This window comes from Pyrus communis, chromosome 10, assembly GCF_041283825.1.
Source record: "Pyrus communis isolate YQ-2024b chromosome 10, ASM4128382v1, whole genome shotgun sequence".
NCBI lineage: Eukaryota > Viridiplantae > Streptophyta > Magnoliopsida > Rosales > Rosaceae > Pyrus > Pyrus communis.
In genome coordinates, this window is record NC_142574.1 from 1,366,922 (window position 1) to 1,654,099 (window position 287,178).

Consider the following 287,178-nt stretch of genomic DNA (forward strand, 5'->3'; position numbering starts at 1 on the left):
AAAGCTCTAAGATGATTTTTTTTTTTTCCCCTTGTGGGAACGTTGCTCAAAGTTACCGAGTTCATGGGGCATGTCGGTTGGTGAAATGAGTATAGGGTATGAGATAAGTTGGGAAGGGGCGATCACTTTGACTGGCTCATGGTATATGTAGACAGCCAGACTTTATACTATCTGTCGTACACAATAATTTCTCCGAAAGTGACCAAGCTTTGGATTACACATCAAATTTTGAATTTCCCTGAAAACTCACATGAATATAAACGTGGAAATCCAATGAAACACCCTCAGCTAGAGGGTGTTGAACAGCACTGGGGCTAAGTTTTTAGGGCTTTGAAGAAAGGGACAATATATTGAATACAAACATGCAGAATAAATTCATTGAGGTAAGGAAAGCAACACAAACCTGCCATTCATGGCCCTCATCTAAATTTAAAGGTGTATTCTCCTACGACAGCCAGGAGAAAAACTTGCTTAGTCAAGTAGGTTTATTCATGTCACATGGCTGTATTTGAGTTGCAAAATAGTAACACTAAAATATTTGGACGTGTCGAAAAAGCTAATGAAAATCATATATTTTACATTTTCTATACAAGTTATTTTTTATCTCTATCGTTTTGCTACTCAACATTACTCTGTGACATGAACATGAACATGTAAAACAAATAAGAATTGCATGTTTATTCAATGCGATCAGAGAGATCATTAAAAGGTTATTAAGAGATCGTTAAGCAATAACCGCATTCAATTCCAAGTTAGAAAACTCTTACACAGCCCTGCACAAGTTTCCACATTGGCAAATCTAGTGTCGATCGGAGCTCATTATGTGTGGTCTTGTCTTTGTTTTCTTGCATGTTGTTTGCGGTTTGTGTGTTCGAGTTGGGTTTTGTGTCATTCCAAATTCTTGGGTTGTGTTTTGAAGGCCCATAATTCAGGAGCTAAACTTCTAGTTTGCCAATTTCTCAACTCCCATGGTCTTCTGCTGTTGCCTTTGCCACAGTCGCGGTCAAGTCACCCTCAGTCCACACCCACTGCGTTTGACCAAGCCTTGAGCTTTTCCTTACATCAGTTATGGCAAAGAATTTGGCAGACTACTTTTCCCATTTGGTTCGAGGATTTTCTAGATTCTCTTCAATCACAGGGGACTCAAATTTATTAACGCGATGTTGGACTTTGTTTACTAGTTCAATTCATGAGTCCATCATCACCTCTTCATGCAGCATCGAAATAACATGGAGGAGTCGATGTCCACGATAAACATGCATGATGCATGTTCTTTTGATTAGCTATTTTTTATTTCTATATTTTTTGGTGAAGCTATTATTTTTTTATAAATATATATGTTTGTCACAAAAGCTTAGGTCATTTGATTACGTTTAATAGTATAATGAGCCTAGCGAGTCTAGATTATATCATCCTGCAAGAGAGCATGCACCCAGAAATTGTAACAAATACCTCTAGGTTGAGAATAAATTACATAAAACATGTTTACCGTTATTGTAGCGTCAGTTTTAATATTCTTATATCATATATAAGATTTTCTTCATATAATATAATATTATTAAATTAAAATGCTATGCGTCACTAAATCTATTATGTATAAATTGTTTTTTTTATTGGTTACGGAAGATAATACAATCCTTTTAATTGGGGACTCACAGAAAGCATTGTATACCATACCACATGGTACTTTTTTCGGAAAGAAGCCTCCAAATCCGACCAGACCTAGAAAACTTTTGATACAACGTATATGTTGACATTGACCAGGTGTGGTTGGAGCTAGTAGTAGGACCCTAACAACGTTCAAGACAACATGATGCTTTACAATTTATGTTGACCTTGACCAGGTGTGGTTAGAGCTAATTAATTAATCTACATTCAAAGATGGGGAAAAAAAAATACATCTATGGTATAAACCCGGTGTGAATTACGATGTGCAACACAATTGTCAATTGTTTTTTCCTAGGACAAATTTAGGATCAAATCATTAATTTGGTTTTTGGAGTTATATATAAGTTAAATTGCATTAGCAAGTCTTTTTTATATTGGTCAATCACACAATAATAATTTAGAAAAAATTAAAATATCTTTTTATATTTTCTAAATCTTTAAAATAGTAAAACTGTCGTGAAATTATTTAAAAAAAAAAAAAAAATATTGCAGACTTGAGTCACACTCCCATGGATCTGCCAAACATATCCAACTCATGATCCCTAGCTACTTGATTGGACGCGTCCAATCATGTCCAATTCGGGGCAGGCAGTCTTATCAGATACACGGCAACACACGATTCCCTTTATTTAGTTGTTAATTGCACAAAAACATATTTTGTAAATCATGTGGATATTTGCACGTCGCCTTTACGTATATTACTGTAGCTATTTCGTGTATATGTTAAATCTGAAATCATACTTATAGTGATTACGACCCATTATCTGTACATACATTATTGATATGTTATAGGGTATGTTTGGAAATATTTTTAAAATAATTAAAAGTGTTTTCGTATTCTCTAAATAAAGTGCTTCTGACTATATTCTGCAGAAACAAAAAATACTTTGAAGTGATTTCTAGAAGAAGCACTTGACCATATGTTTGGCAGAAACTTCAAGTACTATTCCAAGAAGCAGTTGCATTTTTATTAAAAAGTAAAGTAAAGTGCTCCTAATAAAAGCGTACACTCTCCAATCAATTGTTTTTGATCATTTTTCGCATTTTTTGTACACAATGGTCTATTTTTTAGACCGCATTCGAAATATGATTTTCTACTCCTCTCACATATATCGCAAAAGAAATGTTGCAAACAATTTTGCTAACATGGGCTTATTTTCTCCAACTTTGGTACGGCATGGTTTTCCTTTGATTATGGTTCGTGCTGCTTTGTTTTCATATAATGTTTGCTTGCCTGGCTTCTGTTTCTAAAATTAATGCATCAGGTCATATAGGTTTGTCTCAAATTTTTTTTTTCCCTAACCTTGTGGTGTTGTTCAACTTATTTTACAGGTTTAGGCCTTCAAGTTTGGCTTTAGTGGGGTTAGGTTTCATGTTCACCCCTCTTTTCCTCGTATTTTTTTGCTTTCGTTTCTAAAGGAAGGTTTAGGTCCCCCTTCTTTTTCATGTGCCTTTCTCCTTTTCTTGTATTATAAGAGCAAGCCCAGCGTGGGCTATAGCTCGGGGGACAGGGGACAGAACAAGGGCCCGAGGCCCGGTGGATCAGCTCTAGCGTGGGCTAGCCCGAGGGAAGGTGGAGGCCCGAGCTCCGGGCCTGTGGGAAATTGCTAGCCCGAGAGCCTGAGGCCATGTGACGTCAGCGCTGACGTCAGCCTGCCGTCAGCGCAATATTTAATTTTTTTTGTGTCAGGCATGTGCACCCCACTCGCGCGTGGGGGCGCGTCGCTGACACAAAATCAGAAGAAAAAAAAAATGTTTGTCAGTTACCGTTGGGAAGCCACGTGGCTTCCCACGGTCCATTAGATCTCAACGGTTACTTAATTTGGACCGTTCGATCTCAACGGTAAAAAAAAATAAAAAAGTCAGATTTAATATCCACCGTTCGATCTGAGATCAACGGTGGATATTAATATTCTTTATAAATAAAAAAATAAAAGGAAAAATAGTTTTAAAATTAAGAAAAGTTACTGTTGTGACACGTGGCACAATCTGGAGTGTTGGAATTCAAATTTTTTTTATATCCAACGACAGAGATTAATTAATTGAATAAAAATTTAAAAAAAATTCAAAAAAATTCAAAAAAAAAAAATCTGAAAACTCTGAAAAAAAATTGTTTTTACTTTTCTATAAATACCTTCTCATTATCATCTACCTTACACAACAATTTCATATTTTCTCAACTACTTTCAATCACATTCATTTCTTTGTCTCAAAGTTTGAATCCACAAAATGACCACTGGTGCATGTACGAATTGGTCGCTTATTGAAGATGTTGCGTTGTGTACTAGTTGGGTTGAAGTTACTCATAGTTCGCTTACGGGTAATGAGATGCAGTTGCAAGAAATGTGGAGTCTTATTCATACCAATTATCTTGAGAAAATTGGTGGGCAAAGAACCAAAGAATCAATGTCCAATCGTTGGAAATTACTTAGCCAATCGTTTAGTACGTGGAGAGACGCCTTGGCACAAGCTAGTAGTAATATTCGAAGTGGGGAAAATTACTCGGATCAGGTAACAATATATTATTTATTTGATACCCAAATTTACATTATAATTATTTGTTTGTATTATTTATTTGTTACCTACATAATTTATTATTTATTGTTTGTATTATTTATTTGTTACCTACATAATTTATTATTTATTGTTTGTATTATTTATCTGTTACCTACTTACATTATAATTATGTTGTTTGTATTATTTATTTGTTACTTATTTTCATTATAATTATTTATTTGTTACTTATTTTCATTATAATTATTTATTTGTATTATTTATTTGTTACTTATTTTCATTATAATTATTTATTTGTTACTTATTTTCATTGTGTAGGAACTTCAAGCACAAGCTTGGTACGCTGCCAAAACCAAAAGCAAAAATAAATCATTCAACCGGTGGGAATGTTGGAATATTGTCAAAGATTGTCCTAAATTTAGAGTTGTGCCAGTCGGTCCAGAAGTGCACATGAACAGCACCCCTCTACACTCTACACCCGATCATGTTCATGAAGATGATGCAGAAGAAGTGCCCGAAACGCCCTTCCCTAAACAAGCGTCGGGTTCGACCCGTATCCAATTAGGCCTCAAGGTAAGAAGACTTCAAAGAGAAAATGGAGTGCTTCCAAGAATGATTATGCAAAGTTCATGAAAGAACTTACTCGCCAAGGTGAATTGACTTTGGCGAGGGAACTGGCGAAATATGAGGCTGATAAGGCTAGAGAGGACGCAAAAGCAGCAGCTATTGAGAGATAATTTCATGCTAATGAGAGAGAAAGAGAGCTACTTAGGCAAGAAAGGGAACATGTTAGAGAAAAAAGATGGGTTCAACAAGATCGTGAGATTATGAACATGCCTTTAGAAGGGAAGTCTCCAAATTCTAAATTTTTTTGGAAGTCAGAGAAAGCGGACGTGGTGCGAATGAGGCGTGCAAGAGAAGTGATAGCAAGCCAAGGTGGTTCTAGCACCACAAGAGAAGATCATCCTAGCACCACAAATTGGTTAAGTGATGATGAATAGAATACTTTTTGTAATCGGAGCCCATAATTTTCCAATTACTTTGGGTTGTAATTTATTATTTATTGTTTGTATTATTTATGTTGTTTCCAATTTATTGAATATTTGTTCAAATTAATTTGGTAAGTTATTTATACTAAGAGAATATTTATTGAAATGACAAAAACACACCAAATAAAATTACATAAGCATACGGAATAATTAAAAACTCACTAAAAAAATTACATAAACATACCAAATAATAAAACACACCAAATAAAATAACATAAACATACCAAATTAAAAAAAACACACTAAATGAACTTAATTATCTTCAGCTTGTTTCAATGCCCACTGGTGCTCTATCAAGTCAATTTGTCGGGCATTGTGCATGTCTGGCATTTGAAATGCAGTATATCGTTGAATGAGCCTTTCATTGCAACGTCCATCCCTTTGTAATGGCTCATGTTGCACAGGCTCATCGGTGGCGTCATGAGCACAACATATACGTGTTCTTGAATTGTTCATCGTGTCTGGCTCATATTCATCAACGGCTTCATAATCGTACTCATCTTCCACAATCATGTTGTGAAGAATGATGCACGTCATCATGATGGATCGAAGCGACTCTACATCAAACAATCTGGCAGCACCCATGACGATCACCCAGCGAGCTTGGAGGATACTGAAACAACGCTCCACATCCTTCCTGCACCCCTCTTGACAGCTTGCAAAGTGTTTTTCCTTTGCACTCCGCGGACGTGGCACTATTTTGACAAATGTTGACCATCGCGGGTAAATGCCGTCAGCTAGGTAGTATAGCCCGTCGTACATACGTCCGTTGACCTCATACGTAACTTTTGGTGCCTTTCCTTGCAGGACATCGTTGAACACTAGGGATTGGGCAAGGACGTTGATGTCATTTTGAGCTCCCGAGACCCCGAAAAAGGCGTGCCAAATCCATGTATCAAAAGATGTCACCGCCTCCAGAATGATAGTTTTTGCTCATTTTCTGTCTCCGTAAGCGTCTTGCCATGCACTTGGACAGTTTTTCCACGTCCAGTGCATACAATCAATGCTTCCAATCATCCCAGGAAAACCACGCATCTCCGCCTTCTTCAACAGCCGTTCCAAGTCCATGTTTGTAGGTTTGCGGAGGTACTCAGTGGTGTAGATAGATTCGATTGCTCCGCAAAACCTCATCAGGGACTCAAGAATGGTTGATTTCCCCATCCTCATTATCTCATCCACTTGGTCTGCAAATGCTTCATATGCAAGCATCCGCAAGGCAACAATAATTTTTTGCTCAGGCAGTAGACCCATAGCACCAAAAGCATCTTTCTTTTGCACAAAGTAAGAATCATCGTTGCAAACAGCAATCATGATTTTGTTGAACAAATGTCGTTCCATTCTAAAACGACGTCTAAAGTACGTATTAGGGAATGCACTATTAGGAACAAAATAATCATCCAAGAGTTCCATACCTCGTCGTTGCCTGCTTCTATCAAGGTTTCCGGAACGGCTGGGCCTGCAGATCTGAGCCGCAGCTTGGATGACTCGACGGGAATGTGAGGTTCTGCCCATTCTTACTTCGTCATCTCTCCTTCTACGCTCCTCATCCTCTTCCCTCTCATTTTTTGCCCCCTGTTGATTGAACATTGCTTCTGATTGGTTAAACAATTCTTCCTCTTCCTGATCAAATTCCCACATCATCCTTGAGGAAGAAGAAGACATTGTAAGAAAGAAGCAGAAACTATGAATAATGATACAAATTTTTGTGAAGAAGGAAGCAGAAACTATGAATAATGATAGAGATCTTGAGAAAATTGGTGTGAGATTTGTGAGGATGGATGGTGGATTATATAGAAGATTCAGAAAGGATTAGGTTGTACATAATGCCATATGGCATGCTGTCATTCGTTAAAAATCTGATGGAAATCTATCCTCAAAGATTGTGAACAGATTATGACACGTGGCATGCCGTCATTCGTTAAAAATCTGATGGAAATCTATTCTCAAAGATTGTGAACAGATTATGACACGTGGTGCGACGTAATTGGTTAATAATCTTATCAGAAATCCATCACCAATAATTATATTTTCGGATAATGACACGTGGCATAACGAGTACGATTAAAAAATTTATCGGAAATCCATCCCCAATAATTGTCTTTTCAGATTTTATGACAAGTGGCGTAACGACAACGATTAAAAATCTTATCCGAAATTACAAATAAAATTATTTTGTATTATTTAATAATACTTCGAATAATGACATGTGGCGCAACGAAAACGATTAAAAATCTTATCCAATATTACAATTAAAATTATTTTGTATTATTTTATAAATAAAAAAATACTAATATTTTATTGCTTATTGCCAGGGCTATTGAAGTGTAACAGTGGAGATGCAAATGCTATTGCCAGGGCTATTACTGTTTATTAAGGGCAGTTGCTGTTCATTAGGTGGATTGAATAGTGCATTGCCTGGGGGGAGGGCTCCAACGCTGGAGTTGCTCTAAGGGGTAAGGTTTATATCTCATCTGGCTAGATGTAAATTCATTTTTCGTTATTAATAAAATTTCTCTCATACCACCAAAGTTTTCTAAAAAAAAAAAAATAGAGAAATAATTTTGTTTATTCTACTAACTTTTCATATGGTATTATTTCTTGTTCTATAGTTGGAAGCTGGAATTCCTGCTTCCGAATTAACTAAAAATATTATATAAAAAAAAAAGGTTTCTTAAAAGAAAAAAAAAAGAACAAGAACAAAGAAAATTGGTTTTTTATTAATCAAAACTATAGAATAGATGAGTTAATTACATGGGCACATATACAACGTCACGATCTCTGAGTCTGACGAAGCACACAAAGACACCTTCCAAGTCCCACATTAGAGCAAGTTAAATTCAAACACCACCCCACTACGAAACCGGCCTTTGCAGATCCCCTCGCGTCTCCTCTCTCTTACTAAAATATCACTTTCACATGCTAAGCTTATTGCTAGTAGCCAATTTTTACTAATTTCATGATTGTTGGAATATTTAATTAAATCCCCTTCGAATCATTGACTTGCTCTCTCCTTCTGTTAAATATTTCATCTCACCACATTTCTTCCTCTTTATATCTGTCCCTTGCCCTTTTAGTTCTGACTATTAATATATAACTTGATAGATAACTACTACTTAAAATTCCCAAACATCATCATAAACCCAGAAGATCTCCCGTATTCTTTCAACTCCCGTGTTCTTTCTATCGATCTTCACCTTCATCGGCATGGATTATTCACCAGGAAAATCTCCAAGAAGAGAGCTTCAACTCCAAGGTCCACGTCCAACGCCTCTCAAGATACACAAAGACTCTCACAAGATCAAGAAACCTCCAGTTGCACCACAACCGTCACAACAACCAAACCAGCAGCAGCAGCCCCATCACTACCAGCAGCCACGTCAACCGGTCATAATCTACACGGTGTCCCCGAAGGTCATCCACACAAACCCTAGCGAGTTCATGGATCTTGTCCAACGCCTCACCGGCTTACCACCATCGAATTCATCTACTACATCTTCTTCCCCGCCTAGTAATAACAATATTAATCCTCCGAATTACGATAACTATAATAATCCTCCAGCTCATGATGATCAAGGGATGAAGAAAGCTAGTACTGCTCAAGATGTTGTGGAAGAAATGGAAATTATGGATGGTGGTGGTGGCGGTGATGGTGATGGTGAAGGTGATGGTGGTGTGAGGCAAAGGGGTATGTTTCCAGGGATCTTGTCGCCTGGGCCCGCTTCGCTTACTCCGATTCCTTCAAACTTCTTCTCTCCGCCGGCGGATAGCTTCTTTCATGATTTGAGCCCCGTGCTCTATGGCAACAGGAACTTCATAGAAGGTAGTTTCATGCCTAGTCCGTCAAACTTCTTTTCCCCGTCTACATCCATGGACTTATTCAACAATTTTCCATATCAATAGTTTTTCTCATTTATTTTCTTGTTATCAAATTCTTTTACTTCAAAGAAAGAATGGGAACATATTGTAGGAGAATTATTCGGAGATGTGGATTCTCTTAGTTTAATTTCTTGGAGATTTCTGGGTTTCTTGAGGTTCTTTTTTTAGCAGAGTTAGAGGGTTGAATTTCATTGGTGAAGACAATAGAATATTAAGGGATTGAGCTGGAATTTTGATTTTCTTTTTGGTGGGAAGGCAGGTGGGAAAGTTATTGCTTAGTAGTTAGTTTAATATTGTGGACCATAAGATGGAGAGTGCCTAGCTCTCATAATCTTATGATACCCATCCTTGTGTTTTTTATACCATTTCTTGTCATGTTCCTTTGGCATGTAATTTGCAATACATATATAGTTGACCTTTCTCATTGCTCTTTTCAGTTTGTTTTCTCTGTGCTGTTGAGCTAACTTATACTAATGCACTTTCACATCCTTCTGCTTGCAACACACATATAGCTATCGCAAGTATAATGTATAATTGTACATGTATGCATGTTTCTTTTGTATACATAAAAGCAATATTTAGGGAGAGAAAATCGAACATATACAAATGCACACACATATTAGTTATTGATAAAACTTGACATGAAAATGACAAGGAAATTTTGTTTTTCTTGAAAAGTATAGCATATCATATATGCATTGTTAGCTGTCAACAATTGAGTTGTAATTGATAACTCATTATATTTACACTATGTTTGGCCAAAAGAATTTCAAAATTTTAAAAGATTGAGGTCAAGTTAGTAAGTAATGAATTATAGAATGTTAGATAGATGGATTAAAAAATGAACTCCATGAGCATTAATTGCAAAGGCATTGTATGAAGGATTCGTAAATGCCTTACTCAAACAAGTGATTTGCAAATCCCCTCGCATGTCTTTGTAATCCTCACGAAGTTGATTTCTAATCCTTCTAACATTTTGTAGTTCATTCCCTACTAACTTGACATCAATCCTTAACACAGCCTTAAGTATATTGAATGTGGAGGTGAATGAGTTTTTCCCTTTGACAGCATTAGTCAAATTACACATAAAGAAAATTTATCTCTTCCGATCCTTCAATTTTGAGGGATTATAAAGTTTCTTAGTGAGTAATCATCTTCTACTTTAAATTGTAGTATCAAGTTGAACACAATTTTTTCATTTCAGCCTTGAACATTTCTTTTCTCCCCTCTTCTCTTGTAAACACCAATACCTGACAAATTATACTTGAAAAAGAAGAAGAAAAAAAATACAAGGGAGACTTGTCCCAATTTCTGTGCGCGACAAAAAAACACAAGAAATGTCGAAACAACTTTGTGATGTTTCAGCATATGCTTTGAATATAGTGAGATATTTTTCAATCCAATCCTAGAAACAAAGCCTATAATAAAGAATTGGTATCATCCAACTATTAAGGAAGGTCGCAACAAGTAAAAAGTTGTGTGAAGTACACGAAGGGTCTTTCAACATATTTAGAATACTGTGAGTTATATTCCAATCCAACCCTTATCAACATAGAGGGATGTATCGAATCTTGGACTTGTACCAATTAAGAAGAAAAATATCATTAAGCTTAATTTCTCTTTTTTTCTTGCTCCCAAAATTTATGTACAAAAAAATAAAAGAACTACGCAGCTGGCGGTACCTCTATATGATTTAGGGAATTTTACACAAATGACACTAACTGAATCTTATCATTTTTGTGTTTTTACCAACTGCGACTACAAAATAACAGTTAATTACCTAGCTAGGCTTGAAACACAATACGCTACATTCAATTACCTACCATGCACACTTTTGTTTTGTTAGTCGCGTGACTTGCATAGTCTTAACTTTTTTAGGTCAATTTCGTTAATTTACAAGCAGTAGCAGAATAAAAGTGAAAAGAAAATTCTTATTCTTATTATATAGAGAATTGTTATTGACACTCCAACAGAATAATGATGACTTTTTATTACGAAACAGAAGCTAATATTATAGAGTTTTGGAACATTCTAAAAATTGCAATTTTGCATGCATGCATGGACTATGCCCAGGTTATTCAAATGGAAAAATAAAATAGAAAATGTTGTATGGCCAATTCATCCCTCCATAAATCTACCGGCCGGACCCGAGCAAAAATTGTTAATGGCCAGCCAAGCTAACCCTACGAAGTACCAAGAACAAAATGCCTTGTGGCTTGTGCTTTGATTACTTCAACCTTGAATTTTACAGACTCCTCAAAACTCCAGCACTAATTTGTATTCTCCACGAGTAGTCCAGGACTCTCCAACTACACCATATAAATATAAATATATGAGAAAATGTTAAGGGGACTATCTCAAAAGTATGACTCTCTATAAACTTTCTGCCGCCTCACAGTTTAACATCAATTCTCATGCCAACATTATAAAATATGGTGCAAAAAAAAAATGAGGTGACAGAGGATCCATGGTGAGTCTCCTTAACATTTATCTAAAGGGTAATGCTAAGGAGATTAAATTTTTTAACTAAATTTTGTAAACCAAATGCTAAGGTTGTTGATGATTGGATTATTACTTAACTATTGATTAACATGTTTATTTCTTATTAGTGACACATCATTTGGTTTGCAAATTTGGTTGTACTTAACATTATCCTTCTCTAAAGATATATATATATATATGTGTGTGTGTGTGTGTGTGTGTGTGTATGATTAATCTGACTTTTACAGATTAATTTTACTTTAACCAACAATAACAATGTGATTAATCAAAGAAGTTTCCTAGATTTGGTATTTTTGACTACGTAAAAGTAAACTCCTTCACTTGCTCACTTTATTATCGCTTCCCTGTAGAAGATTAGAAAAAAGTATTGCCGTTAATTATCTGGTGCCTAACGAGACATCCATTTTAGGAGGCCTCAAAGTCAACATATTCATTTGCGTGCTTGGTATACTTTTATTTTTAATAATTTTATTCTAAGTATCGGATAACAATGCTTGGAGTGGTCAAGTGCACATAATTAAGGATAGATTATTCCACAAAAGATCAATTTGTAACATTAATTGTTTAAAAAAAGAAGTTGCATTTAGGTTGGCGGCCTCAACAGGCTGGATTAGTACAGAAGTCCAGGTTAGACATCAGCCTTTCTTAACCGAATACACGGATATACAGACACGTGCAAGTTATATAACTTTAACTACAAAGAAAGGATACTATCTACTTCATTATTTATTTATCGGCTTGAAATAATGAAAATAATAAAATCTCCAACATTAAGTTAAAATGATGTAGATTTTAGTTATCAATATTGGACCGACTAATCTCCTACATTAAGATAAAAAAGAAGTTCGAGTCTCTCATCTCTCACCGACTCTCCATGGATCTTAAGATATCGTCATTCAATATCGCAAATAGGAATGGGGGCAGGGGATGGCTAAGTAAGACTAGTGGTGGCAGTAGTTATAGTAACGGTCGCGGTGATGGCAATTGTAGTATAGGTACCTTGATGCTCATCGGTAATTGTAAATTGAGTTCCATCTCCTTAAACGCAACATCTAAAGAAAATAACAGCTCTTCACGGTGAAACTTGTATGTTCCCAATGTGAAAACTATATATTGTGAGACTCTGCACTTTGATAGTTTGATGTCATGGTAAGCCTAATCAACCAATAATTCACATATTAATTGAAGAAAGAATACTTCGGTTTAAGTTTGACATATCTATAAAGTGTTCTTAATTTAAGTTGATAGTCGATCACATGAGCATGATGACGGGTATGACTATACTGCCAGTAACAATTCCACTTATATATTTACCTATACTTAAACAAAAAAAGTGTTAAAAAGTTATTAACAAGCAGGGTTAGGGCAAGTAACCAATATTCAAAATTATGCAAGATTTGAGTACCCTAGACACAATTGTTTCATCAATTACCTTTTTTAAACAAAGTGTGGTATGACAAAAGAGACACATGCCTTGACCATTAAGGCCTATTTCCTTCTAGTTGCGTAGACTATGAGAAGTGAAAATAATAACATTAGTATTTTGGATCGTTTATAACATGCTGAAAAGGACTGGCAACAACTATAGCACTATGGCTTTGACAATTTTTCATTTATCACTTGAATCTCGCACTCGGCATTCCTTCTTTCTTTTCAATGTTTTCATACTGTGACGAGAGAGAGAGAGAGAGAGAGAGAGAGAGAGAGAGAGAGAAATGACATGTAAATTTCTCTCCTTCCTGGCAGCTTCGGCGGATCATCCTTTACTTAAAGCTTCTGGAGTTTTTCTTTTGTGGCCACTCTTGGGCCTCTTTATTTTGACCTCATTGGGTGTGGGGTGAAGCCCATTTATGTCCTTGTGCGTAAATATTGCAGGAGACAAAAACTGTAGTAAATCTCTCCGCACATTCTTTTTTAAGGTATTGAGATCCTCTCCAGATGTTAGAGTCTACGAATCCAACAATCCGAACACTTTAAGACAGATATATAAACGTTGGTGAAAGATTGTGCGTGAAGTAAGCCAATAGAATGGGCTCATGGGCTGCATGACTTAAATTCAAGAATCTGGATTACTGAGTCTGTCGACTCCAAAGTGTGAGATTCAGAGAGGATCTCAATCCGGTTTTAAGAAGTGCTGATGTGCATTATTTGGACCCCAACCATACTTTGTTAGGTGGTAAACTGTAAAAACTTTTAGTTCATGGTAGTATTTGCGCACTTACCTAAAAGTCCGAGTGCCATATGTACAGATTTCACAATTAGTTTTCATTCAATGGGAACAAAGCTGCCCTAAACATGACAGGCAGGACAGGAAGTCTAGCACTAAAAACTACATCCATGCATCACTAAAATTAGTAGCATCTTGAAGTTAAACTAAACATAATATACAGGGACTCTGCCCGTAACAGATTAAGGGCTTCGCAACGTCTTTCTCCCCGACACCAACACTACTATTTGTTTACTGTCGAAATTGCTTTGCCCTAAATACTCCCCACAAATAAAACTTTGTCTGAAATCCTACAACCCGATAAATTCAATCATGTTATTAACTTGTCCAGAAGAGCTATAAGATTTTTGTTTTCTTTACTTGTGAAAGGAAAGGAAGTAGAAAAGCTACAAACAAGCAGAGATTTCGGGACTCACTTCGATACTGCTCTGGCAGTATAACTGACGTGAAAACTAAGAGCTCAGCATCCTCCAGCACAGCTCCCATAGCTAAATCATCCTGGATCATGCTAACCACCAGGGTATCAAAATCCTTCTCATCTCTGTACCAAAAAATAAAAAGAAAAGGGATGTTGCTTAAATCCAATCCATACAGGAAAAGTAGATGGAAACAAGAAACACGGTCAAATTTATCACCTTTCGTTATCAGGAAAGAAATAAAGAGCAATACTCTGATCGTTAGGTCCACACTTCTTGAAAGCTTTGGGCCACACATCTGTTCTATTAACCAGTTCTGGAAAAAGCAGCAACGGTAGCAATTCTGCCTCCTCACGTACTTTAGGACATGCTAAGCTAGAAAGATGGGCTACAAGTCCACTAACAATGTTGAAGTCTTTGTTGAATATGCTGAGACTTCCCCTGTCATTTAGACAAAGCATCTCACTGTTATACCCTGCATTAGATGTGCTTGAACACGTTCACAATAACTCAAAAGAGTCGGAAAGCAAAAAAAGTTTTACCTCCAGATTGGATCAATAATAGGCTGTGCAGCAACATAACAAATGATTGCTGAGATTTTTAAAGGGTCGCAAGTAGTAACTAGAGAGGTTTCCACAGATTTGGCAACGTCATCGGAGGAATTGAATTCATCCTTATGAACCTCACTGCACCGACTACCAAGCTTCTGACCATTATCACAATCATTACTACCCTCGGCCTCATGTTCAGGGGTACTACCTTCACATATCTGCACCTTTGTGTTAGCCCCTTCATATACCTTCATGTTAGCCCCTTCACATTTCCGCACCTTCTTTTTAGCCCCGTATATAGGTAAAGTCTTTCTGTTACTCTTCTTTTTCCTCCTCTTCTTAAACTTCTTGTTAAGACAAATTTCCGTGGATCTTACTGATTTATCAATTCTAGAAGGTTTTACAATCTTTGGATCACAATCCTCACAAAGCCAAGTCAGATCTTCATCAAAAATATTTTCTGCTGGTACATTAAGGCAATAACTGGAAAACAGAAATAAAAGAGAAGATTCGTCAATCAACCAGCAGCACATGCAGAACCAATTACAAAAATATTGAGGGTTCGAAGTAGGTCACTTTGTGTGCTCTTATATTTGTACATATGATTTCAAGGACTGAACCCAAACTTCAATAACCAGGAAATGAGCATATTTTAGAATATTGTGGCACATATATAACAGTATTGGGGACTGAAAAAAGAAAAACAAAAGCACAATTGAAACAAGTTATACCGATGAAGAGCATAATTCTGGCACTTGTCAAAGTAAAGCAAAGCATCTTCGATACCTTGTCCCACACGTTTGACAAACAGTCACCTGCATCTAGTACACCATAATCAACGTTAGCGTTTTTCTTCCCTATTTATTAATCAATCGGCAAAAAATAACAACAATCGGAAGTCCCACAGCCCAAACCAAATATATACTTGCAAAATACTAACTGCATATAAGCAACCAAACAGAAGAAGCTTAAAGTATAAAGTGATGTGGATGTAAAGAAGCTTAAAGTATAAAGTGATGTGGATGTAAAATATAAATTTCACCCATTCAACCCTTAATCATATGAACAATCCAAAGTTCCAAAATTAAAAAAACAAATGTTTCCGTTCACCCTTAATCTTTGAATCAGCCAAAAAGGTGTGATTTCACAAACCTTGACATTTAGACAAAGATTACCATTAAAAACATGTATTTAATACCCCCGAATCAAATAACAACTGCTACACCAATGAACCAATAAACCCATTTTTATTGTATACGAATTGGTACAGTGGAAGGTTACGAATTGCACACACATATAAATGCTAATATATCAGCCCCAACAATTAGCAACACAAAATCTGATGAAAACAGTCAATCAAATCAGAAGTCTTCTTTATTCCCCCTTCCCCTATTGACTGATAAAAGAGGACATAACCACATCAAGCACCGCAAAATTTGGACAATAATGGTAAAAAACGGTGATTCTCAAACATCTGTAAATATAGGGGTTTGATATCCACAAATCTTTTTTTACTTTTCACACACCATTTGTTAATTTCTGTCATTTGATCTTCTTTAATTCAGTCGATCCAATACCCACAAATTAAAAGGGTGTGTATAAAGTAAAAAGGGTATGTGTGGATAGCACACCCCTAAATATAATGCATGTTATGCAGTTTAACTGGAGAATGTACAACTACTAAAAGTGAAAAATTAGAACCACTAAAGTACAGGCAGGTATATTGTAATTTGATTAATCATCATTCTCCCAAATCTTAATATTTTCTCCGTCATCAAGTCAGTTGGGGTTTTTTTTTTTTTTTTTTTTTTAATTTAACTATTGAGTTTGAAGTGTTTTATTCTACCGATCAAGTGCCATCATCTTTTAGGATAATATACTCACTGAATTCGTTTCTCACTTATAAGTTTCGGAAAAGAACCAAATAGTTTCAAAATGAAAGCGAAAATATTATACAGTACATGCACACTGCAGATACGACAGTCAAAATATGGTACAGCATATACACCAGTCTCTACTTTAGACAGTCAAAATAAAAAAATATTAATATAATGAACCATCGTTGAATGTCGTCCTCACTAAAACGCAGCATAACATACGTCAAATCTACTGCTTTCCCGGTAAAACCGACATCTTTTTGGCCACAAAATTTAAAGGAGGAGACCAATCGACAAAGTTCAAAAGCTAAAAGGTTTTCGCTTTGCCAATGGCACAAAACCAGATCACCCACCACTTCACTCTCGAAAACTCTACTTCAAAAAACTGCATTTTGCCCTAAAATTCCATAATTCTACTCCCTCAAACACCCCACCAGAGAGTTCCTACTAACTTAACCTAGGCCCATTCAAGTCTAATAATAATTGGCAGACCCAAACTTTCAAAAAGCAAAATTCAAAAAATCAAACAAAAATTACAAAAATCAATTGAAAAATGCAAGAAAAATGAACTGGGAATTGGGCAAAGAAACATACCATAGTTCGCCAGTAGCTCAGGAGTCCGACATGCAAGTGAAGCGCCTCAATTTTCAGGGAAATTGACTGCAATGCGAGGGTTTTTAGGGAAATTTAGAGCGAGAATGTGAGGGAATTAGGGTTCGGAAGGGGCCATCTTTCTCTCCAGTCAAACAATGAATCCAAATTAGTCAGGAATTCCTTCTTCTTTTTTTTTTGTCAACAAATTATCAGTCAGAACAACTCAGAAGATATACAGTTGAACTCAAGACACACGTCGAAACGAGTGGTCTTCTCAAAACTGCTTCCGCAAGAAGCAATGGGGAGCTCTCGATGGAACTTTTGAAAGGCCTAAATTAACCCCTATATAATATACAAATTACAATACTTACCCTAACTTGACTCTCTTTGGCGTCTTGGGAGCAGACTAGATTTTGCTCTGTGTTTCTCTCCCGGCAGCAAGTTGTTGCCGCCAAACCTCTCCGCTTCCAATGGCCGCCAACCATCTATCGCAGCTACTCCCATTAGGTTTTCCCACCCTTTTCCTATCAGAGGTTTTTTTCCTGGAAAATACGCAGCGTTGATGGACCGGTGCATAGGGTCGAAGATATGGGTGACAATGAAGGGAGACAAGGAGCTCGTAGGACTCTTGAGGCGTTTCGATGTTTACGTCAACATGGTCCTCGAAGACGTCACTGAATAGTATGATTCACTCTCTCATTTGGAGGTTTTTTTACTCGGTTTCTCAACCAGTGAAAATCTTTATTTTTGTGAATGCTTCAACTTTTAGATCTATTAATGGGAAACTTATTCAAAGAACAAGACAGTTGCACGTTAATCAAACAGAATTGTCTTCATTAGTATTTCAGTTAGAAAATTGATCAGGGAAAACAGTTTATTGGAGAAGTCTGAATCGAGCTCTTACAAGTAATAGGCAGTACAATTCATCCAACGGAGTATATCAGCCTTCCGGAACCACCCTCGGTGTCGAGAGACTCGTTCATCGCTGTGAAATTCGATACCAGGTTTGATCCTATGGTCGCTGACCTCAGTGGTTACCACATTGGTACTGATGTGAACACGGTTGTGTATGTTGCCTGTGTCGATGTTGTTTTAAGAGGAATTGATTTGACGAGTGGGAGGGAGATTACTGTTGGGGTTTAAAAATGCTTCACTACTCTAGAGATGTTTATCTCACAAAGAAGAATGTAACGCAGCGGAATTGATAGGCAAGAGAAAGAAAGAATTCTCAAAGTATTACACAAGGTTTTTATTCACTCACAAACTTAGTACAAGAAGAAACATTCAAACTCTCTTAGAAGCTTTGTTGCTTCTTCTTACTTCTTACTTGACACTCTCACTTCTTACTACTTGCTCTCTTGGTTGTTAAAAATGGTGTGGATGCCTTATCCTTTTATAGGCATGGATGAAACCTTGAAGAAGCATGAAAACATCATGCTAGAGATATCTAGATAATTCCACTACCTTCCTAAGCTAGAATTATCTACACTAATCTTGTATGTTGGTGGAATCCTCACCATTCTTCTAGACTCTCCACCAACTTGAACTTTGCTAGAATTCTCTAGCATGTGCATGGATCTTTCTTTGTGTATGGGCCGGATCAATTATCTTTGGGCCAAGACAAGATTACAATTCAACATCCCCCCTTAATCTTGTCTTGTGACGCCAATTAAGTTTCTTAGTCTGACAAAGTCTTCTTGTTTGAGTGGCTTGGTGAATATGTCGGCGACTTGGTCTTGAGACTTCACGTATTCCACTTGCACATCCTTTCTTGCAATGCACTATCTTAAGAAATGATAACGGGTATCTATATGTTTGCTCCTGTCATGGAATACTGGATTCTTTGCTAGAGCCATTGCAGACTTGTTGTCGACATAGATCTTTGTTGGCTCTTTTTGTCACATTCTTAATTCTTTCAGCAAGTTTCTCAGCCAGATTGCATGGCAGACACATGAAGTAGCAGCTACGTATTCAGCTTCACAGGTAGAGAGAGTGACAATCGGTTGCTTCTTCGACATCCATGTGAATGCAATGTCTTCCATGAAGAACACAAATCCAGTAGTGCTTTTTCTATCGTCGGAATCTCCTGCCCAATCACTGTCGCTATATCCAGCAAGTTTGTAATTATCAGAACCTTAATAAAGCAAGCCAAAGTTAACAATACCTTTAAGGTATTGAAGAATTCTTTTGGTGGTCTTCAAATGTGTAGTTGTGGGATTTTCCATGTAGCGACTGACTAATCCGACGGCATAGAGAATATCTGGTCTTGTGCAAGTCAAGTAGCGCAAGCTTCCAACTAGACTTTTGAAAAATATTGGATCTACGTTTTCTCCTTTGTCATACTTGGTTAGTTTGACTCCGCACTCCATTGGCATGCTCACGGGCTTTCAGTCGTCCATTTTGAACTTTTTTAGTATCTCCTTTGTGTAGCTTTCTTGGGAGATGAAAATTCCTTCTTCGTTCTGCTTGACTTCAATGCTTAGGTAATATGCCATCAACCCGATGTCGGTCATCTCAAATTCTTTGGTCATCACTCTCTTGAACTCTTCAAACATGCTTGGATTACTCCCGGTGAAGATTAGATCATCCACATATAAGCACACAATCAAAATATCTCTATCTTTGACTTTGACGTAGAGAGCATGTTCATGAAGGCACTTGATGAAGTTGTTCTCCTGAAAGTACTTGTCGATGCCACTATTCCATGCTCGTGGTGCTTGTTTTAAGCCATAGAGGGCTTTTTTCAGCTTCAGAACTTTGTCTTCATGCCCTTTGATTTCATAGCCTGACAGTTGTTGAATGTAGACTTCTTCTTCAAGGACTCTATTTAGGAAGGCGGACTTCACATCCATTTGTTGAATCTTCCAGCAGTTTTGAGCTGCCAAAGAAATTAGTAATCGTATAGTTTCCAACCGAGCAACGGGTGCAAATACCTCATCATAGTCAATTCCGACTCTTTGACTATAGCCCTTCACCACTAGTCTTGCCTTGTATCTTTCGACCTCTCCGTTGGCATTCTTCTTTGTCTTGTACACCCACTTGACTCCGATGGCTTTGTGTCCTTCTGGAAGAATAGCGAGTTCCCATGTATCATTCTTCTGGATTGCTTCAATTTCTTCATCCATTGCTTTCCTCCACTTAGTATCTTGCATTGCTTCTTGGAAGTCGACTGGTTCACAATCAGCAAAGAGACAGAAAAATGTAGGATTATCAAGTCTTTCAGCTACCTTATAAAGATCTCGTATACTTCTTGTGCGTGGTACTTCTCTTTCATTTAGACTCCCACTTGACAATGCTGATACTGATGAATTATCATGATTGGTTGATGTTGGTTAAGCAAGTGGAGTAGTGGATTCTTGTTGAACCTCTCTTGCTTGCTCCATCATCCCTTGTTCATTCTCTTCTTCAAATTGAGGAAAGAAGTGAAGATCACCTGCATGCGGGCCAAAATCCCATTCTCCTTCTTCATCAAACATCACGTCTCGACTGATCACCGTCTTCCCATTGTTTGGATTATACAGCTTATAGCCTTTTGAATTTGTGTCATAGCCGATGAAGATGAACTTCTCACTTTTGTCGTCGAGTTTGGTTCTCCTCTCGTTTGGTACATGTACATGGGCTATGCTTCCAAAAAATTTTAGATGAGAAATACCTGGTTTTCTTCCACTCTATGCTTCTTGCGGAGTTTTTCCCCACACACTTCTTGTTGGAGACCGATTAGATAGGTAGATAGCACATGCTACAGCTTCTGCCCACAATTCCTTAGGCAATTTCTTGCTTTTGAGCATGCTTTGAGCCATGTCGAGGATGGTTCGATTTTTTCTTTCCGCCACTCCATTTTGTTGAGGGGATCTTGGAACTGTCAAAGGTCGACGAATTCCATTTGCTTCACAAAACTCTTGAAATTCCTTTGAAGTGAATTCTCCTCCTTGATCAGATCTCATGGCTTTGATCTTGCAACCACTTTCTTTTTCTACGGCGGCTTTGAACTTCTTAAATGCTCCAAATACCTCTGATTTCTGCTTCAAGAAATAAACCCAAGTTTTCCTTGAAAAATCATCAATGAAGAGAAGGAAATAATTATTTTTACCCAAAGAGCTTGGTTTTATTGGACCACACACATCGGTGTGAATGAGCTCGAGTGGCTTCTGGGCTCTTGTGGTCGATTCCTTTGGAAAGCTTTTCTTGAACTGTTTCCCAAGTAAACATCCTTCACAAACTTGATCAGGATGGCTGATGCACGGTAAGCCTCGCACCATCTCCTTCTTAGATAATAAATCCAATTCCCCAAAGTTAAGATGCCCAAAACAAAGATGCCAAAGCCAAGATATGTCTTTGTAACATATCTTAAGACACTTTGCAATATCGTTTTGAATGTTCTTAGGAAACATCCTATTCTTTGACATTTTCGCCTTGGCAATTAATCTTCCTTTGTCATTTCTAAGAAAAAGGAGATAATTTTTCGTATGAAAATCATAACCTTTTTCTAAGAGTTGACCCAAACTCAAAATGTTGCTTTTCATATTGGGCACGTAGTAGACATTCGAAATTAATTGGTGACCGCCATTTTCCAGGGGAATAAGGATGTTACCTTTTCCTTTTACGGGTATTTTGGATTCATCTCCAAAAGAAACGTTGCCACTCACTGATTCATTGAGCTCTACGAAGATGCTTCTTCTTCTGCATATGTGGTTGTTGGCGCCGGTGTCAAGGTACCATGTATAGTCTTGGTCTCCATCATTGTTCTTGCATGCTAGTAGCACAACGCCATTCTCTTCTTTCTCTTCTTTCACATAATTAACCTTCTCATCAAGTCTGCTGTTTGGAGCTCTACATTCCCAAGCATAATGCCCAAACTTTTGACAATTATAGCATTGAACTTGAGATTTTTCATACCTTGAGTTTAAGCGTCCTCTTCCGCGACCTTTTGTTGAGCTTTCTCCTCTTTCGTAGTTGCTATGGTTGTTTAAGTTCCAACCACATCCACACCCATGTCCACGTCCGCGACCTCGGCCACGACTTCTTCCGTATCGGCTTCTCTTGTTGTTGAAGCTTTCTTCTTTCTTCTTTGGCTAAACATGCGTCTTAAGGAGCTGCTCATCATTCCCTTGCCTTTTCTTATGTTTCTTTTCATATGCTTGTAGCGAACCCATTAATTGCTCTATACTAATTTCTTCCAAGTTTTTAGTTTCTTCAATCGTCACGACAATGTGCTCGAACTTGGGGTCCAACGAGCGTAGTATCTTCTCCATAATTCTAACATCTTCTAACTTTTCTCCGTTTCTTTTTAATTGATTGGAAACGGCTAAGACTCTTGAGAAATAATCAGAGATTGATTCAGACCCTTTCATTTGTAGAGATTCGAACTCACCTCTTAATACTTGAAGACGAACCTTTTTCACTTGTTCGGCTCCTTTGTAAGAGGTTTGAAGCTTCTTCCATGCTTGCTTGGCAGAGGTTGCACTCGAGACCTTTTCAAAGCCATTGTCATCTAATGCTTGGTAGATGAGGTAGAGAGCCTTCTTGTCTCTCTTTCTTGAATCTTTCAAACTCTCCTTCTGGGGTTGAGACAAACTAGCTTCATCTTCTGGCTCAGTGTAGCCTTTCTCCACGACTTCCCAGACATCGTGTGCACCCAAAAGGGCCTTCATTTTGATACTCCAATTATTGAAGTTGTTGCTGTCGAGCATTGGAACTTGGAAGGCTGCCATAGCATTGCTAGCCATAGCTCTGGTACCACTTTGTTGGGGTTTAAAAATGCTTCACTACTCTGGAGATGTTTATCTCACAAAGAAGAATGTAACATAGCGGAATTGATAGGCAAGAGAAAGAAAGAATTCTCAAAGTATTACACAAGGTTTTTATTCACTCACAGACTTAGTACAAGAGGAAACACTCAAACACTCTTAGAAGCTTTGTTGCTTCTTCTTACTTCTTACTTGACACTCTCACTTCTTACTACTTGCTCTCTTGGTTGTTACAAATGGTGTGGATGCCTTCTCCTTTTATAGGCATGGATGGAACCTTGGAGAAGCATGAAAACATCATGCTAGAGATATCTAGATAATTCCACTACCTTCCTAAGCTAGAATTATCTACACTAAGCTTGTATGTGGGTGGAATCCTCACCATTCTTCTAGACTCTTCCACTAACTTGAACTTTGCTAGAATTCTCTAGCATGTGCATGGATCTTTCTTTGTGTACAGGCCGGATCAATTATCTTTGGGCCAAGACAAGATTACAATTCAACAATTACCGCTTGATTGAGTACAGAGATGCTGTCAAGATTTTCGGGTTTGGGTCAGATACTCGGCAACTAGGCCTCCAACGCCTCTTCTTGTTGCTCAGATTGACCTCTCCAACCAGTTCAAGGAGTTCATGCGTGTCAGTTTCTCTGCCTCGAATGGGCAGGGCTCTTCAATTCACCTTGCTGACAGGCAAGACTTTCAGATCTCTTCCAACCGGGATTACTAGTTACTGCTGGTGAGTTTGAAGAAGGGGACTACTTCACGTGCACTTCACCAGAAGATTCAAGTACCAAAAGCAGCCCAGAAAATCGTACTCATGGAAGAAAAATAAAGGTACTGGAGATGGCTTTTGGTTTGGGAGGTTGAGCCGCATTTGTCCTCTCCATATTCGCATTCCGTTTCATTATTTGTTTTGTATGTGTGAAGGACAGAAAAGTCACTGCCAGAAGGAGCAGAGAGGGTAAAACTTGTTGAGTTGAGGCGAATAAAGTTCTGAAAGGTTTGTCACTAAGATCAGCTACAATGGGGTTTAACCAAAACAGGGTTGTTGGGGAAGGGGCATCGGCTAAGGTTTATAAAGGGTCTCTGCCCTCTGGTGGAAAAGTGGCAGTGAAAATGTTTGAGAGGGCTGATGGAATTGGTAGTCTGCATCATCCTTAAACCATAGAGTTTGCAACTATGGTGGGTTGTTTGCGGCACAAGAATCTGGTTCAGCTTCATGGGTGGTGATGTGAGGGTAATGGGTTAGTCCTGGTGTACGAGTATACCCAATGGAAGCCTCAGCTAAGTTCTTCACAAAAGCTTCAATTCAGCAATTGTTCTATCCTAGAAGCAAAGACTTAATATAGTTCTCGGAGTCTCATCTACTCTTGCATATCTTCACGAGGAGGGTGAGAGGCAAATAATTCATAGAGATGTTAAAACTTGCAACATAATGCTCGATGCAGATGATGCTGATGACTGGACTTGCTAGTGTGCACCCAAACCTTGTGAAGAGGCCAACGGTGAAGGAAGCTGCAAGAATTCTTAAGGGCAAAAAGACGCCTCCTCTGCGGCCTTCAAGAAACCAAAGGTGAGCCTTTGGCCTGTTTTGCCTGATGAGTTTGAAGAAATCTCGTTCGGCTGTGGTGTTCGGCCATGTCTTGAACTCAATGATGTACAATATTTGACTCCGAATAACCACTTTGGCAAGGATTAGTTGCTCGTAATAGATCAAGTAACCTCGCAATTAGTAGGATTTCAGTGCAGTTTGTAGAAGAGAAACTAGGAGCTTGTTGTTGACTGGGGAACTTGAGGAACCCCTCAAGCATTTTGTAGTCTGAAATTGTCTGTTTTGTCATGATTGACATGGTCTCAAGCATTTTGTTATAAGCTGATGGACTTAATAATTCAAATGATGTTGGAAAGATAGAATTAAGTTTCGTGTTTCATCCAAATATTCCTTTCGAATTTTGTTATTTGTACAACAATAGATGACTGCAGATCAAGACAACAGTGTTTTTCCATTAGTTACAAAAACAGACTGAAACACGTCAATTCTTTCTGTAAGAATTTGAATTCAACTCCCGGTGTTTTCAGAAAATGAACCTCGTGGTTCATTCTTGTACCAGCAAGAAACATTGAGGCCAACTCCACGGCGATTGGATAGTATTTGTCCTGCTTCAACTCCAGCCAGCTTTGCCAATTCTTCCCAAGTTTATGATGCAACTGACTTTACAGGGCACTGAAATGAAATGAAGAAATGAAAAACTATTGCAATGAGAAATTAAGCAGATTGAATTCATTGACTAAGATGGCGAAGAAAAAAATTATCTTTAATGACAATAAAGCTGATGGGATAAATCGATAGGGACTTGCTTACATTTATTATATGATGGTGACTAGTAACAATGTCTTTTGTGGATTTGTTCGGTGTCGTTGAAGCTAGCATTTACAGGTCCACTTGGAAGTTTCCTCATCGCTATATTCATGTGTTCGTTTCAGGATTTTCAATGCTTGGTTTAGCTCTTCCAAATCTTGCTTGTACACCAAACGAGCCCCACACTTCTTCACACTATTGAAGTCCACGCATTGTTTTGGCACTCCCATATTTTCAATGTAAGTTTGGAATAAAAATTGTTCATGATGACAATTTTCACGAGTCCAATAAAATACGCAAAGATGGTCAGACAGAAGTGACCCTATTTTAAAATCCAAAAGGTTATCCGCTAAAAACTTAATAATAATATAGTCAAGGTCACGTGCATTGGGCAAGTTTTGGTTAGGATCTTGAAAAACAAGACAAAAGGCAATCCCCAACCAGTCGGTACATGATCGTGGTGGAAGCTTCACATTTACTGAATTTCCCACACTCTGATTACTGAACCACTCTGGAATTTCACTTCCAGGCCATACAACATTTGGGGCCTCTTTTCTGGAACATGGACGAAGTACCTATAACAAAAGAACTATTTTAGAGAGAGAGAGAGAGAGAGAGAGAGAGAGAGAGAGAGAACCTCATAATGAGCGACAGATCTTGGAATCCTTGAGAGTATTGTATTAATCCAGGCTTCATCTTGAACCAATGCAATGCAATTCATGCAAGTGAAGTCAAAGTCATACAAATTGGTGAATCTGCTGCTCAACTTGGATGCATCTGTCAACCTTTGTAAGGAAGCACAATCATCTAGAGATACATATAATTCGCTATTTGATGGAAGAGGTGGCAATTCTTGAAGGCTTTTGCACCTGTCCAGGTCAAGACGCTTGAGCTTAGAAAGGCGTCTAATGCTTTCAGGTAGACTGACGAAATTATTTCCACTAAGTTGCAAATGTGACAATAAGGACAAGCAGCCAATATCATCGGGGATATCTCCTTCACAGATTTCACAATCTTTTAGAATTAACCATCTCAAAGAGCACAAACGATTTAGAGAAGACAACACCAAACCCCAACAAGGAGGATCCGGACGACTCTTTCCAAGTCCTAATAAGCGGAGAAGGCCCCACCCCTCCCTTGCTCTAGCATCCGATCCCTTAAATTCTAGAAGCCAGAGATTTTTCATACCCACAAGCGGCTCTTTCATGGTGGCTCCCAAATGAAGTTGGCTTAAGTGATCCATGTCTCCGGGAAGTTTGTGCATCTTTGAGCATCCACACACATCGAGATACATGAGAGACTTCAAATTACAAATAGCCCTTGGAAGGTTCAAGAGATTTTTGCAATTATATAGAGACAAATACCCAAGGCCAACCAGATATCCTTTTGATGAAGGTATTTTCTCAAGAGAATCCATTTCAACCTCACTTGGGAGGCTCTTAATGCTTTCACACCAACAAAGCTTTAAAACTCTAAGTCTTTCAAGAATTACAATAGTTGGGTGGATCTTAACTAAATTCCTACAATACGAAAGATCCAACGTCTCAAGATTTGGAAGACCACTGAAATCTGGGGTACTCTTCAACTTATTGGAGCTACGAAGACGGATATATTTCAAGTTGGGTAAGTCCTGTACAGCACCGATAAGGTTCAGATCATATATTTAGCTTCTACAACCTTAAAGTTTATTCAAAATAATACATAAATGATTACTTTGCAAATTAAAAAGCATTTATTCAACACTTCCTCTTACCACTTTTCTCTTCCATAGCCGAACAAGATTGCTATTATACATCTTGAGTTCAGTAAGCAAGTGCGGATGAAAGTTGGTTGGAAGAAACTTGGACGGATAGAAACTCCAATTTATAATTCTCAAGGAACATGGAAGAAATTCGGGACCTGAAGAAAAGATCAAATTATTGAATTCCAAAAACCTCAGTCCTGACATCTTAGACAAGGCTTCGCAATTCCACTGGCGTACCTCCTCTACTTTGGGCAAGCATAAGGATATTACTTCAATTGCTCCTGTTCCCTAACAATTAAGAAAAAATGACAAATTAATTCACATTCAAGTCTAATATAGTGTCAAAATAAATCATATCTTCTTTCAAATTTGGTATTTAACTTCTTACCGTATTAGTCGTGAATACACGAGTAATGTCCTCGTATAACCACAACCTACTGCGTCGACCAGGCTCTTTAGACTCGTCACCAATAATTTTCCATGCCATTTCTTGTATCAAATCATGCATCCATATGCAATTGGGATGATCTTGATAGAGGAGAGATCTCTCAATTAATCCATCTATCACAATACGGCTGGACATTCCAAAAGGATTAGAATTATGTAGCATTTCAATTACTTGCTCCGTGTGCTTCCCTTTGTGGAGACATGCAACATCGAGGAAAATGCTCTTCTCCCGCTCTTCTAGTCCATCATAACTTATTTTAAGTTTATCAAAAATTGTTGGATTAAGAATCTTTGACAGAAAATCCCGTTCACTATTCCAAGCAGCTAGCCCTCTCTTAAACAATGTCGCCCCGAAAATTTTAAGAGCTAATGGAAGGCCTCTAGCATGATTAATGAAATACTTGGACAATTCCAAAAAATCTTCCTCAGGTTGGTCTTTTTTAAAGGCATGCAGGCTAAAGAGCTCAAGTGCTTCGGCATCATTCAACCCCTGCACCTTATATGATGTTTCTATACCATGTTCGACTAGCAAGCGCTGATTCCTAGTTGTCACGATAATTCTACTCCCCATACCAAACCAACCTTGATTTCCAGCCAACACTTCGAGTTGCTTTAATTCATCCACGTCATCAAGTACGAGAAGAACCTTTTTATTATGTAAGAACTTCTCAATGAGAATGCTTACGCGTTCTTCATCCCAAATTTCTGCGATCCTTTCCCTCAAGAATGGGAAAAGAAGCTTTTTTGCAAGATCAACTACACCATTTTTTGCAAAACCCTCTCTAACATTGGCAAGAAGACAATGAACTTCAAAATCATAGCGGATTTTATCATAAACTAGGTTAGCAAGGGTTGTCTTGCCCATGCCGCCCATCCCTGTTATCCCAATAAAGCGAACATCATCGACATCATGAGCTAGCAGCAAACTTAGTTGCTCAAGTGCATAATCAATTCCAACTAACTTCCGTGAGGAAACTGATAGCGTGAATGTAGGTTGCACTTTCCTCCACACCCATTTGACGATGTCTTCAATCAGCTCTCTATCACACCTGGAAAGAAGAAAAGTATAATAAGTCAACCAAACAGGGGCACCAAAGCAACAACAAGAATGAAACATTCAAATATGCACGCTTACTTAAAATCCTTCCAATGCTTCCCAGTAATTTTGAATACTCTTTTTAGATCAGCTTTCCATTGGACCACCTTCTTTTTATCTTCGGTACTGATCAAGTTTTTTTCATGCTCCTCAAAGGCTTCGGCAAAAGACCCCCTCTGACTTCCTACGTCGGAGGGATCTGTCTCATAAAAAACCGGCAGAACCGACTCCCTGGCTTCCATGCATTGAAGAATGGTTGTAAGTTCTTCCAAGCACCATTTGGAAGAAGCATACTTCGGGGAGAGAACAACAATTGCAGTATGTGATTTTTTGATTGCACTCGGGAGCTCAAGACGAATACTTGTTCCTCCTTCAAGCTCTTGGTCGTCAAAGAAAGTCCTAATTCCTTGCCACTTGCACAATTCACCGTATAAATGAGATACAAAACCCTTGCGGGTGTCAACACCCCTAAAGCTCAAAAACACATCATACTCCCATGGAGGAGTTGATTCATTCGAAAGAAAAGAGGCAGAGGCTCTTTGGGTGCTCAATGCCATGGGGAGAAACAGTTGCTGTAAATCGTGTACTGCAAACAGTAAATTAATGAACAAGTAAAAAGATAGAAAATCAATGTTTCAAAATGTAAAAAAAAAAAAAAAAAAAAAAAATGAAACTTTAAAATGTATATATATTAACCAAAGGAGATTAAGGACCCAGAGAAAATACTAGAAAAAGCAAAATACAGAATCAGCACAAACTTACACGAGCAGAGAAAGGTGACAAATGGCAAGGCAAGAAGCAGAAAAATCAAATGCCAGTTATTAGAATGGGAAGTTGAAGTACCTGGGCAAGTTTATCTTTTTATCCGAAGATCATCTCCACTTGCTCTAAATAAAAAGGACAACAACAATTGTCATCTCCACTTTCCCTGCATTCAAAATATCACCATGAGTGCACTTATATAAGGGAAAAAAAGCAAGTGCATCCAATCACCAAAGTTTACATAAATTTGTCACAAATCCATGCCACTGAGTGACACAATAGGATGTTCAAAATCAAAGCAGTTAAGAGTCGTGTACCCATGAACAATTGAATGTTACAGATGGAATGCAAAATCACGTGCAATGAAATCATCAAATCCCAAAAGAAAACGTTTCAAAGCATTCTTGCGAAATCAAAATCCAACAACCATTTGATTATTAGTTCAATGCAAATCATTATGAAAACAATACATAATACACACACATACCCATCCAACTTTTTCTTAATTTATTGAATTTCTTGACTATGTTTCCTTCTTGATTATATTTCTCTATCAATAGAACAATGAAAAACAAATAAACAGTTACGGGTGCAGAAATTTAACATATATTATTACTATAACTCAACTCTAAATAATTTAATTTACTTTTAAGAAGGAAATCACAAAGCAAAATGAAAAATAAAAAAGGCTCATACAGTAAATAGTTAATACCTCTCAGTAAGCTCCATAAATTCTCCTTAGACAAATTATGCAAGATTAGGTAAAAGATAAAAAAGTAAAGAAAATTAACCTTGAAAGGCTCATTGCTTGTTCCGAAGCTGATGCCTGGAACATATTTCAACCATCAGAAAAATCCCTACAAACCACGCAACGAGAAAAATGAAATACTTTTTTTTCTTTCTAAGATTAGGAGAGAAAAAAAAGGCTGATAGTGGAAAATCCTAAAAATCCAGAAAAATAAAAAGTAAAAATTATAAATTCACAAACATAAATCTGGAAAGAGTACCCAAACATAATATTTTCTTCGAATGTGCACCAGATTCGCGGTTTTTCAGTGAGAGGACGTTGTTTCTTAGAGATACAAGGAAAAATAGAGATGAAAAAAAAAATACCCAGGAGAAGGAGCGGAGGAGATGCTGTAGAACGGAGGAGGAGGAGGAGGAGGAGGAGGAGGAGGAGGAAGGAGGAGGAGGAGGAAGGAGGGAGGAGCCTGGATGGGCAGATGCTGTCGAACGGAGGAGGAGGAAGGAAGGAGGAGCCTGGATGGGCAGATGCTGTCGAAAGGATGAGGAATTGAGAGAAGTGACAAATAGCAAGGCAAGAAGCAGATAAATAATGCTGAAAATTCTCACAGCGAAGTTGTAGGAGTATAGGAAATTCAGTGAAGTAGGATAGGAAATAAATGGGGACCACACAGTTCCGTGTCGATGATAATGTCAGTTGAATTATTTGTTGAAGAAGCAAAGTAGTACGGTTCCCTACCTAAATAGGAATAAAAAACTAAAGTTATACGGGGAAATTATATAATGATTAAATATTTGAAATATCTCATAATTTCCAGTACCGTTAAAATTCCAAACAATTAATTGTCATGGTTGATGTTTACTCTTGAGTTTAGCAGCTCATTCCGATTGGGCCTTTTACTTTGACTGAAGCCGATTGATTGGCTGTTTCAATAGCTCCATGTGAATGATGACTATGTTAAGAGTAATTTCAGCATTGTAAAGGCTTGGCAAGTTAATATTGAATAGCCTCTACTGAACAGTAACTACTTTTTGCATCTTCATCCTTATACTGAATAGCCATAACAATAGGCAATAAAACATTAGTATTTTTTATTACATGTGTCAAATCTACTGCTTTCCTGGTAAAACCGACATCTTTATGGCCACAAAACTTAAAGGAGGAGACTAATCAACAAAGTTCAAAAGATAAAAGAGGACATCACCAAATTAAGCAGGCCGAAATATGGACACTAATGGTTTCAATCACCTGTAAATATAATGCATGTTATGTTGTTTAACTGGGGAATGTACAACTATTAAGAATAGCCAAAAGTGATACATTAGGACCACTAAAGTATAGGCGGGTACTATAGTGCAATCCGATTAACCATCATTCTCCGAAATCTTTACTCTTCATGCATATCAGTGCTTATAGAGACATTATTTTATATACAAGTCTAAAACCCATGATTTTCTTCTATATATTACTGAAACTATAAAAAAATTTAGTAGTGCAACAACATGATTAAAAAAATTTGTAAGTAATCACTAATTAAACACGAGAAGCCCTGATGATAAATCTTTCATTATATTAGATAAATCTGATAAACCATCAATCTCTGAAATCTTCACTCTTCATGCATACCAATGCTCATGGAGATATTATATGATTTCTTCTATATATTGTTGGGATATAAAAAATTTCAGTAGCTTATATTGGTAGTGGTGGTGGGAGATGGACAGCCATGTACTTATATTGGTAGTGATGGTGGGGACGACATGGTTTAGTGTCGGTGATAGTGTCAGATGGTGAATTATTTCTCCATGTGAACGTGATGACTATGTTAAAGGCATTGGATGCGTTTCTGTTCTTTTGGTTCCCATCAACAAAGACAAAAAGAAAGGCAGCCTATGCCTTTCGGTTCCTAAAAAACAGAGAAATGAAAAATTATATTTATTCTTTTGTTTGAGGGAGAGCTATTTGGTGTATCCGAAATTTGGGTTTAAAAGTTAAAATTCTATTTGTAATCTCTGTTGATTAGTATTGGAATTTTCTTACCGTATTTACACTGGATGGAGTCTTATGTCGAACAAATATAAATCTTTGTGTCACTTTGAATTGTTTATTTTGTCCAATTTTTCTATATTAATTTGTTAGTTTTATATTTGACACTTCCCCACAACACTTACCACTGAAAAATGAGCTAAACCATTTAATCAAATTAAACTACAAGTCCTCTGCATGAAACTGCTCATATTGGTTTTCATTTGACTGATTTGAATGTTTCATCACATAAGTATAAAGATAAAAAAAAAATTTATCAAACGGTAGATTTTATTAAATTAGTCATCGATAAACTTCAAATTCACGTTATCATGCAAAGGCTCAACACCTTTCCACTACTATGGTAAATGATCACTTGCAAGTATAAAGATAAACTTGGATTAAAAGGAAGAACAAATACTAATTTAGTGAGAACATCAGCAATCAAACATTGACATCTAGTATTGAGCCAAAGATAAAGTTGGAAGGACCTAGCAAGCAGCTCCATCAGCCAAAATTTCTAATCAACACCGTCACACAAGCGATCAAGTAACAAAACAAATTACTCTCAAGTCTCAACAGAAAACGTTATATGTGGGAAAGAATGATTGAATTACATTAAACTAAAACGTCAAGACAACAATGTAATCAACCTATTACGTATTGTCACGCTACAAAGTTAAAATCTCCCTCAAATAAGCAACAAAGAAATCCCCACGCAAGAGCTGTCCACTTTCCAATACACGTTAGCGCATGGACTCCTAAAGTGAAATGACAAGTATTTTCCACGAAGTGGACGACTGGCTCTGATTTCCAATACTCATTCCAAAGTGAGGACAACTATTTTCCACACAAAAAAAAAAAAAAAAAAAAAAAAAAAAAAAAGAGAGGCGGAGGACTGACTCTGAGAAATTTCCAGGAAGCTTCCCCATTGGGACGTGTTATCTTTCTTCACCTTTTCTCTTCTCACCAAGGTGATTGGATGCAAGATATGTGACTTCTCTGTAAGTTCCCAGTTTTCCAATCATTTCACGAGGAAACTATTAATGTCACCCACTATGAAACTTTTTTTTTAAATTAAAAAAATTAAAAACAATTTATCTATACTAAGGAGATGAAATGCTGGGTTAAACCTTACTATGGACTATCAATAAAAGTAATTGGATGCAAGACTTTATGAGTAAGTTTCCAACTTCTTATCAGAAAATATATTCATGTCTTTGTTTTTTTTTTTTTTTTTTCTAAAAAGGAAAATATTTATGTCACCCACTAATCTAGGTTGTTTCACACGAGCATTCCAATGTCAGGTTCTCCTTTTTGATATATGGGTGGACCAATCTGCCCAATGCCTCCCAGTCCCACTATTAGATATGAATGACATGTTCTTGGCACGATTCACTAACATAATGACAATGTTCATGAGGCTTACAATCTTCACGAAGCAAGTAAATTACTCAAAGGTGTTCTGACACAAGACTATTTTCGATTTTTAATTTTCAAAGAAAACTTGTTTGACACCTTCTAATTTTTAGTTTTTAAAGAAATGCAAACTAAAAACTAGTTTCTTGTGATTTCAAAATTTATATTTTCAGTTTTTAATTTTAGTTTCTAATCAACACCATGACACAAGCCATCAAGTAACAAAACCAATAAAAAGTCAACTGAAAACATTATATGTCAAAAAGAACAATGAATTACATGAAACGAGAACGTCAAAGTAACCATGTAGTCAACCTATTGCGTGTTGTCACGCCACAAAATTAAAATATACAATGTGAGGTGGCAACAAATTTGAGCCACACCGCTGTAATGTTTCCGTGCAATGTAAATCCCCATGCAAGAGCTCTCTACTTTCCAATACTCGTTCATGAGGAAAAGCTGAAAGGACAAGTATTTTCCACAAAACAAGTGGAAGACCGACTGTTGGAAATTTCCAAGAAACAAAGATTTGATTTCTGAGTAAGTTCCCAACTTTCTTCTAATGAAAGATATTCATGTCTCTTTGTTTGTTCAGTGATGTCAAAGTCACCTACTTATCTTATTTCTTCACTTACTTTACAAAAAGTGGAAGACTGACAATGAGAAAGTGACCTTGCTGGGAGTCGTTATCTTTCTTTACCTTTTCTTTAAGAGGAAACTATTTATGGCACCAACCATGAAACTTCTATATATGTTTTTTCACACCTTTTTGTTAGGTCCGCACTTCTCCAAAGCTTTGGGCCACAAATCTGTTCTATTGATCAGATCTGGAAAAAGAAGCAACGGTGGCAATTCTGCCTCCTCACGTACTTTTAGTAGAGGCTAAGCTAGACAGATGGGCTACAAGTCCACTTACAATGTTGAGTCTTTGTTGAATATGTTGCGACTTCCCCTGTCATTTAGACAACCCATCTCACAGTTACACCCTGCAATAAATATATCACCCCCAGCAATTAGCAATATCAAATCTGATAAAACCAGTCAACCAACTGAGAAGTCTTCAATGCAAGCTGCAACGTAAGAGTTGAGTTGAAATGGTCCATACATCAAAGAAAATGAGCATTCATAAGAATCATGAAACCTAGGCTAAGTTCCAAGGACTCTTAAGGTCTCTCATCCAAACATAGTATAAACACTGGATTTGGATGATGGTATTTAGAGTTCCATGAAGCCTAGGCTACACCTTTCAGAAACGCACTAAAAAAAATAGATAAAGGGGCTTCAAAATGACTAGATGCAAAACATTTGAGAGAACTTTCAAATAATACCTTAAAAGTCCTTTGTTGCGCGTCTTTCTATTGCATTGTAGTGTTTTAGTAGTAACTTTGTAGTGCTTTAGTAGTTCATCAGTAGTGTTCTTGTAGTGCATTTTTAACAATTAAGTCTAAAGTTTGTCCCTCATTCAAACATAGAACAAAACACCCTTGACAACTTTATGTTTTATACAAAAAAACTTCAAGAGCTCAACTAAAAAAAAAAAAAAAAAAAAAGTCATCGTCTATCCACTTGTCATGCTCTAATTGATTCTTAGTCGTGAAAAACTTCTCTCCATCATCAAGTCAGTTGGGTAATTTTTTTTCTTTTTTAACTATTGGATTTGAAGTGTTTTTCCATAAAGATCAAGTAGCATCATCTTCCAGGAGAATAAGTTTCGGAAAAGAACGAATTACTTTCAAATGAAAGCGAAAATATGGTACATCACATACACACTGCAGATATGACATAGGCGTATACCAGTATCTACTTCTTTACACACTCAACATCAACAAAATTTACATAATGAACCATTTATGAATGCCCTCATCACTCAAACGTAGCATTACATGTGTCAAATCTACTGCTTTCCTGGTAAAACCGACATCTTTATGGCCACAAAACTTAAAGGAGGAGACTAATCAACAAAGTTCAAAAGATAAAAGAGGACATCACCAAATTAAGCAGGCCGAAATATGGACACTAATGGTAAAAAACGGTGATTCTCAAACACCTGTAAATATAATGCATGTTATGTTGTTTAACTGGGGAATGTACAACTATTAAGAATAGCCAAAAGTGATACATTAGGACCACTAAAGTATAGGCGGGTACTATAGTGCAATCCGATTAACCATCATTCTCCGGAATCTTTACTCTTTATGCATATCAGTGCTTATAGAGACATTATTTTATATACAAGTCTAAAACCCATGATTTTCTTCTATATATTACTGAAACTATAAAAAAAATTTAGTAGTGCAACAACATGATTAAAAAATTTTGTAAGTAATCACTAATTAAACACGAGAAGCCCTGATGATAAATCTTTCATTATATTAGATAAATCTGATAAACCATCAATCTCTGAAATCTTCACTCTTCATGCATACCAATGCTCATGGAGATATTATATGATTTCTTCTATATATTGTTGGGATATAAAAAATTTCAGTAGCGCAAGAACATGATTAGAAAAATGTATGAATCACTAAACTGGAGAAACCACTGATGTTACATCTTTCATCATATTATATAAATCCTCTCACCAAAGGATGAAAACAGGAAAAGTGATAAAAGGAGTAGCTATCTTAATTTATTATTTATACTTAAAAGGACTGAGGTTAGCAGATTTTGATACTGGATGGCTTAGGCAGCAAAAAGAGCTACAATATCTATATTTAAAATACAAGCATTATTTCCAATTGATTAACCCTCTCAGGCGAGATCCGCATGGACAGAGAAAACAAAAATCCAATTTATACTGTGCTCTAAAGCTGCTTAATAAATGCACGAACAGAGACATTCCAATAGTGTCATAATTTCTTTTGTTTTTTGATGACTTATAGCATCACCATATATTTAGGGAACAAAAAGACAAATAAAAGTTTACATGTTTACTAAGTTAGAAAAACACAAAATATTGGTTCACAGTTGCCTACTGAGTACCATGGTTCTTTGCTTTTTACACCATGGTTCTTTGTTTCTAATTAAAAAAAAAAAAAAAAAAACTGAGAGAGAATGAGAGAGAGACTAAAAGTACTCTGATTCTGGTCAATAAACACTGTAGGAGCAGGCATATGAAATATAAAGCATGGATTAACAAACAGTAATGGAAATAATAGCTTAGATGGAAAGCAAGGCTCACAGAAAAGTAATCTCTAAACACTCGAAACTCTGGAGTTATTACATGGGAGTTTTGAGTATGGTGATTTGCATAGAAACACACTAACCCTGTGTTTGGTTGCAGACTTTCAAAGTACCAGGAAATTTGGACTCAGTTTTTAAAAATGTACTACATAACACCATCATTGAGCTACTCAACGCTGCAAATCTACTTCTAAAGCACTAGAAATGCATTACAAGACACTAAACAAGGGATTTTAAAAAAGACATTTTGAACATTTGAAAATTCTATTAAACGTATTGCATCTAGTCATTTTCAAGTCCCTATCTTGTTGTTGTAAAGAACTCCTAACAAATTTAGCTTAAGTTCCATGGACTTTTAAGGTCCCTCATCCAAAATAGGGTAAACACTGCATTTGGACAATGAAACACACTACAAAAAAATAGATAGAGAGTCTTCAAATTGACTAGATGCAAAACATTTGAACTTGCAAATGAAACCTTGAAAGTCCCGTGTTGCATGCCTTTCCACTGCATTTGTAGTGTTTTAGTAGTAACTTTGTAGTGCTTTAGTAGTTCATCAATTGTGTTCTTGAAGTGCATGTTTAACAATTAAGTCTAAAGTTTTTCCCTCATTCAAACATAGAACAAAACACCCTGATAACTCAAAGTTTTATGCAAAAACACTTAAAGAGCTCAACTGAAGATAAAAAAAACCCTCGTCTATTCACTTGTCATGCTCTAATCGATTCTTAGTTAGTGAAATCCTTTCTCCATCATCAAGTTAGTTGGGTTTTCTTTTTCTTTTTTAACTATTGGGTTTAAAGTGGTTTTCTCTAAAGATCAAGTAGCATCATCTTCCAGGAGAATATACTCACTAAATTCGTTATCTCTTATAAGTTTCAGAAAAGAATGAATTAGTTTCAAAATGAAAGTGAAATATGGTACAACACAGTTTACACAGTTTCTACTTCTTTACACAAACTTATACACCAGTTTCTACATTGCCGAGGTGTAAGGATCCTGTAAGCCTTATATGTATATTCTCATCTTTACCTAGCACGAGGCCTTTTGGGAGCTCACGGGCTTCGGGTTCCATCGGAACTCTGAAGTTGAGCGAGTTCAGGCGAGAGCATTCCTAGGATGGGTAACCCACTTGGAAGTTCTCGTGTGAGTTCCCAAAAACAAAACCGTGAGGGTGTGGTAGGGTCCCAAAGCGGACAATATCGTGCTACAGTGGAGTCGAGCCCGGGATGTGGTAGGGGCCCAGGCCGAGATGTGACATAAGCACAATCCACAATGGCTTCCTCAGCAAGCAATTGTTCACAAAAGCCCTTGAGTGAAATGATACTCTCACGCCCTCTGATTACACATTTAAATGTGTTGTATTTTGGAGGGAGTCCATTCAACGCAATGATCACAAAGTCTTCATCAGCAAATGTGACACAAAGAATAAAAAGTTCATCCCTTACTTCTTTAATTCTTTGAAGATACTGGAAAAATTGAATTTGATCCTTTCTTAATGTTGTAAAGATCAGTCTATAATTTGATTATACTGGTTTTTGTACTTGAAAAGAAAAACTAGTTTTGAAGATGAACCCACATCTCTTGAGAACTCTTGCTACCAATCACACATGAAATAGAGCGTGAAGAAAGTGTTGCAGTAAGTAACAACATCAAGGCATGGTCATGAATTTTCCAAACTTTATACTCATCAGTTTCAATTCTTGAAGATGAAATACCAAATGTTACCCCTGAATCTCCTGAAGAAGTAGAAGAAAACTGAGCAGGACACAAATTTGATCCGTCAATGAACCCCATAATTCTATGGACTTCAAGCATTAATTGCATCTGAAAATGTCATTATACATAGTTGGTCTCATCCAGTTTCATAGTAACAGACGTGGAAACAGATGTAATCAATCCAGTGATCGATGATTGCAAGATTTGAAGTTGATTCGCATTTACCATTTCGGAAAATTGTAGAGAAATCTGTTTAAGGAAAAGACTCAAACACCTGGTGTGCACAAACTTTCAACGCGAAGAATAAAGAACTGGGTAATCTTGATATACCCACAAGACAGAAGAAGAAAGAATTTCGTGTAGCAGAAGCAAAAGAAAGGATCGAAGAAGCTAATCAAGCTTTAATGGCGATTGATAATATTAAAGAATATAAACCAGAGTTAGAAGAAAGTGATAGTAGCAGAGAATAGAGAGAGAAGTAAGAAGGTAAAACAGATCTCTATATTGTTCTCTTAATGATGGAGTAATTACAAGTGTATGTATTTATAGTGAACTAGTCACTCTAACATACTTCTTAACAAACTATCTAATCTAACAAACCACCCAATCTAATTACAAATGGCAAGATCTCAACCATACAACATTATATTCTAACAAAAAGATGCCTATGTGGAGCCTTTGTCAGGCTCTCAGGCTTTCTAACAAGTTAAGGAAAATGTTGAGTGTCAAATCCTGTCTCCAGAAATTCATATATTTTGTATCTATTTGATCTTATGTGACTATATTTTGTTAGTATTAGAATTTAATTATTTGGTTAAAAAAAACAGAGACTGGAAGTTGCAAGATGACAGCCAGAGAGATGAGCAAATAGAGTTGCGAAAGAGAATGGAAGGGAAGGGAGAAGCCACGTGGGTGGCTGTGACTGGGGAAGGAGAAAGGGACCAATGACATGATGAGAAAAGGAGGGAAAGGACGAAGAGGGGAAAATAACAAACCGGGGAGAAGATTTCCCCCTAAAACTCGACACCCCACCACGATCCGACTCTAACCTGTTTTCTGGCGACTTTCCATCGTAGTTTTTGTCGGATTTCCGGCGATTTGAAGCTATCCAACACCACCGCCAAACTCACCAATGTCCCCTCTTCAATTTCCACCCAAACTCGACTGGGTAAAGCCCCAAATTTGTGAGGGACTGAGTTGGTATGATCGAAGGCTTCACGATGGCAATCCGCCGTTCTTACAAGAATTCCTTTCGACCACCACACTAAAACACTTTCCTTGAGGACAGGAACAAAGCCCAAATAGGTTTGGGGGCAGTGGAGTTGCGAATTTGTCGAATTGGATAACATCAATTTCTAAGGTTTCAAAAGGATTGAGGCGTTTCCAAGCCACTTCCCAACCGAATTGGGCTTCGGCCCATGTATGAAAATTACTCCTCTCATTGAGATCTACATGCCTATAAAATTTGGTAATTTTTGGAGTTAGGTAAATTTTCCAGCGAGCTGGGGTGGCCGGTCTCTATGTGTAGCGGCGTGTGGCGGCGAGGTGTGGCCCGAGGAACCACTTGATCCTTCTAAACTATATTTGATACCCTGGTTCTATATTTGACACCCGATTAGTGAAATTCTATCATTTGAACCTAGTTTCATTAAGGAGGATCACTTGACCATTGTAGCGAACGATGATCCAACCGTTAAATCATTACCAAACTGTAATATGTTATTTTACATAATATTTGAGGATATTAGGAACTAACAGATCAAGATTCTGACGTATGGATCTTCCCAAATTAAATTTCTAAGTTTGTAAAACTAAACGTCAGCTGCCACCTAATTTTAGCAATTGGTGAAGATCCGACCATTGGATCATTCCGAAATTTTAGGATATTATTCTAGATGAATAATGAGACTCTCGGGAAGTTAAGGATTGGAAATCCGATGGGCGGCTCTTCCTAACTGAATTACTTGGGTTGTCTTTGATCAAAATGTTCCTAAAGACTAAGTAGAGTCTATTAGGCCTATCTTGGTTAGTGAGCTATTCCAATTAATGCTTGCCTCAGTTTACATGATTGGAACGCCTTATTGTGACATGCATATGTGTATTTAAATTCTTGATGATATGAATGATGTGTATGATTATCTTTATGACGATGTGAACCTAGAATCTTATTAGAAGAGTAGAACTTTTATGCTTGTATGACAAGATAGTTATTAGTCAAGATAATAGTGCAGGTACCCACCTTGTAAATCATAGGGATTGAGGTAAGGATGGATTGTGTGTTGAACTGATTACATTAGATAACAGTGGTACTTGGACGGTCCTGTTTGGTATATCGGCGATAGGGGACCATACGTATTTCAGGGGTGATCATGTTTGGTATATCCACGATGGGTGATCACGACCTGCACAATTAGACTATGCTTATGGTCCTGCTTGGTTTATCCGCAATGGGGGACCATACGTATTCTAGGGGTGATCATGATTGGTATATCCGCGATAGGTGATCACTACCTAGAGTTAGGATGTGGTCTTGCTTGGTATATTCAAGATAAGGGACCACACGTTAGACTATGCCTATGGATTTGGTTGGTTTATCCGTAATGGGGGACCATATGCATTCTAGAGGTGATCATGCTTGGTATATCCGCAATAGGTTATCACTATCTAAAGCTATATGATACAGTCCTGCTTGGTATATCCGCGATGGGGGATTGTTAGGAATGATCATGCTTGGTATATCCGCGATGGGTGATCACTGCCTACGCATTTAAATTATGCCTATGGTTCTGCTTGGTATATCCGTAATCGGGGACCATATGCATACTAGGGGTGATGATGATTAGTTGTACTTGGTATATTTCGATAGGCGCCCTTATTTTAGCTGGATTCCGTTGAGAGGTCTAAAATCCTTACTCTTGCTCATTTCCATAAGGTTAGTCAGGCCTTAGATTCGAGTGAATAGTAATTGCTCACAGTAGGCATCATGTTTATAAATTAGATTTACCATGTTATTATTTATAATCTAAGTGGGGAATTGTATAGACTTCTTTTATTAAATTTTGTGAGGTGATACATGATTTTGTTGATTGATTAACGTAATTAAATGTTAATATCGTGCCTCCTTGATTCATGGAATTGATTAATTGGAGTGATTGTGTAATGACGTTGGATATGATTGTTATTAATATGATTAGATTAGTTGATCAATGTGACTAGAGGATAATGTGCTTTTTTTATTCTTTGATATGTTACATGCTATGAATTGCGATTTTATATGGAAAACATAATGATTTATATGATGGATGGAATGGAAATCTTGAATATCATGTGGGTGTGATGTAGTCTTGACTTTAGAAATTCATGCTTGTCGAGTTCCAATGCTTGATGGAGGAATGCTATGTTTTTCAATTAGAAGCTACGAAGTTAAGTATCGAGTGTAGTGAATGGTGAACTGCGAATGGCTTGATTTTTGTTTAGGGTACGTAGACAGTCTAACGAGGAGGTTAGATGCAACCATAAAGTATACAAAAAAATTATTATGCAATTCGAATCCTGAGTTATGCTTTGCTCATATCCTGGAGACGGGGTATGTTAGATGTACGAGTTTTTGGTATCGTCACGTGTCGATCCTAGACGTATGTCGGGATTGGGGCGTGACATTGAGTGTGCCATTGCTATCTAAAACCAGCAGACTAAAAGTTATTCGGGCAAGAATAAACTGGTTACTTGCGCCCCAAGTTACCGAAATTCTTTGATCAAGGGATTGTTTATAGAGGGGTTAAGTCCACAAAAAGTTCTTTTATTTGCCTTGGGATCACAGACTTTTGTGGCTAGTGTAATATGCCCTTTTAACATGAATTAAGAACAAAGGAAAAGCTTGATTTGTTGAAGTTATTAAGCCGAAGCAAAGTAAAGCAAATGTAAAGAACGTTAAATGATAACTTTGGAAACTGAAATACTGGTAAGTAAATGCTGAAAATAACTTATAATGAAAATGCAAGGTATTTAAAGGCAGAAATTAACAAAACAATGCATAAATATTAAAGGTTCAGGCATGTTTCAACATCTTCTGGCATTGTTAGTTCCTTGATGGGCACACCTTCTCCAATTTACAAGGTAAAACCTTCAAAACACTAACAATTGAAATCGATACCACAAAAATAATGCAGCAGAGCTAAAACTAAAATGGAAAGATGAATTGGTCTACAAAAGGAATGTAAAGAAAGTGATAGAGCTTTTAGGAGCCTTTTTTGGGAGTTGATTTGAATGTCCTTCTCATATGGTCCTACTGCCACTTTTATAGAGTTTAATTCTCGATGAATTAAGCTTATAACTCCTTGATGCATCCCTTTTCTTGCCAAGTGGTTGATGCGACTTCTAGCGGAGGGTGAATTCCCACTTGATCCCCTTGAAATGACGAGTGTTTGCCCCTAAAAGTGATTTCCCTTCTGAAACATCTTCTCAGTAACATCCCCTAGTCTGATTATTCTTATAGGTTTGTCACCCATAGCTGCCACATCATATTAATATTTAAATCTTGGGCCGAGCTACTATCCACATCTCTTGAAATTAAAGACCCAATAAGTTCTCTAAGGTTTTACGTGGGTTTGGGCCGCAACGCAAGCCCAATGTCCATTTTGGGTTCAAACAGAACAACTTAGAAGATATAAGGAAAACAATGAGAGGAAAAATCTAAATTAAAAAGGTGAAAACGGAGTAAAATCCAGATCTCAAAGAGCTTTTGTACTGTTTTTTTAATTTAAAAGATGAAATTAGAAGCCACTTAGTACTATGGTCTAGTGGTATCAGTTATATGTAACTCAGAAGATATAGTGAAAGCAATGAAAGGGAAAATCTAAATGAAAAAGGTGAAAATGAAGTAAATTGCAGAACTCAAAGAGCTTTGTATTTTTTAAATTCAAAAGAGGAAATTAAAAGTCATTTAGTACTACGACCTAATGGTATCAGTTATAAGTAAGAGGTCTTAGATTCAATTCTCGTCAAAAACGAATTTGAGTAACATTATTATAGTTAACGCAGTGTGAGGCTTGGCCCACCTCTCCCTAATGTGAATAATATCGTTTGTTTGTTATTAAAAAAAAGAAAAAAAAAGAAAAGAAAAGAGGAAATTAAAAAATTTATTTTGTGGGAAAAATAAAATTAAAAAAAAAAAAGAAAAAAGGGGAAAAAGAAATTGATCTAAAAACATCTCCAAATGAGATTTTAAATTTTAAACATAAAATATAAATTTGAAAGCATATATTACATTTCAATTTTTTTTAAATTTTATTCTCAATCTCATATGTCAAATCAAACCATTATTTATTATGTTAATTTAATATTTTTAAAATAATAATAATAAAAAATAAAAAGTATTTGTTAATCAATTAAAAATAAATTTGGGTTAGGGTCAATTAAAAAATATTCACGCACTCTGTGTGTATGGCATATGGTAGTACCAATTATAATTACTGTTAAAAGAGAGCCCGTTGAGTTCCTAATTGCCGTTAGTGAGAGGGTAGCTTGGGTCAGTTGGTGCTTCTCAAAACTGCTTCCGCAAAGAAGCAATGGGGAGATTTGAATGAAACTTTCAAAAGGCCGAAATTACCCCCCATAATTTACAAATTATAACACTTACCCTAACTCGGCTTTCATTGGCGTCTTGGAGCAAACGGTCCTAGAATTTCCTGAGAATTTATCATATATGGCCGAAACTTAGTCTTTAATTTCACAAATGTCATTTTTTCTTTTTATATAAGAAAACTTTTTTTTTTCCTAAAAAAACTATTAATTATAGCAAAAAACACACTTGAATAAACTTAAATGCCGTAAAAATTAACTCCGAGTTACAATATGCCTGAAGTTCTTAGATATTAGAGTCAATTTTTAACCTAACTCACAAGGAAAGTCTCTACACCATGGGAATGTCAAAAACACTAACCAACATCAATCAGCGCCAAATTTTACTTCGTTCATGGAGGATGAAAAAAAATTAGGATAGCAATCCCCCAACATGGTATGGGTACGTACTTTGACCAAATTAGGGTTGTAATTCCTTACCCCCCCCCCCCCCCCCCCCCCCCCCAATCAACATAAGTCGGTCATAGGAGTTTAATGGAACTCTTTGGCTTGCTTTCACTAATGATTTCCTTCATTGCAGAAATTGTTAATGGATTTTCTTAATTTCCTTTTCCACCCACTTGAATCAACTTCATGAAATCTAATTTTTGACGATCACTAGAATTCAATTGTTATGTATGTGATATCGGCAGGGTTGGATCAAACAGAGCTTTACTTTTTCGCTAAGATCAAATAGAACTGATTTTTTCTGATTTGATGTGCCCTTTTATTAACGACAGAACTGATTCTATTGTTGAAACCCCTTTGCAGGGCCGGCCCATGCCCAATTCAGGCAAAACGACTGTCCGAGGCCCAAAAAAATTAAGGGCATCAAAATTATTAAGGCGGTATATTTATATATATTTTCATAAGAGTATAAATTTATAAAATTTGGTTCAATGACACAAAAATTTGGCACCAAAATTACAAAGGGGCCCTTTGGCTAAAGTGTTGTAATGAGCAACCATAGATACGACACTATCTTCAAGTGATGATGATCCTTACCACATTATTTAGTCATTTTGGAGAAAAAGTATTTGAAAATAAAAAAACAAATAAAGGATGAGGTGAAATGGCCAACTTAATAATTTTCTTAACTTTTTTTTTTACGCGTATCCAGGAAACCTACTGAAAATTTGGGTAAATTTACAAACAAGAAACACTAATGCAACTTGGCACAAATAGCAGTATTTCAAAACTAAAAGCAGATTTTCTCACTACAATTGAATGTCTTCAGAGTTTCAGCAATTAATTAGGTCATTGAGTTTCTACGAATTATAAATTAACCGGATCACTATAAAATTATAAAATGAGCCACCGTGCCCCTCAGATAGTATTATTTGAGATAGCCAATCTATTATACTTTGATTCATGAAGACAACAAAATGACAAAATGACGGAATGTGTGAATTAAAAATGAATTGAACACATGGCTCATTATCTCTTAGTTCAAGGAGAGACATGAAAACCTTAGTGACCTGTGTACCACCTTACAACCGTAGAGAAGAAAAATAATCGTACGGGACAAGGACAATACACAATTCTAGATATTTCAGGGATCAAAACATAAGTCTCATTCTACTTACAGCAAGAAGTAACCTTTTATAGTCCTTTTGAATCATGTGCCCTGCTTCAGTTCCCTTACCAAACAGGATAAAAGTCTTATCCAAGGCAATCCCTCCTAATCCTGTGTAACAAACGGGTCCAAAATACTCCATCCAAGTTCTACCCACCACACAAACAAGCAGGCCCAGTTCTTGTGCAACATAGCGAACTCTTAACTCGGGACCTAAAATTGGGTTTTCGTCGATCAATCAAATGGAGCAATTTTCCCTCTCAAATCGCTCCGTCTCCCAGTCCCTCTCTCTCATTCATTCGACTGGTTGAAGCTTTCAAGTATCAAGATTGGCAGAAGCATCCGCAGAAATCCAGAGGGGAAGACAATCCTGGTACTACTTGACCACTGTTTCTTTGTAATTTTCCCGAGAAAGTTTACGCCTTTCATTTTCCCGAGAAAGTTTCTGCATTTGGGTTTACAGCAATGCATTCATCTCGTCCATTTCTCTTCTGGGTCCTTTTCTTTTTCGTCTCCAACCTCAGTTTCCCTTCGCTTTCTGTCCTGTTCTTGCCTGCGACGAACAATAACCTCACCCTCTTCGGCGACGCTTCCATCACCAACACCGCGATTAGTCTCACTCAAGAACTCACCACCTGCCCCTCCTCCTCCCCTTCTGCTTCTTCTGGGGTTGGAAGAGCATTTTACGCCTACCCAATTCGGTTTCTTGACTCGAAAACCAACGCCACTGCCTCTTTCTTGTGCCGATTCTCTTTCTCAATCACCCCAAGTTCCCGATTGTGTTCTTCTGGAGATGGCATTGCGTTTGTGATCACCCCCGATGTTGATTCTCTGGGATCATCCAGAGGGGGGTATATGGGACTTCCGGAGCCATCCTCAGCGTCGAAAGAATCGTTCTTCGCTGTGGAATTCGATACTAGGTTTGATCCTATGGTCGGTGACATCAATGGGAACCACATTGGTATTGATTTGAACACAGTTGTGTCTGTTGCCTGTGTTGATGTTGTTTCAAGAGGTATTGATTTGACAAGTGGGAGGGAGATTACTGCTTGGATTGAGTACAGAGATGCTGTCAAGATGATTCGGGTTTGGGTCGGATACTCGTCAACTAGGCCTCCAACGCCTCTTCTTGTTGCTCAGATTGACCTCTCCAACCAGTTCAAGGAGTTCATGCGTGTAGGTTTCTCAGCCTCGAATGGGCATGGCTCTTCAGTTCATGTTGTTTACAGGTGGAGGTTCAAGACTTTCGGGTCTCTTCCACCTGGGAATCCTACAGATGCCTTTGAAGAAGGGGACTGCTTCATGTGCTCTTCACCAGAAGATTCAAGTACCAAAAGCAGCCCGGAAAATCGTTCCCATGAAAGAAAAACAAAGATAGTGGAGATGGCTCTTGGGTTGGGAGGTTTAGCCGCGTTTGTTGTCTCCATAATCGCATTTGTTTTTGTCATTTGTTTTGTGTGTGTGAAAAAGAGAAGGGTCACTGCCAGAAGGAGCAGAGAGGGCAAAACTTGTAGAGTTGAGGCGAATAAAGTTCCGACGAGTTTGTCTCTTGCAGAGATAAGATCGGCAACAATGGGGTTTAACCGACACAGGGTTGTCGGGGAAGGGGCATCAGCTAAGGTTTATAAAGGGTCTCTGTCCTCTGGTGGAGAAGTGGCTGTGAAAAGGTTTGAGAGGGGTGATGTGATCGGTAGTCTGCGTAATCCTTTTACCACGGAGTTTGCAACTATGGTGGGTTGTTTGCGGCACAAGAATCTGATCCAGCTTCATGGGTGGTGCTGTGAGGGTAATGAGTTGGTCCTGGTGTACGAGTACATGCCCAACGGAAGCCTCAACAAAGTTCTTCACAAAAGCTTCAATTCAGCAGTGGTTCTGTCCTGGAAGCAAAGACTTAATATAGTTCTTGGAGTCGCTTCTGCTCTTGCATATCTTCACGAGGAGTGTGAGAGGCAAATAATTCACAGAGATGTTAAAACTTGCAACATAATGCTCGATGCAGATTTTAACGCCAAACTAGGGGATTTTGGTCTAGCAGAAGTGTATGAGCATAGTTCAATCATTGCAAGAGAAGCAACTATACCAGCCGGTACAATGGGATATCTTGCTCCAGAATATGTTTATTCAGGTGTTCCAACTGTTAAAACTGATGTTTACAGCTTTGGTGTGGTGGTGTTAGAGGTGGCAACGGGAAGAAAGCCGGTGGAGGATGATGGAGCAGTGGTTGTTGATTGGGTTTGGAGCATGTGGGAAAAGGGGAAACTGATTGAAGCTGCTGATCTGAGGTTGATGGGGAAGCTTGATATGGTAGAGATGGAGAGGATGCTGATGACTGGACTTGCTTGTGTGCACCCAAACCATGTGAAGAGGCCAACGGTGAAGGAAGCTGCAAGGATTCTTAAAGGTGAAACGCCTCTTCCTCTGCTGCCACCAAGAAAACCAAGGGTAAGCCTTCGCCCTGTTTATCCTGATGAATGTGAAGAAATCCCGCTTTGTTGTGGTGTTCGGCCAAGTCTTGAACATGATGATGTACAATATTTGACTCCGAAGAGCCACTTTGGCAAGGATTAGTAGCTCATAATAGATCAAGTAACTTCAATTTAAGAGTAGGATTTCAGTGCAGTTCGTAACAGAGAAATTAGGAGTTTTTTGTTGACTGGGGATCTTGGGGAGTCCTATTCAATTGCTTCAGTTAATTTGTAGATTTTGTAGTCCGAAATTGTGTTTGATGTCGTATAGAAATTAAACGCTCAGAGTGTTTAGCAGAACTTTTCCTTGTCTGTTTAATCATGATTGGCATTGTCTCAAGCATTTTGTTATTATAGCTAATGGACTTATTAATTCAAATGATGTTCAAAAGATTGAGTTAAACTTCATGCTGTAGGCTGCAGCAGATTGATTTGGGTTTTTGATTGTCGTATCAAATGTGAAGCCTAAACAGTATTTGAATCCTATATGACGATGGCGATACATTGAATGATCAAGAGCAGGATTCACGTCTCCTTACCTGGTAGAGCCGCTAAGATAGGATTGACATGTTCTAACTCACAAACAAAATGCATAATGATTTAAGTTTCCATTCGTTACAAAAGCATTTTTACATTAGCTGATGGACTTGATACTTTAAATGATGTTCGAAAGATTGAATGAAGTTCCTTTTGAATTTGTTATTTGTTAACTTGATGTTGTAGCTAAAAAAAATAAAATGAAATATCATCACGTACAACAGCAGATGACTGCAGATCGAGGCAACAGTGTTTTTCCAGAAATTGAGCTTTATTCAAACTACTCATTCTCCAACAAGCACTTCCCATGTCCATCAACATCGAAGAAAGTGTTTCGGAGTTAAAGTCATAAGTGTGCAATTAATATGGGTTTCGTATGTAATGTGAAGCCTAAGTAGTATTTGAAACAATCGTATCCTTACCTGGTACAGCAGCTAGATAGGATTGGCATGTCCTCAAATTCACTAACAAGATGTATACTGATTTACGGGTTTGTCTGGTTTTTGCGGAAGGGGCCTTTGGAAACTGAACAAAAAAAATTATTGCCGTTTCTGGACCGCACACCAGTTTCCATTAGTTACAAAGACAGACTGAAACACGTCAATTCTTCCTTTCTACAAAAATTTGAATTAAGCTCCCTAGTGTTAACGTTAAATGGTGTTTTCAGGAAATGAACCTTGTGGTTCATCCTTGTACCAGGAAGAAACATGGAGGCCAACTCCACGGCGCTGGGATAGTATTCATACTACTTCAAGTCCGGCTTTGCCAATTCTTCCCAAGCTTATGATGCAACTGACTTTACAGTGAACGGAAATGAAAAACTATTGTGAGCTATGACACTTAGGGTTCACATGGATTATGATACAATGGTCCATATTACAAGCTCAATATTAAATACTAAATCAATCTAGTTAATGCCCAAATAAATTGCAAAATTGTCTATGCATAAACATTCATTCCCCTCGCCCTTCAATAAATATAGCCATCTTATAGTTCAAAGCAAAATATATTTTTCAATACAATTAAGCTGATGCGACAAATCCATGTGATTTACTTGCATTTATTATAAGATAGTGACTAATAACAATGCCTTTTGCGGATTTGTTCTATGACGTTGCATCTAGCACTTTCAGATCCATTTGAAGCTGTCTCGTCACGATATTCATGTGTTCGCTTCAGGATTTTCAATGTTTGGTTGAGCTCTTTCAAATCTTGTTTGTATACCAAACGAGCCCCACACTTCTTCACACTATTGAAGTCTGCTTTTTGTTTTCCCCCGTCAATATCATAAAAGCAAGTTTCGAATACGAACTGTTCCTGGTGACAATTTTCACGAGAAAAATAAAATATCCAAATGTGTTCTGACTCAAGAGACCCTATTTTACAATCCCATCGCAGAAGGCAATCCCCTAAAAACTGAATATTGAAATAATCATAATGACAAAGGGTAGCTAGATTAGCCAATTTTTGCTTAGGATCTTGAAAAACAACACAAAAGGCAATCCCCAGCCAGTTGGTACATGATGGTGGTGGAAGCTCCACATTTATTGAATGTCCCACACTCTGATTACTGAACCACTCTGGAATTTCACTTCCAGGCCATACAACATCTGGGTCCAGTTTATCGAAATATAGATTCAGTCCCTGTAACAAAAGAACTATTTTAGAGAGAGGGAGGGAGGGAGGGAGAGAAAGAGGGAGAGAGAGGGGGGAGGGGGGGAGATAAAGAGAGAGCACCTTGGTCTGAGTAGCAATTCTTCGAATCCTAGAGAGTATTGTATTATTCCAGCCTTCATCTTGAACCAATGCAATGCAATTCTTGCAAGTGAAGTCAAAGTCATACAAATTGGTGTCTCTACTACTCAACTTGGATGGATCTGACAACCTTTTTAAGGAAGTACAATTTTTCACATTTACACATAATTCGTTGCTAGATGGAAGAGGTGGCAATTCTTGAAGGCTTTCGCACCCCTCCAAATCAAGATACTTGAGCTTAGAAAGGTGTCTAATGCTTTCAGGTAGACTGATGAAATTATTTCCACTGAGAATCAATTCTACCAAAAAGGACAAGCAGCCAATATCATTGGGGATGTCTCCTTCAGAGAGTTTACAATTTCTTAGATATAACTCTCTCAAAGAGCATAAACGATTTAGAGAAGACAATACCAAACCCCAACAAAGAGGATCAGGACGACTTTTTTCGAGTCCTAATAAGCGGAGAAGGCCCCATCCGTACGTTACTTTAGCATCCGATTTGTCAAACACAAGACGTTTGAGATTTTTCATACCTACAAGCGGCTCGGTCATAGTGGCTCCCAATTCAAGCACCTCTAAGTGATCCATGTCTCCTGGGAGTTTGTCAAGTTTTGAGCATCCCATCACATCGAGATATGTAAGAGACTTCAAAGTAGAAATAGCCATTGGAAGGTTCAAGAGATTTTTGCAATTACGTAGATACAAACCCTTAAGGCCAACCAGATGTCCTATTGATGAAGGTATTTTCTCGATCGCAGTTCCTTTTAAGGAAATCAGGGACAAATTCTTCATCTGCTCCCCAAATTCTGGAATCTTTTTCACATTTGAGCAGCCATCAAGATTGAAAGTCTCAAGAGAATCCATTTCAACCTTACTTGGGAGGCTATTTATGCTTTCACAGCCATGAAGGTACAAAACTTCAAGTCTTTTGAGGACTCCAATAGACGGGTGAATCTTAACTAAATTCTTACAATCACAAAGAATCAACTTCTCAAGATTTGGAATACCACTGAAATCCGGAGTACTCATTAATTTATTGGAGTAGTTAAGATCGATATATTTCAAGTTGGGCAAGTCCTGTACAACACCAATAAGGTTCAAATCATATATTTAGCTTCTACAACCTTAAAGTTTATTCAAAACAATAAATAAATAAATAATATATAGTTATTTTGTAAATGAAATAGCATTTATTCAATACTAACCTTTTTCCCCTCCCATAGTCGAACAAGTTTGCTCTTACGCATCTTAAGTTGAGTAAGCAAATGTGGTTGAAAGTTGGTTGGAAGAGACTTAGAAGGATAGAAACTCCAATTTATAATTCTCAAGGAACATGAAAGAAATTTGGGGCCTGAAGAAAAAATCAAATTATCGAATTCCAAAAACCTCAGTCCATCCATCTTAGAGAAGGCTTCGCAATTCCATTGGCGTACCTCTTCTACTTTGAGTTGGCGTAAGGATATGGCTTCAATCGCCCCCGTTCCCTAACAACAAAGAAAAAAAGACAAATTAATTTCGCATTCAAGTCTAACATAGTGTCAAATAAAATTATATCTTCATCCAAACTTGGTATTTAACTTCTTACCGTATTCCCACCTTCTCCCTGTTAGTGTAAATGATATAGTATGTTCAAAAAAAAAAAAAAAAAAAAATCTTACCGTATTCGTCATGAATATATGGTAAATGTCATTGTAAAGCCACAACCTACTGCGCAGACGAGGCTCTTTAGACTCGTGACCAATAATTGTCCATGCCATTTCTTGTATCAAATCATGCATCCACATACGTTTTAGGTGATCTTGATAGAGGAGAGATTTCTCAATTAGCGAATCTATTACAATACTACTAGAAATTCCAAAAGAATTATCTAGTGTTTCAATTACTCGCTTCATGTACTTCCCTTTGTGGAAACATGCAACATCGAGAAAAATTCTCTTCTCCATCTCTTCTAGTCCATCAAAACTTATTTTAAGTTTATCAAAAATTGCTGGATTAGGAATTTTTGATAGATTATCCCGTACACTATTCCAAGCATCTAGCCCTCTCTTAAACAAAGCTGACCCCAAAGTTTCAAGAGCTAATGGGAGGCCTCCAGCATAATTAATGAAATACTTAGACAGTTCCAAAAACCCATCCTCAGGCAGATTCTTAAAGGCATTTTGACTAAACAGTGCAAGAGCTTCATCATCATTTAACACCTTGACATTATGACATAATGTTATGTCATGCTGGACTAGCAGACGTTCATTTCTAGTTGTAATGATAATTCTACTTCCCATGCCAAACCAATCTTTCTTTCTAGCTAGTACTTGTAGCTGGCTTATGTGATCCACATCATCAAGTACAAGAAGAACCTTTTTGTTGCATAAGCACTTCTCGGTGTACTTGATTCCACATTGTTGGTCCCGAATCTTTTCTTTCAACATCGGTAAAAGAAGTGTTTTTTGAAGACCAATTAGGGTAGGGTCTGCTTTAGAAACCTCTCTAACGTTGCGAAGAAAGCAATGAACATCAAAATGGTGGAAGGTTTTATCATAAATTAGCTCGGCAAGAGTAGTCTTGCCTATGCCACCCATCCCAGCTATCCCAATAAATCGAACATCATCTGCATCATGAGCTAACAACAAACTTAGTTGCTTGAGTGCAGAATCAGTTCCGACTAACTTCCTTGAGGAATCTAATAGCGTGAATGTAGCTTGCACTTTCCTCCACACGCTCTTGACGATTTTTTCTATGAGCTCACTTTCACCCCTACATGGTATAAAATAACCAATCAAAAAAGCATAAACGAAGAATTCAAGTTTGACTCTACTAAGACATAGGAAATTAAAGTTGTCCATGCATGCTTACTTAGATTCCTTCGAATGCCAACCACGAATTTTGGACACTCTTTTTAGATCAGCTTTCCATTGGACCACCTTTTTTTTATCTTCGATACTGATCAACTTTTCTTCATGCTCCAAGAAGGCTTTGGCAAAACATCCCCGTTGATTTCCAACGTCAGATGGATCCGTCTCGTAAAAGACCGGCAGAACTGAGTTCCTGGCTTCCATGAATTGAAGAATGGTTCTAAGTTCGTTCAAGCACCATTTAGAAGAGGCATAGTTTGGTGAGAGGACAACAATTGCAATATGCGATTCTTTGATCGCACTCAGGAGCTCAAGGGAAATACTTGTTCCTCCTTCAAGCTCTCGATCGTCAAAGAAAGTAGTAATCCCTTGGCACTTGCACAATTCATGGTATAAATGGGATACAAAACCCTTGCGGGTGTCTACACCCCTAAAACTCAAAAACACATCATACTTCCATCGAGGAGCTGATTCATTCGAAAGAAGAGATGCAGTAGCTCTTTGGGCGCTCAATGCCATCAGAAAAAAAAAACAGTTGCTGTAAATCGGGTACTGCAAACGGTAACTGAATGAACAAGTAAAAAGATAGAAGATCAATGTTTTAAAATTTAAAAAAAAATCTAAAACTTTAAATTTTCTTTTAGATGCATCTTTTATTCATAAATGTTACATGGACTCACTGTGGTCTGATATTTGACTCAATGCCAACACGTATTTGACAATTTGATTTGATCTTACAGTCCTTGATAACTCAGTTTAAGCTGTTGAATCATTTTCAGTTACCGGAAAATGAGTTCTGCAAAAAAAAAAAGAAAAAAAAGAAAAAGAACTAGTAGTCAATGAACAAGTAAAACAAAAATGAGCAGGGAAAAGAAAATAGAAACTTTAAAGGCTTTTTTAGCACCTCATATATTGTTGAATACATCCGGCATTAAAGTTTTTATTGAATGACTTATACACCCTAATATGCAATGATTATTTAGGCCTCGTAAGTTTTTTTTTTTTTTTTCAATATAACTTTTAAATTAATTATGCAAATATTATTTTTCTCTTCAAGCTGTCCAAGTCACTCCCACCCTTCATCGTAGAACAAAACTCTAATTTATAAAAAAATATATATATAGAAACACATTGATTGAATTTTTTTTTTTTTTTTTTTTGAGGAATGGAATATGAAATCAATGTTTTAGAAGCTTTACATGAGATATGATTTTATAATTTTTTTATTGTTTTAATGATTTCATGCAAATTAAGGCCTTTTATATGCAACCAAAGGCTGGTGAGTGGAGATTTTTCCTTATCAACGAAAATAGTTTTTTAACTGGTTATGGAACCTAAATGGTTTAGTCAGTGCTTCTTTGACTAGTTATGGAAAACTAAGGGTTGTTTTATTCGCACTCCATATAATGTTGAATACATCTCATGCTGAATGCACCACATCCAGTTTTTTATTTAAAGTTTGTCTTGATACACCTCATGTATTGCCGATTAGTACTACGGTCTAGTGATATTCATCTTCACTTGTAAGTGAGAGGTTTTAAGTTCGATTCTGGTCAAATACGAATTTGAACCACATTATTGTTAGCTCATTGTGAAGCTAACCCATCCCCCTTCCCTTTATTATAGATAATACCATTTCTTCAAAAGAAAAAAATACACATCATCTACTTTTCCATACTACCCTTACACCACATACTTTAAAATACACCCCCATATCGGAACTTTTCTGCATTTTGCGCCTCAATTCTGCTATATATTGATCAACTAAAGCAGCATCATCTACTTCACTTTCACAACATATATTTCGACTTAAGTTGTCCATTTTTTCAATAATTGGAAGGAATAATACATTTTTCACAAGCATGCTGCGTTTAGTGATTCAAATACAGGGTAAGGGTATAGAGTCTAAAAAAATATATCGCAGACAATAAACATTCAATCTGAATACACATCGAAAATGATTTCGCGTGTATTAAAAAGTAATTTTCTTTTTTAACATCTTTGGAGGCTTAAATAGTCGTTTCATATCATGGTATATAATTTGTTTAATAATAAATTTTAGGGGAAACTTGATATAAGTCTAATTTTTTGAGCTAATAGTAGGAATAGTCCAACTTATTAAAATAAGTCTAATTTGGTATATTTAATTATTTAATTATCAATAGTTATCTATTCAATTATAAGATTTATTATATAAATCAAATTTCTTCCCAATTATCTCTTTGCTTATTTCTTTTTATTTATATTTTTGTTATTTCTCGTTCTTCCTCTTGCTTTAAACCCCATTTATAGATTTTATTTTAATTTTTATAATCAACCTATATCAAAGGTTGATCATATTTATCTACCTATATAACAAATTTTTTTTTTTTTTTTTATAATTAACTTGTCACAGATTAATGTGTCTTGCTTGTAGCTATGTTATGTTTTTTTTCTACCTTTTAATTAGGTTTCATATCTCACGTATATGCATAATATACACATTCATATATTTGTTACTTGAGTTAGGGTAGAATGTTTTGTAGATAAATTTATGTTAGTCTATTAGTCTTTTTTTTTTTTTTTTTTTTGGTTATAAGATATTAAATATATTTTTTTGGAGTTGGAAAATGCATAATATTAGAAGATTTTAATTGATTTTTAATATTTTTAGAAAATATAAAATGAGTATAAAAGAAATAAAAACATATAATTAAATAACTGGACTCACTCCAAAAAACACTTTATGTTTTTGGACTTGGATCTAAAAACCCCAAAATTTTATGTGGGGTGTATCCAACAATATGTGGGTGCAAATAAAAAGTGTATATTCAACAGAGGAAAATTTTCATATCAGTAAATATTTTTGTGTGGGTAATTTCTTTTAAAATTTTATAGTGCCTAAATAGTCATTTCACATTAAGATACATGAGTCATTTAATAATAAATTTTTATGTGGGATGTATTCAAGAATATACGATGTGCTAATAAAAAAACCCAAAAATAATTCCTTCTTTCCATTATCATTGCTAAGACAGTAAAACCCACCCATTGAAATAAAATCCTCATTCACAAAATGAATTGTTTCATGCAATTACAAATTACAAAATCGATTGCAGCAAGTTTTTGTTATTCGACGGTAATAAAATTCATGTTATTCAAAGATAATAAAATTCTTTGTTTCGTTTAACACCTAAATCTGTGAGGATTCCAGTCGACGGTTACCAATTTTTGGTTAGTTATCCAAATTTATCAATTTTTGTGTACTTAAATAGGATCGTTCACAAGGCGACGCCTCTACATTTAACATTGAGGCTGCACCTTGGATGTGGATAGTGTGGGTGTAGGATTTGGATTGTGTGGTGTGTATGTAGAAAATGTGGGGTATATATAAAGAGTATAGTGTTTGACAGTATAATGGGAAAGTACGTGGAGGTCCGTCAAGATCAATTTTAATTGGAAAAGTAAATGTGAGATGCTTTAAGTATGTAAGATATATTCAATAATGGGATGTGAATAAAACTACCCAACTTTAAATCTTCTTTTGGTAATTGAAAATGTATATTAAGCAAAAGATATTAAGGACTGAGAGAAAATACTAGAAAAATAAAATACAGGATCAATACAAATTTACACATGCAGAGAAAAGTGACAATAGGCAAGGCAAGAAGCAGAAAAATCACACTAAAAATTCTCACAACAAAGTTGTAGGAAGAGAGGAAATTGAGATATAGGTAGGAATGGAAATAAATGGAAGAGAGATGCACATCAGAGTAATTCTACTGGTAGTGGTGGTTTAGTGTCGGAAATAGTGTCAAATGGTGAATTATTTCATTGACAAAGAAAAGTTAATACGACTATTTAGGATGCTCCATAATATATGATATTTAGGGGTTATAACTATTATATTTTGATATTTGCATATTTAAATAAAGATTTAATAGTTAAAACATTTAGAGTATTTCATACTCCTGAGTACCGTAAAATTTCCATATAAAAAGCAAATGGTAATGGTCCCAAAAAAAAAAACCAGAGAAGCTATAGATGAGAAATGGTTAAACAATTAGGAATACTTACTCACACTTTTTTCATCTGAAACAGGGTGTAATCGACATATTAGGTATTGTCACACCATAAAGTTAAAATACGATGCTGAGGCGGGGATCAATTTGAGCCACACCAGTGTAATGTTTCCGTGCAAGTAAATCTCCTTCAAAGAAGCAACAAGGAAATCCCTGTATATATGTATTAGTACTACCATTACAAAGTGAAAGGACAAGGATTTTCCACAATAAAAGTGGAAGACTGACCATGACAAGTTTCCAGGAAGTTTCCTTGTTGGGGCGCGTTATCTTTCTTTACCTCCTCTTATTCGCAAAGTCATTGGATGCAAGACTTTCTGTCCAGCTTTCTTATCAGAAAAGATATTCATGCCTCTCTGTTTTTTCTAAAAAGGAAAGGGTAATGCTTATGTCTCCCACTAATCTAGGCTTTTTCACACGAGCATCCCAATGAAAAGAAGCAAAAAAATCACAATGAAAATCTCACAGCAAAGTTGTAGGAAGAGAGGAAATTAAGAGAGAGGTAGGAATGGAAGTAAATGGGAGGAAGATGGTCAACAAAGTAATTCTTCTACTAGTAGTGGTAGTGGTAGTGGTGGTTGTTGGGACTACATGATATAGTCGAGATAGTGTGAGATGGTGAATTATTTTATTGGTGAATTATTTCATTAACAAATAAAAGTTAGTATGACTATTTATCTAAGTAGGAGCAAAATAACCAAAATCCTTGGGTGGTCTTTAGTATGGGATACTCCATTGTTTTAATTGTTATATTTTGATATTTGTATTTTTAACAAAAATTTAACAATTAAAACATTCACTACTTAATACCAAGGTTTTAAAAAACACTAGGCACTAATTGGATGGTGAGCTAAGGTCTAACGCTTAGGGGGCTAGGCGACCGAGGTGAATTTAAATAAATTTACTATCTATCATTTAAATTAATTGAATTTACAATATTGTGTGTGTGTGTGTGTGTGTAAATGAATTGAATTAAGGGAGCGCTATATATACTGACAAAAACTTTTAATATATTTTAAAGAACTCCACTAGTTTTTAAACATGTTAAGGAGAGACAAAAGCATAAAAACAACTAAAACCCAGCCCAAAAACATGGAAACAATGTTTTCAATTATCAGCCACACCCCTAAGGCTTTAGGGCTGTTAATAGAACTCAGCGCTCACAACTTCAACAAAATTAATGTGCCATAAGCTCAACCCATCCTGGACTATTTCTGCAGAATCAGTTTGTATCATTTATTACTAGAATCAATTCAATCCATCATCGACCATTTTTGCAGAATCAGTTCAATCATTCATCGACCATTTTTGCAAAATCAATTCAATCTGTCATCGACCATTTTTCCAGAATCAGTTCAATCCGTCGTCGACCATTTTTACAAAATCAGTTTAACCTCTTTTCGACCGTTTTTGCAAAATCAGTTAAACCGATCATTGACCATTTTTGCATAATCGATTCAACCTGTCATCCTTCAGTTCAACCCATCATTGACCATTTTTGCATAATCAATTCAACATGTCCTTGACCGTTTTTGCATAATCAGTTCAACTCGTCCGCATTTCAACTCATCCTCTACCATTTTTGCTGAATTAGTTCAACCCGTCCTCAACCGTTTTTGCAGAATCACTTCAATGCAGTTCAACCCATCCTCAACCATTTTTGTTGAATTAGTTTAACCTGTCCTCGACCATTTTTTGTAGAATCAGTTCAACGTTTTTGCAAAATCAGTTCATCCCATCATTGATAGTTTTTTTAGAATCAGTTCAACTCGTCCTCGATCGTTTTTGTAGAATCAATATCCATCTTCGACCATTTTTGCAGAATTAGTTCAACCCGTATTCGATAAATGACAATGTTTACAAAATTTCACTAATTCATCTTTTGGTTTATTAAGTCGTGGGTGTGTTCGATAAATTTTACATTTGCAAAATCTAATTCTTGTATTAATTTTTTCCCTTTACAAATTCGAATTTTTGATAGAATTTTTTTCGTTAACAGAGGTTGAAATAAAACAATAGAATTTTGGTGGAGAGAAGCAAGGCAAAGGCTAGGTCTTCTAATTCAGAATTTGTTTGATTTGAAACTCATCTTAAATTGGTCAATGGAAGGTTATTTGTGATAAATTGTGTTTGATTTGAATATCATATATTATAAAGTAGTAAGAACATCCTTCAATCCAATTTCAAGGCACATTGAACTTGAAAAGGGAAAAAAGAAGGGAATTATACCTATCTAACAAATAATTAAAACTAGATGGGAACTTTAATTGTCCAACTAGGAATGGGAATGAGATGATAAACTGGGTAGAGGTCGTAGATCCACAAGTTCATTCATTCATTTGAATAATTAAATTGAATAATTAAACGGAACCACCAATGTGGTCTATACGACAGGTTAGGTGTAAATAAATACGCTCAAGTGCTACGATCACGTGAAGGCTGTGCAAAGTATCGCAAGTCACCTACGAGTCGTAACGACCTAATGTGGTTTGTACGACAGACTGTCACCTGCCTTGGATCCAAGGTGAGTATGTGGTGCGGGAGGTGAACGATCACATAAAGGCTAGACCCTGTCCTCGGGAGAAGCACTAACATTGGGGTGCAGGATATAATTCACTAAAAACAACTCATCAAAATCATACACACTACTATCACAACCATCACAATCATCACTATATACTTACCTGAAGCTTACCTGAGTGTCCACAGCGTCGAGCGGTAATATGCACAGCTATATTAAAGCATACTCTAATATGTAATGCATATGACATGGCATTTAAAACGTAAAAACCATTTAAACAATTCTTGGGAAACATAAGGTATATATATGTATATATGTATATATATATATATATATATATATATATATATATAAAACCAAAAGCCCACTCACTGGTATGTAGTCAGGTCGTAAACCCCAAGTCTTGCCTGGCTGCGCTTGTCCTCTGGAAACGTCTCACCTATATGTGAAACACTTATTTTAACGTTTTAAGCACATAGCCATTACTTTGTAATAACTTCTCATATGTTGCTCAATTGGGGTGTTTGAATATACCATCATGGCCTACTCAACACCATGAACATCTCCATATTTTTTGAATAATTTTCCGACTTCCCACGCACCCTCACGCGTCGACCAAGGCACATTCCTAGCACGCTGACGGTAACCCTAACACCGTTAGGGAATATTCCGTTAAATATACCTAACGCCGTTAAGAATATTCCATCAAAGTTTACGGAATATGCTCTGTCTTCTCCGGTGGTTCGTCGGGATCAATCGCCGGCCGCCGCTGCACTAGCCGGTTTCTGGAAAAACTTTGAATCTCAATATCTCCGTTGTTTCAACACCAAATTTCATGAATTGTATATCAAATTGAAGCCCTGAACTAGAAAAACATGATCTCACCCATTTGGGGTCCTAAATTCGATGGAAAATGACCGAAAAAATCCTTGAAAAAAACCGGCTACTCTTGCCAACCCACTACCGAGCTTATTTCAACGTCCAAACTTAACCAAAAGTAGTCTAAACCACTAGAGGAGTTGTAATAATACATTTCTAAGCCTCAATAGCAAGTAAAACCTCGACAATCACGTCGGGGAAACAAGGTACCCCACCGGAGCTTCTAAGTTCTCAGGTTCTCGTGAACTATTCTTCGTCCCAGAGGTGTCACTCGACTCGTGGAGCCACAAAGAAGATGATAGTGACCTCCAATCACTCGATATGTGAGTGATTGATGGTGTTTGAAGGTTGGAGAACTCAGTTGTACGGACAAAAAGGAAATTTCGAGAGAAAGAGGAGAGAGAGGAAGGTTGCATGTGTGAGTATGTGTGGCTCACGGGATTGGGCAATTTTAAATTGCCTCAAATCTTATTGGGCTGCAAGCTTAGGCTAACCATTTGGTCTAAAAACAACCCTACAATTTTAATTGGACCCAAGAAAGTAGGAAGTGAAATAATTGGTCCATTTTCTTAGCCCACTTATACATTCACATCACAACGTTTCGAGGACAAACTCGTCATTTCCACGCTATCAAGAATAAAATATATTATAATTCGGGATGGGTCGTCATAGTGGGGTCCGTCTCAAGTTACTTAAGTATTTAACGGAAAAATTAACAGAAAACATGAGGTATGAGATTGTGGTTCGATCCATAATCAAAGTAATTTTGTGTAATTTATTTTTATAAATATTATATGAGGTGGGAGTTTTAGGTTAATAGTTTGGTGGGAAATATGTGGGGCCTTAAAAGAGAAAAGAATAGGATAATATATTCAAAAGTTAAGTGAAAAAAAAAAAGGGATTGTTATTAGCACTTCAAAAATCTCATTCTACACTCAAAACTTTCTATATTTAGAAAGAAAAATATACTTGTGAGGAGTGTAGAATGAGATTTTTGGAATGCTAATAACACTTCCCAAAAAAAAATTGAATAATGAAAACATAAAGTCATCTAAAGAAGCAAGAGTAAAACAGCCAAATTATTATCTTCTTCACGAGTTCGTGCCGTCGGCTCTGCATCTAAAAAGTTTTCAGATTCTAGCGAAGTCCTTCACATGGCCTTGTCCAGTCCCACCCAACCCGCCTTTCCCCCCTAGTCCCGCCTAGTCGTGCCTAACCCCACCCAAGCGCCTGCTGAATAAGCTATTCCGATTTCACAACCGATTCGGGATTAATCGCAGCGGCTGCCCACTGTCTAACGCTTAGGCGGCCGCCTAGCCATCTTTTAGAACACTACTTAATATTACGATTTAAGTGGTATTATTTATCTTTACTTGTAAGTAAAGAGATTTTAGATTCTTATTAAAAGAGAATTTGAACCACATTATTATAGCTAATCCATTATGATTTTTCGTCTACCCATCACTTTAATGTAGATAATATAATTTTCTAAAAAAAACAATTAAAATATCTAAAATATCGCATACTTCCAAGTACCATAAAATTTTCAAACAATCGGTAATGGTAAAAAAAAATAAAAATAAAAAAAACAGAGAAGCTATAAATTAGAAATTGTTAAACAATTAGTAAGCGATATTGAGAGGGGGGCTGAAAGTGAAAGGACAAATATTTTCCGAAAAAAAGTGGAAGACTGACTCTGATTTCCAATACTAGTTCCAAAGTGTAAGGAAAAACTATTTTCTAAAAAAAAAAATTGGAAGACTGACTCTGGTTTCCAATACTAGTTCAAAAGTGCAGGGACAACTTTTTTCTACAAAACAAAAAAAAAAATGGAAGAATAACTGAGAAATTTCCAAAAAGCTTCTCTGTTGGGACGTTGTTATCTTTCTTTACCTTTTCTCTCCTCACCAAAGTGATTGGATGCAAGACTTCTGACTTCTCTGCAAGTTCCCAGCTTTCTAATCAGAAAACATATTCATGTCTCTGTTTTATTTTATTTTATTTATTTATTTTGAAGAGGAAAATAATTATGTCACCCACTATGAAACTTCAATCTAGGTTTTCTCACACGAGCAGAAAAGGGGTAATCCAACACATAAGGCCATCTGGGCATTTGCACAATATTAGCCCAAAAATTCAACAAATTAGCTTCCAACTAAAAATCGTTTTGCAAATGGGCATATTTTGGGGGCTCAAAGCAGCACCAGATGGGCTAAAAAGTGTCAGAGCCCAGGTACTGTATCACACCCCGACCCAAGATGATAATGTTTTTTACTCTCAAGCTAATCACATCACAATTATAGAAGTAGAAACTTCTATAATCAAGATGTGATAAAATTAAATAAATAAAATAAAAATGAAATCAGAGCATTCATTGAAAATTAAAATTCTGAAGCGAAAGCTTAGTGATACTAATAATTTACATAAGGATTTACAACTCAAAAGGTATACAACAAAGGTTCCTCATTCTTTTGGCTAGAACCTAACTATTACAGATGAACAGTCTAACAATAACTTTTAGTTTCCAACTGTTGCATCAAGACCTTAGGTTTGCGGCTCAATACCTATAAGAACTATAAAGGGGTGAGGGAGACCACATCACAAAAGGGACATAACCTCATCATGAATAATTGATCAAACTAAACTAAGTGACACATAATCATAGATTTCAAGCATAAGAAATTAGCAACAATGGTTCCATGATGAATGCATGAATGTTCCCTAATTCCCACCTCTATTGTCATTAATCCATACTCCAAAAACAGAGGTCTCACACGTCCTATATCGGGCTTTGGACTCGAGTATCTTGTTACATGAATTATCACCCATGATACACATTCGTTCACTTTCCATTGTTCTTTCAAATCAAAATGTTCTTCTCTCAGTCACCAAAGTCCCTCACATAATGATCGTCTTTACCGTCGATCATTTGTGCTTACCGAAAACCCTGGTCCTTATGAGAGTTGAATGAAGTTTTCCAATACATTGTACCACTCCAAATTCATCACGACACAAGCCCATGTAACTCCCACAACCCATGCCTCTCATCATTGCAATGCATGAAATAAATTCCGTTTCATATATGCATGCCATAATTATTTGATCTATAAGAATAATGTCAACATATAACTCCATATAATCTCAAGCATATTATCCAAGAAGAGTAATTGGCCGCACCAATCATTCTAATTAGCAATTCTTACATACTAACAAGAACAAGTTACAGTTCACATAGCTTAATAAGACCAAACATTCAATCATTATAGAGGCTCCAGAGAACCCCCTACCTTGATTTCAGCTATAGCGTAGTTCCAGTTTACTTTCGTACATCCCTATTACTAAGTATAAACCGTTGCGAGCATTCAAGAGTCAGGATTCAGGTATGTAGGACAATAATTTTCCAAACATCAGGATATATTCAAAATCCAATCAGTTTTATGCTCATAGTGCACGGTCTGACTAGCTAAACTATATGAGTTGATGTAAACATGCTAAAACGAAATCAGAAAAACAGAAGAGAGGTGACGAAAACTCTCTGTTCCTACCTGATTTTCTAAAGATGTGGTGATCGGATTGACTTTAAATTTGTATATGTTATCGTACTCGAACAGACGAACAAGATTCGTGAAGAACACTTTTCGATTTGAGTTACATAAGATGGATATATTGAATCATCAAGAGCAGAATAAATAGAATAGACATGTTCTCAGTTTCATCAAGAGCAGGATTCATGTCCCCTTCCTTGTACAGAACCTAAATAGGATTGACATGTTCTCAGCACGATTCCCTAACATGATGCAAATGATGTCCTCAGAAAATGAACCTTAAGATTAGGACTGACAAGGGCAGCCCCCATGGCGTTGCGAGTTTCCAAGGCGGCCACTTTCAGCATTAGGCAAGATGACCAGATTGTTGATCAGGACCTGTAGCTCATTCTCATAAACAGCAAGGCGTGTGCAGAAATGCTAGTTTATTTAAAGACACTGAATATTCAATCAAGTACATCTAACAAGAATTCAAATATGTCGCTGTCTCTACAAGTCAATGGGGAAAGCTCCTGTGGTTCGAATATGGTCAAGAGTCCTCCATAGACCATGCCTCAGCACTGCTTGATTACCTGTCCTGAATCCTCGCCCGGAAATTGTTGTATCTGTCTCAATTGAATGTTTAAAAAATTCACCAAGCTTCTTCTCTTCATTAGACATTGTCGAACTAGACCCAGAAGACGTCTCAGAGTCCAGCCACATATGGGCCAACACTCGGCTGATACCAAATTCAACCTCTGGGCTCAGATTCCGATATTAAACCCTAGCCATGCGTGCATCATCATTTCAGCCAGAATTGACCCTGAAAGCAACCTAGGAAGGCCATACAGCATCTGAATTGATGTTATTCTACTGTGTCCTTTCAGCATCCTTAGAATACTAGTAACGATAGGTTCTGGCCAAGGGGAGAAAACTGCTCTAGTCTCTGACAGATCGTGATGACTGAGCCTTTCTACCTCGGTGTCCTTGTTTAGTGTTCGTCTCCAGACCAAGAGTACTTGGATTTGCTGCTCAAATTTCATATCTAAATCTTCAAAGAAGGCTTGTACTTGAAGAAAAAGGGAACTGCACTTGTGATCATCCATAATTTCGGAGTCATTACACTCTGAGCATTGCTTCCGACCATCAGGAAGTAAAAAATATTTGGTCGCCCATGGCTCCATTCTTTCACAGCTACAACACCTAGGAGTTCCATCGCGCTCATGAGAGGGGCAGTGTTTTTGTAGCCAGAAAGGATGTTGCCTATACTCAATATGACCGTGTGATTTTCTAATAGGGATAAAAGTCTTGCAAACATCACAGTTTGGATGGTGCTGCGCCTTATAGCAGGATATGTGGTAAGGGCTGTGACTGTCATCTCTAGGAGCAGAAAACTCAAGATTGGAAGATTACAAGTGATGCAAACAAAACATTCAGGATGCCAAAAAGCTCCAATGCATCCTAAATACCGCCCACGAATATTCCTGTTGCAGCCAGCACATACCCTGAATCCATCGTTATTGCCACATGGTGGACAAGAATCCAAGTTCAAGCTTAGCTCCTCTAACAGACGTTCATCCCTTGTTGTAACGATGATTCTGCTACCCAGACCAAACCAGTTTTTATTTCCAGCCACTCTTGCTAGTTGGCCTAACTGATCCATACCATCAAGAACGAGAAGAACCTTTTTATTATTAAAATATTTCTTTGTCATTACGGTACCAGCATAATTGTCCTCAACTTGTGTATTGGTTTTCAAAACAGAGGAAAGAAGCTGATTTTGCAGATGAAGGAGACTGTATGTTGCAGAAACCGTTCCAACATCAGCAAGAAAACAACTGACTTCAAAATAATGGGAAAATTCGTCATAAAATTGTCTAGCAGTGAGCGTCTTACCTATGCCGGCATTCCCACATATGCCTATAAAACGAACATCATTTGCTTCTAGATCCAAAAGCAAATGTAATTTTTTCAGTCTAAAATCAATTCCCACCATCTTCTTTGCAGAACCTAACAATTTGAAAGTGGGATGCACTTTTTTTGAATTTTGAATGTCTATATTTTGTATATGTGTGTAACTTACAAGGAAAGCTCATATAAATGAGCGGAAGAAAGGAAAGCAAAACATAAAGAAAGAAAAAGCAAAGCATGAAACATGGAAGCAGAAAACATGGAAGGAAACATGGAAAAGTAAAAAGCAAAGCATGAAACATGGAAGCAGAAAACATGGAAGGAAACATGGAAAAGTAAAGTTTCTTCCAATACTCCCTCTCAAGCTGGATCAAAGGGATTAATTGATCCAAGCTTGAACAAAAGACGTTGAAAATCAGCAGAGGGTAATCCTTTTGTGAAAATATCCGCAAGTTGATCATGACTGTGCGTGTAGTGAGTGTCGATCACCTTGGACTGAACTTGATTTCTGACGCAGTGACAATCAACTTCAATATGTTTAGTTCACTCATGGAATACAGGATTCGATGTAATTAACTAGGTTGCCTCCCACAAACGTACAAAACCCAGTGGTAGACTTGCAATCGAGAAAATTGCCTGCCCAGTCAACATCGGTATAGCCTGAGATCTGAGTGTGACTATTGTTGCGCATAAGAATTCCTCTACCAATGGAACCCTTAAGATAACGTAGCACACAATGAACAATCTTCAAATGATCCATGCTTGGAGAGTGCATAAACTGGCTAACAATGCTGACAGCATATGATATATCAGGACGTGTGATAGTCAGATAAATGAGTTTGCCAACCATTCTTTGATAGTAACTTAAATTGGAAACTGGATCACCGTGAGTTTTTAGCTTCAAGTTGCTATCCAAGGGGGTACGAGCAGGCTTGCAATCTGTCATTTTTGCTTCGTGAAGAAGATCCATGACATACTTGCGTTGGTTGAGGAAGAAACCCTTGTGAGAGTGTGCCATCTCGATGCCCAGAAAGTATTTGAGAGTGCCAAGATCCTTGATAGCAAACTTGTTGTTGAGATACTGTTTAAGAGCATTAATCTCTGACATATTATCACCTGTCACAATTAGATCATCAACATAAATGAGCACAACTAGTTTACCCACTAAGCTGGAACGAACAAATAGGGAAGAATCCGCAATACTTCGACAAAAACCAACTCTTTCCAGAACATGACTGAGCTTGGCATACCATGCACGTGGACTTTGCTTGAGACCATAAATGGATTTATGGAGTTTGCACACCATTTCTGGATTGTTTGATTAAGGATGACCTGGGGGTAGCTTCATGTAAACCTCTTCTTCAAGTTCACCATGCAGGAAAGCATTTTTAACATCCATTTGAAAGAGAGGCCATGCATTGTTAATTACAACCGACAACAATACTCTAACAATGTTCATTTTTGCCACCGGAGCAAATGTCTCTTTATAATCGACGCCATACGTTTGTGTAAAACCTCGAGCAACCAAGCGAGCCTTATTCCTTTCGATTATGCCATCTGAATGAAACTTAGTTTTGTACACCCAACGACTCCCCACTGCCTTCTTTCCTTTTGGAAGTTTCACTATAGTCCATGTGTTATTTTCATGAAGGGCTTGAAGCTCCTCTGCCATAGCATTTCTCCACTCACTGTAAAGATTGGCTTCTTGAAAACTTTGAGGTTCTCGAGCTTCATTAATGGCACTTAGGAATGTAGCAAAAGAAGATGAAACTTTGCTATAATCAATAACATCAGTCACGGGATACCTGGCAGTGTAGGTCACATAATCATGCAACTTAGATGGAAGTTTCCTCTCTCGTGCAGGATTGCGACGAATTGTAGGAGATTGAACTACAGGTATTTGAACAACATCATGGTTGGAAGGATCACCGGAGGGTGCAGTGTGAATCTCTGATGACGAAGGGTTTTCATCTTCAAGATGTTCCACCGAGTGAAGGTTAACATCATCCGGCACATGATCACTAGGAGTGCATGTTGCATCTTCTCTGTTTGGATATGGAAAAGGAAATAAGTCCATCAAATGCTCCCCCTGTCTAGAGTAATCCAGTGATTGTGAGAAGTAAGGAACATGTTCTTCAAATTTAACATCCCTTGAAACAACCATTTTTCTAGTTGTTGAATTATAGCACTTGTAACCTTTTTGGGTAGATGAATAACCTAGAAAGACACATTTGGCAGCCCTTGGGTCTAGCTTGTCACGATTTTGAGTTTGAATGTGAACAAAGCATGTACACCCAAAGACTCTCAAATGGGAAAAGTTGATCTTTCTATTTTTCAAGACCTCATAAGGTGATTTAAAATTCAACACGTTACTAGGCAATCTATTGATGAGATATGCCGCAGTAAGGACTCCTTGAGACCAAAACTTCTTAGGCACATTCATGTGAAACATAAGAGCTCTAGTCTTCTCAAGCAGATCTCTATTCTTCCTCTCGGCCACCCCATTTTGTTGAGGTGTTCCAACACAGCTTGTTTGGTGTAATATACCATGCGTGCTCAAGTAGTGTGACATGTTATGAGACATATATTCTGTGCCGTTATATGATTGTAAAATATGAATTTTTGAAGCAAATTGGGTGGCCACAAGTCTATGAAAATCTTGAAAAACTTCCATCACTTCACTTTTAAATTTCAAAAGATACAACCAAGTAATCCTTGTGAAATCATCCACAAAAGTTACAAAATATTTGTATCCATCAAAACATCGGAATGCACAATTTCAAAAGGGTTACTAGGCCTAGACAAAGAGGAAGTAAATGGTAATCTAGTAAACTTAGAAAAATGACAAACATCACAAGGACTTGTAACTTTGCACATATTTGGGAACAAGGTGGATAGAACTTTTTCAGAAGGATGTGCTAGACGTTGGTGCCAAAGTTGTTGTTCTTGAGCTAAGCTTGAAGTGACTTGAAAAACCTTGGGAACTTGAATATGCTTGGAAAGATAGTAGAGACCATTTAAGAAAAATCCTTCACCAATCGTCTTCTTGGTGACTACATCCTGAAAGATCACATTTTTGGGAGAGAAAATGGCAAGACAATTTAATGAGTTTGTGATCTTGCTAACAGATAAAAGTTGAAAAGGGAATGAGGGAACATAAAGAGCCTCAGACTCGACATCACTTAAGATCAAATGTATTTTTCCTTTTCCCACAACCATAGCATTTTTTCCATTGGCAACTGACACTTGGGATGGAATAGAAAATTTTTCAAATTTATGCAAGTTTGTAGACTTGTTAGTCATATGATCAGTGGCTCCAGAATCTATAATCCAATAATCATGCACATTACCAATGCTGAGAGCAGTTGAGAAGGAGTGTAAGATACCTGGGATGTCCCTTTGTACCACGCCTTCATTTCCAACCAGGAAGCCAGCAAACTGTCCTAGTAGTGCAGTTTGATTGTTGTCACACTGATTTAGTGGTCCTTCACTATCTCCAAGACCTTGTTTCTTGTGAAGAAACATAGCAAACTCGTTGATCAGTGCAGCTGGATTAGTGGTGAACTTCAGTGCTCCATCAGAAGAAGTTGTGGCAACATGATTTGCCTTGTAAGAAGGGTTGTACGAGCCTTTCGAGACATCTTTGTTATCCCTAGGAAACTTTGGTTTTAACTCTGGATGAAGAATCCAGCATCGGTCTCTTGAGTGCCCACCAGCATCACAATGGCTACATTTTAAGCCAGTTTTCTTTCCTTTGTAGCCTCTCTCCTCACCAAGTTTTTGGTTAGAGAAGTAAGCCCTAGCTTCTGGTATATTTGCCTTCATGTCCAAGGTCATGACTTTCCTTCGAACCTCTTCTCTTTGAATTGTGGCACACACACTTGAAAAAGAAGGAAGGTCGGGATTCATGAGGATATGGCTTCGAAGATCTTCGAATTCAGGGCTCAGGCTTGCTAGGAGTTGGAATATTTTGTCTTCCTCGGCTCTTTTAGTTAGCACAGCAGCGTCGATGGTATGTGGTCGATACACATTCAGCTCGTTCCACATAGTGGTCAGCTTTCCAAGATGTTGCACAAATGGCTTCCCTTCCTGTTGCAAACCAGCAATGTCCTTCTTTAACTGAAACACTCTAGCCGCATTGTTCTGATTTCCATACATTTCCTTGAGATTTTTCCAAAGAGTCATGGAGGATTCAGCATAGGTAAAAATTTCTGCAATCTTACGATCCATGGAATTGAGTAGCCACGACATGACCAACTGGTCTTTGCATAGCCAAGCATCATACTCCAATGAGGTAGTCTCAGGCATTGGAATAGCACCATTAACATAACCAAGCTTTGATCGTCCTCCCAGAGCAAGAGAAACTGCTCTCTCCCATGGAAGATAGTTAAACTCATTTAGCAAGACAGAACTAAGACGTTGATTTGGGTTGATATCAATATCTGAGTGTGGTGATGGTGGAGTAGCATGAAAGCCGTCTCCTTCCAAATTTACTAAGCTTTCTTCAGCCATGATTGAAGGACAAGAAGCTCACAAATCTCTCAAGAGAACACCACAGAGACAGGTCGGTTAGGGTCACTGCTCTGATACCATATTGAATTTTGAATGTCTATATTTTGTATATGTGTGTAACTTACAAGGAAAACTCATATAAATGAGTGGAAGAAAGGAAAGCAAAACATAAAAGAAAGAAAAAGCAAAGCATGAAACATGGAAGCAGAAAACATGGAAGGAAACATGGAAAAGTAAAGTTTATTCCAATAACTTTGTTACACACTATTTTGACAATCTGGTTGATAAGCTCAGTCTCATAACTGCGACACAGAAAATGAAGTAATCGTCAAACACTCGCTTTTTTATATAATATGAATATCATAAATAATTGAAGCACAACAAATTTCCATTCGTTTATTCGTACCTATAGTCATCTGACTTCATCCCTGCTATAACGCTCACTTTCTGTAAAGCACGTCTCCATTCTTGCACCCTTCTCATGTCCTCGCTAATTCTTTCATGCTCGTCAAAGGCCGCTTCGAAAGTTCCTTTTTGCTCTCGAACAAGGGAGGGCTCTACACCATAGAATATTGGAATGATTGCATTCCTTACTTCCATGCATTTAAGTATATGTAAAAGTTCATTCAAGCACCAAGTAGAAGAAGCATAGTTTGGTGACAGAACAATGATGGCAAACTGTGATTCTTCGACAGCAGTCGAGAGAGTTGAAGAAATATTGGTGCCTCTTTCAATTCCCGAATTGTCCCTGAAAGTCCTAATTGCTTGGCGGACCAGAGTGTGTACAAATGATCTGTGAAAGTCTTGCGGGTGTCTTTACCCCTAAAACTCAAGAAAACATCATACTTCCATCGAGGAGGTGCAGGATCAGATACGTAGGCTCGTTCCTTGCTCAAATCCATTGAAAAATGGTTGTTGAAATCTGCTCCAAGTTAACAACCAATTAAGAAAGCTCAGCGGAATAGTAATAATATAAACTAGAGTTTTAATATGTTCTTACTTAAAAACAGAGGGGGCGTTGAAAGGGAGAAAAGGTGTAATTGCAGAAGGCCCTACGTATTAAAAAGAATTGCTTTTAATAGCATTTTAAATCTCATTGTGCATTTTTCATAAGTGTAAATTTTTTTAAATATAAAAAAATTAGAATGCATAATTAGATATTTGAATTACCGATAACAATCAACCTATAAACAATTTATTTTTTCAATTTATTATATAATAATGTTATACATTCAAGTGAAACTTTAAAATTAGAGTTTTTGAAACTTTTTTTCTTGTTTGGTTGTTTAAGATTGACGTGTTTTTTATTAATTAGTAAAAGTTATAATTGTAGTTCTTTTTACTTATTATTTAATGACATATATAAATTTACAATCAATAAGTCCTAAAAGTTTGTTTTGGAAAACTATTTTATAAAAGGGTTCGTTTATAAATTTCGCATAGAACTTCCAGAATCTCAGAGACGGTTGTGCTTAAAAATACTGATCTACGCGTTTTCTTGGTTGCATTTCTTTTTCAGCTCTCTGTAATTTATTTTTTTTTTTTTTTTTCCTTCTGTTTGGTTTTGTCAACTTTTATTTCTTATTTGAATACGTTGGAAGAATTGCTCCTGGGAGTTGACGCCACACACGGTTTCTTTCAGTCCTAATCTTTTATTCATTACGTATACCTAATACCGAGAATTCCAGGAAGTGCCATTCGACTTGACAAGTCCATATTATCTTATATATTTTAGAAAACTTTAATAAAAAAGGATTTAGGCTAATTTTAAATTTATCAAAAATCACATTATAATTTTATTTAATAAAAATATCATGAATTTTAATGAAAAGAACAAAAACTAGAAGAAAACAAGTCTAAATAAAAGACTCAGGTCTCGTTTGGCAGTTCAGACTGTACTGATTATTTCTGTCGGATAGGATAACTAGCCACTGAATAGTACTGACTAAATTAGTCGGGCGTTTGGTGCAGTATCAGATTAATGATCGTATTATTTATACCGTGTTTGGTACTGAACCAGATAGGACAAGAGAACAAAAAAATTTAACAAATCTTTCTTGTTTGTTTCATACATCAAATTCAAAATATTTTCCAATAACATAAAAGAAGGTTCACAGAAAACAACTACAATCGTTACGATATATAATCCAACCACATATCCAAGTTCATAAAATATACAAATGCAAGGTGGTTTCAGTAAGAAACAGTTTGTCCAGATAGCCAAAATATATGCATGCTACAGCTTTTAACAAAATATATTGTTGTTGGTTTGAAATGTCAATTGGGGTTACTTTGTCCAAGTAACATGAGTACAAAGGCTTTTTTCATTGCACCATCCAAAAACAAGAATGTCCTCTCATTCTGTGGCTTTTCGAAAAAGATATTTAGTGCCTTGATTTGATTCTCAATAGACAAATCCATCTTTGACAATTCTGAAACAATCTCAGGTTTTGGATCCACTCCTTTCCCAAAAGCAACTTGTAAAACTTCACCCAACTTATCAACTGATTCAGAAAGCGTTTCTTTAAATGCCACAGCAAGATCATTATCATTAGCAGCTCTCTTCCTTTTTCGGGTACTTGAACTACTGGACCGTCGAGCAACAAAGGGAGAACTAGTCTCTGCCTCATCTTCATCTTCATTAATGTGCTCAGGCTCATTCATCATCTCAGTAGGAGTTGCAGCTCCTACTCCGATTGCTCGGTCTTCCCCAAAAATAACATTCAAATGTGCGATTTCTAAGTGCAAGTTGCCGATTCCACCTTCTAGCTGAATTATGATTCTTGATGAACCACATCATCAACCAAGTCACAATATTCAATACCACACGTTAACAATGAAGCATGCCACAATCTTTCTTTGATCCATGTCTAGTGAAAATATAAAATAACATTATTAGATAGTGGCAAAAAATTAAGTAACTGGAGCATGAATGCATAATAACACTGAAAATGGAAGGAAGCATGTTAATAAGTCCTACCAAAAAATGTCATAGGCAGATAATAAATCCTACAGATTGTTGCGGTGATCAGAAGGAAAAATTACAATGAAATCAGAAAGATGTCTTGACATTCATCAGTCAAGGAATCATGTTATGAATCGAATTCAAAAACACACACTCTAAGGTAATTACTTTACAAACTGTAATAAATGCCAATCAACAATTCAACAACCCTAATTCGAAAATTTTCACACACACACATAGATATATATACAAAAAGTAAAATTCACATAAAAATTTAAAAAATTTGGAACAAGATTTGTAGTTCAGGTGTGGTTAAGAGTTGTCACCGTCGTACCCAAGGTCAAGTTTCAGTACCCAAGGTCAAGTTTCTGTCTGGTTGCGTTGCGGCTGCGAGACAGCGAGTGAAACAAGAGCTGCACCAGAGACAAAGTTTTGTTTAGGTAAGTGAACCTGCACACTCCCACTCTACCCAATCATTAAAATTGTAATTAAAGTTCAACACCAACAACAAACCCTAAATTCGACCCCAATAGCAAACCCTAAAATTCAAAAATTCTAATTAAAACACAAAATTACATAATCAATTGCATAATTAGAGAGAAAATAATAACTAGATTCAATCAATTGAAAGAAAATTGCAAGAAAAATAGGAGGAGGGGGAAGAATAGAGGGAGGGGTGGAATCCTAGAAGAAGAAATCTGAAAAGACGAACTGTGATTCAAACGAAGAAGAAGAAGTTGAGAAGACGAACCTGGGATGAGAGGAAGAGAGAGCGCCTGGAGAGGAAGATTGCGTCTCTCAGCGAGCCCGACTAAGTTATACCGTGAATTTGGACGGTATTAGTAAGCGGGTAAACGCCATGTAAAAAAGGTGGGCCCGGATTATTTAATCCCGTGTCTATTTAATCTAAACGGTCACCAAACATCGTACACCGTATTATTAGTCCTATCTAGTGCCTAATACGGTGTTCCAAACAGGGCCTCACGAGCTGGAAGCAAACCGAACGTGTACAACAATTTTTTATTTCTCAGTCCATGCCCCACTTCCGTCAGCCCAAAACGTTAGAATTGTAAATTTCTACGCTATTTGCTTAATTTGTCTACTTGTATTGCAATTGCTGCAAGTGTGCTTGGAATTGTAAATTTCTTAAAGAATTAGGAAGAACTTCAAAGCCAGGAGAAAGGAACAAAAGATTAAATTGGATCATCTTTAGATTATACATCTTAGAGAACGCTTCAAAATTACAGTGTGCTTCTTCACGCTTTGGCAAGTGTAATACTATGCCTTCAATATCTTCTGTTCCCTGATGAAAAAATAAAGGAGAAATTAGTTCCATGACCAATTCCTAAATCGTTTTAGAAGAAATTATAGTGCTGTATAATTTCTTACCATATTATTCTTTAATACATGAAAAATGTCCTCACGAAGCCACAACCAACTACGTCGTCCAGACTCTTTAGACTTTCTACGAACAATTTTCCATGCCATTTCCTGTACCAAATCATGCATCTCCAGATTCTTGCCTGAAATATATAAAAGAGATTTCTCAATGAGAACATCTATCCCGATACATCCAGAAAAGTCACAGCAGTCAAGTATTTCAATTACTCTGTCCTTGTCATTCCCCTTATGGAAGCATGCCACATCAAGAAAAACATTCTTCGTCATATCATCTAGTCCGTCATAACTTACTAGAAGCACTTTAAAAGTTGTCTCTTCTGGATCTTTCTTTAGTTTATCCAATGTACTTGTCCATGCACCTTGATCTCTTCCACACAAAAAGATTCCCAAAGTTTTCAGACTTAAAGGAAGTTTAGCAGCATATTTAACAAAAGCTTTCGACAATTCCAGGTATTCGTCTTTCGGATCATTTTTAAAGGCATGCCAACTAAAGAGCTGAAGAGCTTTATCTTCACTTAATCCCATAAGCTCAAATTGTTTGATCTCAACGTCATGTGAGACCAGCAAACGTAGATCCCTAGTTGTAATGATGATTCTCCTCCCCGCACCAAACCAGCGTTTGTCTCCAAATAATAATTCCAACTGCTCTAATTGATCCACATCATCAAGAACGTGAAGAACCTTTTTACTCCATAAACAATTCTTTATCATCATGCTCCCACCATAATACCCCCAAACCTGTGTAATTTTTTCCTTCAATATCGGGGAAAGAAGTTGTTTTTGTAGATTAACAATACCATGTTTCGCCGACACCTCCCTAACATTGGCAAGAAAGGAGCAAACTTCAAATCTATGAGAAATTCTCTACAGCACGGACGTCATTGGTCTCAATGTCTAAAAGAAAATCTAGTTGCTCTATTTTGGAATCAATTTCCACAAAATTCTCTCTAGAACTCAATGTGAATGTGGGACGAACTTTGTTCCACAATTTCATTTATAAGTTCAGTTTCATATCTACACGAAAGAAAAAGAAAACTGTAAAGAACGAAACCTTTAATGCGTTGCTACTATAGGACTGATCCGTTAAATGGTCCAGGGTGTTACCTGTCCTTTGAAGCCCATCCAGCAAGATTCCCCAATTTTGTTAAAAGAGCTCTCCAATGCCGCATCTTTGCTGAATCCTCCTGAAAGTTCTCTTCATGCCTGTCAAAGGCTTCCGCGAAAGTTCCCATTTGTTTTCGGGCATGGGAGGGATCCACATTATAAGACACTCGCAAAATTCTGTTTCTTGCTTCCATGCAATAAAAAATCTTTGAAAGTTCATCCAAGCACCAGGAGGACGAAGCGTAGTTCGGAGAGAGAACCACCATGGCGAACCTCGATTCCTCAATTGCACGAAAGAGCTCCGGAGATATAGATGCGCCTCTTTTGAGTTCTGGGTCGTCCTTCAAAGTATTGATGCCGCGCCACAGCAGTTTGTCGTATCAATGGCCTATGAAATTCTTGCGGGTGTCTTCACCCCTGAAACTCAAGAAAACGTCATACTTCCATTGGGGAGGTGAAGACGAACCAGAGCCGGAGGCTCTTGGATCGGTCATCGCCATTAGCCGACCCAGGTTGCGGCAGAGATATCTGGTAATTAAAAGTTGAGCAACAACAGATATACCAAATTTTTGAAACTCGAAACTGGAAAGACAATGTAAGTTAAGATATGTGCAGCAGAAGAAGATGGTGGATGGGAAGGGAAAATGAATACCTATCTGGAGAAGGATGGATAGTGAGACCACTGGAGCAAGTAGTAGCAAGTGGGTGGCTGATGGATATGCCTTGGTAGCAAGTAGCAGTAGTCTAAAGAGTGAAAAATTTTCAAGATTACTCCAGATATTCTGAAATTGAAGATTGTGACCTGATCCGATTCAATTTCAAAAATTTTGAATGAAAATTGAAAATATTATTTCCAACCCGGCACATCAAACAATCACCATCTCTCCTTTCTCCACAACCTTGTTAAGTGAAGCCAAATAGAAGCCGGCAATTCTACCCTACAAGATCGGATGTTAGGCACCTCGAATTTGCAAGCTGGCAACATCTCAATTTCTTCTTGTTTTTTATACAAGTCACACTTCAGAGCGAGTGAACGCTCTTCACTAATTAGAACAAGCATCCCCTTGCGGAAAATTGTACTCAATTCACTAAAATTCCTTACCACTCGATCACAATGTCAAGATGGTAAACTCACAACACACACAGCTGGACAATATAGCAAGACAGAGCAATAAAACAGGAGGAAAACAGCGGAGGCAAAGGGAAGCATCTCTCTCTAAGTACAAATCTATTCAATTTCATGCCTCAAACACATTAGTAGATACTAGATAGCAGTAGATAGATCGATAACTGATATCTAGTATCTACAATGTTTCCCAACAACGAACAAAGAACGGAAAAGAGAAGAAACAGAAAAACCCAACAATTAACTATAAGCACATAAGTTAATCAAGGTTCGTAAATCCCTCGTTAAATTAAACAACGCTTTATTCAAGGACCTGTTGGTCTTATAATCCCTGAATCGGAAGGTACACTAAGCTCCTGTATTTATCCCTGGCTGAATTAAAGTATCTCCTAAAGCATCCACTCTTCTGGATTTGAGCATTCACAGTTGCTAGCTGGTTATGCGCATTCATAGTTGCGAGCTGGTTTGGAGCATTCATAACCAGCGCCAAGCCTGACACTCCTGACACAGACTTCCACCGGGATCAAGTAAAAGATATGCAGCATCTCTTGGCTGCAATTGCCACAAAGACAACACCTAAGAGTCCCAATGCACACATGAAATGGACAGTACTTTTGTTGGCCCTGTGGGTGAAGATTAAGGAGAAAATCCTTGCAAACATCACATCTTGGATGATGCTGCTCCTTGGTGATGCTTGCCTATCCTCTGAAGTCCACCGAGCGATATTACCCACTTTTGATAAAGCAGCTCTCCAGTGTTGCGCCTTTGCTAAGTCTTCTCTGAAGTTTCTTTCGTGCTTGTTGTAGAATTCACAAAAGTCCCCATTTGGTTTCGAACATTTGTAGGGATCCACATCATAAAATATTGGCAAGCTTGCATTCCTAGCTTCCATGCATTCAAGAATCTTTGAAAGTTCATCCAAGCACCAGGCGGAGGAATCATAATTCGAGGAGAGCGATGCCCAACCTTGATTTTTCTATTGCACACGAGATCTGGAGAAACATTTTTGCCTCTTTCAAGTTCTAGGTCGTCTCTGAAAGTTTTTAATCGCTCTGAGTTGCAATGTGTCATATAAATGATCTGTAAAATCCTTGCGGGTATCTTCACCTGTAAACCTCAAGAACACATCATATTTCCATGGATGAGCTGAGGAAGTAGGTGGCACAGAAGCTCTGCTCAACCCCATTGCAAAGTGATCCCGAGAAATGTGCTTCAAATACTGATCATTACCATCGAATCATTTCTAAACTGGTTCGTAGAATAAAAGGTTCAGACCAAAAATAAAAAAGAAAAAGAAAAAGCAGTGTATCACAAATTTCCTATACCACTAAGCTAGTCTCGAACAATACATAATATGCAATCTGCTCAATACAACCAATTAATACACAAAAAGATGATAAATGACACCAAAATGAAGAAAATCATACCTTGATTCTAGTTCCACCACTTTAAAGCACTGCAATCTTTTGAATTTAAGTCTAGGAAGTGAACTATACCTTCTATAGGGTCTTCGTTTCGGGGCAGTGACTCTTGAATGCTAGCAACAGTTTATACTTAATAATAGGGATGTACAAAAGTAAACTGGAACTACGCTATAGCTGAAATCAAGGTAGGGGTTCATTGGAGCCTCTGTAATCATACCTTGACGGTGTTTTTGGAACGGAAACAGTGGAGAGAGGGAGATGCAGGGGAAACCTAAGAAGAACTGAGGAAGGGATGATGCCCTTTGATTTTCATGAAAAAGAGTATTGGAGTGGGAACTGCGTGTACCCTCTCTGTTTTAGCTCTGCAGAGGCCTTTCAACAAAGGACCTTTCCTTTGACTTCTGTTTACAAACAATAAAAATTTAATTTTGGTTTACAGGTAGGGGCACTTGATTTTTGACAAGTTCTTAAGCTATGTTACCTAGATGGTTTTGTTTTATAATTATTAAGTACTAGTAACTTGTTTGGATGACTAATCAGCTTAATAATCAAAAGTGTGAATGTCAGGCTTCTGGAAACTCCTTTGGCGTACCTTCATCTGCCAGTGGAGAAGATCTGACATTCATATCGATCCCAGACTGTGTCTTCAGAATGTCCATGGTCGGATTGTGCAGAGGTGAGGACAGCTTGCACATTGTCTTGTTTTGTGGTAGGATGAAGATCTGACATTCATATATTCACTCAGATTTCATAACATATTGTTACTTATCTGGTGTTTAGTTCAATATGCTGCTGTCTAACAGTACTCAACAAACATATTCTACACCAACCAAAACACCCGACCTTCAATTGCCACATGACACTTAGAATTACTGGTAAAAGTCCTGCAAAGTTAGTAGCCTCTCCATACTATGCCTTGCAATTCAAGGACCAAAACACAAACCCATCATCAAATTTACAGACTAAATGGTAGTGCAAAAGGCACGATGGAAAACACAGCTAATTTTACCAAATTTTTCGGTGATGCTGATGAAATTGTAACTACTGCGTGGCAATATTGTCCCAGTTCTATCTTCCTAGGAGAAAAATTGTAACAGATAGGGAGAGAACATATTTAAAAACAACAATTTGAGTGAATATACCAAGTAATTTATGTAACAATGCATAGATACTGATAGGCATTGAAATTGTTAGATAGCTCATTTAGTCAGGTTTCCTTCTCTCTATAGGTAGGGAAAAAAGGAATTGTAGCAACACAGATGCACATTCACCTGAGTAACTTACATGACAAGTACGCATGAATAGATTGCTGTAAATAAAAGAGTAAGCCAACACAAATCTGCATCATAAGAATATACAAGAGTAATTTATCTAACCATAAATTGATAGGCATTACCATTTTCATTATTCTGGGAAAGAAGGAAAACATATATATGCATATTGATATAGTATCCAACTGGAACTACAACTTGGGATAGAGTTTAAATTTTGAAATTTATGTCTATCCACTAAATATATCTCAAAATTTAAACTCATCTAAAGGTGATAAGTAAGGTGGTAAGCATCATCATCCCTTCTACTTCTAGACAATGTCAAAATGAAACAAAAATCGAAAAAAGGGATAAAGAGAGGATTTCACCAAATGAATACATGAAATCATCAAGTGGAAGCAACACCAACACCAACATTGACACCAAAATCTTGCATCTGCTGCAGCTCCTTCCTCTTAATATACTGATTCAGAATGGCAAGCCTGGCAGTCTCGAAAGCAAAGTAACCCAATGCCGAAAAGCAAGCGCTGTGAAGAACTCTGGCTCCCACTCCTCTCGTAAACCCCACCCACCCCTCCTCCATTAAAATCTGCTTCACCGTCCCCGAAACCCCGCCCTGCGCCGCACCAGTCATCAGCCTCGTCTTCACCACATCAAGTGGCGTCGTAATGGAGGCTGATATTGCTCCGGCCAACGCCCCACACACCACGCTCTGTATCGGCTCCAAATTGGTCTGCTTCGTCTTGCTCAGCACCGCCGATTTCAGGTACTCGAACGACGAATAGCTCAGCACACCCGCAGGCAAGTTCCTAAGCAATGTGGCAGAGTACCCTGCGTAAAGACCCAGAAAGCCGTCGTTTTCGAGGATCTTGAGCAGCACCTGCCAAGACCTCCCTTTGGCCCCGGCTTGCATCCGCTGCGTGATGAGCTCCTTGGGCACCATTATCGCGGAAGAGACTATGTTGCCCATGGCTCCGGCCGTGGGAGGGATGAGAACGGGAGGGTAATTGGGTAATTTGGAGAGAACCGACTTACCCAGTTCGCAGGTGCCGAAGTAGACGGCGGAGGAGGCGGTGGAGCCGACGATGACGGCGGAGATGCCGCTGTAAAACCCCGAAATGCCCTTGGTTTGGAAGGTCTTGAAAACTGCATCGAAGGTGTTTGCGTAAATGTCTGAGGCGCCCTTGGTCTGGAGCTTGGTCTTAATGGTGTCCAGAGGATGGAGGCAGAAGTAGGTGAAGGCTCCGGCTATGCCTCCGCCGCCTGCGCCGATGAGGGCGCGCTCGAAGACGGTTAGGTTCTTGAGTAGGATTTGGTTCTTGGGGCGGGTACTGGGTCGGGTAATGGAGGCCCAATTGAGGGTGGAGGAGGTGGTGTTGGTGGTGGTGGAGGCAAAGAATGGGATCTGGTTTTGGGTAGAGGTGAGAGTAGTTTGGGGATTTGGAGTGATGAAATGGGTGAAGAGGTTGTGGAAGTCATTGGACGACTGAGTGTGGTGGTTTTGATTGGGTGCGGGGAGGCCCAGAGAGGCTGAGAGTCTACCATCCATGGCTGGCTCGCTCAATTCCCTCTCGCTCCCTGTGGAGATGGAGGTGGATGTAAGCTTTTATTATCGACTAGTCACGGAGGAGTGAGGGCCATGGAAAATGAAACAGTAGGAAGTCGGTAGGTAGCTGTTTCCTGTACGTGGACATGAGAATGACAACTCGGGTTGTATTTTGGGAGGAATAGTGCGTTCGGAATACGGTATGATACTTAGTTACAAGTAGAATACTTAAAAACAAAGAGTTTCATTTATTGTACGGAGTGTGTTCCTGTAACATCGAAAATTTTCTCGTATTTTGAACTAAACCCAAATTACTATCAAACTTTCTTTCTAGATTTTTTTAATATCATACGATAATTTACACAAATCTAAACTACCAAAAAGCTTGGTTAGAAAAAGAAATATATTATTTTAACTAACTTGATTATTATGCAGATATTCTTTCTAGATATTTGTTGTGGACCAATATGTTCGTTTTTCTTCTTCTTGGGCCACACTTTCAATTTTGTGGTGTAACTTAGATTCAAATAATATATACGCAATCGCGTTGATGTAAGTTATTCTTAAAATTTAGTTAGTTGTGTCTTTTGATGCGCGTACAACTCTTTCATGTAGAGGTGTCACTATAGTAGTACAGTCGGACCGGCCCGAGCACGGCACAAACACTAAACCGTATTGATTGCAATCATCTTAAAATGTGTGCGGAGGAAGTAGCTAGCTAAATATGCAGGTTTATTCACCTAATAATTTGATGAAAAACAAGTTAAACACAACAAATAACAGACCATACAGTTTCGTTCCTTCATAAGCAAAACAATCGAAAACCGCTTTGACAGTTTCTTCCCCATTCTGCAAACAACAACATTATTTAAACAGTCACCAAGAAGGGTTTGATGAGCTTACAGATCGATCTTTCGTTTAACACTACGACTAATTACTTATATACAATGATCTCCGAAATCAACAGAATATTGGCTTAGCAATCATTGTTATCTGTCTATATCACTCTACAAGAGGAAAATTTCCTGTGGTTCGAATATGTTCAAGGGTACTCCCTAGACCGTGCTTGCGCACTGCTTTGATAGCTACTGTGGATGCTTCTCCATACTCCAATAACCGAATTGTTCGTTTCCTGTATTCAAGAAGCTTCTTTTCAAATTCGGACAGTTGTTTAGATCCAACAAAACTAGAGGAGGAGGCAACATGATCAGTACTAGACCGAGAATGCATCTGCTGAGACTCCAGCCACATGCGCGAGAAGGCCAGACAGATACCTTCTTGCACTTCTTGTCTTAGATTCGGATATCCATTAATCCTTATCCATGCTTGCATCATCACTTTCGCTAGCGATGATCCCATTACAAACCGAGGAAGGCCACGCCAGATGAGAACTGTTCTCCTGTCCACCAAGTCCACCGGAATTTGCAACCTCATGTTTAAATCGTGACAGAATTTTTCTACTTCATTGTAGAGGGATTGGCATTTGTTAGTACTCCTTATTGCCAACTTTTGACACTGTTGACATAGCAAATAATCACCAAGATACATATATTTGGCATCCTTCGGCGCAAATCTGCCACAACTATAGCACCAAACAGTGCCATCGCCCCAATGCAAGGGGCAATAAACTTCTTGCCAAATACGGTATTCCCAATGGTTCGTTACACCATCTAAATCTTCCGGGACAAAATTCTTGCAAACAACACAGGTAAGATAGTGTTGATAAGGATGCACCTTACTGCTGGATTCGCCTTCTGCCAAATGAAGTTGTGCCGGTTGTTCATGACCATCCTCAGATTGAGATTCTTCATCGAGCAGCTGTTTCTCGGTAAGTGTCAAATAAAACTCTCCAGGTTCATCTCTTTTTAGGGCTTTCCAATGACAGAGCTGCGAAGATTCGTTCTTGTGTAGCCCCAAGAGCTCATATGGTTTGTCTATAAGATATTCCACTAGCAAACGCTCGTTTCTGGTTGTAATAATGATTCTACTCCCTGGACCATACCAGTTCTTTTTTCCAGCCAATGTTTCCATTTGATTTAATTCTTCCACCTCATCAATAACCAGAAGAACTTTTTTCTTACAAAAACATTTCTTTGCCATATTCGACACACTGGAAGCATCCCAAACTTGCATGACTGTCTGCAACGCTGCTGAAACCTCCTTGACATTACCAATAAATCTGCAAATTTCAAAGTTGTGGGAAATTCCCTCGTAAACAAGTCTAGCTAGAGTTGTCTTACCTGTTCCCCCCTCACCCCATATCCCTATAAAGCGAACATCATTTGCTTCAAGATCTAAAAGCGAATCTATCTTCTTTAATCTAAACTCAATTCCGACTAATTTCTTTCTTGAACCTAACAATGTGCATGTAGGATGCACTTTGTGACATATTGTGTCAACAATTTCTTTGATCAGATCATTATCGTACCTACATCAACAGCAAAACAAAAACAAATAAACATGTTTGAACTAAGAAAATCTTACAGAACAAATATGTATAAGATATACTACTATTTCATTTATGCATACCTATCTTTTGAAATCCACCCAAGCATATTACCCACTTTTGTCAACGCAGTTCTCCAACGTTGCACCTTTTCTGTGTCACTCATAAAGGTTTTCTCATGCTTGTTGAATGCTTGCGCGAAAATCCCGGTTTGTTTTCTAACATGGGAGGGATCCACATGGTAGAAAATTGGTAGAATGGTCTTCCTATCTTCCATGCATTCAACAATATGTGAAAGCTCATCTAAGCACCAGGTGGAAGAAGCATAATTCGGTGAGAGGACAATGATAGCAAACCACGATTCTTCAATTGCATTCAAGAGCTTTAGAGAAATAGTGGTGCCTCTTTCAAGTTCATGATCATCCCTGAAAGTTTTGATTGCTCGCTCCACCAATTTTTCATATAAATCATCTGTAAAATTATCCCTTGTGTCCTCACCCCTGAAACTTATGAACACATCGTATTCCCACGGAGCAGCAGCTGGAGACTTGGAGACTCTCTGCTTGCTCAACGCCATAGGAAAATGATGGAAGCACTTTGCATCAAATTCTCCAAAAGATGCACGCGATACTGTCAAACCCTTGGGAGACAACAATTTGCGGGGAAATATGAAGGCAAAACAATACACACTATATTTCCTGCGCTGATTTCATTTGAAATATTACATCACCTCTTATGGAAACAACACACAACTAGTAGTACAAGCAACTTGGTCTTAGATGTAATCACAGAGACATGGAGGGAGGGAGGGGGAGAGAGAGAGAGAGAGAGAGAGAGAGAGAGAATGTGTGAATACAAAGAACATAGAAATTACTAGGTAGGCAAAGATTATTCGAGGAATAATTAATGACATTATTTTGAACTGGAAGGCTTTGGTGAAAAGCTTCTTTCCTTTCACCTAAAAACAAAGAGTTTATTTCCTTGGAGGAGCCGTCTATTTTTGGACACTGGAAGAGGAACAAACCCTTCGTAAAACCTTTTTTTTTCTTTAAATTATTTTGAAAATGATTTTTATTAGAAACACTCCAAACTTCCATTAAAGAATAATCATGTGATACCTACAAAAGCGCTTGAAAGTATTTTTTGAAGAAGCACGTGACAGGTGCCAAAATGCCTCTACGTCCCAAAATTGCTTTCTAGTTTTTGTGCAAAACATAGTAAAAAACACTTTTAATTATTAGAAGGGTAATGCTAAAGAGACCAAATTTTTTAAACCAAATGATGTGGTTGTTGATGATTGGATTATTATTTAAGCGTTGATTAATGTGCTTATTTCATATTAGTAACATATCATTTGGTTTTGAAACTTGATTTAAAATTTTGATCTCCCAGCATTACCCTTATTAGAAACGCTTCTAGTTCCTATAGAACTGTTAATTTCAAACAGAGCCTTAGTCAACTTGTTTTGTTTTTTCAAGTGAAGATATTCCACTTTGCTAAAAAAAATGTAGTCATGAAGCAAAATACACTAACTGCTGAAAACCGCATTTCTCATAGAATACTCTGTTTTCGTTACTGCAATCAAGATTCACCTTATAACACCCAACCGAATGAGCATGATCCGTGCAGAAATTAATATTTTCGTCCCTAACTGCATCCTACTGGCCACGGGCATCAGCCTCGACCACAATATCGTCAATGTGACTGACATTGCCACAGTTCCGTATGAACTTCTTTTCGATGAACACACTTCGAGTTGCAATAATCTTCCTCGAGTGGCCATCTTCTATAACACGGGTACCATGGTCATCTCCGAGGGAGCTAATCGGAATATCTATCTGCAAACTCCTTGTCTGATACAGAATCACAAAATGGTTAGCTGTTGCAATAGTTGTATGAAACCCTTGCTTTTGTCCCACGTCTCTAAATTTTCTGACTCAAAATATTTGCCCTTTACAGCTTTGCATGTCTGCAGAAAGAGCAGTACTAATTCTCAGACGCATTTCATCGAACACGTAATGTGCCACGTTCTCATATGCTTTCTTACGAGAATAAATTAACAAATTAGAAGCAAAATCACACCCAGAAATCTTGAAAAATTTGCCTTCAAGAATTGAAATTACCTTGAAAAGGTTGGAAATCTCTTTTTCTCAGACAAAACGTATATAAAGCATCCAACCAACATTTGCTTGGTCGATGTGGGAGTTTTTCCTCATTGCTATTCTGAAATGCAGCGTATGGCATGCTATCTCTTGACATGTACAAATAGACGATGGACAAACTCCCTATGGGATGCTGACTCCAACTCACCCTAGTCAACTTGTTATTGTCATGAATGAGCATATTTTTAATGTTTGTCGGATTAATTTATTTGCTTTTTGAAGGGTTGAAAACCGAATTATAACAATATCGAAATTACTTTTGTATAACACACAAGTCCAAGCGCGTTTTTATATTTTCTTTTAACGTTGTTAGGAACTTATAGCTCATTTGACAAAAAGTATCCATGTCTAAACTTAAAAGTTCTAGTTCGATTATGCCCTCCAGAAAATCACTTTGTAGTTTGTATATAAATAAAATAAAATAAAATTAGAAAATACTATCATCATTCCCAAGATGGTGGACATAATAGTTTATAAATGTTGTCAAAGACTTGAAATCCCTCACTTAAAGAAGATGAATATCACTAGATTGTAATATTAGATGATACTAAAAAAAAAGTCTAAGTATAATTTTCACTCGAGTTCTAATCCATAGATAAAATCGACAGTTTACTCTTTTTTTTACAACTCAAAATTTTCTGAAAGATATAAAGCCCAAAAAGGCGAAAAAACACAATATACACCAATCTACTACCAAAAGACAGAAGCAGACTGAACAAACTCGAGTTGAGAGTGACACAGAACACTAGATGACTTACTTATGACAAGAGGCAAGCCACCGAGCCTGACTTTTTGGTAAAACCTTGTTAATTCATTTTGGCACTTGTACTCTATAGTCTATACATATGATTTTATTGTTGCTCTTTCTCTGTTAAATTTTCGGTGTTATTGGATTTAGAATCTGTAGATAAAATGATGAAGTTGGGAAAAAATTTCACACAAACGTAAGGTAGTGTTGATAAGGATGCAACTTACTGTTGGATTCGCCTTCTGCCAAATGAAAGTTGTGCCAGTTGTTCATGACCATCCTCAGATTGAAATTCTTCATCGAGCAGCTGTTTCTCAGTAAGTGTCAAATAAAACTCTTCAGGCTCATCTCTTTTTAGGGCTTTCCAATGACAGAGCTGTGAAGATTCGTTCTCGTGTAGCCCCAAGAGCTCTTATGGTTTGTCTATAAGATATTCGACTAGCAAACACTCGTTTCTGGTTGTAATAATGATTCTACTCCCCGGACCATACCAGTTCTTTTTTCCATCCAATATTTCCATTTGATTTAATTCTTCCACCTCATCAATAACCAGAAGAACCTTTTTCTTACAAAAACATTTCTTTGCCATATTCGACACACTGTAAGCATCCCAAACTTGCGTGACTTTCTGCAACGCTGCTGAAACCTCCTTGACATTACCAATAAATCTGCAAATTTCAAAATTGTGGGAAATTCCCTCGTAAACAAGTCTAGCGAGAGTTGTCTTACCTGTTCCACCCTCCCCCCATATCCCTATAAAGCGAACGTCATTTGCTTCATGATCTAAAAGAGAATCTATCTTCTTTAATCTAAACTCAATTCCGACTAATTTCTTTCTTGAACCTAACAATGTGCATGTAGGATGCACTTTGTGACATTGTTTCAACAATTTCTTTGACAAGATCATTCTCATACCTATATCAACAGCAAAACAAAAACAAATAAACATCTTTGAACTAAGAAAATCTATCGGAAAAAATATGTGTAGAGATATACTACTATTTCATTTATGCATACCTATCTTTTGAAATCCACCCAAGCATGTATTACCCACTTTTGTCAACGCAGTTCTCCAATGTTGCACCTTTTCTGTGTCATTCATAAATGTTTTCTCGTGCTTGTTGAACGCTTGCGCAAAAATTCCGGTTTGTTTTCTAACATGGGAGGGATCCACATGGTAGAAAATTGGTAGAATGGTCTTCCTATCTTCCATGCATTCAACAATGTGAAAGCTCATCTAAGCACCAGGTGGAAGAAGCATAATTCGGTGAGAGGACAATGATAGCAAACCATGATTCTTCGATTGCATTCAAGAGCTTTAGAGAAATAGTGGTGCATCTTTCAAGTTCATGATCATCCCTGACAGTTTGATTGCTTGCTCCACCAATTTTCATATAAAACATCTGTAAACTATCCCTTGTGTCCTCACACCTAAAACTTATGAACACGTCGTATTCCCACGGAAAGCAGCTGGAGACTTGGAGACTCTTTGCTTGTTCAACGCCATTGGAAAATGATGGAAGCACTTTGCATCAAATTCTCCAAAAGATGGATGCGATACTGTCAAACCGTTGGGAGACTACAATTTCCGGGAAATATGAAAGCAAAACAATACACACCAAATTTCCTGCGCTGATTTCATTTGAAATATTACATCACCTCTTATGGAAACAACACACAGCTAGTAGTACAAGCAACTTGGTCATAGATGTGAATACAAAGAACACAGAAATTACTAGGTAGGCAAAGTTTGTCGAGGAATAATTAAGGACATTATTTTGGACAGGAAGGCTTTGGTGAAGAGCTTCTTTCCCTTCACCTAAAAACAAAGAGCTTCTTTCCTTGGAGGAGCCGTCCATTTTTGGACACTTCTTACATGCTAATTCATAAAAATAGGGATGAAAACACTTTAAATACTTGCAAGAATACAAGATTATCGTAGTATAGTAGCTCTAACAAGGTCATTCTCTTCGGGAATTGAATGAATAATCTATGTTAAATCAAATCTTAATTAATTATTTAAAACAAAATTTTAGAAAAAGTTGATTTTGTGATTCAAAATAATAAAAAAGAATTTTAAATTAAAAACAATTAAATAAATTGAAAAGTAGAGAAAACAAAAGAAAATAGTTTTGAAAATCAATTTAAGCACTAAGGTTCCGCCGTTACCTTAACAATCCCACGTAGTTCTTCCAATTACTTATGACTTACACATGCATATTTGAAGGTTATGTTTTCCTAATATATGCCTACTTGGACCCCCAATATAGAGCGTATATCAAACCTGCAATCCGTCTGTGGTATTCATATCAAATCTAAACATTTGTGAAACCTTTTGAAAAACCATACAACCCTTAAGATGTGGTATTCATCCTAAGCGAACTTACACATATGAACCACAAGAAGTCTTCGTCAATTTCAGGGACCAACCTCTAACTAAAATTGTATCAAATTACTTTTCTAAATAACCTAATGGTGATCAAGTATCAAGACAATTAGATAGTTTAAACCGGTGATTAATAATTGAAATTAACCTGCATGCATAATATCATAAGTAAATTGAAAAGAAACTACATATTCTTGCTAAGGCTCGTGGCCTCTCCCTAGCAAAAGAAATTAGTAATGAACAATCATAAAATAAAATATTATTAAAAAGATGGATTGAAAACATCTTGAAAATAAACTTGAATCGTCAAAGCCAAAATTGATGCATTGTTATCCCCCTCCCTTTTTCTCAACCCTAATGCCTAAAAATCCTTCTTCATACTACAACAAAATAAAAGCCTACCTAGATAAGGTCTTAGAATAAGACTAGGAAACCAAATAAATTAGGAAACATAATCCTAAATTGACTAGTAAAATTCGCCCAAAATATGCACAGCCACAAAATAGCCACGTTTTTTTTTTATCTTTAGGGCTCCAAAATAGGCCCCAAATGACTCAAATTAAAATTTGAGATGTTCCGAACATAATTGCAAAAGGCCCTCAAACCCAAAAGACATCATCTCGGATGCCAAAAAGCCCAAAGAAGCCCAAAATGTCACTTTGACAGCACTGCACGCTAGACTTTTATTTCATTGACATAAATAAACCATTCGGTAGAAAATTTTGAAACTTTGATACGAACAAGTTGAGAGACACACGAGCATCCTCCAATTGGAATTACTCCAAAATTCATCCGTTTGATCACTTTTTGCTCAAGCGGAAGTTGAATGTTAGAAATATAAGTCAAAGTATCAAAATTCTCATAAAATAATCAATAAACTAATACTAAGATCAGGATAAAATATATAGTATAATATCGACTCATCACTAATATTTTGGATATTGGAAGAGGAACAAACCCCTCGTAAAACCTTTATTGTTTAAATTATTTTGAAAACGATTTTTATTAGAAATACTCCAAACTTCCATTAAAGAATAATCATGTGCTTCCTACAAAAGCGTTTGAAAATATTCCTTGAAGAAGCATGTGACAAGTGTCAAAATGCCTCTAGAACTCAAAATCGCTTTCTAGTTTTTCTGCAAAACATAGTCAATAGCACTTCTAATTATTAGAAACACTTCTAGCTCTTCTAGAAACTGTTCATTTCAAACAGGGCCTTAGTCAACTCGTTTTGTTTTTTCAAGTGAAGATATTCCACTTTGTTAAAAAAATGTAGTCATGAAGAAAAATACACTAACTGCTTGAAGCTGCATTCCACATAGAATGCTCTATTTTCGTCACTGCAATCAAGATTCTCCTATAACACCCAACCGAATGAGAATGATCCGTGCAGAAATTAATGATTTTCAATCTGCAAACTCCTTGTCCAATAGAGAATCACAAATGGTTAGATGTTGCAATAGTTGTATGAAACCCTTGCTTTTGTCCCACGTCTCTAAACATTTTGACTCAAAATGTTTGCCCGTCACAGCTAGGGATGGCAACGGGGCGGATTGGGTTCGGATGTGCCATCCCCATACCCGAACCCTTTTATTTTCCCCGAACCCGAACCCGTAGAATCCCCAAACCGGTTTTCCCCATAACCGAACTTGTCGGGTGATGGATTTTTTATCAGGGAACGGTTTTCCCCATTATGATATTTATATGTTTATTTATATCATTAACTAAATGAAGAATATTAAAAAAACGATATTAAATAAATTGCTATTATTAATACAATTGATACAATGCATCTAATAAGTAATATTAAAAATTTATATTACTAAGAAAACATTTACACTCTTAAAAATTATAAGCATATAATTCCTATTATTAATGATATAAAAGTAAATAATTAATTTCATATTTAATGATGCATGATTATTAACAATCCCTTTTCATATAATAAATATTTATATTCATAGATGAAATGGTTCAGTTTCGGGTATGGGTTTGGGGCGGATACCCCAATAACCATAACCGAATCCGAAACCGAAAATTTATCCGACGGTTACCCATAACCGTAAAATATCCGAAATTTTATACCCGAAACTGAACCATTCGGATCGGTTTCTTGCGAGGATCAGATTTGACGGGTTAAATTGCTATCCCTATTCACAGCTCTGCATATCTGCAGAAAGAGCAATACTAATTTTGACTCAAAATGTTGTAAAAAACTTGAAATCCCTCACTTATAAGAAGATGAATATTACTAGATTGTTGTACGAGATGGAAGAAAAAAAGTATGTCTAAAAACTTAATTTTCGCTCAAGTTCTAATCCATAGACAAAATCGATAGTTTACTCTTTCTTTTCCAACTCAAATTTCCTTGAAAGATTTAAAACCCAAAAAGGGCAGAAAAGCACAATATACACAAGTCCAGCTCGTACTACCGAAAGACAGAAGTAGACTAAACAAACTCGAGTTGAGAGTGACACGTACAAACACTAGATGACTTACTTATGAGAAGCGGCAAGCCACCAAGCCTGAATTTTTGGTAAAATCTTGTTCGTTTCTTGTACTCTACAGTCTATACATTTGATTTTATTGTTGTTTTACTTGTTTTAGAATCTATAGATAAAGTGATGAAGTTGGGAAAAAATTTCACACAAGCATAGAATTATAACAAATATCTGCAACTGTAACCAAACAAAGGCATAAACAGGTTAGACTGTGTCATACTGGTGTCTCGTATGTATAAACTAAGACTTGGAAGATGAATGAGAATTCAAGAGCTTAGGGTTTCTTGCGGAGGAAATGATCTTCACTCTTCAAAGTTTGGTTAATCATTCGGTGTTAATTATCATTTGAAAGATAACCTTGACGATGCCCAGTTTCTCTCCATTATTGCATATGTCATTTTCACTTTAAATTAATTCAATCCCACTTGTCAGAATTCGCTAGAGTCTTACCAAGCAAGTAGTCGGAAACCGTCCCGATAATTGACGTTCAAAAAAGATAAGAAGAAGAATAAGGAATGAGTAAATCAATGTATATTTCTGTCATTTAGTAGAATGCTAGTTGTTCAGGCTGGGTTTTTTTTTTTTTATTTTTTTTTTTTTAATCCATTTCTATCATTTTCTTGCCACTTAAGTCCGGATTTTTTTGTTGGATTAATCGATTCGTATTGTCCCACTTGACCGGCTTCCTACAACTTTCACTCTCTCTCCCCCATTATTTCCTTTCAACAAAACCTCTCTTTTGGTCTGCTTCTACTTTTGTGCGAGTATTTTCATCGTGGTTTTCATTAACTTTTCATTACTTTCCAATGGCATTGAGCACCCAAAGAGCCACTGCATCTTTTCTTTCGAATGAATCAGCTCCTCGATGGAAGTATGATGTGTTTTTGAGTTTTAGGGGTGTAGACACCCGTAAGGGTTTTGTATCCCATTTATACCATGAATTGTGGGAGTGCCAAGGAATTACTACTTTCTTTGACGATAGAGAGCTAGAAGCGGGAACCAGTATTCCTGTTGAGCTCCCGAGTGCGATCAAAGAATCGCATATTGCAATCGTTGTTCTTTCACCAAACTATGCTTCTTCCAAATGGTGCTTGGATGAACTAGCAACCATTCTTCAGTGCATGGAAGCCAGGAACTCAGTTCTGCCGGTCTTTTATGAGACAGATCCATCTGATGTTGGAAATCAGAGGGTCTTTTGCCAAAGCCTTTGCTGAGCATGAAGAAAAGTTCACTAGTACCGAAGAGAAAAAGAAGGTGACCCAATGGAGAGAAGATCTAAAAAAAGTATCCAAAATTTCTGGGTGGCATTCGAAGGAATCTAAGTAAGCATGCATGAACAACTTTACTTTCCCATGTCTTAGTAGAGTCAAGCTTGAATGCTTCGTTTATGTTTATTTTTTAATTGGTTACTTTATACCTTGTAGGTGTGAAAGGGAGCTTATTGAAAAAATTGCCCAAAGCGTGTGGAGGAAAGTGCAAGCGACATTCACGTTGTCAGACTCCTCACAGAAATTTGTTGGGGTTACTTCTAGGCTTGAGCAATTAAGTCTGCTATTAGCTCATGATGCCAATGATGTTCGCTTTATAGGGATAACGGGGATGGGTGGCATAGGTAAGACAACCCTTGCTAAGCTAGTTTATGATAAAATTTTCCATCATTTTGAAGTTCATTGCTTTCTTGGCAACGTTAGAGAGGTTTCTAAAATAAACCGTACTCTAATTAGTCTTCAAAAAAGACTTCTTTTTCCAATGTTGAAGGGAAAGATTGAAGAAATTTGGGATGAAGACTGCGGAAGCATTTTCACTAAGAAGTGCTTATGCAACAAAAAGGTTCTTCTCATACTTGATGATGTGGATGATTTAAAACAACTAGAAGTACTGGCTGGAAATCAAAGTTGGTTTGGTATGGGAAGTAGAATTGTCATTACGACTAGAAATGAAGGTTTGCTAGTCCAACGTGGTATAGCAACATCATATAAGATGCAAGGGTTGAATTACTGCGAAGCACTTGAGCTTTTTTGTCTGAATGCCTTTATGAAAGAACAACCCGAGGAAGATTTTTTGGAACTCTCTGAGCATTTCCTAAAATATGCCAGAGGCCTTCCACTAGTTCTTAAAACACTAGGGTCTTTTTTGTATACGAGAGGTCAGGATGCATGGAAGAGTATGTTGGATAATATTCATAGAATCCCTAATCCAACAATTTTCAATTCACTCAAAATCAGTTATGACGGACTAGAGGACATGGAGAAGAGAGTTTTGCTCGATGTTGCATGTTTCCATAAAGGGAAGTGCATGCAGCAACTTATTCGAATACTAGACAATTCATTTGAAATTTCTAGTAGTCTTGTGATAGATCTACTAATTGAGAAATCTTTGTTAACTATTGAAGAATGCTTCCAATATGATAATTCAGACCAGTACTGCATAGGTATGCATGATTTGATACAAGAAATGGCGTGGACTATTGTTGTTCAAGAATCTAAGGAGCCTGGTCTACGCAGTAGATTGTGGCTTCCCGATGACATTTTCCATATACTCTCGACAAATACGGTAAGAAGTTATGTAAATTCCAAGTTCAAAAGAAGATATGATTTCTTTTAACGCAATATATTAGAATGTTAAATTTACGTTTCCTACATTCTTGGTTATTAGGGAACGAGAGCTATTGAAGGTATAGTCTTACAGTTACCCGAAATAGAAGAGGTAGTGCATTGGAATTGTGAAGCCTTCTCTACTATGCATGGACTGAGGTTTTTAGAATTCGACAATTTGATCATTTCTTCGAGTCCCAAATTTCTTCCATGTTCCTTGAGAATTATGATTTGGAGTTGGTATCCTTCCAAGTCTCTTCCGCCAAACTTTCACCCACGTTTCCTTACTGAACTAAGAATGCCTCATAGCAAACTTGTTCGTTTATGGGATGGAAAAGAGGTAAGAGTGTGTGTGTGTGTGTGTGTGTGTGTGTGTGTGTGTGTGTGTGTGTGTGTGTGTGTGTATTTTTTTGAACAATCGATATCATCTACACTATGGGCAGGGGTGGGCTTAGCCTCACAATGGGCTTAGCCTCTCACTTACCAATGAAGATGAATAATACTAGATCGTAGTACTAAGTGGCGGTAAGAGTATATTGACTGAATGCTACTTTACATACTTTTAAGGGTCATTTTGATTGCAGTCTCTAGTCAACTCAATTGTTAGATTGAATCATTATTGTTTTTCAATATTTGATAAGATTCTTTGAGTTTGTACACCTCAACATTTTAGTATTTATTATACTTCCATGTCATTTTTTTTATTTTTAAATTTAAATTGTTGATTAAAGTCCAACATTTTAAAACACCCTGCCTGGTTTTATTTTTCATTTTAAAATTGCTCTAATTAACAACATTCAAGGGATTTAAATCCAAGAATCAATGTAATTCGAAATTCTAATAATTATGAAATTCAGTCCATCATCAAATCTGAAAAAAATTTTGAAATTGTAAAAATCCCAACATTTTTGGAGTAGTGTTAAGGGAAATAAGTACCCCATTATATATATATATATATATATATATATATATATATATATATATATCATCAAATCGTGCACAAATTTCTGAAAATTTTATCTGTTAAGAGAAATAATGTACTATATTAAATTTATTATGGGTACATACAAAAGCAATGTAACCATGAACTTGATAAAAAAAAAATACCAATGAACATAAAAAAATTGTGCGTACCCAAAACACATAAATACCAATGGGTACATATATTGAATTTACAAGAAACTTATAGTTAACATTGTACCCAAATATAAATAAATACAAGAGAAAAAACTCATGGGTATATGTAAAAACTCAAGGAAAAGAATGTACCACATTGTTTTGTAAGCATGCATATGGGTACATAAAAATGCAACCACCAAACCATTATACCTAATTTTCTCAAAAAAAAAAAAAAAAAAAAAAACATTGTGCCCATATATCAATATGTATAACGAAATTGTGCTCACAAAACATATTGTACCAATAGATATATTTGAACGAAATAATACGCAGAATAAATTTGTACCCATAAAATATAAAAGTGTAGCGAACCATACATTGAACAATCAAGATTAATAAAAGAAAGAAACAATAAAAAGAAGAAAAGAAGGAGAGAGAGGGGGTTACGTTTGGCGTCTGGTTGATGAAGAAGCATAAGGGATTGAGTTTGAGGTGCAGTTGGATGGAAAAGAATGGAGGGGTTTAAATGACTGTTTATTTACCTTAAATGTAGGAAGGGATGAGATTTAATTTTCAATTATCAACTAAAAATCCAGACAAAGCAATTAATATTAATTACAAAAAAAAAAAAAAGCAAATACTTTAACCAAAAAATGAAAAAAATAAACAAAGCGTTGACATGTAAATTTTAAAATTCTAAAATAATGATGTGGACAAAGTCAAAAGACTTTGATAAAAAAAATATTAATGTTTCAATAAAAGCAACATAAAAATTAGAGATGAAAGCTTAATTTTTTTTAAGTGAGAAATCCTAGATTCGATGCTCATTAAATGTGAATTTGAACCACATTATTTGTAGTTAATTGTGAGGTTAAGCCCACCTCCTTCACCTTAGTATAGATAATATAGTTTGTTAAAAAAAACAGTAAAGTTTTTGGAAGCTTATATATTATTTCTTGTATTGTGCAGAACTTCCCCAAGTTGAAATATATTGATCTGATTAAGTCAAATAAATTGATCGGTACTCCAGATTTCACTAGACTTCAAAATCTTGAGGAGTTGGTTTTCGAGGATTGTACGAAGTTAGTTGAGATTCACTCATCTATTGCAGTTCTCAAAAAACTTAAAGTTTTGAATCTTCGTGGCTGTAAAAGTATTAAGAGCCTCCCAAGTGAGGTAGAAATGGATTCTCTTGAATATTTAGATCTTACCGAATGCTCCAAAGTGAAAAAGATTCCAGAATTTTCGAACCAGATGAAAAGTTTGTCCAAGCTTTTATTAGGTGGGACTGGGATTGAGAAATTACCTTCATCGATTGGACATTTGGTTGGACTTACTGTACTGGGTATCATTAAATGCAGAAATCTGTCGGATATTCCTAGTGAGATTTGTAATTTGAAGTCTCTTAAAAGGCTGTTAGTTGGCCAAAGTTTGAAAATCGAAAAACCCCCGGGGAAAAGCGGTATAAGAGAGCCCTTTTTTTATATGAAAAATCTTAAATCTCATTGGTTTGGTGGATCAATTGCTAAACCAAGGGATGATTGGGGCCTTCTCCGCTTACTTGGAATTAGAAAGAGTGATGAGCCTTGTTGGGGTTTGATGTTGTCTTCTTTAAATCATTTGCGTTGTTTGGAGGACTTACAACTACGCTATTGTGATCTTGGTGAAGGTGATATCCCTAATGATATTGGTTGCTTGTCCTCTTTACAAACGTTAAATCTTAGTGGAAATAATTTTGTTACCCTTCCAGCAAGCATCAAATGCCTTTCTCGACTTGAGTCTCTTTGCTTGGAGGCGTGCGAAAGACTTGAGCAACTGCCAGACCTTCCGTCAAATAGCAAATTACTCGTAAATGTAAATCATTGTACTTCATTGAAACGGTTGTCGGATCCATCCAAGTTGGGCAGCAGATTCGCCAATTTGTATGATTTTAATTTCAGTTCTGTGAATTGCATTACATTGGTGGAAGATGAAGATTGGATTAATACAATATATTCAAGGATCCTGAAATACGCCACTGAGGTACACACACACACTCTCTCTCTCTCTCTCTCTCTCTCTCTCTCTCTCTATATATATATATATATATATATATAATGGTTCTTTGGCAGGGACTATCTCCTGGTTGGTACAATAATTATATTGTATGCCCCGGGAGGGAGATTCCGAAGTGGTTCAACAATCAAACTGTGGGACATTCGCTAAATGTGGAGCTACCTACTGAATCATGTAGCAGCTGGATGGGGATTGCTTTTTGTGTTGTTTTTGCACAAGATAAGGAAACCTTGGGAAATCCAGCCGGCCTTCTCTATTATCAATCCAGGATGCGGCATTCACCTTGGATTAGATGTACGCATTGGTTTCCTGATATAAGGCCTCTTGTGTCGGAACACCTTTGGGTATTCTATTTGCCTCTCGAAGAATGTCGTCAAGAACAGTTTCTATTTGAAACTTTTTATTGCGAACCTGGTATGACTGAACCCAAAGGAGGCTTGAATATGGTGAAGAAGTGCGGGGCTCGTTTGGTGTACAAGCAAGATTTGGAAGAACTCAACCGAACACTGAAAATCTTGAAACGAACACATGACTATTGTGAAGAGGCAGCTTCAAGTAAAAGTCATACTTTTGAAGAACATACCCCCAAAAGGCAGAAGGAAGACAAATAATTGTTTTATGTTATTTTTTAACCATTCATTGCCTCAGAGCTGTACTTGAAAGCTTTTCTCAGAATCCATGTTAGCAAGTCACCATCTCAATCCCAGCATAACCTACATAATATTTGAGTATTATTTTTTTTTCCTCTTTTGAGCTATAAAATTTTAATTTTTTAGCCATGCAGATTGGAAAGCGTAAGAAAATTAATAATGCAAGACTATCGATGTTATAGAAATTAACTCAATCACTAATTGTTCAGTTGATCTCTTTCTTTCTTCTGCTTTTTCTGTTCTTAAATTCTGTCTGCCTCTTGTGTTTTGCCATCTTAGCCAATGTCATTCAAGTAGGAGGGGAGAGAAGGGGACAAAGATTAGGAATGGAGATAATCTTCCTCCATGTATTATATGCACTTGAATAAAACATGTTTGTTTAAATACAATCAAGTTAGATCCCGCAGTGAAGCCTAAATATGTATGCATGTTAAATAATGTGTCTCTCATCTGTGCCAGAGATTCAACCAAAAGAGATGTCAAGTCGTAGTATGTAAATAAGACAATTTTAAATTGATTGTATCATAATATTTCTGTTTGGGTGGTGCTATCTACACACCTTTCTTAATTTTCTACCGTCAGATTGAACAAATTGAAGAAAATCAAATGACAAAAAATAATAGGATGTGTGTGGAAAATTCTGTAATATCGTTATATTGTAATACAAGCTCGTTGGACTTTGTTTTTCTCGAAAGGCCACGCATACAAGAGATGTTTATCTTTTAGGATTTAAATAAAATTGTAAAGTAGTGCGTGGCAATTATATTAATATATATGTGGATGTAAGATTGGGAAGCCAAAGATATTGTGATAGTTTCAGCAACAGCCGAATTGAAGCAAAACTTATTATGCTATGAACAAATACGTAGCTTCGAGATAAAATTACTGTTAAATAATTGAAAAATCAAGAGATAGGTGAATCAATACGGTAAAATAAACAGTTCAATTTGAGTTTACATTCTATTAAGTTAACATCAAGAGCCAATATATTTATGGTTATGGTTTTCAATCAATGTTTTATTGTCTTCGTTTTAAACTAGTGGTTGTTTTCGAATATTAAGTTTAGTCTTCTTAGCAAAGTTATTATTTTTTATAGTGGTTGGTTGAAATAAAGAGGTAGTATGAAATTATGACAGTTGGAGCAGTTCCACCGGGGGTGGATTGCCCGGCACCCAGCACCCAAAACAGGCTGGCCCCCAGCCAAATCACTCCACCCCAGCCTAATAGGCTGGCATCCAGCTCAAGCCAGGTAAGAGACCGGCCCAAAATCTACAGACCCACATGCCTAATCATTTGACGTCAGTCGGGCCATCAACCTTCAACCTCCTGCCGGAGGACTCAAACACCTCGCGGGTGACCTTGGTCCCGCTACGCACGAGGGGGAGAGAGAGAGATGCAGAGGGAGGTAAGGTTTAGGAGGGGAAGAGTAGCCTGCAACAAAGAAGTCCACGGCAGCAGCCACCGCAAGCAAAGCATGGCCGTACTTGCAGTGCGCCTCCGCAAGGGCTATCTTTTCTCCATCGCCAGCTTCAGCTGCCGCTTTCTCTCTCTACAAATTGTCACAACTCCTCCTTCCAGCTTGGAAGCAACACATCCCCCCATCTCTCTCTCTCTCTCTCTCGCTAAAGGTGGAGACTTTCTGCTTTTAGGAAGGAAAAAAATGGTGTAAACGTGAAAAAGGTGAGTTTTTGGAGGAATCTTGTGGATTTTTGAAAAAAAATGGACAATCTTCTTCTAAGAACTAGGAATTTTTTGAGAAATTTTATGTTAAAAAATAGCTTTTGGAGAATTTTGAGAGAAAATTAGAAATGCAGCTATCTGAACCTCCCGAGGGAGAGAGATGTGGAGGGAGGTTCCAGACTTACCTTCGTTTTTTTTCAATAAAATTATTATTTTATAATAAAAAATAATAATATTTTAATAAAATTGACTAGACTATTTTTTGTTAAGAACAGAGATGCATTTGATCTATAACTATTTATTAGGATCTATTAATGTTCATTGAGTTAATTAAATAGGCTGGGTGCTGACGTATTTTTTTAGAGGTGATCTAATAGTAAATGACCTTAATTTCACACATAGGTTTGGTTTCAAACTTACTACATAAAAACAATGTCAACTTGCAAGACACCATATCAACTGGCTGGATAGCTAGTTGAATGGGCTTGTTCCCCTGTTTTTTTCCCTTTCTTTCCTCCTTCCCCTCCTCCCCCCACAAACTATCTTCATCCCATTTTGCACTTTCCCAAAAGCCTTTTCTCTATCCCCGTCTTCAATTTATCACATGCTTTTTTATCCTAGCCATAGTTAGACTAATGTGATTTATACCTAAAGACTAACGTGCTTTTTCACATGCTTTTTCTCTCAAAATTTATAGAAATATGAAAATGATCATCACAAATTTCAAATCCTGCATTAACCTAAATTAAAACAATTATTCAAATTCCTAAATCAAAACAGCATTTAGAATATAGTTTGTGGGGGGAGGAGGGGAATGAAGCTTTATTTTATAGAAAATGATAAATCCTTCTCAACAAATATGCTAAAAATGTCCACCACCAGTATATAATAAAAAACAGAATGCTAACTTCATCATATAGCATCACTTTTAAATGCATTTCTTTCCGAAATTAAATTAAGAAAAAAATTCGACATTCACATGCCACTCATTAAGAAACTGATACTAACTTAAGTTGTATATTGTAAAATGCAACTACTTTTAGAATTCCTAAATCATCAGTTCAGTTAGCAAGAAACCCATACTAACTCAAGTCGTATAGTGTAATAACGCAACTGCAAAAAGACCAAGCTTCTGCTACTAAAATGCTTTTACAAAATCATAAAACTCTTAACGGTTTGAACCCTAACGGAAAGTTTATACGAGTTGAAGAACATTCGTACTTAAGTGCAGCAAGATCATAAACTCTTGCAGCTTCTCCTCCATGTCAGAACCACCTGCAGTCCAAATTAAGAAAGATTCAATGCCAGATCAAGAACAAATTAGTAATAATTTAAACTAAAATCCCCAATTATTGTTGCAAAGAGAATTCATATCAAGATTAACTACATTATTTAATTCGAATGGAATCCAAAAGCAGCATAAATATGAAAGGTAAAAAATTAATAGCAAAACTCACATTTCAGCATCAATTAATAGCAGAAATCAGGGTTTAGTGGCAGGGACCAAAATAATTTCAGTAAAAAAGAAACAATTCCAAACAAATAGAAAGAACTGTAGAAAATTCACCAAAAAAATACAGAAACAATTCCAAACAAATCTTTGGAAAGTAACCCCACCCCTCCCTCACTGTCTCACTCCCCAATTCCCACTTCTCCCTACATCTATCTCTCTCTATAATAGACGTGCAGTTTAGTAATCTTTGTTGCCGAACTCATTTTTTCAATAATTAGAATTTGGGGACTGAAAAGGCTGTTTATCTAAGGAAAAATGGGCATACTGTCCATCATAGAAAGCAAGCGTGGAAGAAGAAGAAAATTAATCATATTCCATAAACCAAATATTCACAAAATCTTAGAAACATTCACGGCTGCCCTGACCCCATAAAAAGTTGCTCTTCTGAAATTTAAAATCAAAGAAACAAGCCATCATCATTTGTATCGTACCAAAGCAGGGGCATAAAAGGAAGTGAATGAGTTTAATAAACCCTAGTTCAGTTACACAAAAGCTTGAAACATGAACGAATCTGAAACTACAAATTGCGAAAAACGTCTCAATAAAAAATTAAGACAGAAAACCAATCTCCACAGACACCACAAAAAAATGAAAACTAATTTTACCCAAATAAAAACGGTTTCACGAATCTCACATCTCTTTTTTTTTTTTTTTTTTCCAGCTGGGATACACACTGAATACAGAACCATGGCAAAACCCGTACTCGAATCAAATATATACAGTCAAATAAACCTCTGGATTTCAGCACTGCTTCAAAAATTAAACAAACACAGAATCCAATTTCATCTTTTTCCACTCATTTTTTTGTTGCAACACTGTTGGGCACCAACCATCACCAAAACTGAGCTCGCCGACACACAAATAAGCACGGTGGGAAAAATATAAAGCTCCAGAAATCGATTCAATCTGCTACTCCAAAGGACACTCAAGGAACCAAATCCCTAATTACTAAAGCAACCGAATTCAAAAGATCTCAACAAATTAAACGCAACTAAAATACAAAAAATTATAAAATCAAAGAACCAAAGAACCAAAGATTAGGGGGTTTGTATGGAGAGCTAGACCGGAAGATTTCGAGACAAAAGTAAACGTTGAAGAGGACACCAGTACAACTGAATACAACATAAATCATCCAAATACAGCGCAACTACATGTATATATTAAATTCACAAAAATAAAAAATAAATAAATAAGGAAAGTGAGAAAAAAAACTAGCCTCTATTGAGAGCACCAGCTACTGTACACTTTTTGGTGAGGTTGGCGGAGAGCTTGGTAGAACCAATCAAACGTCAAGTGTATATTATATAACAATTTGCACAGTTTTATTTCAAATATAAAACCTCAACGATAAATACACTATATTAAAACATAAATACGTAATGAGATTATATATAAATCATAAATTACTGACTTGTTGCTGATGATAGAGACTTGCAGAACTTGTTGATGATAGAGGCTTGCAAAAGCAATCTCCTAAGACAGAAATTCGTCCCTACTTCAGTGCAGCAGTTCTATGGACGTCTATCTTGCAGGATACAACTATCTAATCCAAGTTCTTGCACTCGAACTTGGATTCTTGGCGAATCGGTTGTGTGGTTCTCAATGAAAATATGGAGGAATGAATCTGGAATTAAAATTGATTCTTCTTTCTGATTTTATTGCCATATATATAATGGCATAATTTGAACTTCTCCAACCGTTTTGCTTATCAGTTTTTTTTTTAAAAAAAACCGAAAGCACAATTCAATCAGTTTTATCCTTTTGGAAAAAACTGAATCCAAAAAATAAAAAACGTAAATTGTGTTTTTCGTCCATCCGAGCCCAAGGCCCACCAAGGTGTATGGGCAATGTGGGACTGGCAGTCCCACATAACACAGGTTTCCAACAGAGCTCACTGTAGTGGGGCTCGTACCCTTCGAATACGTCGCTCATCTTTCCCTAAGTTTCTCTCTGCTTTCAACCCATCACACAATTTCAGCAATAATTCAGATACAAAGCCCTAAATCGAACAAATTTGGGAGATTAATTGTGAATTATGATGAAATTTTGAACGATCTGAAATCAATGGAATCGAAAGTAAATACATGTTTCGATTGGAGATTTGAATGGATCGCCGGAGACGATGGCTGAAGAGCAGTGGCGGGTGTTTGTTTTTTGTTCTAGATGGTGGTGGTGGCGGCTTGCTGTTGAAGCGATCAAAACGGTAATGTGTGCGAAAGGAAACCTCTCTCTCTATGCATGTGACCCTTCCTTTCACCGCCAAAACAAGGCATCAAAACACCTTGCTTGCTCCTGTTCAAAAGAGCCCTACTTGCTCCTGTTGAGTGCCCCCACCCCTCCCTCTTTCTCTCTACCTCTGCAACCCGCCTCTCTCTTTCTGTTTTTGCCTTACCGAATGTCAGACCATCCTCGGTCAATCAAGTCAGTGGAATCCTCGCAAAATCCCTCACTCAATAGGGTCAGTGATAACCTCCCTCAATTTCCTCCCTCGTCTGCTCCCTCAATCCCATCGAACCCCCAGGCACACCACCGCTCTCCCAAACCAAGAATGACCAAAATACCCATGCAATTTCCAATCCGGTCAGTCGGATTTAGAATGTAGATTGGGTAAAATAGTCATTTGACATTCAGGGTTTTAACCCATTCAATGGTCACCACCGAAGCCCACTTCGGGCCCAAAACCAACAGCCCTAAAAAACCCAAATTGTGGTCAGTGGCAGGGATGTAAATATTCAGCCCAAATCTGATGGCATTGTTGTAAATAGCATGAAATCGAGGGGCAAAAATTTGACTGCAGCTAATCCTTCCTCAATTTTAGTATGAGTGGTGTTAAGCCCATCTCAATGTCCTATCATTCCACCCACTTTAAAATATAAATGCCAATGACAAATATCTCCTCTTATAAAATGACATTTAAGGACTTAAACAATAACTACTAACATTTTGCCACATCATCATTAGTTGAAATAGCAGGAAATTTTTTTTTAAAAACCCACCCTATTGTACAAGCCCAACCAGTCCACACCCGCACGCTTCCCTAACGGTGGCGTCGATGCCAGCTCCTCCCTCTTCAAATTCCTTTCTCTCATCACAGATGACAACCTTAATCTAATTTTGACGGAATGGAGATTGTGTACAGCGAAGAGGAATATATGGGCGGAGCCGTGCGAGTGGGTGGTTGTGAGGCTATGACCGTGCTGCGAAGGGTGGCATGAGGTAGGGCATAGGTGTTAGTGCGGCTGAAATTTTGGGGGTCGTGGTGTTGGGGTTTTGGAGGTCTGATTTTTTTTGAAGCAAGTGGCGAGAGTTTTGTCTTTGAAGGTCAATCTGCCTCCTTTTGGTTCCTTTTTCTCTCTCAAATATCTTCAGAACACAACCCTCAATCCAACAAAAAGAATAACGGAGCGAGTAAAGTAATTCTCACTGCACACGTACCAAAATGCAGCAATGCATTGACATACTCATAGTTCTTGTCCATAGTCTGATATTCAATCTTTAATTGGCACTCTGACTTGGTTTTTTATGATGATATATATGTACCAGTACATCTTTTGCCATCTCCGTCCTTCTTCGAGCTTGACCCAGAAAAGAGGCGTATGTGGACCTTCCATGTCTGCCTTGATGGATTCTTGTTTGTTGTTTGAATTACTGCTGAATATGTCCCATGGTTGGTGTTTTTATTGAGATAAATATATTTACATGTATATATACGTATATAGATTTATATATACATAATACAGAAAATAAAATTTAAAAAACTTAAAGATATTTAAAAGGTTATAATTGGAATAATAGTGGGTGGGAAAATAGTGATGTTATTATTTACCTTTTTATAGTGGGTGGGAATATAATGTGGATGTAAAAATAAAACAATGGGTTGGGCTTAGTATCACTCTGTTAGAATAGACTAAAAAATGTGTCCGCACTTTGCTGCGGACATTGAATGTATTAGTCGCAACAGGCATGAATTGTTTCCACAAAACAACTAAAAAGACATAGTACCTAAAAACCAATGAAATCAAACTTTGCTTGCTATATATGAATATGCATGTCATAAGAAACATTCATTTGTAGATCGTATTGTGTCATCAATATCATAGTTTCAAGTACTGAGCCTACTACATGAAGGAAAAACAAATACAAAGGAAAGTAGAAAAGTAGAAGGCATAATACTTGAGCATCTAGCACGAATAGTAAGCTTTTGAAAAAATTGCTAAACCATCTTACAAATTCAATCGTTAAACGTTATAATGTAATCCAAGACAAAGATAAAGTATATAGTTTGTTTACAAATCAAAACAAAGTGTTTCTATAATCCGAAACAGCTATGAATCATTTCCACATAAAGATACTCAAATTTGACGGCAAATCGAATAACCAGCAAGCAAAGCAAAACACGTCATGTGCTAACACGAAACTAAAAAAAAAGAAGGATTAAATATCGAAAATTTTCCATAAGGCATTAATTGACAAAATGCTTCTTAATGTGGTCTTCCAAGAAATGATTGCAGCTCCAAAACAACTCAGAAAACATCTTAGAAATCTTATCTCCCAAATCTTACTAAATAGAAGCATAAATGGACAGGATAGCTCCCTAATTTTGTAACAGAAACTCTAACAAAGAATATCAGGCTCCAAAGGCCCTGATTTTTCCTTGGAAAAATTTGTACATTGCAAGTTTAATTCCAACGAAACAAATATGCGTGTAGTAAAAGGCATCAACATTACATGTACTGCTTTACAATCATCTCAAGTTGCTGACACAATCAAAATTCAACTTCACCCCAAATTAGATCAATAGAAAAAGAAACTGGGAAAACCCAAATGCAAAAGGAGATAAAAAGACGGGAACGAGAGAATAGAGAATGTTTCCTTCTCTTTGTAATTTGACCAATTGTTAGTTTCAATCAAACTAACCGAACATATACGTTGTTCTCAATGATTGAGGTATCTTTACAACATACTGATTCTTAGTTATAGTAGCTATCATAGTTACATTGTATTAATCTTCTACACACAAAAAAGCAAGTGCTTCCCACCCTAGGAAATTGTTAAGCACCTATCAAACTAATTGATTGAAAACGGTATGGTGCTTCCCAATCTAAAGAGTCAATGACAATAAAGCAGCAGATTAGTGAATAGATTAGCGAATAGTTAATTATGATTTGTTTTGGGTCCAAAGAAACCTTGTTAGGTGATGGTGAATCAATATGAAAGTAAACGATGTTGATTTCAAAATGGATACTGAAGAGCTATTCATTGAATGAAGTAACTATTAAATCTGTTAAATTACAGCATGAGAAGTCTAATATATACCAACAGAAAAGTGGGCTAATCCAACCAATCTCACCAATGGACATTGTCACCCGAGCAATTGTCGGACTAAATCTTTGATGAAACAAAAAAATGCTGAGGAAAATGATCATTACCCAAAATTCCATTCTGAACAACTATATGGACCAATCTGAAGATGAATATAGAGCCCTGCCTTGTAAACCGTCTTTAAGCCAACCAATTACACAAATCTAAATAAGAGATGGCAGAAAAGGAATAAGAAAAAAAAATTGTGCGCATGAGTTATGCATCTTGCTGGAATGCTATCTATGAATGGTAATTCCCAAATCCAAACAAACACCAAATCAAAACCCCAAAGCCAAACAGGGCAACCACATATGTATTAAATTCACAATAAAAAATAAGTAAAATCGAGCAAAATTTACCTCCATCGAGCAAAATTTAGCATCTTCCATCTTCACCATAGCAGGTGGACTCATCTAAACCCAAGCTGAACCAAACCAAAATCAAGATTACTAAAGTTAATTCCAACCGTTAATTTCTATAAAATCATACCTCAAAAGCTAAAACAAAACAAAATTGAAGGGTTTTACATGGATTTGCGAATGCAAGAATTTGAATTTCCATAAACCCACCATTGTAAAAACCCCAAAATCCTGAGATTTATACCCAAAAAATAAAGAAAATTTCCAAGACATAAAACCCTAAAAACCAAAAACTCACAAATCTGCCCTCCCTGAGAAACCATCCGAGATTCAGATTGGTGAAATCGCACAGAAGGGATTGGAGATCATCACATACAGACTTGGAAGAGGCAACCTTCGGGTGAGAATGGTGATATTATATAGAAGATAAGGATAAAAAAAAAAATAGTGAGTAATGACACGCCAATTACATGCCCAGAAGCCTCCCTAGTGCGAAAGCAAGTAAAAGCGAAACCATAATATAGGTTTCTTTGTGAAGAGAACTTGTACAAAGAAAGGTAATCACTTCAAAACTTATTTCCATTAATAAACATCAACGTAAAATTTGCATGAGACATACTTCCAGTTTATTTAGAATGACACCAAGAGGTTTACCCCATACGATTCACAGCCAAACATATAGCGTAAGATATAGAAAACATCTGTGTTTCTCATTCTGACTTGTATAAATGGCCTAAACTAAGAGAAATTATCAAATTTCTTTGAGTTTTTTAAATTTTTTAATAGGGCAGTAGCTTTGCTGGATGGAGCCCATTTCATCCAAGTTCTAATTATAATTGTTGTAATACAAAGCTTAGTGCAGAGGAGTTTGATATATAACTATTAAAGATCACATAAAATTCGGTATCCATGTAAAGAGCTCACGTTTGCAGAAGAAAAGCCTAAAAAATAACTAACCTTGTCGACAGCATTACATTGTCATCCTGAGGCGCCCCGCTAATCCTTACAGGCGGGTCTTGTTGCAGCCTCTTGAAGTCTCTCATCAGCCTCTTCCTTGTAGGAGTTGACATTGCTAATTTGCTACCACTTATATATCATCAAACCAATTTAATAGAATGTATTTTAAGATTAATTATGCATTGAGCGCAAATCAATTTCATATTTTTTTTCCAGTACCCACCAAAACATCAAAAACCACTTATCTACACCAAATTGCATACAAACGATATTGAGGCAACTCAGATTGCGCAACGAAAACACATAGTTACCAACACAAATACTTCAAACCATGATATATAGATAGCTTCAGCTTGGCTACATATAAACAAATTCAAAGCTCAAGCCTGAAATTGAGCTCAAAAACTGGAAATCTCACTTCAATTAAGCGGCTTTTCAGATGTTTACAGCTTAAATATGCATGATAACAAAACGAAGCATCCTTTCTTCAGTAAACGGACACTAACAGAAAAACCCTAATTCATATTATTCAGATTACAAATACACAGGCAACCAAATAGCTAATAAAGTTGGACAATTTGAACCCAATCCAACACAAAAATTGTTCTGGTTATACATGTGATACCCGCCTAAAATATCAACCAATTCCAAATTAAAAATGGAAAATGAAATGAAGCATCATGAATTGAATACAATTTGGGGAAAATTTTCTCACCTGGAGCTCCAAATCTCCAAGGGGTCCCGATCCAAGCAGGTTCCAAATTGGGCCAAAGCCATTAGGTTTGGGGGGAGAGGAACATGGAGCTACTGTGAGAGAGAGAGCATGCATTGTCCTTTTCTTCTATCCAGCCACCGGATCACAGTTCCTTCACAAAAAAAATTATATGCATGTGTTAGGTTTTCAAGTTCTAGTCTTGCAATCGACTAAAGAACACCATAATTGAAGAGTTCGAAGGGGTTTACCTTTGGATTCTTCCGCTTTCAGATGGAGTTGCATTACGTATCAGACTTCTGAGCTTCTTCTTCTTCTATAAAAACATAAAAATGGACAAATTTCCATTCCCATTCAGTCCGATTCTGATGAATGTGCCTGAAACCATGGCTAAAAAGCTAAAAGCCAAGCTCCAATCCTTTCTCTTCTAAGAGAACTTCTCAACCAATACAAAGAACTGAGTAGGTGGTGATGGATGAAATAATTCAGAATTTTTTTTACACTTCTATTATTTTTCAAGTTTTTCACGGAGCCAAATTAAACCGACATGCTTAAAAAATAGTTGATACCTATAAGGCTGGAGACTGCTTTCAAATCCTCTTGCTTTTCTTTGTCCTCATGTAAATCCAATTTCAGTACCACCTTCTGCAGAAAGAAAACAATTTTCAATTAACAAATTGTTTTGGAAGAGAAAATGGAAATTCATTATTACAAACGCCAATGTTAGAAATCTGAGCCACTGAGATTTGTTAATGTACTGATATCGTAATATACCTAAGCATAGCTGCATGAGAGTATGACTGCTCTCTATTACTTGCCAGTTTTAGTGAGACGTAAACAAAACAATTCTCTTCTCTATACAGAAATCCCTACAAAATAAAGACAAAGTTAAAAAATTCGAACATTGAGATATAATAGCTTGCATAAACGATGTTCAAAACATGAAAACTGACGACTAATTAAAGATGTTTTACTTGTAGTTTTCTGAAAACAAATTCAATAAAAAACATAAAATTAATAACCACCCAGAAATTAATCGACGATTTATACAAAACTCAGAAAAATTACTAAAATTCATATAAAATTACATTAAAAATCTCATAAATTAAATGATGATTCAGTTAAAATGGAATCACAGCAAAAGAAAATTATTGAAACGAAGAATTCTACAAAAACATGAAAAACTTAATAAAACCCAATTTAAACGAGAACTCCATCTGAAGCAGATTTTCACATGCAATAGTTCTAGAAGATGCCTAAGATGATGAGGAGTCATTTGAGACCATCAACTCAACCCCATTCGAACGCAATCACAAAATCAAAATGGACAAAATGGGCAAACAAAAAAAATGAGGAAGTACTGGGGATGGGCAAAATAACTATGAATTTGGGTAATTACGGTTATCCGTCCATTTAAAATTCACGATTATGGTTATGGGTAACCGTTTAGACAAATAAACGGTTATGGATATAACCGTTTATCCGTGAAATTTAAATGGACGGCTATGGATATTATCTATGGTTATAACGGGTATTCATCGGTTATGGATATTACTTACGGTTATACGAGTATCCATTTAACCATTTAACTTAATATATGTAAAAAAAAAAAAAAAAAATTATTATTGCAAGTGTTCGAAATTAAAAAAAAAAAAAGGACTTGCTATCGTAAATTTTTTTTTTCAAATTTACCCCTGACAGAACCTACAATTACTCAGCAACTTTGAAAACAGACACAGACACACATAGACAAAACAACAAAAATAAAAAATAAAAAAACTAACTGACAGTGGTGGGTGTGGAAAATGAGGCAACACCAAAAGCCCCATATGCGACAGAAAAAGGCAAAGACAGTGGACGGGCTTGGGCATGGTTAGGTTATGTCAGGGATAAATTTGGAAAAAAATATTTACTGTTAGTTGGGCTTTTAATTCAGTCGGTGAGTTTTTTTTTATATGGTTTTTAATACATCAATACATTTACGGTTAGGTTATACGGTTATATAGGTATTATCCGTGGTTATAACGAGTCGATGATAGTTTTCCATTGAATGTGTTAGAAAATGTTTAGTTTTGAAAATTTTTTTTTTGTAATTTTCAAGTTGTTAAAAAAACACATGTGTGATTAAAAAAAAAAGGAGTAAATGGGTAAAAAAATGATAAACGGGTTCAAAAACGAGTAAACGGGTACATGGTTATGGTTAAATTGCTAAATGGTTATGGTTAAATGGGTACACGGTTATGAGTATAGATAACCGTTATGGTATAACCGTTATGGGTATAACCGTTTTTGCAATTACTCAACGGGTAAACGGTTATGCGGGTATGAACATAAACTGTTATGGGTAAATAACTGTGGTTACCCGTTCGCCATAACCGTTGCTCATGAAGTACCTACCTTGAGCTTGAAAGCTTGAAAGAGAGAGGAGGAAGAATGACGGTGCCCTTCTTCTGCAGAATTTTGCGGATGTTGTTTCCGAAGCCGGTCTACTTCACCAGTAAGACCTTATTGGACACAGAGATGAGGTACTCTAAGGTCGAGAAAGTTGCACAAGGATACAGTCAAGGCCGTCGCCGCCAGCGTTAGGAAGATCGATTCTCACATCCCAAGAACCCTAATTTATAAACTCCCAATCAAACGCAAAAAGGATAGAGGAAACTCGAATAAAGGGAAATTAGAGAAATTCAACATACCGTAAGACGCTTTTTGAGGGCCAAATTCATCGACAACGGAGGAGGTTGTTGACCGTCACTGTACCACCATTTCGCACCCGGCATGTTTGAGGCTTTCAACCGTCACTACTTGGTTTATGGGCTTCACATCGAGAGATACGGGGAGCGGAGAGAAAGGAGGAGCAGAGGAAGATGAAAGATTGTGGGTTTTCCAGTAGAGAAGGAGAGAGAGAGGAGGGATAAGAGACGACAGGAGAGCGCATGCGTAGGAGAGAAAAGATAAAGAGAGGTGAAAAGAGAACGCGTCTAACCCGATTCCCAATCCGTCCCAAATACGGATAGGCAATGGTTATGGCTGGGGTAGCCGCGGTTATTTATTCATAACCGTTTATGTTTATACGCGCATAATCGTTTACCCGTGGGTAATTGTATAAACGGTTATACCCATACCCATAACCGTTTATGAACGGTTAACCATACCCATAACTGTGTACTCATTTAACCATAACCATTTACCCATTTAACCATAATCATTTACCCGTTTATCCGTTTTTGAACCCGTTTATCCTTTATTTACCCATTTATCCATTTTTTCACCTGTCTATGTGTTTTTTTTTTTTAACAGCTTGAAAATTACAAAAGAACAATTTGTCATAATTTTCATTTTCTAACAATAAAACACCATTATAAGTACATTATAGCATGGATTTCCTTATTTTAATTATACAATTCTAATAATTGAAATAATAGTTTACGAACGATATTTTTCTACTACATCCAAGCAAGTCTTTAATTATAATCCATATGATTACAAAATAAAGTTTCTAAAAACAAAAAGTAGTCATTATCTCAAATACTAGATGATTCAAAACTCCAAAATATTCCGAAACTAAATACTTTCGAACACTAATGCTTTTAGAAGAGGTTAATTAACTATGTGGCTTTGTGCTTAGGTGTAAGTGTCCCTTAATTTACGTGACTTTTATGGAGCAACTGCATGGGAAATATGTATAGTGATATCAAAATGGGATCTGCTTGCACAATATGGTCACGTCATGGGTACATAATCTTCTTGCTGTGATTTTGTTATCGGTCAAACTTTATTCTGTAATTTAAAAATATTGAATTGCATGAGTGTTCATGCAAAAGTATTCATCGTTTATTAAATTAAATGGAGGGAGAGATGAGCGGGTACGGGGCATTTGAGACTCTAAGGGGGTTGTATTCAATGGAATTTTGAGGGATTTTAATTCTTTTAATGAATTTAGAGGTATTCAATCAGGATTTTAAGTGATTCTCTGAAATTGTAAGTGTATTCAATTAGAATTTTAAGATAGTTTATTAAAATCCTTAGAAATCCGGGTGTATTCAATTAGGATTTTAAAGAAGTTTATAACATTCCAGGTGTATTCAGTTAGAATTTGATTTTAAAGTATTTGAGAAAGTTGAGAAATTAGAGGGAATTGGAGAGATTTCGTAGTATATTTTAAGCATCCACAAATCTCACCTCTCCCCATGAGATTTCAAGGGCATTGAATCAAAATTTTATATGGAATCTCTACAAATCAATTAAACTCCATAAAAATCCATGGATTTATAAATCCATTAAAGTTTTTCAAATTCTCAATTGAATACACCCTCTTAAGTTTGGCGGAGAGATTGAAAATTTTACATATATTAAATTAAATGGGTAAATAAATACCCGTTATAACCGCGGATAATACCTATAACCGATGAATACCCATTATAACCGCGAGTAATACCTATAACCGCTAATTTAAATTTCACAGTTAAACTGTTATACCCACAACCGTTTGTTTGTCTAAAAGGTTACCCATAACCGTAACCGTGAACTTTAAATGGGCGGGTAACCGCGGTTACCCAAACCTATGGGTATTTTGCCCATCTTGAGTCCCAAACCCTCCTGAACAAAATTGTGGCCAGTTTGGTCAACAAACATTTTAGTGGCAGATCTGTAAATAGAATGAAATCCAGTGCAAAAACACTGTTCATTTGAACAGTGGAATTGAAAACCTTTCTTTTTTTTTTTTTTTTTTTTTTTGAAACACAACGACCGATATTATAGAAGCCTACAAGAGGCAAGTAGCAGTACAATACCTAGCAGAGATAAAGGAGATACCACAAAGACCCCCCACCGAGCAGAGGCGTCATCCCCTTCATCCCCACACCCAAATTAGTGAGGACATGGTAGCCCATCATTGTTCAAAACAAAGACCAACGAAGATGGAGGCCTTTCGACCCAAACAACATCACACATCTCCGGAAAATTAACCGACGCTAACTCATGCGCCACACCATTAGCTAATCTAGGCACCCATGACCATCGGCAGTCAAGAAAAGCCCTCCCTAACTGCTCAACTCGAGCCAGCACAGGAAAGGCTTCCCAACTACCCACAGACAGAGAACTAGAGAGACAATTTATAGCCTCCAGCGAGTCAGATTCCAATATGACATACCTGATTCCTAAAGTCGCACCTAACTGGCATCCATGCATCAGCGCGATGGCCTCCGCAGCAGCCGCCGAATGAGCCCTGATAGCGTACCTCGCGGCAGCCACCATTCTTCTGTCCTGTCCCCGCGCAATCACTCCAACAAAACCTGATCTTGAGTCCTTGGACCAGCTAGCATCCACGTTGATCTTCACAAAAGGATTGACCGGAGCACACCACTGCGCAGCCAGATTGTCCTTCCTCCCAACGCCCACATTTCTACACCCAACTGCTGCCTTTGCACCAAAGAAAGAACTCACCGCCATAGAGATTGCAGCCAACACTTTTGGAGGACTTAAGGGCACCCCATTGAATACAAAATCACATCGGGCCTTCCAAATGCACCAACACGTAAACATAATATAAGATCGCCTCCAAATCGTATCACCCGTTGTGCACATGTTCAGAGAGAAGACAGCTTGAATCCAGTCCACCCAATCTGGGAGAGAAAGCCGATCCACTTTATATCCCAACGCCCCTCCAAACCAAATGGGTTCCACCCAAGAACAAGAAAGGAATAAATGCTCCGTGGTCTCGTCGCGGCAGCAACAAATAGGACAGCTGGAGGTCTGCGAGGCTCTCCGGCGGAAGAGGGCATCCCGAGTAGGAAGACAACCATGCACAGTAAGCCACAAAAAATGCCTCAACTTGGGAGGCACCTCCAACTTCCAAATACCTTTCCAAAGATTCCTGGGGACCCCGCGAACAGCAGGCCGACGAGTATCTCTTAACCCAAGCGATCTATCTTGCAGCCATTTATACCCCGACTTGACCGAGTAACACCCGTTCTTATTAAACTCCCAGACAAGCCGATCTTTACGACTTAAATCCCCCAGTGGCGTCTCCTCAATAGCCTGCATATCCTCCCCCGAAATGATAGGCTGCAAAAAATCAAGGTTCCACCGCCCCGACTCCGGACAAATAAGAGCACTAACACGTAAGCCAGGAGTAACCGCAACCGGACCAATCGGTTCCGGATGTCAAAGGGGCAAAGATAGCTGCCATCTGTCTTGCCACACCCGAACCTCCTGACCCCCCATAATCTGCCAATGAGAACCCTCCCTGATCAAGTCCCTACCACAAAGAAGGCTACTCCACACCCAAGACGCCCGACCCCCCTTCTTCGCGTCCCATATCGAGCAATGAGGAAAATACCGAGCCTTGATAACCTGAGCCCATAACGATTCAGGTTCAGTAATTAATCTCCAGCACTGCTTAGCAAGCAAAGCATCATTAAATTCCTGAAAGTTTCTGAATCCTAAACCACCCAACTCTTTAGGAATACCCAGAACCTCCTTTGAAAACCAATGAATCTTATGGGCTCCCTCCTTACATCCCCACCAAAACCCAGCCACCAACGCATCCAATTCATTACAAACAACTTTGGGGAATTTGAAGATACTCATAGGATACGCCGGAATAGCTTGGATTACAGCCTTTATTAAAACCTCTTTACCGGCACGGGATAGCGAGCTTTGTTTCCACCCTTGTAACTTTGCCATAATTCTTCCCTTCACATAAGCAAGGCCACGCTGCTTTGATCGACCCCAAATAGCAGGAACCCCCAAATAGGTCCCCGGGTTGTTTACCACACCCATGCCAAGAGACCTCCCCATCTGATCAGCGACCCCCTTCGGCACATTAACCCCAAAGAAAACACTAGACTTCATTAAATTAACCTTCTGCCCAGAAGCTACACAGAAACTATCTATCAAATGTCTCAGATTCCGGCAGTTTTTCTGATCAGCACGCAGAAACAAGAGAGTATCATCAGCAAAGAAAAGGTGAGATATTACAGGACCCGAGCCGCCCATCTTGATACCCTCCAACCGACCCTGATCAACCGCACCTTGAATCATTTTGGACAAAACCTCCCCCACAAGAATAAATAAGTAGGGCGACAGAGGATCCCCCTGGCGGATTCCCCGTGAGGGCGCAAAGGACGCCCCAGCCTGCCCATTTAGGAGAACCGCAAATTGTACCGATGATAAACATCCACTAATAATCGATCTCCACCTACCGCAGAATCCCATTTTTTCCATAACTGCATCCAAAAAATCCCATTCCACCCGGTCATAAGCCTTCTGCATATCCAGCTTAATACCCATCTCAAACTTGTTCCTAGCTTTCCTCCCCTTCAGAAAATGAAACATCTCATGGGCGATACCAATGCTGTCCTGAATTTGTCTGCCCGCCACAAAAGCATTCTGGGACGGAGAAATAATTGTTGGTAGTAAGACCTTCAACCGGTTGGCGAGAATCTTAGAGAAGATTTTGTACGAATAGTTGCACAAACTGATAGGCCTAAATTGCGATACATATTCCGGATTTGGCACTTTGGGAATCAACACAATATGGGTCAGATTTAAATGCCCCGTGCTCGCTGACTCCTGAAGCAAGTCCCTGACCAGAGCAAAAATGTCCTCCCTCACAGTCTCCCAGTACGTTTGATAGAAAATCCCCTGGAAACCATCAGGGCCTGGAGCCTTTAAAACGCTCATTTGCATAGCAGCCTCCTTAATTCATCTCGCTAGAGACCGAGGGAGTCAAACAGTCCAACATAGCTCCCCAATCCCGCTCCCCGGCCGAGCAAAAAACAGAGGTAAAGTGATTTTCCACCAATTGGCGGACTTGAGACGGGCGATCTACCCAGCTTCCATTCTCATTCCTTAGCTTCACAACCTTATTTCTCCGATGCCTCTGAAGGGTGGAAGAGTGAAAGAACTTAGTATTGGCATCCCCCTCCCTCAACCATTTAACTCTTGACCGCTGGCACCAGTAACTCTCCTCTTGAAGCCTTAGCTCATCCACCAGCCGAGACTTCTCCCTTATCTCGGCATAATTCGGACCCCAATCACGCTGAAGTGTATCTAACTGGGATAGAAGCTCCTGGATTTTGTAGCTCCGCCCCTTGAACTTCGAATGGTTCCACCTGGTCAGACAAGAACGGCATTCTTTAATTTTTCTCACCCATCTAATCACAGGACAACCATGTTGCCGACCTTCCCAACACCTTTTCACCAGATCCTTACACTCCTCCTCCGCCGCCCAGTAAGCCTTAAACCTGAACAATTTCCTCCCTTTTGGCCCCTCAAAACTCGAGTTCAGAACAATTGGGCAATGATCCGAGGCTAAGACCATTCCATGCACAACATGAGAATTCGGCCAGCATTCCTGCCACCGCTCGTTCGCAATGACCCGGTCTAAGCGCTCCTCCACCCAATCCCCTCTTCTCAACCCTCTCCAAGTAAAGGCCGACCCATGAAAGCCCAAATCCAGCAACTGAGATGAAGACATGAATTCTTCTAGGAACCTTGGCCTGTTATACAACACCTCAACACCTCCAGACTTCTCATGGTCCCAAATATATTCATTAAAATCCCCACCACAAATCCACGGAATATCCGTGGGGGTAAAGTGATTATCCATCCAATTCCAGAACACTGATTTCTCATTTCTGTACGGGGTTCCGTACACCCCCGTAATCCGACACCAATGGGTTTGCCCGTCACCTTTCATAACAGCATCAATAATATGCTTCGACGAATATATAATCTGAACCTCCAGGTTGTCCTCCCACCACAAACTCAGACCTCCAGATCTTCCATTTGGCGAAACATCAAAACCATTTGAGTATCCTAAGCGCCTCCTCACCCCACGAATTCTATGATCTTTCATCTTAGTCTCAGATAAAAAAATCATAGAGGGTCTCCTGTTACGAATTAGCCCATGAAGAGCCCTGACTGTTGTGTCCGACCCTAGCCCACGACAGTTCCAGAAGATATAACTCATGGCTGGCCTGCGGCTGTTGAAGGCCAGCCGCCACCGCCCCGAGCCGTCATGCCCGCCTTCCTTGCCACCCTCCCCCCACTGACAGTATCCGACCCCCCATCCGATAACTCCTTTCTCTCCTGATGCTCATTTATTACCTCCTTATTTGCACCCGCAGTACTTTCCGCACATTCCACCATTAGACTCCCTTCCTTTGAGTTTATGCTCCTCCATGGTTCATCCACCCTGCCTTGGCATTTCTCCTCTATATCCGGGCCTCTGGGTTTCTTCTGTGAGACTGGAGTTAATAATAGCTCCTGCGATTCCACACCCTTTTTGATCCCCCACATTGGGTCTCCACCCTAGGCCGACAACACTTCATTGACCTCCTGATTATTTCCCGATTGTCCTTCCCCCCTTGGTTGTATGCGTTCCAAACTAGAACTGGACGACGAGTCCTCACCCTCCACCCGCTTCCTTCTCCGCCACTTTTTTGGACCTGTGCTCTGAACCGTTGATGTCCCCCCCCCGACTTGACTATTTGTGTAGGGTCCTGTCCCTGCACAACCGGATTCCGTAATCTGTCTTGATTCTTAATAACCGCATTGCCCGGTCTACGCACCTGCCTGCCTGCCGGCGTTCTCCCCTTCCTACGTATTCCACTCTCGGAGCTGCAACCACATCCCTGACCGGATGCGCCTTTAACCACTCTCCATACGCCACTGCCTCTTCTCCAGTCACTTCAACAGTGCACTCAGTGTTGATATGCCCTATCCGTCCACACCGGTAGCAGAAATCCTGGAGCCGTTCATACCGAAATTCCACCCAGGTATCCCTGTTAGTATCCCTCCGAATCCAACATCCCTTGAATAACGGCTTCTCCGTGTCCACTAGGATTCGAACCCGCAGGAATCCTCGAGCAAGGCCGGGATCCTCCATGGCTAAAAATCTTCCAGCCTCTTTGGTTAATCGGTTGATGTTATCTACAGAAGCTAAGCCCAATGGAATTCCCCTGATTTGAACCCAAAATGGAACGGGATCCAGTTCCAGTTCCTCTAGAGCGAGCTCCGGCGGCCATTTCACTACAGAGAACACCTTTTTCATCACTGCCCATGGTACATGCTCAAGGATTTTGGTAGCTACATTTTCATCTCTGACCGATATGACAAAGATATTCTCCCTTACCCATTTTATTTCAACCTCACCCAATTCTTGCCACGCTACTCTAAGAATATTCCTGACTCCCCATTTATTCACTGGTTTCTGCGTGAGAACTTTCCCTACCAATTTTATTCCCTGCTTCATAGACGATAACTCCAACGTCTGATTCAGTTGAACTACTAGTTCCTCCACCCCCCCTATTCGCCATTCGGTTTGAAACCAGCTTTCGAACTCGCCCCGTCTGAATCGCAGAGTACCCTTTAGTTTCTGCACACTTCCTCAGATAGCACAAATATTCCACTCGGTTTGCCTTCTGAACCCTTATGTCAGCTCGGCCGAGTAAACAACTCATCAATAAAATCCTCATAAATGTTAATAGTCGCCCATACAGATCTCTGGTACGCCAGACTTGTTGGGAAAGGCCACCTAGCTGCACAACTGCGTGGAGCCAGTCAATATCACATTTAAGAGCTACTCGGCCCCTTGGCAGTTTCCCCATTACTTCCCACCCACCAGACACTCCTTCCAGACTCAACTTGCCCCACCCCCTAGACTAACTAAATGAAATTATGAAATTAATGCCCCCTACCGGCATCTAACCAACCCCCACAACCCTCGAAAAGAAACTGTCAGTTATGAGAAACCCCCAAATCGACCCTAACCCTAAACCCCCAAACCGACCCTTCACCCTAACCCTACCCACACGAACCTAAATTGGGCGAAATTAGCATCCCCCACCAGTTCAACACAACCACCCCAACGACCCTCAACCGAAGCACACCCTGATTTGACAAAGCCCTCCCCCTTACCGTTGCCCTAACTCTGCCCTCACAACCCAACAACTCTCCCTACTCACGGTAACCAGCAGCCATCATAAATAGGAGTACCAGAGCAGAACCAATAAAACGCAGATCCACAAACAAGACAAACCTGTAAACCCACGCACGACGGCGGATCTCACAAGGGAGCAAGCACTCTCACACCGCGGAGAGAAAAAAGCTTGCTTCACAGTCGTGTAGCATTTTTTTTGTGGGGATTGAAAAAAAAAACCTTTCTTTAGACTAAAGTAATAATAACATTAGTATATCCTATGAGGAATTGGCCGTTCTAGTATGAATTCAAACACACAGTGCCAAATAGAAAAACATCAGCCCTGTGCTAAACTCGACACTATTGACATACACAATTTGGGTTCGTTTTCAGTCATTCTCTTCCCTCGCTCTAGCTCGTGGTTAGTGGATGTGACGGGATGTGATTGTTATTCCAAAAGTGCTTTTCGAGCGATTCTAGAGGGCTGCCAGTCTGTATTTTCTGTTCATAGTTGTTTTGTTCATCACTTCTTTGGCTTCTTGTACTCTAGTTGGTTTCTTCAAAACTGACTCCGCAGTTTAGAATTTCTTCCCCCTCTTTGAAATTCCATATGATCATAAACCTCTTTGATTTTCATGTTGTTTCTTTATATTCATTGCATGACGTTTTTAAATATGAAACCCGATAACTTTCTTGTACGTTAATCCGATTATTGCTTCATATCTGGTGACGGTTTTCGTCAATCCACCCTAAGTACACATAATCAGTAGCTTAGAGGAGTCTGAAGAACTAAATTCTGTCAAGTAAACCTATAAGCTAACGTTGAGTCCTGCTGTGATTGTTGGTGCATCTATGCCTTGTGGTATTTCTTTACTCTCTGTCTACCTCGCTTTTCTGCAGTACAGCTTGCTGCCTTTTGGAATGAAGCTTATGTACTAGCTAGGTTAGTTTCACCACCCATTGACCGGTTTTATTCTTTTGCTGCAATTCAATGCTGTGTGGGACGTGAAAAAATGGTCATGGAATGAAGAAGACGGTTGAGCTTGAAATGAGTGTACAGTCCGAGATGCAAGTGGGCTATAAATACCAGATTTAACATTTGGAACACCGGCTTTCTACTTGTCAGCAACGCTGCTTCAAGCATATATGAGGCTGCAAGTTTGAACATTTATGTTCCTATTGAACCGCATTGTATTTGCAGCATGTATTAAGTATAACAAGGCCAACCATCAGACGTTCAATTGACGAAGGTATTTTCTCCATAGCAGTCCTGTTGAGAATGAGTCCTACATTGATGGGAGGAGGGACCTTGCATGAGCTTATAAGAGGTTGGACTACTCCCTATATTACCAGTTGGTTTTATGGTGGAGCCTCAACTTTCTTTGTAGTATCAAAGTAGGTTGTTCCACGTTGGCTGTGGCTGTTGAGAAAGACTCTGGCTGTGGCTGTTGAAAATGACTCCCACATTGATGGGAGGAGGTGATTCCCACATTGATGGAAGGAGGGACCTTGCATGGGCTTATAAGAGATTGGCATATTCCCCATATTGCCAATTAATTTTATGGTGAAACCTCAACTCTCTTCAAGTCCAACATAGAAAAAGAGTTGACAACTTTTTAATTTGTCCAGAGAATTCTGAAGTATTTTATTCACTTTTGAGCAGCCAGATAGACTGAAATATTCAAGAGAATCCATCTCTATCTCTATCTCTATCTCACTTGGATAAAAATTCTATGATGCAGTCTCTCCTACACAAAGAATGTCCCCAAATTTGAAGAGCTAACGGAAGGCCTCTAGCATAATTTATGAAGCACTTGGACAGTTCTAAATAATTGTACCTTTGGCTTCCGTGCATCGAAAAATCTTGGTAAGTAATCCAAGCACCAGGAAGCATATATAGTTAGGTGAGAACAATGATGAAAAACCTTGATTGTTCGATTGCACTTGAAAGCTCTGGAGCTATAGCTGTCCCCTTTTCAAGCTCTTGCTCATCCTTGAATTCCTCGCACGTAATGTAATTCTTGCATTGAACATCATGTTTCCCCAATGATTAGACTTGATTAGATAATTTACTAATTCGTTTGAATTGGATAACTCACTAGATTCAATGTCTATTAAATAAAGAAATGTAAGTCCAACTTCCAAATTTTGTTTGTCCAAGCTGGGGAAAGAAGGTGGATTGATCGGCAAGTAAACTTATCTCTTCCAATCCTACAAAAATGGAAGATCAGGAGGGATAAGTTTTCTTTGTGAATAATTCATCTTCTACCTTTTAACTTAGACAAAATATAGAAATTACATTGATTTCTTTCTTCAACATACATTAAATCTAATGAGTTTACATGCGGTGCAAGTGACTGATGGTGTCAATGAGTGAGCGATGATTAATATGAATGATTTGAACAAGTTTGTTCATCTTTAATGACGTCAACAATCTGGAATTTTGGATGGTTTCTTTGTTGGAATATTTGAAAACAATTTAATGTCATAATTTAACGGTTAAATTGAAGAGGGTGAAGAGGTTAAGGTTGCAAGCATACACATATGTGTGTGAAAATACAAAAAATTTAAAAAGAAAAAAAAATTATAGAAAATAGAGAAGTTGGAGAGAAATATGAGAGAGAATGTGAGTTTTTTTTATTTTTTTTATTTTTGGAAATTAGAGATGCTATGATAATATGTGAGTGAGGTATGAAAAAAGTAAAATTTAGTTTGTGTGAAATTACATTATTGTTCATAATTTTATTTTATGATACAAAAATGATTGTATTTTTATTATCTTTTGATTGACAAAAAGAATTTTGTTAATAAATAGTTTAGATTCAGACTTGGTTGGGAAGATGATAGGTGGAAGTCAAACTTGGGCTTAAATCCAATGACCATATTTTGTTCAGATTGTTTTGCTGGACTTAGTAATCGTTACGTATTGGGCTTTTTTTTGGTTTGTTTGGCTAAATTTCATATTCATGAAGTAATTTTTCATTAGGTAATTCATACGTAGAATTTAAACTTGAGATCTCTTAAAAAATAAACCCGTAAATATTTTTTTTTCTATTCTAGTTTAGGTCTTGGAATATATGTTTATACAAAAAATTGAATAGAGGAACTCCCGAACATTTGGCGATCTCAAATGTGTCGATATCAATGGTGACTTATTATTTCGATGAATAATTTCTTCAAACCGAAGAAGAATATATATAATATGAATAGAAAGACCAACACTTTAACTAATAAAGAAAACTTGTAGTAAATTTCCTTACAAGTAAGGACACAAGGACACACAAAAAAACAAATAAAAGAGTAACACTTTTTTACAATTTTACCTGGCATTAACGTTTGGGTTGAAAATGGGATTGTACGTGGGTTTATTTTTCGTGTTCTTAATAATAAAGAAAGTTTGCTCTAAGTTTTTTTGGGAGTGGAAGCTCTTTCATTCTTATACATGAATACATACGGTGGTAGGGATCCGAGGACTCCATTGGAGATATGGTGGTAGGTTTCTAAGTAATTTTGTTTGGTTGTGAATCTTTATATTTATCAAACAAATTTTGTTTTAAAACAAACAAAAAAGTTTGTGTTTGTCTTTGCACATGCTTTAAGTTAAATCCATCTTTTAAGAGTCTTGAACAAATTGGAGGTACTTTAGCGTCTGTTCCCCTTCCTCAGCCTAAAAATTACAAAAATATGTCAATAAATACATAAGATTTCAACAACAAAAAAAATATTCGTTTATATATTTTGGTTCATACTATTCCCATGAAAGCAACCACTTTCTCTTCATTCTCCGAGCACGAGTCACTTTCGGTTTCGCTCCACGTAGCTGCCATGGCCTTTTGTTTTCCACCTCTTTGCTTTCTTAATGTATTGGCACATTCGAAAGATTGGTGTCCAAGTCCTTGACACTCAAAGCATGGTTGATTCTTTGAACTTTGTCGTCCATTTGCACGAAACTTAGAAGATGTATCATTAAAAGACTCACAAGGGCAAAAACTTCTAGAATTTGAATCAAACTTACCATTTTGTTCACTTCCCCTTGAGCTTTTATAGGCTTAAAAGCAACACTTTCGCTTTTATTTGCTTCTGGCAACGTCAATTTCTTAAAGTTGTGACTAAACTCGGTAAGCTTATAAGTGTTCACATTCCTGTGTTCCTCAATGGCGGTGTATTTTGGCTTGAGCCCAAAGAAACGATTGTATTTTGGCTTTCCATGCGCCCTAGTGTTAGTTATCATCTAAAAACGGAGGGTGGGTCACAGATGTTGGATAATGGCCAAATGTTTCCTTGTTTTGTGGCTTAAATTGCTCCATGTTTTGTGGCTTTTTCAAAGCCATGTTTTGTGGTTTTTTCAAAGTCATGTTTTGTGGCTTTTTCAAAGCCATGTTTTGTGGGAGAAGGCTTGGATTAAGAAAAGCATAAAAAGAGAGCATTTGGCAAAACAAGGATACGGATGAGAGAAGGAAAGCATCCAAAAGAGATGGTGTGAGCATTTGGCTCTACCATGGGCATGGGTGAGAGAAATCAAGAGAGCTAGAGTGAAAGATCTCTTGTGAAAGAACTCTTGGGGTAGAGTGAGGCTCTTGAGAAAATTCTGTGAGTGGGTGTACAAGGGTTATGGGATTGGGTTATGTCGATTTAACTCATGTGTAACTTGTACTGTTTTTCTCATAGTGAAGAGCAATATCTCTCCGAGGACGTAGGCAGGTTTTTGCCGAACCTCGTAAATTTCTCGGTGTCTTTATTTCTTGTATTTCATTTTGTTCAACTGTGTGTGATTTTGGTGAGGTTGTAATCTGAATCTCGGTTCCGTACTAACGAACGGGCCAAGGCACAACAATTGGTATCAGAGCATCGTTGGGGGCTTTGGTTCGTTGGAGGTCCAGATTTGTTGTTCACCATGGAATTTTCAGTTGAGTAGTTTAAAGGGAGAGGCAGTTTTGCTCTTGGTAAAGGAGAGTAATGGAAGCCTGAAGAAATGGAAGCCGTGTTTAGGGATGCTTGGATCAACTGCGAAAGTTGATGTTGAGGAAGAAGACAAAGGCCTCTTTCTTCTTACCTCACTTTCAGATTTGTACGAGAACCTTGTGAAACTTTACTGCAAGGAAAGAAACAGTAAGTTTGGAGCAGGTGCAAGCTTTTTTGGTGTGGAATGATACACACAAGAGACCATGGATGATGGTGGGCACAAGACTGCTTAAGCTATTCAAGGTTGAAATCGTGGAAGAAAATTGGAAATAGGATCTGAGAGAGACAGCAGGTTCGGATCCGGTTCCGGAGGCAAGGGTCCACAGTGCTACGGGTGCAAGGCCGGGTTAGCAAGTTTGTGGTGGAAGACTTTGAGTATGCCCTCTAGGTACTCGAAGCAACACTTCTCCTGGTGATGTTTAGTCTCAAGTGTTGCAGGGGTTTTGCAGCAGGTGGAGCTATGGGATTCACAGGTGATGAGAAGGTCCTGAGGTAGGAGGAAGTGTGAGGAATGTTTGTCTGGCTCGACGGTTGTTGCTGGAAATGGGTGCACTGACAAGTTTCCAGGTTGCAGACAATGAAGAGGAGGAAAACCTGCTGGAGGAGACGAGGATGTGTTGAGATCCTGTCTGAAGCTAAATGGTGATTTTTAGCTTGTAGCAGCTGCACATGCATTGGCAGTAACTGAATCGGAACAGGACCAACGAGGTTGATTCAGAGTGTGCATGCTGGTACGTAAGGCCAATGGACTTTGGTACAATTTGGCCAAGGTGGAGATTGTTGGATAATGGCCAAATGTTTCCTTGTTTCGTGGCTTAAATTGCTCCATGTTTTGTGGCTTTTTCAAAGCCATGTTTTGTGGTTTTTTCAAAGTCATGTTTTGTGGCTTTTTCAAAGCCATGTTTTGTGGGAGAAGGCTTGGATTAAGAAGAGCATAAAAAGAGAGCATTTGGCAAAACAAGGATACGGATGAGAGAAGGAAAGCATCCAAAAGAGATGGTGTGAGCATTTGGCTCTACCATGGGCATGGGTGAGAGAAATCAAGAGAGCTAGAGTGAAAGATCTCTTGTGAAAGAACTCTTGGGGTAGAGTGAGGCTCTTGAGAAAATTCTGTGAGTGGGTGTACAAGGGTTATGGGATTGGGTTATGTCGATTTAACTCATGTGTAACTTGTACTGTTTTTCTCATAGTGAAGAGCAATATCTCTCCGAGGACGTAGGCAGGTTTTTGCCGAACCTCGTAAATTTCTCGGTGTCTTTATTTCTTGTATTTTATTTTGTTCAACTGTGTGTGATTTTGGTGAGGTTGTAATCTGAATCTCGGTTCCGCACTAACGAACGGGCCAAGGCACAACAACAGAGCCGGTGGAACGAACGATTCTATAGCATCTTTGTAGATATCACTAATCTAGAAACCTGCTATGACGCCAATTGAAAGTACTATAATGGTACACACGTTTGTATACATCCGATCGTAGGATAGAAACAGACATGCAATCCTATTAGCAGCAGCGGAATATAAAATCAACTAGCAACGGACACTACACAGCGATATAGGTGTTAATGCTCAAAATTGTGAGGTTAACAAACTTAATTAAATGACTTTAGATGGGCTGAAATTAAATGGACTTAAAATTTAAGTGGTTCACGCTTCAAAACTGAGCTATATCTACTATGTTGCTTTCAATATTGATTTCAAGGCTACAGTGCCCATCTCATACATTCACTCTATTCTCTCTATTTTGTCCAACCCCTATATTGGAGATCTCTACCCTTTTCTATAGGCCTCCCCTCTTGGGGCCTCTCAAACCGACATTTTTCATGTGCCAACCATTTGTACTAGCTTACTGACAACTCTAAATTTTTTGACTCAAAATCTGCAAAAAGAGCACTACTAATTCTCAGACGCCACAAATACGTGATGTCCCACGTTGTCATATGCTTTCTTATGAGAACAATTGAACAAGATTTAACTTCCAGTTCGGTAATTTAACAAATTAGAAGCCGGAAAAAAAAAATCCAGAAATCTTGGAACATTTGTCTTCAAGAATTGAAATTACCTCAAAAAGGTTGGAACATTTCTCAGACAAAACGTATATAACCATTCAATGAATGATGCCTTGGTCTCAACCAATTTCTCTCCATTATTTCATATGCGTTTTCACTTTAGATTAATTTAATCCCACTATTCAGAATCGCTAGTCTTACTAAGCAAGTACTCGGAAATAAGAAATGAGTAAATCAATGTTGGCCCTATAAAAAGAAGTAATTATTTTTTATCCAACTTAGGAGCAGGAGTGGGAGTTGGTAGAATGCTGGCTGTTCACGCTAGTTTTTTTTTTTTAATCTATTTTTGTCATTTTCTTGCCACTTAAGTCTACTTATTTTGTGGGTTTTTTTTTTTGGATTGACTCTTATTGTCCCACTTGGCCGGCTTTCTACAACTTTCGCTCTCTCTCTCTCTTCCTTCCATTATTTCCTTGGACCAAAACCCTTCTCTTTTGGTATGCTCTTGCTTTTGTGCGAGTATTTTCATCGTGGTGTTCGTTAACTTTTCATTACTTTCCAATGGCGTTGAGCACCCAAACATCCTCTGCATCTTTTCTTTCGAATGAATCAACTCCTCAATGGATGTATGATGTGTTTTTGAGTTTTAGGGGAACATACATGCAATCCTATTAGTAGCAGCGGAATATATAATTAACTAGTAATGCACAGTGCACATCGATGTAGGTGTTAATGCTCAAAATTGTAAGGTTAGCAGACTTAATTAAATGACTTTGGATGGGCTCATGAGATGGGCTGAAATTAAATGGACTAAAAAACGTTAATGTTAACGCCTCAAAACTGAGCTATATCCACCGTGTTTCTGTCAATATTGATTTCAAGGCTAAATGGTGGCCGGCTTATACATTTACTCTATTCTCTCTAATTCGTCCAACCCCTATATTGGAGGTCTCTTACCCCTTTCTATAGGCCTCCCCCTCTTGGGGCCTCTCAAACTAACATTTAATGCGCCAACCACTTGTACTAGCTTACTGACACCTCTAAATTTTCTAACTCAAGATATTTGCCATTCATAGCTCTGCATGTCTGTAGAAAGAGCAGTATTAATTTTTAGACGCATTTCATCGAACAAGTGATGGGCCACATTCTCATATGCTTTCTTATGAGAACAATTGACCAAGATTAACTTCCATTTTAGTAATTTAACAAATTAGAAGCAAAAAGAAACCCATAAGTCTTGAAAACCTTGTCTTCAAGAATTGAAATTACCTCGAAAAGGTTGGAACATTTCTCAGACAAAACGTATATAAACCATTCAATGAATTAAGCCTCAATCTCAACCAATTTCTCTCCATTATTTCATCGGTCGTTTTTGTTTTAAATTAATTCAATCCCAGTAGTCAGAAATCACTAGTCTTTCCAAGAAAGTAATCGGAAACCATCCAGATAATTGACATTCCAAAAAGATAAGAAGAATAATAAGGAATGAGTAAATTAATGTTGGCCCCGTAAAAAGAATAATTATTTTTTGTCCCAACTTAGGAGCAGCAGTGGGAGTTGCTAGAATGCTTGTTGTTCACGCTAGTTTTTCTTAATCTATTTCTGTCATTTTCTTGCTACATAAGTGTGCTTATTTTGTGGGCTTTTTTATTGGATTGATTCGTATTGTCCCGCTTGGCCGGCTTCCTACAACTTTCACACTCTCTCTCTTCCATTATTTTCTTTCACCAAAGCCTCTCTTTTGGTCTGCTCTTACTTTTATGTGAGTATTTTCATCGTGGTGTTCATTAGCTTTTCTTTACCTTCCAATGGCATTGAACACGCAAAGATCCTCTGCATCTTTTCTTTCGAATGAATTAGCTCCTTGATAGAAGTACGATGTGTTTTTAAGTTTTAGGGGTGTAGACACCCACAAGGGTTTTGTATCCCATTTATTCCATGAATTGTGCAAGTGCCAAGGAATTAGGACAACTCACCTTAGTCGACTTGTTATTGTTATGAACGAGCATATTTTTTTTGTTTGTCGGGCTAAATTTATTGGGATTGCTTTTTGAAGGGTTTCAAAACGAATTCTAATAATATCAAAATTACTTTTGACACTATTTGACATAAAAATTCAATAAATTTGTACGGCAGATAAGTCGAAGCACGTTTCTATATGTTTTTTTAGCATTGTCAGAACATATAGCCCAGTTAATTAAAAATAATCATGTCTATACTTAAAAATTTCGAGTTCAATTATGCCCTCCCAAATATCACTTAGTAATTTGTAAATAAGAAAAATTGGAAAAATACTATCTCATTCCCAAGGAGGAAATAATAGTTTATAAATATTGTTAGGAACTTAAAATCGTTTACTTATAAGTGAAAATGAATAACACTAAATTGTAGTACTAGATGGTACCAAAAAAATAGTTTAAATACTTAATTTTCACTCGAGTCTAATCCATAGACAAAATCGATAGTTTACTCTTTCCTTTTCAACTCAACTCTCCTTGAAAGATTTAAAGCCCCAAAAGGCAGAATCACAAAATACACAAGTCTAGCCCGTCCTGTCGAAAGACAGAGGTAGACTGAACAAACTCGAGTTGAGAGTGACACAGAACACTAGATGATTTACTTATGAAAGAGCGCAAGCCACCGAGCCTAACTTTTTGGTAAAATCTTGTTCGTTTTGGCACTTGTACACACATTCTACACATGATTTTAGTGTTGTTATAATTATTCGGTTACTTGTTTAGAATCTATAGATAAAATGATGAAGTTGGGAAAAAAATTCACACAAGCGTAGAATTACAACAAATATCTACAACTGCAACCAAACAAGGGAAAGCCAGCTTTCAATCCACATGGATGAGTTTGATGGGATTGAATTATAACGAATATCTACAACTGCAACCAAACAAAGGAATAAACATGTTATAGTTTATCATATTGGTGTCTCCTATGCCTAAATTGAGACTTAAAAATGAATGAAAATTCAAGAGCTTAGGGTTTCTTGTGGAGGAAATGGTCTTCACTCTGTTAATTATTCGATGTTAATTAACATTCCAAAAAGATAAGGAGAAAAATAAGTAGTTGGATGTCATTTTCGCTTTAAATTAATACAATTCCACGAGTTAGAAATCACTAAAGTCTTACCAAGGAAGTAGTCGGAAACCGTGTGGATAATTCACGTTCTAAAAAGATAAGAAGAAAAATAAGGAATGAATAAAGCAATGTTGGCCCCATAAAAAGGATAATGATTTTTGGGCCAACTTAGGAGCAGGAGTGAGAGTAGGTCGAATGATGGCTATTCACGCTGTTTTTTTTTTCAGTCTATTTTTGTCATTTTCTTGCCACATAGGTTTTATTATTTTGTAAATCTTTTTGTTGGATTGATTCGTATTGTCCCACTTGGCTAGCTTTCCAACAACTCTCTCTCTCTCTCTCTCTCTCTCTCTCTCTCTCTCTCTCTCTCTCTCTCTCTCTCTCTCTCTCTCTCTTCCATTATTTCCTTTCACCAAAACCTTTTTTTTTGTCTATTCTTACCTTTAAATCAAATTTGCAAATAAAATAATATATTATTAAAAAAAAAGTGATAATTCAGTCATTATCAACCATATCATTTGATTAAAAATTGATCTACTTAGTATTACCCTTGTGATTTTTTTTTGTTAGTATTACCCTTGTGATTTTTTTTTTGTTGGATTGATTTGTATTGTCCTACTTGGTCAGCTTCCCTGCAACTCTCTCTCTCTCTCTCTCTCTCTCTCTCTCTCTCTCTCTCTCTCTCTTCCATTATTTCTTTCACCCAAACTTTTCAAGTGCATTTTTGCTCATCATCCTCAAATGGTGGTATGCTCATTACCATATTTATCACTATTAGATGAATTTGAATTTTAAGATTTATGTATCCACTACATGGATCTTAAAATTCAAATTCATCTAATGGTAATAAATATGATGATGAGAATACAATATAATTTATGGTGGTGAGTAAAAATACTCTCAAACCTCTCTCTTCTGGTCTACTTCTACTTTTGTGTGAGTATTTTCATCGTGGTTTTCATTAACTTTTGATTTCTTTGCTATGGCATTGAGCACTCAAAGATCCCTTGCATCTTTTCTTTCGAATGAATCAGCTCCTCGGAAGTAGGATATGTTTTTGAGTTTAAAAAAAATAAACAAAACGACATGAATATCTTTTCTTTTTGGTCAAATCGAGTAGAGAGGAAGACTGTTCAATGTTGATTAGTACGATGACATGTCTTTTAATTTTTTGGATGATCGAATAATATTTAATTGTTAAATTGCATGATCAATCAGATCAAGAAAGTAAACAAGAGATCCACATTTTTGTAAAGATTTAAATTTTCTCTAATATTTTCCTTAATTATCTGATCATTGACAACGAAAACACCTCTATTAAATTGCTTGCACCAATATTGTCTCTGACCTCACTGCTGAGGTCAACATTTGCCCAAGCTTATCCGCTCTGAATAAATAAATAAACATAGAGCCAAAACAGATAATTGGGAAATAACGAGGAATCCTTGAGAAAGAGCTTGAACCCGATCAATACCAAATTGAAAGGACAAAACTTAACTATCAAAAATGCATGAAAGGAGACTTGACTTAGTTGTAATGAAATTTCAAGGAAGCTCACTCTTGATGTATTGTGAAATTTCAAGGAAACTCATTCTTTATGTGTTGCAAAAATAACTAAATAATTATGTAACAACGTATCTTCGTGAATCAAAAACTTTGGTTAATGGATAGAAGAATCCATTAACTAGGGTGTTTAATAATTCTACCTCTTTCTTCAATTGAATTTCCAACAATTCATAAAGATAATCAAATAGCAAGGCAAACCATGGTCACCAACTGTCTCTAATTTTTCTGACTCAAAATTTTTGCCCTTACACAGCTTTGCACGTTTGCAGAAAGAGTGGTACTAATTCTCAAACGGATTTCATCGAACATGTAGTGTGCCACGTTTTCATATCCTTTCTTACGAGAATAATTAAACAAGACTAACTTCCAGTTTAGTAATTGAACAAACTAGAAGCAAAAAGAAAACCAGAAATCTTGAAAAATTTGTCTTCAAGAATTTATTTGGATTGTTTTTCGAAGGGTTTAAAAATGAATTGTAACAATATTAAAATTACTTTTGCATGACACACAAGTCGAAGCGCGTCTTTTTATATTTTCTTTTAACGTTGTCAAGAACCTATAGCTTAGTTAATTAAAAGTATTCACATCTATACTTAAAGGTTCGAGTTCGATTATGCCTCCCGAATATCACTTTGTAACTTGTATATAAAAAAACAGAAAATACTATCCTCATTCCCATGATGGTGGACATAATAGCATATAAATGTTGTCAGAAACTTGAAATCGCTCACTTATAAGAAGAGGAATATCATCTAAATACTTAAATTTCGCTCCAGTTCTAATCCATATATAAAATCAATGGTTTACTCCTTTTCCAACTCAAATATCCCTGAAAGATTTAAAGCCCAAAAAGGCGGAAACGCACAATATACAAAAGTTCAGCCCCTACAACCGAAAGACAGAAGCTGACTGAACAAACTCGAGTTGAAAGTGACACAGAACACTAGATGACTTACTTATGAGAAGACGCAAGCCACCGAGCCTAACTTTTTGGTAAAATTTTGTTTGTTGTGGCACTTGTAATCTACAGTCTACACATATGATTTTATTGTTTTTCTTTCTCTATTAATTATTCGGTGTTACTTGTTTTAGAATCTATAGGTAAAATGATGAAGTTGGGAAAAAGTTTCACACAAGCGTAGAACTATAACGAATATACGCAACTATAACCAAACAAAGGAATAAACAAGATAGACTTTGTCAAAACGGTGTCTCGTATGCCTAAACTAAGACTTGGAAGGTGAATGAGAATTCAAGAGCCTAGGGTTTCTTGTGGAGGAAATGGTCTTCACTCTTCAGAGTTTGGTTAATTATTCGGTGTTAATTAACATTTGAAAGATAATCCTTGATGATGCCTCGATCTCAACCAATTTCTCTCCATTATTTCATATGTTGTTTTCACTTTAGATTAATCAATACTACTTGTTAGAAATTGCTAGAAACTTTGTGAAATCTCGTTCCTAGATTTCACTACTGTAACCTATGTATTTGTATTAACGAGATTTTATATTATTTTCGGGAATTTATATGAGTTTTATTAAATTTAGATTTTGATTAAATTAATTACAAAGTTTGAATTTTGGTCAGTAATCGTTAAAAATTTGTAGACCTTATGAGGTCATTGATAGGAGCATATTCATGCGACTTAAATGGCTTGTTCTCGTGCATTTACGTTATGTTTCTCTAGTTATTTTAGTCCTTTATGCTTCTTTTGTGTGTTTTCAGGTTCTAAGGGCAAGGTATGCAAAAGGATGTCTTTTGGAGCCTTTTGGAGCAAATTAGAGATTGGAATGGATATCATATGCTTGGAGCCAAGAGGATGGACGAAATTAAAGACTTGAAGTAGGAAAGTTAAATCCTAAAAGACCTCATGTTTAAGCATCATTGAAGACTCCTACGCATTTTAGAACACAAAAACAACATTCCTTGCAGCCTTAGGACATTGTCGTGTGTTTCCTTGTGTCTCCCTTCCTTGCCATGCAAGGAAGGGCTTTGTTCCCTATTTTAAACACTTAAATCATTCACTTATCATATCATTCACTTATTATAAGCATTCACTTATCATATCATTCACTTATCAAACCATTCACTTATCACTTCCATTCACTTATCACTTATCACTTCCATTCACTTATCACTTATCACTTCCATTCACTTATCACTCACCACATATCATTCATTTATCACTTAACATATCATTCATTTATCACTTAATACATCATTCACTTATCACTTATCATACTCATAATCATCTACACATTTCAACCATTTAAACATATGCATTTCAACTCACATGCATCATCATCATGCAACCAACCTTGCCACATGCTTTCCAAGCTTTCCCCCTTCATCATTAAACCACATTCACTCCCATTTCTCTCCCCTTAACAGCCCTAAACCGTGCATAATTAAAGGACACCATTCAACACACACATGCACCAAAAGACAACATTGGCATGCATCACATGCATTTCCAACACTTCCCCCTTTGTGCCGTGCCTTCCCTTCCACTTTCCAACCACATTCTTTCAATTCCCACTTCATCATTACACCACCTAAGCCACATGCACTCCCATTCTTTAATTAAGCCACTTAAACCACAAAACAATCACACAACACACCAACACACATGGATCCTGAAATTCTTTGCCATGCAATCACATGCATTTCCCTTGACATTTTCAGCCATCACACTTCATCATTACACCACCATTCACTCTTTAACCCACACACACTTCACACAAACAACATTCACATGCATTCACATGCATTTCCAACACAAAACACACTCAAAACCGTGGCCACCTTTGCATTTCAGGATTCCCATTTGCATTTTCAGATTTCCAGCTTTCCCTTTTATTTTCCAGCTTTCATTCTTCATCATTGCAGCCATTCCACATGCAATTCTCCATCATTCCTCCACACAAACACCTTAAACAAATAGCCATATACATCTCCACTCCTCCTATAAATACCCTTGCATTCCCATCATTCAAATCATCTCATTCACAACACAACACCCCTCAAACACTTCCATTCTTTCCTTAGCCGTGAGTCCCCCCCTCCCTACTAATCCAAACACCAATCCTCTTCCACTTCCATCACTCCTCACTTCATTCCACACTTCCATTCCCCCAAACCAACTATCCTTAGACCTTATGCTACAAAGAAGAGGAAGAGAAGAGGGCCTAAACGTTCATACAATTCAAGTTTGAGTTGTTGGAATGTTTAGGCGTTTCTTTGATTTCAATGTTTAATTTCCATTCTCTTTGTTTTGTATGAGGAACTAAACCCCCCTTTAGCTAGGGGGTGATTCGAAATTATGTTTATGTTTGTATTTTGATTTGATTACTTCTAATTGCGTTTCATAAGTTGTGATTCAATTTGTTTAACCGTTTGATTGATAACCTATTTATGTATGTTTATTAAGAATGAACGCTTAATTTTCATGCATGAATTTGACGCTAGAATATAAGTGAGTTTCACGTAATAGTTATGAACTTATATTCACAAGTAGTGAAGGTTGCTTATAAACAATCGCGTTAAACAAATTCTTGGCATGAGTTTCATGCAATCATAGTAACGAATGCCTCGTCAACACTTATAGTTTTCATGATGCTTAATGATTCTTGCTTGTATCTCTATTATGCAATTCATGTAGGGAACTTGTGAGGAATGCTTTGGGTTGTCGTATGCAATCATCCAATTCTTTAACTTAAGGAAAACTTGACGGTTAATTTAAGCGGACCTAATTAACCCGGGGTGTTGAGAATTCATGGTTTGTTGAAATGCAATTGGAAATCATTTTATTATGCAAGTGTAACATGTATGGAGATGAACCCCTTAGCTAGCCATACCATCCATTCATTTCCGTCAATTTCATATTTACAATTTGTTTTCTTTACAATCTATCCATTTTAGTTTAAATTCGTCCAAAATCAATCCCCCCATATTTCGTTTAAGTCTTAGTCTTAATCTTTCTTATTTTTAGTTTTGAATTCTTCGAGTTTAGTATAGTATTTTAGTTTGTGTTTTTAAAAGCATTTTGAGTCTTTTGATTTGTTTTAGTGTTTTAAAGTTTAGTTTTACATTCTTTGAGTCTAGTTTAGTGTTTTAAACTTTATTTTACGTTTTTGAGTCAGTTTCCAAGAGATTTGCAATCCCTCCTAATCCCCGGTCCAGAACGATCCCTACTTATACTTATACTACAAATCGACAAAAAGAGGGTTTAATTTGTGTGCGTATAAATCTCGCATCAGTCATACCAGGTACAATTGGACAGAGCTCGATCCTACGAGCGTGCATGTGAAAATTGTTCGTGAAACAGAGTAATAACGAAGAAGATATAAACGAACAAAAACAGAGACAAAATGGTCATTTGATCATTAATCTGGAAGGTTCCAGATTTGCTGGAGCAGTGATCTTGCACCATATGTGTGGCTAGGATGGAGAGTTAAGGAGAGAAATGAGGGATTGGGGGGTTGCCCAATTAGGAAAGAATGAAAGGAAGGGAAATGAGGGAAGAGAAAATGAAGGGAACCGGCTGGATCCCCTTGGCTCGATTTCCTTCTACGACCCGACTCAACTCCTACTCCTATTCCGATGCCTTTTTAGGCAATTTTTCCGACGATTCACAACCATCCACTACCTAGAAACAACTCAACATCAACCCCTTTCCATATTCAACCAAAAATCGAAGAGCTGGGCCTCGGTTGCATGATGAACCGCACCGGGAGGGGTATGATGGTTCGTCGTCGGCGATCTTCCATTACTTAAGGTGATTCCTTTAATCAACACCACCAAAATACTCTTCTTGAGCCCAGGAACAAACCCCAAACAAGTTTGGGGGCGGCGGAGCACTGGAGAGTACGAATTAAAGTGCACCCATTTCAAGGGTTTCCGGCGAATTGAGGTGATTTCAGGCGTTTTCCCAGCCGAATTAGACCTTGATCTATAAAACTTATTCCTCTCTTCATGATCTTTATATTGGTATAATTTGAGAATTTTTTGAGTTAGGTGAACTTTCCAGTGAGTTAGGAGGGCGGCTGGCTGCTGCTTGAGGCAGCGCGTGGCCCGAGGACACACTTGATCCTTCTAGGCTAAATTCAATATCCCGATTCAATATGTGACATCCAATTGACTAAATTCCGTCATTTGAACATATTTTTGTTAAGGTCTGCCACTTAAACATTATAGCAAACGACGATCCAACTGTTGGATCACCATCAAACTTTAATATGTTATTGTAGTAATATTTGAGGACATTAGGAACTGACGGATCGGGAATCCGACGTACGGATCTTGATGAATTGAATTTCTAAGTTTGTAAAACCAAACATTGACCGCCACTTAATTTTGGCGCTTAGCGGAGATCCGACTGTTGAATCGTTTTGAAATTTTAGGATATTGTTCTAGAAGATTAATGAGACTCTTGGAAAGTTACGGATTGGAAATCCACAAACAAATATTCCGGATCAAATTACGTAGGGTTATGGACCCTATCGTTGACCGAGAGTTGATTTTTGGTCAACATGTTTTGAATCGTTCTTAAATACTAAAATTAGTACTACTAGAGACTAAGTAAGGTCTAGTGGACCTACATTGGTTAGTGAGTGTCTATAACATATGTGATATGGTTATTACCTTGATTTCGTATTTAGTATCCTTATGGATATCACTTAATTTTATAAATGTGATTTCTATTGAAATGTGATTTTGTATATTTAGTCATCGATCTATGTTTATTAAATGTGATTTGACTTGAGTAATGAAGATGTTTGTGAAATGTGATTTGAAGTGCTTGTTGAATTGTTTAATGAAAGGTGAGGGCTAGTAGCAGACCATTAACCCATTGTCATGGGGTTTGTTGCTTCAAATCTTGTTTCATGTCTCGTATTGTTGAGTGGTTCTAAATTGAGTAACTTGATCCATGTCTTGTTTCTTTGAGTCATCGATATGTTTCTTGGACTTCCGCTCGGTTTCGTTGAGTGGTCTGGAACTGGGTTTTGCTGGGATTCCATTGAGTGGTATGATTCCTTGCTCTGTCTAGATTCCGTTGAGTGGTCCAAAATCCCTTGTGCTCTGCGATTCCATTGAGTGGTCCGGAATCGTATCCTGCCTTAAATTTCGTTGATTGGTCCGATATCCATTATACTTTGCGATTTTATTGAGTGGTCAAGAACTGTATCCACTCAGATTCCATTGATAGGTCCGGAATCCCTTTTACTCTGCGATTCTATTGAGTGGTCCGAAATCGTATCCTGGTCTGGATTCCTACTTGTTATTTTGGTTCCGTTGAGTGGTCTGGAATTCGATGTTGTTGGATTTCGTTGAGTGGTCCAAAATCACATCCTTGACTTCATTGATTCCTTGGATTTGATCTAAAATGAGAATGCTTCAGAGATATAGGCTTCAGTCGAACTATGTCATTCTAGCCCTGCATTTTGGTGTATTGTATGTGTTATTGATTGATGTGATTGTGGAATAGTGTTGGAAAGCATATGTGTGTGTGAATGGTAAGATGACAACTCTTGTTTGGCTTATGGTTGATGTTAGTGTGGTACTCTATGTTTTCTGCCATGAAGTGTTTTACGAACAGTTCAGGGTTTAACAAATGGTGAACTACAAATGGCTTGATTCTGTCTGAGGGTACGTAAGCAGTCTAACGATGAAGTTACATGTAGCCATAAAGCATACAAAAAATCACTACACAATCAAATCTTGAATTGTGCTTTGTCCATATCCCGAAGGTGGGGTATGTTAGATATACGGGTACTTGGTGACGTCATGTATCGATCCTGGACATATGTCAGGATCGAGGCGTGACAGTCTTACCAAGCAATTAATCGAAAATCATCCTGATAATTGACGTTCCAAAAAGATAAGAAGAAAAATAAGGAATGAGTGAATCAATGTTTATTTTTGTCATTTAGGAGCCAGAGTGGGAGTTGGTAGAATGCTGGCTGTTAATGTTGGGTTTTTTTAATCTATTTCTGTCATTTGCTTGCCACTTAAGTCTGCTAATTTTGTGGGTATTTGGGAAATTTTTTAATTGAAATGTCATTTTAACTTGTACCCATTTTTCAATTTGTCAAATCAACTAAAATTTTAAGCAATTTGTCATACCAAGTTTCCGAAATCATAAATTTGTCATCTCGTCCTAACTTTGTTAAGTTTTCCATCCAAAGTAAGTCACGTGCCTCGCACATAACTTGTGTTCCAAGTTATATCTATCATTTTAAGTTTTACACCCCACTTCCTTCTATTAAGTTGCAGTCAATCAAAACAATTCTAGGGTATTCAGTTTAGCATGTGATAAAATTAAATTTTATGTGGGCTCTATAATATGAAAAACGAGTTGAGGTTTGGTGCCAGAAATGGAGTTGTAGATGCATATACGCTGCTTGAACACAACGATCCGCATGGATACCCTCAAACACAAAATTTAAGGGTTCTACTAAAGAAAAGTAAAGAACTTGTAAAAAGATCTTAAATGACAGAAATAACCTTGAGCACAGGTCATGTACCTCGCACATGACTTATTTTGGATGAAAAACTTAACAGAGTTAGGGTGAGATGACAAATTGATGATTTCAGAAAGTTGGTATGACAAATTGCTTAAAATTTTAGTTTATATGACAAGTTGAAAAAGGCGTACAAGTTTGTATGACATTTCAAAAAAATTCCCATGGGTTTTTTTGTTGGATTGATTCGTATTGTCCAACTTGGCCGGCTTCATACAACTTTCACTCTCTCGCTCTCTTCCATTATTTCCTTTCACCAAAACCTCTCTTTTGGTCCGCTTCTACTTTTGTGCGAGTATTTTCATCGTGGTTTTCTTAACTCTTCATTACTTTCCAATGGCATTGAGCACCCAAAGAGCCTCTGCATCTGTTCCCTCGAATGAATCAGCTCCTCGATGGAAGTATGATGTGTTTTTGAGTTTTAGGGGTGTAGACACCCGCAAGGGTTTTGTATCCCATTTATACCATGAATTGTGGGAGTGCCAAGGAATTACCACTTTCTTTGACGATCGAGAACTTGAAGGAGGAACAAGTATTCCTGTTGAGCTCCCGAGTGCGATCAAAGAATCACATATTGCAATCGTTGTTCTCTCACCAAATTATGCTTCTTCCAAGTGGTGCTTGGATGAACTTACAACCATTCTTCAGTGCATGGAAGCCAGGAACTCAGTTCTGCCGGTCTTTTATGAGACAGATCCATCCGACGTTGGAAATCAGAGGGGGTCTTTTGCCAAAGCCTTCGCTGAGCATGAAGAAAAGTTCACTAGTACCAAAGACAAAAAGAAGGTGACCCAGTGGAGAGAAGATCTGAAAAAAGTATCCAAAATTTCTGGGTGGCATTCGAAGGAATCTAAGTAAGCATGCATGAACAACTTTAATTTTCCATGTCTTAGTAGAGTCAAACTTGAGTGCTTCATTTATGTTTTTTTTTTTTTAATTGGTTACTTTATACCCTGTAGGTGTGAAAGGGAGCTTATTGAAAAAAATTGTCCAAAGCGTGTGGAGGAAAGTGCAAGCAACATTCACGTTGTCAAATTCCTCACAGAAATTTGTTGGGGTTACTTCTAGGCTTGAGCAAGTAAGTCTGCTATTAGCTCATGATGCCAATGATGTTCGCTTTATAGGGATAACGGGGATGGCTAGCATAGGTAAGACAACCCTTGCTAAGCTAGTTTATGATAAAATCTTCCATTATTTTGAAGTTCATTGCTTTCTTGGCAACGTTAGAGAGGTTTCCAAAATAAACCGTACTCTAATTAGTCTTCAAAAAAGACTTCTTTTTCCAATGTTGAGGGGAAAGATTGAACAAATTTGGGATGAAGAGTGTGAAAGCGTTTTCATTAAGAAGTGCTTACACAATAAAAGGGTTCTTCTCATAGTTGATGATGTGGATGATTTAAAACAACTAGAAGTACTGGCTGAAAATCAAAGTTGGTTTGGTATGGGAAGTAGAATTGTTATTACGACTAGAAATGAAGGTTTGCTAGTCCAACATGGTATAGCAACATCATATAAGATGCAGGGGTTGAATTATGGCGAAGCACTTGAGCTCTTTAGTCTAAATTCCTTTAGGAAAGAACAACCCGAGAAAGACTTTTTGGAACTCTCAAAGCATTTCCTAAAATATGCTAGAGGCCTTCCACTAGTTCTTAAAACATTAGGGTCTTTTTTGCATAAAAGAGGTCACGATGCATGGAAGAGTGTGTTGGATAATATTCATACAGTTCCTGATCCAACAATTTTCAATACACTCAAAATCAGTTATGACGGACTAAAGGATATGGAGAAGAGAGTTTTTCTCGATGTAGCATGTTTCCACAAAGGGAAGTGCATGAAGCAAGTTATTCCAATCCTAGACAATTCTTTTGAAGTTTCTAGTAGTATTATGATCGATCTACTAATTGAGAAATCTCTCTTAACTATTGAAAAACGCGTCCAATATGATAATTCAGCCAACGTCATAGGGATGCATGATTTGATACAAGAAATGGCATGGACAATTGTTGGTCAAGAGTCTGAAGAGCCCGATTTACGGAGTAGGTTGTGGCTTCCCGATGACATTTTTCATATATTCACAACCAATACGGTAAGAAGTTATGTAAATACCAACTTCAAAAGAAGATATGATTTCTTTTAATGCAATATACTTAAATGTTAAATTTACGTTTCCTACATTCTTGGTTATTAGGGAACGGGAGCTATTGAAGGTATAGTCTTACAGTTACCTGAAATAGAAGAGGTGTACTGGAGTTGTGAAGCCTTCTCTAATATGCATGGACTGAGGTTTCTAGAATTCGACAATTTGATCATTTCTTCAAGTCCCAAATTTCTTCCATGTTCCTTGAGAATTATGGTTTGGAGTTGGTATCCTTCCAAGTCTCTTCCACCAAGCTTTCACCCGCGTTTCCTTACCAAACTAAGAATGCATAATAGCAAACTTGTTCGTTTATGGGGTGGAAAAGAGGTAAGAGTATATTGAATGAATGCTACTTAACATATTTTTTTATGGATTGTTTTATACACACGCCACATTTTGTTGACCACTCCCCACGTGCTCAATACACCTCATATCCATTTTTTAAATTAAAATTTATCTTACCACACCCCGCTTGCTTTCCAAAACTACCCTCACAACCCATACCTTGAATTTTGGGGTTTTGGTCAATTAGGGATCATTTTCCTTTCTTGCAGCGTAGTTGGATAATACCTTGAATTTTTCACATTTTTTCAATCACTTGGTAAGCAAATAGTTGGAAATAGGATGATTGCATTAGTTCCTTCGTCTTTCGATCAGTTGGCCTGAGAGCCTATTAGGATGATTGCAGAAGTATCATTAGGTTCAGAACATTAGGTTTCTTATTCACCATATTGGCTTCCTTTAGTTTCATCTAGATGATATTGGATTGCCTCGTGATAATATCATTTTTCTTAATGTTTGCAGATTTTTCTTTTCTATTATTAGGCCCTAAATAGTCATTTTATAAAAATAAAATAAAAATATGTAAGTTATTTAATAAATAAATGTTTGTGGAGTGTATTTAACAATATGTGAGGTACTAATAAAAAAAATTGTTACTCTTATCACATATTTGCATCATCTCTCTAATAGAGATGAGACTCACATGCGTTAATGGACCATACCTATATTAGAGAGATGGTATAATTAATTGTATAAATAAGTGGTAAATATAGCATTACTCTTTTTTCAATGTCAAATAGAATTGTAAGGTTTTTGGAAGCTTATATATTATTTCATGTATTGTACAGAAATTTCCCAAGTTGAAATGTATTGATCTAAGCTACTCAAAAAAATTGACCGGTACCCCAGATTTCACTGGTCTTCAAAATCTTGAGGAGTTGGTTCTTGGGGATTGTACGAAGTTAGTTGAGATTCATCCATCCATTGCAGTTCTTAAAAAACTTAAAGTTTTGAATCTTCGTGGCTGTGACAGTATTAAGAGGCTCCCAAGTGAAGTAGAAATGGATGCTCTTGAGTGTTTAAATCTTTTCGGATGCTCCAAAGTGAAAAAGATCCCAGAATTTTCGAACCAGATGAAAAGTTTGTCCACTCTTTTTATACGTGGGACTGCGATTGAGAAATTACCTTCATCGATTGAACATCTGGTTGGTCTTACTGAATTGAGTATCAATAAGTGCATAAAAGAGCTGTTTGTTGATATGAAAAATCTCAAAGCTCTTTCGCTTTCTAGACCACTTGCTAAAGCAAGGGATGATGAGCCTTGTTGGGGTTCGGTGTTGTCTTCTTTATATAAATTGCGTTGTTTGGAGGACTTACAACTACGTTATTGTGATCTTGGTGAAGGTGACATCCCCGATGATATTGGTTGCTTGTCCTCTTTAAAAAAGTTATATCTTAATGGAAACAATTTTGTTACCCTTCCAGCAAGCATCAAATGCCTTTCTCGACTTGAGTCACTTTGCTTGGTCGGGTGCGAAAGACTTGAGCAACTGCCAGATCTTCCGTCAAATAGCAAATTACACGTATATTTAAGTCATTGTACGTTATTGAAAAGGTTGTCGGATCCATCCAATTTTGCTTTCAGTTCTGTGAATTGCATTACATTGGTGGAAGATGAAAACTGGATCAAAACAATATATTCAAGGATCGTGAAATACGCAACTGAGGTACTCTCTCTCTCTCTCTCTCTCTCTCTCATAATGGTTCTTTTGGTGCAGAAAATCTGTCGTAATCCTATCGTGTGCCCCGGAAAGGGGATTCCCGAGTGGTTCAACAATCAAACTTTGGGACATGCGCTAGACGTGGAGCTACCTCCGCAATCGTGTAGCAGCTGGATGGGGATTGCTTTTTGTGTTTTTTTGGCACAACCTAAAGAGAACTTGCGTGCTCTTCAAAAACAAAGGGAGACCTTGCGAAATCCAGCTGCCCCTAGAAAGGATGGATTCATGATTCAGTGTTTATCTCGGACTAACCGTATCCAGAATAATACATGGTACTTTACATGGCCTCTTGTCTCTGAACACATTTGGATATTCTATTTGCCTCACCAACAATGTCTTCAAGAACAGTTTCGATTTGAAACTTATTATAGATTCGGAATGAATAAACTCAAAGTAGGATTGAATGTGGTGAAGAAGTGCGGGGCTCGTTTGGTGTACGAGCAAGATTTGGAAGAACTCAACCAAACACTGACTCAACCGAACACTGAAAATCTTGAAGTGAACATATGAATATTGGGAAGAGGCAGCTTCAAGTCAAAGTCGTAGTTTTGACGACAAAGAACATACCCGCAAAAGGCAAAGGAAGACAAATAATTGTTTCATGCTTTTTTCAACCATTCAATGCCTCAGAGTTTACTCAGAATCCATGTAAGTCACCATCTGAATCCCAGCATAACCTACATAATGTTTTAGTATTACTTTTTAACTCTTTTGAGCTATAGAATTTTAACTAGCAACTGTGCCCCCGCAATGCTGCGGGTTTTAAAACTGTATAAAACATACAGAAAGTTCTAAATACCTAAGGTATGCAACACTATTTACATTCATGTGAAAATCGATTTACAATAACTAACATATAGGTGTCCAAGTGTCCATATCACAGTCATTGGCTTCTGGTGCGGAGTTCACAGATTCCTATAGGTTGGAGCTAAAGAGTTCAATGAACTCGCTCTTAACTCCAATGATTTACACAGCCGCTTATCTGTCGGCAATTCATCATCAAGATAAACACACTTTTGACCTCAACTCTACATTTATAACTCAATCTTTCAAAGAAACCCAATAACTATCTACTCCTGCATGACCAGAGCATAAATCTACCTTAATTATAGTTCTAAAATTGAATTCAACCCACAAATCCAATTCTAAATTACCAAACAATTTAAATAAATAATAAATAAATAAAAAAACTTTAGCATCAGATAACACTTCAAACAGACAAAAAGCACGATACACAATCTTGCACCAATAGATTTAAACCTGAAAACAGATGATCAGAGCAAAAAGCTGGAAGCAAAAAGTATTTTACTTGTGCAAAAGCTTGCATTTTTTTTTATTCCCAACCCTCAAACTTGCATAAATCAAAGAAAGGTAGAAATGAAGATGTAGAGTTGTCCTCAAACATACTCTGTGGAAGCAAAGTGTAGAGGTTTGTGAAGCAAACAGCGACATCAAAACAAATTGGAGGTCTGTTAGCCTCTGTTTCTACTCCTCTAAGTCTAAAAAAATTACAAAAACATTTCAATAAGTACATTAACATTTCAAAAAAAATAATTTTTGTTCATATACTTTGGTTCATACTATGTGAAAGGAGGCATTATGTGTATTCTACAAAATTATATGGCATGTAAAAAAGGATGCATTACCCTCCATCTAAATGCTCCTTGAATATCCAGTCAAATGCCCGGCAAAAATTGAATATTCACAAAAAGTAACAGAACATTAGAAGTTAAAATTCAAAAAGGATCTAACTATTTACGACCATTTCAGAATAACTTAAATAGAGAACCTCATCGTGTGTCCAGTCATCCATGCTAAATTCTGGAAATGAACGACATCCATAAGAACAAAGCCATTGACCTTTCTCGATTTTCCGACAATTAGGGCATTGCATTGCCCTTTACATTGAAGGCTAAAACAATGTAATCTGAAAGGATGTCAACAAAAAAATCAAACCCACAATAAAACTTCAAAAGGTCCTCCTTGAAAATTTTGAATTCTTACAACTTAATGTCATTTTGAGAGTTGAAAGATGTATGGTTCTATGGGTTTAAATTGTCTTTGAATTTGTAGCTCTTTAAAAATAGAGACTTCTGTTTTTTTTTTTAATTTCTCTATCAATTGCTTTAGTGAAGTTTTATTTGATCTTTTTTCCTAAAGTTTCAAATTTCCAAATGGATTTTTGAAAACCTAACCCGGCGGAGACCAATGATGTAGAAAGATTTCCTGATTTGATCTTTTTCTTAAAGCTTTGTTTTTATTATAAGAGCTATTGGCGGTTTTGCCGGAATGAATGTAGGATTAACAAGGAGGGATGGCAGAGTTTAATTATAGGGTGTGGGTTTATTCATAAATTTTAGTTTTATTATTAACTTCATCTTGTACTTTATGATAATTATGCAATAGAGTAAAAAAGACAATTCACATTTAAAGTTCAGGTTGGATGGGTTTAAATAAAATTTTCCTATAAATAATGACCACCACGTGTATAAGAGGGAAAAATTAGAATTAGGATAAATATTTGAGGGAAAATTTGGTAGTACACTGTTCATTTAGTTGAAAATGAGTTTTAGGTTCTTGGTTGGTGCCTTTAAACGACTGAAAATACTTTTAGGTAAAAGAATTTTGAGTTCAAAAAACATTTAAAGTGCTTCCTACAAAAAGTGCTAGTTATATATGATTTTTTTTTTTTTTTTTTTTGGAGTTATGAAAGATTATTGATGTTAAAGAAATTAACTCAATCGCTACTTGTTCAATTGATCTCTTGCTTTCTCTTCTGCTTTTCTGTCCTTAAGTTCTCTATGCCTCTTGTGTTTTGCCATCTTAGTCAATACCAAGAGCTATATAGATTATATGCACTTGAATAAAACATGTTTGTTTAAATACAATCAATGAGTACCTTTTTTTCCCCCTTAGATCCCGCAATGAAGTCTAACTGTGTATATACATTAAATAATGTGCTTCTCTTATCTATGCCAGAGATTCAACCAAACGAGATGCAAAGTCGCAGTGTGCGCATAATAATACCCTTCTGTTTTTGTTCTTCTATTAGGTAGGAGGAAGATAAGTCTCTTGTTACATTTTGTTTAATTTTAGTTTGCAAAAAATGCTGAAACATCGTTATACTGTGATACAATCTTATTGTGCTTAGTTTTTCTCGAATGGCCTTGCATACATGAGATGTTTACCTTATAGGATTTCATAGATAATTGTAAAAGTAAATTGTAGCAATGGTCCCTCAACTTTAACTTAATTGGAATAATAGTCATTCAACTAAAAATCCATTACCATTGTCCCTCAACTCATCAAAATATAAAGCTATGGCTCCTCAACTAAAAATTCATAATAGTCCTTCCAACATCATTTTGACAAAATTCTGACGAAGTTGACGAAAAAGATCATAGCTACACGTTTTGATAAGTTGAGGGACCAATGGTAATAAATATTTTGTTGAGGGACCATGCTCCAATTTGATTAAAGTTGAGGGACCATTGCTACAATTTACCCTAATAGTAAGGTAAAGTATAACATGGCGATGGCGTTCACAAAAAGTACAATGATATATATGTTCGGATGTAAGATTGGGAAGCAAAATATATTGTGATAGTTTCAGCATCAGCCGAATTGAAGCAAAACTTAGTATGCTTTGAACAAATAAATTAGCTTCAGAGATAAAGCAAGTGCTTGAGCAGTGCCGATCATGATATCTGAAAACCCCTAAGGAAGCTGTCATGGTTCTTTACATAAATGCAGGATATTCTGTAACAATGTTGTGTTTGTGAATCTTTTCTTTATTGTGGATACTGATAATTTTGAATTCAACCTGAAAGTAGATCTTAATGGCAAGGCTAAGACATAACAAAAAAGTGAATATCTGTTTCTGTGCAGGATGAGAAGTTTATCATACAGGGTTATTTTTGGCTTGATCATTTTCAGAACGAAACTTCAGCATCAGATGTTGGAATTTGGTAAGTATCTTTTTGTACTTAAATGTTTTCTGTTATAGGTTCAATCAAGTCCAGATATTGTATATTACGTTTGATACAGTCAGCAGGCCAATTGGTGAGGGTCATATCAACAAACTGTCTAAAACTACGCTAAGAATACAATTTAGTTCGTAATAAAACCATGACCTCATGAAAGCTTCTATTTATGTTTTTTTCATTCAAAGAAAAAAAATAAGCCTGCATGTCTAGCTACTTCAGCCGAAGTGTTAATGGATACTGATTATTTCTTACCTCCGATCTTGTGCAAACAGAAAGAAGTAGCATAAATCGAAAACTATATGTTTTAAGTTTCCAAAACAAGTTTGTCTCAGCCTCCAGGACCTCATATTCGTTTTCAGTTACCCTTTTTTTCGTATTGTTTCTGAATTTTTTGCACAACTTGCCAAGAGAGCTGAGGCTTTAGTTGTCCAATCTGTTACTACTCCAGAACCTACACAAAAACGAGTGTTGAAACAGTATATATAGTATATCCTATGAGAAATTGACCATTCTAGTATGAATTCAAACACGCAGTGCCAAGATAGAAATCATCTGCCCCATGCTAAACTTGATACTATCGACATCCACAATCTAGGTTTGTTTTCAGCCATTCTCTCCCCTCCCTTTCGCTCGTGGTTAGTGGATGTGACGGGATGTGACTGTTCTTCCAAAAGTTTTATTCAAGCAGTTCTGGAGAGTTGCCGGTCTGTATTTTCTGTTGGCAGATGTTTTGTTTGTCACTTCTTTGACTCCTTGTACTCTAATAGTTTGATTTATTCTTTGGTCTTTGTAGTGGGGTCAAGCATGGTTAAGGAGGCAGTGGAGGATTAGCATAGATATTTGCAGGTAAAACAAATAAATACTGTAGAATTCTTCTTGTCAATTAATTTCGGCTTGTGTGCTCTTCTTCCATATGTTATCTTGTATTCATCATTGTTGAAAATTTTAGCTTCCTGTCTCCATTGCAGAAGAAAATTAGTTTTGTTCAAAATTGACTCCTCAGTTTAGAATTTCGTCTTCCGTCTTTGAATCTCCGTATGATCGTAAAACCCTTTGACTTTCTGGTCTTTCTTTATATTCATTGCATAAAGTTTATATGTATGAAACCTGATAATTTCTTGTACGTTAATCCATGATTGCTTCATTTGTGGTGACGGTTTTCGTCAGTCCTCCCTAGTACACATAATCTGTAGCTTAGAGGAGTCTGAAGAACTAGCTTCTGTCGAGTAAACCTACAAGCTAACGTTGAGTCTGCTGCGATTGTTGTTGCAGCTTGCTGCCTTTTGGAATGAAGCTTACGTTCTAGCTAGGTCAGTTTCACCACCATATGTCCGGTTCTTCTTCTTTGCCCCAATTCAGTGCTTGTGTTGGGACGTGGAAGAATGTTCATGAATGAAGAAGACGGTTGAGCTTGAAAGGAGTGTGCAGTCCGAGATGCAAGTGTGCTATAAACACCAGATTTAACACTTGGAACACCGGCTTTCTCTTCGTCACCAATGGTGCATCAAGCATATATACGGCTGCAAGTTTGAAGATTTATGTTATTATTAAACCGCATTGTATTTGTAGCATGTAATAAGTTTACAAACAAAGTAGGTATTTTGATTACTGAACCAGCCAGGAATTTCACATACTGAAAATGAGTGATCGAGTGAGAGAGAGTAATCAATCGCCTTAATTTTTTTTTGTTTTTTTTTTATGAGTGGAGCGATAGTATTAGTTAAATATTATATTAACCACCGACGGAGTTTAAACCCACGTTGTCATATAAAAAATATAATACATTTTCACCACTAAGATAAGGGGCCAACAAGTTTTATTCATCTTTAATGACGTCAACAATTTGGAATTTTGGATGGTTTGCCTCGTTGGAATATTTGAAATAAAATTAATATATATTCAGACTAGGCTGTGAAGGAGGTAGGTGGAAGTCAAATTTGGGCTTTTAACCCCATTTCCATATTTTGTTCAGATTTCTGGACTTGCAATCGTTATGTATGGGGCCTTTTTTTGTTTGTTGGGCTAAATGTCATAATCATGCAGCTATGTTTCCTTAGTTAATTCATAGGTGAAATTTAAACTTGAGATTCCTTTCAATACTCAAAAATAAACATGTACGCATTTTCGTTCAATTCTAGAAAGACCACTCCTCCCTTACTGTTAAGGACACCTAACATTTTTGTTCGATTCTAGATTCCTCTTTATTTGTAAATGAGAAATCTTAAGTTTGATTCTCGTGAAAGGTAAATTTGAACCACATTATTGTAGTAGTTCAATGAGGCCTAACCCTCCTTATTTATTTATTTACTTTGAACAAATGATAATTATCTACACTAAAGAGGAGGCGGTGGGCGTAGCCTCACATTAGGCTAGCAATAATGTAGTTCAAATTCACCTTTGACAAAAATCAAACCTAAAACTTCTCACTTACAAGTGAAGAGGAAAACTACTAAACCGTAGTGGGTTGGTAGGAATCCGAGGATTCCATTGGAGATGTCCTAGAGAGGATATGGTATCAGTACACACAAAACTCTTAATAATGATTCTCATAAAAAGAATTTAAAGAATCATCATTGTTCAATTTGAACCTCAAGCTTCTTACTTTTTTTCTTAATTTGTGTTAAATTCCAGTGGCGCTTAAACCCAATTTAACACAAATAGGTAAGTCAATTGTTTGAAATAACAATTTTAAACTTTTACTTAACATGGCACTATCGAAAATTTCAATTGGACTGTAATTGCCAACATGATTCACCAAAAATGTTTAACTAACAACTTTTTCATCACACATGAGTCGCATTAAAAGTACTATGTCACCGCAATGAACCCAAACAAATAGCAAAAGGAAAGAGTGTTATAAAAGTTTTTCTAATCAAATTCCCTATGTTTGATAGTGTCTACTCTCAAAATATTTAATTAAATTCACTCTTGGTACTTCCAAAATTTTGTTTTACTAAACATTTATGATTTTCAACAATCTTGAAAGAACCTTGGGATAGTATCCATCCAATGATCCATTCAAGTAAGAAATGGAACGGAGAGAAAAACTCTAACATCTCATGTTTTTAGCATAATACTTTATAATATTAATATAAAAATTTACATTAACCTATAAGATGACATAAAATTTATAGATAGTCTCCATTTTTAGAAAGTTCCTTTAACATTCGCCATGAAATGAATCCGACCAGAGGATGTTGATGTATTGCAGATGGTATGTGTTGTTGGAGAAAGGCCGATCTTGCACGATTTCAAAGTCCTCGTTAGGCCCAAAGTAAATAATGGGGATATTTTGTGATGAAACCATTTCAAGAATATTCATCAATCTCCATTGGGATGGGAAACACAATCGACATCGATATGGGGCACCAAAAGTTTTTGAGAGGCACCAAAATTGTGCTGGTGGTGGCAGATAGTGTGGGATATGCTGCCCATTCAAACCAAGTCTTGAGAGCATATCTAATCCTCCTATATGATAAGTTTTAATTAAAATTAACAAAAATCCTTTTTAGGAGCTTTCCGATAAATTTTACTCTGACAAGTCAGAATAAATGACAAAAAAATCACTAGGAGTTGTTTCATTTGGATTTGGATCCTCTCCGGATCCCCTCCTTGGGGATCTCGGGAATCAAGGCACAAGGACTGATCATCAAAGATCGTGCAGCCACAAATAAATGCTTTTTATATTTTTAAAAGTAAAGTAATCTCGTTTTACGTAAAAAACATTTAATTATGACTGCACGATCTTTGATGACTTTTAGCAACGCGCGGGCTTATTATCTAGTGGACTCTAAAAGGCCATGTGATGTGGGAGATCACCAGCTGGCTGTGTCTAATCTGTGTGGGACTATCCTTTCCGTCCAAAACGGCACCGTCAAACAACCCAAAACAGAAAAGGGCTAGTGAGAAATCACACCGGGGCACACTCCCTTGCGGGAAGGGTGTGCGACGAGAGACCGTTGCAAAAGCAGTAGAAGGGGCATTTTGGGAAAGAGCGGCACAAAAGATTTCCCGGGAAAAATGATATGGGTGGTTGTCCCAGCAAGCAGTTACCCGCTTATTTCCCCAACTACCCTTCCCTTTCGTTTTTTTCTACGGTATTTTTACTTTCTCTCTCCAACGCTCCTTCCTCCTCACAACCTGAAGGTCTCTTGGAAGATGAATGAGAATTAAAGAGCTTAGAGTTCTTGTGGAGGAAATGGTCTTCACTCTTCAGAGTCTGGTTAATTATTCGATGTTAATTAACATTTGAATGATAATCCTTGATGATGCCTAATCTCAACCAATTTCTCTCCATGATTTCATATGTTGTTTTCACTTTAGATTAATTCAATCCCACAAGTCAGAAATCGCTTGAGTCTTACCAAGCAAGTTGTCGGAAACGTCCAGATACTTGATGTTCCAAAAAAGATACGAAGAAAAGGAAGGAACGAGTGAATGAATGGAGGCCCCATAGAAAGAATAATTAGTTTTGGTCCAACTTAAGAGCAGGAGTAGGAGTATGTAGAATGCTGGCTTTTCACACTGGTTTTTGTGGTTTTCTTTGTTGGATTGATTGGTACTGTCCCACTTGGCCGGTTTCCACAACTTTCATTCTCTCTCTCTTCCATTATTTCCTTTCACCAAAACCTCTCTTTAGGTTTTCATTAACTTTATATTACTTTCCAAAGAGCCTCTGTATCTTTTCTTTCGAATCTCGATGTAAGTGTGATGCTTTATGAGTTTAAAAAAAAAAAACAAAGAGACATGAATATCTTTTCTGTCAAGAAAGTTGGAAACTTACTTAAAAGTCTCGCATCCAATCCCTTTCGGCTTTGGTGAGCAGAGAAAAGGTAGAGAAAGATGATAGTCCCAACAAGGAAGCTTCCTGAAAATTTCTCATGGTCAGTCTTCCACTTTTTTTGTGGAAAACCCGCGCTAAACCGTGTACGTATGTTAACGTTTTCCCTTCAGCTTTTCACTATGACCCACACTCTACCGTGTGGTCACCACCAACAGCACCACTACCAATATAAGTAGTCGATTGTCCATCTCTTTCCCATTTATTTCCGTTCCTACATCTCTCTCGACTTCCTCCCTTCCTACAACTTTGCCGTGAGAATTTTGAGTGTGATTTTTCTGCTTATTTTCTTGTCATTTCTCACGTCTCTCTGCCTGTGTAAGTTTGTGTTGATTCGGTATTTTGCTTTTCCGGTATGTGCTTTGAGTCCTTAATCTCGTTTTCTTAATGTACATTTTCAATTACCAAAACATGATTTAAAGTTTGTATTTTCCTTTTCACTGCTCATTTTTGTTTTACTTGTTAGTAACTGTTTCTCGTTTTTGTTTGCAGAATCCATTTTTCCAGTAACTGAATCTGATTCAACGGTTGAAACTGAGTTATCAAGGACTGTAAGATCAAATCGAATTGTCAAATATGTGTTGCTCTGAGTTACATATCTGACCACAGTGAGTCCCTTTAGTTACGAATAAAATTGCATTTTGTAAATTACAAAAAGAAGAATCAAAGTTTCAATTTTTTTTTTAAATTTTAAAACATTAATCTTCTATCTATTTACTTGTTCATTCAGTTACTGTTCGGAGTACTCGATTTATAGCAACTGGTTTTTTTACGATGGCATTGAGCACCCAAAGAGCCTCTGCATCTTTTGCTTCGAATGAATCCGCTCCTCGATGGAAGTATGATGTGTTTTTGAGTTTTAGAGGTCTAGACACCCGCAAGGGTTTTGTATCTCATTTATACCATGAATTGTGCAAGTGCCAAGGAATTACGACTTTCTTGGACGATCGAGAGCTTGAAGGAGGAACAAGTATTCATCTTGAGCTCCCGAGTGCGATCAAGGAATCGCATATTGCAATCGTTGTTCTCTCACCAAACTATGCTTCTTCCAAATGGTGCTTGAATGAACTTACAACCATTCTTCAATGCATGGAAGCCAGGAACACAGTTCTGCCGGTCTTTTACGAGACAGATCCATCAGACGTTGGAAATCAGATGGGGTCTTTTGCCAAAGCCTTCGATGAGCATGAAGAAAAGTTCATTAGTACCCAAGACAAGATGAAGGTGACCCAGTGGAGAGAAGCTCTGAAAAAGATATCCAAAATTTCTGGGTGGCATTCGAAGGAATCGAAGTAAGCATGCATGAACAACTTTAATTTCCCATGTCTTAGTAGAGGCAAACTTGAATGCTTCGTTTATGTTTTTTTTCATTGGTTATTTTAAACCTTGTAGGTGTGAAAGGGAGCTTATTGAAAAAATCGTCCAAAGCGTGTGGAGGAAAGTGCAAGCTACATTCACGTTGTTAGATTCTTCACAGACATTTGTTGGGGTTAATTTTAGGCTTGAGCAACTAAGTTCGCTATTAGCTCATGATGCGGATGATGTTCGCTTTATAGGGATAACGGGGATGGGTGGCATAGGTAAGACAACCCTTGCTAAGCTAGTTTATGATAAATTCTTCCATCATTTTGAAGTTCATTCCTTCCTAGGAAACATTAGAGAGGTTTCTAAAAAAGACCGTACTCTAATTGGTCTTCAAGAAAGACTTCTTTCTCCGATGTTGAAGGAAAAGGTTAAAGAAATTTGGGATGAAGAGTGCGGAATCATTTTCATTAAGAAGTGCTTACGCAATAAAAAGGTTCTTCTCGTACTTGATGATGTGGATGATTTAAAACAACTAGAAGTACTGGCCGGAAATCAAAGTTGGTTTGGTATGGGAAGTAGAATTGTGATTACGACTAGAAATGAAGGGTTGCTAGTCCAACATGGTATAGCAGCATCATATAAGATGCAGGGGTTGAATGACTGCGAAGCACTTGAGCTCTTTAGTCTGAATGCCTTTAGGAAAGAGCAACCCGAGAAAGACTTTTTGGAACTCTCAGAGCATTTCCTAAAATATGCTAGAGGCCTTCCACTAGTCCTTAAAACATTAGGGTCTTTTTTGCATAAGAGAGGTCAGGATGCATGGAAGAGTGTGTTGGATAATATTCATACAGTTCCTAATCCAACAATTTTCAATACACTCAAAATCAGTTATGACGGACTAGAGGATATGGAGAAGAGAGTTTTTCTCGATGTTGCATGTTTCCACAAAGGGAAGTGCATGAAGCAAGTTATTCCAATACTAGACAATTCTTTTGAAGTTTCTAGTAGTATTATGATCGATCTACTAATTGAGAAATCTCTCTTAACTGTTGCAAAACGCATCCAATATGATAATTCAGCCAAGTACTTCATAGGGATGCATGATTTGATACAAGAAATGGCATGGACAATTGTTGGTCAAGAGTCTAAAGAGCCCGGTCTACGGAGTAGGTTGTGGCTTCCCGATGACATTTTGCATATATTCACGACCAATACGGTAAGACGTTATGTAAATACCAAGTTTGAAAGAAGACATGATTTCTTTTAACGCAATATGCTTAAATGTTAAATTTACGTTTCCTACATTCTTGTTTATTAGGGAACGAGAGCTATTGAAGGTATAGGATTACAGCTACCTGAAATAGAAAAGGTGCACTGGAGTTGTGAAGCCTTCTCTAATATGCATGGATTGAGGTTTCTAGAATTGGACAATTTGATCATTTCTTCAAGTCCCAAGTTTCTTCCATGTTCTTTGAGAATTATAATTTGGAGTTGGTATCCTTCCAAGTCTCTTCCACCAAGCTTTCACCCTTGTTTCCTTACCGAACTAAGAATGTGTCATAGCAAACTTGTTCGTTTATGGGATGGAAAAGAGGTAAGAGTATATTGAATGAATGCTACTTAACATATTTTTTTATGGGTTGTTTTATACATACCCCACATTTTGTTGACCACACCCCATGTGCTTAGTTTTTTTTTTTTTTTTTTTTTTTAAGGATTTTTCAGTTTCTTTTATTTTATTTTATTTATTTATTTATTTTTATAGATTTTGGGGTTTTTGTCAATTGGGGATCATTTTCCTTTCTTGCAGCGTATACTACCTTGAATGTTTCTTATTTTTTTTCAATTAGCTCCTTTGTCTTTCGATCTATTGGGATGATTGCACAAGTGTCATTTTTATTGGATTGCCTTAGTTTCATCTAGATGTTATTGGATTGCCCCGTGATAATATCATTTTTCTTAATGTTTGCACATTTTTTCTTTTAACTTATTATTAGGCCCTAAATAGTCATTTTATAAAATAGTATGTAATAAATAAATTTTTGTGGGGTGTATTCAACCATATATACGGTGCTAAGAAAAAATCTTTTTTTTTTTTTTTTTTTTATAACAAAAGTGCTACTCTTACTACCTATTTGTGTAATCATTTGTATCACTTTTCTGGTAGAGATGAGATCCACATCCGTTGGTAGGCCCTACCTCTATTAGAAAGATGGTATAAATAATTGTACAAATAAGTGGTAAATATATCATTACTCTTTTTTTTTTCTTTTTTTAATGTCAAATAGAATTATAAGGTTTTTTGGAAGCTTATATATTATTTCATGTATTGTACAGAACTTTCCCAAGTTGAAATGTATTGATATGAGCTTCTCAAATAAATTGATCGGCACCCCAGATTTCACTGGTCTTCAAAATCTTGAGGAGTTGATTCTTCTGTGGTGTAAGAATTTAGTTGAGATTCACTCGTCTATTGCAGTTCTTAAAAAACTTAAAGTTTTGAATCTTTGTGGCTGTGAAAGTATTAAGAGCCTCCCAAGTAAGGTAGAAATGGATTCTCTTGAGTCTTTAATTCTTACCGGATGCTCCAAAGTGAAAAAGTTCCCAGAATTTTCGAACCAGCAGATGAAAAGTTTGTCCACGCTTTTTTTAGATGCTACTGCGATTGAGAAATTACCTTCATCGATTGAACATCTGGTTGGCCTGACTAAACTGAGTATCAATACGTGCACAAAAGAGCTGGTGTTGTCTTCTTTATATCATTTGCGTTGTTTGGAGGTGTTAGAACTATGTTATTGTGATCTTGGTGAAGGTGATATCTCCGATGATATTAGTTGCTTGTCCTCTTTAAAAGAGTTAGATCTTAGTGGAAACAATTTTGTTACCCTTCCAGCAAGCATCAAATACCTTTCCCGACTTGAGTATCTTCTGTTGATGGGGTGCCAGAGACTTGAGCAACTACCAGATCTTCCGCCAAATAGGAAATTACACGTATATTTGTTTGATTGTACTTCATTGAAAAGGTTGTCGGATCCATCCAATTTGTATGATTTTGATTTCTGTCCTTTGAATTGCATTACATTGGTGGAAGATGAAAACTGGATCAAAGCAATATATTCAGGGATCATGAAATACACAACTGAGGTACTCTCTCTCTCTCTCTCTCTCTCTCTCTCTCTCTCTCCCTCTCCCTCTCTCTCTCACTCATATAATGGTTCTTTTGGTGCAGAAAATCTATAGTTTTTACAATAAAATTGTGTGCCCCGGAAAGGAGATTCCCGAGTGGTTCAACAATCAAACTTCGGGACATGCGCTAGATGTGGAGCTACCTCCGCAATCGTGTAGCAGCTGGATGGGGATTGCTTTTTGTGTTGTTTTTGCACAACCTAAGGAGATCTTGCGTCTTCTTCAAAAACAAAAGGAGAACTGGCCAAATCTAGCTGCCATTAAAGGGGATGGTTTCATGATTCGGTGTTTACTTCGGACTAACCGTAAACAGAGTGCACGGAGTTCACGGTGCTTTACAATGTGCTTTCAATGGCCTCTTGTGTCTGAACACCTTTGGATATTCTATTTGCCTCGCAAAAAATGCCTTCAAGAACAGTTTCTATTTGAAACTTATTATAGGCTCGGAATGAATAAACCAAAAGTAGGCTTGAATACGGTGAAGAAGTGTGGAGCTCGTTTGGTGTACAAGCAAGATTTGAAAGAACTCAAACGAACACTGAAAATCTTGAAGTGAACATATGAATATTGTAAAGAGGCAGCTTCAAGTCAAAGTCGTAGTTTTGACGACGAAGAACATACCCGCAGAAGGCATAAGGAAGACAAATAATTGTTTCATGCTCAATGTCTCAGAGTTTACTCAGAATCCATGTTAGTAAGTCACAGCATAACCTACATAAATTTGAGTATTACTTTTTTACTCTTGAGCTATAGAATTTTAACTAGCAACGGTGCCTGCGCAATGTTGTGGGTATTAAAACTGTATAAAACATGTTGAAAGTTCTAAACACCTACTATATGCAACAGTATTTACATTCATGTGGAAATCTATTTACAACCATATTTACAATAACTAACAGACAAAAAACATCCAAGTGTCCATATCACAGTCATTAGTTTATGGTGCGAAGTTTACAGATTCCTATGGGTTGGAGATGAAGAGTTTGACGAACTCACTCTAAACTCCAATCAATTACACTTTTGACCTCAACTCTCCATTTATAACTCAACCTTTCACAGAAACCAAATAACTATCTACTCCTGCATGACCAGAAGCATAAATCTACCTTAATTATAGTTCTAAAACTGAATTCAACCCATAAATTACCAATTAAAAAGTAAAAAAAAAAAAAAACTTACGCATCAGATAACTCTTCAAACAGACAAAATACACGACACACAATCTTGCATGGATAGATCAAAACCCGAAAACAGATTATCAGAGCAAAAAGCTGGAAGCAAAAAGTATTTTACTTATGCAAAGGCTTGCATTTTTTTTATACCCAACCCTCAAACTTGCAGAAATTAAGGTGTAGGGTTGTCCTCAAACATACTGTGCGGAAGCAATGCGTAGAGGTTTGTGAAGCAAACAGCGACATCAAAACAAATTAGAGTTCTGTTAGCCTCTGTTCCTCCCCCTCAGTCTAAAAAAATTACAAAAACATTTCAACAAGTACATTAACATTTCAAAAAAATAAGTTTTTGTTCATATATTTTGGTTCATACCGTGTGAAAGGAGGTATTATCGTATGTGTATTCAACAAAATTATATGGCATGTAAAAAAGTATGTATTACCCTCCATCTAAATGCTCCTTGGATATCCAGTCAAATGCCCGGCAAGAATTGAATATTCACAAAAAGTAACAGAACATTAGAAGTTCAAATTAAAACAGCGAAAAGGCGTAACTAAACTTACGCCCTTAAGAACTATAAAAAATGGCCTCATCAAACATAAAACTCCACTTACTGATATGAGATGATTTGAGCTACCAAAGGAAAATACCATATTCAGAATAAATTTACGGATGACAAAGTTTATCAAAGTTATATGAACCTGTGACTAAATTATGACACTATATGCTCTCAATGTATACAAATTCGGACTGTCAACACTGCACTTTCAACCTGTGACTAAAATGTTGTTTATACTTGTCATGCATGTATATAGTGTTGATAACCCAGAAAAAAAAATCCGTAAATTCCACAACCCAGTAACCAAAATTGGAATAATAATTAAAAAAATCTACCAGTTGGAGAGAGAGAGGAGATGTTAAGCATCCATGAGGAGAATCGTTGAGAGTAGGATCATAAACGATCCAATTTTGGGGAAAACCTGAGGATATCGGGGATTGGGGATAAGACGGTTGAGACCAACCTCGAGGTTGGCCATCGCCTGAATCCTAGAGGCCGTCGCCGGCAAATTGAAACATTAGAGAGGAGGCAGAGACGAGTGGGTATTTTAGAGAAAGCAACCAGAGAGAATCGAGCGGGAAGGAACTGAGAGAAGGGAGATTAGAACGATTTGGATGAATTTTTCTTTCGGGATTCTAGGATTGATTTGGATAAAACGCAAGGTTTTTCTTTTCTTTTTTACATTTATGGAGAGATGAAGCACATGAAAGCAAATGAAAGCGTACAGAAATAACTAGAACATATGCCCGCGCATTGCGACGGGAATCAACTGTTTTAGACGTAACTGCATGAATAAAACACATTTAACCTGAATAAATTCAACACAATCATGAATGAATAGAGGGGCATGTGAGTGAATGAGATCGATAAGATAAGCAAGCTTTTATATACATTCAACTGACATCTTTTATCGTCTTAGTCTCCAATATATACGTAAGGTATGTAAGCTGAACACAGAAAAAGAGGAAATGACACAAACGATGTTTTGAGGGGAATGCCAGAACTGAACCATGAGGAGAAACTTACACAGAAAATGACCAGATTTGCTGCAATAGAAATTAAATTAATTTATGGTAAAGTCCAAAGTCATTCATTACACACATATGTAAGGAATTATCAAACAATGATTAGTAGTTTTACATATTCCTAAAGCGAAGTGTTACCAACACTCCAAAAAGTTCATCATATACTCCTCGATGTGCAGTTTTGTTCTTATATTTTTATACAAAAACTTGGAAATCTTGGACAACCAAAATGCAAATTGAAAAAACACCCAGATCCTGAAAACATAACAACAAATTACCTATATCAAAGCATGGAAAAGCGTCGAGAAAACCCATGAAATCAGATAAAAAAACATAATATTCGATAAAACATGAAGAGGGTGAGAAAGGGAACTGACATGTATGAAGATATTCGCATATGGTAGTGGCCTCGCAGTAGTGCTTGTCACAGAGAGTGGAACATATCCATGTGTTCGAGTTGTGTGCATAGAAATGCTGTTGGTAGACTGAATGCACGTAACCTTGTAATTGCATTTCTAGAACCATTGACACGTTTGAACTATCATCTTCCATTGAGAAAAAGTGCCACTCACTGAGAATTGAGAAATAAGGGAAAAAAAAACATAACCCAAAACCATCAACTTCTCGAAACCAAAATATAGCAAAAACACAGTACTTTATTCATGAACAAAACCAACCCCAGAGAACAATCAAAATTACTAACTTCCATTGGCAAATATATATATAATTCTGAAAGCGATGAGAGAGATATATATACCTTTGGGGTGTCGATGATAGAAGGGTGAGTAAGGGATATGAGATGTTTGAGAGCTGGAATTTTTGAGCAATTTGTGCAAAAAAAGTTGAACTTCAAACTGAGTGAGAGACAGAGAGAGTAGAGTGAGAATGGCAAAGAGAATTAAAACCAAATAAAACAGTAGAAAATCAAGTATAAAGATGGTACTTATCTTGTGAATGAGGACATGCAGACGCAGGATGGACAAAGGAGAGCACAAAATCAGAAACCCCCAAATTTATTAATTTCTTAATTGAAATCCAGAAAAAAAAAAATGCAAAATTTAAGTAATGCAGAGAAAACCCAGATCCCACCCCAAATTTATCCTTGAAGGTTTTTTATAAATCAACCAACCATGAATCAAAGAAGAAGCAGAGGATTGAGTAAGGGAAGGAGAGAGTGTTTAAGCGCAGTGGTGCTGTCGGAAACGGTCCAAAGGGACAAAGCGAAACCCCCAGCCATGATCCCTACCCCTCTCCCTCAAATCCCGATGGCCCCAATGCTTTTCTCTGACTGTCCCCCCTCTCCCACTCATGAAATTGAGGATCTGCAGCAATGGCGATGAGATCCCCACTCCTCCCTCTCCCTCTCTCCCTATCACTCTGTCTCCCTCTCTCCCTCTCCCTCTATCTCTATCACTATCTCTATTGGCATGACCTCCCATCCCTGAAACGCTCACCAACCGATCCCTACTCCTCCCTCTCCCTTTCCCTCTCTCTCTATCTCTATCTCAGAGGCGGCATGGCCTCCCATCCCCAAAACCCTCACCAAACAAAGAAAGAAGAGGCAGTGGCAATTTTGTAAATAACGTGAAATCCACCAACAGCAGGGGCAGAGAGAGCCCGTGGCAGAATGGTAAATAACTTACACAAAAAGATGCACTACAAAGGCGGTACGAATGGAGTCACCACCTAAAATGCGCCAATGCAGATAACACATATTTCACCAGAGTAAATCTAACAAAATCACAAATCAATATAGGCATCTCTAAAGAATTTAAATAACCAAGAGACGGGTGAACCAAGCAAAGCAGTTTGATTTTCACTTACATTCAATTCAGCTGACATCAAGAGCCACCGTACAATCAAATGGATGAACTCAAAAGTTTCTATTCACAAAAGTTGTAATCTAAAAAAATGTTGTCTGTTTGCATAAGAAACATAAATTACACAAGAAAAGAATAAGAGAATCCACAGTAAACAAAAAAGAAAAGAAATCCAACAAATCCAGCATTGTTGCATAAATATAATATTTACTCAGTATCACTATGGCGACAGATTTTTACGACACTACGACACATACTATATGATCTACTTCATTTCTCACTCCTTTTAGACTAAAGTGATAATTTTAAAATGAAGGCTTACAATTTATTGAACTAACAAATCTAAAGCCACATACATATATGCAGTTGAAACTCATATGGAACGTACCCAAGAGAGTATCTGAGTTTCATGGTAGAAGCCGCTGCACATAGTTGGACACAAAGGCCTATCAATCAATCTACAAATGAGAACCTGCACAGAACCAGAAAGATCAATTCCATCAACTATCGTGCACAACAATGATCTCTCAAATAAAGCTAAAGCAAATATTTTAAAAAAAAAAAAAAATTAAAAGGGGAGAATGTTGAGTAATGTACGACGAATACGAAACAATACATTCTCGTGGGTGTTACTCTGCATTGTTGCTTTCTCGATCCATGCGGATCTTAATGTCAATAGATACGGTTCACTTATCGTTTGAAGGGCCAATTTTCGGCCCAATGATATTTGCAGTGACAGCGGGCCAATTCAAGGAGAGGTGCTACTGTACCGACATCCAGGTTTACATTTTGGTGATGTTCATGTTTTGAAGGCCACCTACGTGGAGGAGTTGAAAGAATTTGATGGTTCTCTAGTGCACCATCAATCTCCCATTCAAGAAACCATCACCACCTCACTCGCCACTCCCTCGAGGCACCACCTTGCCACCACCCTCATGTCTCACTCCCTCTCTGCCACTCTCCTTATTTCCCTCACCTCTCTCGATACTGTGCTCGCTGCATAGAAATAGCAAGGTAACCACCGTCGACATTTTTCACGGAGAACTACGCCACCACGAAACTACCACCATTAATCTTGCCACCTATGCAACTTTTAACATCCCCGAACCCACCCTTTGCAAACTGCCCTCATCCCTTCTAATTTCAATTCTTGCATTTCTTGTATGGTATCCATTTCCTGCACACTCAAATATTTATATACCAACTGAGAATAACAATATAAATCCCACACCCACCCCTTTTTCCCCACTTGAAAAATTCACCAAAAAACCACATTAACCACCATAGTTTAATAATCCAGACCCCAAATTTCAATCTAATTAATTAAATTACAAAGGATTCTATCCACCTCACGAAAACAAATATGTCCAGTTAAAGAAATTCCCTAATCACTGCATCTTAAACTACTTCCTAACTATGTCAGCCATACCAATCTAATAAAAAATCCATGTTCAATCGATTCTTATTAATTCCAACTCCATGTATTTCAGCATCTAGATTATAGAAAAATTACAACAAAACAAAACTCAGAACACCCAGATTCCAATCTTGGTGCTAAAGCACACTTTGTTAACCTCACTTTCATCAAGTCCATGATTCCTGCCATGAGATCTTTCTCTTGGCTTCAGCTGCAAGATCAAAATAACGAAGCATTCAGTTCCAATTCTATACTCATAAAATTAAAAATTGAAATATGTTATAATTTACTCGGAATCTTCATATGTATTATGAAAGAATATAAACAGATACATTTGAAAACTTATAACGCTACCTAATAAAGTTGAAAAGTAGCTAATTAAGATCAAGTTTCAGTGCATCCAGTGAGCCTTCCAGGGAAAGATTCCCTACAATGAACACACTCACACACTCCAAACAGAAAACACTTACCCAGTCGGAAATGATTTTTGCATATACAGGCAAAAGACAGCATGATTCAAATATAATTTTATTAGGGTTGGTAAAAGCACAATCCATCCAGCAAGATGTCTATCGTGCAAAGATCCACTGTAAACTATTATACCAACTGTGATTCATCTGTCACACACTTTAGTTCCATCATACGTACCAGACCCCACCTAACCACATGCTAATTAAACTAATTAACAAAGTAAAACCATCTGTAGTCTTTAATATCCAAAGGCCGAAAAATGTTGCCCTCTCTTTGCGAACCAAATACAGAGAGAATATAACACATTTTCTATCAAAATATTATACAAATATGTACTAACTAAACCAATTTTCGAGAGGATTTAGCTAACACTGGCATCCAATACTTGATTTACCAATCAATTTAGAGGTTGCTCTCAACACCACCTAAGCCAAGGCAGACAGCCGAAAAAAGAACAAAGAAAGCCATTGGGTTACCATATTCAAGCGCTGCCATTTGCCTTGAAATGGGGGTACCACCATAGACACATATCCAAGCCAGACGCAACCGTTCATATTCTCTCAATGCATTGATTTACCAAACACAAAACACACAGCCCTAAGATCCTGTACTACGATTTGGATTTTTCTTACGCATGCATACAATACAAAAGTAATATAGTTATTTGAAAAACGGACGCCGGCTTATCACTTGCAGCCATGTTTCCAATTGCTTCTTGTGTTTGATTACTTTTTCTTCTCTTACTGAAATCCAACCCAACCAACCCACCCAATACATATATGAATTAATACCTAATGGTCCTTATGGTGTAAAGACAACAAAAAACAAAACAATTTCGAGTACATATATGATCTATGCTAGCCATGTTAAAAGAAACTAAACAAAAAAAAATCGAGTGGTCCCAAATTAATGTATAGTTTAAATGTAAAAACTGAGATCAGGTTGGAAGGAAATTAAAATACCAATAAGTGGACAGCTTATGGCAGATAGGATACCTGTGTAATATAACTCAATAAATCATTGAATTTGTTTTGTATTTAACTAAACAATCGTTTCTAAATCCATACCATCTCCCATACTTTATGTTTCATAGTTATGTCATCTGAATATGTCACAGGTATTTTCCTTTTTCTTTATCTGAAATCGTTTTATAAATGATTTCTGGTAATCTAAATTGAATTAGAAAATTTGAAAAACAAATAGTTTACAAATCAATGTCATGTTAACAATATTTACCAAAAGCATGTCAAATGAAAAATGTAAGAAATATAAATAGCATTCTCAGTCCTCCAACTCCATCCCCACCATGAGTATGTTATCATTAAGATTTACACAGGCAGTTCAAGTTAGGCAATGAAAGCTTGTACAACTTCAGTTCACCCACTACAAACCCATTTCAAAATTCACACCCAATGCAAAAAAGAATCACTCCTATGAAGTCCAAGCACCATTTTTTATCCACCATCACAGGTAATTCATACCAAATAAATACTTTATTTCTTAAGATGATAGTAATTTTAAATGCAAGAAAGCAACCATAAAATAACCATATAGAATTTGATTTCTTTCCACTAAAACTGTACTGAATCAAGCAGATGAAATAGACTTCAGCTTTGTTCGAGCAGATTTCAAAACCTAAAACCAGATATTAGAAAAGCTTATTAACATCTCAACCAGCAACCTTTAGCTCCTATTCAAGCATTGAGGAATCAGTTTCTACAATGAAACCCAGCACAGGAGAAATTTTTTTGACTCAAATGGGTGACATTACATCTAACTGAAGAAACTAAAACAAAAGTATAGCAAATTATATACCTAAAAATGTCAAGCAACGAAGACCATAATTAAAATGCTTCGCTTTAAGCAGATAATAGTTTGTATTCGAACATGTCCAAGGAATGGAAAAACAATCTACCAAAAGAGGGATGAGAAGCAAACAGCAGGAAATTATGAAAAAGCACAGAAATGAGCACAGTGAAACAACAAAATTCGAATGGCAAATGGAAAACAAAACAATAAACAATGAATTTAAAACAGTGCATTACCTGTTGAATCAGAAGAAAAAACTGAAAACCCAAAAAATGCACACAGCCATGCTTTCTCCTCTCTCTTTCTCTCTATCTCTATCTCCCTGTCCGTCTCTCTAAAATCGGAGAAAATCTGACAGGCCCTAACCTACCTAAACCTCTCTCTCTCTCACCCAGTCCAAACCCTGTTTAAAACAATGAATTTAAAACAGTGCATTACTTGTTGAATCAGAGGAAAAAAATGAAAACCCATACCCTATGTCATCCTCTCCTCACCGACCCTGTGTAACCCCAAAAAATGCAACAACCCTCTGACCAATGCATCACCCACAGGACACCCACCCGCAAATCCTCTCCCCGAAGTCCCGGCGAACCTCCCCCTCTTAACCCTTCTGTCGCCCTTCCCTCTCTCTCCCTGAGTCAAAGCCCAGATCCAACCCAAAGAGTGCAGACCCGTTCTTCAGCCCATTGGCAATCTTGTAAATGAAGCGAAATTTGGGCTGAAATCAGCCCGGTGGCAAACTCGTAAATAAAGTGAACTGAGGCAAATTGCACAGTGCCGCTCCCCATTCTACTTTTTTTTTTTTTTTTTTTTTTAATTTGGAAACTGATCAAAATATTAACCAGAGAAAGCCAACAAGGCAAACAAACAGATCAACCTACTAGGAGAGAGACCGAGGGTACAAACACACACATGAAGTCAGCCCAATGGCAAACTCGTAAATAAAGTGAAATTGAGGTAAAATTGCACAATGCCGTTCCCCATCCTACTCTTTTTCATTTTTTTTTTCTTTTTTTTTTGGAAACTGATCACAATATTAACCAGAGAAAGCCAACAAGGGCAAACAAACAAATCAACCCACTAGGAGAGAGACCGGGGGTACAAACAGACACACAAGACCTTGGAGTCAGCTCGATCTCTCAACATCAAAAGACTAGTTCGGCGGGTAGGGAAGGCTGTCATTGTTGAGAATGCCCACAAACGAAGATGTGGGCCTTTCAACCCAAACGGTATCGCACATCTCTGTGCCAGAATGCGACGCCACATAGTCCGCCACACAGTTTGCTGATCTTGGGACCCAAGACCAGTCGCAAGCATGGAAGGAATTCCTCAACACACAGATGCGGGATAGGATGGGGAATGCCTCCCAGCTGCAGTCATCAATTTGGCCATTGAGGCAAGACACCAACTCTAACGAGTCAGATTAATGACCACCACGTGTATAAGAATGCAAAATCAGAATTAGGATAATATTTGAGGGCAAATTTGGTAGTATACTGTCATTTAATTGAGAAAGAGTTTTCTTGCCAAGTGTTTTTAAACGACTGAAAACATTTTTAGGTAAAATATTTTTGAGTTCAAAAAGCATTTAAAGTGCTTCCTGCAAGAAGAACTACTTATGTAAGATTATTGATGTTAAAGAAATTAACTCAATCACTACTTATTCAATTGATCTCTTTCTTTCTCTTCTGCTTTTCTGTCCTTAAGTTCTCTACTATATATATATATATATATTATATGCACTTGAATAAAACATGTTTGTCTAAATACAATCAATGAGTACTTTTTTTTCTTTCTTAGATCCCGCAATGAAATCTAACTATGTATATACATTAAATAATGTGCTTCTCTCATCTATGCTAGAGATTCAACCAAAAGAGATGCAAAGTCACAATGTGTATATAGCACCACTCTTCTGTTTTTGTTCTTCTATTAGGTACGAGGAGGATAAGTCTCTTGTTACATTTTGTTCATTTTTAGTTTGCAGAAAATGTTGTAATATAGTTATACTGTAACACACGCTCATTGGACTTAGTTTTTCTTGAATGGCCTTGCGTACACGAGATGTTTACCTTTTAGGATTTCATATATCATTGTAAAAGTATAGCATGGCGATGGTGTTGACAAAAAGTGCAATGATGTATATGTTTGGATGTAAGATTGGGAAGCAAAATATATTGTGATAGTTTCAGCATCAAACGAATTGAAGCAAAACTTATTTGCTATGAACAAATAAAGTAGATTCAGAGATAAAGTAAGTGCTTGAGCAGTGCCGATCATGATATCTGAAGACACCCATGGAAGCTGTCATGGTTCTTTACATAAATGCAGGATATTCTATAACAATATTGTGTTTGTGAATCTTTTCTTTATTGTGGATACTGATAATTTTGAACTCAATCTGAAAGTAGATTCTTAATGGCGAGGCTACAGGTTAACTTTGGCTTGATCATTTTCAGAATGAAACTTCAGCAGCAGATGTTGGAATTTGGTAAGTATCTTTTTGTGCTTAAATCTTTTCTGCTATAGGTTCAATCAAGTCCAGATATTGTATATTCCATTTGATACAGTCAGCAGGCCAATTGGTGAGGGTCATATCAACAAACTGTCTAAAACTACGCTAGGAATACAATTTAGCTCGTAATAAAACTATGACCTCATGAATGCTTCTATCTAATAAAAAATAAGCCTGCATGTAGTTACTTCAGCCAAAGTGTTAATGGATACTGATTATTTCTACCTCCGATCTCGTGCAAGCCGAAAGAAGTCGAATAAATCGAAAACTGTATGTTTTAATTTTCCAAAAAAAAGTTTGTTCTCTGCCCCCAGGACCTCATGTTCTTTTTCAGTTACCCTTTCTTTTTGTATAGTTTCTGAATTTTCTACACATGCCTTGATGCAACTTGCCATGAGAGCTGAGGCTTTAGTTGTCCAATTTGTCCGTTCAAGTATGAATTCAAACACGCGGTGCCAAAATAGAAAAGCATATGCCTCATGCTAAACTCGACACTATCGACAGCCACAATTTAGGTTTGTTTTCAAACATTTTCTCCCTCTCTCTCACTCATGGTTAGTGGATGTGACTGGATGTGACTGTTCTTCCAACAACGCTTTTCGAGCAGTTCGGGAGATCCAGTCTGTATCTTCTGATGACAGCTGTTTTGTTCATCACTTCTTTCGCTCCTTGTACTCTAACAAGTTTGATTTCTCCTTTGTTCTTTGTAGTGGGGGCAAGCATGATTAAGGAGGTAGTGGAGAATTAGCATAGATTTGCAGGTAAAACAAATAAATGCTGTAGAATTTCTCTTGTTAATTAATTTCAATTTGTATGCTCTTCTATCATATGTTATCTTCAATCTATATACTCCCCAGTTTAGAATTTCTTCTCCCCTCTTTGAAATTCCGTATGATCATAAAGCTCTTAAATCACGAAAAAGAACAAAGAATGGTTTGAAAAAAAAGAAATGAAATGTAAGAAAAGAACAGAAGTCGTGCAGATTCACAAAAACTCCATGGGTAAGAACTCAAAAAACATATCAAAGGCGTGACTTTTCTGTTCTTTCTTTATATTCATTGCATTATAAATATGAAACCCCATAATTTCTTGTACGCTGATCCGATGATTGCTTCATATCTGGTTACGATTTTCGTCAATCCGCCCTAAGTGCACATAATCAGTTGGTTAGAGGAGTCTGAAGAACTAACTTCTGTCAAGTAAACCAACAAGCTAACGCTGAGTCCTGCTATGATTGTTGGTGCATATATGCCTTTACGGTATTTCTTTACTCTGTCTACTTCTCTTCTATGCAGTGCAACTTGCTGCCTTTTGGAATGAAGCTTACGTACTAGCCAGGTCAGTTTCACCACCCATTGACCGGCTCTTCTTTGCCGCAACTCAATGCTTGTGTTGGGACGTGGAAGAATGGTGAGGGAATGAAGAAGACGGTTGAGCTTCAAGTGAGTGCAGAGTAAGAGATGCAAGTGGGCTATAAACACCAGATTTAACATTTGGAACACCGGCTTTCACGTCGTCCCCAATGCCGCATCAAGCTTATATGCGGCTGCAAGTTTGAACATTTATGTTCCTATTAAACCGCATTGTATTTGTAGCATGTATTAAGTGTACAAAGTACGTATTGATTTTTAACTCTGATTAATTACCGGTTTCCAGTAGAATGATTACTCGAATCATAGATATTATTTTTTAGCATTGATTTGGAGATGGTTACTTGAATTCTGAGAAGAATCACCATCGCCTTAACATTGATATTATTGAACTCTTCCAGCCTCATCGCCAACCAATCTACAACTATTGACAGAACGAAATGCAAAAGTTTGTAAACTGATGAATCTACCCAATTTTGATGGATCTGACAACAATGTTTGCAGAAAGAGCAGTACTAATTTTTCCGACTCAAACTAGGGTCACCAACCGTCTCTAATTTTTCCGACTCAAAATTTTTGCCCTTACACAACTTTGCATGTTCGCAGAAAAAGCAGTACTAATTCTCAGACGCATTTCATCGAACATGTAGTGTGCCATGTTCTCATATGCTTTCTTACTAGAATAATTGAGCAAGATTAACTTCTAGTTTAGTAATTTAACAAATTAATAGCCAAAAAAAGACCTAGCAATCTTGAAAAATTTGCCTTCAAGAATTGAAATTACCTCGACAAGGTTGGAACACTTCCATTCCTCAGACAAAATGTATATAAAGCATTCAATCAACATTTGCTTGGACGATGTGGGAGCATTTCCTCACTGCTATCCTGAAACGCACTGTATGGCATGTTATCTCTTGATAAGTACAAATAGATGATGGACAAACTCCCTATGGGATGGCCATTCCAACTCGCCTTAGACCTGGTTTGGTACTTAGGTGATTCTGAAAAAAGCTGCTATCAAAAAAAGCTGGGAGCTGTTTTTGTGTTTGGTAAACACTCAGCTTCAGCTTTTTTTCACAGTTTTGGATGAAAAAAAGCCAAAAACAAGAAGCTGCAAAACCTAGCTTTGAAAAACCGGCTTTTTTTCACATCTGTTTTACATAAAAGTTTACCAAACACTCTAATACTGTTTTTTTTTTCAAAAGCACTTTTACAAAAAAGTTTACCAAACACTCTGCTGCTTTATTTCACAGCTGCTTATTTTCACAGCACAGCAGAAGCAGTTTTTTTTCAAAGCACAGCAATACCAAACCAGCCCTTAGTCAACTTGTTATTGTTAAGAGTGAGCATATTTTGTTGTTTGTCAAACTAATTTATTGGGATTCTTTTCTGAAGGGTATAAAACCGAATTGTTACAATATCGAAATTACTTTTGTATAATACACAAGTCTAAGCGCGTTTTTATATTTTCTTTTAATTTTGTTAAGAACTTATTGATGATTAAAAGTATTCACCTCTACACTTAAAAGTTGGAGTTCAATTATGTTCTTTGGAATATCACTTTGTAATTTGTACAATAAAAAAAATTAGAAAATACTACCATCATTCCTGAGATGGTGGACATAATAGTTTATAAATGTTGTCAAAAACTTGAAATTCCTCACTTATAAGAAGATGAATATTACTAGATTGTAGTACTATATGATATAAAAAAAATGTCTAAAAACTTAGTTTTCGCTTAAGTTCTAATCCATAGACAAAATCAATAATTTACTCTTTTTTTCCAACTCAAATTTCCACGAAAGATTTAAAGCCCAAAAAGGCTGAAAAGCACAATATACATAACACAAGTCCAGCTCGTACTACCGAAAGGCGGAAGTAGACTGAACAAACTCGAGTTAAGAGTGACACAAAACACTAGATGACTTACTTATGAGAAGAGGCAAGCCGCCGAGCCAGACTTTTTGGTAAAATCTTGTTCATTTTGGCACTTGTACTCTACAGTCTATACATATGATTTTATTGTTGTTTTCTCTATTAATTATTTGGTGTTACTTATTTTAGAATATATAGATAAAATGATGAAGTTGGGAAAAAATTTCACACAAGCATAGAATTATAACGAATATCTGCAACTGCAGCAAAACAAAGGCATAAAGATGTTACAGACTTTGTCATACCGGTGTCTCGTATGCCTAAATTAAGACTTGGAAGATGAATGAGAATTAAAGAGCTTAGGGTTTCTTGTGGAGGAAATGGTCTTGCACTCTTCAAAGTTTGGTTAATTATTCAATGTTAATTAACATTTGAAAGATAATCCTTGCCGATGCCTCAATCTCAACCAATTTCTCTCCATAATTTCATGTCTTTTTCATTTTAGATTAATTCAATCCCACAAGTCAGAAATCGTTAGAATCTTACTAAGCAAGTAGTCGAAAAACGTTCAGATAATTGACGTTCCAAAAAAGATAAAAAGAAGAAACGAGTGAATGAAAGGAGGCCCCATAGGGAGAATAATTATATTTGGTCCAACTTAGGAGCAGGGGAATAGAGTATGTAGGGCCTGCTTCCCTACAACTTTCAATCTCTCTCTCTTTCCTTACACCTTTCTTTTGGTTTGGTCTGCTCCTACTTTTGTGTGTGAGTCAATGAGTGTTTTCATCGGAATGAGGATTCTCTACCCTTCTATTTCTATACCTTTCTATTTTTTTCCCTTCTATTTTTTTCTTTTACACATTACTTTTTGTCTTATTATCTTTATGAAAAAACAATATAAAATATTGACGTGATTTAATCGTAACTGTGTAAATAGGAAGGGATGAAAAAGTAAAGAGATTAAAAGAGTAGAGAATCTTGATCCGTGGTTTTCATAGTCGGTCATGGTTTTCGTTAAAAAAAAAAAAAAAAATAGCCTCTGTATCTTTTCTACTTCTATGGTAGTGAAAGATGACACGTCCCAACAAGGAAACTTTCAGGAAATTTCTCATAGTCGGGCTTTCAACCTTTTTTTTGGTGGAAGTTGGAAAACCCACACTAAACCGTGTACGTATATGTTAATGTTTTCCCTTCAGCTTTTCACTATGACCCACTCCGTGTGGTCACCACCCAGAAAACCACTACCAGTACATGTAGTTGATTGTCCATCTCTCTCCCATTTATTTCCATTCCTACCTCTCTCAACTTCCTACAACTTTGCCTGTATAAGTTTATGTTGATTCAGTATTTTGAGTGTGATTTTTTTCTTGTCATTTCTCACTTCTCTCTGCCTGTATAAGTTTATGTTGATTCAGTATTTTGTTTTTGTGATATTTGCTTTGAGTCCTTAATCTCTTTTTCTTAATATACATTTTCAATTACCAAAACAAGATTCAAAGTTTCTTCCTTTTCACTGCTCATTTTTGTTTTACTTGTTAGTTTTTGTTTCTCTTTTTTGTTTGCAGAACCCATTTTCCAGTAACTGAATCTGATTCAACGGATGAAACTGAGTTATTGAGGACTGTAAGATCAAATCGAATTGTCAAATATGTGTTGGTACTGAGTTAAATATCTGACCACAGTGAGTCCCTTCAGTTACGAATAAAACTGCATTTTGTAAATTACAAAAAGAAGATTTAAAGTTTCAAATTTTCAATCTTTTTTAAAAATTTAAAACATTAATCTTCAATCTGTTTACTTTTTCATTCAGCTACTGTTCGGAGTATCGATTTATAGCAACTGTTTTTTTTTCTTTCCCCCCAATGGCATTGAGCACCCAAAGAGCCTCTGCATCTTTTGTTTCGAATGAATCCGCTCCTCGATGGAAGTATGATGTGTTTTTGAGTTTTAGGGGTGTAGACACCCGCAAGAGTTTTGTATCTCATTTATACCATGAATTGTGGGAGTGCCAAGGAATTACGACTTTCTTGGACGATCGAGAGCTTGAAGGAGGAACAAGTATTCATCTTGAGCTCCCGAGTGCGATCAAGGAATCACATATTGCAATCGTTGTTCTCTCACCAAACTACGCTTCTTCCAAATGGTGCTTGAATGAACTTACAACCATTCTTCAATGCATGGAAGCCAGGAACTCAGTTCTGCCGGTCTTTTACGAGACAGATCCATCTGACGTTGGAAATCAAAGGGGGTCTTTTGCCAAAGCCTTCGATGAGCATGAAGAAAAGTTCATTAGTACCGAAGACAAAATGAAGGTGACCCAGTGGAGAGAAGCTCTGAAAAAAGTATCCAAAATTTCTCGGTGGCATTCGAATGAATCTAAGTAAGCATGCATGAACAACTTTAATTTCCCATGTCTTAGTAGAGTCAAACTTGAATGCTTCGTTTATGTTTTTTTTTATTGGTTATTTTATACCTTGTAGGTGTGAAAGGGAGCTTATTGAAAGTATCGTCCAAAGTGTGTGGAGGAAAGTGCAAGCTACATTCACATTGTTAGATTCTTCACAGAAATTTGTTGGGGTTAATTTTAGGCTTGAGCAACTAAGTTCGCTATTAGCTCATGATGCGAATGATGTTCGCTTTATAGGGATAACGGGGATGGCTGGCATAGGTAAGACAACCCTTGCTAAGCTAGTTTATGATAAAATCTTCCATCATTTTGAAGTTCTTGGCAACGTTAGAGAGGTTTCTAAAATAAACCGTACTCTAATTAGCCTTCAAAAAAGACTTCTTTTTCCGATGTTGAAGGCAAAGATTGAAGAAATTTGGGATGAAGAGTGCGGACTCTTTTTCATTAAGAAGTGCTTACGCAATAAAAAGGTTCTTCTCGTACTTGATGATGTGGATGATTTAAAACAACTAGAAGTACTGGCTGGAAATCAAAGTTGGTTTGGTACGGGAAGTAGAATTGTGATTACGACTAGAAATGAAGGGTTGCTAGTCCAACATGGTATAGCAACATCATATAAGATGCAGGGGTTGAATTACTGCGAAGCACTTGAGCTCTTTAGTCTGAATGCCTTTAGGAAAGAACAACCCGAGAAAGACTTTTTGGAACTCTCAGAGCATTTCCTAAAATATGCTAGAGGCCTTCCACTAGTTCTTAAAACATTGGGGTCTTTTTTGCGTACGAGAGGTCAGGATGCATGGAAGAGTGTATTGGATAATATTCATACGGTTCCTGATCCAACAATTTTCAATACACTCAAAATCAGTTATGACGGACTAGAGGACATGGAGAAGAGAGTTTTTCTCGATGTTGCATGTTTCCACAAAGGGAAGTGCATGGAGCAAGTTATTCCAATACTAGACAATTCTTTTGAAGTTTCTAGTAGTATTATGATCGATCTACTAATCGAGAAATCTCTCTTAACTGTTGAAAAACGCATCCAATATGATAATTCAGCCAAGTACTTCATAGGGATGCATGATTTGATACAAGAAATGGGATGGACAATTGTTGGTCAAGAGTCTAAAGAGCCCGGTCTACGGAGTAGGTTGTGGCTTCCCGATGACATTTTGCATATATTCACGACCAATACGGTAAGACGTTATGTAAATACCAAGTTTGAAAGAAGACATGATTTCTTTTAACGCAATATGCTTAAATGTTAAATTTACGTTTCCTACATTCTTGTTTATTAGGGAACGAGAGCTATTGAAGGTATAGGATTACAGCTACCTGAAATAGAAAAGGTGCACTGGAGTTGTGAAGCCTTCTCTAATATGCATGGATTGAGGTTTCTAGAATTGGACAATTTGATCATTTCTTCAAGTCCCAAGTTTCTTCCATGTTCTTTGAGAATTATAATTTGGAGTTGGTATCCTTCCAAGTCTCTTCCACCAAGCTTTCACCCTCGTTTCCTTACCGAACTAAGAATGCATCATAGCAAACTTGTTCATTTATGGGATGGAAAAGAGGTAAGAGTATATTGAATGAATGCTACTTAACATATTTTTTTATGGGTTGTTTTATATATACCCAACATTTTGTTGACCACACCCCATGTGCTTAGTTTCTTTTTTTTTTTTTTTTTTAAGGATTTTTCAGTTTCTTTTATTTTATTTTATTTATTTATTTATTTATTTTTATAGATTTTGGGGTTTTTGTCAATTGGGGATCATTTTCCTTTCTTGCAGCGTATACTACCTTGAATGTTTCTTATTTTTTCAATTAGCTCCTTCGTCTTTCGATCTATTGGGATGATTGCACAAGTGTCATTTTTATTGGATTGCCTTAGTTTCATCTAGATGTTATTGGATTGCCCCGTGATAATATCATTTTTCTTAATGTTTGCAGATTTTTTCTTTTAACTTATTATTAGGCCCTAAATAGTCATTTTATAAAATAGTATGTAATAAATAAATTTTTGTGGGGTGTATTCAACCATATATACGGTTCTAAGAAAAAATCTTCTTTTTTTTTATTTTTTTTTTATTTTTTTTTTATAACAAAAATGCTACTCTTACTACCTATTTGTGCCATCATTTGTATCACTTCTCTTGTAGAGATGAGATCCACATCCGTTGGTGGACCCTACCTCTATTAGAAAGATGGTATAAATAATTGTACAAATAAGTGGTAAATATATCATTACTCTTTTTTTTTTCTTTCTTTTTTTAATGTCAAATAGAATTATAAGGTTTTTCGGAAGCTTATATATTATTTCATGTATTGTACAGAACTTTCCCAAGTTGAAATGTATTGATCTGAGCTTCTCAAATAAATTGATCGGCACCCCAGATTTCACTGGTCTTCAAAATCTTGAGGAGTTGATTCTTCCGTGGTGTAAGAATTTAGTTGAGATTCACCCATCTATTGCAGTTCTTACAAAGCTTAAAGTTTTGAATCTTTGTGGCTGTGAAAGTATTAAGAGCCTCCCAAGTAAGGTAGAAATGGATTCTCTTGAGTCTTTAATTCTTACCGGATGCTCCAAAGTGAAAAAGATCCCAGAATTTTCGAACCAGCAGATGAAAAGTTTGTCCACGCTTTTTTTAAGTCGGACTGCAATTGAGAAATTACCTTCATCGATTGAACATCTGGTTGGCCTTACTCAACTGAGTATCAGTACGTGCAGAAAAGAGTCGTTTGTTAATATGAAAAATCTCAAATATCTTCACCTTTCTGGACAACTTGCTAAACCAAGGGATGATTGGAGCCTTGTCCGTTTAATTGGAACTAGAAAGAGTGATGTTCCTTGTCCAGGTCTGGTGGTGTCTTCTTTATATCATTTGCGTTGTTTGGAGGTGTTAATACTATCTTATTGTGATCTTGGTGAAGGTGATATCTCCGATGACATTGGTTGCTTGTCCTCTTTAAAACAGTTAGATCTTAGTGGAAACAATTTTGTTACCCTTCCAGCAAGCATCAAATGCCTTTCTCGACTTGAGCAGCTTCGGTTGAACGGGTGCCAAAGACTCGAGCAACTGCCAGATCTTCCGCCAAATAGGAAATTACACGTATATTTAACTGGTTGTACTTCATTGAAAAGGTTGTCAGATCCATTCCATTTGTATGATTTTGCTTTCTGGTCTATGAATTGCATTACATTGGTGGAAGATGAAAACTGGATCAAAACAATATATTCAAGGATCGTGAAATGCGCAACTGAGGTACTCTCTCTCTCTCTCTCTCTCTCTCTCTCTCTCTCTCTCTCTCTCTCTCTCTCTCTCTCTCTCTCTCTCTCTCTCTCTCTCTCTCTCTCTCTCTCTCTCTCTCTCTCATATAATGGTTCTTTTGGTGCAGAAAATCTATCGTTCTTATAATCGTATTGTGTGCCCCGGAAAGGGGATTCCCGAGTGGTTCAACAATCAAACTTCGGGACATGCGCTAGATGTGGAGATACCTCCACAATCGTGTAGCAGCTGGATGGGGATTGCTTTTTGTGTTGTTTTTGCACAACCTAAGGAGATCTTGCGTCTTCTTCAAAAACAAAGGGAGAACTGGCCATATCTGTACCCCTTTGAAATTGAGGGATTCAGGATTCAGTGTTTACCTCGGACTAACCGTAAACAGAGTACATGGAGTACAGGGTCCTTTAGATGGCCTCTTGTGTCTGAACACCTTTGGATATTCTATTTGCCTCGCAAAGAATGTCTTCAAGAACAGTTTCTATTTGAAACTTATTATACGCTCGGAATGAACAAACGCAAAGTAGGCTTGAATGTGGTGAAGAAGTGCGGGGCTCGTTTGGTGTACGAGCAAGATTTGAAAGAACTCAAACGAACACTGGAAATCTTGAAGTGAACATATGAATATTGTAAAGAGGCAGCTTCAAGCCAAAGTCGTAGTTTTGACGACAAAGAACATACCCGCAGAAGGCACAAGGAAGACAAATAATTGTTTCATGCTCAATGTCTCATAGTTTACTCAGAATCCATGTTAGTAAGTCACAGCATAACCTGCATAAATTTGAGTATTACTTTTTTATTCTTGAGCTATAGAATTTTAACTAGCGATGGTGCCCGCGCAATGTTGTGAGTATTAAAACTGTATAAAACATGTTGAAAGTTCTAAATACCTACGATATGCAACAGTATTTACATTCATGTGGAAATCTATTTACAACCATATTTACAATAACTAACATATAGGTGTCCACGTGTCCATATCACAGTCATTAGTTCATGGTGCAAAGTTTACAGATTCCTATCAATTACACAGCTGCTTATCTGTCGGCAATTCATTATCAAGCTAAATACACTTTTGACCTCAACTCTCCATTTATAACTCAACCTTTCACAGAAACCCAATAACTATCTACTCCTGAATTGAACCCATAAATCTACCAAACTGAATTCAACCCATAAATTACCAAACAATTAAAAAAAAAAAAAAAAAAAAAACTTAAGCATCAGATAACTCTTCAAACAGACAAAAAACACGACATACAATCTTGCATGGATAGATCAAAACCCGAAAACAAATGATCATCAAAAAGCACCCAGATGATCAGAGCAAAAAGTATTTTACTTGTGCAAAAGCTTGCATTTTTTTTATACCCAACCCTCAAACTTGCAGAAATTAAGGTGTAGAGTTGTCCTCAAACATCCTGTGTGGAAGCAAAGCGTAGAGGTTTGTGAAGCAAACAGCGACATCAAAACAAATTGGAGTTCTGTTAGCCTCTGTTCCTCCTCCTCAGTCTAAAAAAATTACAAAAACATTTCAACAAGTACATTAACATTTCAAAAAAATAAGTTTTTGTTCATATATTTTGGTTCATACTATGTGAAAGGAGGTATTATCGTATGTGTGTTCAACAAAATTATTTGGCATGTAAAAAAGTATGTATTACCCTCCATCTAAATGCTCCTTGGATATCCAGTCAAATGCCCGGCAAAAATTGAATATTCACAAAAAGTAACAGAACATTAGAAGTTAAAATTAAAACAGCGAAAAGGCGTAACTAAACTTACGCCCTTCAGAACTATAAAAAATGCTGTTGGTAGACTGAATGCACGTAACCTTGTAATCGCATTTCTAGAACCATTGACACATTTGAACTATCATCTTCCATTGAGAAAAAGTGCCACTCACTGAGAATTGAGAAAAAAGGGAAAAAAGAACATAACCCAAAAACATCAACTTCTCGAAACCAAAATATAGCGAAAACACAGTACTTTATTCATGAACAAAACCAACCCCAGAGAACAATCAAAATTACCAACTTCCATTGGCAAATATATATATATATATATATATATATATATAGAATTCTGAAAGCGATGAGAGAGATATATATACCTTTGGGGTGTCGATGATAGAAGGGTGAGTAAGGGATCTGAGATGTTTGAGAGCTGGAATTTTTGAGCAATTTGGGCGAAAAGGTTGAAAACCTCCGAACTGAGTGAGAGAGAGAGAGTGTGGAGTGAGAATGGCAGAGAGAATTAAAACCAAACAAAACAGTAGAAAATCAAGTATAAAGATGGTACTTATCTTGTGAATGAGGACATGCAGACGCAGGATGGACGAAGGAGAGCACATCCAGGGTCCAACTCCTTGTCTTCCTCCTTGTCCTGTTATTCCAGCATATAAACAGCAAAACACAAAATCAGAAACCCCCAAATTTATTAATTTCTTAATTGAAATCCAGAAAAAAAAAATGCAAAATTTAAGTAATGCAGAGAAAACCCAGATCCCACCCCAAATTTATCCTCGAAGGTTTTTTATATATCAACCAACCATGAATCAAAGAAGAAGCAGAGGATTGAGTAAGGGGAGGCGAGAGTTCCACTGCGAGAGAGAGTGTTTGAGCACAGTGGTGCTGTCGGAAACGGTCCAAAGTAAACAAAAAAGAAAAGAAATCCAACAAATCCACCATTGTTTCATAAATATAATATTTACTCAGTATCACTATTGCGACAGATTTTTACGACACTACGACACATACTATATGATCAACTTCATTTCTCACTCCTTTTAGACTAAAGTGATAATTTTAAAATGAAGGCTTACAATTTATTGAACTAACAAATCTAAAGCCACATACATATATGCAGTTGAAACTCATATGGAACGTACCCAAGAGAGTATCTGAGTTTCATGGTAGAAGCCGCTGCACATAGTTGGACACAAAGGCCTATCCATCAGTCTACAAATGAGAACCTGCACAGAACCAGAAAGATCAATTCCATCAACTATAGTACACAACAATGATCTCTCAAATAAAGCTAAAGCAAATATTTTAAAAAAAAAAATTTACAAAGGGAGAATGTTGAGTTATGTACGATGAATACGAAACAAAACATTCTCGTGGGTGTTACTCTGCATTGTTGCTTTCTCGATCCATGCGGATCTTAATGTCAATAGATATGGTTCACTTATCGTTTGAAGGGCTAATTTTTGGCCCAATGATATTTGCAGTGACAGCGGGCAATTCAAGGAGAGGTGCTAGTGTACCGGCATCCAGGTTTACATTTTGGTGATGTTCATGTTTTGAAGGCCACCTACGTGGAGGAGTTGAAAGAATTTGTTGGAAATAATGGCTTTGCTATATTCTTTCAGTAGCTGATGAAATGGGTGGTAGAGATTTTGATGGCGATCTATATTGGGTCTTCATGTTGGCATTTACCTAAAGCATGATTACTTTGTCATTATTTTGAAACTTCAACATGCACAGACCATCTAGAAATACTTAACCAGTTCATGCATGGAATGGAAATAATTTTGTTCATCATTAATTCTTGGAATTATTTCAGCTTTTGGAATTATTTCCGCTATACAATCTAATTTCCGCTGTCCTACTCTGTCCTACATCATAGAACAAAAAGAAGGTTATCTAAGAATTCATGCATTCATCTTCTAAACATGCAACAGAAAAGCAATGCATAAAAAAGGGTACATTGGAAATAAATAGATCAACTTAAGTGCTAACAGCCAATCAACAAATTGAACATAATTTGAAGTTTTGGTAGAATGAGTTAAGAAAAAGGAAGCTTGGTTTCTGCACGAAAGAAAAGATCCGCTTGAAATGGTAAGTCCTTCAAGATGTTTTCTGGTATTTATGTGAATTCTGAAATGCTATAAATGTAAAAGTTACCTCAAGAGCTTTTTCTGCGTTGGTTTCTGTAATCACTCCTACTGCAGCATTTGCAGCCAATATCATGAGAATAACCTGTGCCCCATTAATTTCAAACAATAAATCTTTATTAAGTGTCTAAGACCGGACCGAGTTGTATCCCATGTTCTTAATCAACAACAAACATAGAAAACAGTTATCATATATAACAAAATTGCAAGTCTTAACTTGTAAAGTTTCTAGTGCTCAACAAATTTCGAACAATGTATGTTTCAATACTTCAAAAAAAAGACATGCATCAAAGACCTTCAGGTGGAAAAAAAATATGCATTGGCTGAAATAGAGATAATTAGGATTTAAATGATAAAAAATTTCTTTTTGGCTCATTAATTAGATGCAAAAGTGAGATTGTATGAACAATTTTACACCCGGAAACATGAACTACACAGAATCACAACTGATCTAACAATGAGAAAGTATATAAGACAAAACACTAATAGAAGGCTAAAACACTCTTTTAATTGATCTAACAATAGGCTAATAGGGTTAACTAAACCATTAGAGACTTCAACAATGAGAGAGTCTGAAGATTAAAGCTCTTGTTGAATATCCTTGAAAAACATTTTCGGTAAATCTGTTCAGGAAAACATAGAAACTTATGATGCTATGCAATTCCATCATCCGGGATAGCACATATTTACCTGGAATCCAACCTTAAGCCAACATTTTTCTATCTATAGCATCCATCATACCTAACGCATTTCTCAGTAGGGCCACATGAACAATCATAATTGAGATTTCATAAGTTTATTTTTTTGTTAACTATAATGAAATTTATAAAACAATTTTAGCAAAACTCGAGTCTAGATAATGGATTTTTGTTCCAGTTTATAACTTGGGTTCTAAGCAATATAATGCATTCATATTTCAATTGTCAAAAGGCATCTCAATAATCCCCGACTAAAGATATTAAAAATCAGAACTTCTTCTCCAAGTTTTCATTCAGTTTATTTCACTTGTCCATCAGAATTTTATTCAAAGAGTGATCAAATAAAGACAATAGCATGCCAAAGATTAAAAACCCTCATTTCAAACTTTGCTAATGCATAGCTCTGTTTGGTTTTCTTCTCCAGAGACCAGACTGAGAGAGGAGTCAAGTTCTCTAGTGCACCATCAATCTCCCGTTCGAGAAACCATCACCACCTCACTCGCCACTCCCTCGAGGCACCACCTTGCCACCACCCTCATGTCTCACTCCCTCTTTACCACTCTCCTTATTTCCCTCTCCTCTCTCTCTCTCTCTCTCGATACTGTACTCGCTGCATAGAAATAGCAAGGTGACCACCGTCGCCATTTTTCACAGAGAACTACGCCACCACGAAACCACCACCATTAATCTTGCCACCTACGCAACTTTTACCATCCCCGAACCACCCTTTGCAAAATGCCCTCATCCCTTCTAATTTCAATTCTTGCATTTCTTGTATGGTATCCATTTCCTGCACACTCAAATATTTATATACCAACTGAGAATAACAATATAAATCCAACACCCACCCCTTTTTCCCCACTTGAAAAATTCACCAAAAAACCACATTAACCACCATAGTTTAATAATCCAGACCCCAAATTTCAATCTAATCAATTAAATTACAAAGGATTCTATCTACCTCACGAAAACAAATATGTCCAGTTAAAGAAATTCCCTAATCACTGCATCTTAAACTACTTCTTAACTATGTCAGCCATACCAATCTAATAAAAAATCCATTTCAATCGATTCTTATTAATTCCAACTCCAAGTATTTCAGCATCTAGATTATAGAAAAATTACAACAAAACAAAACTCAGAACACCCAGATTCCAATCTTGGTGCTAAAGCACACTTTGTTAACCTCACCTTCATCAAGTCCATGATTCCTGCCATAAGATCTCTCTCTATCCAGACTTGGCTTCAGCTGCAAGATCAAAATAATGAAGCATTCAATTCCATATCTATACTCATAAAATTACAAATTGAAATATGTTATAATTTACTCGGAATCTTCATATGTATTATGAAAGCATATAAACAGATACATTTGAAAACTTATAACGCTACCTAATAAAGTTGAAAAGTAGCTAATTAAGATCAAGTTTCAGTGCATCCAGTGGGCCTTCCAGGGAAAGATTCCCTACAATGAACACACTCACACACTCCAAACAGAAAACACTTACCCAGTCGGAAATGATTTTTGCATATACAGGCAAAAGACGGCACGGTTCAAATACAATTTTATTAGGGTTGGTAAAAGCACAATCCACCCAGCAAGATGCCTATCGTGCAAAGATCCACTGTCAACTATTATACCAACTGTGATTCATCTGTCACACACTTGAGTTCCATCATACGTACCAGACCCCACCAAACCACATGCTAATTAAACTAATTAACAACGTAAAACCTGTTGGTATTCACAAGAGTTTACTAACTCAATACCAAAATATGTGGGTGATAAGTTTACAAACTCTATCACACCTCTCACTTTCACTCTCAATAAAATTGGACAAAGAAATAGAGAAAGGAGGGAAGCAACAAGCTTTGGTAAAACACTTGCACTTAGATATATGAAAAGAGAGTTTACAAACTCAATAGCTTACAAGCTGAAATTAAATGAATGGGAAATGGGATTCGGATGATATGCACTAAGGCTTAGCAAGATGGCCTATTTATACAAAACTGAAAAAATAAACAATCCAACAATACATATAATGAATGATGGTGTTCCACATCTTTACACCCTTTCAAACACATGCAGCAACTTTGATAGTTGGCATACACATGCATTGCATCATGGCAGGTTGTAATACCTTCCTTTCGGCTAACACATGAAGGTACATTGCTGTCTTCCTGCTAGCACATCACATGGCAGCACACTTGCTGTCTTTCATCACCATTTGGCTGAATAATGAAGGAGCAATGATGATTATATTTTGCTGGAAACAATCTGTAAAGTAAGGTTAGCATCACATGGACAGATCACTGCTTTTAATTTGAATTTCCAACAAAACCATCTGTAGTCTTTACTATCCAAAGGCTGAACAATGTTGCCCTCTCTTTGCGAACCAAATACAGAGAGAATATAACATATTTGCTATCAAAATATTATACAAATATGTACTAACTAAACCAATTTTCGAGAGGATTTAGCTAACGCTAGCATCCAATACTTGATTTACCAATCAATTTAGAGGTTGCTCTCAACACCACCTAAGCCAAGGCAGACAGTCGAAAAAAGACCAAAGAAAGCCATTGGGTTACCATATTCAAGCGCTGCCATTTGCCTAGAAATGGGAGTACCACCATAGACACATATCCAAACCAGACGCAACCGTTCATATTCTCTCAATGCATTGACTTACCAAACACAAAATACACAGCCCTAAGATCATGTAGTACGATTTGGATTTTTCTTAAGCATGCATACACTACAAAAGTAATATAGTTATTTGAAAAACGGACTCCGGCTTATCACTTGCAGCCATGTTTCCAATTGCTTCTTGTGTTTGATTACTTTTTCTTCTCTTACTGAAATCCAACCCAACCAACCCACCCAATACATATATGAATTAATACCTAATGGTCCTTATGTGTAAAGACAACAAAAAATAAAACAATTTCGAGTACATATATGATCTATGCTAGCCATGTTAAAAGAAACTAAAAAAAAAATCAAGTGGTCCCAAATGAAGCGAAATTTGGGCTGAAATCAGCCCGGTGGCAAACTCGTAAATAAAGTGTAATTGAGGCAAAATTGCACAGTGCCGTTTCCCCATCCTACTTTGTTTTTTTTTTTTTTTTTTTTTTTTTTTGGAAACTGATCAAAATATTAACCAGAGAAAGCCACACAGGGCAGAAAGCCAACAAGGGCAAACAAACAGATCAACCAACTAGGAAAGATACCAGGGGTACAAATAGACACACAAGAACTTGCAGTCAGCCCAATCTCTTAACATCAAAAGACTAGTTCCGCAGGCAGGGAAGGGCGTCATTGTTGAGAATGCCCACAAGCGAAGATGGGGGTCTTTCGACTCAAACGGTATCGCACATCTCCACGCCAAAATGAGACGCCACATAATCTGCCGCACAGTTTGCTGATCTTGGGACCCAAGACCAGTCGCAAGCGTGGAAGGAATTCCTCAACACATGGATGTGGGACAGGATGGGGAATGCCTCCCAGCTACAATCATCAATCTGGCCATTGAGGCAAGACACCACCTCTAACGAGTCAGATTAATGACCACCAGGTGTATAAGAAGACAAAATCAGAATTAGGATAATATTTGAGGGCAAATTTGGTAGTACACTGTCATTTAGTTGAGAAAGAGTTTTCTTGCCAAGTGCTTTTAAACGATTGAAAACATTTTTAGGTAAAATATTTTTTAGTTCAAAAAGTATTTAAAGTGATTCAGAACTACTTATGTAAGATTATTGATGTTAAATAAATTAACTCAATCACTACTTATTCAATTGATCTCTTTCTTTCTCTTCTGCTTTTCTGTCCTTAAGTTCTCTATGCCTCTTGTGTTTTGCCATCTTAGTCAATACCATGAGCTATATATATATTACATGCACTTGAATAAAACATGTTTGTCTAAATACAATCAATGAGTACTCTTTTTTTTCTTAGATCCCGCAATGAAATCTAATTGTGTATATACATTAAATAATGTGCTTCTCTCATCTATGCCAGAGATTCAACCAAAAGAGATGCAAAGTCGCAGTGTGTAAATAGCACCACTCTTTTGTTTTTGTTCTTCTATTAGGTACGAGGAGGATAAGTCTGTCGTTACATTTTGTTCATCTTTAGTTTGCAGAAAATGTTGTAATATCGTTATACTATAACACACGCTCATTGGTCTTAGTTTTTCTCGAATGGCCTTGCGTACATGAGATGTTTACCTTTTAGGATTTCATATATCATTGTAAAAGTATAGCATGGAGATGGTGTTGACAAAAAGTGCAATGATGTATATGTTTGGATGTAAGATTGGGAAGCAAAATATATTGTGATAGTTTCAGCATCAAACGAATTGAAGCAAAACTTATTTGCTATGAACAAATAAAGTAGATTCAGAGATAAAGTAAGTGCTTGAGCAGTGCCGATCATGATATCTGAAGACCCCCATGGAAGCTGTCATGGTTCTTTACATAAATGCAGGATATTCTATAACAATATTGTGTTTGTGAATCTTTTCTTTATTGTGGATACTGATAATTTTGAACTCAATCTGAAAGTAGATTCTTAATGGCGAGGCTACAGGTTAACTTTGGCTTGATCATTTTCAGAATGAAACTTCAGCAGCAGATGTTGGAATTTGGTAAGTATCTTTTTGTGCTTAAATCTTTTCTGTTATAGGTTCAATCAAGTCCAGATATTGTATATTCCATTTGATACAGTCAGCAGGCCAATTGGTGAGGGTCATATCAACAAACTGTCTAAAACTACGCTAAGAATACAATTTAGCTCGTAATAAAACCATGACCTCATGAATGCTTCTATCTAACAAAAAATAAGCCTGCATGTCTAGTTACTTCAGCCAAAGTGTTAATGGATACTGATTATTTCTACCTCCGATCTTGCGCAAGCCGAAAGAAGTCGAATAAATCGAAAACTGTATGTTTTAATTTTCCAAAAGAAGTTTGTTCTCTGCCTCCAGGACCTCATGTTCTTTTTCAGTTACCCTTTCTTTTTGTATAGTTTCTGAATTTTCTGCACATGCCTTAATGCAACTTGCCATGAGAGTTGAGGCTTTAGTTGTCCAATTTGTTACTACTCCAGAACATAACGCAAAAACCAGAGTTGAAGTAGTATATATGGTATATCCTATGAGAAATTGTCCGTTCAAGTATGAATTCAAATACGCGGTGCCAAAATAGAAAAGCATCTGCCTCATGCTAAACTCGACACTATCGACAGCCACAATTTAGGTTTGTTTTCGGACATTTTCTCTCTCCCTCTCACTCATGGTTAGTGGATGTGACTGGAAGTGACTGTTCTTCCAACAACGCTTTTCGAGCAGTTTGGGAGATCCAGTCTGTATTTTCTTATGACAGCTGTTTTGTTCATCACTTCTTTGGCTCCTTGTACTCTAAAAAGTTTGATTTCTCCTTTGTTCTTTGTAGTGGGGGCAAGCATGATTAAGGAGGTAGTGGAGAATTAGCATAGATTTGCAGGTAAAACAAATAAATGCTGTAGAATTTCTCTTGTTAATTAATTTCAATTTGTATGCTCTTCTATCATATGTTATCTTCAATCTATATACTCCCCAGTTTAGAATTTCTTCTCCCCTCTTTGAAATTCCGTATGATCATAAAGCTCTTAAATCACGAAAAAGAACAAAGAATGGTTTGAAAAAAAAGAAATGAAATGTAAGAAAGGAACAGAAGTCGTGCAGATTCACAAAAACTCCATGGGTAAGAACTCAAAAAAACATATCAAAGGCGTGACTTTTCTGTTCTTTCTTTATAGTCATTGCATTATAAATATGAAACCCCATAATTTCTTGTACGCTGATCCGATGATTGCTTCATATCTGGTTACGATTTTCGTCAATCCGCCCTAAGTACACATAATCAGTTGGTTAGAGGAGTCTGAAGAACTAACTTCTGTCAAGTAAACCAACAAGCTAACGCTGAGTCCTGCTATGATTGTTGGTGGATATATGCCTTTACGGTATTTCTTTACTCTGTCTACTTCTCTTCTATGCAGTGCAACTTGCTGCCTTTTGGAATGAAGCTTACGTACTAGCCAGGTCAGTTTCACCACCCATTGACCGGCTCTTCTTTGCCGCAACTCAATGCTTGTGTTGGGACGTGGAAGAATGGTGAGGGAATGAAGAAGACGGTTGAGCTTCAAGTGAGTGCAGAGTAAGAGATGCAAGTGGGCTATAAACACCAGATTTAACATTTGGAACACCGGCTTTCACGTCGTCCCCAATGCCGCATCAAGCATATATGCGGCTGCAAGTTTGAACATTTATGTTCCTATTAAACCGCATTGTATTTGTAGCATGTATTAAGTGTACAAAGTACGTATTGATTTTTAACTCTGATTAATTACCGGTTTCCAGTAGAATGATTACTCGAATCATAGATATTATTTTTTAGCATTGATTTGGAGATGGTTACTTGAATTCTGAGAAGAATCACCATCGCCTTAACATTGATATTATTGAACTCTTCCAGCCTCATCGCCAACCAATCTACAACTATTGACAGAACGGAATGCAAAAGTTTGTAAACTGATGAATCTACTCAATTTTGATGGATCTGACAACAATGTTAGCAGAAAGAGCAGTACTAATTTTTCCGACTCAAACTAGGGTCACCAACCGTCTCTAATTTTTCCGACTCAAAATTTTTGCCCTTACACAACTTTGCATGTTCGCAGAAAAAGCAGTACTAATTCTCAGACGCATTTCATCGAACATTTAGTGTGCCATGTTCTCATATGCTTTCTTACTAGAATAATTGAACAAGATTAACTTCTAGTTTAGTAATTTAACAAATTAATAGCCAAAAAAAGACCTAGCAATCTTGAAAAATTTGCCTTCAAGAATTGAAATTACCTCGACAAGGTTGGAACACTTCCATTCCTCAGACAAAATGTATATAAAGCATTCAATCAACATTTGCTTGGACGATGTGGGAGCATTTCCTCACTGCTATCCTGAAACGCACTGTATGACATGTTATCTCTTGATAAGTACAAATAGATGATGGACAAACTCCCTATGGGATGGCCATTCCAACTCGCCTTAGTCAACTTGTTATTGTTAAGAGTGAGCATATTTTGTTTTGTCAGACTAATTTATTGGGATTCTTTTCTGAAGGGTATAAAACCGAATTGTTACAATATCGAAATTACTTTTGTATAATACACAAGTCTAAGCGTGTTTTTATATTTTCTTTTAATTTTGTTAAGAACTTATTGCTGATTAAAAGTATTCACCTCTACACTTAAAAGTTGGAGTTCAATTATGTTCTTTGGAATATCACTTTGTAATTTGTACATAAAAAAAAATTAGAAAATACTACCATCATTCCCGAGATGGTGGACATAATAGTTTATAAATGTTGTCAAAAACTTGAAATTCCTCACTTATAAGAAGATGAATATTACTAGATTGTAGTACTATATGATATAAAAAAATGTCTAAATACTTAGTTTTCGCTTAAGTTCTAATCCATAGACAAAATCAATAATTTACTCTTTTTTTCCAACTCAAATTTCCACGAAAGATTTAAAGCCCAAAAAGGCTGAAAAACACAATATACATAACACAAGTCCAGCTCGTACTACCGAAAGGCGGAAGTAGACTGAACAAACTCGAGTTGAGAGTGACACAGAACACTAGATGACTTACTTATGAGAAGAGGCAAGCCGCCGAGCCTGACTTTTTGGTAAAATCTTGTTCATTTTGGCACTTGTACTCTACAGTCTATACATATGATTTTATTGTTGTTTTTTCTCTATTAATTATTTGGTGTTACTTATTTTAGAATATATAGATAAAATGATGAAGTTGGGAAAAAATTTCACACAAGCATAGAATTATAACGAATATCTGCAACTGCAGCAAAACAAAGGCATAAAGATGTTATAGACTTTGTCATACCGGTGTCTCGTATGCCTAAATTAAGACTTGGAAGATGAATGAGAATTAAAGAGCTTAGGGTTTCTTGTGGAGGAAATGGTCTTGCACTCTTCAAAGTTTGGTTAATTATTCAATGTTAATTAACATTTGAAAGATAATCCTTGCTGATGCCTCAATCTCAACCAATTTCTCTCCATAATTTCATGTCTTTTTCATTTTAGATTAATTCAATCCCACAAGTCAGAAATCGATAGAATCTTACTAAGCAAGTAGTCGAAAAACGTTCAGATAATTGACGTTCCAAAAAAGATAAAAAGAAGAAACGAGTGAATGAAAGGAGGCCCCATAGGGAGAATAATTATATTTGGTCCAACTTAGGAGCAGGAGAGTAGAGTATGTAGGGCCTGCTTCCCTACAACTTTCAATCTCTCTCTCTTTCCTTATACCTTTCTTTTGGTTTGGTCTGCTCCTATTTTGTGTGTGAGTCAATGAGTGTTTTCATCGGAATGAAGATTCTTTACCATTCTATTCTTATCTCTTTCTATTTTTTCCTCTTCTATTTTTTTCTTTCACACATTATTTTTTGTCTTATTATCTTTATGAAAAAATAATATAAAATATTAACGTGATTTAACCGTGACTGTGTAAATAGGAAGGGATGAAAAAATAAAGAGATTGAAAGAGTAGAGAATCTTGGTTTTCATAGTCGGTCATGGTTTTTGTTAAAAAAAAAAAAAAAAAAAAATTAAAATAGCCTCTGTATCTTTTCTACTTTTATGGTAGTGAAAGATGACACGTCCCAACAAGGAAACTTTCAGGAAATTTCTCATAGTCGGGCTTTCCACCTTTTTTTAGGTGGAAGTTGGAAAACCCACACTAAACCGTGTACGTATATGTTAATGTTTTCCCTTCAGCTTTTCACTATGACCCACTCTCAAACCGTGTGGTCACCACCCAGAAAACCACTACCAGTACATGTAGTTGATTGTCCATCTCTCTCCCATTTATTTCCATTCCTACCTCTCTCAACTTCCTACAACTTTGCCTGTATAAGTTTATGTTGATTCAGTATTTTGAGTGTGATTTTTTTCGTGTCATTTCTCACTTCTCTCTGCCTGTATAAGTTTATGTTGATTCAGTATTTTGTTTTTGTGATATTTGCTTTGAGTCCTTAATCTCTTTTTCTTAATATACATTTTCAATTACCAAAACAAGATTCAAAGTTTCTTCCTTTTCACTGCTCATTTTTGTTTTACTTGTTAGTTTTTGTTTCTCTTTTTTGTTTGCAGAACCCATTTTCCAGTAACTGAATCTGATTCAGTTACTGAGTTATTGAGGACTGTAAGATCAAATCAAATTGTCAAATATGTGTTGGTACTGAGTTAAATATCTGACCACAATGAGTCCCCTTAGTTACGAATAAAACTGCATTTTGTAAATTACAAAAAGAAGATTTAAAGTTTCAAATTTTCAATCTTTTTTAAAATTTTAAAACATTAATCTTCAATCTGTTTACTTTTTCATTCAGCTACTGTTCGGAGTACTCGATTTATAGCAACTGTTTTTTTTTCTTTCCCCCCAATGGCATTGAGCACCCAAAGAGCCTCTGCATCTTTTGTTTCGAACGAATCCGCTCCTCGATGGAAGTATGATGTGTTTTTGAGTTTTAGGGGTGTAGACACCCGCAAGAGTTTTGTATCTCATTTATACCATGAATTGTGGGAGTGCCAAGGAATTACGACTTTCTTGGACGATCGAGAGCTTGAAGGAGGAACAAGTATTCATCTTGTGCTCCCGAGTGCGATCAAGGAATCGCATATTGCAATCGTTGTTCTCTCACCAAACTACGCTTCTTCCAAATGGTGCTTGAATGAACTTACAACCATTCTTCAATCTATGGAAGCCAGGAACACAGTTCTGCCAGTCTTTTACGAGACAGATCCATCTGACGTTGGAAATCAGAGGGGGACTTTTGCCAAAGCCTTCGATGAGCATGAAAAAAAGTTCATTAGTACCGAAGACAAAATGAAGGTGACCCAGTGGAGAGAAGCTCTGAAAAAAGTATCCAAAATTTCTGGGTGGCATTCGAAGGAATCTAAGTAAGCATGCATGAACAACTATAATTTCCCATGTCTTAGTAGAGGCAAACTTGCATGCTTCGTTTATGTTTTTTTTTTATTGGTTATTTTATACCTTGTAGGTGTGAAAGGGAGCTTATTGAAAAAATCGTCCAAAGCGTGTGGAGGAAAGTGCAAGCTACATTCACATTGTTAGATTCTTCACAGAAATTTGTTGGGGTTAATTTTAGGCTTGAGCAACTAAGTTCGCTATTAGCTCATGATGCCAATGATGTTCGCTTTATAGGGATAACGGGGATGGCTGGCATAGGTAAGACAACCCTTGCTAAGCTAGTTTATGATAGAATCTTCCATCATTTTGAAGTTCATTGCTTTCTTGGCAACGTTAGAGAGGTTTCTAAAATAAACCGTACTCTAATTGGCCTTCAAAAAAGACTTCTTTTTCCGATGTTGAAGGCAAAGATTGAAGAAATTTGGGATGAAGAGTGCGGACTCTTTTTCATTAAGAAGTGCTTATGCAATAAAAAGGTTCTTCTCGTACTTGATGATGTGGATGATTTAAAACAACTAGAAGTACTGGCTGGAAATCAAAGTTGGTTTGGTATGGGAAGTAGAATTGTGATTACGACTAGAAATGAAGGGTTGCTAGTCCAACATGGTATAGCAGCATCATATAAGATGCGGGGGTTGAATGACTGCGAAGCACTTGAGCTCTTTAGTCTGAATGCCTTTAGGAAAGAACAACCCGAGGAAGAATTTTTGGAACTCACTAACCATTTCCTAGAATATGCCAGCGGCCTTCCACTAGTTCTTAAAACATTAGGGTCTTTTTTGCATACGAGAGGTCAGGATGCATGGAAGAGTGTGTTGGATAATATTCATACAGTTCCTAATCCAACAATTTTCAATACACTCAAAATCAGTTATGACGGACTAGAGGACATAGAGAAGAGAGTTTTTCTCGATGTTGCATGTTTCCACAAAGGGAAGTGCATGAAGCAAGTTATTCGAATGCTAGACAATTCTTTTGGAATTTCTAGTAGTATTATGATAGATCTACTAATTGAGAAATCTCTCTTAACTATTGAAAAACGCATCCAATATGATAATTCAGCCAAGTACTTCATAGGGATGCATGATTTGATACAAGAAATGGCATGGACAATTGTTGGTCAAGAGTCTATAGAGCCTGGTCTACGGAGTAGGTTGTGGCTTCGCGATGACATTTTCTATATATTGACGACCAATACGGTAAGAAGCTATGTAAATACCAAGTTCAAAAGAAGATATGATTTCTTTTAACGCAATATACTTAAATGTTAAATTAACGTTTCCCACATTCTTGGTTATTAGGGAACGAGAGCTATTGAAGGTATAGTCTTACAGTTATCTGAAATAGAAGAGGTGCACTGGAGTTGTGAAGCCTTCTCTAATATGCATGGATTGAGGTTTCTAGAATTCGACAATTTGATCATTTCTTCACGTCCCAAATTTCTTCCATGTTCCTTGAGAATTATGGTTTGGAGTTGGTATCCTTCCAAGTCTCTTCCACCAAGCTTTCACCCGCGTTTCCTTACCCAACTAAGAATGCGTCATAGCAAACTTGTTCGTTTATGGGATGAAAAAGAGGTAAGAGTATATTGAATGAATGCTACTTATCATATTTTTTTATGGATTGTTTTATACACGCGCCACATTTTGTTGATCACTCCCCACATGCTCAATACACCCCATATCCATTTTTTAAATTAAAATGTATCTTACCACACCCCACTTGCTTTCCAAAACTACCTTCACAACCCATACTCTTTGTCAATTAAGGATTTTTGAGTTTTGCTTTCGATAGATTTTGGGGTTTTTGTCAATTAGGGATCATTTTCCTTTCTGGCAGCGTAGTTGCATAATACCTTGAATTTTTCAGATTTTTTCAATCACATGGTAAGCAAAGTAGTTGGAAATAGGATGATTGCATTAGTTCCTTCGTCTTGCGATCATTTGGCTTGAGAGTCTATTAGGATGATTGCAGAAGTGTCATTAGGTTCAGAACATTAGGTTTCTTATTCACCATATTGGCTTCCTTTAGTTTCATCTATATGATATTGGATTGCCTCGTGATAGTATCATTTTTCTTAATGTTTGCAGATTTTTTTTTTTGTCTTTTAAAATCTTATTATTAGGCCTTAAATAGTCATTTTATAAAAAAAAATAGGTAAGTTATTTAATAAATAAATGTTTGTGGAGTGTCTTTAACAATATGTGTGATGTAATAAAAAAACATATTTAAAAAAAAAAAATTGCTACTCTTATCACATGTTTGTATCATCTCACATGCGTTAATGGGCCCTACCTATATTAGAGAGAAGATATAATTAATTGTATAAATAAGTGGTAAATATAGCATTACTCTTTTTTCAATGTCAAATAGAATTGTAAGGTTTTTGGAAGCTTATATATTATTTCATGTATTGTACAGAACTTTCCCAAGTTGAAATGTATTGATCTGAGCTACTCAAATAAATTGATCACTACACCAGATTTCACTGGTCTTCAAAATCTTGAGGAGTTGGATCTTGGGGATTGTACGAAGTTAGTTGAGATTCACCCATCCATTGCAGTTCTTAAAAAACTTAAAGTTTTGAATCTTCGTGGTTGTGAAAGTATTAAGAGCCTCCCAAGTGAAGTAGAAATGGATGCTCTTCAGTATTTGAATCTTTTCGGATGCTCCAAAGTCAAAAAGATCCCAGAATTTTCGAACCAGATGAAAAGTTTGTCCACGCTTTTTATACGTGGGACTGCGATTGAGAAATTACCTTCATCGATTGAACATCTGGTTGGCCTTACTAGACTGAGTATGAATAAATGCAGAAGAGAGCTGTTTGTTGATATGAAAAATCTCAAATCTCTTTCGCTTTCTGGACCACTTGCTAAAGCAATGGATGATGGGCCTTGTTGGGGTTTGGTGTTGTCTTCTTTATTTCATTTGCGTTGTTTGGAGGACTTAGTACTACGTTATTGTGATCTTGGTGAAGGTGATATCTCCGATGATATTGGTTGCTTGTCGTCTTTAAAAAAGTTAGATCTTAGTGGAAACGGTTTTGTTACCCTTCCAGCAAGCATCAAATGCCTTTCTCGACTTGAGCATCTTTACTTGAACGAGTGCCAAAGACTTGAGCAACTGCCAGATCTTCCGTCAAATAGGAAATTATACGTATATGTAAATGATTGTACTTCATTGAAAAGGTTGTCGGATCCATCCAATTTGTATGATTTTGCTTTCAGTTCTCTGAATTGCCTTACATTGGTGGAAGATGAAGACTGGATCAAAACAATATATTCAAGGATCGTGAAATACGCAACTGAGGTGCTCTCTCTCTCTCTCTCTCTCTCTCTCTCTCTCTCTCTCTCTCTCTCATATAATGGTTCTTTCGGTGCAGAAAATCTGTCGTCATCCTATTGTGTGCCCCGGAAAGGGGATTCCCGAGTGGTTCAACAATCAAACTTTGGGACATGCGCTAGATGTGGAGCTACCTCCGCAATCGTGTAGCAGCTGGATGGGGATTGTTTTTTGTGTTGTTTTTGCACAACCTAAGGAGAACTTGGGTCTTCTTCAAAAACAAAATGAGAACTTCCGAAATCCAGCTGCCCCTAAAACGGATGGATTCTGGATTCGGTGTTTACTTCGGACCAACCGTAAACAGAGTGCACGGAGTTCATGGTGCTTTACAAGGCCTCTTGTGTCTGAACACCTTTGGATATTCTATTTGCCTCGCAAAGAATATCTTCATGAACAGTTTCTATTTGAAACTTATTATAGTCTCGGAATGAATCAACCCAAAGTAGGCTTCAATGTGGTGAAGAAGTGCGGGGCTCGTGTGGTGTACAAGAAGGATTTGGAAGAACTCAACCGAACACTAAAAATCTTGAAGCGAACACATGAATATTGTGAAGAGGGAGCTTCAAGCCAAAGTCGTAGTTTTGACGTCAAAGAACATACCCGCAAAAGGCACAAGGAAGACAAATAATTGTTTCATGCTTTTTTCAACCATTCAATGCCTCAAAGTTTAGTCAGAATCCATGTAAGTCACTATTTGAATCCCAGCATAACCTACATAATATTTTAGTATTACTTTTTAACTTTTTTGAGCTATAGAATTTTAACTAGCAACGATGCCCGCACAATGCTACTGGTTTTAAAACTGTATAAAACATGCAAAAAATTCTAAATACCTACAGTGTGCAACACTATTTACATTCATGTGAAAATCGATTTACAGTAACTAACATATACGTGTCCCAAGTGTCCATATCACAGTCATTGGTTTCTGGTGCGGAGTTCACAGATTCCTACTGGTTTGAGCTGAAGAGTTGGATGAACTCGCTCTAAACTTTAATGATTTACACAGCTGTTTATCTGTCGGCAATCCATCATCAAGATAAATACACTTTTGACCTCAACTGTCCATTTATAACTGAATCTTTCACAAAAACTCAGTAACTATCTACTCCTGCATGACCAGAGCATAAATCTACCTTAATTATATTTCTAAAACTGAATTCAACCCATAAATCCAACTCTAAATTACCAAACAATTAAAAAAAAAAAAAACACTTTAGCATCAGATAACACTTCAAACAGACAAAAAGCACGATACACAATCTTGCACCAATAGATCGAAACCCGAGAACAAACAATCATCAAGAAGCACCCAGATGATCAGAGCAAAAAGCTGGAAGCAAAAAGTATTTTACTTATGCAAAAGCTTGCATTTTTTTTATACCCAACCCTCAAACTTGCATAAATCAAAGAAAAGTAGAAATTAAGATGTAGAGTTGTCCTCAAACATACTGTGTGGAAGCAAAGCATGGAGGTTTGTGAAGCCAACAGCGACATCAAAACAAATTGGAGGTCCGTTAGCCTCTGTTCCTCCTCCCCAATCTAAAAAAATTACAAAAACATTTCAATAAGTACATTAACATTTCAAAAAAAAAAGTTTTTGTTCATCATATATTTTGGTTCATACTATGTGAAAGGAGGTATTATCATATGCGTATTCTACAAAATCATATGGCATGTAAAAAAGGATGTATTACCCTCCATCTAAATGCTCCTTGAATATTCACAAAAAGTAACAGAACATTAGAAGTTCAAATTAAAAAAGTATCTAAACTATTTACCATTTCAGAATAACTTAAATATAGAGATCCTCATCGTGTGTCCAGTCATCCATGCTAAATTCCGGAAATGAACGACATCCATATTAGAATAAAGCCATTGACCTTTCTCGATTTTCCGCCATTTACCATTGCAATCTGAAAGGATGTCAACAAAAAAATCAAGAAACATGTAAGCTCGGTAGCATCCTTACTGAAAACAGTGAAAAGGCGTAACATGAAACTCCACTTACTAATATTAGATGAGCTACCAAAGGAAAATGCCAGTGGGCATATCCACATGCCATCTTTAAGATCAAAATAATTCCTTTTTCAGAATAAATTTACTGATGACAAAGCTTATCAAAGTTATATGAATCTGTGACTAAATTATGACACTATATGCTCTCAATGCCATACAAATTCAGATTGTCAACAACGCACTTTCGACAATGGGCATAAAGAGTTTAGACCCTTTTTGAAATGGTAAATAATGCACAAAAAGATCTAAACTATCTACCATTTCAGAACAACTTAAATTGAAAGTAGATTCTTGATGGCGAGGCTAAGACGCAACAAAAAAATGAATATCTGTTTCTGTACAGGATGAGAAGAAATTTATCATACCGGGTTAATTTTGGCTTGATCATTTTCAGAATGAAACTTCGGCAGCAGATGTTGAAATTTGGTAAGTATCTTTTTGTGCTTAAATGTTTTCTGTTATAGGTTCAATCAAGTCCAGATATTGTATATTACGTTTGATTTCAATTCGTCTGATGCTGAAACTATAACAATATATCGACATCCAAGATAGAAAACATCTGCCCCATGCTAAGAGAGATGAGGCTTTAGTTGTCTAATCAAGTTTAGCACGCGGTGCCAAGATAGAAAACATATGCCGCATGCTAAACTTGAAACTATCGACATCCACAATCTAGGTGTGTTTTCAATCATTCTCTCCCCTCCCTCTCGCTTGTGGTTAGTGGATGTGACGGGAAATGACTGTTCTTCCAAAAGTGTTTTTCAAACAGTTCTGGAGAGTTGCCGGTCTGTATTATCTGTTGGCAGCTGTTTTGTTTGTCACTTCTTTGGCTCCTTGTACTCTAATAGTTTGATTTCTTCTTTTGTAGTGGGGTCAAGCATGATTAAGGTGTTAGAGTTCATAGCTTTTGGTATTTAGTTTTATGAAGGTTTTGGTTGTTTGGGAAGAAGGAAAATTGTAGAGAAAATGCAGCTATGGTGCTGCAAGAGTTATGAAGGTTCTGATTAGCATAGATATTTGCAAGTAAAACAAATAAATACTACTGTAGAATTCTTCTTGTCAATTAATTTCAGTTTGTGTGCTCTTCTTCCATATGTTATCTTATATTCATCATTGTTGGAAATTTTAGCTTCCTGTCTCCATTGCAGAAGAAAATTAGTTTTGTTCAAAATTGACTCAGTTTAGAATTTCATCTTCCGTCTTTGAAATTCCGTATGATCGTAAACCCCTTTCACTTTCCTGTTCTTTCTTTATATTCATTGCATAAAGTTTATACGTATGAAACCCGATAATTTCTTGTACGTTAATCCGATGATTGCTTCATATATGGTGGCGGTTTTCGTTAGTCCTCCCTAGCACACATAATCTGTAGCTTAGAGGAATCTGAAGAACTAGCTTCTGTCGAGTAAACATACAAGCTAACGTTGAGTCCTGCTGTGATTGTTGGTGCAGCTTGCTGCCTTTTGGGATAAAGCTTACGTACTAGCTAGGTCAGTTTCACCACCCATTGACCGGTTCTTCTTCTTTGCCGCAATTCAGTGCTTGTGTTGGGACGTGGAAGAATGTTCATGGAATGAAGAAACGGTTGAGCTTGGAAGGAGGGTGCAGTCAGAGATGCAAGTGTGCTATAAACACCAGATTTAACATTTGGAACACCGGTTTTCTCCTCACCACTAGCGCTGCATCAAGTGTATATGCGGCTGCAAGTTTGAAGATTTATGTTCCTATTAAACCGCATTGTACTTGTAGCATGCATTAAGTGTACAGAGTAGGTATTTTGATTACTGAACCACTCAGGAATTTCGCACATTGAAAATGTGTGAGCAAGAGAGAGAGAGAAAGAGTAATCAATCGCCTTAACATTTTTTTTTCTTTTTTTGAGTGGAGTGATAGCATTAGTTAAATGTTATATTAGTCATTGACGGAGTTTGAATTCACGCTGTCATATACAGGCACAACACATTTCTACTACTGTGGTAAAGGGCCAACAAGTTTTGTTCATCTTTAATGACGTCAACAATCTGGAATTTTGGATGGTTGCCTAGTTGGAATATTTGGAAGCAAATTAATATATAATCAGACTGGGCTGTGAAGAAGGTAGGTTGAAGTTAAATTTGGGCTTTAACCCAATTTCCATATTTTGTTCAGATTTTTTTTGCTGGACTTGCAATCGTTATGTATGGGGCTTTTTTTGTTTGTTGGGCTAAATGTCATAATCATGAAGTAATATTTCCTTAGTTTATTCATACATGAAATTTAAACTTTGAGATTTCTTTCAATGCTCAAAAATAAACATCTATGCATTTTCGTTCGATTTTAGTGTAGGTCTTTGAATATATATGTTTAGACTTGATATAATATGAATAGAAAGACCAACACTCTCTCCTTACTGTTAAGGACACCCAACATTTTTGTTGGATTCTAGATTCCTTTTTATTTGTAAATGAGAGGTCTTAGATTTGATTATCGTCAAATGCAAATTTGAACCACATTATTATGGTAGTTCAATGTGAGGCTTAACCCTCCTTATTTTATTTTTTATTTTTTTGAACAAATGATATTATCTACACTAAAGGGGAGGGGGTGGGCTTAGCCTCACAATAGATTAGCCATAATGTGGCTTAAATTCGCCTTTAGCGAGAATCTAACCTAAAACTTCTCACTTACAAATAAATAAGAATATCACAAACCATAATGAATTGGTAGGGATCCGAGGATTCCATTGGAGATGTCCTAAAGAGGATATGGTACCAGTACACACAAAACTCTTAATAATGATTCTCATTCAAAGAATTTAAAGAACCATCATTGTTCAATTTGAGCCTCAAGCTTCTTACTTTCTTCTTTAATTTGGGTTGAATTCCAATTGCACTCGAATCCAATTTAACACAAATAAGTCAATTGTTTGAAATAACAATTTTAAATTTTTACTTAACATGGCACTATCGAAAATTTCAATTGTACTGTAATTGCCAATATGATTCATCAAAAATGTTTAACTAACAACTTTTTCATCACACATGAGTCGCATTAAAGGTAATATGTCACCACAATGAACCAATAAAAGGGCGAAAGGAAAAAAGTGTTGTAAGAGTTTTTCTAATCAAATTCCCTATATTTGATAGTTTCTAATCTCAAAATATTTAATTGCATTCAGTCTTGGTACTTCCAAAAATTTTGTTTTACTAAATATTTATTGTTTTCAACAATCTTAAAAGAACCATGGGATAGCATCCATCCAATGATCCATTCAAGTAAGAAATGGAATGGAGAGAAAAGGTCTAGCACCTCATGTTTTTAGCACAATGTTTTATAATGTTACTATAAAAATTGACGATAACCAATGAGATGATAGAAAAATCATGAAGAGTCTCACTTTTAAGAAAATCCCTTTAACATTCCTCATAGAATGGATCCAACCAGAGGATGTTGGTGTTGGATTTGGCATTAAATTAACATGCCTAAACTAAAACAAGAATCAAACAAGGATTAGGATATCTTGGGCACAAGATATTTGGATTTGTGTTTCCTAGTTGGTTTGCGATTTGGTTTTAGTATAGAATTTGATTTCCTATATTCTAGAGACTTTGTGTAAACCTATGACATCTATTAGTATAAATAGATGGATGTGGGATAGAGTTTTGTGTGTGAAAGTTGTGAGAGGCATAAGCTTATAGTTGAGAACACTTTGTGTTTGTGAGCTCTCTTGTATTTGTTGATAATCAATAAAGCTTCCGTTGTTAGAGAGGTACTCTTATATTGGAAGAACTCTGAAATCGTTGTGTTTTGTTTACTGCGTGATTGGTTTTTGGTTTACAACAGTTGGTGTATTGCAGATGGTATGTTTGTTTGGAGAAATGCCGATCTTGCACGATTTCAAAGTCCTCGTTAGGCCCCAAGTAAATAATGAGGATATTTTATGATGAAACCATTTCAAGAATATTCATCAATCTCCATTGGGATGGGAAACATAATCGAAATCAATATGGGGCTGCGAAAGTTTTTGAGAGGCACCCAAAATTGTGCTGGTGGCGGCAGATGTGGGATATGCTGCCATTCAAAGCAAGTCTTGAGAGTTGAGAGCATCTCTAATCCTCCTATATTTTATACATAAGCTTTAATTAAAATTAACAAAAATCTATTTTAGGAGCTCTCCAAAAAATTTCTCTAACCATACTTCATAATTTAGAGTCACAATGACAATGAATCAGTAAGAATAAATTACAAAAAATTACTAGGAGTTGTTTTCTTAAATTACTAGGTGCAGGCTCTGGATATAATACATGTAAACATGAAAATAACTTGTTGATTGCGTGTATAATATGTGTATCGTGCGTTGAAATTTAAAAAAAAAAAAAAAAGGTGCAATTTAATGAATCATTAATATGTGTACGAAAAATAAAAGTTTTTTTAATACATACATACATGTACAATACGCAAATTTATTAACTATACTAGAAACCAACAATGATGTGAATATGAGTCAATATTATCTACTAACAAAGGGCCCAGATTTGGTGTTACATTTGTTACTACTTCACGGGTTCTTTCTTGCTTATACTCTTTTGATGTCATCAAGTTTCCGCAGGCAGAGTAAAGGCTGCAACATTTGCCCCAACAAGCAACTGCTAGCTGCTTTGGGTGGTCCTTCCTTTAATCTTCACTCAGCTTTTTCCCGAGATGCAAAGCCAAACAATTATCTTCATATACTCATCTTAATCACTTAATCTGTCCTCATTGCTAATTAACCCATATGTGCTGCGGCCGTGTGGATGGATACAAGCGGTGTATGTCTTTTTTTTTTTTTTTTTTTTTTTTTGAACAAACGATATTATCTATACCAAATAGGACGGGGTTAAGCTTAGCCTTATAATGGGGTAGCAATAATGTGGTTTAGCTTTGCATTTGGCGAGAATTGAACCTAAGACCTCTCACTTACAAGTGAAGAGGAATACCACTAGAACGTAATACTAAGTGACACAAGACGTGTATGTTTATACTAGTTTATTGGCACACACATGATTTTTTTTACCATTATTATATAATATATACTACATGCAGGGTGTGTTTGTTTGAGCTCGCTAGCTTTCGCTGGCTTGGACTGGATTATGTAGTAATCTAGTCCCATGTTTGTTGACAGTCCGGGACTAAGTTTAATGAGATTAGAAGGGACTCGCGGGGACTAACTCCCTCACTAGCAAACCCGTCGAGAACCATGGGATTAGCGGGGACTAACTCCCTCGCGTCTTCCGCTGCTTCTATGTTCACAAACGCCGAGAGCCATCATCATTCCCCTTCGCCAATTCCCCCTTCCCCTCTTCCTCTCTCCTCGCTTTCTTCTCTTTCTGCTCCGCCGAGATCCGAGCTCGGCTCGAACTTGGCCGCGACGACGACAGTTGCTCCATCTTGATGGTATTGTAGTTTTGCTGCTGCGACGACGACTCAGTAGCAGTCGACTTCTCCTGCATAGAAGATATTCTAAGCACGCTTGGGAATCGCTGCAGGCTGGTTCCGCCGCTCCAAAGACTTGCGGCTCCGATTGAATCCACAGAATTGGAAAGCTCCCCCCAGTTGGAATCTTGCATCGAACAAAAACCAGAGAAACCAAGCTTGATTCTTCGTTTTGCAGAATTTTTTTGGCAATTAATCAGAAGAAAAAAAGAGGAAAGGGAAGGAGAGTGTGGGACGGAGAGAACGAGGGAGATAAAGAGGGAGAAAAGGATGGAGGCTTCAGAGTATTATTAGAATAAAAAAGATAGAATTAATTAATATAATATTATTAGATATGAATTAAAAAAAATAATATTGTAGTTTGTTATTATCCTTCTTTTTAGTCCGACACTGCACCAAACGCTTCATTAAGTCAGTCCAGCTTAGTCTAGTCTAAGCCAGTCTAGCTTAGTCCCTAAAGCTAATCCAGTCCGAGATAGTCCGGTGCAACAAACGCACCCGCAGTTCACACACTATGTATGTGATTTAAAATTTTAAAAAGAATTAAATTAAATTTATGTAAACAAAATTAGTGGATTGGAGAAGTTAGAAAAAGTGGGAAAAGAAGTAGAGAAAGAGAACAAAATTAGTGGATTGGGGAAGTTAGAAAAAGTGGGAAAAGAAGTAGAGAAAGAGAACAAAATTAGTGGATTGGGGAGGTTAGAAAAAGTGGGAAAAGAAGTAGACTGGGTGGGTGCAAATGAGAGAGAGAGTATTGGTAAGATAACATGGCTGAGAGGTTCAGAAAAAGAAAAAAAATATTGTTTGTGCGAAATTACTATAATGTTTTTTTTTTTAATATTTTCTTTTAGTTATGTATAAAAGGGTGTAATAATAATTTCATTGGTTTTTTTTTTTTGTTGACAAATAGGTTCTATTAATATGTCGTTTAGATATATATATATAATTTTAATACAACGACATATTTATAACAAGAGATGCGAAATTTGGACTAAGATAGACTATGGTTCGATCAAAATAATTTGATATTAAACTCACTATTCACAAGAGTCAAACCAATAACTTCCCACTTACAAGTAAAGATGAACACTAGACGGTAGTATTAAGTGACTACCTCATTATATTTAATTGTTTTTTTTTTATGAAATTAAGTTAAGTAGAAACAAGTCTAGGTATTTTGAATGTTTTCACCAAATTAGGGTTTTTTTGTTAATATGTATTGATAAATATAAAAGGGTAGTTAGCTAAAATGATCCACTTTTAACATTCAGTTGTTGAAATGATCAAAATCAGATATTGACAACATACAATTATCACGGGATGGTCTAGTGGTTGGGGATGAATTACATGACCGTATTCCACAACACATCATAGGTTCGATTTTTGGCGCTAATGAATCACACGATGGTGGTCAGGAGAGGTTGAAATGTCTTTGTGAGCCTTCTCGGCCCCCCGAAGGGTGGACTATGGCGAAGCCACCAGCTGGTCCCCTTTAAAAAAAAAATATTGACGACATATCAATCATATATCAATGATACAACGATGATATAATAACAACCTAAAAACAGAGCATTTCAACAACCAAATATCAAAAGTGAATCATTTCAGAATATACTATAATCAACATGATTTTTTATTTACAAAGAGAGTTTTAAATTTTAGATAGCCTACTCTTATTTTCTACTGCTTTATTACTGGACTAATCCCTATATTTCAAATATGGTTCATAGTATGGGCAAGTTGATGAATTATTATTTATTGGACCATTATTTCATTAAATTTCTTAATTGCATATATATGTAAGATCCCGCATCGCTTAGAGGTGAGAATCTTGTAAGTCTTATATGTATATTCCTATCTCTACCTAGCACGAAGTCTTTTGGGAGCTCACTGGCTTCGGAGTTAAGTGAGTTCGCTCGAGAGCAATCCTAGGATGGGTGACCCACTGGAAAATTCCCGTGTGAGTTCTCAGAAACAAAACTGTGAGGGCGTGGTCGGGGCCCAAAACGGACAATATCGTGCTACAGTGGAGTCGAGCCCGGGATGTGATGAGGGCACGGACCGGGATGTGACATATACTTGTCTTGGTCTTGTCTTTATTATTATTATTATTATTCTTATTCTCTCAACCAGAAAAGCCATATAAACATTGTGCATGTCCCTTCTCCAATTTGTATTCAGGTGGTGCATTTCTTTCACTTTAAGTAAAGATAGTTACTCAAATTAAAGCACAATCTTAAAAGCATCAAATTGCCTCACAGACAGAAAATTTGAAGCATAATTTGGAGAGAAAAAAAAGGTTCAGGTTGACCACTCACTAGGGTTTAAAATGTGTTAATACAGATTAGTAAGTATTCATCCCCATAATTTTATCCTCAATTATGAAATATGACTCTACGCTCAAACTAAAATGCCATCCAATTATCACTTAAGTAGCCTGATTAATATTTACAAAGTAATTCTAAATAGTGACAAGCCCTCTACTCTTATTGACGATGACAAAGATGGGTGGCCACAAATACAAGAAGTTACTGCGGAATCTTGTGTCCTCCAAAGTGCACTCAATACGTATCCAAACAGAAAGGAAAATTGATGTAAGGAATGATGCAGACACACATCAACTCTATTTGGGCCGTTCAAAAGGCAATATAAATAGACAATATGTGTTATATATTATTTATAGGAGTGGGCACTTGGAATTAAAAACATAAATTGAAAAGTTTGTCTCATCGAAATGATAACACGTAATGTGTTATATATTATTTATAGGAGTGGGCACTTGGAATTAAAAACATAAATTGAAAAGTTTGTCTCATCGAAATGATAATCCGTAAATTTAGCAGTAAAAAGATTACATGTTAAGGGTTCTAAATAGCGAACAATTGAAGGTGAATCATAATCGACATAAATTTCTAACTTTCTTTGTGGAGCCATTTTAGTACGTTGTGGCGGGGGATAGGCATATAATTAAACAGCACACCCAAATATGTGTAAGTGCGAGATATTTGGCTCGTACCATAACTATAACGCAGAATCAAAAATGGTAGAGCCAAAAAAATTTTCATGGGTGGGCCAGCTAAAATTATTAGCATGTAATCATATGATATATAAAATGTACATAAAACTAAGAACATGAAGTACTAATCCAAACAAGTTTATTAAACTACTTTTCAACTAGCTTTTACACCAATAAAACATGCATACAAAAAAGCAATAGAAAGATAACAAATCTTATCATTTTTGTTGATAACAAGTGCCTAAAAGAAAAATAGGTTAGGGGATACCAATTCAAGTTGTGCCCTTAGATATCCGTAATAGAATTGAAATCTTTTATTATTGTCAGAATCAACATTGTCGTCAAGCCCTTTTTATTAGTTACAAATACGGCAACCATGAAACATGGATTATTCCCAAAATCTTGAACCCTAATAGACAAATTCAAGGACCAAAGAAATAATTAACCTAACAATTAAATCAAGAAATAAGTTAAATGAAGAGATGAAGAACTTATCCAGTGTTGAATTTCATTAGAAAATAATTTGATGACGATTCATAGTTTTTCTTTGTTTGGGAAGCTATATAAAATAGGGTAGAGGTTTTTTTTTTTTTTTTTTTTTTTTTTTTTTTTTTTTGTTTTAAACGAATAGGTTAATTAAAAGCATGAGGATGAGGAGAAACCTAATTATCTATTAATTTACTATTTTTACTTTTAGTCTAAAAATAATAAAAGAATATATAAGGTAATAGAAGTATTATTTATAAATAAAGAAACACATTAAATAATAGCTTTCCTAGGAGTTGGGTGACCTATTATACCTACAATAAGCAACAACAAGCTCATGTATTAACTATTATAGTTGTAGTTTGTAAAAATCCTTCCTAGGCTACAACCCACTGTAGCCGTGTGGGTGTAGCTCCGTCATTGCGCATAATATATAGGGTTAAGGAGTGATGGGTCACAGGCGGACAAACATCGTTGTAGGTAAAATTGCATGGCTCCAATCAGAAATTGGAAGCTTGGTGTGCATAACTAAGGTCCTAGGGATCAATTAAAGATGCCTTATAAACACTTCTGCGAGACCATTATGAGTGGGAACATGGGAAACATGATGTTCAACTTTGATATCTTGAGACATGCAACAGTCATATCCAGTTGAATCAAATAATTGGGTTGGTGAGCCCTCAGCTTAATAACTTGCGCCAGATACGTGTTTTTACTTTTTATTTATATTTTTTTAAAATAACAAATCTGAACAAATGTGCAAACAAAAAATACAATTGATTTAGTACCACTAAAAATACTAGAATTCTACACACATTTGTATATATCAGATCGTAGGATTGAACTATTTGCAACAACATAATAAATCAACTAGCAACGCATAGTACGCAACGATGTAGAATTTAATGAGGCAAATTAAACCCATCACTGAGGATATTCACGGGCACTTTGCCAGGCAAAAAACAATCCTCTATAAGTCAAACAAATACAAAAGGGACTTAATAGAAATTTGATGGTTACTAGACACGCATACTAGAAGGCAGATTTGTCATTCACAACTTTACTACTTAAGGACTTAGCAAACTTACTTTCTTCAAACGGATATTGCAAGACAATGGTCGCAGTTGTCAATCACTCTAACATGAACTTTGCACAATATTTTTCCCTTAAAGGCATATGAGATCCGCAATAATGCAATATCAATGATACGAATATGATTTAACACAATAAATCAATTGCGATAATCATAAAGAACATTCTCATATTGATATTAAGATTAAAGCACAAACAAGACCATGAATGATTTATCAAATTTTCTCCAGAGAAAACTCTCTTCAATGCTAGGCTTTCTGTTTCCACACAAACATGCGGCAACCCTAACCCACGCGCGCATATACATATATAAATATGATACCTCATTAGTATCCTAACAATATTATTTAGGAATCAACAATTAACCTTGAACCTATAATAGGTATAGTCTATTTGAATGCATATGACAAACTTATCTGACCTGATGTCTTTGATTTTGTTTGACGTTCTTGAGATTAGAAGCCCGAAACATTTAGACTCAATAATTACATATGAATATCGGTACTAGTCTACACAAAATACAAACGCATATGCTTTTTGTTAAGAATTACTAATTTTTCGCACTAACAAGCTCTCGATCACTAAAACCACAAAGTAATCCTTTGTATGCAAATGGTCCCATATGCATGGCAAGAAGCCGACCATGCCGAGTAGGTTTTGTGGTTGTGTCAAATCAACTCTGCAATTTTGGCTTCTTGTCCTCAAAGCAAGCCTTTGGAAGCCTCCGATATTATACTTCTCACATCATGAATAATTCATCTTTTGCAGTACTTAATTACCACTTACTTTAATCCCAATAGGATCCCCTCCAGATCTTTTTGATGAAGATCTTGAGAATTTGTAAATCGTGTTCGTTCATCGTACATCGTGCGGTCAGAAATTATCAAGCATTTGTTTATGTTTATTTTTAAATAAAATATTTAAAATAATATATAACCATACAATATACGATGAATAAATATAATTTATGAATTTCTGAGATTCTCAGAACCCGTTCTCACTTTAATCAATCTCACAATTATTATTTGCAACGCGAACCAAATACCAAACAGCAATTAGGCGGCTTTCAAGGTAGCTATCAATTGTCATCATGTAATTATGGCATTAATAGTGGCATAAGTAACCGACTCTTCCAAATCCACCACATAAAATAATGTACACCTTGTTGCTTTCGGGATTAAAAACTAAAGTAAATAAGTGATCACATAAATTACTATTTGGTATAAGATTTTTTATTTGATTTAAAATAAAAAAGAACGATAGAAAAAACATTCATAATTTCTATTTTAGACTTTTTCTTTTGAATTGTTGGTTGGACTAAGATTTGGTGGGGTGCTTAGGAAAATGATCATCTCCGAATCATTTTTGTGAAGATTTGAGGGATTAATCAATCATGTTCATTTATCGTATATCGTGCGATCAGTTTTCATTAGGTACTATTTATATTCAATTTTAAATTTTAAATTTTAAATGATTTCTGACCTCACGATGTACGATGAACAGACATGATTGATTGATCATCTGGATTCCCACAAAAAGGATCCTTTTTCCGCTTATATATATGATCATGCCTTCTTTCACTTCCTTTTGCTATAAAGAAAAAAAAAAATGGAAATTATTATTAGCACTCTCAAAATTTTATTTGGCACTCCAAAATTTCTATAATTAGAAAAAAAATTATACTTGTGAGAAGTGCCAAATAAGATTTTTTGAGTGTTAATAACAATTCCAAAAAAAAAAAAATTTATAAACACTTACTATGTCAAAAGAACAAACTTTATAAAATGGTGGCCTATGTCAGCTGCCACCATTCATAGTTGACAAGAGAATAAAATTAGGGTTAGGGTTAAGGAATATGTGTAGAACATGAGGTGATATATCTTGTTTGTACCATACTTCATTAACTTCGAAATTACCGAGCACCTGTCATTTTTATACCTTTGAAGACTTATTGAAGGGTTCATGCTGAGGCACCTTTGCCGTAACACATGAGTTTCTCTTTAATCAAAAGACCAATCACAATGTGATACGTGTTAACACCAGAATAAAACTCTTAGAATCTCACATTGACCGCATATGAAAACATAGGAGTATCCTCAACTATAAAAAGAGATCATTCTCCCACAATTAATCCCTAATACTATTATTCTACTTAATCCATTATTAGAACTCATTAATGATGATTATGCTTGAACATTTATATCATGTAAACTCTACATTAATTATTAATGAGAACTTCTCTATCCTCGTGGACATAACCCAACTTAGGATGAACTACGTACATCTTATATATGCTTCTCTATATCTATCTCTTTTCATATTACCTGCACTTCATGACCACAGCAACCTTGCGAAGGTCACACCTTGACATTTTGCATTATTTCAAAGTCAACCCATTTTTGGCATCAACATATTTATAGGGTTAGGATTTAGGAATACGTGTAAAGTTAGGGTTAGGGTTGTCAAATCAGGGTTAGCCCAAGTATATTGTTTTGATTAGGATTTTTATCACAAATGGTCCATGAAATTGACCCTCACCATCAAGATTGTCCCTCAAATTGAAAATCAATCAATGTAGTCCCTGAATATAGGTATTGCAAATCAATGTGATCCTTCCGTTACAATTCTATTAAAAAATCTGTTTAGTGCTGATGAAGCACATAAATGGGTTTCTCACAAATAGTCCTTGAAATTGACTCATGACATTAAAATAGTCCCTGAAATTGATCCGCGACATCAAAATGGTCCCTAAAATTGAAAATTTATTAATATAGTCCCTCAAGTAAGTGTCTCAAATCAATGTAGTCATTCCGCCACATTTTTGTCAAAAATTATGTTATGTGTGGATGTGACATATAAATGGATCACAACAGTCTAATTAAATTTAAGAAATTACAAATAGGCTTAATAATTTTGGGTAAAGTACAAAAAACTACCTCAACTATTGGTCTCTCGACACTATTATACCTTATCTTTTAAAATTGATAATGTCATACCTTATCTTTAGAATTTGGTCCAATGTTATACATTTCGTTACTTGGCCGTGAATTTTTCAGTTAAATGTTGACGTGGCTTGATTTAGGACCCACTTTCTATTAAAAAATTAATAAAATATTATTAAAAACTAAAAAAAATTATTTAATATTATTTAAATATTAAAATAATACAAAAAAGTAAAAAAATAAAAAATAAAAAAAAAACTTCGTCACCCACCCCCCCGGGCGCCCTCTCTTCTCCCCCATCTTCATCTTCTTTCCTCTTCTACCCCCTATCTGCTGCAACCCAGAAAAAAAAAAAAAGAAAAAAAAACCACAAAACCTATCTTCATCTTCCCTGACCCCCCTTCCCTACAACTCATTCCTTTCTTCCCCCCTCCTGTCTTCCCTAAACCCTCCGCACCCACCCTCGCACCCACTACCTGCAACCCATAAAAAATAAAAAAAATAAAAAAATAAAAAAAACCCAGATTCCGCGGGTGGAGAACCTGGGTGCGAAGAAAATGGGAGGAAGGGTGTGGATTTAAGGAGTGGGGTGTGTAGAGGAGGGAAGAGGGTGGGTGCGAGGTTGGGTGTGGAGGGTGGGTGCGGGGGAAGACAATTGGTTTTTTTTTTCTTTTTTTTTTTTTTTTTTTTTTTTTTTCTGGGTTGCAGCAGATAAGGGGAAGAAAAGGAAAGAAGATGAAGATGGGGGAGAAAAGAGAAGGCGCGGGGATGGGGGAATGGACAAAGTTTTGTGTATTTTTTTTTTTATTCTTTCTTTTTCCTGGGTTGCAGCAGGTAGGAGGAAGAAGAGGGAGGAGATGACGATGGGGGGGAAGAGAGAGGGCGTGGGGGGGGTGAAGTTTTGTTTGTTTGTTTTTTTTTCTTTCTTTTTTCTGGGTTGTAGCATATAGGGGGAAGAAGAGGAAAGAAGATGAAGATGGGGGAGGGCGCCCCGGGGGGGGTGGGGGGGAAGGGACAAAGTTTGTTTTTTTTTTTTTTTCTTTTTTCTTTTTTCTGGATTGCAACAGGTAGGAAGAAGAGGAAGGGAGATGAAGATGGGGGAGGGCGCCCCGGGGGGGTGGGGGGGAAGGGACAAAGTTTGTTTTTTTTTTTTTTTTCTTTTTTCTTTTTTCTGGATTGCAACAGGTAGGAAGAAGAGGAAGGGAGATGATTTTTTTTTTTTTTTTTTGTTTGGTTTTTTTATTTTTACTTTTCTTTATTATTTTAATATTTAAAAATATTAAATGATTTTTTTTTAGTTTTTATTAATTTTTTAATAGAAAGTGGGTCACGAATCAAGTTACGTCAGCATTTAACTGAGAAATTAACAGAAAAATTGACGGAGGTATGACATTAGCATAAATTCGTAAAATGAGGTATGACATTGTCATTTTAAAAAGATGAGTATGAAAGTGTCGTGAGACCAATAGTTAAGGTAGTTTTTTGTACTTTACCCAATAATTTAATAGTCAATAAAAAAATTGTCAACCCAAAAACCCAGTCCTGCAATCACCTTCGATCCCGGTCCACATTTCTATACCTCATTCACTCTCTATTCTCTAAAAAAAATCTCAATACACCCATTTTTACACACTTTGATGCTCTTTACCGAATTGAACATGGATTGAGATCATCTTTGGTGACGGCTTGGCCCATTGGCAACAACTTCTAGGGCATCATCGTTAACATTTAGGCGATCAACATCCTCACAACCTTAATCTTGGAGAGCTTATTCGGCACTTCCCTGGTGGTCTGGTGTTGCAAAGAACGACGATGTCTGCCTTGAGATAATGAGGTTATAATCGAGGTGCGTCCATTGTTGTTTGAAAACTATTTCCACATCCCCTCTTAGGCCTTAGTTAAGCCTTGTGCCTTTGAGAATTTATGGAAAGGAACTCTCTTTGGAGTAGGCCCTACTATAAGAAAAAAATTCCATTGTGCAAAAAGGCATATAGACAACTTTTTTAATTAATTATTAAACCCACATCAACACATAACAAATTTTTTTTACAAAATTATGGCAGAATGATCATATTGATTTGCCACACCTATTTTCAATGACTACATTGATTGATTTTCAATTTCAAGGACCATATTGATGGTGTGGGTCAATTTTAGGGACTATTTTGATGGTGTGGGTTAATTTCAATGTGACCATTATTGATAAAAATCCGTAAATCTTATGGGGCCCATTTATATGCCACATTAGCACTTAATGGAAATTTTAATAGAATTGTGACGGAAGTACTACATTGATTTGCGATACTTATTTTCAAGAACTACATTGATTGATTTTTAATTTAAGAACTATCTTGATAGTGATGATCAATTTCAGAAATTATTTGTGATAAAACCCCTTTTGATTAATTAAAGTATCAATCATTCTAAAAAAATAAAAAACTACTATCTTACTTGCAACTTTGAATTTGATTCCTAATTTTGTAAGAGTAAATCGCATTCTCATCTCGGTTAAATTCTTTGGGACTGTTCGATAATCAAAGAGTAAAGTACATGTGCTGGAAAATTATGCGTTCTTTAAATATCCTCCAACAAAATTGAGCTCATCGGGGTTGCCAACACTACTTCATGCTCAGATATTATAAGTTGTATGCCTCATTAATTTATTCGGCTTTGTGGATATCTTCACTAGTTTTCTCTTGTCGATTGCTGATCATTTCGATTAGGTTAACTTAATAACTGATTTATGAATAAAAATTTGGCGATTTCTTTCCGACCACATGGTCACAAATGTTGGTTGGACGGATGAGAATTTTGGTAAAGTTAATATATTGTTGTTGGACATATTACTATTTTGGTAAAGCCATGTGGCCTATCTTGGCATTTGATTATTTGTTGGCTTCCTTCTTATCAATTTTATAAATTTGTCCAGAATAATTTTAATTGAACGTTTTAACTTATTCCCAAAGTTTGCAAATAAATCTACACAGGGAAGTCATATGCTTGTATGCCACACGGTACGTCATGTGTTCGATTTTTATTTTGATGAATTACACGATAGTGGCCATAAGAATCTGAAATGCTTCTGTGATTCTTCTCTATTTTTAAAAGAGTGTACTGTCGTGACAAACTCACTAATTGATCTTTTTTTCTTTTTTTAATGAAAAGAAGCAACGTCATCTTAATTTGTTGCAAAAACCACAACAAGAACTCATATAAAATGAATTAATTGAGAATCTTGAGCACGTAACCATGTGCGATTAGAAAAATAATAATAATACTTTACAACTTTATACCAACAAGATTACCAAACTTAGAAGAATTTTGTTATACATCTTTTCATTTCTCTTGTGCTCTCTTTTTCTTCGCTGCTAGTCAACCAGTAGGAAAGAAGATCTGAGAGAAAAATCAGAATGCAAAACAATCACCTTGGTGGAACATGCGTCTACTCTCCCTCCTTTTTTTTTCTTGAAGAACAAAATGTATGAGAGCTGAGTCAAAACCTGAATCAAAGAAAAGATTAAAGATCATCACTTCACACAGTAATGTATTATTTATGTCATTCAAATTTTACGGAATTTTAAGAAAATTTTTTGAAGTTTCTGCGTTGACATGCTGAAAATACAGTTAGAAGATACCATGCAATAAGCATTTTCCACAATCTTTTAGGTTGAGATGTTTACGTAACGTTACACTCTCTAAAATTGAATAAATGGCAGAAGAATTGAGGACAAAAATAAAAGAAGTGTAGAATACGAAAACGAGAGTGTGAAAACCTCTACTCATATCTTAAAATGAGTTTTTTTTGTAAAAAAAAAATATTATTGGCACTCTAAAGTCATTATGCACTCTTCATAAATGTATTTTTATTTTTAAATACAAAAAATTTAGAGAGCATAATGAAAGTTTTGAAGCGTCGATAATATTATCGCTTTTTGTAATTGGAATTAACGAAAGACAAACGTGCTTAATTGTGGGGTCCACCACCATGATCATTGCAGACATGAAGAACCAAAGATGGGGAAAAGGATTCTCCCCGGATCATTTTCCTAGGGATCTTAGGGATTCAGTGATCTCACCCGTTTATTATATATCGTGCAATTAGAAATCATTTCAAAATTTAAAGTTTAAAATTAAATATAAATAATACCTAACGAAAATTGACTACACGATATACAATGAACAGATAAAATCACCGAATCCCCAGGATTCCTAAGATCCCTAAAAAAAGGATCATCGGAAGGATCCTTTTCCCAAAGATGGTAGTTCACCCACCAAATCAAAAGGAGGGGCTCTCGTATCCCAACAAAATCCGCCAGGTTTTAGGGGTTCTTTGGCCATTTTATCGTGGCTTCTCAAACTAAAGAAAATTAAATTCACTGCTATAACTACTATCTGTAATCCTCAATTAATTAAGTAGTATTTATAATGTGTCTGTGGAACGTCATTTCCTGGATTTCTGATAAGCTCATCTACATGACCCCAAAATAAAATCACGATCGCTCAACGAGTTTTGTCCCTTTATGTTAATTTCTTGTGTTCCCTTGTCTCTCAAGTTATCATCAAACATTCAAACCTATCAAGCATTTCATTTTAAACCAACTACTTATTTGTCTCGCTATTTACCTCTCTTTTGTTTTTTTTTTTTGGAAACTCTATTTACCTCTTCTTTCGGTTAGATGAAAGTTCTAATTGACACTTTCAAAAAGTCATTCGTTTCTAATGTTATTTTATTCCTAAATTTTGTCGCAGAGGAGTTTAAGTTAACTATTTTAGCGTTCCAATAACATAACTTTATATTTGTTGAAGAGAAATACTAAGGACACTCTCTCAAAAGTGAGACTTTATATGAACTCTCTGCCACATCATATTTTTTGCACAATAATTTATAATATGAGCATGAAAATCAAAGTTAAATTGTGAGGTGATAGAGAGTTCATAGAGAGTCCCAATTTGAAAGAGTCTCTTTAGCATTTCTCTTGTTGCAATTACTCAAGAAAATTGTGGTTAGCCACGGCTCACGAATTAGGGGTGGGCAAGAAACAAGTCAGAGTCTAATTTATATGACGAGTTTAATTCTATTTTATCATTAAAAATGAGTAATTTCAGACTGAAATAAATCAAGTTATAATTAGTAGTGTTGTCAACAAAGCAAAGAACTTGCAAGTGACAATTTACCACAGTGGTGAAAATGAGTTGAAATCCGTGCCTACATTACGTGTGGATTCGAAATCCGTCGGTGGCTAATTTAACAAAATCTATCATAGGACCATAAAAATAAAAAAAAATAAAAAAAACAAAGCAAAAAACTTATCAAGACAATAGTCAAATAGCTACATCATTTTCATTTGTTGATTACAGTCAAATAGCCCTTACATGACATGGTTTAGTTTTGATTTAAAAAAATAGAGAACCAAAAATGGTAAGGTATTTTATTTAAACTCAAATTACCACCACTAACTAGACTTATTGGTTCTAGTTGTAGTTGCCTCCACTTGGTAAGACGAGGTCTTCAGTATGCTACCATTGTAGTAAGTACTGCAACTTTGCTCTGGGTAGCTAAAATCGTATAACAGTTGCTAATCACCAGGCACTCATGCAACAACTTTTTACTCTCCCTGTTTTCATATCGTGGAAGGTAGAGATATATGAGTTTGACTGGACCTTTTGAGAAGCCAATGTTTCTGGAGGATCTGCAATTTTGGTACCCTTGGGATTTCGAGAGGATGTGAAACGTTTCTGACCTCTTGGGCCGGCGCCTGCCGGAATCGTGTGTGGATGTGCTTGTTCTCGTGGCGTTTTATTGGTTCCTCTAGTTTGTTGGATAGCGTGTTCAAGGGATCCTACTTTGGACGCCAAAGCCAATTTTTATTTATTTACTGGAGTTCTTGGCTTTCGAGTGACTGGTGAAATATTTCCAAACCAACACCTTGTTCTACTCTCGTTCTCCTTGTCTCTTAGATTACTTTTTTTTTTTTAAATCATAATCACATTACATGTAAGGAGTCATTTCTTCTTCAATGACGATGTGACATTAGTTTATAAACTTTATAAACGAAACCATTCTTTCTTCTTACCATCATTTATTAGTGACGATATGACACCAATTTACCATACAAACGTATAATTGAAACTGTTCATTCTCCTTATAATCATCTAATGATAATCTCAAGAAAATTTTATTGCATTTAAAGACAGTTTAATCATGCATGTGAATCAAGCATATTTATCGTTCATCACGAGGATGCACTTGTCAGCATAAACATTCATATGTTCGACATGTACGAATGGCTAAACAACCTCCAAATTAACGAGTTTTTCTAAGTATAACCTTTAGACAATGATAAATATAATGAATGATTTCAATTACTAATATGGTGAGGAGCGAAGTAATGTTTTTGAAGGAAGTTGAGGTTCCATTATAAAATTAATTGACAATATAGGGAGTAGCCCAACTACTTGTAAGCACATACAATGTCCCTTATTTCCCCAATATTGGGAGATTCATACGAACTCAACATACCCCATTGCTCTTGGAAAATTTCAAGCCTAACATGTGAACAAACACAAATTGGGTGATGTGGAATATGCTGTCATTCACACATGGGACAACCTGCTTTGATATCATGCAGGAAGTTGAGGTTCCACTATAAAATCAATTGGAAAAATGAGGAGTAAGCACATATAAAATTTATTATTTCCCCAATGTGGCATTTATATCTCAATAGTTTTATTAATGCTCAAAACTTAAAGGCCAACAAAGGACTAGTATGGGCAAGCCTTGGTGAGTTTTAAGGATAAAACTGATGTGAAAACAAGATTGAAGTGGTTCACCCGTAAAAATGGGATACGTCCACTAGAGAATGAGTAACATGATGTATATTTGTTGTGAATAACAATAACTCTCAAGATAAAGTAATCCAATTTTAAGGGGTACTTGTACCTTTATATTGCCCATGAATGAGCCCAAATAATCTTTACCCTTTAAATTTCTCACCGCTTAAATGAGCTACACTAGCAGAATTGGCTTTTAGAGCCAGGATTTAAATAATGAGACTACAATTTCGAACAAAAAAAATTTCATTCGACCATTTGGTGGAGCACCTGATGGGAACATGTTGATTCTTGCCAACATTTGCCGAATACTTATGCTAACATATGTCACCAACTAATATGATATATAAAGGTTTGCCAAGGGTGGCTACAAGAAACTGTAGAATAATGTTGAAGACTATCAAGACTTGTCAACTGAGACATTTCATCAAGCATTTGGTGCACACAATAAAGTCGCACAAAAGTAGAGAGAAAAGGAAGATAGGGATGTTAAAAAAAAAATAGAAGAAGAAGTAGGAGGAGGTTGTAATTTAGTTTGTCCTAATTGTTTATATGATCAAATACAATACACATACAAATATACATAGAGTTTTGAAGTTGTTGAGGTCATGAACAACCAATGACCCCATACTGGCTCAACCACTACCTCTACTGTTAGACAGACACGTGGAGAAGAAGTGACATCCGCGAAAGGCTACTTGCTTGGTTTTTCTCGTCGACACCCCTTGAGCGCAACGTTTGTTCGAGGGTGGTTGAAAATCATTTAAGCCGAGAGCTAGGTTTGACAGTATTGGTGTCCATTCATAGACTTCCTACCATGTTCCTTCATAAAAGACTTCAAGTGCTTTTGTGAACGCATAAAATTTTTAAATTTGTATGCAATCATTGTCAGAAGCGCTTTGGTAATCAACAAAAGCTTCTGATTATTTTAAATCCGAACAATCTTGAAATTTTATTGAAATTCAAAGTGATTTTTGAAGACAAGTGCTTATCCAAAAAGTGAGTTTACGAACCCTTACGTGTTTTTAATTTTTTTTATGCCTAACTTACTTAGAAGTGTTTTCGGTTATTAGAAAGCACTTCTAGTAAATTCTATATATTTCATTTACAAAATCAATGATATTCGAGCACAAAAATTACATATGAATTTTTGAAACATTGTTGCAACTGTAGGTATTCACAAACTCCTACATTCTCCTCGTTTGTGTTCAAAATTTGGTACCTTTGGCGTTATAACCGGCACCAAATCTCTCTGAAGTTCTAAACTCACCTCCACCACAATACCTTCTCTACCCTTCTCCAATCTGCTTGCGTGTAGAACAACGGACAACTGGCCACTTTATCTTCTGCCACGTCACTCCTTACGAAGGCCATTATCGTCATCCTGCTATTCTTCCGACGCTCAAAACCTTACACACACACACCCCTATTTTACCAAAATAACCCTCTTGCAAAACGTGCCTCCATTCCCAACCCAGCGCAGGCAAATGTAGAAATAACAACAAAATTGTTGACCTATTTCTTTTACGTTTATTTGTCAACTTTAGCAAAAACTAAAACTTTAGCCACTCTTTAATTCAAATTTTATTCTGTTTTAAGTATCCTACTTACAAATCTATTTTTTGTTTTTAATACTGCTATCCATACTTTTTTTTTAATTCTCACATATTGTTATTAATTTTTGATCGTCAAATCAAATAAATTAAAGAAGATTAATGACAAAAAATAAACAAAGATGTGTAAGAGGTAAAAATGAGTGTGCGAATAATACTATTTTTTTAAATGTAAAAAAGAGAAAGGTCCTATGTGAGTTTTTTATTTAATCAAACAATATTATCTACACTAAAGAGGGGGAAGTAGGTTAACCCTCACATTTTATGCTATGTGATTGTCCACAATTGCTACATTGCTAAAAAATATTTGGAGTGTTAGATGCTTCGCAGAATTAGTTTCTACGATAATGGGATAGATGCACCAATTCTAAGCCCCAAAAAAAAAGAAAAAAAGAAAAAAAAGAACATAGGTGAATACCAAGTAATTCATTAGGAGGAAAATGATACATCACTCAATGATCTAGAATCATCTCTAACTACAATCGTATCGCAACAAAGTATTTTTGTAAATCAGTATATCATGATGCATCTGACTAGTTAAAATAAATATTTATCTTGTACAAAATGGAGAACAAAACACAAGACTTATTAGGCGTTAAGGTTTGTAGAGATAAATAAGCTTACTTAATTAGGCTACAATTACATTCATTTCATCTTCAACTAAAGACGTCACACTTCATTGATTCTCGGCAGTGTCACGTCTGAAAAAGAACTAATAAAACTCCTTAAGGAGAGAAAAGTTGCTTTTTGATAGCCTTTTGAGCTTACTTATATAAAAACAAGCGAAACTGATTGCTGCAATCTTAATTTTACAGCGAAATTCTTTTGAAGGTAACATATGAGGACAAATCTAAGTAGTTTGTTCAGTCTGTTTTCTTGGTCTTGTAGTTTCAACTAGTTCGGAACTTCGTACTCAGTTGCATCAAATTATGAGATTCTGGATGCATAAATTATTTTGCGAAAATTATGAAAAGAAAGAAAAAGAAAAACAAAGGGAGGGAGGAGAATTTTGATTTTTATTTTCCAAGATTTGATTTATTTGATCGGTAGTATTCTATTTTCCACAGCTTTGACCAGTCGTACTTTTTTTACAGACTCGGACACATCCCACCGCACCCCACCCCACCCCCCTAAATTCCCTCTCTTTCCAGGGATTTCTCTCTCTCTCTCTCTTCTGTTCCCTCCCTCCCTCCTCCGTCCGGTCCGCTTCCCCGTCCCATTCTCCGACGCCGTTTCGCCCCTTCTCTTTTCTCTTCTCACCCCGTAAGTTCCTCTCTGAACCCCCTCTTCCTTTCAAACCCGCCATCGGTCTCTCCGCAACCAGCTCCCAAACAGTCCACGGCTTCGAGCTCAGCTTCCTGTCTGCTCGGAGTCAAAGCTCAGAACTGGAGGTCTTAGGGTTTCGGCAGATCTGCGCGGCGTAGTGTAGATAGAGAGAGAGGTGAGCAGTCGTGGTGACGGTGACGTGGCCGTTGATGGTATTGCACGGAGGCGCGAGAGCGAGTTGGACGGTAGATGATGAACGGAGCTCCTGTGAGGGATCGGAGAGGGTGGTGGCGTTACGATAATTTCTCTCACATGGAATGGCAGATCTTGTTAGCTACGGGAATGCCAACCGTGACATCGACCAGGTCTCTTTCTCTCCAAATTCTATTTGCCTAAAAAATTCTCTTCGCAAATGTATCAGAAAATACAAAGAAAAATGAAATTATTGCTAATTATTTTGTCTGTGTAATTACATAGAAAACCAAAAGATTTGATTTTTCTTTTATCCTCTGTTTACATGTCAAAAGTGGAAATTGGATGGATAGCTCTTTATTTTTAGCTTTATAAATTTAATATTTTGTAGGTATGTGGAAAATGTGAAGGAATTTAGATATGGTAATTGGAAAACAGCTTTCTAGGTACAATTATTGGGCACATAATCTTCTCAAGGCTTTGATTTATGAGGTTAATTTCTGGCTTCATCGTTTCGGGCTCAATGGATGCAGTAATGGGTGCTTTTAGAGGACCAAACAGGCCCTAAAATTCAAAACTTTTTTAATTTGGTATTTTTCCCATGTGCATTTGCCATGTCGACAACTGGGTTTGCTCTGAGGGAATGTGTAAAGTACTGACATCTTCAAACGATAACTGTCTAGCGATTATTGTGACAAAGTGATCTAATTGAAATGGCATTGCATGTAACCACATTTTAATTTCTTCGCAGGGTGAAAAACCTAACTTTAGAAGACGCATAGGGTTTTGTAATATCTTAAAAGTTTGGATTTAGTGATTTATTCTCTTAGTCTCAGGATAACGGTAAATGAATTATGATATGTCTTGGAAGGTTGTAACTTGTAACTGAAAGAGAACTAAGTTGCTATGCTTCTTGAGTTGGAAGTCACAAAGTCTGTACTGTATGCGGTAGGAGTTCAGTGTAACATTATAATTAGAATAACATTTCATTTTGGTGTAGAATTCCATATCCAAGTAGAAATGATACTACTCTTTTGTATGAGTTATTATGGTCGTATGTTTAGTGCATACACTCTTCATATCTTTCTCATGGTTTTGAATGTTCCTTAAATGATTTGCAGGCAATAATTGCTCTAAAGAAGGGTGCTCAACTACTGAAATATGGTCGTAAGGGAAAGCCTAAGTTTTGTCCATTTAGACTTTCTACTGTAAGTTTGTATTTAAAGCTTCTCTATTAGGATTTGTTGTTAAGATATTGGTGGTTTGTCTGCTCCGTGGAAGGAATAAAGCATGGGTGCACAATTATTAAAGTTGAAATAAAAATTTATTCCACAATTCCTGCACGGACAGACAGTAAAGTACAATGTATTACACTTGTAAAAGGATGTGGTAAAGAATGCTACAAAACATATTTTAATTGAATTTCCCACTTAGCAGTGGTAATATAGTGCCATTTAGGTAATTTCTTTCTTTTCCCACAAGTATACAATTTCCAGTTGTGCGTATAACGGAAAAGATAAAATTTATCAAGTTTTCTTTCCGCTTATTAAATTAATAACTGAAGGGTAAATCTGAGATAATCGAGGTTTCGATCCATTTGGAAGATTAGAACCAAAGGGTTCAGTAGGCGGTTTGCCTGAGTCTATGGCATATTTCATTTGATAAGAGATTTGAGAATTTATTCATACTGTAGTTTGAGGTCGGTCAAGGCAAAATATGGTCTATAGTTCTTGGAGAAGCATATTATTAATAGTCATGAATAACATTTCACCTTGTAAGGTCTTGGAATATGTTAAATGTCAGTTGGCATTCGTTGTGCTGTTACGTTGCTGCGTATCTACGCTGCTTTGTGTTTTGACTTATGCGATGTAAAATACTGCTAATGAGATAGCTTTTCAGTGGCCCTTTTATGGTTCTTGCTTGTGGTTACATTTATTGTAATTTGATTCCTAAATTTGTGTGCTTCTTAAATGGCTTCCATTTTCTACTTACTGCTGCATTTAATAATTTCAGGACGAATCATCTTTGATCTGGATTTCAAGTAGTGAAAGAAGTTTGAAGTTGGCTTCTGTCACAAGAATTGTTCCTGGACAAAGAACTGTGAGATATTTGATATCACTTTGATATAATTTTTAGTACCTGACTAGCATATATTACTGCAGGTTTAAATTTTAAGTCTTCTAGTGATACTTATTCCAATTTCATCTTGTTACAAAATTTGTTACAGGCTGTCTTTCAACGATATTTGCGTCCTGAAAAGGATTATTTATCCTTTTCTCTTATATACAATAACGGAAAGCGGTCTCTTGATCTGGTTAGTGGTGGAAGTTCAAAATGATATCTCTCATTACGTAGTTTCGTATTTTATTTAATAATACTAATATTTATGATAAACTGTTATGTCCTTCCAGATTTGCAAGGACAAAGTTGAGGCAGAAGTGTGGATTGCAGGCCTCAAAGCACTAATTTCCTCTGGTAGTGGTGGGCGTTCCAAAATTGACGGATGGAGTGATGGAGGCCTCTACCTTGATGTAAACATACCTACTTAGAAATCTCCGTTGTGTTAGCTTTTATATTTTGTCTTGTATTGCAGTTATCTGTGTTATATCTGCATCAGGCTGCTGTGTTGGAGCCTTTGAGCTAAATTTGAAATGCTGAAATACTATGCTTGTATAGACATATAGTGTGCGCGCGCGTGCGTGCGTGTTAATATATATATATATATATATATATATATATATATATACACACATAATTTCTTTTTCTTACCTTTGTAATTTTTGTTTTACTTTATATATAATTTTTTTTTTTTTTTTTGGATTTTAGTTCTCTTATTACTTTAATGACTAATGAGTCATCTAACTTTATACTTTAGTTCATATGATTTTATTGTAGTCATCCAACCTTTTTATGCTGAAACATTACACACGCACATACACTTTGGATGTATGAAAGTTTCTCTAACATTTTGATACGTATAAGTACACCTGTTGAATGATTGCCTGCTGATCAAGTCTTTGGGTATTTCAGGATGGCAGGGACTTGACATCAAATAGTCAAAGTGATAGTTCTGCTAGCGGTGCACGAGATAGTGGCTCTCCAGAGATTTCTGTTAGTTTCAAAACAAATTCACCCAAGAGTTTTCCGCCTGAAAATTCCCCGGTTTCTGAGAGGTCACATGCTGCATCAGACCAGACAAAGATGCAAGTAAAAGGATCTGGTTCAGATGCATTTCGAGTTAGTGTTTCAAGTGCTCCTAGCACTTCAAGTCATGGTTCAACACCGGATGATTGTGAAACTCTAGGTGATGTGTACATATGGGGTGAAGCTATTTGTGATAGTGTTGTTAAGATTGGGGCTGATAAAAATGCGAATTATTTGAGCCCGAGATCAGATGTGCTTGTCCCTAGGCCATTAGAGTCCAATCTTGTTTTGGATGTCCATCATATAGCCTGTGGGGTCAAACATGCAGCCTTGGTCACGAGACAAGGTGAAGTGTTTACATGGGGAGAAGAATCTGGAGGACGACTAGGGCATGGTGCTGGGAAGGATGTTGCTCAGCCTCGTCTAGTTGAATCTCTGGCAGCTACTGGTGTTGATTTTGTGGCATGTGGAGAATTTCATACTTGTGCTGTTACAATGGCTGGGGAACTTTATACATGGGGAGATGGCACGCATAATGCTGGACTTCTTGGTCATGGCACTGATGTCAGCCATTGGATACCAAAGAGAATTTCGGGTCCTCTTGAGGAACTTCAAGTTGCTTCTGTAACTTGTGGTCCATGGCATACAGCCTTGGTAACATCAACAGGGAAACTCTTCACATTTGGCGATGGCACATTTGGTGTCTTGGGCCATGGAGACAGAGAAAACATTCCATATCCGAGAGAAGTAGAATCCCTATCAGGGTTGAGGACTATATCTGTTGCATGTGGGGTGTGGCACACTGCTGCTGTGGTGGAGGTTATTGCAACACAATCTAGTGCAAGTAGTTCATCAGGTAAGTTGTTTACTTGGGGTGATGGAGATAAGAATCGACTTGGGCATGGAGACAAGGAAGCCCGGCTTGAACCGACATGTGTTCCTGCCCTTATCGACTACAATTTTCACAAAATTGCTTGTGGGCACAGTTTAACTGTAGGCTTGACAACGTCAGGACATGTTTTTACAATGGGCAGTACTGTTTATGGTCAGCTTGGAAATCCCAATTCTGATGGAAAGCTTCCTTGCTTGGTAGAAGACAAGCTTGCTGGGGATTGCGTTGAAGAAATTGCGTGTGGTGCGTATCATGTAGCAGTATTAACATCCAGGAATGAAGTTTATACTTGGGGAAAGGGAGCTAATGGGAGGTTGGGCCACGGGGATATTGAAGATCGGAAAACACCGACTCTCGTTGAAGCTTTAAAGGATAGACATGTGAAATATATTGGCTGTGGTCAAAACTATACAGCAGCTATTTGTCTTCACAAATGGGTATCTGGTGCTGAGCAGTCACAGTGCTCTGCTTGTAGACAGGCTTTTGGGTTCACAAAGAAGAGGCACAACTGCTATAATTGTGGACTTGTCCACTGCCATTCATGCAGTTCAAGAAAAGCAACAAGAGCAGCACTGGCTCCTAATCCTGGAAAGCCATATCGAGTTTGTGATGCTTGTTATGTGAAATTGAATAAGGTGTTAGAAACCGGTGGTAATAACAGAAGGAATGCGATACCTCGCTTGTCAGGTGAGAACAAGGACAGGTTGGACAAGGCTGACATAAGATTGTATAAGTCTGCTGTACTATCTAATATGGATTTGATAAAGCAATTAGATACTAAAGCAGCCAAGCAGGGAAAGAAAGCCGACACATTTTCACTTGTCCGCTCCGCTCAAGCACCTTCATTGTTGCAATTAAAGGATGTTGTTATGTCAACTGCTGTTGATTTGCGGCGAACAGTTCCCAAACCAGTTCTTACACCATCTGGAGCGAGTTCAAGGTCCGTGTCACCTTTCTCGAGGAGACCAAGCCCTCCTCGTTTTGCAACTCCTGTTCCTACTACATCAGGACTTTCCTTCTCAAAAAGTATTGCTGATAGTCTGAAGAAAACAAATGAACTTTTGAATCAGGAAGTGCTAAAATTACGTTCACAGGTACATAGTTCATACTTTTCTGGACTTTATGGCTACTTTTTGTAAACCTCTTGACAGGGGTGGTGGGTTTGTGTTTGACTATTTGTAATTATTATCTTTTAATAATTTGATTATAAATGTTTTTTTGTAAGGTTGAGAGCCTTAGACAGAGATGTGATCTTCAAGAATTAGAGCTTCAGAATTCTTCGAAGAAAGTACAAGAAGCAATGGCATTGGCCGCAGAGGAATCTGCTAAATCTAAAGCTGCAAAAGAAGTTATAAAGTCACTAACCGCACAGGTCATTTCTTCTGCTACCTGCTTTCATTTCCTAAACTTTCTCATGATCATCGACTTGTGTGTCATATATTTAAAAAACATTTAATTTAATCATTTCTTATTATAATATTGAATTTAATAAAATAAACTTCAGAGTAGAATAGTTCATGAATTATGTACCCGTGGTTTATCTCTACAAATGAAACTGTAGGCTGTAGCAATAAGGAGCCAATGGTACAAGTTTTTCATACTTTTTTTTTTTGTCAGTTGCAATCTTCTAACCCTGGAACTTGAATTAGTTAAAAGGTGTTCATTACTATTGAGTTAGGTAGCTGACTCTCTACTTTTTTGGTCGAAATTTTTCAATTTATGTTGAACTGCCATAGTGATGATCGTGGTTGACAATTATTTCAGCTCAAGGATTTGGCAGAACGGCTGCCACCTGGGGTTTATGATACAGAGACCATAAAGAAGGCATTCCTGCCAAATGGGTTGGAGCCAAATGGCATTAACCATCCAGATTCTAATGAAGAGCAGCATTCAAGATCGAATTCCATCAGCAGTTCTTACTTGATCTCATCCTTGGGAATTGACTCTGCTACAACAAATGGAAATCATGTCCCCACTCATTCACCCAAGGATCCACTTGGAACGAATGAAACAAATGTGCAGCAGAGTCTGGAGCTTCTGACCTCCAATGGGATGATAAACTCCCCGGATAAATTACCCAATGGTGGTGGATCATTTCAGTCAGTCAGTAGTAGTGTGTCTGAAACTGTTGATGGCAAGGAATCCGGGCCTTTTCAAGATGGGGAGAATGGTGCGAGGTCCAAGAATTCTCCATCGCCTGCTAATGGTAATACAGTTGAGGCAGAATGGATTGAACAATATGAGCCGGGTGTCTATATAACTCTTGTGGCTCTGCGGGATGGAACTAGAGATCTCAAACGAGTGCGCTTCAGGTACTATTGGTTTTTGCTAGTTTCTTAATATGATAAATCTGTCAGCTGGTAGCCCTATGATCTCTTGATCATATTGGCCGTAACATGCCACATACTCGGTGCATAACTTTGCTGTTATGGATCAAAGATGGAATAATCTTGTAATTAAAGTCTGATAATATGCATTTTCATTTGCAGCCGAAGGAGATTTGGAGAGCAACAAGCAGAGATCTGGTGGTCAGAGAATCGTGAGAAAGTGTACGAGAAGTACAATGTCCGTGGGTCAGACAAATCATCGGTTGCTGGCTCAGCTGCACGCAGATCAGACGGAGCCCTTTCACCTGCCTCATCTCAACAAGCTTAGCAAAGGAGGGGCAGGAGGGAAGTCATCCATTAACTTATTTTGTACGAATGACTGTAGGTGGTGTTGAGAGGAAGCAACAAAAGGGTGGTGTATGAAGGGAAGCATTGCAAACCTCTTTTCCCTTTATTTTGTTCATCACCTTTCATTCCTTCCCACTTTCACCCAATTATTTTTTTCTTTTCTTTTTTTTTTTCAAATTGAATTTCGCTTGTCCATTTAATTTACGGGTATTTGCCCTTTTATACACCTGTTGTATTGTAGTGTATATAAAATCTTCGTTTCTGAGACAATCTGAGCAAATGAAAGTTTCTCTTTTAGCTCTTCCATGCTTGTGGCCCTTAAATTTTGCAATCCTCTATACCAAATGAGGTAAAAATTTACAGGCCCTGCATGGCGAGGAAAACTTACGTAAACCAGGCGAACCATGTTTGCTGTCCAACTGCACTTGCAAAATACATACCCATGCTTTTTTTCGGTCCCACTTGACCCCACTAATCCCATTTCGTGTGAGAGAGTTGCTCTGTCAGATAGTTATGCCGAAATTTCTATTCTAAATGACTTTATATGTATGTTTCCGTATATTTTATTTATTTTTTATTTTTTTAAATATAGAAAGTATCTCACCATACATTGTTTATAAATGAGTTGCCCTTTCATACAATCCCGATATCGTATAAGGTGGTAGCGTACTTTTGATTTCCAGGTCAAATGGTACGCCAAAACAAAACTGATGGCTCCAAGAATTATACACCAATGGGAGTTCGAACTCTTTGCTCGTTTACCACTAAAACAACCTTTAGGATTTCCATATATATGATGTTAATCGAACAATTGTAGCTCATTCTATCTCCAATATTCAAATACTAACGTGATCATTTTCATAATACACAGAAAACTTACACTGCAGATTCTAACTTGAGTGAAAATTTTGAAAAGCCAGTAAGGACCCCAATTTGTTTTAGTTTTAACCAAACCCCTTTGAATCTTGCTCCCACCAAAATCCAAAGTAAAATGTAACATTCCCAGTCTTTGACCCTAGGGACTTTATTTTGAGGATCACCACTTCTATTGCTCTCATAGGTATTAGGTATTAGTCTCACATCTCTCTCTCTCTCTCTCTCTCTCTCTCTCTCTCTCTCTCTCTCTCTCTCAAAATGGCAGTTTGAATTTAATGCAAGATGTGAAATGGCTTAACCAACTTATTGCTAGCAACCAAACTTTCATGGGATGTGGGTCAATAATATTTACCCCCTTCAAAAACGCAGGCCAAGTTAGACTTTTGTTGATTTTGTTTTGTAAAGAACTGTCAATTTTTTCCATACTTCAATTTTAGCTAACTAACCCAATTTTAACCTTAATGTGGACAGCATATTATTTTTCTTTCGTCTTCACCTTTTGCTAGTTCACTCCATACATTTTTTGTTTGAATTTTAAAGTTTAGTGTTTAGCAGGGAAAATAAACTTAGGAGAAGATTGGCCAATTATAAAAGTTAGGGGTGACCAACCAAAATTAAAGTTTAATGGGGGAATGGCCAATTATAAAGGGTTAGAGGGTAAATCGGATAAAAATCAAGTTCAAAGAGAATATTGACAACCTCTTACAAGTTCAGGAAGAAATCAGCCAATAACTCACTTTAGTATATATATTTATTTATTGAGTGAATTGCCAATTTAGTTCATGAATTGTCACCTAAGTGAAAATTAGATCCTAAACTATTTTTTTAACAAAATCAGTTCTTGAATTATAAAAATTTGATATACATTGGAGGGCAGATTGGTAATTTTACATAAAAAATAGTGTATGAAGTTAACTTTGGAGGGTAAATTAGACGTTAGATTTGCAACCTATATGAATTGTTAAGAGCTTATAGACGAGAAAAGAACGGTATTACACTCTAAAGTGTGTCAATTGACTTAAGTTGACGAAAAATTGGATCAAATAGCTTTGAATATAATAGTAAGGATGAAATTAGTAATTTTTAATCAATTTAGGAACTTATTTTACTGAAAATAATAATTCAGGGACCTAGTTTTTCACTTTGGTGATAGTTCATGACTAAATCAACACTTCACTCTTATTTATTTATTTATTTTCATGCATGGTGTTTCATAGGTGACTTTTTATCCGTTACAAATTCACAAGAGACTTCTGTATTATTTAATAAATGAGATATACATCTTTTGCATTTGAATAGAAAAACGTAAACAAACAAACAAACAAAAAAACATAAAAGTCACATTAGAAGTGGATTATTCTCCCCTTGTGTTTGAAAAAAATGTTGCAAATAATAAACTAAGAAATGTGAGTGAGTTTCTTTCTTCACCAAGTTAAGACTTTTGAATACTCATCCCCCGCCCCTCTTTTCCAAAACGCCTTCCCAGCAGCACCAACCAAAAGCAAAAACACAGAAAATAGGAGAGAGAGAGAGAGAGAGAGAGAGAGAGAGAGAGAGAGAGAGAGAGAGAGAGAGAGAGAGAGAGGATAGCTAGGAATGATGGGAAGGCATGGAGCAAAAACAAGTAAAATGATGGGATGACATGTCAGCCTATAATATTTAAGAGGATCACGTACGTCCATCATCACTCACTCACTCACTCACTGTTGTCAAAAGATTTTGAGTTTGCTCTCACTCAAGCATTAGTACTACAGTATTGTTCCTACCCAGCTAGATATATATAATGCGTACTCTTTCTTTTCTGCATCATAAACTTATGGAAGGGACAACTTCATCTCATTGGCTTCAATGTAATTGCATGAATTCACTCCCATTATATGCAAATGACATGCAGAATAAAAACAAAGTAGCAGAAAATATGAATTAATGTTTGATATTTTTTTCTTCCTTTACAAATTTTCCATATTCATCAGCTGGGATATTTCAAGGAGGATGCGTATATCCGTATCCTTAGACATTAACTTACAGAGCTTTTTTTATGCTAGCTTCTCATCAAATTAGGCTCCGAAATCAAAAACAAAACAAACAAACAACAAAATAACAAAATACACCCACCAACGGCCATGTACATTACCCATCACCAGTATTAGTTCTGGGCTGAAGAAGATTTGAGCAGCAGCTACATCTACCTTTTTCTGTAGAAATATGTCTTCAAGGTGAGGAGCTTTGTAAACCAATAGCATTGTGCTCCTTGGAAGGACCAGACGGTGGAATTGGCGTTGCCTTTGGTAAGAATGCAAAAAAGCTACTCTCATGCAGTTTCTGATGACCAGAGGCAGGCTTCAATACCTTGAAAACTTGACTGCTCTGAAGTACTCTTGAGCTTTGAGTGTGGCCGACCAGAAAGACGAGCAGCAATAGCGCTACTACAACAAACATATCATGTCTCTTTCCCATTTCACCAAATAAATTATTGAAATGAAAAGCCTATCTATACAGGAAGAAATACAACAACAAGAAGCAAATCGAGAAAGAGAGAGAGGACGGGGGGTGTTTGTTGTTGTCAAGCCTGACGAGTGCAAGGAAGTGAGATTACTAATGTGGCACAAACTACAAAGACTGATTACTTGTACTTTATAGATATTTATACTAATGGGTATGTAACTGAAGCGGTTGAGAGCATTTACTTCTGCATGCACTCAGAGATTTTGTATACAATTGACTCTCCTTAGATGTAAATAAGTAAGAAATTAAGGAACAAGCTAAGTATTTTTGTGAATGGCTTTGGGGTACAAATGAAAAATTGTGATATGAAATGGTATATAACTGAAGCGGTTGAGAACAAATACTTTTGCATGCACTCTTGAGATTTTTTGTTGAAGGAAGAAGCTAAATGTTTTGGTGAATGGCTTTGGGTATACATGAATGAAAGTTTGTAAATGAAACGGAGGTACAAATACAAAACAACGAGGAGGGAATGTGCAAACACGAGGAAGTAAATGCAGGAACTGAGTAATGTGCCCTTAGATGGAGATGTTGACTCTGTGAATTTGTGTGTCTGTGTGTGGGACTACTGACTAAGCAAGGTGCAAAATCAAACAAAGGTAACATGTAGTAATAGTGTTTGAATCTTTCTTTTTTCTTTAAGATTACTTGAACGGGTCTTTAGGAGGTGTGTTTCTGAGTCATCACCAAAGTTATGAATGGATAGAACAAAAAAGGCAAATTAAAAGATATATGGTGGGAAAGTTTTAAGGGAACGAAATTTGGGAGTAAATAAGGGGAGGCTGTTGGATTGGTTGGTGAATGTGTGGGTCTAATAATTAATGGCCGACTAACAGTTCTGATGTACATATCTTGCACAAATTGAAAAACATGTCCCTGTCTAGTTCTAACATTAAGGTAGAGTCTATAATCTATCTAGGCCTCTTCATCATATGATATCACAAGTTACATTCCCAAATTCAACAAGGATTTCACTTTAGATCGCGTATCTGTTAGTCGGATATGATATATCAATTTTCAACTGGTTATACTAATTAACCTAATAAACGGATTTCATGAGGAAATTGTAGTAATAGTCCTTTAACTTTAATTTAATTAGAGTAATAATCGCTCAACTAAAAATCTGTGATTATTGGTCTCTTAATTCATCAAAATGTACAACGATGGTCCTTTTCGTCAACTCCATAGAACTTCTGTCAAAATGAGTCATGTGTCATGCATGTGAGGCTGAATGGGCAAATATGAAAACCAAATAAAAAAAAAATTGTAGCAATGATCCTTAACTTTAACCCAATTGGAGAAATGATCTATCAATTTTAACCAAATTTGAGTAATGAACCCTCAACTTTAATCTAGTTGTAGCAATTGTCCTTCCAACATGACTCATTTTGATGGAATTCTGATGGAGTTGACGAAAAAGACCATAGATGTACGTTTTGACGAGTTAAGAGACTAATGGTCATGGCAAGTGGCTCTTTACCACAATGGTGGAAAAGTATTGAGTCCTTGCATAACAGCGTGGGTTCAAATCCTGTTCGTTGACTAATCTAATATCCTAATCTAATAAAATCTATCGTCTGACAAAAAAAAAAAAAAAAAAAAGACTAATGGCCATGAATTTTTAGAGCATCTCCAAAGAAGATGTCAAATTTGAAACATCAAATTGATATTTGATGGCTTATGTGGCGAATTGACATGTTGTACAATTTTTTGATTCACCCGATATGTTAAATGATAATTCCATTCTGAATTTTTTTTTATCACTTTGTGGGGTCTATTTATAGAGGCAACCAATCTAATTCTTAGAATACACAACATTTATTATATGCATTAAATGTAATAAAAAAAAAAATACTAAATGCATTTGACAGTAGAAGACTTTACCTTCAATTGACTCAGAGCCATGTAGAAAATTGAAGGCTCAGTTTGAGAGAGTTTGCAGCCATTTTTTACTGTTATATACTTATATGACAGTTTTGACATCTCTTTTGGCGATGCTCTTAGTTGAAGAATCATTACTCCAACTAAATTAAAATTGAAGGACCATTTCTATAATTTTCTCGGATTTCATTTGTTGTAGAAGAGATCTAATGTAAGTTCCAGCTATGTCATGGTTAGACGTCCATATACACATAGCGACACCGTGAAAGTTATAGTGTAAAGGGATTACATTTGAGAGAAGCTCTAATTTGTGAAACATCAAAAGCTTGAGAGAAACAATATTTTTAATTATAATTAAGATAAATAAAATATATCAAATTAAAACTTTAAATAGTCCTGGAAAACCCTTGTGAAAGAAAAACAAAACAAGACATCACAAAAAAATTGAAAATTAATTTTAAGACTTAAAAGGTGTTTTTAACCTAGGAAATTTTTTAAACAAATTGATCCTATTTTTCAACAAAACGACGAGTTGGACTTATCTCTTTCTTTCCTGTTCAGAAAGGTATTTTGAACCATCATTGAAACACTATTTACACTAAAATTCACATTTTTGTTATGTTTGTTCAGCCTTACGTCACACAAATGATATTTAGTCATTAAAACCTACATAGTCTATATTTTATCAACCATCACGCATGAATGACTGAGCTTTACAAAATCATGCACAAATAGAGACCATTCGTTTAAGTATAATTAGTTTGTGTCCCTCCATTCTTGGAGGGTGGGGAGGGTTATGTATTTGCTGGTTATTTTATGTTGGGGGATATAAACCCAATTGGGGTTCACTTTCATCGCTTTTGGGATTTGGACAAATGCAGACGGGGCCTCATGTTACGTTCTCAAACAGGAAAGGGGTGATTCAAGTGGTCCCATTTGGCACTTGCTGTATAAAAATAAGATGTGGGAGAGATGGACTGATGGAAGGGAAAGCTGAATCTTTCTGTAATCAGATCTCAAACCTATGAGTTTTCATTAAAGGGAGGGCTCTATGTCCATGCATGTGGACCAGGACAAGTTGATGCAATTTGTCTATAAATGATGAAACAGTCGAGTTGTGGGAAATATGTAGATCGATTGACATGAAACCTTTTTATCTTGTCCAAACAGTCATCAAATTCTAATATGTTGAAAAGCTGTGTGGAGAATGGATATAATTAGATGACTAGATTTCTTCATAAGTAATCCATTTACGTACCTTAGTGGAGTGTATATTGTTTTTGTGCTTCTTCATAATCCCAAATGATCGTATAACTAATATGGTTATGATAAGCCAATGTTCTTTGATAAAACACAAACTGTTGAGATGTGAGTGATTATGTGTTGATTGGTAGCCAACAAAATACACTAAGTTATTATGATACATTTATCAACAAAATACGACATCCTGCACTATATGTACAAGACTAACCATAACTCATAAATCCTAAAGCTATAAAGCAAGGCGCACCTCTTCATGTGGAAACTTGGTATACCAATTCATCCAAATTACAATATGTAGTATCATCGAGTCTATATGTTGTAATGTAAGTGAATTGTTGATATAACATGATATTATTACTGTCATACTAAATTTTCTTAACAAAAATTAAGAATATTGTTTTGTCCAATCATAACTATTTTCGTTGACGTTTGCATGACACAACCAAAATCGTATGTCACGTTGCACTTATTCTCTAAAGCAAACCTAACTCACTTTACACTCCTACTGCACTCTCCACATATATTTCAAGTACTTTTTAAGAAGTTATTTGTATCATATAGAAAACCTTACTCAGATCGCTACAATTAGAAGAAATTATTAGGTAGTATATTTATGTGATGGTCTGATGGATGATGGATCTGTTCGCAAGAGTAATAATTCTTCACAAGTTCGCAACAGAAACATTGTTAACATGTCCTTTATCTAGTTGTCATCATCATAAGTTAAGGAAATACCAAAGTATATTAACTTTAGATACGTTTAACAAAACTATTCTCTTTTTGGTTTATATACAACCGCCCAACAGTACGTATTATTATCTTTGAATATCATGTGTACGCGTACATTAGAAAAATAAAAAGTAAAACAATTGTTTCACACAACGGAAATTCCTATTGAGTAGTTTGATATGCTTGCTTGTATTAGCAATATTATTTGTTATCTGGAAATAGTTGATGAACCATTAAGTTCAATTGAAAAAAAAAAGTAGGAAGAATTATTAGTAGGTTTCACATATATGTTTTCAATTAATCATGAACAGAAACTGATCATCCAGTTAAAGAAGGAATCAGTAGAGGAGACTGATTGTGCCAAATGATCCTCCTACTCCAAGCTGCACTGGTTGGTGTGCGTACTCTTATGAATTGCAGACTTGCAGAGAGTTGTCCAGCTGCTCTGGCGTATATATATGTACTTCAAGCTTCACTTGCACCATGTATGGTAGAGAATCCCACCACAAAAGAAGATCACACAAAAAAGGGATCATCAATCATGATTGCTTAGATGATAGAGTACTGTGTACATAAGATATAGTTTTCTTTTGGTCCTTTGTGCAGTTACAAACTTACGAGTTTCATGTATTTATTAAATTTTCATGACAAAAGTAGAGCCTTGTACACTGAATATGCAATTAACAAGTCATTAAGGTGATCTTTAGACATGCAGCGGTAAACCTAGCGTCGAATTTAAGCTATGTTTTAGCCCTTCAAAAATTAGATTTTGTAAAGCATAGTTCATGTCGTCTTCATCTCCAACATTGCATGGCTATATTTCAAACCCCTTAATATATGTTATATTGTAGTGCTAAGTAAAAATTATGATACAACACATTATAGAAATATAAATCAATTTTAAGGAAATATGAGGGAGGCTTGTAGGCAATGACTCACTAATCATGATGCGGGAGCCAAGGCTTAAAAAAAAAAAAAAATTGAAAACTTCTCGTTGGCATTGGGAATTCAAATAATAAAGGCATTGTAATTTATTTTAATAATATAGGAACTTGTTAACGTTTGACAGCTCGAATTGTACTGACTATTTCAGTCAGATAAGATAAATAGTCATTGGATAGTACTGACTAAATTAGTCGGACGTTTGGTGAATGCCGGACTAATGACCGTATTATTTATTCTGTGTTTGGTACTTTTTTTTTATTTTACCGATACTGTGTTTGGTACTTGTTAATAATATTTTTAAATTGATAATTCAAAAAAAAAAAAAACAAATGTGTTTTTAAAAATAAAAGTTCACAATCCCCTAAAAAAACGAAAAGCAAATAAAAAATGGAGTTTTAACGAAAAGCCCATTGTTCACTGTAACGAAAAATCACATTTTTACACTAAAAAGTCAAACATGGTACTATTCACTTTACTCTTTATTTTATCTTTATAGTTAAAACTTAAAGTTTTCAAACCCTTTTCATTAGTTTTTCTAATAAAAAATCATCAATTCTTTCACCACCATCATCGTCTTCCTTTTCTTTCATCCACCAACCAATCACATTTGCAAAAGCAAATCTCCAAATTATTGATCGTAGCTTGCTCACCCAGCAAGCAGAAAGTCTATGTCCATGCTTTACAAGGGAGTCAGTGCAACCAAAAACCCAGGTGAAATATAAAAAAACCCAATTTTGAGTTTTTAATCCATTGAAACCAAAACCCAGATGAAATCTTTTTCCAGTTTTGAGTTTAATCATCGAATATCATGAAAATCAAATAACAATTAAGCCAAAAACCCAAATAATGTCTCTCCATAACAGGAACGGCGTGACTTGGATACGATCTGCCACCTCTAGTTTTCTGTTCAAAATCTGCTTGATGCTAATCGGAGGTGGGGATGGAGAAAGAGGGAGAGAAGGAATACCTTAGTCCAAAACTCACCAAACACCTGCTTCGTGTTATATAGTACTATCCGGTGTCTTATACGGTGTGTCAAACGAGGCCTAAGTCATTTTTAGATAGTTTCCTAGGAAGTTGTGGTCTATTTATGCTTCTTTATTTTTAGTTCCTTTAAATATTGATGTATTAGAAGCCATTGCTAGACTTGAATGAATTAAAATATATTTTGCTTTGTGCAATTGAAGTGAGTAATTTCTCCTTCCCCAATCAAGCATTTAGCTTGGTCTTATGAGCGAATCCTAGGTTATCTATTCCCCTCTCCTCGATACCCTTGGTTCTGTCCTGCATCAAGTGGCATCAGAGCAGGTTTTCCACTGTAGTTGAAGATCATGACTATGATTATCGATCCATTTCTAGATCACATCGTTGAAGAGATTAGTTTCATCAATTGGAATTCACCACCAATTTACGATGAGTACGTTGATGAAGATGAAGCCAATAATCATTTTGTGAATGAAGTTAATGACAGCGAGCCTTCCATGCATCAGATGGTAAGCTGTTACTGCTATTCATCTTTTTGATGCTACAAGGATCTTTCAAAGTACTCCAAGCATGATGCAAATGGAGATGCTTCAAACCTACAAGGAATGGATGATGGCAAAGTGCTATTGATGTCCCAAATGAATTTTGAAAATAATTTAAGACAATCTACAATTTTTGTGACTTCAACAGGGATGGAACAAGGCGGTGTCCCTCCTTCCTCAAGCCCAACAGCGATGCTTAAAAAGGCCACTCATGTGATAAGTTGCAGTTATGAAGACAAAACTGATTGAGGTTTAGAGATAGGTTGGATTTACAGATTTATCACAGAGAACATTCTAAGGGGTTTCAAGATGCATTCTAGTGGTTGGAGGTCATTTTCAATCAAAAAGAAGGAACCATGGCCTACAACGTTTGAAAGAATGGGGACATGGTCTTTTCATGAATATTTTGTGGCTTGGAACACTTTGATCACCATGAACTTCATTTTACTATTGTGGTTGTTGTGGAAGAATCTGCAAGGTCATCCCAAAGATCGAGGAAGACCAACTGAAACTCGAGGACAAGTTTTCTTCGAGAAGGGGAAAATGATGCGGGAGCCAAGGCTTAAAAACAAAAAAAAAACAAATTGAAAACTTCTTGTTGGCATTGGAAATTCAAATAATAAAGGCATTGTAATTTATTTTAATGACATAAGAACTTGTTAAGTCATTTTTAGAGAGTTTCTAAGGAAGTTGTGGTCTATTTATGCTTCTTTATCTTTAGTTCCTTTAAATATTGATGTATTAGAAGCCTTTGCTAGACTTGAATGAATTAAAATATGTTTTACTTTGTGCAATTGAAGTGAGTGATTTCTCCTTCCCCAATCAAGCATTTGGCTTGGTCGTGTGAGCGAATCCACGATTAGCAACGTGAGCTAGCTCCGTTGCCCTTAGTTGAGCAAATCCCATGTTATCTATTCTTTTCTCCTTGATAACCTAGGTTCTGTCCTGCATCAAATCAAGTGCGAGATTTCTCCTCTAGATCATTGATCAAGGAGTTTATATCTCTGAGCTTATCATTTATAGGAAAGAGATGTTGTAAAAAAGTATCCTAAAATGAAATCCTTGGTACCGAAAAGACTAGTCACTTCTTCATTCAGTACAGTTCTTTTTTCTTTTTTTTTGCTTCAAAAGGGGATCATGGCTTCACCACAGTAATCTACCCTTTTGGAGGCCGGAAAAACTCATAAAGGCATTTCAGCCTCTTTCTGGCCCATCGTACGATTCACCAATGCAAGAAATTGAACCCAAGAGATGCCGTGTGGAAACAAATCTGAAATTTATCCCTAACCACTAGACCATCCCGTGGTGGTATCATTTAGTATAGTTAATTTGATATTTAATTGATATTTCCAACTCATTTAGTTATATACTTTAGTTTAGATTAAATTTCCAAACCACGTGGTCCTTTTCCCAATTTACTTGATCTAGTCACGGATTAGTAATAGAACTTTGAAATTATTGATAATTATGTGACAGAGAAAATCCTTAAAACAGCCGGCCAGAAGATAAGTGCTAGTTAATAGAGGTAGGAGCAAACATTCATGAAATGAAATGTCAGGTTCATCAGTCTTCTCCCCCACTATAACTAATTGAGCTGTATGTTGATTAATTAAGAAGAATCAAGTAGTTAGGCCCTTCCATCATCTTCACCTACTACTATAAGTTCCAATAATTATAATACTAATCTAAATGGGCCAACGGAAAATTAATATGCAACACCTCATTCACAACGTACGATTACTAATTTAATGTGATATTCAGCATCCAATAGGAAGTTTTCAAATTCAAATCCAACTTGCTTTATATGTATAGGGTGAAAACGTCAAACATGTTTGGTGGGTTTTAAGTCGGATTTGGGTATTTTAAGTTGGGTTAGAAATTAATGCAATAGGCGTAGAGTGGTTAGTTTTCTATAAAAATTTTAACTAGTTGGCGCTTGAGCGCTCCTGCATAATATGTAACATATATAATGTTTAGTTCAATATCGAGGTTGAGGATGAGAATTATAAATTTTCCAGTTTGAAATATACGGTATTCGAATTAAAAGTTTTCTATCAGAATTAAAGCCAGATCAAGGAAACAAGAATATAGTTGATAGCCAGCAAGGTTAAGTTTGGCAGTTTTGTGTCTTAGAAGAAACACCGACTCTAGTTCACATCCGTATTGAGTTAAGAAATCAAATTACACAATGCCTATGGGTCGAACAAAGGACCGTTGATCTTGGGAAATTTACAACAGGACGAGATCCTGAAATCATCATTTCAAATGTGTAGGTTGCTATATATGTGCATCACATGACCTCTATGAAAGCAATGTTTATCTAGCATGCGTGAGAGTGTGCAACGGGCTAGGGCAGCTTGACCATGCCCAGTTTAATGTCAACCTAGCACAACACATCATTATTTTTGAGGACTAGGGCAAGCATGGGACACGCCATGGCGTGAGACACGATTTTCGTTGCACGTCTCTGACGAGCTGGACTCGTGCGAAACCCTACCTACCTCAAAACTACATGTAACTAAAACGTAGTTTGAATTATATGATATCTAAAATATCAGACTTATAGGTTTACCCTCCCTGGAGCTGGATGACATCCCGACTACGGGAGAGGCAAGAATTCATTCCAGGGATTTCAAGTAATTGACCGTGTCAAGGAAGAGTTGGAGAATATTTGCCCCGGTGTAGTGTCATGTGTGGACGTTCTCGTGGTGGCTGCGATAGACGCCGTTCTGACATATACTCCGGTAAATGTGGAAAATTTAAATTCATCTAGTTTGTTTAATCTTTATCCAGCCCAGGATGAGAATATTCTTACTTTTACTGCGACTGTACGTAGCTTTGCTTTGATAATACTTGCATTTGTAATATGAATTCATCTTGCACCGTGTACTCTCACTCTTAAAATAAATTAGTTCTACGCTTCAACTTTATTTTACTTGTACTTTCCATGGACCATTCTCATCTTATGTTTTTGTCATCTTTTAGGTGTCGACCTACATTTCTTATTTTCGGTGTCCACTTGAATATATGGGTTAGGGTGTGTCATAATGAATGCAGGCGAGCATGGATTCGCAACGGGGGTTCAAAATCAAGTTGATCCGAATTGAATCTCACAAAAATCTGACGAGATTTGACTTGAATAATGAATTAGGTCCTCGGGGACAACTGGATTATCATCGGGAAGACTGTAGGCTCTCGAGGATGGGTGGTTTCACCAGAAAATGGTGAAACAAGGACGGGGACAGGGGCGACGCAAAAATGGCATCATCTCGTCCTAGGGTTTCGGAATAGGAGCAGTTAGGCTCCTTGTGGCTCGCGACGCAGCTTGGCGACTCGGCTTAAACGCTTTAGATTGTGGCTCACGCGGGAGGTTGCAGAAACCCTAATTTTCTTCCTTCTTTCTTTCTTTCTTTCTTTTCTCACGCAATCATCAACAACAACATATAAGCAAAATATTATAATTCGTAAAGCATAAAATTGGGTTCATGCACTATGTTGAAGATTTCATGCAATTAGAGCTGACAAAAAAATATCAAAGTTCAACCGTATTTTAGAAGTTACTTAGATTGTGTGTTCAAAATTTTGAGCTGCTTTGTAGTAGAAAATAGCCTCCAGATTCACAGCGCAGTGTCTGTAGCGTGCTGATAACATATTGTGTCCTATTTTACTGAAAGAAAGAGAAATGGTGTGGTGATAGTGGTGGAGAAAAAAGACTCAGAAAAATTGGTTTATGTTCCCTTGTGCCAATGCCTTTATTTATAGTAAACAATAAGGAGAAGCAAACTTGCTCACCAAAAATACAAATTGTCACATCCCGGTCCGAGGCGGAACCATTTCCCAGCCCCGACTCCACCGTAGCACGATATTGTCCGCATTGGGCCCCCAACACACCCTCACGGTTTTGTTTCTAGGAACTCACACGAGAACTTCCCGATAGGTCACCCATCCTGGGAATGCTCTCGCGCGCTACTCGCTTAACTTTGGAGTTCTCATGGAACCCGAAGCCAGTGAGCTCCCAAAATGACTCGTGCTAGATAGGGATGAGAATACACATATAAGGATCACACCTCTGGACAATGTGAGATGTCACACAAAGTCTAATAGAAAAAATCATCTAAATTACATAGAAATCCTAATTCAAATTTACCAAAATTTACACAATCATACTACATCAATATTATATTTAACAATATTGACTATAATCCTATAGTTTTATTTGCCAGTGTATGTCTTTTAGCTAGCTTTATAATAACTTATCAATTTGAATTTTTTGTCCCAACAAGTAAGCTAATATATATTCAAAAATTAGTACGTGTACACACAAGAGAGCCATATATAGTCTTTGGTCTTATTGTCTCAAAAGTCAGAAGATAAGACCCGAAGAACGAGCACTCCTCTATAGTCCACATTTCTCTACGGTCATATTCGGCGGACAAAATTCTATGCTCCAACGTCTTCGCTCTTCGCTCTTCTCTCTTTCTTTTTTTTTTTTTTTTTTTTTTTTTTTTTTTGAGCAAACAATATTATCCATATTAAGTGAATGTGATAATAAGCTAAGTCTCACACTAGGCTAACTATAATAATATGATTCAAATTCCAAAATTCTATGCTCCAACGTCTTCGCTCTTCTCTCTCTTTTTTTTTTTTTTTTTTTTTTTTTTTTTGAGCAAACAATATTATCCATATTAAGTGAATGTGATAATAAGCTAAGTCTCACACTAGGCTAACTATAATAATATGATTCAAATTCACTTTTAACGATAATCAAACTTAAGACCTCACTTACAAGTAAAGATGAATAATATTAAACCGTAGTACTAAATAATACGTTAGTCTTTAAAATTTAAAATCAAACTAGATTTTTTCTCCTTTCTATCCCGTGTTCCAATTTCCACGTCCGCTGAGATCGGGGGACCCTACAAGGCTACACCACACCACACTTACAAAGTCGTAACGATGACATAGCACCATAGCCATATATGGCATTTGATGTTTCTAGTCCTCTACTAACATGATTTATGTCTTAAAAACGTTTCAAATTTACATTATACTACTTGTATACCTAATTGGATTCATATTTATCCATAAATAATTGGCTCTGATATTGCTAAACTCAGAACAAATACTTATCGTACTTGCGTTCGTTTAAGTCAAATTTAAAACTGTTTCCGACTAAATGAAACTTAAATGAGGTTAGTCCAACTAGTCACAATCGATTCTTACTCTTAGCCCGACGAGTCACATGTGATTCTTACTCTTTTTCAAACAATTTTTTTTTTTTCAGCCAAAGAAGTTAATTATAATTTTCAAACTGAAAATTTATTTAATCGAGTACAATAGCATAATTTTCAAGCTGGAAATTTTTTTTATAGAATGATTTTCTACTCAAGAGGTGTGGGGATTGGACCATGCCGCATAAGGGGTTAGCACTTAAATAAATATCGAACTCAATTCAAATATAATACATCATCACCATCCATATGAGCAAAACCTGAGACTCACCTGGAAATAGAGATAATTATCATTAAACCATAATACTAGTTAGTCACTTTTATACTACACACGCTTGTAGGCTCTGGCTACACTAGCATCAATTAACTCTTGATATAGCGTTATTTTACTTGTCAACGTTATACCCAATTGATTAACAAAACTATTGCAACAAAAACACAAAATAAAATTAAAATATGAATTTTAAAAATATAAGAAAAATTAATTTTCGCACAATTTTTCTCACTCTACACACCTCTATTTGAATTAAAGTGCGCACGCAGAGTAAGAAGGTACAAAACCCATCAGCTCATGGGCATTAGTGGAATTTCGCCTTTCTTTAACTGCATTTTCCCTCGATATGCAAGCTAATTTCACGCGGATACAAACCCAATACTTAACTAAGCAGCAACAGGCCCACATTTGACCAACGACTAATTTAGTCGTATTTACATACACACCCCTGTCCCACCACCACTAAGTCAAAACGACGACGTCACCTTCGTCCTCAAAAACTCCTCCAACCTCCACTTCCTTCCAAAACACAACAAACTCGAACCTCTCCGTCTGAGAAACTCTGGAGCACCAAATAATCAACTCGCCACCAAAAATGGTGAGGGAGCGGGACCACCTCTACATCACCGTCCCCAACCTCTTCCGCTGCCCCATCTCCATGGACGTCATGCGCTCCCCCGTCAGCCTCTGCACCGGCGTCACCTACGACCGCGCCAGCATCCAGCACTGGCTCGAATCCGGCCACGACACCTGCCCCGCCACCATGCAAATCCTCCAGTCCAAAGACGTCATCCCCAACCTCACCCTCCGCCGTCTCATCAACCTCTGGGCCCAGTCCCACGGCCCTTCCTCGCCGGCCTCCTCTCCCTCTCTGTCCTCCCAGCACCTCGCCTCCCTCGTTCAATTTCTCCGCAATGAGAACGAGACTGAGAAATTCAGCCAAAATATCGTACACTCATTGTCGAAGACTGCCGATTTCGCAAGCGTCGGTGAGGAGAACCGGAGGTTTGTGGCGAATTTCGACGGCTTCGTCACCGCCACTGTGGGGATTCTGAATAGAGAAGGCGTCGAAATCGAAGTTCTCGAATCGGTAATTAAGGTTTTGGATTCGATTTTGCCTCAGAGCGGAGTCAACGAGCAATTGAGCCGATTTATTGCGAAGAGCAACGGCAATTCCCTCGCTTCGATTCGATTGGTACTGCAGAAAGGAAGCCTGAGCTCGAAGATCGAATCCGTCAAGGTGTTGGATTCGATCGCGCTCGACGCCGAGTCGAAACGATTAATCGCGGAGAAGGAAGGCTTATTGTCCGTACTCAACGATCTATTGAGCTTGGAAACCTGTCAGGACCTATACGGCGCCGTTTTCTCGTGCTTAGCATCATTGTCCGTGAATCGGTCAATTAAAGCCGAGCTCGTCCGGTTCGGACTCGTCCGAGTCATAACATCAACGCTGTTAAACCCGGACACCAGCACTACCCTTGCGGAGAAGTCTTTGAAGCTGTTATCCACCATTGCCACGTGCGCCGAGGGCCGGTCGGCGATCAGCGGGGAGGAGAAGTGCGCGGCGGCGGTGGCGGAGAGGCTGATGAAGGTGTCGAGGGGGGCGACGGAGGACGGCGTGGCGGTGCTGTGGAGCGTGTGCTGCATGTTGGGGGACAAGAGGGCGAGGGAAAGCGTGGCGGGAGGGAATGGGGTGGCGAAGGTGTTGTTGGTGATGCAGAGTGGGTATGGGGAGGGGCATTTTGTGAGGAGGATGTGTGGGGATTTGGTCAAAGTTTTGAGTGTTGGGTTAGGGTTGGGGTTGAGGTATGACACCAAGACTATACATATCACACCTTGTTAGAAATTGTTCATGATGATAATCTTGCTCATGTATTTTTTTTGGAAGTTGTGAATTTGATTGCAAAATTTATAGACACAAAAAGGAAAATTCTTTTAGTTTTGTAGTCATTGATCATCATTACGTGATTGATGTTGTATGATTAGTAGAGAGATTTTTCTGTGCCGTGAACACGTCCCGATATATTAAGAATGGTATTACAATTAGCTGAAAACTAAAAAACAAATTCCGAAAAATTGTATTTGCCGTGTTTCCAGAAATATTTCTCGAGTTTGTGGGGACGTGAATATGCAAAATTATGTTGATTAGATGGCTTAAGTGATTAAAAGAATGAAGAAATAAACAACTTTTTGGTAATCTCATGTTAATCTTCTTTTTTGATTTGTTGTTTCTTTTTATTGTTAATTCAGAAAAGTTTCATGATTTAGGACAAGAATCCTTCTTTGTAAAGGGGGCAAGTTTTGATATGATTTGCAAGTTATAACTTGTCAAGTAAGAGAATGTAAGGAGATCTATTGTATACTTGGGTAAATTTAATTGGTCTTAAGTTCAAATTTATTTCTTAGTAGTTTTGGAGTAATTGTGATCAAATAGTTGTATGCTTTTTTTAGAGTGCGACTTACAAGTCACAGTTGTACTGCTTCAACTACGTTTTATACCAATAATATAATACTATGCAGAGATAAATTTACACATAATATTGTATATTTGACATGAGACTGCCTTAGTGGAAATGTATCTATGTCATAGAAGTCCTCCTCTCTTTTGTGGGCTGAGGTAAATGAGTTATGCGCAGTGAACTGTATGAAAAAATATGAGTTGTTGAGCTATGCACGAGTGTCAAACGTAACATGGCTTATTTTCGTATCCTTGACAAACAAACTACTAAATCGTTGCTCTTAGAACAATATATATTTAATTTTAAAAACGAGACAAAAATGATTGTAAATAAAAAAAAAACTAAAAAAGAAGACCAATTCGGGCTAGTTTGCGTTCAGATTTTACAGAGTAAGGCAACAACTTTGCCGTAGTAGGCATCTGGTTTACGAAAATCCAGCAGAAAACAATCGTATGGACAACAAACTGCGATGCTCCGATGCCACTCTCTAACGATGTAAAGCTGTTTTGATGTGGTGAAGGAATAAGGGTCATGGCGCCAGATAACCGAGTTGTATCAGCAACCATTTCGAACATTTATGAGCCCGCTGCCCCGACTTCAACGCTCGATTCTGGTAACTTTGTCATCTACAACTCGGACTCAAAAATCATTTGGCAGAGTTTTGATACTCCAACCGATACCATTGTATCTGGACATCGATTGCCGGCTAGAAAGAAGCTTGTCTCCAGCATCTCTGACACAAAATCACGCAAGCGGAGGATTTAGACTTTTAGTGCAGCATGATGGGAACCTAGAGCAGTACCCGGAGTGTCCAATTATATTACAACTTGATCGATCGGTATGCTTACTCAAATACTGGGACATACAGGGTTGGAGACAATGAGTCACTCAACGTTGATCACAATGGGCAGTTATGTCTCCTCAGTTCCGCTGGTTACAATATAAGGAACTTTACGAATCAGACACAGCTTTTGACACACGTATGTACCACATGATGATTGACTTTGATTGTATACTCCGGTTATACTCCCATGCTATTTATATTTAATTTTAAATTTTAAATTTAAAATAATTTTTGACTGCATGATGTACATGAACGAACATAATTACAAGATCCTCTGAATTCCTAGGAAAAGGATCCGGCGAGAACTTCGAACAGGAATCTTTGGTTGCTACATTGTCTCATTTGACAGACTGAAATAACGGAGCTAACAAACTGAAAGTACAAAGGATGAAAATGAAAAGAAAAAGGCTAAAGGGAGGTAAGTGATAATCCGATTTAAACTAACGGGTCCATGAGCGCAATCAGACTCGCTCCTTGGCAAAGCCAACCAGGGCGTTCCAAGTGTACTGATGAACACGTGCCGGAACACTATTGGATGCTTGAGGGGAACGAATGAGGCCTCCCGCAGCAAAGCCACACAAAATAATAACCAAGCGATCTGAGTCGTCGGCGAGGTTCGACGTGAAAAATCGGTCGAAGAAGCAAAAGCAGGTCACTGAAAAAAGAAATAAAAACACGGAAGCTGAAGCTGTTGCGGGAAAAAGCTTGTCCAAATTAGGGTTCCCGAATTCGAATTCGAACCACCAACGAGGTTAACCAAATTAGGGTTTTAACAAAATTTTTTAGTTAATTTTACTTTGTTGTAATGGCTTTTTATTTTTTTGCTGAAATTTAGAAATTTGCAGGAAAACTGAAATGGGGGACGGCATATGGAACCGGCAGCAGCAGCAGCAGCAGCATCAACTGGGTCCCTCTGGCGGTGTGCATAAACGACCTCGTTCCGACTACGGTAACTCCTCTGTGGCCATTTCTCATAGTTATTTTCTTTAATTAGATGAAATTGCGATTGCATTCGTTTGCATTATAGATTTAGTTGTCAAACCATTTAATTTCTGACTTGTTGTTTATAATTCGAGCGATATTATAATCTAATTGAAACTATGGGCCCAGATGGGGAGCACACTGCTCGAGCCAACTTTGCTAGGCTGAAGTCTGTTTCTTCGTGTTATAAGTGTTTTTACGTAGTGGTTCGTGATGGGTTTCGGGTTTCAATGTAAATTATGTTTCAAAGTGGTGAATTTTAAGTGAAGGGTCAAGGGTATCTATGGTTGACAAAGGATTCCAGTTCAGTTGTCTGATGACTCTGCTTGTATGCATCTCCACTTACTCTAGTAGATGTGCAGATTCTGGTTTTGCAGCTAGGTGTCTCTTTTCTTTTCTTTTAAAAAAAAAAAAAAAAATGTTTTGCTTCCATAGTTCCATGTACTCTTGCATCTTCGGGTTCTTGAAGCACATAATATAGTCTTAGCCTATCTGTTCCACCTACTACAATTGCAATCAACACTCGTACTTGTATGATTCCATATAATAATGTATCTTCCATGAAAGCTTTACTAAGCATATGATTTCTGTTTTTATTTTCTTTGTAACCAGATCACAGTTTTTGGCCCTTGTGTTTCCTTCGGTCCATTGTTACTGATATTATTTACTGGGTTTCATTTTTAGAGCAACTTTTGAAAGATTTCCACTTTAGTGTTAGTTTTAGAAGTTACTGGTTGTTATTAAGTTATGTTCAAAGTGTGAAAACCTTGTTCAGTGTGTTTGTTAAGACCTGTGTGAAAATGGAAACTACTAGAAAATCATTTAGGCTTCCAATTACATTGCAAGGAACTTAAGAATGGGTCTTTTCCCGAAGCCAACCAAACCCCAAACCTCTGAAATTATCAAGTAGATTCTTTCCTTTTAGTGCGTTCAGTCTTCCAATCTAATGCTATTCAATAATGATGGTAATAAGATCCTCCATATGTATTTATAATGCAATTATTTGTATATGCAAATTGATGCGTATTATTGGTATACATTTTGATATAACCAAATTCTTCTTTTTATTTATTTAGTTATTTGTTTGTTGAGTTGTTCTTGTTATAACTTCTTAGTCACTGATCAAAAGCATAGACTTGTATGGTTGTATGTAGATGTTTTGATTGGCATGTTTTCTTTGTACTTTGGAACATGGATAGCAGTTTTACTTGTTCAAATATCTCCTAGTTGTTGTAGTGAAATTGCTCATTCCACACCTTTGGTCTAACTCTGCACATTAAAGAGTTAGGTTTTTACCTTGTTTGTTAACTGTTAGACGGGGTATACTCTACTTCCACCGAATGCTTCTCAATTGGTTTCAGGATTTAAGTTCTTCCATCTGCTTTTTTTTTAATGCCTTTTCTCTTGTTCTATAGTTGTAATATATACAGCTGAATCAGGGTCTATTTGTTAATGTTTTCTCAGTGTTTTGCCTTTTAAATTTTTAATAAAGGTCAAATATGTGTTCGGTGCATTAAGTTTGTAAAACATGGGAAAATTAGTCTGTAAAATGATCTCAATTTTGTTCTTCAAGTTATGAAACAACCTTTCCACTATTTATGTTGTTTTCAGGGGAAAAGTGAAACATGGTGAATAGTTAGAAACACAAAAAGGAACCTTTCAACTGGAATAAATATTTCAGTCTTCTTCAGAGGCTTTGTTGTTGGTCCTCACTTTTCATGTTTATCTGCTCTCAAAAACCCATGACAAAAAACCAAACACCCCATTGCCTCTCTCTGCCTTTCTTTCTCCATCTCTCTTTGCCTCCTCACCTCCTCCCACTCTCTCTACACCCTCAAAACCTGCACTCCAGCCCCACTCCGAAAGCCTGTCTGAGACCCATTCATCAAAACCAATTTGCGGACCCTCTTCTCCTCGCCGCCTCCCCACCCCCCCTCTCTCTTTTCTTCCTCCTCCCTTTCCCCCTCTCCCCTGCAATGTTGTCGTCTGTCTTTGATGTGAAAACATTTGGTTGTGGGTTGTTTTCAAGGTAAATAGGTGTGGATGGTAGAATTTGGTATTATTTCAATTTAAACTAGAGTCGTCAAGAATTTGGTAGAACTTGTAAATGGAGAAACTGAAGATGCTGAATCGTACTTGGTTTCAGTTTAAACCGGGATAGTTATACCGTACTTTTATGGGATATAGAGCGATGTTGGATGTAGCTTTATTTTATTGTATCAGTTTCTTTTTGGTGTCGGAAGGGTTATACTGTACTTGTATCAGTTTCTTTATCTCTTTTCGGTGTTGCTTTATTTATTTATTTTTGCTTCTAAATCTGAAATGGTTATACTGCACTTGTATTGGATAAAAATAAGGTCTGATTTGGATGTTCATTGATATGAATGTTCCATTTAATAAGGTTCTAACTCACAATGGTTTTGGTTAGCTTTGATGCAGACATGGGATAAATCAATTTCACTATTGTGCCGTTTAAAAGGGCTCTAACTCACAATGTTTTAAAATAATTTGTTTGGTTCATTGATACGTCTTGTCAGCGTTTACATTAGTTATGCGTTTGATTATAATATTAGTTGAGGGTAGTTTTTCAAAATGTTGCTGCCTAATACAAATTCAGTAATTCAATTTTCTCACACTAGCACTGAACACGTTTTCACTGTTTTTGTTTTAAGAAACATTTTTCAAACTATTCTACCAGATGCATTATCTAATGTTAAAATACAAGAATGTTATATTGTTTTCGTTTTCTGAAAGCGTTTTATGCAGATGGTTTTGGAAAACATCACCAGATAGGCCCTTACTTTTCTGTGTTGTCAACCTGTCTTCAGGTCAAGAGATGCATGGTTATTTTGCACGAGAGGATGATCTTGGTGGTCCTAGGACTGTAAAGGATAACAGATCAATAGGATCAGCATATGACCGCTATCTTCAGAATGCGGTGACTTTCTTAAGCATTTAAAATTATGCCTATTATTATTTGTGTTATATCTCTCTGTTTTCGTACTAAAAGATTTGTCCTACTTACTTCTAAAGGAAATGGCTTCGTACACTTCTGGAGAAGCAAGTACTTTTGGTGGAGCTGGAATGGGAAGGGCTGTTGGTGGTGGAATGACAGGTCCTACAATGGCTGATCATTCTATGAGGGGTCGTCCTGGAGCTATGTCTTCTGATGTACTAACAAATGGTCGAAATATGAATCTTGCTAATCAGCTCCCAGTTGATTCAATGCCTAGGCCTGGACGTGAAACAGTTCCTTTACCTCTGGATGCATCCAGCACTTTATATGTTGAAGGACTTCCTCCTGACAGCACAAGGAGGGAAGTAGCTCGTATCCCTTATGATCTTTCTATGATGCCTAAGAATTATTGCATATTGCTTTCCAATCTTATTGTTTAACTCAATAATTTTTCCATCGCTCATCCTTTACATAAATCTTAAGATATCTTTCGTCCTTTTGTGGGATACAAAGCAGTGAGGCTTGTGAGCAAAGAGTCCAAACATGTATGTGGGGGTGAATTATTGTAAAACAATTACTTTTCTTAGTCATTCTGTTTTCTTGATCACTCTGACTTAAGATTCTCATTCTGCTGCTTGGTTTGACTTTTGGGAAGTTTATAATCTTTCTTCGCACTAATATTCCGGTTTGACCATAATGCAGCGTGGCGGGGATCCTCTTATTCTTTGTTTTGTGGATTTTGAAAATCCAGCCTGTGCGGCAACTGCTCTGAGTGCCTTGCAAGGTGGTTGCTTTTCTTGTCATCAACCTTGGTGACTATAAGTGTCAAAGAAAGCTTAATTCTTCTTTCTGTTTTTATTTGTTTTGTTTATATCTTCCCAAGTGCTATTTTCTATCGTACCTTATTCAATCAAGTAATTCGATGCATAGTATGTGTAAAGAGGTTGAGGCAGTTCAAAAAAATGTTATAGAGGGCTTCTTGTGATTTATGATTGAAGTTCATAATATCTCTACACTCCAGATTGTGAAGAACTAGTATTGCTCATTATATTTTCCCGTGCTTGTGGTATTTGAAATGGTGGAAAATGCTTACATTTGTGTTGCGTTTGCAGGTTACGAAATGGATGAACATGCTCCTGATTCTAATTACTTGCGGCTGCAGTTTTCTCGGTTCCCGGGTCCCAGGTCCGGACCTGGCCGTAACAAGAGGTGATAGGCATTAGGTGATGAGAGATGTGTTTTTGATGTAATCAAGATTGCATTTGCTTTTATACATTCCATATATATATTGCTCAGGCTTGGGCACACGCTAATTGTAAGCACTTCTGATGCACATTGTTGTTTCGAGTTAGTGAAATCAGAAACAGTTTTATAGTTGTGCAATTAAACAGAGATCTGATTTTGCACGTCCATGGTCTACAAAATTTACTCAAGGAATGTTTTAATTCGGAATAGCTTCTTCTCTTTGACACTATACCATGCATAGGCGCAGAGATAATTTGCATCTAGATTATTTCCATATTCTGGAGGACTTCGATGGCCCGGGTACCTTGCCACGAGTGTCCCGTGCCAATGACAAAATGTAATGGGGAGAGAAACTTAATATGACACTATATCATTGGCATGGGATGCTGCGGTGGCAATGCACTCGTCCTATGGAAGCTGCTCTCTATATTCTAAAGCGGGAAGCATTCTAGTGATGGACATACGTATGAAGAAGAATGGAAGCCTAATTAAAGGGGAGAAATCTTCCACATTTGATCACCAAATTAGCTGGCTTAAGATATTTAAGTGCAACGCGGAATGAACTGCCTCCATTCAAGAGTAGTGAGAAGCAGTCTGGATGTTGCAAGCCTATTGAACTAGGAATGCTTGTAGTGTTTTGGAAGTGGCAAGCTGCTCAGGCACAATCCCTTTAAAGCTAGTGTGTTTTTTTAGCACGGATTTGCAGGATTATATTACAGATATCATATGGTAAGTGATTTCCGCTCTCTCATGTTCTCCCTGCACAACTCCGATTTTCCTAGTTTTAGGGTTGGATAAATCAAATCAAAGGAGAATTAGTGGAAAGAAACAAAAGGTGAATGCAGAAGGAGAAAACGGAAAAGTGAAGATGACTACCGATCAAATTCGTCTTTTCTTGTAACTTGCACTGCCTGGAGAAAAGCAGAGACAGTGCATGATGAGAAGGGACAATGCATGGTGTCATGTCTTTTGGTGTTAGAAATTTGATCCGAGTCCTTCCCTTTTGGACTACGGTTAAGGACAGGCTTTGCTATGTCTCCCAATGCTAAGCACTAGCTAGTGGGTTGCCGACTAGTCTATATGCTACTGTACATATCACATGGGCCTTGAACCCATAATCCCATGCTGCTAGAGCTCCTCCCCACCCTTCTTGAAATTAGCATACCGTCTGATATGTTGTTGTCTTTCACATCATGTGACTAATGGTTTGTTTAAAATTACTTTTTTTTAAACACTTATACTACAAGTGTTTTTATTGTAGACACATTAAAAATATTTACAAACAATCCAAGTGTTTATTGAAAAATATTTGAAGGTGCTTCTTCAAAAAGCATTTGGCAGGTGCTTCTCTAAAAGGAGTTTATATGAGTCAAAAGATTTTTTTTTTTTCTTTTTTCTTTTGCCAAGCGCAACAGACACATTTAGCTTTTCTAAAACAAGTTTTAAGCAAAGAAAGGGTGATGTAACATGAGGACAACGAAGAATCTTTCCGACATTTGAGGTTCTGTTTGTTCGGTCACTAGACCCAAACAAAAGAGAAATGTAGAAGTGGGCAATGAATGATTTTCAATTACCATCAAATTGGCACAACAATCGGAATTGTTTCGCAAAAGAATGCTTTTTGTCTTAGCATTAGTTTTACACACTCTAATGTGTGCTAAAAAATGAGCTAGGGTTTGGTTGGAGAACAAGTCTGAGTGGTTACATGCCATGTGGTATGGAGGGTTTCGTTTGGTGCCATTACTCCTTTTTCTTGTTCTATCATCCTTTTGGAACTAGAAGAGAAAAAGGAGGGGAAAAGGTAGTTTAGGGCACAAAGGATAGGGAATTGTTATTAGCACTCCAAAAATCTCATTCTACACTCCAAACTTTCTATATTAGGAAAGAAAAATACAGTTGTGAAGAGTAGAATGAGATTTTTGGAGTACCAATAACACTTCCCAAATGATATTGAGTTTATAAACCAGGAAAATGTCTAAGCAATTTATTGGTGCCAATGTGACTGTTATCTAAATAGCGTAGTTGTGGTAAAAATGAAAAAGGCAAAAGGGGTAACTGTAAATAGTTATTGTACTTAAGTGTAAATTGTCCCACAACTTGTCCAGGGACTAGTGCATATAAGTTGTAATTGCAAGAGCAAGGAGCAAGCTCTGGATTAGATAGACGGATGGACTTGGTTTGGTATAATTCCAAGTCGTCGTTGGTGTTTCTTCTTCTCTGTTGCCCAGCCACCCAGGACTATAGTCCTTATTTGGTAGGTATTTATTGCAAGGCTAACTATGGGATTGGAGATAGACAAAGGGAGATGGGACATGGAGAATGGTTTGCCAAGTTTGTTTAGAATGGATCGGGATCAATGGCCGTTGGATCCCTAGTTATTGAATATTTAGTTAAAGATTCAATGTATATGAATCTCGGTCTATGCTATGAATCTGTTTTTACAATTTTCGTTCATTGTGTATCATGTAATATGCCTAATGTTAGACAATCCACTTGTTTTATTAGAGACAATTGTATTTGATGCAGTTCCTAATTTCTGTTTTCTGACTTGCTTCAATCGACATTCTCTTGATATTTCTTTTCCATTTTACTTGGTTTTATGATAGTGAGAACATTCAACATGGCCTCTTCTTCCTCTAGTTGCTCCTTTGTGATACATATCTCTGTTTTTGTACTAAAACATGTATCCTACTTGCTTTTAAAGGAAATGCCTTCGTACACTTTTGGAGAAGCGAGTACTTTTGGTGGAGCTGGAATGGGAAAGGCTGTTAGTGGTGAAATGACAGGTCCTCCAATGGCTGATCATTCTATGAGGGGCAGTCCTAGAGCTACGTCTTCTGATCTATTAGCATATGGTCGAAATATGAGTCTTAATAATCAGTTCCCAGTTGATACAATGCCTAGGCCTGGGCGTGAAACAGTTCCCTTACCTCTGGATGCATCCAGCACTTTATATGTTGAAGGACTTCCTCCTGATAGCACAAGGAGGGAAGTAGCTCGTATCCTTTATGATCTTTCTATGATGCCTATGAATGATTGCATATTGCTTTCCAATCTTATTGTTTTAGTCAATAATTTTTCAATCCCTCATCCTATACATTACTCTTCAAGATATCTTTCGTCCTTTTGTGGGATACAAAGCAGTGAGGCTTGTGAACGAAGAGTCAGGTTTGTCCATAATGCAGCGTGGCAGGGATCCTCTTATTCTTTGTTTTGTGGATTTTGAAAATCCAGCCTGTGCAGCAACTGCTCTGAGTGCCTTGCAAGGTCATTGCCTTTTTCTTGTCATCAACCTTCGTGACTATCAGTGCCAAAGAAAGCTTAAACCTTCGTTCTGTTTTTATTTGTTTCCTTATACGTTCGTAAGTGCTATTTTCTATCGTACCTTATTCAACCATGTAAATGGAAAATTTATGTTAAAATTCTTTCATGCATAGTAGGTATAAAGTGGTTGAGGCGGTTCACAAAAATGTTATAGATGGCTTCTTGTGTTTAATATTGGAGTTCATAATATCTCTACACTCCAGATCGCGTAGAACTAACTGGATTGCTCATTATTTTCCCGTGCTTGTTGTCTTTGAAACGCTGGAAGATGCTGACATTTGTGTTGCATTCGTAGGTTATGAAATGGATGAACAAGCTCCTGATTTTAATTACTTGCGACTGCAGTTTTATCAGTTCCCGGATCCCAGGTCTAGACCTTGCCGTAACAAGGGGTGATTGGCATTAGGTGATGAGAAACATCTGTGTTGATGTAATCAAGATTGCATTTGCTCTTATACATTATATATATATATATATATATATATATATATATATTGCTCAGGCTTGGGCACACACTAATTGTAAGCACTTCTGATGCACATTGTTGTTCTAGGTAGTGAAATATCAGAAACAGTTTTATAGTTGTGTTAAACGATCTGATTTTGCACGTCCATGGTCTACAATTTACTCAAGGAATGTTTTAATTCTGAATATCTTCTTTTCTCTGATATTATACCGTGCATAGACTACCACAAAATTAGTACAGAGATAGTTTGCCTATAGATTGTTTTCATATTCTAGAAGACTTCCATGGCCCGGGTATCTTGCCACCATAGTGTCCCGTACATTTTTCCTCCACATTAGTTATATATTTATCTGGACATTCTAACCTAATGAAGTCCTACAATCATCATAACTCATTTTACTTAGCTTATGCTCCTTACAATGTTTGATGAACTCACATAAGAAACTCATAGAAATTTGTTCCCAGTCATTACCTTTGGACTGCAGTTGAGGCTTATGCTATATCCTCACAATGCTAAGCACTAGCTAGTGGGCTGTCGACTAATCTATGCCACTGTATACATCACATGGGCTTTGAACTCTATCTCAATTATTGTAAAGACGTTGGCCTCTTCAATGAAAGAGCCCATAGTCCTATGCTGCTAGAGCTCCCCCACCATTCTTGGAATTAATATAGTGTTAGGACATATCGCTCTATTTCTCATATCACGTGACTAATGATTCATTTGGAGTTACTTCTTTAGGAAACACTTAAACTACAAGTGCTTTTATTGTACAGAATCTTTATAAGCATTCCAAGCGTTCATTGAAAAAGTATTTGAAAGTGTTTCTTGAAAAAGCATTTGACAAATGCTTCTCTAAAAAGAGCTTATTGAGTCAATAGAATTTCTAAGTTTTTTTCTGCCAAGCACAACAGAACGCATTTAGCTTTTTCCAGAACCAATCCCAAACAAGTTCTAAGCAAAGAAAGGGCAATATAGCCTGAAGACAACAAAGAATTTCCCTGACGTTAAAGGTTCTGTTTGTTCGGTTACTAGACCCAAAAAAAAATAGAAAACTTGAAGTGGGCAATGAATTGGTTTTCGATTTCCATTAAATTGGCACAACATTTGGCATTGTTATGCAAAAAGATACTTTTTTCTTAACATTAATTTTACACACTCTCTTGTCTGTGGTATAAAATGAGCTAGGGTTTAGTTGGAGAACAAGTCTAAGTGGTAGCATCACTTACATTACATGCCATGTGGGCTGGAGGGTTTCATTTGGTGCCATTACCCCTTTTTATGTTCTATAATCCTTTTGGAACTGGAAGAGAAAGTGGAGGGGAAAAGGCAATTTAGGGCAAAAAGGATATTGAGTTTATAAACCAGGAAAATGTCCAAGCAATTTTTTGGCAATGTGACTGTTTTTGAAATATAGAGTAGTTGTGGCTAAAAAAAGAAAAAGGAAAGGGGTAATTGTACATACACATTGTTCCAAAGTGTCACTTGTCCCACAACTCGTCAAGGGGCCAGAGCATTAAGTTGTAGCTGCACAAAGAAAAGGAAAGGGGTAATTGTACATACACATTGTTCCAAAGTGTCAATTGTCCCACAACTTGTCAAGGAACCTGATATAATTTCTACCACCTGTAAAAGTAGGGATAAAAACATTTAAAAATACTTGCAAGAGAATACTGTGGAATGAATGAATAATTTGTATTTAAACTAATCCTTAGCTAATTATTTAGAACAAAGTTTCAAAAATGGTTGATTTTGGAATTTAAAATAATAAAAACGAATTTTAAATAAAAACAATTTAAGAAATTAGCAAAGTAAAGAAAAACTAAAGAAAGCGTTTTGAAAACCAAGTTGTAAAAGCCTAGGGTTCCACCGTCCCTTAACAATCCTATTTAGTTTTACCAATTACTTATGAATTATACATGCAACTTTAAAGGTTAGGTTTTCCTTATGCATATTGTCCTCGTGATATTCAAGCAAGAATGTATATCTAACATGCAATCCGTCTGTGATATTCAGATCAAATATGAATATGCAGGACTCATTAAGTTTTGTGAAAACCTTTTGAAAAACCATGCAACCCCTAAAAGCGTAATATTTTTCTTAGGTGAAATTACAATTATTAACCACGAGAAGCAATAGTCAATCCTCCGGTGATGTTCCGACCGAATTGCATCCGATTACTTATTTAAACATCCTAATGGTAACTAAACATTAAGATATAGAGATATTTTAAACACAGTGATTAATAATTCAAAGTAAACATGCATAATAACATAAGTAATTAAATAAAGACTACATATTCATGCTAAGGTTTAAGGCTTTGCCCTAGCAAACGGAAATTAGTTACGAACAATCATAAACAAAATATTATTAAAAATAAGGATAGAAAACACCTTGAAAATAAACTTGGATTGTCAAAAGCAATTCTCCAAATTAGTGTGTGCGTTCTTCCCTCCTTTCTCTAATGGCTAAATAGCCTTATTTATACAACTACAAAATAAAATCCTACCTAGAAAAGGTCTTCTAAAAACTGGAAACACAATAGAATAAGATAACTAGGAAATAATTTTATGCGTTCTTTCCTCATTTCTCTAATGGCTAAATAGCCTTATTTATACTACTACAAAATAAAATCCTACCTAGAAAATGTCTTCTAAAAACTAGGAAACATAATAGAATAAGATAACTAGGAAATTACAAGTTTCCTATTCTAACTGAAATTCGGACTTGTCAGAAAATTAGTCTTTTGACTGACCAAATCAACAAATTCTCTTTTTTAAAGCTTAAGTTTTTCCCAACAAATTCTTAGAAGGAATCTTCCTTAAAATATGTCATCTTGACCTTCAAAATGCCCAAAACGTCCAGAAATATCAATCTGGGAAAGCTGCGCGCTGGTCCTTTATTTCATTGCCATGGTTAGACAGCGTAGTAGAAAAATCTAAAATTTTGGCACAATCATCTTGAAACATTCACGAACATCCTCCAATTAGAATAACTCCAAAATGCATCTGTTTGATCACTTTTTTGCTAAAGCAGAATTCGAATGTCGTACATTGAAAGTACATAACAAAGTATCAAAACTTCACCAAAATAACCAATAAATTAATACTAAGATAAGAGTAAAATATATGGTATAATATGGACTCATCAAGACCAGAGCATTAAGTTGTGGCTGCAATAGCAAGGAGAAAGTCCTTATTTGATAGGTACTTATTACAAGGTTAACTATGAGATTGGAGATAGATAAAGGGAGATGGTACGTGGAGAACGGTTTGCCAAGTTTGTTTAGAGTGGATCAGGATCCATGAGTGTTGGATCTCTAGTAATTGAATCTTTAGTTAAAGATTCAATGTCTCAATATCTATGAATCTCGATCTATGCTATACATTTGTATTTACGATTTTCATTCATTGTGTATCACGTAATATTCTTGACCCTTTTATATGTGACCTCGGCTGACTTCTATCCCCGATATCGTTGTGTAATAAATTTATGAGCTAGCCCATGCTTAGATCATCTTCAATGAAGAGGGCTAAAGGTCAAAAAGCAAAAAAAAAATTAGTCTAATTTGTTCATAAACTCATCTCCAACCAATGTCAGGGCAATACTTCTATGGACCCCACCATACCATTATTTGGCTGGTGCCCCTTTCTTAGCCCCTTTTTGAGGGCCCAGCTCCTCGATTATGCCATCTGCAATGGAGAGGGCTAAAAAAATGACTTGATTTATCCAAAAACTCATCTCCAACCAATTGCTGGGCTATAATTCTATGGATTCAACAGTTAGATTTGGAAACATCCAATGGTAGTTTAATTAAATTAAAGTATAAACTTAAAACTAATAAATTATTAGGGAGGCTATGTTTTAGCTCATTCAGTTGGAGATAATATATGAGTATGGCCTAACACGATTCATTTAAAAATAATTTTTTGTTGGGCTATAATTTTGGACGGGGCTATGTCTAGCCCTTTTGGTTAAAGATAACCTTACAATAATTAATTCAAATTCAATGGTTAAATTTGAAAATATCCAACAAAACATCCAACATTAGTTTAATTAAATTAATCAATAATTTTAAGTATAAACTCAGAATTAATAAATTATTGAGGGAGTTATGTTTAGCCATTTCGGTTGGAAATGGTAGATGAGTATGACCTGATATTGTTTATTAAAAAATATTTTTTTATTTGGTTATAATTATAAACGAAACTATATTTAACTATTTCAGTTAGAGATGACCGTATAAGTATGTAAATTTTGAAATGTGAGTTGTCGTTCACTACGGAAACAAAGATCGAAAGCCTTCATGTACCGAGGATCCCACTCCTTGAATCATAACAAAAGTGCCTTGAAAAAGGGAGGAGGATTCCCTACCCTCCTAATCTCTCTACCCTTTCATACACTCCTATTTGAATGGTCACGGTTAAGCCATATCAGCATCTTATATTGATTTTTGTTATAGAGATAATAAGATAAAAAACAATGTGTGAGATGAGGGGATGGAAGGGGATGAAAATAAGAGAGTAGAGAATCCTCCTCCTTGAAAAAGTTCCCTTAATTGTGTCCTAGGTTTTTTTTTTTTTTTTTTTTTTGGAAAACAAATTGTGTCCAAGTTTGGATAAAATTTGTCCATGCATGGCATGCACTCGCTGACTGATCTCGTCGTCTTGAAGGGTAAGAGAGGTAAATTCCAGAATAACCCACGAGGCCATGTATGCAGCATGTCCATTATATCAACTTATCGAGCTTTCAATATTTTCATGGTATCTCAAAGCATATGCCTAACTTCTTTGAAATATGCTCTCAACATTTAACATTTGGTAATCCAAAAAGAGAGTAAGAGAGAGATGATTGAAGTAAAAAAGTAAGAGCGAGATGCATGCATTGATAAAAAGGAGAAAGATCCATGGAGAGGAGAACTGGTTTTTTTCTTCTTTTCATGGCATCTCAAAGCATATGCCTAACTTCTTTGAAATATGCTCAACATTTAACATTTGGTAATCCAAAAAGAGAGTAAGAGAGAGATGATTGAAGTAAAAAAGTAAGAGCGAGATGCATGCATTGATAAAAAGGAGAAAGATGCATGGAGAGGAGAACTAGGTTTTATTTTTTTATTTTATTTTTTATTTTTACAAACAATAATATTAGAGTAGATTAAGTTATTAGTTGTTAGGGAAGAAGAGGATCGATAATAATCAAACTAATACCAGGATATACAGTTATTAGTTGTTAGGGGAGAAGAGGATCGATAAGAATCAAACTAATACCAGGATGTATAAGCATAATTGTTTTCTGAAATTACAGTAAAACGTCACTTGCTATAAAATATATATATATATATATATATTTATATATATATAAACTTATTGTTCCTTGTATGATGGATTGCAATCTCAATATCGTTCTTAATGGAACGGCCACAATTAGTTGTTCAGGACATAAACAATATTTATTGTCTTTATATTTAGGAAATTGGCTCTGTTAGCCTTATTACAAACCCAAGAATTAAAAATTCTCCCAAATTATAATCTCTATTAGGCCTCTTTTCCTTAAATACCACTAACTTAAAAGATGAACTGTTATTCTATGTCTCAACGTTGGATCTCGATGGCATCCACAAAGGCCTCTCAACTCCCTCCCGACTGTATCTCGACTGAATCACGACGGCATCTCAACGGCACAGAACTGAATTACCCTTATATTTATGAGTTGATCAGACACTCCAATTAAATAAAAATAACTATAATTATATCAAAATTAATTAGTCAGTCTCACGTATACTCATCAAACACATAAACAAAAAAAGTTCTTCTATGTATGCTATACTTTGATTTGTCTCAACAAGAATTGACTCCACTCATATTTTTCTCTGTCCAGTAAATTTATGGAGGGAAACATATTGAGATCTCAAAATTCTTATTCTCATAAAACACACTTTGAGATAGGTAATAACTACAAAATGAAAATATAAAGATATTATAGGCTTGTAGTGTTTTAGATTAGCTAAAAAATTGGTATACATATTAACTTACCTAAAAAATATGTTGAATTTGCTACACCTGGAATTTGTAGCAGATTTGTCATTTTATAAAGGGGTTTTAACTTTAATCTTTGAAAAAGATTGAAATTTAATAAAAATTTAGTGTTAGATTACATATTGATTATAGTCATTTGATGTGTCCTTAATTTAAATTAATTAATGTGTAGTTTATTCAATGTCTCCCATTAAATATTTGAATATATGGAAATGAAAATTATTATGAAGTATAATTAAGACATCAAAATTAGGAAGAAAAAAAGGAATAATTAAAACATCAAAATATAATTAATAATGAATTGATTAATGTATCAAGAGACTAAAATTAGATTTTGATCTTACTCATGTTTTTAATCTAAAAATTATTTTTGCCAAAAATTAGAATAAAGTTTCCTTTTGTAAATTATAACGATGAAAAATGACACGTTGCACGTAAGAAACAACATCCATATTTTCTCTTTTGTTTAACAGTAATGTTATTCTTACCACATTAATATACCACATTAGTGTACCACATTATGTAGCATCTGATGTGGCTGTCCACATCATCTAAATTAATCATAATTGAATTTAAATTAAAAATCATTTAATAAACCAATAATAAAAAATAAATAAAATTAAATGGTGATTGTGGCATACGAGAGTCTTCTCCTTCCTTCTTTCCTTCCCCGTTGCTTTTTCTCCCGTTTCTTTTTCCACGCCATTTTTTTGTTTCAGCCCAGATTTTTTTCTGCAACCTCGCCATTAGTGGAAGCAGACGAAGTAATGGAGTTGAAGCCATTAGTTGATGCGAAAATAAAGCAGGTCCTCGGAGTTGACGACTTTGATTTGGAGGGTGTGTTGCCAGAAGGGTTCTTGGAGAGAATCATTCCTGGGCTGCAAAGATCAGGGAGAAGAGGAAGATAGAGAATCCATTGATGAATTGGAGGTTTCCTGCATTGGAGAATGAAATTGACATGAAAGACAATCTCAAATGGTGGGCTCATACTGTTGCTTCTACAGTTAAATGACGAACATTCTGGTTCTAAGATTTTTTGTACTTTTTTTCTGGTTTGGATTTTTCTTCAATTTTTTAGACATGTTTTGTATACAGTAGATTTACCAGTTCAATCAATATTATTCTACAACTTGTAAATGTGAATAAAAAGTAGAAACATTTTCATGATCAGATTATGAATATTGGAAGATTCAATTTTTGCTTCAATTTTTAAGACACTTTTTGCTTAACTTCCTCTGCATTCTTCTTGAGCTATAAGCGTTGTTGCAGGATTGCAAGATTAAATCTTGGAAGAAATTGGTTTCTGGTTTATAGCTTTAGAAAACAGTGTTTGAATACAGGCATTTCGTTTTTCAAATTTGTTGATTAAACATCTACTCCTTTTGGGGGCATTTGTTGCGCCGGACTATCTCGGACTGGATTAGCTTCAAGGACTAAGCTGGACTGGCTTAGACTAGACTAAACTGGACTAACTTAGTGAAGCGTTTGGTGTAGTATTGGACTAAGAAGCTAGATAATAACAAATTCTAATATTATATTATTTAATATATAAATTATTAATATTTTATTATGATCTTATCTTTTTCTCCATCTTTTCCTACCATTTCCGTCCCACTCTTTTCCTCTTCTCTCATCGTCCCACCCTCTCCCTCTTTTTTTCCTCTTAGACCTCTCAATTCATGTCTCTTTCTCATTCCTGGTCAAACTCCTTATTGATTCAAGTCTCTATTTCTCTGTCCTCCCTCCCTCTCTAGCTATGCATTGTTCGAACGGAACCTCACGGCTTCAATTTTCCCGACGAGTTGCAGGTTTCCCGATGTGTTTTCCGGCCAACCCTCATTAAGTTAGCACCGCCAAAAAATTCATCACCATCCCTGGACAAAGATCTTAGCTTTGAATGCTCGAATCTGTCATGGATTTGAAGAAGCCCAAATAGGCCGAGACTTCCAGGCCATTCTCCGGCCACATTCGACCACATTTTAGCCTCGATTCAGGTAAAATCGTAATCTTGTCACTCCCAGCTTCAATTTGGTATATTTTATATGAAAGTTGGTTGTGAAATGGATCTGAAAGAGAGTCGGAAAGTTAATGATTGATCTAGGTGACCGGAGATGACGAAGTGTCTGTCGGGAGTGGTCGTTGAGCATGACGAGGACGAGAAAGAGAGGATAGTCTTAGCTAGTCCCATGGTTATTGGGGGGTCTCGCTAAGACCTCTTAGTGAAGGGCTTTGTCCATGCTAATCTCATTTAGTCTCATTAATGTTAGTCCCAGCATGGAACAAACACAGTATTGGACTAATAGTTAGTCCAGTCCAGTCCAGTCCAACTTAGTGAGGGCAAACAAACGCCCCCTTTAAGAATTAGTTGAGATTGTGGTATCCACACTAACGTGAAAAAATCTGGTCTGAAACAAAAAAATGGGGTGGAAGAAGAAATGGGAGAAGAAGCAAGGGGAAAGAAGGAAGGAAGGAAGGAAGGAATGAGAGACTTCTCGTATGCCATAATAACTATTTAATTTCAGATTTATTTATTTATTTATTATTGGTTTATTAAATGATTTTTAATTTAAATTAAATTATGATTAATTTAGATGATGTGGACAGTCATATCAGATGCTACATAATGTGGTACACTAATGTAGTATATTAATGTAGTAAGAATAACATTATTTTTTGTTTAATATGCCATCAGCATACCCATCACGTCTGAAATTTTGTGGAAGTCCCTCTCTCACATTAATAAAGTCTGGTTTATGTTGGACAACTGTCCAAGAGACCACCCAAAAATCTTCCACAAACCAACAAACATTATTGATTAGACGTGTACATATATGCATGGACGACTGGCATCGTCAGGATTTTTAAATAATTGAGTTGTAACATCAACTAAAAAGAACCCGGATTCTCTTCGAATCCCAATATCTTGAGCTTGAGGATCAAATCATCCAGCTATTGATAGGGAGCATCTCTAAAAATTATAATAATTGTAACCGTTAGATCAAATTTCAATTGTTCGAATTAAATGATCCCTAGGCTTATGATATTGGGATCCGGAGAGGATTTGGGTTCAACTAAAAAAAGTTTTATTGAGTCATTTCGTTGAACACTTAGTAGGTAACTGTCAATTTTTGTCAACATATGCCAAAAGTTTATGCTAACATATGTTGACAACTACGATAATTTGTAGAGGCTTGTCGAAGATGATGCAGGATACAGTGGAGTAATGTTGAGAACTCCCAAGGTTTTTCAACTAATTAAAGTATTTCGTATAAGAAGAGAGAAAAGAAAAACAAATATGATAGAAAAAAATAGAAGAAGTAAGAGGATCAGGTTGTAATTTAGTTTGCCTTATCTGTTTATAACGGTCAAATACAATATGCAAACAAATATACATGGGGTTTTTGAAGTTGTTGAGATCAAGGACAACCAATGATCCCATAGTGATTATGCCACTGCATGGGCCGGATAGGTATATGGCTAAAATATAAATCTATTAATTGTGTTTTGGGACTTCGTCTAACAACTTGGCTCTCTCTTGACTTGGATGCCATGGACGGCTCATGCAGTTTACTAAAACTAGTAGTATACAATTTTTCAGAGACTATAAGTATAATCTATCAGGAAAATTTGATTTCCATGCTTTCCCTTTCACGTCGGTGACTTGGAGGTAATATTGTTTCTTGTCCGAAGATGAAATAAAATAAAAAGGCTTGCATGATCATACCGCATTATATATATAGTAGACTATATAGTCTAATTAAACATCAAGAAATACCCCAACCCTAAACCTAATGGATTTTATGAAGCCGCTGGTTTGGGTACATTAATCTAACCTAATTGCTCTACCACGTTCTAAACACAAAATTTGTTAAAAATATGATGATTAAATTTATTTTCTCAAGCGGTAGAGTAGTTAACCTCACAGGGACGATAATCTTCCTCCCCAAATTTGGGTATTTTTGTACTAAAAATGGTCTATATATATAAGAACTTTACAATAAGTTTATTGAAATTGGCTATGTATCTACGGAATCTCAACATCCGTACTTAGAAAATGGATTAGAACTCCTAGGAAATAAAATATAATATATGATGATCCCTTTAAAGGGCCTTATAATGGGGAAGACTTTTCACGGAATATAGGAAGATGAAGAGGAAAACCAAAAACTTAGAACTTCAAGGAGAGGGAGTGAGCAGGGAGAATAGTGAAAAACCGGACCCAGAAGACCCGTGATGAAGAAGAAAACATTGTATTTTTCTTCGAAGTTTTTTCACATTTTCTTCTCGGCCTTACAGCCAAGTAGCATTTTCCAACCCCAAAAAGAGATTGAAGGAAATAACTAAATTAAGGTAAATAATTTTTCTATAGCAACTTGGCAAACAAAAACATACTAGAAGAAAACAAGGAAAATACAAAGAAATTAGGGGAAAATTAAGGAAGTAACAAAATAAATTTAATACAGGACCAAACGGTGCAAATGTTTAATATGTTCAGGAATTAAAAAGCAAAACTAAATGCACATGACATGCACGTGCTAGGGCAACTATGTATTTTCACCTCAATTTCGCAATGGCCTAAAAACTTTGACTAGTTTGGTTCGTTTCACACAAGGAAGTGAAAATACTTTGTTGCCTCTGCACCTGCGGGTCACGTGCGTTTTTCTAATGTTTGACTTGTGGTAACGCAGTGACCAGATTGACAGAAAATAAAACGCAGTGACCAAAATAAATTTTAGAAATCAACACAACAACCAAAAAAGTTTTAATTTAATCCATTTTTAACAGTCCAGCTAGCTACCATGAAAGCTGACTGTCATAATTCCAAGGGTTTCCAAATGGAAAGGGTTAATTTCACTTGAATTGGTTGATATAAAACTAAAATCAAAGTATTACCGGTTGAGAACCTTCCTTTCATGTTCTGTTCTGCAGACCTTAGTTGCATCTTGCATGCACTTGTGCTCTTCAAAACTTGCAACGAAAATCTTTTACGAATTTTTAAATCATACAAGTCAAAATTTTGTTTAAAAATTAATGCACAATAATAGTCATAAGAACGTGCAATAGGTATTTTGAATCCTTGAATATACAGCATGGTTACCCTTTGCTTTTGTTTTATACAGAGAAATCTTGACAAACAGTCAAAAGCAAAATTATGTTCTTCTAGTAATATCTGTATGCTAAAAAGAGAGTACGTAGCTACCTTCACCTAACACTTCGAGTACGTAGCTACCTTCACCTAACACTTCTATTTGCACCTAAAAGATGTGGATAACAAACATTTTGACCAAAATCACGTTGACATGTACGTGCCAAAGGATCACTAAACCTCTGACTGTAAAAGATATACGTGTTAGGTTTGGCCGACATTAATTAGTTGTTCATATTAATTTGAGGAATTTGATTGAATGAGGATTAATGAATCACAATTGCTCAAATATTAAGGTGTATTAACCACGACATATTGGTTAAATAATTATTGCCCGTGGATCAAATATTGATGAGCAATTATGAATTTGTATTTTCATTATTTTAGACAAATATGCTATACAACCCCACAAAAGAAAAAGCATGGTGTACTAGCTAAAAAACATAAAAAGAAACTAATTAAAGGAAAAGGTGAAAGAAAAAATTATTAGTTTGTGCCGTTCTTATGGTAACAGTTGTTTTTGTTATTGTGACGGTCATGTGTTACATTTTGTGTATTATTATAGGGGTGTGTTATTCACACACCTCATTTTACTTCTCACACATCCCTTGTTAATTTATGTTTGTTGATATTCTTCAATTCATCCAATCCGACGGTCAAAAATTAGAAGGATGCGTGAGAAGTAAAATGGAATGTGTGGATATCACACTCCTTATTATATGGATGAATGAATAAGTTATTTACATTGCATTCATGGTGTGAATATTACATTAAAAAATTCTTCATTCTTGTTATTCATCAAATTAATGGATGTGCATTTGTATGAGGACCTAAACGTGTCAAAGGATGCAGATCTTCACTCGTTGAAGGCCATCCCTAGCTACTACTACTGTAGTACTGTTTGTAAAATAATTGACTACAAATGATTGTACAAAAATAATAATTAATATTATCTGAACAGCTCTCCATGCATGTTGAATGAAGTAAAGCGGATTTGTTTATTCATTGTCCAGTTCAAACTTGGGGAGCTTTTTCTCATTCTTGCGGTGATCAGAATATGTGATTTAAGTCCAGTTAAACATGTTTAATTATACATTTAATCATCTTTTATTTATTTGCTTTCATTCTTTTTTCCTTCTTAATGTGTTGTTATTGTTTGGAACAACTAGTAAGACAAATCTAGTCAGTCAGCATTCACTGCATAATGAAAGATTATTCATATTTGGAAATGAATAATTAATTAAAAAAAACTGTATTATTAAGGTAAATGGGCACTTAATATGGACCCGGCTTATCTGCCTTCCCAGTTCCCATACACTCTCATTCTCTTTTATTTTGTGTGGTCACGGTTAAGTCACGTCAACATTTTATATTGATTTTTTTATAGAGATAATAAGACAAAAAACAATAGTAATATAAAATGTTGACGTGCCTTAACCGTAATTGCACAAATAGGAGGGGATAGAAGTGTATGAGAATTGGGAGAGCAGAGAAGCTAGGTCCACTTAATATGTGTATCTTAAACCTTCAGAGTCAGATATTCGTGTAAATTAGTTAAAAGCCATGCAAAATGTGAATGTGACAGACTACGTAGTCAAGTTTGGGTTATGAGAGAGAGAGAGAGAGAGAGAGAGTCTCGCAGCCGGCTGGTCCCTATGTACAGGAAGAATAATAGAAAGTTAGGCAACTACACACATTTTTCAAAGATGTCGATCATGAAAAATATTTGATAACAAATCCAGGGAGGACATCCTGCTTAAATTATTAACCTAGAAATAAAGTTCGATCTCTTGCTAGCTAACCTTTCTGCTACGTACTCTTATTGCATTAAACTAAGCCTTATTAAAGTAAAGATAGTTACACCCTTAGCCCTTTAGGTGATACGTTCAGGGAAATGGTTAATGATTTTTACAAGCACTTGTTTATTTTTATTTTGAGGCGTTTTGATATAGACGTTTCGTTTTTTAGTTTTTTAGATTAAACATATACTCCTTTTGAAAATTTGATCAAACATTTTCCTAAAATTTTGGTTGTTAGTTTCAGTTTTTCACATAAGTTCAATTTTATTTAGAATTTTAGTTTTTCCCGACTTCTCTTGGACATTTCGCTTTCTTTTTTTTCTTTTTTTTTCTTTTCCTATTATCCCTATATTTATGCATTTATTATCCATCTCTATGCATTTTTTTATTGTTTGTTATAATTTTCACTTTTTTTGTGAATATAGTAGAATATTTATAAAAAAAAAATTGTCATATTTTATTATTTAGAAGACCCAACACATAATAAAGAATTGTTTGATTATATAGCTACGTCTAGTTACCTATAATATGGACACATTTAGTTTTATAGTGGATTTGATTTTTTGTATTTCTCGGTACATTTGGAATGTAAATGTACCAAAAAGGGTTATCTAATAGAGACATTTGGTTTTGTGGTACATTTGGGATTTTTTGTTCATTTGGTATTTTGGTACATTTGGAATCTAAACGTACCAAAAGGGTTACCTGACAATTAGCACATTTGGTTTTATGGTACATTTGAATTTTTGGTACATTTGGTTTCTCGGTACATTTGAAATATAAATGTACCAAAAGTCGATAATTTATATATCTATACATGAAAAAAAAAAGTATTGAAGACTTTTTATTGAGACATTTTTAATAGAAAGAGATTTTTTTTTTAAATACTGGTAATAAGGAAAAGAGGAATTAGTTAATTAATTTTTTATTTTATTTTATTAAAAAAATATCATTTAATGTGTAGAAGGGGATTCAAAATTAAATTCCTATATTATAGGCAATTAGTTGCTAAGCTATCTTATGCCTATATATAAATGCATTTAAATTAATGACATGAAAATTAAATAAAAAGAAAATTATTAAGGTGGCAATTGATCAAAGCACCTTAATCAAATCTTTAAAAGAGATTAATGTTTAATCTAACAACTATAGAAAAGATGTAGAGCATTCTAATTTTCCCTTTTATTTTTTGATATTTTCAGATATTTTTACAATTTTTTACTGCGCTGTAATAGAGTGTAAAAATTATATCTATGTATTTATTTATTAATATCTATGTTTACAATGAACCTTCTATTCCATGAAACAAGATATAAAAATAAAAATAAAAATAAAAATAAAAAGGAGAAGGGCATAAATTGACAAAATTCGGTCAAAGGCCTCATTGGTCCAAACATTAATTGATAATCTATTCAAATAGTTGGCCCCATTAGCATTATTTTAACAGTAATCTTGTTTTTTACTAAGATAATTATTAATAATTGCCAAGTGAAATTTGGCATGAGTACCACGGTGAAGGGTAAAGACGAAAGCTATATAAAGGGTGAGGAGGCTTTAGCTTCAGAGGCAGAAAACCAAAAACCCATTCTTAACAAAGGATAGGAAAAATGGTGCCTTCACAAGTGACCTCTCTTGTGGTCACTCTCCTAGTGGCAATAGTCTCTCTCACATTGCCTTCAGAAACTTTAGCTAATTACCCTTACTCATCTCCACCACCACCGGCCTCTCCTCCCTACCATTACAAGTCACCACCGCCTCCTTCTCCTTCTCCTCCAGTGCACTACTCACCACCTAAGCATCCCTACCGCCCTAAGTCACCACCACCTCCTCCTCCAGTGCACTACTCACCACCTAAGCATCCCTACCGCCCTAAGTCACCATCACCTCCTCCTCCAGTGCACTTACCACCTAGGCATCCCTACCACCCCAAGTCACCACCACCACCACCAAAGCCTTACCACTACAAATCCCCACCACCACCTCCTCCTCCAGTGCACTCACCACCCCCACCTAAGGAGCCCTACCACTACAAGTCTCCACCACCACCACCCAAGAAGCCCTACCACTACAAATCTCCCCCACCACCTCCTCCTCCAGTTCACTTACCACCACCTCCCAAGGAGCCTTACCACTACAAATCTCCACCACCACCACCCAAGAAACCTTACCATTACAAGTCTCCTCCACCACCACCAAAGAAGCCTTACCATTACATGTCTCATCCCCCACCAGTTTACTCACCACCTCCACTAGTGCACTCACCCCCACCACCAAAGAAGCCCTACCATTATAAGTCTCCTCCCCCACCAGTGTACTCACCACCTCCACCAGTGCACTCACCCCCACCACCAAAGAAGCCTTACCATTATAAATCTCCTCCCTCGCCAGTATATTCACCACCTCCACCAGTGCACTCACCCCAACTACCAAAGAAGCCCTACTATTACAGATCCCCACCACCATCACACAATAAGCCTTACCACTACAAGTCCCCACCACCTCCTTCTCCTACTCCCCCTAAATACTCGCCACCTAAGCACCCCTACCACTACAAGTCACCACCACCACCACCACCACCGAAGAAGCCTTACCACTACAAGTCTCCACCACCACCACCTCCTCCAGTTCCCACACCATCTCCACCCAAGAAACCTTACCACTACAAGTCTCCCCCACCACCACCTCTAATCTACAAGTCTCCTCCACCACCAGTTTACTCACCACCACCACCACCTAAGAAACCTTACAAACCACCAACTCCTCCAGCAGTTCACCCACCACACGGTTATATCTATTCCTCACCTCCACCTCCTCACCACTACTAGATATTGAAAGCTTAATTGCATCAAGCTGGTAAGCTTCTCCATTCTATGTTATTATTCATTAATTAGTTAGTACTACTGTTGTCAATTTGGAAATCACCATACAACCAAATGCACACTCTGACAAAATAACATTTTCCTATAAATTCTAATTGACTAGTGTTTATTTCCTTTTTTGGCTAATAATCCTTATTGGCATATGCTTAATGTATTAGGAAAACTAACGAAAAATTAAAAAAAAAAAACTTTAGTTTTAATGAAAAATGACAAATAAAGGTGTAGTGAATAGTACCAGGGAAAGGTAAAAATGTGATTTTTCGTTAAAAGTGAACAGTACCAGGAGTGTTTCGTTAAAACTCCCTAATGTATTTCCAACATATCGTTATTACTCAATTAATATTTCTTTTTCTTGATATTCAATAGTCGTGTGTAACAAATAGACCAATGACAGAGACCTAACAAATAACAATAATATGTCTTTGCAGGTAAGGGAAGAAGAAAGGTCAGAATAAAGAAAGGGGCTGTTGAAGTCGAACAGCGCGCCTTATCACCACACAAAGAAGAAGAGAAAGAAAAAACGAGTCTCCACGCAGCTGCTGATGTAACGTGTTTTATATATGCGACATCCGATAGAGGTTTATATTTTCCTTTCCTTGTAATATTAGACAGTTGTAGGGCACTCATGTTCCATGTATTTTATTTCCTGTTTCTCAAAAGAGATGGTATATGTAGTTTGTTTCAACCTTCCAATGGAGAGGTGATCATCATAATAATAAAATAAATACATTCCCCAACTTTTACTTAATTTCTCACATATCTAATATGTTTTACTCTCTTAATTAAATTTCCAAATAATGTTATAGAAAACCACTTATACTACATCGGTGTACCATTTATTCTCATAAGTAATGTATACATGTTACATCTTAATGAGTTTATCTCATTGAATATTGATTGACTTACTTACATTATATATGGTAATAATGTGGTGTAAATATGTGGCATCGTCCTTAACATCACTCTAAATTTCCTGGTAATAATATATGCGAGCGGTGTTAAGAAATCAAGGGATGAGAAAGAAGAAAAACTATTTGCAAATTCTTATTCTTAATATTTCATAAACACTAAATAAAGAAGACTATGAATTGTTAAAATGCCTACTAAGTGATCTATTTTGTCAAATCATCTTAGTATTGTATTATTTTCTTCAATTAAGTGATCTATTTTTTTCAATTTGTTTTCCATATTTCATGGCTTAAATTTGTGAATACTTTTTCAACATAAATGTCAAATACTTTTTCTAAAAGTTAATGTTGTCTATTATTTATCCGTTGCTGGAAAAAAAGTTAAAGTGGTAATCTTATTGATAAAACTTAGTCCGCTACACTATATATACAATTGTCTTCCAGTAGACCATCGTGGATAAAAAATCAAAAGGATTATCGAAACCCCAAAAAAATCTCAGCAGTAGAAAGATTGACTATCATTTTATAGTGATCTGAGAGCAATAATTTTTTTTTTCTTTTCCAAATAAGTCATTACTAGGTTAAAGCAACGTTTTAAGTTTTAACCTAAATAGGTATCTCAACCACGCTAGGGTTTGAAATTAGTATTCTAGGTGACGACGGAGCTCTTTCTTTTCTTTATGTTATCCAAACTCTTTTTCTTTTTTCCTTTTTCTTATCAAGAAACTGTAGGTCGCTCTCCAATTTATGGATTTTGGATTTTAGTTATGTATTCTTAGTGTGGAAATTTGGCTATAAAATACGTTGACACTTGTCCTTTAAACTAATGCAACCAAACAAATTTGTAGTTAACAATTTCATTAAATTAAAACATGGTGGAGTGAGTAAGCGGTGAGGCAAGACAATTACGTCGCTTATTCTAAAATTCGAACAGAGTTTGGTTTATATGCAAATGAGTGGACAAACCTTCCAATGGATGCAACGATGGTCATGAATTATGATTGTGTGTAGGGTTTCGAGTTAGGGACGTTGACTGTCATGCAAAGTGAGTACGAAGCCACTTACACTTAATGGCAGAGGTCGATGATTTGCGCTACGGAAAATGGTTTGATTTGCTTATACCAATTACCAAACAAAGCAAATATATCTGTCCTTTTGGTTTGGTTGTCAGCTGTCAAGTATGCGTTAGAATTCTTTAATTTGGGTTAAATAAAATAAAAAAACAAAAAACTTTTTGGGGGTGAGATCTGAGAAATTTAGTTTTTTTCCCTTCATATATTTGGGATGAAAGTTGACTTAATCACACAAAATGGATCTGACCAACAATAATTTAGCATCAAATACATCATATATGAAAATAATGTTTGAGCCTAAATAAAAATAAGCATGTTATGGGGTCAATCTACTTTCATTTACAGAAAGTTGCACGACTCAGGCCCACCAACTTCAAAGCCCAATTCAAGATCATATCACAAAGCTCGGGCGACCTTTTTATCCCCCTCCAACTTGTCCGAGGGCTTGGGCGGATCTCTTTCTGAAGCGCGTCAGCCACGCGGACGACCAAACCCGAGAATATCTCACCTCCTTAAATGCTGATGTACGCATCATCTAACATGCTAATGTCACCACTGTGATTATGCAAACGGCCACAAAATACAGTTTAAGACCACCAACCAAAAATTACAGTTAATGTCAACTCCAAATAACCGATCTACCCACGCTCCATCTTAGTGATAAGATTGAGGTAGCTCTTGCTTCATTGCCTATAAATAGAGCGAGAAACCTTGAAACTCAGGACCCGTGTCTGATCCACTCTACAATTATATAAAACCTTGACTGATTCTTCAATCAACCCAACTTCTTTCAAAGTACAATCCAATTGCTCTTCAGCTACAATCGCAAAGCCTTCATTCGAAGCAAACATTGCCTATGTCCCTAAGATCTTAAACTTTTACAGCTCTGCCAACCCGTGGTATGATTCAATTGATGTGTCATTTCAACCACCTTGATTTCCTCTTAGAGGCACATGTTTTGGACTAAGTCCAATCTGATACCAAAGACCTCGGTAGACTCCTCTAGCATTATCTCTCCATTCATGGCCTAAATCTTGTAAGAAGCTTTTACTACTTTCTTTACAATTTCACTCAATTTTCATTTCAAGTCATGTATCTCAGCCCATCAGGCAAGATTTTACTTTTACAAATGCTTGTAATCTTGACTTCATTATGAAATAATTACATTTTGTTTCTCGCATTAGTTTCCATTTTCCTTTTTCATGTTTTAGGCAAAAACACAGACAGTTACATTGAATTTTAAGTCCTCGTTCACTCGAGGCATAGAAAGAACTTAACCAACATTCAGTGCACAACAATTGGTTAAGAAGTTGGATTTTTGCACAACTTTCACACACATCCAAAAACAAACACTGTTTGTTGACAGCCACCAACAATGGCACGCCTATTCTCTCATTTTCTTGAGCCATCTAGTGACACTAATATCGAAAATAACACTAGGCGAAAATACAACTTACAGTATTAATGAAAGAAATGTAGTTGTTTTAGTAACTTAATTTTGAAGGGCATATTAAGTGTTAAAAATTATGAGCAGAGAGGATTTGCCCCATTTGGCCTAGTGTCGACCAAATGCACCTTCACGTAGAAAAGGATTGTAGAAAGTGAAGTTAGTTCAATAATTGTCCTCTTTTTTGTTTTCTTTTTCGATATTTTAAGTGCTATACTGAATCACTTTGGGGGCTTTTTTTTACCCAAAGCTCTGGCCTATTCCGCGAAGAACTGACATTGAATGGAGACTTTATCATTCTCACTAATATTATAAGAAAAATTACACAAACCATTGTATTATTAATTTGAGACAATGGTATTAATTTGAGACATTACAATAGTGTCAAGAATAATGCAAACAACTCATTCTCCTTCGTTTATTAGGTCGAATTTCACTAGCTACAAATAAGTTTAGCGGGGTGTAAGGATGGAGACTTTATCATTCTCACTAATAAATCATCATATTTTTAGGTGTGGGGGTTTGGAAGGTAGACTTGATTTGGCGGTGTTTGGAGGAGGAGGAGGGCAATTTTATTATTGGTTTACCAATAAGTTTAGCGGAGTGTAAGGATAAAGTCATATGGCACTATTCTAGAAATGGGGATTATACCATTCGTACGGGGTATGGAGTTGCCATGGATATGCAAGAAAATGGGGAACTTGGTAGGAAAAAGGACCCGGAAAAAGGGGGGGGGGGGGGGGGGTGGTGGTGCTGGTGGTGTGGTAATCAACGGGACATGGTTGATCGTTGCTGGCAAGATGTTTGGAGGTTGGTAGTGCCAAATAAAATGAAGTTTTTTTATTCGGCGCTGTTGCAACAAATCCTTAGCGGTGTGGGTTAATCTTCTCCAACCACGGATGCGAGTGGAGAGTTCATGTGTTATGTGTGGAGCATCGGAGGAGATGGAGTATCACTTGTTTTTTGAATGCGAGTTCAGACATGAAATGTATCATAGGGCAGGATTTTCGTGAGTCTTGGCAAGGGTTATGTGCTCGATTTCGTGACGAAGATAGACAAGAGGAGCTTTTGCCGAAGTATGTTTTTATTATGTGGCAAATTTGGAAGAGTCGGAATGAGATGGTGTTTAAAGGATTGTTGACTAAACCCATGGAGGGGGTTAATTTGGTGAGGCATCAACTTATTGAATTCAGAGCATGCCATAATTCTAAGAAGCAAGTTGTTGTCCTTTGTGAGGAAGGTGATGGAGCTATCTTTGCTGGACAATCAGTTCGATGGAGGCGGCCCAACTATGGTGTGCTTAAGATTAACTGTGACGGTGCACGGTGCAGGAAGACACTCAAAGGAGGATATGGGTGGGTTATGAGGGACTTTGCCGAATTGCTGCAAGCAGCTGGTGGAGAAAGAGGCCTATTTTTCAATAATGTGGCCATGGCAGAAGTTGCTGCTATTCGTGCAACGTTAATGGTATGTATTGAGATGAGTTGTGATGAAGTGGAGATTGAGTTTGACTCTCGGATGATAATTAGTATGCTTAATGGGGAGTATGTGGTAGATGCTACTTTGGAGTGTTTTATCCATGATATTGGTCAAGCGGAACGGAAATGTAATTGCTTTAGCCTCATATATATGTTGCTTCGCATGAAGGTGTTTTCCATGGGATGCTCTTGGTCCGAAGTTTTTATTTAATATTCTTGCTGAAGATATAAACATTTATATTAGAATTTAATAAAAGTTATCGTTTGAAAGAAAAAAGAAAAAAAAGAAAGAAAGAATGTAGCCCATATTATCATCAGGCTTAAAACTTGGAAAAGGAAGACTATCAATCTAGAACAATCCGTATTGTCTGTGTACAATGACAACTATTTTTTAGGTCCACAATTAGGTTCATTCTCCTGCCTTCTCCTCTAATCAGTACACTTATATATTGTCGGATATCAAATAAATAACGAAGATAGGTTGTCATTCATCCGTGTAATACAATTATTTGCAATTATTGTAACTCTCTCTCTCTCTCTCTCTCTCTCTCTCTTTAACAATGGCGTCAAGAAATTTGAAGTTGAGACCTCTTTCGACTTTAAAAAGATAAGCATCACTATTGTCATAACTCATGAATCATAGCCTCACGACTAACCAAAGGAATTGCACTTTGATTTCTTGCAGGTACGTGTTAAACCTTAAAACATAATGATCATGTTGGAAAATAACATCTTACATCAAGGACACAATAAAATAATTTACAGTTTATATGTAGAAAGTTCACTGCTAATATTATCGAGTGCTTTGTGATATAAAACCTCACACCTAAAAATATGATGATTTTTATACAAATAAATTTATATGATGATTAAATTGGAGACAATAGTAATGATGTTGGTGATAGATCATGCTAGACCTAAAAAATTTATAATATAATGATTTTTTTTTTTTTTCTTTCATTTTGAGAGTCATGCATGCATGCAGGTCATCATTGCCGCGTATTGACTTTCAAATATTTTTCATGATTGAATCTGCAGGCGTTTAGGTATTTTTCATGATTATGAAATATTGTATCAACTGGAGTCTACTAGATTTATAGCTTTTCACCTCGTTCATGTAACAGGGCAGCACATTCGGTGGCTGCTTTTGTTTTGGAGGATGACTTATAAAGCTCCTTGGTTTTCAATCTCTTAAGTGCTTATGTTAATGTTCTATTAGTATTTGATTAATACAATTAGTTTATCGTTTAGAAAAGAAAAAAAAAAATCTGCATGCGTTGAACATGTGTTAGTAAAAATTGTACACTCACATTTACTTTATATATATGAATGATGAAGTTCCTACAAAAGGTAAAACCTTCAATGAAGTTAAAATTGGGATACTCAGTCTGGTTGGATCATTGACTCCGGTGTCACAGACCATATGACCTATGATCCCACTGATTTAGCTTGTGATACTATTCCACTTCGACAAAATATTACTAATGTTAATGGTGTCTCCTCACCGGTAACTGGCACTAGCACTGTACGCCTCACGCCTACCCTCTCTTTGCCGCATACACTACTTGTACCTTCACTAAGCATAAATTGATGGCTCATGGCCAAGCTACTGAGCAATTGAACTGTTGTGTACTATTGTATCCAAAGTTTTGTTTTATTCAGGATATTCTCACGAATGAGATAATTGGTCATGGTACTAAGAGGGGGGATCTCTATTTTGTGGACGATGTCAGTACAGAACGGGTCAATCTCGCCCAAGGAGTCGTTGATCACAAAAGGTGTCAAATTTGGTTATGGCATCACCGTTTGGATCATCCGTCTTTCAATTATTTACAGCATATGTTTCCGGATTTATTTGTTGGTTGTTCAGTTTCAGACTTTAAATGTGACACTTGCATACTTGCCAAGAGTCACCGTGTTTCTTATCCATTAAATTCTAATAAAAATGCTATTCCTTTTGGTCTTGTTCATTCGGATGTTTGGGGACCATCTCCAATTACTACTTCATCTAGTATTAGGTGGTTTGTAACTTTCATAGATGATTGCACACGAATGACATGGTTATACCTTCTTAAGCATAAAAATGATATGTTTCTGGCGTTTAAGACACTCCACACCATGGTTCAGACACAATTTTCTACTAAAATCCAGATTTTGCGTTCTGATAAAGGTGGTGAATATGTTAATAATGATTTTACACATTATTTAACTAATCACAGAATCCTCCACGAGACTACTTATCCTCAGACTCCTCAATAGAATGGGGTGGTCGAGCGCAAAAATAGCCATATATTAAAAACAGCTCGATCGCTGGGGCGCATGTTCCCTACTCCTCTTGGGATGTTGCTCTTTAGATTGCCACTTACTTTATCAACCACATGTGTTGATGTATATTTCCTTCTTAATGCTAGAATATATTTAGTATAATGGCATAAGTAAGGGTGTCGAATCCACAGGGACTAATTGGACCTATGTAACTACTTGTTTGCAAGAAATCTAAGAAATGAATCAAACTAATCAAATTGAGTAGATTTGTTGTTGTTACTTAAAAGCATAAATAAAAGAAGTAAACACAACTAAATGAATCAACAACCAATATAACAAGATAGTATCAATGGAAATGAAACTAGGGATTCGATTTCACCATTGCTCAATTAAATCCATGTTTGTCAAGTTAGTTTATACTCATTCATCTACCTATTTCTTGAGTTTGTTTCACTTGGATATGATCAACCATATGATGTGTGGATTTGATCAAATGTCTCTAATCATGAGCCTAATTGTGATGTGCAACTTTGGTTCATAATCAAGATTATGTAATGTACAAGAAACTTTCATAAAACCAAAGGGAGTAACTCGGCAGGATGTGTGCTAAACACTCCCTTCATTCATTCACATATCTACCAAGATTATGCATGATGTGTGCTTTAATCTTGGCTACACAACTTAGTGATTAATTCAAATGATGATCAAACATTAAAATCAATACATTAAGTCACCATTAAAACAGAAAATGAAACAAGAAATAGATGGACAAAATGAGCATTCTAACTTAATTACATGGCAAACTTTGCAAGGTTACATCGAATCCCTAGAGGAAGCTTAGTTACAATTCATGTCTACAAAAGATTTAACATAAACATATGAAACATGAATGAACATAGAATTGATAAGAATGAACCCTTGAAGCCAAAACTGATGTTGAAGTCCTTGAAGAGTTCCTTGGTGTTGCTTCTCCAAATGTGGTGCGGATGAAGTAGATTGGTTTGGTTTGGATGGTTTCTGCCCTTAGGACAGAAATGGACAGAGAATGGAGTGAAGTAGGGGGGTTTTAGAGTGTGTAATGGACTGAAAATGAAGAAGGAACCTTGCGGATGGGAAAGGGGGAGAAAATGAGCAGTTTCTGTGAAATGAGAAGAATGTAGAATGCAATGCAATGGAGAGGACGAATTAGAGTGAATGATGGACAGAAAATGCAGCCAAATAGAGTGTGTGTGATCCCCCAACATTCAGATTGGATCTAACATTTGTTTAACTCAGATGGCAGAGCATAAATCAGATGGAATAATGGGTTTCTGAGTGTGATACCTGCAAAGCATGGACATGATCTGCAAGTGTGGTTTATTTAATCCAAAACACATGTGGAATGTCTGCAAGCATGAGTGGAATCTGCCAAAAGTGAATTGTTTGTACAAATTCTGGAAATGTGAAATGGGCACACGGCATGGGTAAAGGGATGAGTGAATTTCTGGAATAAAGGATGCAAGGAATGGACATAATCTGCAGGTATATGGATATTTAATCCAAGATACATGTGCAAAGTCTGCCACAAGGGAGTGGACAATCTGAAACTGTTAGAATAATCTGGAATTGGGTATGGAAGTGCACGGATTGGACATGAAAGAGATGGGAATGCAAAGGTGATGTATAGAAATGTAATGGAGTGCACGGAATGGATGTTTGTGTTTGTTGGTGTCAAAATGGCTGAAATGAATTAAGTGATGGAAATGGGATTGTGAGGAATCTGATTTGGTGCTAGAATTGCATCAAATGATGGGATGATATGGGAACACACGGCCAAGGTTGTGACATGCATGTGAATGCATGTTTTGATGTTGAAACCACATAATCTGATTTCAATGCTTGCTTTGATTAGAATCACTCAATATGGCCGAATTGCACCATTTAACACTTCACATCATTTCTGGAATGTTTTTACTTCATTTGCTTTCCCTTTGATCTTAGTACACACTTGGCTGCACACTAACACAAAACAATGTAAAACGCAACTAGTTTAATCCAAAACATCACAAAGACGCCAAATAAGGGAGATATAGATGCATGCAAAATATGACTTATCAACATGCCATCCAATGTATTGAATTTTCTTACACCTTTGCAAGTTCTTTCTACATCGTGCCTTTACCATCCGTTTTGGTGCTCCCACCGCGAGTTTTTAGATGTGTTGTCTTTGTTCATCTACATAAAAATCAACATACAAAACTTGACCCATGTGTTTTCCGTTGCGTTTTCATAGGGTATGGACTACATCATAAAGGGTACCGTTGCTGCCACCCTCTTTCATGTTGGATGTATACTACCATGGATGTTACTTTTTCCGAGTCTAAGATGTATTACTCTTCGGCTTCTTCCAACCCTCATCTTCAAGGGGAGACACTGTATGATGAGCAAGTTTGGACCATAGCTGTTAGCCATTATTAGTCGAGCTCGCAGTGGCTGCGTTGCCAACCCAGCCAACAGATGCAGCATTGCTGCCCACAAAACCAAGGGCAGGCACGGCAGTACAGTTGTCACCCACGGCAATAGTGCTGCCACTTGCCGATCTTGAGACTTTTACTAATACTAATCCCCCTCGCCTCAAAATATAGTACCACCAGATGACTATACTCCAGAGAATATTCCCGAGGTAAGATCTACTACCCCTATTGCTGTATCCGATGTTCTAAATTATTAGTTACCTTTCAGGCACAACTGAGGAAAGTCACCCAATCAATATTCACCGAAAACAATGAAAGGCTCTAAATATCCCATTGCCAACTATGTGTCATCACATAAGTTATCAGAACTCAACAAAGCTTTTGTACAACAAATATCCAATGATAGCACACCAAGTTCATTGAATGAGACATTATCTGATGATTGATGGACCAAGATAATGGAGGAAGAAATGGATGCACTTCAGAAAAATCAAACATGGGATTTAGTTCCGCTACCCTGAGGAAAAAAAAAAGAGTGGGATGTTGATGGGTGTACACCATCAAGTACAAAGTTGATGGGTCGATTGAACGATACAATGCACAATTGGTGGCCAAGGGATACACTCAGACGTATGGTGTTGATTATATAGAAACATTTGCTCCAGTAACAAAGATTAATACGGTAAGAGTGTTACTTTTATTGGCAGCTAACTTGGATTGGCCATTACATCAATTTGATGTGAAAAATGCTTTCTGACACGGTAATCTTAAAGAAGAAGTGTATATGGATATTCCACCTGGTTATGCATCGGTTTCACAACCCGGAATGGTGTGTAAGTTGAATAAGGCATTGTATGGATTGAAACAATCACCTCAGGCATGGTTTGGTAGGTTCCGAACTGCTATGAGGAAGTACGGGTTCAAGCAGAGCAATTTCGATCATACACTTTTCTTGAAACGTCAAATGGGTGGATGATATGATTATTACGAGTGATGATAAAGAGGAAATCTCAAGGTTGAAAGATTACTTAGCAACTGAGTTCGAGATGAAAGATCTTGGTGGATTAAAATATTTCTTGGGTATAGAAGTAGCTCGATCTAAACAATGCATATTTCTATCTCAAAGACAATATGTTCTTGGCTTGTTAGCCGAAACCAGAATGCTTGATTGTAAACCGGTTAACACCCCTATAGTCCAAAATCACCATCTTGCCGTGCACCATGATCAAGTTCCCACTAACCGAGATCGTTATCAAAGGTTACTTGGGAGGTTAATTTATTTATCTCATACCAGGCCTGATATTGCATATGCAGTAAGTATTGTTAGTCAATTTATGCATTCCCCAAGTGATACGCATATGGGTGTGGTTGAACGTATTTTACGATACCTAAAGTCCTCCCCGGGTAGAGGCATCATGCTTTCCAAGAATGGTCATTGCCAGATAAAAGGTTATACAATGCAGATTGGGCAGGGAATATTACTGATCAACGGTCCACATCGGGTTACTTTACATTTGTGGGGGGAAATTTAGTGACTTGGCGGAGTAAGAAACAGAAAGTTGTTGCTTTATCAAGTGCAGAGACGGAATACAGGGGTATGGCAAAAGGAGTATGTGAATTATTATGGCTTCGGAGGTTACTCGTACAACTCGGGTGTCCTTCAATGTCGGCTTCAAATTTGTTTTGTGATAATAAAGCAACGATTGATATCTCACACAACCCAATCCAGCATGATCGCACGAAACATGTGGAAGTTGACAGACACTTCATTAAGGAGAAGTTGGATGGGAATATTATTCAATTCCCGTTCGTAAAGTCAGAGGAGTTATTAGTGGACATCTTAACTAAAGCTGTTGCCAGTCAAGCGTTCTACAACTCTCTCGTCAAATTGAGCATGAATGACATTTATGCACCAACTTGAGGGGGAGTGTTGGAGAGTTGACCTTTGTAATCAGGATGGGATTAGGATAGATATTATTTGGTGTTTCGGGGAGTGTTGGAGAGTTGACCTTTGTAATCAGGATGGGATTAGGATAGATATTATTTGGTGTTTCTTTCCTTGTAAATCAATATTGTACAATAACATCAGAAAATTAAACCCCAAAATAAGCCCTAATTAGCATAGATATATATATATATATATATATATATATATATATATATATATATATATATATTGCTCAGGCTTAGGCACACTAATTGTAAGCACTTCTGATACACAATGTTGTTTCCAGGTGAGAAATCAGAAACAGTTTTATAGTTTTGCAATTAAATGGAGATCTGATTTTGCATGTCCATGGTCTACAATTTACTGAAGGAATGTTTTAATTATGAATATCTTCTTCTCTTTGACATTATACCGTGTATAGACTACCGCAAAATTAGTACACAGATAGTTTCCCTATAGATTGTTTTCATCTACTAGAGGACTTCCATGGCCCGGGTATCTTGGCACCATGGTGTCCCATACATTTTCCCTCCATATTAGTTAGACGTTATAACCTAATGAAGTCCTACAATCATCATAGCTCATTTTACTTAGCTCATGCTACTTGCAATATTTGATGAACTCACATAAGAAACTCTTACGATCGTGTCTTTTGGTGTTAGAAATTTGTTCCGAGTCATTCCCTTTGGACTACTGTTGAGGACTGAGGCTTATGTTATATCCTCCCAATGCTAAGCACTAGCTAGTGGGCTGCCGACTAGTCTATGCCACTGTACACATCACATGTGCTTTGAACTCTCTCTCAATTATTGTAAAGACCTTAGCCACTTCAATGAAAGAACCCATAATCCTATGCTCGTAGAGCTTCCCCTCACCCTTCTTGGAATTAACATATTGTCATGATATATCGCTCTGTCTCTCACATCACATGAATAATGATTCATTTGGAGTTACTTCTTCAGAAAACACTTATACTACAAGTGCTTTTATTGTAAATAACTTTTATTTAAAAATATGAGTGTTCGCTGAAAAAGTATTTGAAAGTGCTTTTTGAAAATGTATTTGGCAAGTGCTTCTTTGAAAAGAGCTTAGATGAGTCAAAAGAAAATTTTTTTCTTTTTTCTTTTTTTTCCTGCCAAGCACAATAGAAAACGCATTTACCTTTTTCCAGAACCAATCCCAAACAAGTTCTAAGCAAAGAAAAGACGATATAGCATGAAGACAACGAAGAATTTCCCTTACGTTAAAGGTTATGTTTGTTCGGTCACTAGACCCAAAATAAATAGAAAACTAGAAGTGGGCAATGAATTGGTTTTCAATCACCATTAAATTGGCACAACATTCGGCATTGTTTTGCAAAAGGATACTTTTTCCTTAGCATTAGTTTTACACACACTCTAGTCTGTGGTAAAAAATGAGCTAGGGTTTGGTTGGAATGAGCTAGGGTTTGGTTGGAGAACAAGTTTGAGTGGTATCATCACTTACATTACATGCAATGTGGGCTGGAGGGTTTCATTTGGTGCCATTACTCCTTTTTCTGTTTCTATTATCCTTTTGGAGCTGGAAGAGAAAGTGGAGAGGAAAAGGTAGTTTAGGGAAAAAAGGATATTGAGTTTATAAACCAGGAAAATGTCTAAGCAATTTTTTGGCAATGTGACTGTTATCGAAATATAGAGTAGTTGTGGAAAAAAGAAAAATGAAGGGGGTAATTGTACACACACATTGTACTAAAGTGTAAATTGCCCCACAACTTGTCAAGGGACCAGAGCATTAAGTTGTAGCTGCAAGTGCAAGGAGAAAGTTCTGGATTAGATAGACCATGGATTTGGTTTGGTTTAATTCCAAGTCGTCGTTGGTGTTTCTTCTTCTATGTGGCCCAGCCGCCCAGAACTATAGTCCTTATTTGGTAGGTACTTATTGCAAGGTTAACCATGAGATTGGAGATAGATAAAGGGAGACGGTAAATGGAGAATGGTTTGTTAAGTTTGTTTAGAGTGGATCCAGATCCATGACTGTTGGATCTCTAGTAATTGAATCTTTAATTAAAGATTCAATGTCTCAATGTCTATGAATCTCGATCTATGCTATACATTTGTCTTTACGACTTTCGTTCATTGTGTATCATGTAATATTCTTGACTTTGTTATATGTGACTTCGGCTGACTTCCATCCCCGATATCGTTGTGTAATAACTTGATGAGCTAGCCAATGCTTAGGCCATCTTCTATGGAAAGGCTAAAGGTCCAAAAGTCAAAAAATAGTCTAATTTGTTCAAAAACTCATCTCCAACCAATGTCTAGGTTATAATTCTATAGAGCCCACCATGCCATTATTTGGCTGGTGCCCTTTTCTTAGCCCCTTTTTGAGGGGCCAACTCCTCGGTTATGCCATCTGCAATGGAGAGGGCTAAATGTCTAAAACCCAAAAAATGATATGATTTACCCAAAAACTCATCTGCAACCGATGGCTGGGCTATAATTCTATAGATTCAATGACTAGATTTGGACACATCCAATGATAGTATAATTAAATTAACCAATAAATTAAAGTATAAACTTAAAACTAATAAATTATTAAGGAGGCTATGTTTTAGCTAATTCAATTGGAGATAGTATATGAGTATGGCCTGACACTATTCATTTAAAAATATTTTTTTGTAGGACTATAATTCTAGACGGGGCTATGTCTAGCTCTTTTAGTTGGAGATGACCTTACAATAATTAATTTAAATTTAATGACTAGATTTGAAAATATCCAACAAAACATCCAACAATAGTTTGATTAAATTAACTGAAAATATGACTTTAGCCCCTGAAACTCTGTTTTCATTACATAAAACCCGTCATAATTTTTTTACTTGATTAAAACCCATTGACTAAGCTCCACACAAGCAAATTCATTAACAATGCTTGACTTCACCCTTGTACATTTTTTGAATGCCAAATATACCCTTAATTACATTTTTGACCTATACGATTAATTGTATACGGATTAAAGGTGGATTAATGATTCTTGAAATAGAAATAAGCATTAATATTCATACTGTGATTCAATCACAATATATATGATGTAATTTAACAAATATGTGGGGAATCAATAAATGTGCCTAATAGTTGTGCTAATATATGGAGAATAATTTACTTACAACATAAAGAAATGTTATTTGCCTCATAATAATAATAATAATAATAATAAAATGTGCCTTATATATATTAATACATATAAAATCATTTATCTACAACATGCAGAAATGTTGTTTTATTCAAAGTTAATGACCTATATTTTACATATGGATATAGGTAAATTACTTTACACAGACATACATATGGTAACAATAAAATGTGCCTAACATATGTACTTTTTTTTTATTTTTTATCCAAGCCTAACATATGTACTAATTGTAACATCCCACATCGCTCAGGGGAGTGATCCTTAAATGTATATTCTCATCCCTACCTAGCACGAGGCCTTTTGGGAGCTCACTAGCTTCGGGTTCCGTAGGAACTCCGAAGTTAAGCGAGAAGGGGGCTAGAGCAATCACATGATGGGTGACCCACTGGGAAGTTACTCGTGAGTTCCCAAAAACAAAACCGTGAGGGAATGGTAAGCCCAAAGTGGATAATATCGTGCTACGGTGGTGGAGTGGGCCCGGGAAGTGATCCGCCCCAGGCCGGGATGTGACAATATGGTATCAGAGCCTAACCCTGGTCACGTGTGTGCCGACGAGGACGTCGGGCCCCTAAGGGGGGTGGATTGTGACATCCCACATCACCCAGGAGAGTGATCCTTATATGTATATTCTCATCCCTATCTAGCACAAGGCCTTTTGGGAGCTCACTGGCTTCGAGTTTCGTAGGAACTCTGAAGTTAAGCGAGAAGGGGGCTAGAGCACTCCCAGGATGGGTGACCCATTGAGAAGTTGCTCGTGAGTTCCCAAAAACAAAACCGTGAGGGAATGGTAAGCCCAAAGCAGACAATATCGTGCTATGGTGGTGGAGCGGGCCAGGGAAGTGATCCGCCCCGGGCCGAGATGTGACACTAATACATGCAAATTAATTTACCTACAATATTAATTTACCTATATATTACATATAAATATAGGTAAATTATGTCACACACCATAATAATAGTGTTATGTAATGGTTTATCTACAAAATCTAAACTAAAAAAACGTCAAGAGGAGTAATTAGAATTCAATGCCCATATTTTGTGGGCATGATTGAAGCCAAAATTGGAGGTTTGTGTGTGCGAAAACGTTAGAAGGGTTGTGGCATATGTTGTAAATTATCTAAAGTAATAGGTCATTTAATTTCTAATGTGGCAATATATTTGAATTTTGGGTTTATATTGGATGTTTAAAGATAGGTGGGTTTTAATCTAAAAATTATGAGTTGTATAGGTCTATATCTAAAGAACTCTTAAATTAATTAATTAATTTAAGTATAAAATAATAACTAATAAATTATTGAGAGGGTTATGTATAGTTTGAGATGGTATATGAATATAATCTGATATAAAAAATAATTTTTTATTTGATTATAATTATGAACGAAACTATATTTAGTTATTTCGATTAAAGATTACATAGTATGTGAGTTTTGAAACGTGAGTTGTTGTTCACTACGGAAACAAAGATCGAAAGCATTCATGTACCGAGGGTCCCACTCCTTGAATCAGAACAAAAGTGCTTTGAAAAAGTCCCTTTAATTATGTCCAAGTTCGGATATACTTTGTCCATGCATGCACTCCCTAAATCAGATCCGGTCCAAAGATAGGTTCAGAGCGATGTAAAAAAAATGTGCCGTTATTTCATATAAAAAAATTACACGTAAAATATTGATAAAATTATATTTAGAAAAGCATTTCAAACATATTAATTTAAAAATATGAAAAAATTAATTTATTTTATATCGAGAGATGAAAACCAAAAAACTTCAAGCTCACAAGTAGATAGATTATGAGTTTTGTCTTCCATCTGAACGTTTAACGTGTTTTTGTATAAATTGTGAGGTGTTTTTTCTTATTTACTAACCTCGTCAATATAAGACTAAAAAAATAATGATATTTTCGAGTCTTTAAGGATATGTATAAGTAATGAATGGGCACCAAATTAAACATTTTGATGACACGTCATATGATTTGCAAATTTGATTTAAAAATTTAGTCTACACATTACCTTTTATTGAAGATTAGACTTGAATTGGAATGAATGTTTAGAAATAGCAACCCACATAATTACTAGCTAGTAATTAAAAATAAATTAACAACTAAACAAAAATTCGTAAACATTGAAAAATAAATAAACATGCACACAACAACTTAGGATCTCTCATTGATTTTAAATATAAAAAGCATTGCTTCTAATTAAACTTCTAATCATTTAGCCAAATTTTATAAATTTATACAGTTATGAAATTTTTTTTGTAAAAATTAGAATTTAAATAAGCACACATGGTGTTTTGAACCCAAGATCTCCTCATTAATATCAAACAACAAAATCACTAGTTCTAATTAAATTTCTTTATCATTAAACTAAATTTTATAAATTTATACTCTTATGAAAACTTATATAAATATGTTACACTAATAATTTTGATGCCTCTAATTTTTTTGAATCCCAGACGGTCATCCTGCCCGTACTGGGCCTGGGCCGCCCTGTCCCTGACTGATCTCATCGTCTTGAAGGATAAGAGAGGTAGATTCCAGAATAACCCATGAGGCACAGTATGCAGCGTGTCAATTACATCAACTCATCAAGTTTTCAATCTTTTCATGGCATCTCAAAGCATCTGCCCAACTTGTTTGAAATATGCTCAACATTTAACATTTTTGTAATCCAAAAAGAGAGTAAGAGAGAGATGATTGAACTATAAAAGTAAGAGCGAGATGCATGCATTGATAAAAAGGAGAAAGATGCCAGGAGAACTGTGTTTTTTTTTTTTTTAACAAACAATAATATTAATGAATTAAGTTATTAGTTTGTTAGGGAAAAGGATGATCAATAAGAATCAAACTAGCATTAGAATGTATAAGTATAATTGTTTTCTAAACCTACAATAAAACGTCACTTTGCCATAAAAAATGGAAAGAAAAAAAAACTTATTGTTCCTTTACTGTGAATTGCAATCTCAATGTCGTTCTTAATGGAACGGCTACAATTAGTTGTTCAGGACATAAACAATATGTATTGTCTTTATATTTAGGAAATTGGCTCTGTTAGCCTTACTACAAACCCAACAATTGCTCCAAAATTATAATCTCTATTAGCCCTCTTTTCCTTAAATACCACTAACTTAAAAGATGAACTGTTGTTCTATTCTATGTCTCAACGTTGGATCTCGATGGCATCCACAAAGACCACTCAACTTCCTCCCGACTGTATCTCGACTGAATCCCGATGGCATCTCAACGGCACAGAATTGAATTACTCTTATATTTATGAGTTGATCAGACACTCCAATTAAATAAAAATAACTATAATTATGTCAAAATTAAATAGTCGG

At 36.7% G+C, this 287,178-nt stretch overlaps 20 protein-coding genes, 7 long non-coding RNA genes and 5 pseudogenes across 75 annotated transcripts; 16 read left to right on the forward strand and 16 right to left on the reverse strand.

Moving 5' to 3' along the window:
- The first annotated feature begins 8,085 nt into the window (after positions 1-8,085).
- LOC137730295 (protein MKS1) lies at positions 8,086-9,531 on the forward strand. The gene has a single exon (XM_068469359.2). It carries the CDS (start codon positions 8,436-8,438, stop codon positions 9,129-9,131), a length of 696 nt encoding a protein of 231 aa, XP_068325460.2. The 5' UTR covers positions 8,086-8,435; the 3' UTR covers positions 9,132-9,531.
- Positions 9,532-13,859: 4,328 nt separating this feature from the next.
- On the reverse strand, positions 13,860-15,624 carry LOC137727327 (PHD finger-containing protein 1). Its single transcript, XM_088677278.1, is given in 6 exon segments — positions 13,860-14,126; positions 14,253-14,377; positions 14,472-14,693; positions 14,795-15,286; positions 15,535-15,594; positions 15,596-15,624. Coding segments are annotated over 6 exon segments (1,077 nt in total). The 3' UTR covers positions 13,860-13,977.
- A 6,722-nt stretch (positions 15,625-22,346) lies between these two features.
- Positions 22,347-23,000, reverse strand: LOC148693330 (uncharacterized). Its single transcript, XM_088677279.1, has one exon. The coding sequence runs from the start codon at positions 22,998-23,000 to the stop codon at positions 22,347-22,349; it is 654 nt and encodes a 217-aa protein (XP_088533405.1).
- A 453-nt stretch (positions 23,001-23,453) lies between these two features.
- Positions 23,454-24,496, forward strand: LOC148693331 (L-type lectin-domain containing receptor kinase S.6 pseudogene; annotated as a pseudogene).
- Positions 24,497-24,922: 426 nt separating this feature from the next.
- LOC137727706 (TMV resistance protein N) lies at positions 24,923-31,191 on the reverse strand. Of its 4 annotated transcripts, XM_088677274.1 has the most exons (10): positions 30,996-31,191; positions 30,438-30,913; positions 30,222-30,287; positions 29,512-29,596; positions 28,708-29,254; positions 27,514-28,621; positions 27,135-27,413; positions 26,019-27,011; positions 25,385-25,956; positions 24,923-25,246 (listed from the first exon to the last, which is right to left on the reverse strand). In XM_088677274.1, exons 5-9 carry the CDS (start codon positions 29,223-29,225, stop codon positions 25,447-25,449), a joined length of 3,408 nt encoding a protein of 1,135 aa, XP_088533400.1. In that variant the 5' UTR covers positions 29,226-29,254; positions 29,512-29,596; positions 30,222-30,287; positions 30,438-30,913; positions 30,996-31,191; the 3' UTR covers positions 24,923-25,246; positions 25,385-25,446. The 4 variants fall into 4 exon arrangements, with proteins under 4 accessions (XP_088533400.1, XP_088533402.1, XP_088533403.1 ...); XM_088677276.1 differs by lacking the exon at positions 30,996-31,191 and having other exon boundaries at positions 30,222-30,256; positions 30,438-30,788; XM_088677277.1 differs by lacking the exon at positions 30,996-31,191 and having other exon boundaries at positions 30,222-30,256; positions 30,544-30,783.
- Positions 31,192-45,827: 14,636 nt separating this feature from the next.
- LOC148693332 (Concanavalin A-like lectin protein kinase family protein) lies at positions 45,828-49,523 on the forward strand. The gene is made up of 2 exons (XM_088677749.1): positions 45,828-48,158; positions 49,386-49,523. The coding sequence occupies exons 1-2, from the start codon at positions 46,182-46,184 to the stop codon at positions 49,503-49,505; spliced, it is 2,097 nt and encodes a 698-aa protein (XP_088533875.1). The 5' UTR covers positions 45,828-46,181; the 3' UTR covers positions 49,506-49,523.
- A 262-nt stretch (positions 49,524-49,785) lies between these two features.
- Positions 49,786-54,117, reverse strand: LOC137727320 (TMV resistance protein N-like). Its single transcript, XM_068466186.2, has 5 exons — positions 53,324-54,117; positions 52,132-53,224; positions 51,679-51,957; positions 50,456-51,550; positions 49,786-50,362 (listed from the first exon to the last, which is right to left on the reverse strand). Exons 1-5 carry the CDS (start codon positions 53,839-53,841, stop codon positions 49,796-49,798), a joined length of 3,552 nt encoding a protein of 1,183 aa, XP_068322287.2. The 5' UTR covers positions 53,842-54,117; the 3' UTR covers positions 49,786-49,795.
- Positions 54,118-64,407: 10,290 nt separating this feature from the next.
- On the reverse strand, positions 64,408-66,342 carry LOC137727531 (protein DA1-related 1 pseudogene; annotated as a pseudogene).
- Positions 66,343-69,249: 2,907 nt separating this feature from the next.
- LOC148693333 (uncharacterized) lies at positions 69,250-70,768 on the reverse strand. Its single transcript, XM_088677571.1, has 2 exons — positions 69,605-70,768; positions 69,250-69,278 (listed from the first exon to the last, which is right to left on the reverse strand). The coding sequence occupies exons 1-2, from the start codon at positions 70,728-70,730 to the stop codon at positions 69,250-69,252; spliced, it is 1,155 nt and encodes a 384-aa protein (XP_088533697.1). The 5' UTR covers positions 70,731-70,768.
- Positions 70,769-74,740: 3,972 nt separating this feature from the next.
- Positions 74,741-77,416, reverse strand: LOC137729455 (disease resistance protein RUN1-like). The gene is made up of 4 exons (XM_088677750.1): positions 76,853-77,416; positions 76,201-76,728; positions 75,085-76,110; positions 74,741-74,998 (listed from the first exon to the last, which is right to left on the reverse strand). The coding sequence occupies exons 3-4, from the start codon at positions 75,808-75,810 to the stop codon at positions 74,795-74,797; spliced, it is 930 nt and encodes a 309-aa protein (XP_088533876.1). The 5' UTR covers positions 75,811-76,110; positions 76,201-76,728; positions 76,853-77,416; the 3' UTR covers positions 74,741-74,794.
- Positions 77,417-80,116: 2,700 nt separating this feature from the next.
- Positions 80,117-81,745, reverse strand: LOC137729456 (protein MITOFERRINLIKE 1, chloroplastic). Its single transcript, XM_068468412.2, has one exon. The coding sequence runs from the start codon at positions 81,568-81,570 to the stop codon at positions 80,410-80,412; it is 1,161 nt and encodes a 386-aa protein (XP_068324513.2). The 5' UTR covers positions 81,571-81,745; the 3' UTR covers positions 80,117-80,409.
- An 824-nt stretch (positions 81,746-82,569) lies between these two features.
- LOC148693334 (disease resistance protein RPV1-like) lies at positions 82,570-84,590 on the reverse strand. Its single transcript, XM_088677572.1, has 2 exons — positions 84,097-84,590; positions 82,570-83,995 (listed from the first exon to the last, which is right to left on the reverse strand). The coding sequence occupies exons 1-2, from the start codon at positions 84,588-84,590 to the stop codon at positions 82,570-82,572; spliced, it is 1,920 nt and encodes a 639-aa protein (XP_088533698.1).
- Positions 84,591-92,616: 8,026 nt separating this feature from the next.
- Positions 92,617-98,343, forward strand: LOC137730304 (TMV resistance protein N-like; annotated as a pseudogene). Its single transcript, XR_015952796.1, has 5 exons — positions 92,617-93,132; positions 93,235-94,363; positions 94,466-94,744; positions 96,493-97,545; positions 97,635-98,343. The product of XR_015952796.1 is annotated as a TMV resistance protein N-like (transcript).
- A 2,491-nt stretch (positions 98,344-100,834) lies between these two features.
- On the reverse strand, positions 100,835-102,698 carry LOC137729732 (uncharacterized). Its single transcript, XR_011068030.2, has 2 exons — positions 102,638-102,698; positions 100,835-101,183 (listed from the first exon to the last, which is right to left on the reverse strand). It is a non-coding gene; the product is annotated as an uncharacterized LOC137729732 (long non-coding RNA).
- A 3,963-nt stretch (positions 102,699-106,661) lies between these two features.
- LOC148693335 (uncharacterized) lies at positions 106,662-109,361 on the reverse strand. Its single transcript, XM_088677441.1, has 5 exons — positions 109,062-109,361; positions 108,814-108,964; positions 108,099-108,227; positions 107,142-107,206; positions 106,662-106,946 (listed from the first exon to the last, which is right to left on the reverse strand). The coding sequence occupies exons 2-4, from the start codon at positions 108,873-108,875 to the stop codon at positions 107,158-107,160; spliced, it is 240 nt and encodes a 79-aa protein (XP_088533567.1). The 5' UTR covers positions 108,876-108,964; positions 109,062-109,361; the 3' UTR covers positions 106,662-106,946; positions 107,142-107,157.
- A 7,148-nt stretch (positions 109,362-116,509) lies between these two features.
- LOC148693336 (uncharacterized) lies at positions 116,510-117,784 on the reverse strand. The gene has a single exon (XM_088677575.1). It carries the CDS (start codon positions 117,782-117,784, stop codon positions 116,510-116,512), a length of 1,275 nt encoding a protein of 424 aa, XP_088533701.1.
- A 21,298-nt stretch (positions 117,785-139,082) lies between these two features.
- On the forward strand, positions 139,083-148,754 carry LOC137727946 (TMV resistance protein N-like; annotated as a pseudogene). Its single transcript, XR_015952206.1, has 9 exons — positions 139,083-139,735; positions 139,841-140,967; positions 141,070-141,345; positions 142,149-143,027; positions 143,079-143,353; positions 143,479-143,729; positions 146,970-147,049; positions 147,861-147,913; positions 148,340-148,754. The product of XR_015952206.1 is annotated as a TMV resistance protein N-like (transcript).
- On the reverse strand, positions 146,062-183,613 carry LOC137727947 (putative polyribonucleotide nucleotidyltransferase 1, chloroplastic). Of its 30 annotated transcripts, none has more exons than XM_088677630.1 (9): positions 183,059-183,613; positions 182,225-182,451; positions 181,908-181,965; positions 180,029-180,103; positions 179,011-179,094; positions 178,426-178,505; positions 159,913-160,013; positions 159,533-159,700; positions 146,062-147,518 (listed from the first exon to the last, which is right to left on the reverse strand). In XM_088677630.1, exons 3-9 carry the CDS (start codon positions 181,932-181,934, stop codon positions 147,427-147,429), a joined length of 627 nt encoding a protein of 208 aa, XP_088533756.1. In that variant the 5' UTR covers positions 181,935-181,965; positions 182,225-182,451; positions 183,059-183,613; the 3' UTR covers positions 146,062-147,426. The 30 variants fall into 30 exon arrangements, 19 of the variants coding, with proteins under 19 accessions (XP_088533756.1, XP_088533768.1, XP_088533767.1 ...); XM_088677642.1 differs by lacking the exon at positions 183,059-183,613 and adding an exon at positions 179,389-179,560 and having other exon boundaries at positions 178,426-178,487; positions 180,029-181,506; positions 182,225-182,686; XM_088677641.1 differs by lacking the exon at positions 183,059-183,613 and adding an exon at positions 179,389-179,560 and having other exon boundaries at positions 180,029-181,506; positions 182,225-182,686.
- LOC137727945 (TMV resistance protein N) lies at positions 150,834-157,264 on the forward strand. 5 transcript variants are annotated; one of them, XM_088677626.1, is made up of 7 exons: positions 150,834-151,164; positions 152,400-152,515; positions 152,638-153,199; positions 153,300-154,428; positions 154,531-154,806; positions 155,550-156,356; positions 156,442-157,264. In XM_088677626.1, the coding sequence occupies exons 3-7, from the start codon at positions 152,682-152,684 to the stop codon at positions 156,952-156,954; spliced, it is 3,243 nt and encodes a 1,080-aa protein (XP_088533752.1). In that variant the 5' UTR covers positions 150,834-151,164; positions 152,400-152,515; positions 152,638-152,681; the 3' UTR covers positions 156,955-157,264. The 5 variants fall into 5 exon arrangements, with proteins under 5 accessions (XP_088533752.1, XP_088533754.1, XP_088533753.1 ...); XM_088677628.1 differs by having other exon boundaries at positions 152,400-152,458; XM_088677627.1 differs by lacking the exon at positions 150,834-151,164 and adding an exon at positions 151,989-152,225 and having other exon boundaries at positions 152,400-152,458.
- LOC137727617 (uncharacterized) lies at positions 167,710-168,865 on the forward strand. Its single transcript, XR_011067828.2, has 2 exons — positions 167,710-167,948; positions 168,483-168,865. It is a non-coding gene; the product is annotated as an uncharacterized LOC137727617 (long non-coding RNA).
- Positions 171,667-177,038, forward strand: LOC148693337 (TMV resistance protein N-like). Its single transcript, XM_088677624.1, has 6 exons — positions 171,667-172,113; positions 172,243-172,812; positions 172,913-174,032; positions 174,135-174,410; positions 175,173-176,102; positions 176,236-177,038. The coding sequence occupies exons 2-6, from the start codon at positions 172,295-172,297 to the stop codon at positions 176,734-176,736; spliced, it is 3,345 nt and encodes a 1,114-aa protein (XP_088533750.1). The 5' UTR covers positions 171,667-172,113; positions 172,243-172,294; the 3' UTR covers positions 176,737-177,038.
- On the forward strand, positions 172,455-198,172 carry LOC137728062 (TMV resistance protein N). 6 transcript variants are annotated; one of them, XR_015952204.1, is made up of 8 exons: positions 172,455-172,588; positions 190,498-190,746; positions 190,848-191,976; positions 192,079-192,354; positions 193,199-194,086; positions 194,160-194,801; positions 196,482-196,564; positions 197,591-198,172. XR_015952204.1 is itself a non-coding variant. In XM_088677623.1 (5 exons), the coding sequence occupies exons 1-5, from the start codon at positions 190,229-190,231 to the stop codon at positions 194,745-194,747; spliced, it is 3,399 nt and encodes a 1,132-aa protein (XP_088533749.1). In that variant the 5' UTR covers positions 189,661-190,228; the 3' UTR covers positions 194,748-194,859. The 6 variants fall into 6 exon arrangements, 1 of the variants encoding a protein (XP_088533749.1); XR_015952201.1 differs by lacking the exon at positions 172,455-172,588 and adding an exon at positions 196,305-196,362 and having other exon boundaries at positions 189,661-190,746; XR_015952203.1 differs by lacking the exon at positions 172,455-172,588 and adding an exon at positions 196,305-196,362 and having other exon boundaries at positions 189,661-190,746; positions 197,678-198,172.
- Positions 174,672-175,077, reverse strand: LOC148693338 (uncharacterized). The gene is made up of 2 exons (XR_015952222.1): positions 174,756-175,077; positions 174,672-174,725 (listed from the first exon to the last, which is right to left on the reverse strand). It is a non-coding gene; the product is annotated as an uncharacterized LOC148693338 (long non-coding RNA).
- LOC148693339 (uncharacterized) lies at positions 184,852-187,341 on the forward strand. 2 transcript variants are annotated; one of them, XR_015952221.1, is made up of 3 exons: positions 184,852-185,368; positions 186,174-186,224; positions 186,760-187,341. It is a non-coding gene; the product is annotated as an uncharacterized LOC148693339 (long non-coding RNA). The 2 variants fall into 2 exon arrangements; XR_015952220.1 differs by lacking the exon at positions 184,852-185,368 and having other exon boundaries at positions 186,063-186,224.
- On the reverse strand, positions 186,447-187,810 carry LOC148693340 (uncharacterized). Its single transcript, XR_015952223.1, has 2 exons — positions 187,619-187,810; positions 186,447-187,010 (listed from the first exon to the last, which is right to left on the reverse strand). It is a non-coding gene; the product is annotated as an uncharacterized LOC148693340 (long non-coding RNA).
- Positions 198,173-218,437: 20,265 nt separating the features above from the next.
- Positions 218,438-226,008, forward strand: LOC137728754 (PH, RCC1 and FYVE domains-containing protein 1). Its single transcript, XM_068467510.2, has 9 exons — positions 218,438-219,200; positions 220,149-220,235; positions 221,041-221,127; positions 221,255-221,341; positions 221,439-221,558; positions 222,058-224,157; positions 224,289-224,435; positions 224,828-225,375; positions 225,553-226,008. Exons 1-9 carry the CDS (start codon positions 219,153-219,155, stop codon positions 225,716-225,718), a joined length of 3,390 nt encoding a protein of 1,129 aa, XP_068323611.1. The 5' UTR covers positions 218,438-219,152; the 3' UTR covers positions 225,719-226,008.
- An 11,874-nt stretch (positions 226,009-237,882) lies between these two features.
- LOC148693341 (uncharacterized) lies at positions 237,883-239,210 on the forward strand. Its single transcript, XR_015952773.1, has 2 exons — positions 237,883-238,207; positions 238,449-239,210. It is a non-coding gene; the product is annotated as an uncharacterized LOC148693341 (long non-coding RNA).
- Positions 239,211-241,448: 2,238 nt separating this feature from the next.
- LOC137730005 (U-box domain-containing protein 29 pseudogene) lies at positions 241,449-242,906 on the forward strand (annotated as a pseudogene). Its single transcript, XR_015951918.1, has one exon. The product of XR_015951918.1 is annotated as a U-box domain-containing protein 29 pseudogene (transcript).
- A 1,959-nt stretch (positions 242,907-244,865) lies between these two features.
- Positions 244,866-249,614, forward strand: LOC137728779 (RNA-binding protein 2). Of its 2 annotated transcripts, none has more exons than XM_068467541.2 (7): positions 244,866-245,022; positions 245,107-245,220; positions 248,081-248,190; positions 248,286-248,580; positions 248,692-248,753; positions 248,911-248,992; positions 249,321-249,614. In XM_068467541.2, the coding sequence occupies exons 2-7, from the start codon at positions 245,127-245,129 to the stop codon at positions 249,419-249,421; spliced, it is 744 nt and encodes a 247-aa protein (XP_068323642.2). In that variant the 5' UTR covers positions 244,866-245,022; positions 245,107-245,126; the 3' UTR covers positions 249,422-249,614. The 2 variants fall into 2 exon arrangements, with proteins under 2 accessions (XP_068323642.2, XP_068323643.2); XM_068467542.2 differs by having other exon boundaries at positions 244,880-245,022; positions 245,117-245,220.
- Positions 249,615-251,551: 1,937 nt separating this feature from the next.
- On the forward strand, positions 251,552-253,428 carry LOC137727293 (RNA-binding protein 2-like). 2 transcript variants are annotated; one of them, XM_088677500.1, is made up of 4 exons: positions 251,552-251,707; positions 252,158-252,452; positions 252,565-252,815; positions 253,073-253,428. In XM_088677500.1, the coding sequence occupies exons 1-4, from the start codon at positions 251,621-251,623 to the stop codon at positions 253,181-253,183; spliced, it is 744 nt and encodes a 247-aa protein (XP_088533626.1). In that variant the 5' UTR covers positions 251,552-251,620; the 3' UTR covers positions 253,184-253,428. The 2 variants fall into 2 exon arrangements, with proteins under 2 accessions (XP_088533626.1, XP_068322257.2); XM_068466156.2 differs by having other exon boundaries at positions 252,565-252,720.
- A 14,349-nt stretch (positions 253,429-267,777) lies between these two features.
- Positions 267,778-269,840, forward strand: EXT3 (extensin 3). The gene is made up of 3 exons (XM_088677567.1): positions 267,778-268,015; positions 268,133-269,077; positions 269,532-269,840. Exons 1-2 carry the CDS (start codon positions 267,832-267,834, stop codon positions 269,047-269,049), a joined length of 1,101 nt encoding a protein of 366 aa, XP_088533693.1. The 5' UTR covers positions 267,778-267,831; the 3' UTR covers positions 269,050-269,077; positions 269,532-269,840.
- Positions 267,956-268,592, reverse strand: LOC148693342 (uncharacterized). Of its 2 annotated transcripts, none has more exons than XR_015952180.1 (2): positions 268,496-268,592; positions 267,956-268,309 (listed from the first exon to the last, which is right to left on the reverse strand). It is a non-coding gene; the product is annotated as an uncharacterized LOC148693342 (long non-coding RNA). The 2 variants fall into 2 exon arrangements; XR_015952181.1 differs by having other exon boundaries at positions 268,418-268,505.
- Positions 269,841-287,178: the final 17,338 nt, after the last annotated feature.

Excerpts from the sequence above, each read along its gene's own strand:
- LOC148693333 (XM_088677571.1), bottom strand. The coding sequence starts at position 70,730 with ATGGCTGAAGAAAGCTTAGTAAATTTGGAAGGAGACGGCTTTCATGCT. Across the intron at positions 69,279-69,604 it reads GGTACAAAGGGACATCCCAG|GATGTAGTCACCAAGAAGAC; the intron begins GTATCTTACACT and ends GTGATCTTTCAG.
- LOC137727947 (XM_088677630.1), bottom strand. The coding sequence starts at position 181,934 with ATGGCAGGAATCATGGACTTGATGAAG. Across the intron at positions 179,095-180,028 it reads ACGCAGAAAAAGCTCTTGAG|GTTCTCATTTGTAGACTGAT; the intron begins GTAACTTTTACA and ends GGTTCTGTGCAG. Across the intron at positions 160,014-178,425 it reads TGCATGTCCTCATTCACAAG|TCAGTTTGAAGTTCAACTTT; the intron begins ATAAGTACCATC and ends TCTGTCTCTCAC.
- LOC148693337 (XM_088677624.1), top strand. The coding sequence starts at position 172,295 with ATGGCATTGAGCACCCAAAGAGCCTCTGCATCTTTTGTTTCGAATGAA. Across the intron at positions 174,033-174,134 it reads ATATATTCACGACCAATACG|GGAACGAGAGCTATTGAAGG; the intron begins GTAAGACGTTAT and ends CTTGTTTATTAG. Across the intron at positions 174,411-175,172 it reads ATTTATGGGATGGAAAAGAG|AACTTTCCCAAGTTGAAATG; the intron begins GTAAGAGTATAT and ends TGTATTGTACAG.
- LOC148693336 (XM_088677575.1), bottom strand. The coding sequence starts at position 117,784 with ATGAGTTATATCTTCTGGAACTGTCGTGGGCTAGGGTCGGACACAACA.
- LOC137728062 (XM_088677623.1), top strand. The coding sequence starts at position 190,229 with ATGGCATTGAGCACCCAAAGAGCCTCTGCATCTTTTGTTTCGAACGAA. Across the intron at positions 191,977-192,078 it reads ATATATTGACGACCAATACG|GGAACGAGAGCTATTGAAGG; the intron begins GTAAGAAGCTAT and ends CTTGGTTATTAG. Across the intron at positions 192,355-193,198 it reads GTTTATGGGATGAAAAAGAG|AACTTTCCCAAGTTGAAATG; the intron begins GTAAGAGTATAT and ends TGTATTGTACAG.
- LOC148693335 (XM_088677441.1), bottom strand. The coding sequence starts at position 108,875 with ATGGCTTTGGCCCAATTTGGAACCTGCTTGGATCGGGACCCCTTGGAG. Across the intron at positions 108,228-108,813 it reads TTGGAGATTTGGAGCTCCAG|TGGTAGCAAATTAGCAATGT; the intron begins GTGAGAAAATTT and ends ATGATATATAAG. Across the intron at positions 107,207-108,098 it reads AATGTAATGCTGTCGACAAG|CTTGGGTTTAGATGAGTCCA; the intron begins GTTAGTTATTTT and ends GGTTTGGTTCAG.
- LOC137728779 (XM_068467541.2), top strand. The coding sequence starts at position 245,127 with ATGGGGGACGGCATATGGAACCGGCAGCAGCAGCAGCAGCAGCATCAA. Across the intron at positions 248,191-248,285 it reads ACCGCTATCTTCAGAATGCG|GAAATGGCTTCGTACACTTC; the intron begins GTGACTTTCTTA and ends TTACTTCTAAAG. Across the intron at positions 248,754-248,910 it reads TGAGCAAAGAGTCCAAACAT|CGTGGCGGGGATCCTCTTAT; the intron begins GTATGTGGGGGT and ends ACCATAATGCAG.
- LOC137729456 (XM_068468412.2), bottom strand. The coding sequence starts at position 81,570 with ATGGATGGTAGACTCTCAGCCTCTCTGGGCCTCCCCGCACCCAATCAA.
- LOC137729455 (XM_088677750.1), bottom strand. The coding sequence starts at position 75,810 with ATGATGATAAAGAATTGTTTATGGAGTAAAAAGGTTCTTCACGTTCTT. Across the intron at positions 74,999-75,084 it reads ATGTATTAAAGAATAATATG|GGAACAGAAGATATTGAAGG; the intron begins GTAAGAAATTAT and ends TTTTTTCATCAG.
- LOC137730295 (XM_068469359.2), top strand. The coding sequence starts at position 8,436 with ATGGATTATTCACCAGGAAAATCTCCAAGAAGAGAGCTTCAACTCCAA.
- EXT3 (XM_088677567.1), top strand. The coding sequence starts at position 267,832 with ATGGTGCCTTCACAAGTGACCTCTCTTGTGGTCACTCTCCTAGTGGCA. Across the intron at positions 268,016-268,132 it reads TCCAGTGCACTACTCACCAC|CTAGGCATCCCTACCACCCC; the intron begins CTAAGCATCCCT and ends TGCACTTACCAC.
- LOC148693334 (XM_088677572.1), bottom strand. The coding sequence starts at position 84,590 with ATGGCGTTGAGCAAGCAGAGAGTCTCCAAGTCTCCAGCTGCTGCTCCG. Across the intron at positions 83,996-84,096 it reads GGGTGGATTTCAAAAGATAG|GTACGATAATGATCTGATCA; the intron begins GTATGCATAAAT and ends CTGTTGATGTAG.
- LOC137727945 (XM_088677626.1), top strand. The coding sequence starts at position 152,682 with ATGGCATTGAGCACCCAAAGAGCCTCTGCATCTTTTGCTTCGAATGAA. Across the intron at positions 153,200-153,299 it reads TGGCATTCGAAGGAATCGAA|GTGTGAAAGGGAGCTTATTG; the intron begins GTAAGCATGCAT and ends TAAACCTTGTAG. Across the intron at positions 156,357-156,441 it reads TCATGAAATACACAACTGAG|AAAATCTATAGTTTTTACAA; the intron begins GTACTCTCTCTC and ends CTTTTGGTGCAG.
- LOC137727293 (XM_088677500.1), top strand. The coding sequence starts at position 251,621 with ATGGACTTGGTTTGGTATAATTCCAAGTCGTCGTTGGTGTTTCTTCTT. Across the intron at positions 252,453-252,564 it reads CACAAGGAGGGAAGTAGCTC|ATATCTTTCGTCCTTTTGTG; the intron begins GTATCCTTTATG and ends TTACTCTTCAAG. Across the intron at positions 252,816-253,072 it reads ATTTGTTTCCTTATACGTTC|GTTATGAAATGGATGAACAA; the intron begins GTAAGTGCTATT and ends TTGCATTCGTAG.
- LOC137727706 (XM_088677274.1), bottom strand. The coding sequence starts at position 29,225 with ATGGCATTGAGCACCCAAAGAGCCTCTGCCTCTTTTCTTTCGAATGAA. Across the intron at positions 27,414-27,513 it reads GTGTATTCACGACTAATACG|GGAACAGGAGCAATTGAAGT; the intron begins GTAAGAAGTTAA and ends CTTAATTGTTAG. Across the intron at positions 25,957-26,018 it reads GATCTGTCGCTCATTATGAG|GTACTTCGTCCATGTTCCAG; the intron begins GTTCTCTCTCTC and ends CTTTTGTTATAG.
- LOC148693332 (XM_088677749.1), top strand. The coding sequence starts at position 46,182 with ATGCATTCATCTCGTCCATTTCTCTTCTGGGTCCTTTTCTTTTTCGTC. Across the intron at positions 48,159-49,385 it reads TGCCACCAAGAAAACCAAGG|GAAATGAACCTTGTGGTTCA; the intron begins GTAAGCCTTCGC and ends TGGTGTTTTCAG.
- LOC137728754 (XM_068467510.2), top strand. The coding sequence starts at position 219,153 with ATGGCAGATCTTGTTAGCTACGGGAATGCCAACCGTGACATCGACCAG. Across the intron at positions 219,201-220,148 it reads CCAACCGTGACATCGACCAG|GCAATAATTGCTCTAAAGAA; the intron begins GTCTCTTTCTCT and ends AATGATTTGCAG. Across the intron at positions 221,559-222,057 it reads ATGGAGGCCTCTACCTTGAT|GATGGCAGGGACTTGACATC; the intron begins GTAAACATACCT and ends TGGGTATTTCAG.
- LOC148693330 (XM_088677279.1), bottom strand. The coding sequence starts at position 23,000 with ATGGCTAGCAATGCTATGGCAGCCTTCCAAGTTCCAATGCTCGACAGC.
- LOC137727320 (XM_068466186.2), bottom strand. The coding sequence starts at position 53,841 with ATGGCATTGAGCGCCCAAAGAGCTACTGCATCTCTTCTTTCGAATGAA. Across the intron at positions 51,958-52,131 it reads ATATATTCATGACGAATACG|GGAACGGGGGCGATTGAAGC; the intron begins GTAAGATTTTTT and ends CTTTGTTGTTAG. Across the intron at positions 50,363-50,455 it reads GAATTGCTACTCAGACCAAG|GGACTGAATCTATATTTCGA; the intron begins GTGCTCTCTCTT and ends CTTTTGTTACAG.